The sequence below is a fragment of the Tympanuchus pallidicinctus genome, unplaced genomic scaffold (assembly GCF_026119805.1).
Source record: "Tympanuchus pallidicinctus isolate F22 unplaced genomic scaffold, pur_lepc_1.0 scaffold4, whole genome shotgun sequence".
Classification (NCBI taxonomy): domain Eukaryota; kingdom Metazoa; phylum Chordata; class Aves; order Galliformes; family Phasianidae; genus Tympanuchus; species Tympanuchus pallidicinctus.
The window spans coordinates 47,113,500-47,325,204 of NW_026294758.1; the positions used below are offsets into that span (position 1 = coordinate 47,113,500).

General features: G+C 38.3%; 2 protein-coding genes across 3 annotated transcripts; one reads left to right on the top strand and one right to left on the bottom strand.

The window, feature by feature from the left end:
• Positions 1-20,559: 20,559 nt before the first annotated feature.
• On the bottom strand, positions 20,560-25,183 carry LOC128089203 (uncharacterized). The gene is made up of 4 exons (XM_052700333.1): positions 24,963-25,183; positions 24,410-24,819; positions 21,947-22,079; positions 20,560-21,550 (listed from the first exon to the last, which is right to left on the bottom strand). The coding sequence occupies exons 1-4, from the start codon at positions 25,181-25,183 to the stop codon at positions 21,529-21,531; spliced, it is 786 nt and encodes a 261-aa protein (XP_052556293.1). The 3' UTR covers positions 20,560-21,528.
• GLIS3 (GLIS family zinc finger 3) lies at positions 24,643-174,735 on the top strand. 2 transcript variants are annotated; one of them, XM_052700934.1, is made up of 10 exons: positions 24,643-24,841; positions 63,937-64,144; positions 68,767-69,892; positions 133,647-133,808; positions 135,194-135,304; positions 150,203-150,344; positions 157,324-157,486; positions 167,203-167,381; positions 172,900-173,082; positions 174,174-174,735. In XM_052700934.1, exons 2-10 carry the CDS (start codon positions 64,014-64,016, stop codon positions 174,308-174,310), a joined length of 2,334 nt encoding a protein of 777 aa, XP_052556894.1. In that variant the 5' UTR covers positions 24,643-24,841; positions 63,937-64,013; the 3' UTR covers positions 174,311-174,735. The 2 variants fall into 2 exon arrangements, with proteins under 2 accessions (XP_052556894.1, XP_052556895.1); XM_052700935.1 differs by having other exon boundaries at positions 174,192-174,735.
• The last annotated feature ends 36,970 nt before the right edge of the window (positions 174,736-211,705 follow it).

Consider the following 211,705-nt stretch of genomic DNA (forward strand, 5'->3'; position numbering starts at 1 on the left):
TCACTGAATAAGAGTAAAAACTGAGGTAGTAAATAGTGTTCATTAATCTGTTTATGTAGGTTATCCCAAATTCCCTGCACACCTAGAATTAAAATATGTTCATTTAACACAAAAGCAGAATACAATTTTTAACAGCTTGTCCAAATGAAATTAATATTTGAGACTGAATGTATATAAGTTTTAGTGTAAATACCAAGGTCCTGAATGAGCTAAGTTATGTGGTTTTCAAGACACGCTCCATCATATTGAGAAAGTCATGGCTTTCAGGCAAAGTCCCCAGTAAATGGAAGAAGGAAAACATTACTTCCACTTTGAAGAAAGGGAGAAAGGAATATCTGGAGAACTACAGGGCAGTGAGCTTCATGTCTGTGCCTGGGAACAGACCCTCCTTGATGCTATGTAAAGGCACTTAATAGAAGAGGAGGTGAAACAAGACAGCCAGCATAGTTTTGCCAAGGGCAGAGTGTACCTCATCAACCTGGTGGCCCTCTACAACAGAATGTCAGCACCTGTGGATGAAGGAAGGGCAACTGGTATAATCTACCCAGACTTGTGCAAGGCCTTTGACATGATCCCATGCCACATCCTTATCTCTTGGTAGGAGAGATAAGTATTTGAGTGGTGGACTATTTGTTGGTTAAAGAATTGGATGGATGGTCTTAGACAGAGAGTTGTGATCAACAGCTCTAAGTGGAGGTTGTCATGACTGATGTATCTCAGGCATCTGCTTTGGGACCAGGCCTCTAAGATCTTTATCAGTGACACAGGCAATGTGATCAAATGCACCCTCAGCAAGATTGCAGATAACACTATGCTCAGTTGTGCCATTGTTACAATAGAAGAAAGGGATACCATCCAGAGGAACATGGACAGTCTTGAGGAGTAAGCCCATTGGAACCTTATGAGATTCAAGAAGGCAAAGTGCAAGGTGGAAACAGGAAGTTCACAGCATAAGAGAAAACAGTAGTAGAAAGGAGCTTATTAAATCATTTTGTCCACTTGCTTTTCTGGTTATTGCTGTCTCTATTACTGACACTGTTACTATCTAAATCATTGCTTAAAAAATCTCCAGTGATCCTGAATGTACAGTTGTAAGCAAAAACTGGTGGTAAGAGAGCCTACCAAGGAGGTGTCCCACTAGACATGCTGTTCACAAGCAAAGAAGGACTGGTGGGAGATGTGGAGGTTGAGAGCTGTCTTGCACAGAGTGACATGAATGAGTTCTCCATTCTTGGTGAAGTTAGAAAAGGGGCCAGCAAATCTGCTACCTTGGACTTCTCAAGGGCAGATTTTGAATTGTTCAGGTATTGATCAGGAGGGTCCCTTGCGATTCAGTCCTGATGAGTAAAGGAGTCCAGGAAGGCTGGTTTCTCCTCTAAAAGGAAGTCTTAAAAACATAGGAGCAGGCTGTCCCTCTGTGCCACAAGATGAGCCGGTGAGGAAGAAGACTGGTGTGGATAAACAGGGTGCTCCAAGAGAAAAAGCAAATCTACCTCCTACGGAAGAAGGGACAGGTGTGGGCGGTACTCATTGTGGGTGGTACTTGGGCTAAGGTGGGTGGTAGTTGCAGAGGGTGGTTCCAGGTGGTGTTTAACGAGTCACAGGTTCATGGGGCGGTCGCGTGTCACAGTATAGACAGTTGTTGCACAGCAACAAATTGGCACTTGAGCTACACCCTATGGCGTGCATCTCTCGTGTCCCTGTGCCAGTTAGGGGTGCAGATGGGAGGGTACTGTAACAGGTAGTTGAGAGAGGAGGTAGATGACCCATCCCTGGACACGTTCAAGATCAGGCTGTATGGGGCTCTGAGTAATGTGATCAAGCTGTAGATATCCTTGTTCATCACAAGGACTTGTACAAGTTTATCCTTAAAAGATCTTTCCAACTGAGATGATTATATTATTCTATGATCATATTTGTTGTTCTGTTTCCCGTATTGTATGGGAACTGCCGAATCATGGCCTGAACCTCTGACTGATCACCTGAAGTGAACGAGTCAGCCATGGGAGCACAGGTGAAGGCAATTCACCTGCGCTGCTGGAAGGGGTGGAGCCTGGTTCCACCTCTCCTAGACCCACTTAAGAGCTGGCTATCAGTGGGAAGGGATCTGTTCTGGTGATCCACTCTGCTGGAGTTTCATAAGTGAGCCCAGGACATGGGTAAGTTTTCTATCTATTCTCTTTTTGTTATTATAATCTGCTTTGTCTAACTCTCCTATTTATTTTGTAATTATAGCGTCTTAATATTCATTGATTATACATGTAGGATGAGGCTTATCTTGTCCTACGTTCTTGCCAGTGACTCTCAAATGAAACCATTCCAACAGCGAGAGCCATTTTTCACCATAAACATGCTGGACTCTAATTTGTAGTAACTTCCATCTTTAGGAAATATATCAATGAAGCAGAGTTCTTTGGATAGCTGAAAAAAAATAAATAAATAAAAAAAAATCACCTGCAGAGTTTTGCTTCATCTATGTTGGCCTCTACCCTACCTTGCAAGACATTTTGTTTCACAAATTTTTTTGTGTAAGTAATGTTCTTTACAATTCACATGCTATTACTGTTCGAATAAGATTAACTCATCAATGTTTATCAGCTACATGGGGAAAAAAAAAAAATATATATATATATATATATATACACATATACATACTGCAAGTATATATATATATATACATACTTGCAGTTGAGGTTGCATAAATAATTTTCTTTCTAATAAGCTCATAGGTAGGAGCTGCTCCTGCTATCTGAGTGCCACTAAGAATATCAACTTTTCATTTTTTGAGACTGTTACCAATCAAATATCAACAATGATTTTTTTTCTCCAAAAAAGTTGAGCTTATCCTTTATGCTTAGAAAGTTTCAGTGCTGTCTGTAGTAGTTGCTGAGTGGAGGAACTACCACCCTTTGCTGGCTCACACAGCAAGCGCTGATACAAGATCACAGCTACTTGATGCTAATTATACAGAGCAGTATGATAAGACTGGTGCCTGAGTTCGCGTCTTGGAGCTAGGCTACATCTTGGCACTGAATCTTATGATGGGGTTTGTCTTAATGCAGATCTCTTATGCATTATGCCCTCACTCATCTAGAGTCTTCTTGGTCTGGGCAGCACTGAGACATCAGATGGTCAATGGCATTAAACTGTGGAGTCCCACATAAGAGCAAGATAGAATCACAAAATCACAGAATGGCTCAGGTTGGCAGGGACCTCAAGGATCATAATCTCCAAGCCTTCCTTGCCACATGCAGAGCTGCCAACCTCAACATTTAATAACTAGACCAGGCTGCCCAGGGCCCCATCCAATCTGGCCTTGAACACCTCCAGGGACAGGACGTCCACAACCTCTCTGGGCAGCCTGTTCCTCACCACTCACTCTGTAAAGACTTTCCCTCTGACATCCAACCTAAATCTTCTCTCCCTCAATTAAAAACCAATTCCCCTTGTCCTGCTGTTATCTACCATTTCAAAGGGTTGATTCCCCTCCTGTTTATAGGCTCCCTTTAGGTACTGAAAGGCTGCAATGAGGTCACCCCGCAGCCTTCTTTTCTCCAGGCTGAACAAGCCCAGCTCCCTCAGCCCACTGATCATCTTTGTGGCTCTCCTCTGGACCTGGACCCTCCTCCAACTTTCTCTGCTTTCTGTCTTGTACTTGGGGCTCCAGACCTGGACACAGTACTCCAGATGGACCTCACAAGGGCAGAGTAGAGAGGGACAATAGCTCCCCTCTGTGTGCTGGCCACTCCTCTTCTGATGAAGTCCTGGATACCATTTGCTTTTTGAGCTGTAAGAGCTCTGCTGGCTCATGTTAAGTTTTTCATCCATGAGGAACTAAAGGCACCAGGACCTAAATACCTAAAGGCAGACGTCAGCACAACATGGTGAAAAGCAAGACAGAGGCAAGAAACAGCATCTTAATCCTCATTGAAGTTGTTTAGATGGAGATTTTTGTCTAAGTACAAATGGAATAACTGGACCTCTGCATATACAGAGTGTAATTGGATGCGCATCAGAGGAATTATGAGCAGAAGGGAGGAAACTCATTTATTCTGAATTGGAGAGATGGTGTCAGCATAACGCTCAGTGTAATGACTGAAAAGGAATTATTTGCTGTTAAGTAAGAGAAACATTTCTGTTTATGTGCAAACTGGGTTCTGTGGCATTATCTGATGAAGTTAAAAGGTGTGGCAGTAAGACTGTAGAGGAAAACAAAATATAAATAAAGATGATGTACAGCATAAGGAGATGGACATCATGACAGTATCTCAGGGGAAAAAAACGTCAAGTAGAGAGAATCAAGCAAATTGTCTAGCTTTAATGTCCAGACACTGGATTTTAGATTTTCTATCAGCAATGACTGCATACGCGCTATGAATTAAAAGCGAAGTATTAAGAACATGTAAGCACTGACTGCATATAATAAGCTTCAGTCCTTTTCATAATGGACAGATAATAACAGAGCAGAATGGTGATCTAAGAAAGACATCTACCATCATTTCTAAAATGATGATTACTTGTTTACTGAATATCCAGTGTAGAAATAGAAGCATTTTTCGCTCACCAGAGCAGTTCTCCTTCTCAATAAGACCCTGCTGCCACAATGACAATACATTCTGATGCCTCTCCTGGTACCTAGTTAACTAGACTGTACTCTCTGTCACATATTCAAATAGGCCCTTTTTGTATTTGTTTAGTGTGTGTTATGCATGCTTTTTGGAAGAAAGAATGACCCTAACTCACTGGCCTTTGTAAAGATGTTTTGTTTTTGCATTGCAGGGCTAGCAAAGATCATTCCTATTGTGGCTTCATGCATTCATCTCTTCTGCTCTACCAGAGCGGCCTGCAGTCAGCTGAGCCTTGCTCTGCAAGTCCTTAAGGAAGACAGGCTGAGAATCAATCAGAGTTGCCCTCTTTGCAGGACGTCTCTGGGCAAGTGCTTGTACTTAAGTCCTCTGACCATGAAGGAACTGTCCTGGGGCAGTCGTATGATAAGTCTGTGCTTCGATACATTACAGTATCTTAAAACAATCCAAGAGTGTTTGTGTGATGTATTCACCTAGTAAAGTTCACTTAGTAGGGACCCTGAAATGTGCTTGCGTTAAAACAGTCTGGGAGCAGATAAATACAGAAGTGCCTAGGGAAAGATAAGTTGATCTCAGCTCTACTCTACTCTGCAGTAAATGTTTCATTTTTCTCCTTTGTAACTTTTGCCAGCTGTACCACCAAACAGTTAGATGTTGTGTACTATAACTAAAAAGAGACAGAAATTTTGATGTTGGAAAAGACAGCAAGATTGACTATGCTGGAAAAAGATCTGCCCTTCTTTTCTTCTCCTTTTTTTTTTTGTTTGTTTTGTTTCTGATGATTTTTGCCATATTTCTGTCTGCCTCCTCTTTCTCCCGCATCAGTGAAATTGTTCCAAAAGAATTGTGACTGCTTCCACCAAAGTGGAGGGAGAAATAACATGTTGGTCTTGGCTTTGGGCAGGAGGGAAACTACACAACCTCCTGTCAGCCATGGGGTCTTTGTCACACCTCCAGACTAGTACACAGCATAACATAAGGAATACTGCCCAGCTCTCCCTGGTTTGTTCTGAAGCAGACAGTCCAGTGATGTTATAAGCTTTTTTTATATAGCTTTGTCATTGCCTCCTGCTGGCATTGAAAAGTAGTCCTCCATTACTGTTTGGCAATACAAGGAGCAAATAAGATGGTTTTAAAATTCTTCTGAAATGGCTGAGAATGGAACTCACATGAAGCTGATATTTCCAATATTACTTAGTTTTGGCTAATTCTGCTCTTCTGCACTGGCATGCAAACAAGCTATGCAAATAGGAAAAGGTATGAGAATTGAAGAAAACTGGAAGGGTTCACCCATGCTAGACTCTCAATTCTGGGAACAGGAAGTAGCATGGGGGGCAGATTATTATTACAAACCACTGCACTGAAGTTATGCATAGGTCTGGAAACAGCAACTTTTTATAACTGTGTTATTTTGCACACTGTCAATTTTGAAAGTAGACAGTAAAAAAGTGAATTTATGAAGTTTATCCAAAACTACAATCTGTTTATCTTTAGAGGTGGCACACTTAATGGAACTGAAAAGCCAGAGATATGCTGTGACTTTAAACACTGAGTAAATGATAGTACACTTTTATGTCAATTCTCAGAATATCTACAAAGCTTGTGAAAAGACAGGACTGAGAAGCTGACAGTGTCAAGGTTTGCGTATTTATCAAACTTCTTTATTGTGGATCACTTCATACAGTGCACGGAAAAACACAATAGATTTGTCATGCTGGGCTGCTTCCACACTAACTCTCCTGCTGGAGTGTGCAGGGCTTGAAAGAGGTCTATAGGCAGGAGGTGAGGGCTGGTATGTTTATGCTTTCAATCACATTGAAGATGTGCTGCTTTTCCTTATTCTGTGGACACTCCCAGCAAATGGAATCAGGCCACTCATGTAACTACAATTAGGGCATTTCCTGACTGCTTGAGATTTACATCTTGCAATCCTTTTGATGCAAGGCTTTTTGCGTTTTAGTGGCAGAACTAGTCTATTTTGTCACTTAGGTTAAACAAAGACTAGATATGTGCATGAAGATTTTACAAATAGAGAATTATATTTGCTGTCCTTCAAATCCAATTTTTAAAGCAATATTCTTGCAAAATGTTTGGTTGCTGTGCTGTAGATGTTTTTTAAAAGGTAAGCAAATACAAATTTCAGATAATTTGACTATGATGTTATTTCAACATCTTTGAAAATCTAGAGTGAATGAAAATGAATAAAAGAAGGTTGTGAATAATCTGAATTAAGTTCATCTAGATGGCTCCAACCTGCATCCAGACCTGAAACCTGCAGCACTGAAAAGACAGAGTTGTTGGAGTGGGCCCAGAGGAGGCCACAACAGTGATAAGAGGGCAGGAGAATCTCCCCTATGGTGAAACACTGAGGGAGCTGGGCTTCTTCTGTCTGCTAAAAAGAAGGCTCCAGGATGATCTCATTGTAGCTTTCCAGTACCTAAAGGGATCTTATAAACAGGAGAAAGACTGACTTTATACATAGAAAGACGGTTGTAGGACAAGGGGGAAAGTTTTCAATTAAAAGAGGAGAGATTAAGATTGGATATTAGAAGAAATTTTTTCATTCACAGGGTGATGAAGTGGTGGAACAGGTTGCCCAGAGAAGTCTGAACGTCCCATCTGTGGAGGCGTTCAAGAACAGGCTAGATGACGCAGTCTTGTTTAACATCTCCATTAGTAATACAAAATCGATAATACAAAACAAAGGGGTTTGGCTGATAAAAAATAGGTTGGGCTGCTATGCTGAGGGACATTAATAGGCCAGAGAAATAGACAAGAAAGAACTTTGTGCAGCCAGTGCTGACCTTACTTAGTGTGACCCAACCAAGAGTTCACCTTCTTGGTAGTATCTCTTTTTGATGGTGATGTTCTTTCTGCTTCTGTCTAGACAGTGCTGATAACTTTCCAATACTTTAGCACAGTGTTGATAACCTTCTGGTAGGTAGATTCACCTGAGTACTAATTCTAGTAAAGCTTGCTTTATTTCTCAGTACAATCCACAGTGCAAGTAGGGTAGACCAGAGTGTCTCTTCCATATCATATGTCCAAGTGTCTAGCACCTGTGGGAAAAGCCGGCAAGCAAGTTGGCTCAAGGTTAAAGTCAGGACCTATGAGAGGTAAAGAATGGAGACCAAATGTACACTATATCCATTCCATACCACATGAGGATAGCAGGAACTACTTGCACACAGTTGCCACTGGCAGGCTGGAGGGCTGAGCTTGGATTTCTCTGCTTCACCTTTGGTGGGCGGGCTCCTGTGCAGGCTTAATAGGAGGCATACAAGGGGGAATGTGTATTAGGCAGATGTGGAACTCTGTAACCTCCAAGAACTTCTGCCAGTGACAAAAGAAAGAGGGACAATAACAGTAGGAAGTTAGGATAAAAGGGCACTGCGAAGTCTGATACTGTGAGAGATCCTACCGGGAAAATGTCCACAGTAGAGTCTGCCTTTATTTGAACAAAAAAAGCTGAAGACTCTCCTCTGTTTTGGGGCTAAAGATAATTGAACAAACTCATTTGAGCAAAACTTTCCCAACAAAACAATAAAATATCCCCAAGGAAAAGTGGCATAAAGGCTGCCCAGATAGAAATATTCTGAGGTAACCAGTTCTGGAGGCACCAGTAATTAATTCTCCTCTAGTCAGCTACCTGCTGTGGTGAGGTCCAAAAGCATGCTCTGTGGACTGGGAAAGAGCCCTCTTCATCCATCCCCATGCATGATGCCTCATCTGACTTTGTGAGGAAAGTTAACCACTCTGCCCTGCTCTCAGTTGCCTGCTCTGCATCAAAAGAGATAACTGTTGTCCTAGAAGTGAGGATCTGATTGCTTAGTCTCCACCAGAGCTGTAAACACTGCACTGAGCACTTCTGCACGACACTGGGAGGATTGGCTGATACACCTGAAAGTTGTGTTGCCATTCAGAGAGACCTGGACAGGCTGGAGAGCTGGGCAGTAAGAAACCAGATGAGGTTTAACAAAACCAAGTGTAAAGTCTTGCATCTAGGGAGGAATAATTGCATGCACAGGTACAGGTTGACAGATAACCTGCTGGAGAGGAGCTCTGCAGAGAGGGATCTGGGTATTCTGATTGACGACAGGTTGGCCATGAGCCAGCAGTGTGCCCTTGTGGCCAAAAAGGCCAATGGCATTCTGTGGTGCAATAAAAAGAGTGGTAAGGCCAGACTCTTTTCAGCAGTGTGTGGAGACAGGGCAAGGGGAAACAGCCAGAAACTGCAGCATAGGAAGTTCCATACAAATGTGCGCAAGAACTTCTTTAAGGTGAGGGTGATGGAGCACTGGAACAGGCTGCCCAGGGAGGTGGTGGAGTCTCCTCTGGAAATATTCAAGACCCACCTGGACACCTACTTGTGTGATCTGGTGTAGGAAAACTGCTTTGGCAGGGGGGTTGGACTCAGTGATCTCTGGAGGTCCCTTCCAACTCCTACAATTCAGTGATATGAGGGGAGCAATATCTGCTTATGTGACAAAAAACACCAAAAATCATTGTGAGAGACAAGGTGAGTCCCTCTGTGGGAGCAGAGGGTGCAAGGAAATCACTGGGCAGCTAGTCTGCTGGCACAGTGGATAAGGTATATGCTGAGCACTCAGTAAGCTTGCAAGTGATACCGTGTTGGGAGGAAATGTCCATCTGCCTGGCTGTGGAAAGGCCCTACAGATGAAGCTGAACAGGCTGACTTGCTGGGCTGAAGCCAACAATATGAAGTTCAACAAGACCAAGTGCTGGGTCTTGCACTTTGGGCCACAAAAACCCCAGGCAGCGCTACATGTTTGGGGCAGAATGGCTGGAAGATTGTGTGGAAGAAACAGATCTGAGGCTGTTGACTGACACCCAACTAAGCATAAGCCAGCTGTATGCCTACATAGCCAAGAATGCCAATGGCATCCTGGCTTGTATCAGAAATAGTGTTGTCAGCAGGAAAACAGTGTTATTTTAGTGAAAACAGTGAAAACAGAGAAATAGTGTTGTAGCAGGAAAGCGATCAGTCCTCCGTACTCAGCTCTGGTGTATTGTGTTCAGTCTTGTACTCCTTGCTACATGAAAGACAAAAAGGTCCTGAAGCATTTCCAGCAAAGAGCAATGAAGCTGATGAGGTGTCTGGAGCACAAGCCTTATGAAGTGCAGCTAGGGGAACTGCAATTGTTTAGCTGGGAGAAGTGAAGGTTCAGGGGAGACATTACTGCTCTTCACAACTACCTGAAAGGAGATTATGGCAAAGTGAGGATCAGCCTCTTCTCCCATGTAACTGGTAATAGGACTAGAGGGAATGGCCTCATGTTTTGCCGGGGGGGGGGGGTTCAGGTTGGATATTAGGAAAAAATTCTGATCTGAAAGGCTAGTCAGATGCTGGAATGGACTGCCCAGGGAAGTGGTGGGGTCAGCATTTCTGGAAGCATAAAAGGAATGTTCAGATGCTGTACTAAGGGATATAGTTTAATGGGGTTGTATTGGTGGTAGGTGGACGGTTGCACTAGGTGATCTTGAAGGTTGTTCCCACTCTGGTTATTCTATGATTGTATGATTCTGTTACTGCTCAAGCCAATAGAGTTGGATAGGCCTCCAACACTCAAGAGCTTCTGCACATGCCTCTCGTTCAAAGCAGAATCTTCTGCACACAGTACTTAAAATGTACAGTAGGACAACCACTTTCCTCAACCAACTGGCAACCCCATGCTTGATGCACTCCTGGAAATGATTGGCCTCCCTGACAGCACAGGCACGCTGCTGCCTCATGTTCAACTTGCTTTTGACCATGATCCACAGCCTCCTTTCAGCAAAGTCTCCAGTGTCTCATCACCTAGTTTGTATGTATAGCCAGGACCCCCCCTTGCCAGATGCAGAATCCAGCACTCACTGTTGTTAGACTTCATGCAATTGGTGATTGCCTAGCTCTCTGATTTGTATAGATCTCTCTGCAAGGCTGCTCCACATTCAACAGAATCAGCAGCTCCTCCCAGTTTAGTATGGTTTGCAAACTTACTCAAAACACCTTGTAGTCCTACACCCAAGTCATTTATGAAAACATTAAAGAGAAATGGCCCTAGAATGGTGTGGGAATACAAAACTATTTTGAGCAGAAGCTGTGGAGTAAGATGAAACAGCATGAGAAAGCAAGGCTGAGAACCAAGGACACCTTCAGAAGAAGAGAAAAACTAAGTCAAGTAAGCTGCATGATGATGCCCTGTGATAATGATCCTGATTGGAGGAAGAGCACGTGGCTAGAAACAACTCATGACTCTGACTGGATATGCACCTGTATGTGTGGTTAAGGAGTGCTTGTGGAATGTTTTGTTGACATGTAAAGGTGGGTGGCAATGTTAAAGGAGAAAACTTGCAAATGTATATAAGGGATGATAGAACCTGTCATAAGCAATTTGGATCATTCACTTCTGAGTCCATGCTGCTGCAGAATGGAGCCCTGCTGAACACCTCTAGTTACCATTTATTGTAATTCCTTGCACCTGACCCATGAGCCAATTTCTCACCAACCGCATGATATTTTTACCTAGCTGCATACTGGACATTTTGCCCAGCAGGGTATCTGAGAAAAATTATCAAAACTTTACTGAAATCCAAAAAGGTAACATCAATTTTGGTCAACTAGATGGGTGACCTTGTCATAGAAGGAAATTACCTTAGTTAAATACAACCTTTTTTCTCATGATTCCATGTTGGCTGTGACTAAAAATGCACTGTCTTTCAGTTGTTTTTCAGTATCTCCCAGCACAGTTTGCTCCATACTTTTATCAGAAACGAGACTCAGTGACCTGAAATTACATGGGTCTTCCTTCTTGTCCTTCTTCAAAACTGGAATGATGTTAGCCAGCTTCCAGACCACTGGGACATTTCCAGAATTCCAACACCACTGGAAAATAATTGAGGGATGTCTCACAGTGACATCAGGGAGAAGTCCGCACTCAGCCAAGATGAGTACTCAGACTGTACTGCAACACAGAATAATAATAATTTACTGCAGCTTTTCTGGATCAATTAGGATCGCAAATTCTCAACTAGCCAAGATTTTCCTAATAATATATATATATTCTTTAATTATTTTCTCTTTGGTTTAGAAACTGGGCCTGTAATTATCTAACAAAATACTTTTATTTTTGCATTCACACCACTGACTTTAATGTGAAGGAATAGGTATCACTGTCACACTGATAATAGCTCTCAAGAGGCCTGAGTTCAAAGTGCTCTTCATCCTGCGCAAAATGTCTCTATTTTGCAACACAGCTGCTAGTGAAATACTCCCAATAGACATATTGAATTGAATGTTGTGTGGTACTGTTTCTCTCAGTAACAACTGTTCCCCTGGGACCAACCCTTTTTCCACTCTTTCCAAACTGCTGGCTCTTCCAGAACCTGGTTACCAGGGCATCTCTGCATTCTGTGAAACTTGAAAGCTAGAAAAAGCAAATAAAAACAAACATTTAATTGAAAATATTCTTCAGAATTCCTAGTGTAGTAAAAGCTGAATTTCCAAAGGCTCCAGGAATCAGGGGGAGGTCTGTCACATTGCTATTGTAGCCCTTGGAGCATCAAAGACTGAAGGTCAGAAGTTTCTTACCCTGGTATGGGTAGGCAGAGGACCTGCACCATGATTAAGCTGGAGAACCTACATCTGAGTTCAATACAATTATGAATTCCCAGAAGTCTGGAATGTGAAAAGACCCTGTCTCAAGTCTGTCCTCCAGAGGTCACTGCAAACCTGCTTCTGAGACAACTGCACAGCTGTTACGCAAGAGCACCGCACTGGTGCAGAGCACAGGCTGGAGGTTCTTCATCTATAAGCAGAATTTATACTTCATTCCTTCTTGCTCATTGACAAATAATGTCTATTTTTCATAGACAGACTCCATGTAAATGTGAGAGCACGACATTAACAAATACTGTGTTTTGACTTAGTTTCTCTGAGTCTGGAAACAAAAACCAAAAAAAAACCAACCATACAAACAAACACAAAAAACAGTGGTTATTCTTTTTGAAAAATATATCCTGCTCTGTATGTTAGAATAAAACTCACAGAATCTTGAGAATTTTATTTTCTCCTACCTTAAGCTGTTCAGCAGTTTCAAAGATGACATTTTCTATGAACCTAGCAATATTTTTTTTTTTTTTTTTTGAAAAGATTTTTTATTTTTTGGTGATAAAGAGGTTGGAAAACTGGAAATATTACCTTTGAATAAACGTTGAGATTGAACATAAGCCTGAATTTTCACTAACAGATAAATGAAAAATTAGCCTACACTTAGCAGAAATGTGATAATATCTAATAAATTATTTTTGAGGTGGTTGTTGAAGTGTTTATCTGGAGCAGTGTTGGAGTGCAATAGATGACGAGAATTCTGGTGCTTCTTTTCTTATGCCATTATTTTTTGAATAGTGTTTCTATTCTAACGAAATAAGGTTTAAGAAAAAAGTGCAGTTCTAGCCTCTTTCTGTATTCCATATCACTCTTTTTAAAATTTGTACTAAATGATGCAAAACAGGCTCACATCTTGCTTAAGGCCTCATGGAGGCAAGGGATTGAAGTGCATCTACACCAACGCACACAGTGCAGGCAACAAACAGTAGGAGCTGGAAGCCATCATGCAGTAGGCAAACCATGACTTAGTTGTTATTATAGAAACATAGTGGAATAACTCCCATGACTGGAGTGCTGCAATGAATGGCTATAAATTCTTCAGAAGGGATAAGCAAGGAAGGAAGGGTGGTGGCATGGCTCTCTATGTTAGAGACTGTTTTGATGTTGAGCTTGGGGCTGGAAAGGTTGAATCTCTATGGGAAGGATCAGGGGAAGTGTCAACAAGGCTTACATCCTGGCTTACCTAGGATGAAGAGACAGATGAGGTATTCTACAAGCAGCTGGCAGAAATTGAGCAATTACCAGCCCTTGCTCTCATGGAGGACTTCAATTTCCCTGATACATGTTGGAAATAAAATACGTAGTAGAAGAATCAGTCTGAGAGTTTTCTTGAGTGTGTAGAAGCTAACTTCCTCACACACCTGATAAGAGAGCCTACCAGGGAGGTGCCCCGCTAGACCTGCTGTTCACAAACAAAGAAGGACTGGTGGGAGATGAGGAAGTTGAGAGCTGTCTTGCACAGCTGTGTGCAATGAAAGACCATGCAAAGAGTGACCATGAATGAGTTCTCCATTCTTGGTGAAGTTAGAAAAGGGGCCAGCAAAACTGCTATCTTAGACTTCCCAAGGGCAGACTTTGAATTGTTCAGGTACTGATCAGGAGGGTCCCTTGCGATTCAGTCCTGATGAGTAAAGGAAGGAAGGCTGGCTTCTCCTCTAAAAGGAAGACTTAAAGACACAGGAGCAGGTTGTCCTGTGCTGTAAGATGAGACAGCAGGCAGTGAAGAAGACTGGCATGGATAAACAGGAAGCTTTTCCTGAGACTGTAGGAGAAAATGCGATTCTACCTCCTGTGAAAGAAGGGGTGGGCAACTGAAGGTGAGTACAGAGAAAATTAGAAAGGCAAAAGCCCAGCTTGAAGTCAAGGTGGTCATCAGGGTAAAAGAGAACAAAAAACTTTTTCACAAATATATTAAGAGCAAAGCTAAGGAGAATCTCCATCCTTTACTGAATATGGTAGGGAATGTGACCACTGAGGGTAAGGAAAAGATGGAAGTTTCCAATGTCTTCTTTACATCTGTCATTAAAAGCCAAACCAGTTATCCTTGGGATATTCTAACCCCTGACTTAGACGTCTTGGAGAGGGAACAGAATAAATCCCCTATGATTCAAATGGAAACAGTTTGAGACCTACTACTCCACCTGGACTATCACAAGGCCATAGGGCCAGAAGAGATCCACCCAAGAGTGCTGAAGGAGTTGGCAGAGGTAATTGCCAAGCCACTTTCTACCACCTGTCATCATTCTTGGTCAACTGCAGAGGTCCCAGAGGATTGGAGACTTGCCAGTGTGACCCCAACAAAAAGTAGAGTCGAAAGGAGGATCCAAGGAACTACATGCCTGTCTGCCTGACCTTAGTATCAGGTAAAGTTATGGAGCAGATCACCTTGATGGACATTACATGTGACGGAGATTAGCTGTGGGACAATTGGGGGATCAGGCTTGATGATCTTAAAGGTCTTTTCCAACCTAAGCAACTCTATGATTCTATGATTCTGGGACAATCTGAGTACCTTCTTTCAGTACAAGAAAGACAGGGAGCTGTTGAAGAGGACCCAGAACAGAGCCACAAAGATGATCAGGGGACTAGAGCACCTCCCCTTCAAAGACAGGCTGAGGGAGCTGGGCTTGTTCAGCCTGGAGAAAAGAAGGCTGCGGGGTGACCTCATTGCAGCCTTTCAGTACCTAAAGGGAGCCTACAAACAGGAGGGGAGTCATATCTTTGAAAGGGTAGATAACAGCAGGACAAGGGGAATTGGTTTTAAGTTGAGGGAGGGAAGATTTAGGTTGGATGTCAGGGGAAAGTTCTTTACTATGAGAGTGGTGAGGTGCTGGAACAGGCTGCCCAGAGAGGCTGTGGATGCTCTGTCCCTGGAGGTGTTCAAGGCCAGATTGGATGGGGCCCTGGGCATCCTGGTCTAGTATTAAATGTGGAGGTTGGTGGCCCTTCATGTGGCAGGGGGTTGGAGATTCATGATCCTTGATGTCCCTTCCAACCCTGGCCATTCTGTGTGATTCTGATTCTATGAAAGGAGGTCATGTTTCACCAACCTCTTCTCCTCCTATGATCAAGCGACTTGCCAGGTAAATGTGGGAAAGGCTGTTCATGTAGTTTGCCTAGACTTCAGCAAAGCTTTTGACATTGTCTCTCACATTATTCTTCTAGAGAAGCTGGCAGCCCATGGCTTGGATATATACTGTCTTTGCAAGGTAAAGAACTGGCTGGATGTCTGAGACCAGATTGTGGTGGTGAATGGAGTTAAATCCACCTGGGGACTTGTCACAAGTGGTGTTCCCCAGAGTAGTGGAGTTTGTCCTGTTCAATATCTTTTTTGATGACTTGGACAAGAGCACTGAGTGCACCCTCAGTAAGCTTGCAGATGACATCAAGCTGGGAGGAAGCATCAATCTGCCTGGGGATAGGAAGGTCCTACAGGGAGAACTAGGCAGGCTGGATTGCTGTGCTGAAGACAGTTTGATGAAGTTCAACAAAACCAGGTGTCAGGTTCTGTGCTTTGGCAACAGCAACCTCCAGGAAACAATACAGCCTTGAAGCAGAGTGGCTGGAAGACTGTGTGGAAGAAATGGACCTGAGGCAATTGATGCTCAACTGAGCATAACCCAGCAGTGTGTCCTGGTGGCCAAGAAGGCCAGTGGTGTCCTGGCTTGTATAAGAAATAGTGTCCAGCAGGAACAGGAAAGTGCTCATCCCTTTGTATTCAGCACTGGTGAGCTCACACCTCAAGTACTATGTTCAGTTTTGGGCCCCTAAGAAAGACACTGGGGCCCTGGAGCATGTCTAGAGAAGGGCAACAAATCTGGTGAGAGGTCTGAAGCACAAACCTTATTAGGAGCAGCTGAGAGAACTGGGATTGCTTAGTCTCGAGAAGAGGAGACTCAGGGTGACCTTACCACTCTCTTCAATTGGAGGTTTTTTCCAACCTTGATGATTCTGATTCCACTGTCCACAATGGGTGTGTAGAAGCAGTTTAATCTCAGAGTGAATCTATGTTACAAGAGCCGTTCTGTCCCAAGCTGGCTAATCACAGAAACATAAGACATAACATAGTCTTATGTTTTTTCAACAAAAATGGTTTTGGGGTATGTGACTTCAACATGAAAACCGAAGACAGAGATGGCTGTTTCTTTTCGTATTAATTTATTAGTCTAACCTGTAATTTTATGAGATTTCCCACTGAACTTTAATAGTTGATCGACCTCCAAAATATCTCATCTAAATCAGAGTAAAATTTCATTCCGTTAAGCCCTGAGGTGGTATGGCCTTTGAAAGTACGTGTTTTCAGAAGTTCCAGTAAGACCTGAGTTAAAAGATGCAACACCATACTTCCAGTGAATTGGACCTGTGTCAGCATGTATCAAGGTTGTCTGCAAAGTGGAGGAAGCTTAGATTCCTCCTCTCTATCCTGACCACATTTTATCTCTTTGCAATCCATTCCCCAGATACTCAGTTTTAGGAAGTGAATCACAGTTGTTCCATGGGAGAGCAATGAAAGAAAGGAAGGAGGAGGATGCCCCTCAAATTCTCATGTTTGGGTGCCCTTTTTTTTAACTTCCCTTCCTTCTCAACAATACCATACCTGTAGGTCAGTAATAACTGAGCAGACATATTCTACAAATGCATCTCAAATCTAACCTGACAAAAGTGAGAGTAAACTGAGGAGCGATATAGCAGCCTTCCCTCTTCAAGCCGCTATAACTTTCAAAAATACCTATGAATGTAATCATTGAAAAGAAAGTTAATGAGCATATATCAGAGAGGTCAGATTTCGACTTGTGCACATGCACAAATGCACATTCTCTGAAAAATCATAAGCTTAAGGAAGGCCCTTCAATTCACTGTTTTCCAGCTAAGTTGCCTCTCTTTGTATTTGTATTCTTTCCTCGCATTTCTATCTTGTGAGAAACAGAAAATCATAGATCTAATTTAGCTAAACATTTAGCATTTCCTTAGTTTCAAATAATTTAAAATATTTCTACTGAAATCCAGCCTACTTCAATTACTTCTGCAGGCCTCAGAAAGGTTTTCTTGTAACAGTAACATGCTGTGCAATGAAAATTCTTGGGAAAAAAAAAGCATAAGAGCAATGCAACAGAGATGTTTGTAAGTACTGCCAGTTGTTGCAAACACGTAATAGTGTTTCACTTTTATAGATGTAGGCCCACGTTACATTGGTATAATTACTTGTGTGTATAGCTGGATATATATGAGAATAAATATGGCAGCTTTTCTTGATATTAAAATAGAGCTTGTGCCAAAGCTCTTGAATGCTGATGGGTGAGAAGCTGACGACACTTAGTGATTACTAAAAAGTGTTAGCATTTAATTTCACTGTTACCCTATGGACAAGTTTTTCCCCAAAAAAATTATGCATCTCTGTGCTGTGTAACATAATGTGTTATCAGAGCTGACAGAAAAAAAACAAAACAAAACAAAACAAAACAAAAACAACTGTTCTCGTACACATTACATTTTGCACGTAGCCCAACAGTAAGTATCTAGCTTCAGCTGTACAAGAAAGAACTTTGAATTTGTTTGTGAAATGTAACTAAATATCACAGCATTTTTCTGGAAACCAATGGAAGATTTTTATTCCTAAAGCTCAAGTTTGCAGAACTTGTTTTTCTAATGCTTATATTATTTACAGTGTTTCTGACAGTGTCATTTTTCCAAGCTAAGTTCCATCTGAAACCATGAATGCCAGAGGTTTTTGTAGAACGGTAGACACCTCCAGCTAAGAGAACACTGCAAATTAGCAACTTATGCTTTTAATGAGCATATTTTAAAAGTGAGTACTAAGAGTCCTTAGGAAAATAAATTAAGGACAGAAAAAATCAGTGTAGCACAAAGATGGTACTGTATTTTTAGCAATTTAGAGAAAATGCACAGAAATGTGTCTTAACCAGTTATGCTTATGGGTTGGTGCTATCAGTATCACAGAAGTATGTGATGTGCCTATCAGAGTGCAGGATTTGATGCAGTATAAAAAATAATAAGTAAAACAAAACAGGGAACATTCAAAAGCTGAAGTGACAGATACATTTTCATATACACTGCATGAACTTTTGGTTCAGTGCTGTTACCTGCAGTTTTATGAAGTACTTCCCACTATGGCCTTTTAGGCCTATAGCCAAAACATCAATGTAGAAATATCAAACCAATGCAGTATGATCTTATCTGCAATATTTGCTGTATTGCAACGTATCTGAACCATGGTCAAGTCACGGGTGTCTGGAACTGGAAAAAATACAGAATTGTTGAGGTAGTGGGTTGTTATCAATGGTTCTATGACAGGGTGGAGGCTGGTCACAAGTGGTGTCCCTCGAGAGTTGGTCTTAGAACTGATGCTCTTCAACATCTTCATCAGTGACACAGACGATGTGCACCAAGTGCACCCTCAGTAAGTTGCAGATGACACCAAGCTGAGTGGTGCAGTCGATACACTGAAGGGAAGGGAAGCCATCCAGAGGGACCTGGATAGGCTGGCGAAGTCAGTCCATGAGAAACTAATGCGATTCACTAAGGCCAGGTGCAGGGTGCTGCACTTGGGTCAGGGCAATCCCAGATATTTATACAGACTGAGGAAAGATCTCCTTGAGAGCAGCCCTGTGGAGAAGCACTTGGGGGTCCAAGTAAATGAGAAGTTGGAGATGAGCCAGCAGTGTGCGCTTGCTGACTGGAAGGCCAACTGTATCTGGGCTGCATTAAAAAAGGGGTGGCCAGCAGGGAGAGGGAGGTGATTGTCCCCCTCTACTTAGCTCTTGTGAGGCCACATCTGCAGTACTGCGTTCAGGCCTGGGGTCTCCAGCACAAGAAGGAAGTAGCACTCTTGGAATGGGTCCGGAGGAGGGCCACTAAGATGATCAGAGTGCTGGAGCACCTCTCCTATGAGGAAAGGTTGAGGGAACTGGGCTTGTTTAGGAAAAGAGAAGGCTTCAGGGAGACTTCACTGTGGCATTCCAGTATTTGAAAGGAGCATATAAACAGGAGGGGGAACATCTGTTTACGAGGGTGGATAGTGATAAGACAAGGGGAAATGGTTTTAAACTAGAGGAAGGATTAAGTTAGATGTTAGGATGAAGTTTTTCACACAGAGGGTGGTGATGCACTAGAAAAGGTTGCCAAAAGTCTTTGTGTACTTACCACTGGTAGTACACAAAGATCAAAAGATTGATCACAGTATTTTCTGAACTACATCACTTCTTGAGTGGAAATACTATGATGAAAGCTAACTACCATGATGTAAAATAACTGCATTGATACAGGTTTCTGTTCTGACTTAGAAAATACAATTTAACATTAAAAATCAGTGCTGAAATGTGGAGGTACAGAAATGAGTAGAATAAACACTGCAGAGGTATGTACATGCCACAGAGGTGATTAATAAAATGCTTAGTTTCACAAACAAGAAAAGCGAGTTTCAATGTTGCATTTGTCATCTGTTCAATCTGAAATTGCTGAGGCCTATGGAAGAAGTCATTATTAATATCAGAAGATCTTACTGTAGATAAACAGAAGTTCCATTTCTTCTAAGGTTTCTGAGTGGACTGTGGAAATTTCCATCTTTGCATCTTACTTCATCCTCAATTAACGTCTTACCTGTAATACTATTTATACCAGTGACCGTCATCAACAGAGAGTAGGGAAAGGAATGGACGTCATGCCAACTCCTGATCCCTTATAGTCTATGAATTAAGTATGCTTGATATCTTATAATTACCTGTATATATCATTGTTCTACATCAAATTCAATTTGATTTCCAATTCTGTTTTGGCACAGAGACTGAGATTCCCAGGCAAAAGCAGTCCTTAAGCTCTCTTCAGCTATATCTAGTGAAAAGCGTTGGTTAACTGTTGATAGCAAACTATATTAGCTGAACTGCAGTGCTCATGCTAAGATTTCTCCTTCAAATTTTTATGTCTTCGGAAATGTATTCCACTCATTAGTCTCATTTCCAGCTTCTTGAGGGGCACCATAGAACTTGGAGTTCACCTGCAGTTCATCTTTATTTCGGACCTTAAACAGTTACACTGTATCTCATGCTATTATACAAAGTGGCTGCATTCTTCTGAAACAGTTCTGTATAGGTTTATATTATATTTAATTGATCTACATTTTACTTAAATGAATTCTATTTACCAGCTCAAGTTTAGCCTGTATTAGTCTTGTAGAATTTGTCAAACTCTGATTCTCCAAGGATGTAAACAGAATGCATGTATTTTTCAATACTTATTCCCTTTTACTCTATTTACCACGCTAGGGAATTTTTAAATGCCAGTCTAATGATTGACTCTGTACATCATTTCACATTGCAGGGTAGTGTCAGATGCTGGAGTTGCAATGCAGGAAATAAATGTAAGGATCTCTAGATGCTGCTAGTGACTTTGGAAATGTTAGCTATGTGTTCCACATAGTGTTAAATGTATAGCCAAGAGGAGGATAAATACGTTGCCTTGTCTACTTTATAACAGGTAGAACCCATCACAAAACTATTAATGAAATCAGGATATAAAAATAGTAATCAGAATTACATAGTAAAAAAAGCTCAGTAGCTCTCTTTTGTCATGATAGCATTAGACAGCCCTCCTCTCAGAAGGCTTGGATAAATGTCACCTTGTCTTGTTAACTCATCATTAGCAAGATGAAGAAAAAAGACCAGGCCACAGGGCCCACAAACCCTGATCTTCCTGTCACAGAATCACAGAATTGCAGGGGTTGGAAGGGACGTCCAGAGATCATCGAGTCCAACCCCCCTGCCAAAGCAGGTTCCCTACATCAGGTAGCACAGGTAGGCATCCAGGCAGGTCTTGAACATCTCCAGAGAAGGAGACTCCACCACCTCCCTGGGCAAAGGAGATCCGCAGAGCATCTCCACAAGACATGTGAAGTGTAACACAGCCCCAAAAATGCTGAAGCAGAAAAGATGGCAGACAGTTGTCTCTCCTTTCTCCAGGGAGCCATTCTAAGCTGAGGAGGAGAACATACAACACTTGCTTTTACAGATAAATAAGGGAAACACAATTGCATGATATTGGAATATGTTCAATGTCCATCCCAGATGCATGTGACACATGTATAATTCAAGAAACAATTTGGTTATGACCTAACACTTGCTGCAAAACATCTTGAAAAAGTTTCTTCATATCTGCTGTGTCTGAAAAATTGTATGCTCAACCTTGTGTTCACTCTAGTCAGTATGTCTGAGGCACGAAAAGGAAACAAGCCCTTCTCAATCTTTTAAATCTCTTCAGGGCTCATCCAGCAAGATGGTCTTTTCTGAGGAAAAAAAAGAGAGATTTGTATGAGCAGTTGTCTTTTTCCACGATGCCTGATGATAACACCCTTTTTGGACAACAAACCCAATGGCATTATGCAACCAGAATCAGGATCTAAAGTGAGAGTATTAGAGCAGCTGGTGACTGTGTTTGCTAGCCCATGGAAGCAGAGCAGGAGTCAGATAAAAATTAAAAGAGAGAACATCCTTTTCACAAAAAATCTTTGTAAAAATGCTTCTGCATTTAGCAGTTTGTAAACTGAAGGCTTAAATTATAGGTTCGGTATAATTTTATATAACATGCAACTTTACATTTCCTCAAGGAGTATCTCAAAGATTTTACTGAACTATGAAAATTTCACTTGGGACTAAAGTGACAAAAGAACAATTTTCTTTACCTCAGTAAAAACCAGTTTGATCTTGGCTGGGTGATAGCATGAGTTTGCAGGGAATACTGATGTGAACTGTCAAGTATCTGAATTCTGAATTCACTTTCTGAATTCATTATCTCCATTGGATACAGGGATTGAGCTAGAGAGGAGAAAAAATGGAAACAAGTTCATTTGATGTAATAAAATGCAGAAGTTTTCTGACAGAAAAATGCACTAACCTTTCAATCTTCAAGGACATTTCCTGTATGGAATGAATATGGGTGCATATGAAAACATCTTCAACTCTATAAAAACTAAGGAAGATTTGAACCGCAGTGTCCAGTGTTAGTTTTGGTATTGTGAAATCTTCACTGCCATTTTTGTTCCCTGCTCAGTATACTTCTCAGTGGTCTTCAATGACAACAGCAAAAACTCCCTCTTTCTGCATGTAATGGCTGCATACTCCTTGTACTTTAGAATATGTGTTTCAAAAAGTAGTATGCAGCTAGGATCCATCAAATTTTTTCACAGAAGAATTGACAATTTACCTCCTACAGATAAAAATTACTCAAAAATGGATAAAGATTTTTTATGGGTGTTGAGTTTGCTTTCTAACAATGTCCTCAGAGTTTGAAATAGAGCAATTTAGCTGTTTTAGTAATTTTGAACTGAAATACACATTTTGCAGACATCTTTTAATAATTACTATTTTTGTTGTTGTTGTTGGATAAACTTCTATTGATCATTTGCAATGTGAGTCCACTAGTATCATTACAGTCAGTTCAATACCAGTTCAGGGCTAACCCCTGAGATTTTCAGTGATGGGATCCAGCTAGAATGTAATTGCATGACAAGTTCTGGGCTCCAGAGTACTGTGAGAACAAAATGGGATGTTTTAATTTACTTGGCTCACAAATAAATCAGCCATTTTCACTTGATAAAGACCCCTTCCTCATTTATTAGTGCTTTTAATACGCTCTTAAAAGTCAGGCACTACTTACAAATACTTTTCTTTTATGATAATCTGTATATGTTACATGTATTTATTTTATTTAGACATAACTCTATCGCTGCCTAAGCATCTGTGCACTTAGAAGCAAAGAGACTGCAAAACAGTATCACCATATGAAAAAAAAACCCTGAAGCCTCAACATTTCCTTGTATTCTGGTTTTGTAAAAAACATATGCTGTGGTCTTCTTACCAACTTGAGTCATGTGGATTTGATGTAATGTGAGTAAACAGCAAGATATTTAACACAGAAGAGCTAATGATCTTAAGGCTGGCCTTGGGTGCTCAATGACTGGATGCACCCTGACAAACCATCCACATGCCTGCAGCCTACAGCTCTTGCAGACAAGCTGGCAGAAGAGCAGATTTCCTTTCTCCTTGGAAGATGTGATCAGGGCAGCCACAGTTCCACTTGCTGGGATTTAGAGAAGTGGATTAATACCTAGCCAAGGTTCTGGGCTTGCTTTGCTTAGAAGGTGTAAGGCTGCTACACTCTCTTGGTGCCACACATGCAGGAGATATCTTGCTCTGGGACACCTCTGCTAGTGAGCATCCCATCCACAAAGCCTGGACATGGGAGTCATCAGGTAATCTCTGAGCCTGGCTCTCCAGCTGCTTATCTCCACTTACAATCCCAGTTACCCACTTACAGCAATTAAAGAAAAATGATCCATGACAACACCAGAAGTTCTGATTTGTGAGCTACTCTCTCCACCTGTGAAAGATGCTTCCTGGGGCCAGTACCAGGGTCTGCATGAGCGAGGTCTTCCTGAGAGAGCAGACCGAGGCAGCAGATCTGACTCAGTATCTTCCAATCAGTTTTTCCTTATTCTGTTGCTAATCCGACCTCTGGTGTTTACAAGAACCTCTGCCTTCACACCACATTTCTGAAAATCGCCCAGGAAAGCATCATCAAGCATCTAACCCCCTGATCCTCTTCCCCATTCCAGAGGCGCTGTCCCCTCTCCTCACCTCCCCCTCGCTACACTGGCCACTCCTGCACCCCACAACAGCTTCCCAGCAGCCTCCCCCCTCCCCTTAAAGATCCATATAGTCCCGTGTAGTCCTTTAAATCCCCATGCAGTCCCACGGATCTCCCCGTGCCACCCTCCAATGCTCTCATCCCCTGCAGTGCCCCTTCAGCCCTAGAAGTGCCACCGCCACGCAGCCGCGGCAAGGGTTAACGGCGGGGCCGGCGGGCACATGACGGCATGGCCCGGACGGGTTCCGCGCTGCCGGCGAGGAGGCGAGAGGTGAGCGTGGCGAGGAGTGCGCGACCGCTCCGCGCCCTTTTCCGTCCGGTCCCGTCTGCCTTCATTCCCCGGGGAAGGGTAGGGGGAGCTCGGCTCCTCCGACGTCGGGAGAGGGTGAGTCGGCAGCTCTGGTCCCCCGCGTCACAGCGGGGAGGGGGAGAGTGGAGTTGCGGGGGAGAAAAAGCCAAACAAACGAGCCTGTGGTGAGGTTAGCTGGCCGTTACTCACCACGCTGGCCAGCTTGCAGCCGCGAGACAAGGGCGCAGCGTCGTCTGGCAGGACGGGACACACACCCTCCCTGCAGGCGGGTCGCGCCGCGAGTGAATAAGCGGAGATAGGTAACCGCCGGAGGACGGCGCGACTGCCACCGGCTGCGCGGAGCGGCGGCAGCGGCGTGAGCGGCGCAGCGGGGCGGGGCGAGGCGAGGCGAGGCGAGGCGGGGGGCGAGGCGTGGTCCCGGTGCCCGGTCCCCGCGGTAGCTGGCCCTGGGCCGGCCGTCAGCCTGGCACTGCACAGCAAGGGGCAGCACTGCGGCCGGGCAGCTCAGCCTCCCCGGTATCACAGCCACGACATTCACGGCTTTCAGCTGTGCTCTCCTCTCCCGAGTCCGCGGGGGCAGCTTTTCGCCCGGCTTGAAGCTGCTGAAGTTTCAGCTGCGAGGTGTGTGGGAGTTGTACGGGTGGTGGTGGCCGTCTCCTGGGACATCTGCCCGCAGAAGCGCGTGGTGGTAGCAGCGGGACACCGGGGCAGGTGGCTCTGGCCCTGTGGATCTGCCTCCCACGGGGACGCTGCCGGTGCCGCGCCGGGTCCTGCTTGCACTCGCACCTTCTCTGCTGCTGATGCTGCAGTGTCAGCATTTGCGGCCGCGCTCCTGGAGGGTCCAAAGTCATGATGGGCAACGCGAGCGGGGCAGCGGCGTGAGTACAAGGCGCAAGAGTCGGGTTTCACAGAAGCCACAGTGTGTGAGGGTGCTGCAGCTGTCAGCGGCACTTCACTAAGCATGCCTCGGACGGGTGCTCGCTGCCGTCAGGTTGTGTTGGGTTTCTCCACCAGCTCCCTGAACTCTGTAGCTCATCCTAATGAGAGTAACGCCACTCCTTGGGAAGTTCATGCTGCTGTGTTGCAGCAGCCACTTGCAATAGTTCTGCCTTGCTGCCCTCAGTTCTAACGGAGTTGAGGAGGTTCTAATCACCATCGTAAAGACCTGAGAAAGTTTTTCTAGTGGAGTGGTAAAAGTGCTGGGTCCCACTTGTACGAGGACATACATCATCCTGATAGCAACTGCCCTCCTGGTGATAGTCACAGCAACTAGCGGTGGCTACGTTCTGTGCTGTGTTTGTACAGCTCCTTGCACAAAGGCATTCCTTACTGTGACTAATCTTCCCAGGAATTACAGTGATGCAAGCAATAAGTAATTAGTATATTTTATTATGCTAGTGCTGAGAAACTCAGTCATGTTTGGAGGTTGGTCATCTTACTGTGCTGCAGAGAACTTCCTCTGGCTTTTTTATGCCTGGTTCATTGATGCTCTATCAAGAAGGCTTCCTGCAAATCTTGGAGTACCAGAAAACCCTCAGACTGTTCATCCCTCCCCTTGCTTTCCTTGGCTGACCACCCGCATTTAACAAAAGTGAAGTATCATCAGGGTACTGTGGTTTGGAAATCAGCCCCTCGTGGTAGTCCAAAAGTACAGGTGTTGTGAAAAGAACATGAGCTGTCAAAACGGTAGATACTCTGTGAGGCACCTATGATAGCAGTGCATGGTTTCTGAGATAGCAGGTAGCATAGAGGGTCAGAAAGATTCTGTGTAAATTGAGTGGAAGGCTTATTTGTAGTTTAAGTTTTGAAGCTACATTATCTTCCTTTACTGCAGCTATTCCTAATCTGCATGTTGTCCCAACCTTAATTTCCAGAACTCTGTTCAATTTTTTTATTTATTTATTTATTTTTTTTCCAGCTGAAACTCCTTCCCTTGGGAAGGAAAAGCAAAACCCATCACTGCAGTTGTTTTGATTGTGAGCTATAGCCAGGTACCTATGCAGCACCTGTGCAGCAGTCATCATACCAGTACTTCATTTGGTGTGGACGCACTTTTCCAAAAATTAGTTATCAAGCCAAGGGCTGGTACCTCTGCCTGGGTGCATGCTTGTTGCACACAGCTGCAGGGCACAGCAACAACAGGAGCCTCCAGGGCTCTGTTTCTGTAGGACTGTTAGTGAGGCATTGATGCTTTCCCCTGGACTGGTGCTGAGATGGGGCAGGTGGGTGGGGAAGAGGCTGTCTTTGTTCATGATGGGCTGAGGATGTGTGCACAGTCCTGCAGCACACAGTCCAGGAGTACAAAGAGAGGTGACCACGTCTGCTCCCACACTGCATGGCAGCTGCTTTGGAGCTGAAGTTAGAGTCCTTCAGCTTTCTTTGTTTAGGGATGGTGCTTGCTACCTAATGCGCAAAGTGCCCTGATAAATGTCACATAACTGCATGTATCCTAGATTCATTACATCTCTTTCAACTGGCCTCTGCAGCAGTCTGACTCAGGTCTTACTGGAGCTGAAGGGTGTTTGCCTGCTACTTCAGTGGGTGAAGTGGTAAGCCAACTCTTTCTAAACTGCACTGGAGCAGCAGACAGTGTGGCATACCGTGCTGCTGGCACAGGTTTGTGAATTCTTTGTTTTGCTTTTTGAAGGATTACTAATAACATTTTCCAGAGGTTCAATCTGACTTTAAATTTTGCTGCATGATTTTCTGAAAGTGAATTTATAAATCATTGTTGTGTAACTTTGTTGTCATGTTGTTATTGATAGAGGTACATTAATAAAGCTTTGAGTAATGTCAGCTTAAAAAAAGGAGACCTCAGAAGCAATCAACCTAATTGTATTTCCTTTGACATCACTATGAGTTAGACAGAGCACTGCACTGTCTCATGGATGGAGGGAAATATCTCACTGAAAGGTAGCAAGTGCTTGTGTTTCTTTGGTACAGAAAAATAATTCATCTCACACAAATGTAATATTCTTTGGTATTCTTGTATTGTAAGTTTCAGTCTTATTTAGCATTTCAAATTGTCATGTAAGTCGCTATAATCAGAAGCTATTTATGGTGTGAAGGTCAGATAGACTTTTAGAACATAACTAGCATAACTACTGGTTTTTAGTTTGTTACATATGCTTTAATGCGCCTCTAGATATATCCAGTGTTTTGGTTAGAATCAGTTGGGCCCCACTGGCTTTGATATGAGAATGGCATTTTAATGGTAGCTGGTATGAAACAAATGAAATCAATGAAAGGGCATTTGTGACCAAATAATACTGTCATTAATGCGAAGTTCTCATTTGAAAAGATGGGGGAGGTAACTCTCTTCAAGATGTTTTAATATTTTGTTTGCACATTAAAATAATGTTATACTTCTTCATTATAGAATCAGGAAAATGAAAATGAATTCTAGAGAAATAACTTGTTTCTGCTTTCATCCAAAGGAACAAACCGAATGCACTTGTGTGTACTTGCAGAGCATTTGGTTCAAAATATATCCTAGCGGATTGAGGAAAGAAATTAGAGGCCCAGAAATCTTTTCTCCAAATGTAGAAAAACAGCAGTAGACAATGATAAAAGTGAGGCGAAACAGAACTGTCTTCATCATTGTAAAATAGAGTACAGAGGAGAACAGCAGGGAGATCAACCAGCTTTGACCTGGATTTTACCTGAGCTGGCAGGTCTGTGTAAACTGTGTGTACTTCTGTTGATTAAACCAAAGGCACTTCTACCTAATAAAGCTGATGCATTTGTCATGTATTTCTTTGATTATATTAGTACTTTTTGCAGGCAGGGATTATTGACAAGAATGTTCATTTTTTGTAGCCCCATTTATAGATCCATGCTATATTGCTTTGCCAATGAAACTGCCGCCTATGTGTGTCCTCTTCTAAGGAGCTACTCACCTGTGTTAGGGCATGGTACATTCTGCCTTTAAAACAAACTGAGAATTTCAGAACATCCAGCTCTGCCTGTCCTTAGTTGAATTGAAAATAGTGATATGCGCTTCAGCTAGGCGTGAAAATTAATAATACTGCATATAATTTGTGTACTACATGAGTTTTATTATGGACAAACAAATATAAGGAAGAAAGATAATATATAGAATACATATTTTATGACCATTTCAGTGTCAATAGGGTATCTCTTCTTAAAAAATGTCAGTCAGGGTAGTGCTTTTGCCTTTGAATGTAATATACATAGGTCTTTCATTGCTGATGAGTTCAACCTGTAGTGTATGTGTGTGTGAGTATCTGTCCATGTGTATGTATCTCTACAGTTGCTTAGATGACTTCTACTCTATTCTGGAGATGTGCTATGAATGCTGTTTTGCAAAAGGCATGTTTGGTGTTATATATATATATTTTTTATTTTTATTTTTATTTTTATTTTTATTTTTATTTTTATTTTTTTTGGCAGTGCATGGGAAGAGTTTAATATGAAACTTCACACAAACTTCAGTCATGAATAACTGGTCATAACTTTTCTGGCTTCAATGCTGAAAATCTCATGTGCTGAAGATAAAAGTTACAGATCAATTATTTGCTGCACAGAAGTTGTAACGCTGAGTTCAAACCATAATGTATACGTGAATGAAAACCATAATTGAAAATGAACCTCAGCTTTATTCCTATCAACTTAATTTGTGTATCTACCCAAGTTAACTAGGCACTGTATCCATGATTCAACAAACTACTAGAACATGTACATTAATGTTAAACATATGAACCCAGTGACTAAAGTTGGGCATGTACTATTCATCTGAATTAGGGTGATATTACCCAATCTATGTGACATATTAGCCTAGTGATTTCACTGATGCAGCTTTTTTTCTACAGATCTTTTTTAGGCCAGGAAATGTTTAGATCTAGTTGAGGTGTTCAAGAAATGCTCAGATGTGCTAAAAGACATGGATTATAGGGAAATATTGGTGGTAGGTGGATGGTTGGACTAGATCTTGGAGGTCTTTTCCAACCTTGCTGATTCTATGATTCTTTGATGCTGCTGTTTGTTAATTCATGGCTGAGAAGATCATTTAAACCCTTTAAGGTTTTGTCTTCTAAGAATGAAGTAATGGGAAAAGTAAAATAAAGAAAAGTGTTTTAGTGGAAAGTCAGAGTTGCAAAATTACTGGCATAAATTGGAAGATATTCTTGAAATTTTGCAGCTGAATGATGGCGTCCAAGTTAGAGCATATCTCCAGATTTACAATGGAAATCCGCTTTTGCAGGAACAGCAGTTATGTTTTTGAATACCCACCAGAGCTGGAAGGGCCAGGGACATTTCTGTGGTTTTGCTTTTCCCTCTCAATTTTCTTGTGTGTACATTCTTTAAAATGTGAACTGGCATCTCTTTCCTTTTTTGTCTACATCTACATAATGCTGCCCTGCTGTGTTTGCTTTGCAACACCATTTTAATTAACAGACCAAAGAGGTGACAGGAAAAGAGGAGATAGCCTGTTCATCGTAGTGACCACAGTCTGTAAGGGAGTCTTTTCAGTGCTGGCTGCATTCTTTCACTTGCTTAGCATTCACTTCATTTCATGGCTGGTTTAGCTAATGTGAAGGTAGCTGACCTTATTGCAGTCTTCAGCTTTTGAAGAGGCAGGTTCTCTTTGTGTTGAAGTTGTGAGCCTTTGCTTAGCTTTGTTCTTTTTCCTTAACTGGCACTGTAACACTTGTACTTTGTTGCTTGTAGCCAGTGACGTCACAGAGTTACGAGCTCCAAGCAGACCTCTCTTTTATTTGGTGTTATTTACTACATCTTTTTTTTTTTTTCTTTTTTTTTTTTTTTTTTTTTTTTTTAATGCTTTTTTTTTTAAAAAAAAACAGACATTTATGAGGGATTACTTACTAACTCTGGATTGATATCAGTCATAGCTATGGGTCTGTAAAAATACTCTTTGTTTACATTAACTGCTTATAAATGAACAGGAGGTCATGCAGTATGAGCCAACTGACCAAGGTTATTCCTCATGTACCTGTGTTGTTCAGTGGCAGGAGATCCCACTTATCCAAGTTCATGCAGAAATGCCCTAACCATCTTCAGGTAGCAGCAGCCCAAGCCCAGATATTGGAAACATGTTCACCGATGTACATTCAAAGAGAACCTCTTTCAGGAGGGGTAGGTCCTCAGAGCCTCATCATTAATAGTACAATTCACCTTCCTGCTTTAAGTCCCAGGAGACAAAAGGTTACAAATGGGAAGTCCAGGCCCACAGTTTTTGCTGACAAAACAACAGGAATTTGGAAACATATTTTCCCTATGCACAGGTAATGACATTTCTTCTGCAGTACTATATGTATCTAGATTATACTGATTTTAATTGATGAAATCCTGTCTCTTCTTTACCATTCTTTTACTGCAACAGAAGAGATATTGAAGCAGAATGTTCTACTATTTTTCACTAAGGTAATTCATCACTTGATTATGGCTAGGAGCATTGTAATTGACAGCAGTTGCTCATACACCCTAAGCTGTCCTATGTTTCCTTATAAACAGCATAGTCTTTGCTTTTCTAATGTAACTCAACAGATCCAGATAGTCACTTTGTGCTCTATAGAGACAGAATTTTGTGAGTACTGTCAGAAATATTCTGTCTTGGATACATGAACACAGCTTTCCTTCCATGACTAACAACTGCTTACTCATGATAACAGCAGTGTAGTCATAGTTCTTTCGTGTACTTAGACAAGGCAAGCTGTAAAGCATTTTGGAGCATGTCTTAACCACACATTTGCAGTTTGTCTTTTGGAACCACTGTGTATGCTATAGAAAATAATGAAACGTAGCTCTCACAAGATTTGTAGCCTGGTACTCAGTGGGTAAGTGCTTTTACATCAGAGAATTACATGTCTATCTGGAATTACTTTCCTGTCTGCTCCTGGGTCAGTAAAGATTAAAGAGGACTTTAAGGTTTCAGAAATTATTGATTCTGGCTTTGCTGGAAATTGAGATGCTACTTTTGAGGAATTAGAATATCTTACTTTGAGAACTTAATGTAATTAGACATTAGAATTTCATGGATGGAAAACAATTAAATATTTTGAAACACCAAAAGAAATTTTGATTTTCATTTGAGTGCAAATGCAGAAAAGGAGACAGATTTCTTCTTTTATTCCAAGTGGATTGCTTTTTTAAATTTTCCTTCTTCACTTTGTTTGCATTAAAATTCATTAAGTCCATCCACTTCAGCACGGCATACAAACTTGAAACCATCAGTATTTTAGAATGGCTTGAAAGTTAACTGCCTGCTTGAGTGTTCTGCTGAGTCGGACCAATCGTAATGCATATATATATTCCTTGGAAGACCTCTGACTGGTGCTTGCTGTGGTGGTGGTGGTGGTGGGTATTCCTCTATTCCTCACAGCATTTGGCTTCAAGCTTCTGCTGTTGGCAGTGAGAGGAAGTGGATTCTTTACTCTATGAGCTTTAGAGGAACTTCTCTCAGTCTGCAGATAGAGCCTAATTCTAGCTCAGTTCAAGGTGATTTTTTAAACTTATCACAGCATGGATCTGTGTCTTGTATTTCTAAAATAGCCTAATGTAACAGTTACTCCACAGCTGTATACTTTGCAGAGATCATCACATGGCAAAGAGTGTATCACCTAGTTTATTGTCTTTGGTATTTGGGAATTTCGGTCTACTATGTGTAACCACGGTGTTCCTGACAGTTGTCATTTCCACCCTTCTTCCTTGGCCCACTCTCCTGTCACACATTTAAATCAGTCTGCTGTTTTGTGGGATAGTGAATAGAGAGATTCCAGCAGAAGGCCTGGCACTGAGGAAGTTTGCAATTAACACTGCTACGTAAACACTGTTTGCTTGTAATAAATATGTGACTGAAAAGACAAGAGGTAGTGACAATTGTAACGCAAGAGAGGAACACTGGAAAAGAGATAAGGAGACAAAGAGAATGATTGATGATATACTTGTCTTCCAAAAGCATATTCTGTATTTTTCTTCTGTAGTCAGATGACACAGGAGATCTGCATAGACCTTAACTGTACCCTGTTCCCCTTCATCAAGTGGATGTTAAAATATTACACTTGTAAATGAGAGAATATGTTGTGATTTTGAGAATTTATAGAATAGCAGAAATTCTATAAAATGTAAATAGTTACCATGGAAGAAGATACTATGAGCTTCAGATACCGGGGACTTAAGATTCTATGTTTCTATTGATTGGGATTAATCATAATTATTAACAATACTGCTTACAATGTTGAAGAAGTATATCCACTATGGAAGAAAAAAGATTCCTCCACGTAGCCACATCCAGTTAATTTTTAAGTCTTTGATCCCTGATATGCTGTTTCAACCTTGTTTCTCTAACAAGTGCCTGTGCAGTTCTTTCATATTTTGTCACTTTCTAGTGGCTGTTACATAGAGGGAATGTCTTCCAATAGGCATTTTATTTAAACAAAAAATAAAGCTTTTTCTGAAGAAGTCAATGATTTTCCTCTTACAATTGTCTCAAGATGATTTAAAGAAGCTTGCACAATTCAGAAGTGTGAGGGTTTTTTTAATTATTTTTTCTCTTTTTTTTCTTTAAAACATATGGGATAGTAAAAGCAGCAAGATACACAACAGACTGACTTAGTGGTTTTAGAAAATTCTAAGCTTCCCTATTCTCTTTCAGTAATGGATAAACAGCACCACAACAGAGAAGAAGGAAAGAACAGAATATTTTAGAGCAGTCCAACTGTGTGCCTTGTTTTCTGTGGATATTTATTTATATATTTATTAGTTTATTGGGACAGGAGATGGTATTGTATGCACTAAGAGGACAATAATAATCTACAGTAAACACAACATGCCCTCAGCAACAGGCTGAGAATTTTTTATTTGCATGAGAACTATCTTTTATGGTGATTGAAAGCTTTGACAGACAACGATTTTTAGAAAGGGCACTACCTTAAATCACATTAGGAGAAAATGTTACACTTTTGTGCATGATGAGAACCTAAAGCATACTGTACATTTTTATTATATGAAGAAAAAAAGCAAGTCTTAGTAGACACTGATGTATGTTCCCAAAGGGGATATTTTGACACAGAAATTTGGTGCAAAATTCAGGCATAACATTAAACATAATTGACACTGGAAATCTACAGTCTCTAATTTCATTTGATATGTGTATTCACTTTTTGTGAATATTCAGTTTCACACTTATTAGATTTGCTCAGACTTTCAAAGCAAATCTTTATTGACAGAAGCTGCTCGGGTGACAGAGTTGGTAAAGACATCAGGGAAAAATAAGCAGAAAGAGGTGAGAACAGCAGAGGAAGATAGAAGTCCAGTAGGTGATAACATTAGTTTTCAGCTTCTCTTTTCCAGTGCAGAAGATCTTTTGACAAATGTCTTGTACTGAAAAATAATGTAATTTAAGAAATCCAGCTTTCTACAGAATGTTCTATTACTATGGTAAATTTTAAAAGAAATCCTAATCTTAGAATGGCTCAAATTACAACTGTAGCGATACCTAGGCCACATTATGTATTTGAAGATGTACTGCTTAGCTTATCTTCTCTAAATAAGCTGTTCTTACTGCTTTTCTTATTCACTCATTTGTACAGACAATGTTTTTTTGAATGTGAGCTGGATGATGTTCAGACACATCCTGAGGACTATTGTGACTAACATGGCAATAAAAATCCCTAATATTTCAGAAGACATCATGTGTCTTCCAGATGACCAACATGTTCATCACCTGTATCCCTCTCTTACTAAATGAATGCAAACATATTTTCCTGAAGTCCATCAAGAGGTATTAAAAATAAACATAATTCTGGTAGTTTAGGTAGTGGAGGACACCTGGGCTGTTTCCCTCATCATTGTCTAGTTGGGGACAGTGGAGGGTAGGGTCCTGCTGGGGGAGCTGGGGACTTGGTCTGAATCACTGCGATCATATTTATGTATTTATGGAAGTTCATTTGAAGCTTAAAGCAGATTTTCCTGTAATGTTAGATAACATATTATAGTCTTCAAGCAGCTCAAATTTGTCCAATGGAAAGTTTCTGCAGTGATTGCTATTGAGGTGCTGTTTGTGGAGGTGGCGTAGCTGCTGCACTTCCAGCCATTGTGCTTGTAACACAGCAGAGATGCACCAGATGGACACAGGAAGGGAGAAGGCTTTTGGTCTTCTTTACTTATCTGTTTGTGGTTTGAGCTAGTATATTTTGCAAGACTTTCTAGAAATTGTGAGCAGCTCTTAGTCAAGAGAGCTGTAGCCATCTTCTTGCTTACCCTGTTGTCTCTAGCAGCAGATGATACAGCATATGAAGGGAGTCCAAGACTTGGAAACTAAGCTCACCTTTTGTTCCATTCTGGTTGCTCTATTAAAACTGCTCAACAGTTGAGGCTGTATTATAACTAGGAAGATTTTTTGAGGGGAGTAGGAGGATGGAGATGGAGGGTCTTTTTATCTTTTTTCACAGGCATTGGAAGGAACAGCACCTCTAATGCTGGTAGGCTGTGTGAGAACTGTTAAACCTGATTAGAAAGGATCATTTGTCTCCATTGTCTAAGAGAGCCTTGTTTCACTTCTGGACAATAACTACCCAGGTCTGTGAAGTCTGTTATGTGCAGAAGTGTTAATCAGTAAGCAGCTTGAGTCTCATTTTAAATCTTTTTTACACACTTATTTTGCTCTGTAGTACTGTTGTTTTTATGTGTCACTTGGCACAGCCTGAAAACAAGTTGTTCATCAGCATTCTGTGCAGTTCCTTACAAAGAAAGCTTGATTCAGGTCTTATTTTCTTTTTAAGTTGTGTTTAAAAAATCAATTTTCAGGAGTTTTTAAGCCTACTTATTGACAATGTTTAGGTACAGCAAAGTGATTAAGTGATAATGATCTTAATTATATCCAATTTGACAGATTTTCCAGCCTGCATATGCTTCAGTGGACTTGACATGTTTGAAAAGGAGCATACAACCCATCAAGGCAAAGAAGTCATTAATTACAGCTCTGACAGTTGTTGATAACATTCGTTCTTGATCAAACAGGGAAGGGTCTTGATGGATTTCTCTGTCCTGTTTCCAATGGGGTAGATGAGAACATGGGACTCTCTGAGCTTAATTCTAGAATTAGTTCTAAGCATTGGATGAAGAGATTGTAATCTAGGCCTGCAATCCTAATTAGATTTGAGGAAGGTCTCTTTGGGTTTTGTCACGCCTTTTATAACATATACAAAAGGTCTATTTAATGTAAAAATTGGTGGATGCCTGTTGCAAGACATTCCTTTGGAGTGGTTGTTTCAGCTTAATTTATTTTATTTTTCCATCTAACGTTTCAGTCATGTGTCAATTCCTGAAAATAAATGATGTTCAGAAAACTCTTGAAAATTAAGAATAGAAGGCAGTAATTTACAGTGAACTGACTGTGTACTTTTAGAGTTTTTATTACAAGTGTTCAAAACTTTGTTTTGATGACAAAATATTCAACAAAATGTAAATAACTAGTGATACCAACATGTATATTGGGGCTGTTATAAAGGCCCAAGGCAACTTACAAAAATTCCCTGGAGAGTATTAGGCTTGACACCAGAAAGATCTGATATACCCAGAAACGGTAAAATCCCTCAAGAGTATTAGGCATTTTGCCAGCACTTAACAAATCTGCATTAAGAGGTCACTTTATACTCAGCTTTTTATTTTTATTCTGTGCTTTGTGTGCTTGGACATTATGTTTTAAAATCGATACTAGCTATCTAAAATACAGTAATATATTGAAAGAGTACACTCAAATGTAGCTCATGTATTATAATTTCCATAGACAAAATATTGCTCTTGCAGATTGGGGAAAGCCAGCACAAGGTGATAAGCTGCATTTATCAACAACTTTATGACATCTGTTTTCACCATGACATCTTACTCTTGCCAATAGCATCCAAAGAGTTTTGCCACATGCAGCAAGGAAAGCACGGGCAAGCTTTATGTATGATTTAATATATGATTTTTCAGTTTTTTCTTACAACCAGGAGATGGCACTAAAAATGTCTGTATAGAGAGTTACATATTTCAGCCTTGTTTTATAGGGAAAATTTAGAATCAAAATCCAGTTGAAATACAAACATCCTAGGAGTTTTGTAACTGAAAATTCTTGAAAGATGCATTAAGCCCACCTCTCCCCCAGCATAAAGTAAGGTCTGAATATTTTTGTGGGATTATGAGTATTGTTATGCCTCTGTTTTTTATCAGCAGCAAATATTTTGTAAGTTGCTTTACATTTACACATTGAGATTTGCATTTGAGGTGTCAAATACAAAATTCATTTCAGGGCTGCATGTGTAACTACAGAGAAAGAAAACAGGATATTTGTGTCTTTATGTGGAAAAGCAGGGGTTCAAATAGTAGTTCAATGTATAGTTACCCATAGATGGGTGCAAATACTGGCTTTTTTAGAGGGATTTGGTGCTTTTTATTCCATATTTCCATAATATTCTCTTGAACAAGATGCTTCTTTAGCAGTGATATAATGTGATCTTCACCATGGTAATGTGTTCCTTCATTTGGTTCCTATTGCTGCAGGCCTCTTTGATGCCAGTGAACAGGAAGCGTATATATACAGACTACTTGCTTTGTTTTAGCTATTTTTTCCTACTCCCTTGCTCCCAGAAAACAATTAGAAGAGAAGATGATATTCTGATCTATTCTGTATATGATAAACAAGGATTCTCACGCAGATGTAAAAATTGTAATGATGTAATTTTTCAATGAGTATCTGTGAGATGGCATACTTATGAATGAGGTTTCTACAACTGACTTTGGTAACAATTTCTGCCTTGAGGTTCAGTGGAGGTTGGGAAACTAGAATGATTTTTTTTAAGGTATATGCTTAAATTTTTTGATAAGTTTGAACTTAGCTTGCACAGTAGACTAGATTGAGATGTATCTGATCTGTTTCTACCTGGATTATAAATGGCATTAGCATGTTATTTCTGTGTCTGCATTTCCCTGCCACTTACACTTCCAAGGCAAATTTCATTTCAGGCCACTGAGATATTTACAAGCATTGTATTTAACCTTGTACTTGAATTAATGGAGCATGGCCTGCATTGTAAATTGTAAGAGAGTTGACCTTCTTTTCACAGAATCACAAAATCATTAAGGTTAGACTACTAAATCATATTGTCCAACTACTGATTCATCACCACTATACTACTAAACAATACTTTTCAGAGCTACATCTACCCTCTTCTTGAAAACTGCCAGGGATAGTTACTCCACCAGAGAGTCATAGAATCATAGAATAGCTCAGGTTGGAAAAGACCTTAAAGATCATCAAATCCAACCACAGCCTAACCATACTACCAGCTCTAACAACCCTTCACTAAATCATGTCCCTGAGCATCACATCCAAACGGTTTTCAAACACAGCAATGGATGGTGACTCAACCACCTCCCTGGGGAGCTTTTTCCAGTGCTTAACAACCCTTTCTGTAAAGACGTTTTTCCTGATATCCAACCTAAACTCACCTTAATGCAAGTTGAGGCCATTTGCCCTCATCCTATCACCTGTCACCAGTGAGAAGAGACCAACCTACTCTCTCTGTAAGCACCTTTCAGATATTGAAAGAGGGCAATAAGGTCTCCCCTCAGCCCCAGTTCCTTCAGTCTCTGCTTGTAGAGCATATTCTCTAAGCCCTTCACAAGCCTAGTTGCCCTTCTTCGGACCTGCTCCAGCAACTCACTGTCCTCTTTATACTGAGGTGCCCAAAGCCGAACACCGTACTCAAGGTGAGGCCTCAGCAATGCCAAGCACAGGGGCAGGATTACTTCCCTAGTCCTGCTCACCACACCATTCCTGATATAAGCCAGGATGCCACTAGCTTTCTTGAGCACACTGCTGGCTCATATTCAGTTGACTGTTCATCAGTACATCAAGGTCCCTTTCCATCAGGCAGCTTTCTAGCCACTCCTCCCCAAGCCTGTAGGATTGCCTGGGGTTGTTGTGACCAAAATGCAATACCCATCTCTCTAGGTAGCCCATTCCTATACCACCCTTTCTGAGATTAATTTTTTTGTAATATGTAACCTGAACTTGCCTGGTGCAAATTAAGGCCATTGCCTCTCATCACTAGTTACTTGAGAGAAGCCAGTGCCCACCTTGCTACAATCTTCTTTCAGATAGATCGTTCTTTCATGTAGTTGTAACGAGCTGTAAGGTCTGACATGAGTGTCCTCTTCTCCAAGACTAAACAATCCCAGTTCACTCAGCCGTTCGTCATGAGCCTCGTGTTTCCCAGGGGTCAGTACTGTGGCTAGCCATATTTTACATCTTTATTGATTATCTAAATGAATCTGAATGTAACCTAGGAATCTGGACAGGCTGGATAGATGAGCTAAGGTCAGTAGGATGAAGTTCAATAAGACAAAGTGCCAAGTCCTGCACTTTGGCCTCAACAACTCCAGGAAATGCTACAGCCTTGGAGCAAATAGGATTGTTTACACTTATGAAGAGGAGGCTCAAGAGAGACCTTATCTGAAAGGACTGTGGTGAGGTGGGTATTGGCCTCTGTAACTAGCAATAGGGCTAGAGGGAGTGGCCTCAAGTTGCACCAGAGGAGATTCAGGTTGGATTTTAGGAAAGAATTTCTTCTCTGAAAGAGTGGTCAGGTGCTGAAACAGGCTGTCAAAGGAGCTGGTAGAGTCACTGTCACTGGAGGTGTGCAGGTTGGACAGTTGGACTGGATGATCTTGGAGGTCTTTTCCAACTTTCATGACTGTATGATTCTGCGATTCAGTGAAAACTTCGCATTTGCATCAGAATGCCAGAATTTTATTCTGGTCTCTTCTGCTGAACCTTCTTGGTCTTTGGTATGCCATTTCAGCTCCATGCCCTGCCCCCCCTTATCCCCGTTCTCAGTCTCCCCTCTTGTCTTTCTTCTCTGTTTGGATTCATGGTGGAGGGTGTGGTTGCTCAGTGACAGACAGGATCCAGCAGAGATATTCATTCAAACAGTATTCTCCATTTGCAGCCGTAAGCAGTTGAAATAGAACTTGCTCTTGTAATAAAAATCTCAGTTTGATGGTGTTGTTTATGGCCAGTTCTTCAGATGTAGTACAGCTGATAAAGTTTATTTTATTTTTATTTTTTTAATGTTTCAAGCTGCTTTCCTCAGACAGTGGAATAAAGGCGATTATGTTGGCCCATAATGTCAGAGGCAAACATGGGTGCTATGGCAGTAGAGATTGAACCTTCCCACCAACATTTGGTTACATTTTACTGCCTTGTGACAGATGGCAGCAGAGGGGTAGTGTGACAGAACGACATCTGACTTGGAAGTGCATATGAAGCAAAGGTGTGAAATCGATTCCTCCATGTTGAAAAAAAAATTGCACCCAGTGGCATTCATCAGTTCATGGAGACCCATGGTGAATGTGAGCACAGGGAAGTGGTGGGGGGTGAAACACTGGGTCACCTCTGCTAGTGTAGATGTGATGCTAATGGTGGTGATTGTGTGGAAAAACATGTTTTGCAGCTGAGTACTTTCTCTATGAAATAATCTTTGTATCTATTGTAATTTCCCTGGAAATAAATAGGAGGTGTTACTTTCAGAGTGACCTACATTAATAAGCTAAAAAAGAACGTGATACGTTTTTGCTATTGCTCTAATATGATTTAAAAAAATAATAAAAAAAAAAAGCCTTTATAACAAGATGATGAAAAGAAGAAATTTTTGTAGAAAGCACCTTGTTTTGTGGTGAGTATTTTTTCCATTCAATCACTATCATAAATTTTATTGTTTATTCAAGTAGAAGCAGCAATGAACAGTTAAGGCATTAGCTAGTGCTTTGCTAATTTCACTAATCATCACACAGAGGGTATGCAGGTGTTGGAATGGACCTCAAGAGATTGAGTCTAGCACCCCTTCTAAAGCAGGTACCCCACAAGAGGGCATGCAGGTAGGCATTCAGACAGATCTTGAGTATCTCCATGGAAGGAGACTGAATATCTCCATAGAAGAAGACTTCACAGCCTTTCTGGGCAACCTCTTCTGGTGCTCTATACCCCTTACCATAAGGAAGTTCTTCCACATCTTAGTAACAAAACTTCCTATGTTCAATTTTTAGGCCATTCTTCCTTGTCCTATTGCTGTGCACCACCAAGAGGAGCCAGACCTCATCCATTTTCCTCTCACCTCCCATTAGATATTTGAAAACATTAATTAGATCCCTCCTCAGTCTTCTTTTCCTCAGGCTGAACAATCCTCTAAGCTCTGCCAGTCAGCCAGTTCTCAAACCACTTCACTATCTATTTATCTATCCCACACTTTCTAAGTTTCATAACAAGGATGTTGTGGGAGATGGTATCAAATGCTTCTCTGAAGTAGACAATATTCACTGCTCCCCCTCATCTACACAGCTCGTGATGACATCGTAGAAGGCCAAGGTCAAGCATGATTTCCCCTTGGTGAATCCATGTTGGCTATTCCTGATAAAATTTTTTCTCTTCCAATTGCTTGGAGAGAGTACTCAGAACAAGTTGTTCCATCACCTTTCCAGGAACGGAGGTGAGACTGGCTTGTAGTTTTCTGGATCCTACTTCTTGCTTTCTTTGATGACTAGATTGACATTGGCTATCTTCCAGTCTTTAGGCACCTCTCCTGTTCACCAAAGCCTTTCAAAGATAGTAGAGAGTGGTTCACCAATCACCTCTGCCAGTTCTCTCAGTGCTCATGTGCATATTCCATTGGGGCCCATGGATTTGTGTGAATTGATTTTAGCTAGACACTCTCTTACCAGATCTTTGACCAATGGGAAATCTTTCTTTCCTCAGACTCTCTCTTACCTCCAGGATCTGTCATTCCTGAGGGCTAGTGTTAGCATTAAAGAATAAAGAAAAGAAGGAATTCAGAATCTCCACCTTCTCAGCATGCCCTGTTACCAAGGCACACGTCATTTAGTAGGGGACCCATATTTTCCCTAGTCTTCTACTGTTGACATACTTAAAAAAGCCTTTTTTGTTATCCTTTACCTCCTTTGCCCAAGAGGGCCTTAGCCTTCCTCACTGCATTCATGCAGACCTTGGCAATATTCCTGTATTCTTCCCAGGCAGACAGGCCCATTTTCCACATTTTGTGGACCTTCTTTCCTTTTAGTTTATCCATGAGTTTCTTGCTCATCCACACAGGGATCTAATCTGGTCTAATTTACTGACTGTTTTTCTGCTGTGGATGTGCATCATTCAGATTTAAAGGAACGAATGACATCACTGCAGTAAGTTCCTTCCAAAGGCATATTTTACATAGTGTACATTGTTGCAATTGATTATCCTACTTGCGGTATAACAAGGCTGTACATCATGAATGTCCAACCTTTTGACTTGTCCAGTCTGCATCAAGTGAAAAGGAATTGTGTCAGGTTGCATATAAAATATATAATAGTATTAATGTGTATAAGTATCAAAACTGATCTGATTTTAAAATATATTTTTAGTAGAATATAAGAAAAGATTAAAAAAAAAAAAAAAAGTGTGATATTTCAACTTGTATTTGTGAAACTTACGTATCAATCTGGTTCAATAGAAGGGATTGCATTTCTTAGTGAGTTTTCAAGGTGTTCTTATAGATTTTTGATGAAATTTTACTCTTCTTGTGCTTCATTCTTGAAAGTACTTGATCATGAATGTATGTAGTGCCAAAAAAAAACCACCAAAAACACAATGACACAAATAAGGCGTGATTGTGAAGCAAAGGAAATTTTTCTCTGTGAGATAGGTTTTATAAAAGTCTAGTAAAGAGACATAATATGATTGAAATTCTTTACATTTCATTTGAAAATTTGCAGGTTATATATTTATGCTGACTAAAAATGGAGTTGCAAATATAGCAAAAAAAAATTTTTTCTTACAATCTTGAAACTGGAAAGAGAAGCTGCGTATCTTTGGTGTTCACAGGACTCTGTTTAGACAGTGTATCAGGATGCATAAAATTATTTGTCATAACTTGAGCCTGCTATAATTTAAGTTTGATTTTGAACACAGTTATGGTCTGAAATATAGCATACATAAGTTGATTTTCATCTTGAAGACACTTGTTTCACTCTTAAATGACTGGTCAAATCCACCAAAAGTGTTTTTCATCTTTATGTTCTGACACAATTTTTACTTTTGATTCTATAAATGACTTGATTTCATTCATAAAATATTTTTAGCATTCTACCCCAATTTAGCCACCTTACTTCAGAAAAGTAAATTATGTCCTTATAATCAACACCTATACTTTTAAGGAACTCCTGGAATTCGTAATGGCTCTGTTAATTTTAGCTTATGAAATTTACAGCTTTGGTGACAATTTGCATGACATTATCAATGTTTAAAGCTTTTGCACATAAATTTCATGATGCGCAATGCAGTGATGTTTAATCAAATGTGAGCTGCCTGAAGCAATAGCATTCTCTTCCATTAATTTTATAAGTCATTCTTTCTTACCAACCCTTGCCACAATGCCATCAATAGCTGTACCAGATATGTTGACAGAAGTTAAAGAAAAACACTTTATTGTAGTTTTTACTGCTTCGTACAAATCAAGAGATTTAGTTATGCCTTTTAATGGCACTGAAAAGCCATTTCTTCAGTGATGCTATATTTGTTAGCAGTATCTCCAGTTAAAGTGACTAGTTGAGCCACATCTGTAGCATCAGTACTTTCATCTATCACCAAAGCACAAAATTCAAAATTAGCAGCTTTCCTGTCCAAACTTCTTTTGACAGTTTTTCCCATTTCTTCAGTTCGTCTGTCTATAGTCTGGTGAATCAAATTGGTTTTCAAAAAATTCATTATTTTTTTCTTAATCAGAACAAATAATATCTCCAACGCTTCCCATGCATTGCTTAATAATGTAACAATACATTGCGTTTTTGCAATCAAATATACTACTCATATTTGTAAATGAGTTCTTTTGAGTTTAAAAAAATTTTTCTGAGGTGACAGACTTTTTCTGGTTTCACTATTTTGACTTTAAAAAACATTTCATGAAATTCTTCCAATTGGGCAGCATGTTTTGCCATATGATGTCTTTTCAAGTTATGACCTTTGAAAACTGATGCCGTTTCCTTACAAATTAAGCATAGAGCCATATTTTTTAACACAAAAGAAAGTACTCATGTGTTCATCTTTCATTGAACACCCCTCCTTCATCCAAGATTTTTGGTTTTTTTTGAGTTCTGTTCTCTTGTGAGACAGCATAAGTAAGTTGAAATAGTATTATCAGCAATCACTGCGCTTTATTCAGCATAATTACACATAATGTATAGTACTTGCAGGTTTTAATGTGACTGAGGATGTGTGGCAGGTGCAAGGGGTGGAGTTAACAATGCATCTGCACCCTCTCTATGTCCTGTTTTCAGCTGAAACAATCTTTATAGCCCACCAATGTTATGTTGTCGCTGAGAGACAAGTGTGTGCCTGGAGTGGGCTGGGCCACACAGTAGTGTGAAGCAAACCACCATGGTGGCACAGGGCAAAGGGCAGCCACAGGATGAGCTGTGCTGGGCTGCAGGTTGGACATGCCTGCTGTACGTTTTTATACATGACATTTCTAGAGGCTGACCTTCAGGAGAAATTAGACCGATTAATCAGTTACTGAAAGCTTCTGAAATAATGAAAGTTGCTTGCTTTTTTGATTGGTCACTTGAACTTGCCACAGGGTTCATTGATGTAGTCCTGTTTTTTTGAGCATTTTGTCATCCTCTGTCCAGAAGTATCCCTAAGCCATTGCAAAGAAATTTTCTGAAATGAGCTAGGTCTCAGATTAAAATGTTGCTCTGCAAATGTACTGCTGTTTGCATGCAAATGACATTCAAGCTGCATGTGTACCAGCACGATTGCTCAAAATTTCACATGTTGGCAAAACTTGAGCAATGGCATGTGTATATTTTTATAATATAGTGTAGTTTTCCAACACAAATACACTGCTTATATATAGAAGCCATTTTTGTTTTTTGGTTTTAGAATCATAGAATCCTTAGAGTTGGAACTAGATGATCTTTGAGATCCTTTCCAACCCAAGCTATTCTATAATTTTATGATTCTGTGGATTTAGATCATTAAAGAGATACCAATCCTTACTCCAGGCAGATGAAACTGTTTGAGGATCTCCAATACACAGTAGTGGGATAGTGCTATTTCTAGAGTGTAGTTGCAATAGTGCAATGTAACTGGTATTGTTTCATCTGCAGAAAAGTCTTTTCTGCTTTTAGGAAAAAAATAAAAAAATAAAAAGGATGATTGCTGTATTGTATTTGGGAACAGTCCTTTACAGATTCTAATTGAGCAGAATTAATATGCAATACTAAAACTTCCTCCCTGAAATATTTAACAGTAGATAAAAACCAGCAGTGTGACAAAAGAACTCTGACAAGCTTGCAAATTGTAAATGGCAGGCTTTAAATTCATTTTTCTTCCCAAATGTTCTTCTGCACTTTTTAACTAGTTCAAGATAGTAGTAACAAAGTAAATTATTGAATTTGATAGAATTTTCCGAGTCTGTTGTACCTTTGTGGTACATAGCTCTTCTGAATAGTCCCAACAAGGTTTCAGAACTGTCATCTCCATGCAATGTCTGATTCACTTCCCTGGTTGTTAACAGGTAACAACTGTTAATATCAATTGATGGAGAATGCTGGCTGGCCATTATAACATAGATATGCCAAAACTTAAGGTAAGTTTCTTAAATAAAGCCATTTAAAAAATTAGGGCAACAACTGGAGTTAACTTATTAAAAAGAGGAAAGTGAGAGTAAGAAGAGCAATCAAAACGTGTGTGCATAACTCCCACAGGGTCTCACATGGACTCCTTGCTTGCAACAAATACAGGAACTTGTGTGTCCACTGCCCAGTCTTTTTCAGTCCTTTGCAACTTGGTCTTGACTGGAAAGGCTCTGGAATGAAAAGAAATTTATCATGAAGCCATTTATCATGGCTTGGAAATATCCAAAACCAAGTGGCTGAACCACTGATGAGTTTGGAAAAATTAAAAAAAAAATTAAAAAAAATCACAGATACACAGATCTCTGTGTATCATTTAGTCATTTTTACTTAAACATGGAAAGAAAATACTATCACGCACTTGAGAAAACCCACAATAGCTTTTAATATTTGCCTGGATTTATGACTCATGCTTTATTCAAACACCAGTATAACATGACAGATGGTCATCAACTTTGCAGACATTATCAATGTGAAGTTTACTTTGGCAACTAAGTATAGCTTAATTATATAAAACACATTGTAGTATTCTCATTCAATCCTTCTCAAGTGTTTTCAATGGCTTATTTCAAAGGATAAGTCAAGAGTTCAGCAGCAGCAATATTTGATCTAGATTAAACTTACATTTATTACATACTGCTATTTGAACATCTGTTTATAAGTCTGCATTTGGCTTTCAAATTCCAGCTAACTCTTATTATGTAGTTGGTCTGTCATTAATCAGTACTCTCAAATTAAATGTTTGGGTTTTTTTAATCTACTGACCCAACGTTGCTGTTATTTAATCAGTGAATTGTATTTTCTAAACAGTCCATACTGTTTTTTCTTACTGTTGTGATACTTGTGACAATAAGAGAAGACTGCTTATATGGTTGTTTACGGTTTTAGCTGTAAGGCTTTTGAAAAACTGTTGGCTTTTGAAGAAGGAAGAATGTCTGAAATATCTTTTGTAATTTAAAAGAATTGCTGTTAATGTTAGGACCTCAAGGCCTGCTGGAAGACTACTTTTGTTATCCTGCGCATACCTCCAAGCTGACTCTTGAGTAGTGGGAAGATTAGTGCTGCTGCCTGCTTCTTCATCTGTCCTGGAGCTGTAAGGTGTTTTTTGTCTACCCATCTGTACCAAGACTTGTTGTTGTCCTCCATAATCTAAAATACATTTCAGTTTTGGCTTCTTATGGCACTGGGAGCTTTTGCATCTTGCAGATACTTTCTCATCTGATTTTCTTGTTGCTGCTAAATCTGGTTACTCTTCCAATTTCCATATGAAAACTATTTGCTTTTGAACGCATCATTTGTGCTCATAAGGGAATGTGACAATTTCCACCCTGAGCCATGAGTGGCTCTCATAGAAAATAATGGTATTCATGTGATGGGAATATTGTTTCTTGCATCCTGATTGGTTCCAGTGAAATTTGTTGATATATAACCACATTTGTTTGGATCTGAATGTGAGATAAGGAGCAAAGTAGTCAGTATGAAAGACTTTTTTTATCACAGGATACATTTTAGAAATGCAGGAGAGGTAATGAGAATAAAGAAACCGCGTTTACACAAATGTGCCTACTCATATCTGTTCTTTCATCTGTGATCACGCTAACTAGATGGTATTCACAGCTCTGTGAAACACTCAATTTTTGAACTGTTATCTTGAATGATGATGGGCAGCATTTGTTTTATAAAATTGTTCCGTGCAGTTAATAGTCAAACTGCTGACTTTGCCTGGAATCCTGTTTAGGACCAGTATCTTTTTTTTTTTCTTTTCCATTTTTTCCTATGGTTGTTTTGAATTCTTTTCTCACAAAAGAACAATAATTTTCTTGTTAAACATGGAAGTGGATGAGGGCTTTGAAACTTTCAGTGATCACATGGCAAGTTCTGTGCAGAAATTAATTAAGATGCCTTACTGGAATGCTAAGCTTACCAGTAGTTTGAAAGGTGGAACAGCTTTTCATCTGCTCCAGTAAATACCTGAAAAACAAATAAAACAGATTATGAGCTTAATCAGCAATTTGAAAACATTCTACCCATGCCCATATCACACAGCTCCCTCTCTACTTGTGAACAAGGGCTACCTTTCCCCACCAGGAGGGTGGAGAAGTCCTATTGTCCCTAGCATGTCCCTAGTTCTGTCTGTTTCTCTTCATGTCTACTCTGCCACAAAGCCATTCTAGAAACCAGCATGCTTGTGCACACCATGTTTTGGAGCTTCATCCCGTGCCTCAGATAACCCTGTCTTGTCCTCTTAAGTCTCCTCTGCAATTGTCATACCTTCCTGCCACTCAACCCTTGCAAGTTACGTCAAACACCGCTGATGGAAAACTGCCACATGTGAAGAAGAATTATAGTAAGTTGTAATTCTCTGAGGTGGAGAAACTAAAGCCTGGGGCTTGAAAGAACTTTCTCTATTTCACTTGTGGGAAAATAAACAGGTGAAACACACCAATTCCAATGATGAGTTGAGTATGATAAAATGTTTAAATAGTTCTTGTTTTTAAATTTTGCCTCTGACAGAAATAACTGTTAGTTGATATGGAAAGTATCGTAGTGACAGATTCAGGTCCCTCTTACTTGCAAAATACTGTACTGTGGAAATCTCTGTAAATTGAAGTGCTAATGAAAGAAAAGGATCGTAGCATGGACCACAAAAGATGAAATTATCAGTATATTAAAAGAAACTAGAACTGAATTTTAATTCAGTAGTAATTCATCTATAGATGTATGTCGGTTACAAACATGGCTCTTGATTATAGCTTTTACCAAGTCCTTGTTCAGTTGAACTGGCTGTAATTACGCATTCAGATTTATGAACCTGCACGTGTACTGAAGCTGTTTTTATAGATTTTAATTTTAATATTCTGTAAATTAGGAAGAATATCTTTTGACTTGTAAATTTTCCAGTTGTATGCTGACATTTGTGAGGCTAAAAATAAACTTTTATTCTCAGCCATCAAGCTCAAAGCATAATGCAAAGGTCTTCCTCTCAGAAGTAAGAAATAAATAATCCTGTGTGCATTCTGCAGAAGATGGCTGCAGTTGCAGATAACTACATTACTAAGAAATTGTATTGCACAGAAGAGAGTAGCCTTTTGGTGCTGGTGAATCTGCACAGAGCCTTGCAAGTGGAAAGATCAGCTCCAGCACTAGCTGAGAGATACCCAAAAATATGAGCTGGGAAGATCTTTTTACATGTTTGTGTCTACCAGTGAGAGGTTGTATCTTCTTTTAACAGAAAATATTCTGTAAATGATCTCTGACTCCAGCCTTGGATTCTTCTCTATTCCAGAGAGCTCCTCAATTAACTTCTATAAAAAGGTGAAAGGGTCTGTGCAGCCAGAAGGACTTTTCCACTGGATGGTAACAACTTCCTTCTGTCAAAAAGTGAAGCTGAAGTTTAGAATTCAAGGGTGTTGTAACAGCTTGTTTTACCTTTGGAGAGAAGTCACAGAAGTTTTATTAGAAAATGCTAAATTTCCATAGAATCTGGAAAAATACATCTGTGCAGAGTATTTCTGTGAAGTGTAGTGAGCATAGGAGAAATCTTTGTTAGAAATTTTAGAGTTTTACTATTCTTTGATTCCTGTTATATTTCATAACATGATATTCTTCTGAGGATACTTTTTTTTTTTAATTACTGTATTGTATATAATGTTGAAAGAAAGTTAATTAAGTCTGTGTAAGAGTAGCTTTAAAGGATAAGAGAAAAAGAGCTTACAGAAAAATTTTTTTCATGTCTTCTCTCTAAAGTTCTAGAAATCCCCTGATTGCTTTAGAACAGGAAAAACAATCTCTTCAAAAGTGAAATATTGAGGTGTTGAAGACTGGCAACTGCAAACATTTCATAAATAGTATTTTGAGTTGTTGAAAAAAAAAATCAGCATTGATTTTTTCTGTCATTTGTACTTAAATGATTTTTTGCAAATGATGCAATCCAGTATTCCAGTCACTTCATTAAGGAAATTGAATTGCTCTCCTAATACACTATGGTAGGATTTAGAGCTATATTTTCCTAATCACCTTTCACATCCACTTTTCTGATCAATATTCTTACGTTTATAGTATTATCATAGAATCATAGAGTCCACAGAGTTGGAAGGGACCTTTACAGGTCTTCTAGTCCAGCTCCCCTGCAATGAACACAGGGGAGTGAATCCACAACTCAATCAGGCTCCTCAGAGCTTTGTCGAGCCTGACCTTGAAAGTCTTCAGTGATGAAGCATCCACCACGTCTGAGCAACCTGTTCCACTGCTTCAACACAATATAAGGAAGAAATGTTTCTTCCTTATACCTAACATAAATCAATACTCTTTAAGCTTGAAACTATTTCCCTGTGTCCTATCACCACAGGGTCCCTGCTGAAGAAACTTACCCTATTTTTTTCTGCAGCTCCCATATTCCCCTTTAGATAGTGAAAGGCTGCTATCAGTTCACCCCGGGGCCTTCTCTTCTTCAGTCTAAACAGCTCCAGCTCCTTCCTCATAGGAGAGGTGTTCCATCCCTTAGAACATTTTTGTTGTGCTCCTTTGGTAACTCTTCAACAGAGCTATGCCTCTTCTGCGCAGAGGACATATTATTATTATGTGCCATGTATGCACAGATCTTAAATGCATGTGGACACAGTTACTCAACACAAATTCAAAACACAAGACACAAACCTACTTCATTCGTAAGTACAAGTGAATCAAACAGTGTAGCTATCTAACTTGTGGCTGGAAAAATAGAATCCACTGATTCCCGCTGTTTGAGTGATAAAATTGAAGAAGTGAAAAACACACAGCTATTTTATTGTTTTGTTGTTGTTGTTTGTTTGTTTTGTTTTGTTTACATTGCAGTACCACATTATGCCATGACTGGTTTCCCAGTCCAACTGTTTTCTTAGTATCTACTCCTCTCCAAGAGACTCATTGTCATTGTTAATACTTTATCTTCCTCAATCTGCTGCTGTTAGCTGAAAATTACAGAAGTTCTGTAATAGTTGTACTGTGCCAATGGCCATACCTCTCAATCATCTGCCTAATGCCTTCACTTTATTTCTTTTCGTCTGAAATATACCTGGACTGTGTGTGTTAATAAACATATTCCAGATGCTGCTGAGTCCCATTCAAACTCTGAGAACACGATTCTTTTTTTGTTGTTATGTGTGCAGGGTGAATTCCAGGAGAGAGTGAGGTGTGTCACCTCAGAGTCAGTGCCTGTGGCAGGCAGAGTGACTCTGTAAAGACACAGACTAGTGCTCATTGCTTCCCACAAACTGGCTGTATAAGTCATAAGCTTTTCTGGGGAAGTGGCCCTTAACAGATGTAGTGAAATCAAATGAGACAGAGGGCAGTTTTTAATCTCCCATTCATAGTTGGTTTTTTTTTGTTGTTGTTGTTTTGTTTTTATTTTTCCCTTCCAGTCTATCTTCTCCTGTCCTCACTGTACTCTGGTATTTCTCTGTCATTGCTACCTTTGTTTTTTGGATTTTCAAAACCATTGTTCAAATTCTCCCTCAGTCTGCAGTTTCTTTAGATGGGTGATGAAGGACTACTGTGACAGCACTCACAAAAAGCAGCATTGTTCTGAAGTTAAAAATACAAAGTTTACATATAGCTACAGAAAGACACAGATACAGTGCAGATGTAACAACATGTGTTGTCTAATTGAAGTGCTTTTCTTGCACAAGAAGATAATGTTTGTTTGTTTGTTTTTCTATGCAGTGTCTTTTACTACTTTACCATTTACTTCTAGTAATACCAAAGACTACAGAGAGATACAGATAAATCGCAGATGTAACAACATGTGTGTTGTCTAATTAAACTCCTTTTCTTGCACAAGAAGCTAATGTTTGCTTGTTTGTTTGTTTGTTTGTTTTTTCCATGCAGTGTCTTTTATTACTTTACCATTTACTTCTAATAAGACCAAAACTGGTTGAAATTCATTTGAATATCAGAGCTAGTGGTGTATGAAGCGGCTCATGTAGAGGGAGGGAGAATGAGGTATATGTGCCCTGAGTTTACTCACCCGCAAAATAATTCTACCAGCTGGACAAAGAGAATATGCTGCTGATTGCCCTGCTACCAGCAAGGGGGACTACTGGGGACCAAGTCTGTGTAAATGACATTTGGATTACTTGAGCAGTTTTGCAGAAATGCTCTTCCTCAGGGAGAGACCTGTGAGGGATTGTATCTCAGGGCTCACAGATTGCACCAGGAAGATGCAGTTTTTATTACTTTGTTTTCTGTACTGTCTGTACTTCTCTGGCTTTCTCTAGACCAAACACATGACCAGTTTTGTGCACTGTTTGTTTTTCATCAGTTTGACACTGAAAACTATATAGATGTGTTAGTTTAATACTATATGTTGCATCTTATTGTTGTTGCTTTGATATACAAATTTTTACAGTCTTACAGCTTTGTACATTAAAGGGCAAGGCAGACCAGTGGAAACAAAATGCACAGACCCAGCTTACTACACTCCAAAGCATCTGTAGCTACCAGAAGACAAGGATGATACTATCTTAGAAGGCGAAAAGGCAATAGAACTCAGTGTAGAACCTTTACCTTAAGAGAGAAAAAAAGAAAAAACAACAATGTTTACTTGGTTTATTCCTTGTAAATATTGGTTGTAAAAAGCACGACCAATTCAGCGTTAAAAGAAATTATTTGCCACTTACAGTGGAAGGGATTGTAACGCATCTAGAAATCATTGAATTTCTGTTGTTTCTGGTGTTCTCACAAAAGTTCCTCAGGAGCAGGGTCTTTGAGCAGCTGTGTGAAGTTTTTTTTGCTTGCTGGCTTACTCTTCTCTTGGAAGATTCGCTGTATATCTGTGAGATGGTTACTGTCCTAGCTTTTGGCTCTTTGAAAATTGGTTAGGACAGATTGTTGCCTTACTGCTTATCTCCATATCCTTGGAGTGGAGGTGAAGTGCTCCTGGAACAGCCCAGAGAGCAACAGGTTGTCGTAGAGGCCCTACTCATTCCTGGGGAATGAGAAATTTATCTCACACATTTACATCCCACCCTATGTTTCTCTTCATGCAGAGAGTCACTCCTGTCACTCTGTTTCAAAGCATCTAGGGCAAGAAACTCTTCCTATACATCCGCCTGATGAAAGAAGGGAAAGAAGTAGCAATTTAGTCAATATAATATCTGGAAAGGGAATGCATAAGATATAGAATTCCCTGTGAGCTGCCTGCAGCCTTCATATCAGTTTGCAGTTGATTAAGCCTAAGGATTCCACCTTGCTAGGGTTTATCAGGGAGAAATATCCTTTTTAAAGCACCTGCTGGTTTTAAAAAAAAAATAAACCAAAAACCTTTCAGTAATGGTGCTTTCAAAAACATTTACTTTTAAAGTATTATTCAAGGGGCGCCTGGATGAGGAGCTACGAGATATGGTTTAGTGGCTTGTGGTGCTAATAGGAATGGGAGGGTGGTTGGACTAGATGATCTTGCAGGTTGTTTCCAACCTTGCGATTCTGTGACTCTGTGATTATTCAGAGAGAAAGAAAAATACAGAATCATGGAACCAGAGAATGTCTTGGATTGGATGGGATATTGTAGACCATTCAGTTCCAACCCCCTGTCATGGACACGGTTCAGATCAGGCTGACCAGAGTCCTATCCTACCTGGCCATAGGAGCCTACAGAAATGGAGCATCCAAAGTTTCTTTTGGCAACTTGTTCGAGTTCCTCACTACCCTCTGAGTAAGGAATTTATTCCTAATGTCAAATCTAAGTCTTCCCTCTTTCACTTTAAAATCATTACACCTTGTGCTATCACTATTTTCAAGTACTTCCATTTGTTGTTCTTGCTGTTTCCTGAAAACTGTACAGCATCCCTTCTTTCTAAACTAATGACTTGCATTTCTTAAAATGCAATATGAAAAACCGAAGAAATGTTGTGACTGTTATTTGTTTAGATAATTGGATTTTTAATACCTGTCCAGTGTTTAATGTTCCTTTTTTTCCTCACACATTTTAAAATAAAATCACTAAGGGAAAGCATTCCTTTTTAACATTGACTTAAGTGATTTATTCACAAGTAAATTTAAAGTCTGGAGTGATATCTGAACTCCAGACACTCTCTTGGCAATGCTTTCTCTCCCCAGCCTGTTCCTCTGGTTTCCCATGCTTTTGCCCCTCCCATAGTAGTCCTCTGACATCTCTTCGGTTTATTCAAGTGTACAGGACTTGGCCAGGATGGATTTAATTTTCCTCATAGCATTCTCATACAGTGCTGTATTTCGTATGTGTGGCTAGACTGTGTTGATAACATACCAATGTTTTGACTCTTTCTGATTAGTGCTTGCAATGTCAAGGCTACTTCTCCAATTTCTTGCCCCCCAAAAATGGTGTGAGCATGGACAAGAAGCTGAGAGGAGACACAGCCAGACAACCAGCTCAAACTGATGAGAGGGGTATTCATGCCACATATTGTCATTCTCAACAGTAAAACCTGAGAAAATGAGGGAGGATGCAGGAGCGTTCATGTCGATGGCATTTGTCTTACTGAGTGACTGCTACAGATACTGAGGCTTTCCTTGCCAGGAAGTGGCTGGATATTTGCCTTCTGATGGGCAGTAGTAAATAAATCCACTTTTTTTTGTTTTGTTTTGTTTCTGTGCATATCTTTTCCTTTCTTTTTTGAACTGTTATCTCTTTTCCATGCTGCTTTCTGGCCCTATGCTGTTAAGGAAGGAGAGTGAGAGGGTAGACGTCTGCCATCCACATCTAGGCATTGAAAATTCTGCCATCACAGGCTGCCAATATTCATTCATATCTGCTTGCAGACTTGGTTATTTAATGTTGCTTGAGAATCAGTCATGTCAGAAAAAAATGTTATAGCTATTTCTCTAGTTATTGACTCTTTTCCATTGGCATAGTTTACTTTTCTGCAGTGTTATGGAAGTGGCTTTATTTTGTGTCTTCAGCTTGCAATCTATCTCAAGGTATATCACAAGAATACTAGGAAAACAGGCATTAAATTCTAGAAGAAAAATAACTGAAGTTCTGTGTGATGGGAGTTTGAAAAATGAAGCAGCTTATATAGTGAGGTTTTGTTTATAAATAAAGACTTTTGTACTTGGGAATTTAATTTCAGTGAAAGTCAACAGGATTAAGTCTTCAAAAAAATTACATCATTTTCGAGAGCATTTTTACTCTTACCTGTACAGCACGTTCTCTCCATCAAGCTAATGTGAATATAAGTATCACTTCATTTTGTAGAAGTGTGGAGGAGAGATGTACAGCTGGGATTGTGAGCTTATAAAAAAGAGTTCAGTCTCCATCAAGATATTTGTGTGTTTTTCTGCCCTATAACAAAGGTACTCAGTGCAAAAGGCTCATTTTCTTTTTTTATATCCCTTTGTCTGTGAACAATTCTTCCCAGTGCTTACAAGCCCATCTACTCACCAGTGTGTTGGTTTGCCAGTATGGTTTCCTATGTCTTCACATCAGACCTTATTCAGTAGCCAGCTTGGGATGCCAAACCATCCTAACACAGCAGCATCCTTTTTACAAACCGGTGATTATGATATGATTCTCTGGAAATCAGTTCTGACAAAAATGACAACTCAAGGCATGGGATGGAGTTGTCTTTACAGAACCTGAGCCATTAGAGTGACTTTAATCCTCCCTGTTACTGCCCTGGCTTTATGAAAGGTAGATGGACTTACTTTGACTAGGAAGAATGAATTATTTTTTTAATCTTTTATTTTTGGACACAAAAACAAAGGACCTGGGAAATTTCAATTAATTACCACTTGTGTTAATTAAATAATAAAATTAGAAGAAGAATATTGAAGGCTTTGAGAAGAGTGGAAACGTAGTGACAACACCAATTTTAAGTATTTGTGGCTGTTGGCGTAATTTTTCCCAGGGCTTGCTCTCATTGACTCGAAGGGGGAAAGTGTGGAAGGACAAGTGAAAGGCTTTGGTTGTGTCATGATCTAATAACATTTCAGCTTTTAAGAAATCTAAAATGTCACAACTGCTGTCATTTCATTATTGCTGTATGCCTTTATTGATCATCCATTTCATAGAACAAGACAGTAGAGGAAATTTCCAGAGAAGTCATGGAAATCATGCAAGTGGATTCTAAAGGAATAATTTACTATAATTTCATATATTCTGAATTGAGAAAATGCGTATTCCACATACATAGGCACACCTTTATAATAGGGAATAATCTCTTTATGCTTTATTTACATGTCTTTCTGAATTTCTAACTTGCAGACTTTAAAAAATAAAAATTATAACAACCACTTTGTGTTTGAATTGATTGTCATGAAGTTGGAACAACCAGAGGTCAGTGTATTAAGTTTTAAAATGATTCAATTAGCATGTATCAAAAAGATTGTATTTTTTTCTTTCCAAGTTTTTTTTTTTTTTTTTTTTTTTTTTTTTTTTTTTTTTGAGCCAGAAAAGTTTCCTCTTTTGTGTGGAGATTCTCATAATGCTTTGAGATACTGCGATTGCAGAAATTTAGATTTTGATGATGTCTGATAGACATGCTTGAAATGCATATATCAGTTAATAAGATTATTCCTTGAAAAGACAATTGTATTTTTACTTACAGGTTTTTCTGAGGTGATAAAATGCATTGTTACTTAATGAAGCGTGAAACTTTTAAATGAACCGTGAAAGCAATAGTTAAACTAATTAGCTGAGTACAAAGCTTCTTAGAATACATACGTTATGTGGGCTTGTTATTTCTGCCTAGTTAAACTGACAACTAGGATAAAGTTGTCTCATTATTGTTTAAGAGAAACAATATTAAACAGTATCTTGTTTTTAATACAAGAAAAGATAGAAAATTGCTTCTTTTTACTGCTCAGAAACTCAGGGACAAGGCAATTTTTAAAAGTATGGTTTAGTTATCCTTGAACAATTGACTTAATCTAGGAAACAAAAGCAAATTGAATGTTATTGCAAGTCACTTGCATTCCTACTTGGGTACTCAAAGAGCCTGTTTCTGCAGTTCTTGCTTTCTGTGCTAACATTTGCCACCTGTTATTTAGAATCACTGTTCAGCTGGTTGGTACTTTTTTTTTTTTCCCTCCTGCTTGTGTGCTTCATTCTCTTGAAGAGAATTCTCTCTTGCTTTCCTGAGAAGCGGTGAAATAACTTAGGCCATCTGTAAAGATCTAGAAAGAATTAGAAAAATTAAAGATTGCACTTTAATTTTTGACAGAGCCTTTATTGCATGGTTGGTTGTTTTTCTTTTTTTCCTGAAAAGATATGTTGGATCATGGGATGAAATGGCACCTACGTGTTATGGTTCCAAGAGTGAGAACTGGCCCATGATAGAGTCAGGAAGGGCCATCATCTGGTAAGGACTTCTGTGCAGCTGGTAGCAGGTTTTCCCAGAGCTAGGCTATGATAATTCACTGGAGTTAAGGAAATCTTAATCAGCAGAGTGTGTCCCTTTACCCTTGGTGCTGTGCTGGATGGAGCTAGCATCTCAGTGTCTCAGTGGCAGAAGAGAGGAAAGATCATCTCTTCTCCTGGGACCTAGGGGAAGGATGGATGCTAACTCTGTTCCTGACTTTATCCATGATCCGTACAAGGTTGTCTCTTTGAGAGGCAATGTTTGGATGCTAAGCATAGCCTGATGAACATAGTGGCAAGAAGTCAAAAGACATGTCAAAGATAGGGGATTGTTGCTATGATGCATTCCTTCAGAAGTCTTTTCAGTAGTGTTCTGTGCATGCCATGGTTACTGACAGCACAGCTCATACCTACCATTTTCTAAAACACTAAGGATGTGGAGATAATAGAAAATACCTCATTTGAGAATAATTTATTTAAAATTAGGGGAAGAATTTCAGGAATGTAATGAAAAAGAAATGGTAAGTATGTATTTCTGATAGGAAGAAATAATGCACAACATTTTACTGAAGGATGAAGTATAAGGAAGTTTTTGTGGGAGATAAACTGTTACAGGATCTGGAGAATTGTTTTCCTGAGGTGTTTTCTTAGTTGACTGATCTTCAATAGGGAGAGACATATTTCCCTTCTAATTTAGTGCAGATTTTACAGAAGTTGAAAGTAAATTAATTCTTTCCAAAAGCGTTTCATCCAGGTAATGATTGCCTAATCCTGCTTTGTAGTGTCTTTGTGGTGATTCATTAGTACATGATAATTCTTCACTGATATCACCTGACAGCAATGAAGTTTTCCAAAACCACTGTTGAAATCAGTCAGCTTTATTTTTCAGTTAAGTGCAATACTGCCTAATGGGCAAAGTCTTTATCTACAGATTTTATCTGGAGTCATACCATACGTAATGTATCAGGAAGTTTTAACAATAGTATTTTTTTTTTTTTTGCCCCTTCAATAGTGCCATTTACAATTCGTTTGAAAAAGAAGCCAACAGTATGTGCTTTCATGCATACACAGACGTAGACTTATGATCTGTGTTCTTTTAGGTTAGATCCAAAGAGCATTTTCCCAGTGGGACTGAAAATAAATGTCGCTATCTCTGATTCCATTGCAATTCACTATGTTTTTTTGTTTTGTTTTTTTTTTTCAGAAAGGCAGATTAAATTAAGATCAGACTAAGTTTGTAGGTAGAAACTTACTAAAGCTAATATGAGTAATGTACACCACACAGAAATAGTATCATAGACCAAAGGTGTAGAGCAGTATGTTTTCTTTTGTAGAAGAGCATATGCAGTCTTAACACTGACAAAAGCAGGACCATATGAAAAAAGGGAATACTTTAAGGAAAACAGATAGGACAAAATAATCTACTTAAAACAAGTAAGGAGTTACCCTTTACAACTAGAACATTTATATTTTAATCCAGTTAAACATTTACTGGTTTATGTAGTAGTTAAATGATAACTTCCTACATTTTATGCAAAATAGGAAAACAAAACAGCTTTCAAGATAGCTTTTTTTAATAAATGGGAGGCTTTCCTCTTTATAAATAAAACTGATTCCACTTATTATGTGATTTTATAGAAATCTTTATTTGAAAAATCTTTTTTTATTATGCATTTTCACCTGAAACTTTCCTGAAGGTAACTGTTTCATAATATATTCTTAGTTTAGCTATTAAGAGACCAATGTTTTCATTCGATTAAATTCCATGGTTAAATTGTTCCATAGGTGATCTCATTGCTGTCTGCTTTAAACCAGCTGAGTTAATTACCTGCAAGGTATTGTTTTCACTGGTCAGTTCTGGATAATTTTTTACCCTGGTTCCACTTGAAGGGAGACATTGTTTTTAATTGTGCTTTGTCAGTCTCTTTTTGTCTCACAATAGAGTTTATGAAAGTACACGGTTGATTACTTCATACAATGAATGGCAAATAACATTGGAAATGAATACAAGCTAACTTACAAAGCATGCTGTGATAGTAAAGAAACTACAAGGTTCAAAGCATGGAAAGCTTTCACAGTGCATGCGTATTATTTTCTCATAATACAGTGTAACCATATAATTCTGTTCAGTGTATTTCCTCCAGATTATTTTTCTTGATTGTGAAGATTAAGCATCTGCAAACAGTTACACACCTGGGAATTGCCAATACCAGTCAGAATAATGGTCTTTCTTCCTCACTGTTCAGAGTGTCCACTAGCTGAAGTTTTAGATGAAATTTCTTATTAACAAAGCATTGCTAGTTCTAAGTTTTGAGTGAGTTGTCAGCTAAGATCAAATCTAGGAGGTTAGGTTAAAAACATAAAGATGTTCTTTCTTTGTTTTTTAAGAAGGCTTTAGTAATTTCCTTGTACTGTGATGATTTGCAGATCGTTTTCCACATAAAAGTTGTTCAAACTCAACATAATTTTGATGGAATTTTATGTGGCTCACCTACAAGGCTCAAGGGACTCTTAAAGATCATCCTGTTCCAGCTTCCCTGCAATGGACAGGGTGATCTGTCACTAGATCAGGCTGTTCAAAGCCTCCTGCAATACAGCTTTGAATACATCCAGATATGAAGCTTCTGCAACATTTCTGGGCAACTTATGTCAGTGTCTTGCTACCTTCATTCCTTATATGCAGTCTAAATGTACTCTCTTTCTCAAATAAAAACTATTGCTCCTTGTCCTGTCACTATGGGTCCTGGCAAAAAGTCTTTTCCATCTTTCCTATAAGACTCTTTTCAGATATATATATATATAAAAGGCCACAATAATGTCTTCCAAGAGCCTTCCTGGTCTTCTCCCCAACTCCCTCAGCATATCCTGGTAGGAGAGGTGCCTCAGCCCTATTATGATCGTTATGGCTCCTCTGGACCCACTCTAACAGGTTTTTTTTGGTTTTGATTTTTTTTGGTTTTTTTTGTGTGCTGGGGACGTAAAACAGTATGCTGTACTCCAGATTGACTCTGAGAGCAGAGGAGAGGGGGAGAATCGCCTCCATTTGACTGCTGGATGTGCCTTTTTTGCTGATGAATGTTTTTATTGTATTATCATTTATAGATAGGAAGCATAGTTTACAATTACAAAGGTTAGATGAAGCAGTTTCATCATACAACATGACTTACTTGACAGAATTAGTAAGTTGCTACTCTTGGCTTGGAAAAGTAGGCGAAGAAGCTGTTTTTCAATCAATATTATTGTGCGTTTGCATGGAATCTTCATTTTGGATTCCGTCTCCAAAAAGTATGACAGCAACATGAATTAATATGAAAATCAGTGTACCCAAATTAAACTAATCATATTTTTCTGCATTCCTTGAACATTCTTCAGAAGTTTTGTGGGGAAATATTTTTGCATGTCAAGGATGAGTGAAGCTTACCTATTAACCAACTATAGAGAATAAATAAGGAAAACAGGCAAACCAAGGAATGAGGAAATGAATTGATTAAACTATTTCCATAAAATATTTTTACTGTTTGTACTTGTTACCTATTACTGTTAGTTATTGATAAACAGTGTTTTTTATTTATGTGTAATATGGTTTTTTTGGAATATATGATGTGCTAATCATCTGCAGTTCTTTCTGTCATACAGCCTGGGCTTGATTCCTCCTCCTATTCTGTTTTATAATACTGTTGCCTTTATTAAGCTACCTCCTGATCTAAATCTTTGCGTATAAGAAAAGAAACTAGTTATTTTGCTCATTTTTGCAATACTCTTTTCATGTGTTTTTCTCGGAATCTCCAGTGTCACACAAAACCTTCCAGTGTCCTTCGGAGATTTTCCCATTCATCTCCACTTAGGTGAATTCAAAACGTTAAGGAATTCCTAGTTGTCCTCCCACTGACCCAGACTTTTCAGGCTTCAGGTCTGGGGGATCCTCTAACATTATGTGCATGTAATGTCAAACGATGATCCAGGACCTAATCATTCTTCCTAGTCAAAACTATTCAAAACTTTTGAGCACATTTTATGACACCTTACCTTATACTGACCATTTCAAGTGTTCACACTGCTCCCGTTGAACTTTGTGCTGATTCAGATGTGGTCTGTACTCCTGCAGCTGGATCAAAGCCAGCATAAGCTTCGTGTCTTGTGCCCTGGCTTAACTCAATACACCTGTGATTGTCTGCTTGTCTCATCAAATTAGTATTGCTTGATGACCTACAGGGCACAGATGAGATATTGATGGTGATCTTGTAGCACATATACACCTCTAAAATTGTTGATAAAATGTTATGACTTTGTTAGCAGTAATCTTTCACTTTACGGTATCTGAATGGTGGGAACTGATAATAGGATCTTTCTTGATTTTCCCTCTTTTTTTTCCCTATAATTTTATGAATGGTCACCTTTTTTTCCCCATAAAAACAAATGCTTATCAATGACATAAAGAATGAAAACTTTTCATTGTGCTTCTGAACCAGAAAAATGCTTTGGCAAATGTTTATTAGGACCAGAGTTCTATATTAGTTCTGTCTATCATCCAGAAATAAAATCTAAAGTACTCTGTTTCTCATTTTTTTCCATTTCAGTGACAGCTAAGTGGACTATCTTTCGCTCTCATCCTGAGCATCACTGAAAGGGCTGGTTATACACTGATAATAAGAGCAAAACTGAAAGGAAAACTGGGATGTATTGAAGATACAATTATAACAGTACTGGATTGGCATTACTGCCAATTTTTTTCTTTTTTTTTTTTTTTTTTTTTTTTTGGAGGGTTTTTTCTAATATTTACATTCCAAGAAACTCATGTTTAATCATGTATAATTAATGACCTAATTTTGTGGTTGCAGATTGTCATTTGGATGGACTAGGTAACCAGTCCCAAATGAAAATCAGACAAGTACATAGACCATAGACTTTTCATTTCCTGAATATGATAAACTAGGTGTTGTAGTTACTATAAAAACCTGTAGAAAGTGGCTTTTGTGTGAAGGGCATTAGGTTGTCATCTAGGGAAGAATCAGAACATCTTTAGTCAAGTTAAACAGTAGTTTGCTATCTTACCTAAGCAGTAAACCCTACAAGCTTCCCAACTGTGTTTCAGTCTCAAAAACATTTAAATTTTCATAGAATCATAGAATAGTGTGCATTGGAACAGACCTTTAAGATCGTCTAGTTCCAACCCCTCTGCCTTCCACTAGACCAGGTTGCTCAAAACCCCATTCAGCCTGGCCTTGAATGCTTTCAGGGAAGAGGCATTCCCAGTGTCACTGGGCAACCTGTCCCAGTGTCTCACCACCCTCACAGTAAGGTATTTCTTCCTAAGAAATTCTTCTTTCAGCTTAAAGCCAATTCCGTCATCCTGTTGCTGCATTCTCTTATGATATGTCCCTCCCCAGCTTTCCTCAAGACCTCATTTCAAGTACTGAAAGACTGCTATAAAGTTTCCCTTGGAGCCTTTTCTTTTCCAGTCTGCCCCATCTCTTTTAGCCTGTCCTTGTAGGGGAGGTGCTCCAGCCCTCCATCATCTTTGTAGCCCCTCCTCTGGACATTCTCCAACAGCTCCATGTCATTGTTTTGGGGACCCCTGAACTGGATGCAGTACCTCAGGTAGGGTCTCATGAGAGCAGAGGAGCAGAATTGCCTCCTTCAAACTCCCAGTTATGCTTCTCTTGATGCAACCCAGGCTACGGTTGGCCTTTTAAGCTGCAGTTTTCTATATTATTGTAGCAAGTTTCACTGCCTTACATATGCTTTGACACAGGAGATCTTTGTCTCTAGACAGTGACAATACTTTTCTTAAAAACAGCTAACTCATAATGATAACTACATAATGTGCACACATACATAGGTGTATAGCACTGTGTATTTTGTGATGTGAACATGTCATGCTAAAATAATATGAGGAAGCATTCATATTATTACTAGGGTCAGCTTATGCTTTTTTTCTTAATTTTGCAGCTGGTTTCCTTTTAGCACCCTCTAGCATTGTGGAAACTATTACTGTGTAGCACTGATTCAGCTGCAATGAGTTCAAAATGCAAATTACTGCACAGAAAAGAAAATAAACTGCCTTCTCTTATTCTTTTGATTTAATTGAACATCTTTGTTGAAAACACAGAATAATTCCACAGAGATTAAAAGCTGCTTTTCTGATACCCCAAATGAAGTTAAACACAGTGCAAGGAATTCTGCGTGAATATTTTCCCTTGCAAGCATCCAGTCCTTCTAACTAAATTTCAGTTTAGGTTCCTAAATGTTGCTGTCATTCCTTATGCTTAATTTTTCACCTACATGCAACATTCTTAACTTACGTTTCTGAGTAGTAGCAGTGAGCAAGTTGTGTTTATTAAAAGGTGCTGACATATGTCATCCCAAGTACATTTGGGCAGTATATAATGTGATATATAATATACGTGTATATATAATGTGATCAACTTCTAACATCTTTAATGGACAGTTTGGTCTGAGGATCATGTATGTACTCCTTACATACTTGTGAGAAATCAGTGGTTTGTCAAACAGAAGAAGAAAATGAGAAAATAAAGACCTCCAAAACAGGTCTTGTTTTCCTTTTTAAAAATAGAAACCATCATCTGAAATTGCTACGGTGAACAATAGAATTTTAAGATAAACACATCTCCTTGGATGATGGAGGAGGGCTATGAATGTCTTAATGCACATCTTCATGGAGTTCTCAAGCAATCTGAAAACACTTGTGAAAAATGAGTGAGTTGTACAGCTATCCTGCTCTAGGTAGTAGTCTGAACAGAGAAGCTTCTAGAAATGAGAATTATCTAATTATTAACTTCCAAATATTTCAAATATGATGGAAATAATTATCTAATTTCAATTTATTTCCAATATCTATCCAGTCTCATATCATGTCCTAAATTTTAACTTTCCCATTTTTATGCATTTTAATTCAGGGGAATTAAGTCAGATCACATAGTACACAGAGCATTTAGCAGTTGTGTCCCACTTGCCAGCTACTCCTATATAATCATCCCATGCTAATGTGTAGCCACCAATTTTGAGTCATGGCAGCAGTGTCTGAGAGCAGATTGTGGTCTTCTAATGGAAATGCAGGATACCTTTCTGATTCAGCTCTAAGTCCTATCTCCATGCCTCTGTGGAATGTGGGGTTGCAGCTGTAGCTCTCTTCTGCCAGGAACACTATGCAGTATGTGCCTTTTGCCACACCAGACTTACCACAGGGGTAGCAATTTGCATGCATGCCCATAGTCCCCTTCCTTTTTTGATAGATAGTGTTAGGAGTGATGGAATGATTTTCAGTTTCTTGGAGCTGTGAGGTTCTGCACAATACAAGGTTGTTTTCCTGCAACCTCCTTTTGTTCTCATTCCATGGAGAAAGGTCTGTTACGATTTGGCAGTCCCTCAGTTGAGAGCAGATCTTGCTCCTAGAGTGTTTCTGTGGTGTTTTTTTCTGGTAGGTATCAATGATATCTAATTTTTTGCTCATGTACTTTAACATTTTGTAAATGTGCATCATTCATCAAATCTTATTGGGAGGATTGCTTTTTGTGTTTGGAGAAGTTTGTAAAATCCTTGTGTTGATCATCTGTTTCATTCTCCTCTGAAGATACTCAGTTCCAGTCATTATTCCTGTTGTACGGACACTTCGAGTTCTGTGACTTCATCATGTGCTCATGGTAGATGAATATTAACATGCCTTTTTTGCTTTTAGGAGGTCTTGGTTATGGATCCCAATGCAAGTCCATTGGAAAAAGCAGCTGCAGCAATCTAGTAATCAACAACAGTCCCATGACAGTTCAGCAGCTGGGACCTGTTTTGCCTCCTACTAGTCAAGTTTCAACAGCATGCAACCAGATCAGCCCTCGCTTACAGAGGTCTATGGATGTTTCCAGTCTGAGTATTCCTCCATCAGATACAAGGTCCTGAGTTAACTTTTTTCTTTTCAGTACTTAAAGAAGAGTTGCTTTTTTATTTTTTTTTTAATTTTCCTATCATTTAAATGGTAGCCTTTCTGATACAATGACCTAAATGTAGCTCTGTTATGTCATGGCGAGTTTAATTAAACTAAGTAAATCCATAATCACAGTGTTTTGGATAATTCATGTCAAGGAGGAAATGTGGCTAGAACTATTCTGTGCTTTATAGGGCTTTTTTCTTAGATGAAGACTTTTATAATCACCTAAGCATATTTTTGTACAGAAAAAAAAAAAAAAAAAAAAAAAAAAAAAAAAAAAAAAAAGCTGGAGACTGAAAATATTAAGGAGAAAGTAGAAGCACATCTTATGGGCAGTTACATATTTTAAGCTTACCATAACATTAAGAGTGTTATGCTGATGCTGACCAAGTGACAATAATGTCTGATAAAATAACTTCTAACGCTCCAATAACACTTTTCTTCTCTCATCAACCACATTTGCTTTCAAATCGTTTCAATCATTAACTTAATTGTATCAGTTCCCTATCTGCACTGCACGAGCAGTTGACAGCATATGTTCCATATACTCCAATAAATTTTGAGATTATAGCTATGGATACAACAGGCAAACATGAGTGAAGGGAAAACACTCATTGTTTAGTTGGCTTCCATACAGGTACAGTAAGCTCGGCCCTATACTTTAGTTAAAAATACAGTGAAAAAATAATCCTGAGTGTTATGTCAGAAACTATGCAGCCAGTTCTGTAGATGTGACTTGAGCAATAGTTGCCTCCTGAACCTAAAATATAACAGTTCTTGTTCACAAAAGATCTCTTATTCTCTAAACCCTATATATATATATAAAATATATAAAATATTTACATTTTACTATATCACTTTATTGAAAGCTAAGGAATGATCTTGAAATAATTAAAACTGTTATTATACAACTGGAAGAAAATCTTGCTACAATCTGTAATATTCTGGGACATGTTGGACTGGATGATCCTTGCAGGTCTCTTCTAGTTTGAGATATTCTGATCTGCTCTATTTCTGTCTCTTTAGTAGTGAAAACTGAGTCCTCTGGGACAATTTAGAAAATGAATTGTGCTTCCTTTATTAACGTGTTAGGAAAAACCACTCACTGCTAAGCTAATAAAAAATGACAGCTCCAGAAACATGCCTCTATGTCAGAATAGAAATAATAGAATGTAAATATCATTAGAGTATATTACCTACTTAATACTCGGAAGTTCTCAGTGTGCCTGCAGAGTTTGTTATATTTACATGAACGTATGGCTGTGTGTACTATGTCAACACTGAGTTATACGTTTTTATTTTAAAGAAACATTTACTAAGGGTGAACTGAAGTTGAAACTCTGGCAGAATTCAGGTTCTAGTGTTTCTAGAGTCTCTTTTAATGATTTATCAATGAAGACTTATAAAATCAGTTTGTCATACAAAGAATGTCTATTTCAGCGATTTTCCCCTCAATTTGGGGCAAAACAAGTTTTTAAGTTAGATTTTAATTTACAGATTGTGTAAACACTTAAAAAAAAAATTGTTTTAGCATTAAACTGCATTTGCCTAAGCTGGTTGTTTAAACTAACTTCATAATGTGTTACAGGCTGAGAGCCTTCTCTGCATTGTGCTTTTCAGGATGCATCATGACCTGTGCTCTGGTAATTCAATCCAAAACAGATTGTGGATTGAATTTACTCAAGACAAAATGACTTGCCTTGATTTTTCCTGATAGGCACAAGAAGGGAAAGTTTGCTAAACTACTGTTAACTACAATTAATCAGATTTTTGTATATACACCAGAAGTGATAAAATCTTCATCTTTTTTGAGTTTCTGACACACCTTTTCAGAGGAGTCAGTTATGTTGAATGTCATCAGATCTCTATGGACGTGATCTATAAGATAGCAGATATGTCTCTCCTATCTAGAAAAAATAAAGCACAACCTTTCTTACGGATTGTGGATTTTTGGAGAAATCATATTCCAGATTACAGTCTGATTGTAAGCCCTTTCTATTAAGTGGTGTGGAAGAATTTCACATGAACACCTGAGCAACAGCAAGCCTTTAAACAAATTAAACAGGAGATAGTTCATGCAGCAGCCCATGGGCCAGTCTGGGCAGCCAAGATGTGAAAAGAAAAAAGTGATCTACACTGCAGTTAGAGAGAATGCCCCTCTTAGAGCTCCTGTAGAAAGCAGCAGTGGAAGCTCAGGGTCATCCTCTAGTGTTTTGGGGTTGGGTATATAGAGGATCTGAAGTCCTCTACAGTCAACTGAGATACTGGCAGCATCTGAAGGGTTCTGATCTGCTTTGGAAGTGCTTGGTACTGAAGCATAACTGCTCTTGGTACTCTGACTGCTTGTGCTGCATTGGATATTCAAAGGGAGGGTCCCCTCCACACATCATGCAGCTGATGCTTTGTGGAGTAAATGAGCCACGCTGATCTGACAACTCAAGTTTTAGTAGGAAACCCCAGTCACCCAGGAATCTCAGAAGTAATCATGGAATAACCCAAAGGCAAAAATTTCAGAATATCTTTAGAGGAGGAGATAATGCATGCTGAAGAGTCCCCATTGTGTGTAGTGTGTGAATTGCCAGAGTGAGAAGCAATATGCCTTGTTCACTGATGAGCCTGCCATATCATAAGAAAACACTGGAGGTGGAAGGCTGCTATCTGATGTCCTATGTGACAAACAGCAGAAAATGCTGACAGAGAAGGTGAATTGAGATAATTTGCTGAAGACCATCCAGCTGGATTTAGATATTGCTGAATGTGAAAAGCAGACAATGTTCTACCTCCACACTGACTCACGTACTGTGGGAGATGGCCTGCAGTGATGTTTATAGCAATGGAAGTAGAACAACTGGCAGTACAGAGCTAAACCCATCTGGCCTGCGGCATTGCAGAAAGATATTGCTGCCCAGATGGAGAACGTGGTTGTGAAGGTATGTCACCAGATGCGCATATACCCAAGAATGCTACTGAAGAACATCAGAATAACCAGCAGATGGATTGGGCTGCTAGAATACAAGTGGCTGGGAGATTTGGGCTGGCAAAATGAGGATGAACTGTTTCTAGTGGGCCCAAAGGAATATTCTATACCATATGATATTATAGCAAACTAAAATTATAAGGAGAGTTTGCTGGAGGAGGTAACTTCTCTGTTTGTGATCTGTTGTGTTGACTGATGTTGATCCCTGGCTTCACCTACCAGTAATTCTGAAGTTAGGTGGTTTCACATATCTCCACTAAAACTGCAGTTAATTCAGACAGAGTTGTGGTGCAGACATAATATGCAGCTATGACCCTTAACAGAAGTGTCTCATGGATCCTTGTCTTGTGGACCCTTATCCCCTGAAGCAGAGTCTGTAAGAAAATTGTGTAGAACTCAGAAGCAACAGCAATATTACTTATCCTGAGTGAACTCAAAATTTGCTTACCTAGTATGAAGATAGTGAAGTATGTAGAATTTTTCTGTAAATGTGCTTGTTGTAACTCTGTATGTAGGAAGAAAGAGATGGGACTTATTTCTCCTTATCAAGAAAGAATTGAGATCTGTTTCTGATTGTTTTCTTCATGGTTCATAGTTTTTGTTCTATAAATTGCAAATCTGTGGTAATAAAATTATTATGTAAAAAACGTTATAAGTAACTGACTGTAGTATCTTACCTTTGTAAATAAGAATACATTATTCCTTGTCTGCATGACTGTCTTTGGATTTCTGCATGTAAATATTCAATATATTGTTTACTTAGAAATTTAAGAAATATTTTTAATATCTGGTATTTACAGTACCCATTACAACTTACTAGCTGTCATTTGAGAAGTTAATTTGACCTGAAATCTATGTATGATAGGAGAAAGTACTGCATTTTTTTTTATTTTTTTTTTTTTAAACCTGTTGGAGAGTTGCAGCATAAGCGAATTTCTTAGTCTTTCTGTGACAGGCCAACAATAACAGTAAGATTACACTTTTGTGAGAAAAAAACTGACTACTGACTTGAAAGGAAACACATCACAAAATAAAATTAAATAAACCCCTTCAGCTAGATCTTCTATGTTATTGATGTATTTTGTTTGTTTTCTATAGTTAGATATGTGATTCTGTGATTCTGTGATTCTGTGATAATCTGTACAATTTGAGCTATTTCTGTATTGAATAATATTTCTATGAATTACAATTGGCAAAGTCATAAAGGTTAAACATTTATTCTTTATTCAGTTTTCTTCCCTTTCTTTGCTAGCAAAAATAATAGACAGTCATGTCAAATCAGTGAGCTTCATACAAGGCAGGAACACAATGCTTTGGCTTCAGAAGACAAAACCCATTTACAGTTATATGAAGGTTTTAAAAAAAAATTAGTTAAAGTTCAATTATTAAGTGTCTTTTTACATATACACTGACTGTGTATACCTGTTTGTACATTAATGGAGAATGCAAAAATGTGAGTAACAGAAGTTAGGAAGAATTTATACATTGCTTTTCTTTAGTTTTAAGTGTGTATGAAGATGGAAGAACTACTCCACAGCAGTACATACACATTAAATTTGTACTGTTTAAGTGTCTAACTGCTTACTTAGTTTATTATGCCTTTGTTGCAGGTCACAGTTGTCACACAAGTCTCTGGACTCTACGACATCAAGCTTGTCAGAAAATCACTTGACTTTGACTGTTAAGCAAGAGTGGTCACATGTTTATGGGATACTTCATTCTCTTCCACTTGATCAAAGTTTACAAAATGGCAGTGTGCTGGGGGACTTACTAAATATTCAACCTGCACCATCTGTATCCAGTAACTGCATATCTAGTCCATTACCATCCAACCTACTTGGCATGGAAAATAGCCACTCCCCTAATCTTAGTGCTTGTCATTCCTTCTCCCAGTCTCAAGCTGCCCGCTCCAAAAAGAAAGCACTCTCTCTGTCTCCTCTGTCTGATGGCATTGGGATTGACTTCAATACAATCATTCGTACATCCCCTACTTCTTTAGTGGCCTATATCAACAGCTCCAGGACTTCACCAGCTAATGTTTCCCCACAGCCTGAGGTCTATGGGCATTTTCTGGGAGTGAGAGGCAGCTGTATACCCCAAAACTGCTCTGTTCCAGCTTACCACAAAGGACTTCTCATGGCTAATTGCAACATTGCCTTCCCAGAGTTTGTTGAGAATGGAGCTGGTGAGTACCAGCGAATGCAGCAGCTGGAGCAAGTTAGCCTGCAGACAGACATGATGACTAACATGGTGATCCAACAGGGCATGTTTCCCATGGACAGCCAAGCAGTGGATGCCCTGAAAAATGAACAATTAGATGACTTCTCAGGTCACACTATTGATATGCCTCCTCCACCCCCACTGCTGCCACCTACTCCACAAGGGCCACCACCACCATACCATGCTCACCAGCACCAGCTTCCTCAAAGTCTCCCTGGTCATGTGCACCCTCTGCAAATGCCTCCTTCTGCTTCAGACCCACAGCTCGAAGAAGATGGAGACCTGAATAATTTTAATGGCAAACATGGTTGTCGTTGGATTGATTGCAACATGCTATATGATCAGCAAGAAGAACTTGTGCGACACATTGAGAAGATTCATATAGACCAGAGGAAGGGAGAAGACTTCACGTGCTTCTGGGCAGGCTGTCCAAGAAGGCTCAAGCCATTCAATGCAAGGTATAAACTGCTGATTCACATGAGAGTTCACTCAGGAGAGAAGCCGAACAAATGCACAGTAAGTCTGAATTCTGCCTCTCTTACCCTTAAAAGACTACTACTTATAAGAACGCTCAGAAGTTGTAATTCTGCTTCTCATAGGTAATGCTAATGTGGGTTTTTTTTAGGTAATGTCTATGAATAAAGGTCTGCTCCATCTTTCCATCTAGAAAAGGAAGGTATTCTTTAAATTGATGTGTACTGACAGATAATGTTTGATTTTTTTTTTGTTTTTGTTTTTCTTAATTTAAAAAGCTTGTGGACTGCAGAAATGAGATGGTAAACTTCAAAATTTGAAGCTTAAATTATTGCCAGTCTCTGGAACTGCATGGATCACACACAGGAAAAAAGTGGTGCAGAATAAATGATATAATTTATCCCAAATACTATTGCATCATGTTATTCCTCCTTAACCTGTGTATTTTGTGTATTTTTTAGGGCAATAGCTTGTGTCATTACTAACAACAACAAAAAAAAAAAAAAAAAAAAAAAAAAAAAACAGACTCTAAGCTCTGTTGTGCTGAATACAGTAAGAAAAATGACATAGGATAAGTTCTCTGCTCAGATCTTCTAGTACTGAGCATTCAACCCCCAAAGATCTGCTAATCTGTCTGCTTTATTTAGAGATGCTACAAGCTAGTTTCCTGCATACATAATGGAAGATGATAACATAGCCAGGAAACTCTACCAATCAGCTGATGTTTGGACTCCAGTGAATCATCAGTTAACTCTCTAATTCAGATTCCTTGCTGGCTTTACACACAGGCTGCGTTTTAGATGACAATTAACTTACCTCACTAAGAGCACATTTGGTGCCAACAGAAAGTGCTCTCAGCAGTGCTGTTCCCAGTCCTTAGCACAACCTAAGGAAACGATGAATGTATTTTTTCTAGGAATAATTGCCGATCGTAACTTACTTGGAAAAAAAAAAGAAAAAAAAAAAAGTAGTCGCTATGAAATGTTGTAAAGTTCTGAAATGTAAGTTGGTGCAAAGAGTCTGATTTTGTGTTTGTCTCACTGACAATTCCATTCTTATGATTTCTGACTTATTCTAAAGGTTTGCTTATAAACTTAGAGGAATTTTTTTCTTTTATTTTTTAAATTTTAAAGTGCCAGTCTTTAGAGGGGAGCTATCATCTCAGACTTAACTCTTAAATTTAAAAGGTGAGGCAGAGGAAATGTCGTACGTGAGAGCTTGAATTCAGGTTCTCTACTCTCAGAATTTTTTAAAAAAAATCCAATATATTGCTTCTTTTTTTCTTGGGATGTGATGGACCATTAACTTCAATTCTTCCTCAGGTGATCCTTGTCAGATTTATGAGAAAAGAAACAGGGAGAAAAAGTACTTATCAGGAAACCATAAAACAGTTTTTTAAGGCAGTAGCACATAGGAAAAAACCTCAGAGAAAGACATCAGCAGATGAGTGAGAAGGGACAGCAATATGAAGAATGAGAGCAGAAACGGTGAAAGAACACTGAAGAAAGAGAAAATTACCTGAAATCAAAACTGAATGACAATGCCAGGGATGTGGTTTTAGAGCAGGTTTGTGTGAAGTAATGAAGAAATTGGGTGACTCACAAAGCCATAACATTCTTTTGCATAACTTCTATTCTACATTTTCAGACATCTCTGGTTGGTTGGTGGCTGAACTTGTCAGAAAGAGAGTAAATAAATTGTGAAGTTTTCCATTTGCTGACAGAAAGACCTAATGGTATCTGATGGGAAAACAGGAAACACAAGTTGTTATATACTCACAACAGAAACAAACAGAAGCCGTTCATGGAAAACGTGATTCTATTAAAAAAATGTATATAGAGGAAAGGAAGTGAGAAGGACAGACAAGACAACCAGTTATAATGATTGTGCTGTGCATTACTGTATTACTACTTTAGAAAGGAAGTCTGGATTTAAAGCAGTGGTAAACACACTAACAGTTTTTGTTCAGGTGCTTGACACTGATTTCCTGAGGGTTATAGGTTTAATTAATACTTCTAACATGCTATGGAAAACTTTCCAGGCATCCAAATCTAATGGCTTACATGAAAATATGGGCTTTTGAATGTTGAGAATCGTGCATTATAGAATAGTTGTTGGATTATTTGTAGTGAATAAGTAGGAGATGGTAAAATACTTGTTAGTGCTTCTGTTTGCACTTTTTAAATACCTTGTGAGAAAAATGCAGATATATGCTGAAGTGTTTAGAGGTACTAAGGTATTCTTGATTTACAGCAACACTCATGTTTTGCTTAATATGTTTTTACTCCTACTTAGGAGGATGTAAGTGACAATATGTAAAGAGATCAAGCAGAAGGTTTGGTCTTGTGCGTTTTTATAGAGTGCATTACACCAAATTACAGAATCACAGAACTGTAAGGTTTGGAAGGGGCCTCCAGAAACTCCAAACCCCTGCAAAGCATGCCTCGTACAGCAGGCTGCACAGGCAGGCATCCAAGTGGGTCTTGAATATCTCCAAAGAAGGAGAATCCATAACCTACCTGGGTAACCTGTTCCAGTGCTCCGTCACACTCACTGTGAAGAAGTCCCTTTGCATATTGGTGTGGAACTTCCTATGCTCTAGTTTATGACCGTTTCCCCTTGTTCTGTCCCCACAGACCACTGAAAAGAGGTTGGCCATGTCTCTTTGACTCACACATGTAAGATATTTATAAACATTAATTAGATCCCCTCTTAGTCTTTTTTTCTCAAAGTTGAACAGACCCAGGTCACCCAGCCTTTCAATTGCATAGCAGTTGTCTTCCAGACTTCAGTGAGGTTCTTTCAAGCAGAACCCAGCAGCCAGGAATGATTCCTCAGTGATACCATTAATTTCACTGACAAATCTTGAATGCATTTTTTATACGTACATCTAAATCTTCAACCAGAATAGCCTGAAGAATGTAAGGAATACAAGAATCAGCTTGAATTCTCTTTCTTTGCATTTGTCTTGATTAGCTGAGATGGCATTGTGGAGATACTGAAAGCTTGTGTGTTTTTGAAGGTACAGATAAATTGCAAGGTAGATTTCCAAAGGACTTGGATGATGTAAGGATTAAGCACTGTCTGGAGTGTAGTCATAGTGGACTCTCCATACAGGGAAGCTTCTTGGACAAGTGCGTTACCAATTCAGCCAGTGCAGTGGAGTCCTTTTTTACAGTTCCGTAATTGCTGTTGATCTTGTGTTTACAGTGCTTAAATAGTTGCTGAAGATATTTTTCTGAGCAGTCCTGCTTTGAAACTGGAAAGTCTTTCTGCAGGTAATTATTGTAAGGGAATAAACTGAGTCTGCAGGTTACTGAGCTAACTGAGAGGGAAATTTAGGAAGGGGAGCTGGTGAAGTTCCATGACTATTTTGTCTAGAGCTGCCAAGGGACTCAGTCAGCTCTGCTAAGTACATCTGAGATTGCTAAATATTGGAAGAGCCATATGGCAGTTGTTTTTTATATCATCTTTATCTTCTCCGAATGCTTGTTTCTCTTGTCTCTTGAAGACAGTTTTGAGTTACATTTGGTACTTTCTTACCACTCTTTTATAGGTATATAAGATATATAGCGACTTTACTCCATGAGCATTCAGCTGTGGAGAACTAACAAGCATCATTACAAAGTTCAACATCACAAGTAAATCATTTCAAGAGATGTAACCATAATAAAAATTCCTTTTCAAAAGCTGTTTCTGCAAGACATGTTGAAATGTTATGAGTGCCTGATATGAAGAATGGTAATAAATAATTACTTTCCCGGTCTTTTTCCCCTCTTTGAATGCTTTCTATTGGTCATGAGCTGAACAAGCTCAAGAAAGAGATGACAATATGCCTTTATGAGTGCTCTTTGTTTATTTCTATAAACATATTCAAACAAAACTAAATTGCTTTCATTCTTTTCTATATTGGTTACTGTTCAATATTTGCAGAGTTGCCTCCAAGAACGATCAGAGGTAAGCATCATGCAATGACAGTATTTTTCTTCAAGGTCTGTCATATTGGTGGATGTATTTTACTAGTAGTGTTTTGATTTCTGTTTTAAGAAGTTACAGTTATGTAAACAAGCATATCTGGGCCAACAGTAAAAAATCATTGATTCTAATTAGGATTTATCACATAATGGAAAAAGACAAGGCTCCTTTTGTTCTGTGAAAAGCCTGCTTTGCCTGCTTGCAAAAATGCATGGATTTCTTTCCAATGGCTTTACATAATTGGTATGACAGAGTCTCACTTCTGTAATCTTACAGTTTCAAGTGATCAGACACACTTGTCGAACCTTGTTTAGAGGAGTTGATGGTAATCTGTTAGAGAAGTTGGTAGAAATCTGCTTTGTTTAGAGAAGTGGGCTTATATACACACTGAATATACACTGAATTAAGAAATATTTTTGTTGAAGCTGCTGAGATTATTAAGAGTACTTTTTTGAAACAAGACACTGTTGTAAAACAAGGCTGCTGATCTCTGGCTGATTGGCCAAGACCCCTGCCTTTTGACTGTCTGGGCAAACATGATCTGAATCCATGGTACTTGTTAAGGGTATAAGCTGCTAAGCTGTGGCACTGGTTTTCCTTCTTCAGCAGTGGAACAGGCCCATTTTGGAATAACTTGTCAAAGAAAGAGACATATAGATTAAGCGAGTGCTATAAAAATCATTGTAATTGAAATAACAGTCTAAGCAATGATTGAAAATCTACAAGCATATTATCATTTAAACTTAGAATGTTAAACTCAGTTAGATCAGTATTTGTGGAGCATGCACTGAGCACATGGCATTTCAGTGAGTCAGTAGAGAGCTTGGTTCCAATTAAGAGTGAACTATCTGCAAGATTGTCAATGTGTTATAATTGCAGTTAGGTTTTTAAAATTTTATCTGTTTTGTTTTTGTGAGATGTAATGTTTCCTCTGATGGCAGAAGCCTGCTGTTTCTGATTCTGGTTGCTACAGAAAGGCCAATGAATGCAAAAGTAATCTCAAGTCCTGAGACTGTATCATCATACATCTTGAAAAATTGATTCTTGATTAAGACCTCTTCAGAACTGCGTCTTCAGCCTTCATACCTGAACCGATGGAAAACTTCAGAGTTCATTTTTTAATTTGTTTTATGCTCATATGTGCTAGATACAATAGTGGTCATATGTTGAAGGTAGTTTTTGCAAGATTTAGAGGCTAGCAGAAAGGGACATTGCATGACAGATTCTTAGACTTCACCTGGGTAGATTTTGCAGGATCCTTTTTTTGCATGATCTAAGATGAAATGAGTACCTGACTCTGTCACCATAGGTTCTTGCAGAGAAGATAATGCTCATTGTTACTGTAGTTATTGCTTACGTTGTATGGTGACAGATTCTTCACTACCTCAGGCTGAAATGGTATCCAGTCAGCAAGGAAACAATAGTTTCTGAATACCTCAATAGTTTCTGAAGCAGAGAGAGACACAGGCTGAAGCAAATTGAATAAAGAGAATCCTTGATTGTTTCTAGGAAGGAGAACCTTGTTCTTCCAGCCATTGGAGATTTCAATGATTGTAAAGTTCTGACACAATTTCAGCTCAAGATGTTAGGATCTTTTGATGAGCAACAAAAGATGAAAGCAAGATTTAACAAGGGTGAATGATTATGGGAAGTTGCTCCAGGAAAAAATACCTTTATGAAGGAGGGAGAGTGAGGCTAAACTGCACTCTATTTATACTTCCAGAAAATGAGAAGACCTACAACGTTCTGTTTCTCTCCATCCTGATCTTGATATACTGCTTCTTCATTCAAGATTCTTCAATATAACAGATAACATGCAACTTGTAATGTCTTAGAGCATACAGAGCAGGGTTGCAGTAGGGTGAGGCAGATGCATGTTCTCTTTTAGATGTAGTGGGGGAATTAAGGGTTAGATGTGAGTATAGGGAATGTGTCTGGCAGAGTACAGAGAGAGAATATTTCTGTTACAGAAAATGCTGGTGGCAGAGACTGGAAACAGATGCTGTGGTGTGTCTTAGGCACCTGGGTGAGGAGTTTCTTGCTGCTGCAGTGTTTTTCTGGGAAAGAGGAGAAAGGAAATAGGTACAGAAGAAAATCAAGCTGTCAGGCATTATGTCATTCTTGATTATGATAATATACTAGTTTTGGCAATTTTTGCTGTATGCTTACCTTACTTTGAATTTGAAATTGTTTTCCAATTAGTTTTCAATTTTCAACCTTTAAAATTAGGTTTAAGTCAACTAGCATTATTTGCTTACACTAAAGATATCTCACCATGATCCTTGCAAAATTCTGTGAGATGGGAGCAGAGGTGGGAGCAGTCCACAACACCAACTATGGATTTGTGGCATTTGGATCTATCCAAGGTTGCATCAGTAACATCAGATTTTAGGCAGAATCAGCTTACCTCTTTCTGTGTAAGACTATACAGATACAGTAAGTGATCCCAAGAGCTTAAATGAACTAGTGGAATGAGCCATATCAACAACCATGGTCATCTATACTAAGCTTTCAAAAAAAATCATGAATTTAATTACTCCATTTTACATGTAGAATAACTACTGGGAAAGACACAATAAATGTTTTTTGATGGTTTAGAATCTGACTAGTTTGGATATATGTTTAACATATGGTACTATGTATTCCGAGAGTTTTCACTATTATTGAAAAATTTTTTTTTCTAAAAAAAGAAAAAATTACTTACTAAGAATCTCTCTGGATGGTAAAAGTACATTGAAGTAAATAGCTCGATGTCTTCCGGCTTTTGAGATACTCTTGTGGTTCCTTGTATTAACTCACTCAGGATTCTGGCTTGCCTCTTCAATGGGCTTTCCAGAAATTGGATGCTCTCCTTTTAAATATGAAGCTTGTTCTCCTTGTCTTTCCATACAAATGCTTGCGTTAGACTCATGAGAAAATTGCAAATCACATTCTTAGTTTAAAAGTTGTTTAAAATCTGTTCTGTTTTGATTTGCTTCACAAGATGTATATAGATGGATGTACAGAAATTTGAGAATTAACTTTTAGGAAAGCTCAAATTTCTTTGCTGTGAGATAACTGTTTTGTAAAGCAAGCTAGTTATATCTTCTTCCTCAGACTTGGCTACTGGACAAGTATATGGTCTTCTTGGTTTGTGGTAATAAAAATACAACAGCCTTAGTGTGGATGCCATTTGGTTTAAGTGGTGATATTTCAGAATATCCACATTTGGAGAAAAGCAGACTTTTCTGAGTTTTAATAATTGTATCACCTATCATATGGATGACAGAACATTAATTAGATTGCTAGAGGTGTACTGAAAAGTAATTCAGTTGTCAGACACTAATTGTTTCACAGAAATAACAGATTTCTTTTGGGAAACTTGGATAATTAATAAATATTAGAACAGAAACTAAGTCTCAAGTATCTCCATATCCTGTATGAATAACCAAAGCTGATTGTACTAGAACTGTGAACAAGTATCTCACTTGCTAAACTTGCATTGAAATTCCAGTTGGCAACTGCAGCTGTACATTTTAAATAATGCCAAAATAACAGAACAGAAAATACTTTCCTCTAGTTTGACTTTTCTAATAAAAATGATTGTTCTGCTTGACAAAATCTTTCTTTTTTCAGAATAAATACTTCTTAATAATTTATTAAGAAATTAAACCAAATTCTCTTATTTTTTATTTTTTCTTAAACATACTATCAATAATACAAAACATCATTTCTTAACTGTGAAAGCTTTCCTAGTATTGCTGTACAAATCCATTATATGGTAATCTTTTAAAATGCACTCTGTGTTGAATTGTAAGTAGAAAGAGATACCTCTGTGTATCAAAGACTGATGACCTCTCAAACAGACAACAAAACCTGACTTCTCACATTGGGCAGGAGACCATTACTAGGAATGAATGCAGCACAAGTTAAGTGGCTTTTCCTCACCAATAGTAACTGTGAAACACAGCTGATGCTGAGGCAGTAGTGATTGCTGACGTTTTCCAAAGGTATGTCTGTATTTTATTATGTCTGTGGAAAGAAATGTAAAGGGAGGTATTTGCAATCAGTTAACTGACTTAATTGCTCTCTTTGAGAGCAATTTGTTTGCTTGATTCTGTTGCCAGATGTTCTGTCCATGTACAAACTACTTTTTTTTGTGATTAAAGAGACATAGCTGATGAAGCAATTTATTACATTACTGTGGTGTAAAGTGCATTCATCTTGCTCAAGGAAAACTTTTGTACCTTTTCCTTTGTTTGAATCATTCTTCTGATTTTGCAGTAATTGTTGTCTGTGAATAAGATCACTGAATGGCATGTCAGCTTAATTATGGTGGCTCTCAAACTGAACTGCTCTGACTCACAAACAGGAATCTAGTTAGATAAGTTAGAGATGCACACTGAGAAATGCTCAGTTCTTTGCAGCAAGGTGCTGTGGGAAGATGGTCCTCCTCTGCTCCAGTCAGCTGCTGCTTGTGATATGCAACAGGATAGAGCAGCTTGAAGGATGGACCATAAGGGATGGTTTTTAGCCTGGGCAAGACATGGCAATTTAAGCATTTGGAGATTTTAAGCTATTTTAAACACTTTGGAAATGAAAAGGAGTGATGGGAATGTGTAGGTCAGGTTGATGACTGGACTTTATCTCAAATGCTTTTTCCAGTCTTTGTGATTCTGTGTTTCTACCCCTCCTGAAAAGTTGTGTAAGGATACCAAGATGTGTACCCTCGAACGCACTTGTTAGTGACAATTGCTTGCCCATTAGGAACAGTGAAGTATCAGAAATAGTTCCAAGCACTAAAGAGAATGGTAATAATGTCTACCCATCAGGTTAAAGTTTGCTTCTTAATGAAAGGCATAAGCAGGTGATGCTCTTCTCTCCAGGGTACCATCGGTTGAAAACAACCATACTATAACTATGTCAGGACACGTATAATTCAATGCATCATTGCTTCAAAGTCTTAGATCTTTCTGCAGCTGAATGATGTGTTCCATATATGAATTCCGTTTCCAGTGAGAGGCAGTTCCCTGTTCTAGTGATCTCTGCTTCCTTTTAAACTCTGTGTTTTACCAAAGTGACATCTGCGTATCTCATAGATCAGACTGCTGTGTGCTTCTATACTATAATAACTGACTTTATTTTGCACTTCAAAGACTTTTTGCAGGAGTACTTATCTACACAAACATCTGGTGGCTCTAATAAAGGATGTCAGAATACAGAGGAAAGCAGAATTCAGCAAGAAACAATATTTTTTCATGCACTGCTGAGTAGATACATCAGCAAACTTTATTGTTTTTTCTTGTAGTCTTGCAGATTATTTAGATTTAAGCAGAATTAACTTAGGTGCTCTTAAATTCAGAGGAGCTGATAGAAAACTGCTTTTTTTTTTTTTCAATAAGAAATAAGATTCAATTATAATATTGTCACTAAAATTAAAATACTTGAAATGTCTGGAAAGTTCCGAGAGGCAGCAGGCAGGCAGTTTAGTGTCAAAAGTCTTTCCAGGTACAAGTCAAAGGCATGATCAGAATTAATCACTGCCAAGATCAAAATAGGCCAAGAAATGCAGTGTTTCAAAATTTGTATCAAGAACATTCAGTGCCCTATGGCTGAGACCACCAATCAGAGTTAACTGTGCTATAAATTTGGATCTGTGTTGGAATGGATACCTATACACGCCGTAAGCAAATGTTTAAAAAACAATAACTTGAGCAGAACAGTCTGAGCTACTGATTGCTGTCCAAGGGAGGATGGATACTGATACTGGCTGAAAAAGGATCAGGACTGAGTGGTAACAAGAAGCTGTATCCTCAGTGCTGTATCCTAGGGCCTGTATCCTTTTGTTCCAGGATACTCTTTTGGCTACATAGCCTTCCTTTTCACATCCTGGAATATTAATTTATCATAGCACAGCTGTGGCCAGCTATGTATTGGTCATGTCATCGAGGCTGGTCTGTTCTTAATTTAAAAAGGGACTTTGCCATGTGACATTTTGTAATTGATTGCCTGGCTGGGATAGATAAAAGATCTTCTTAATACATTCTAAGTTTTACATTCTAAGATGGTGAAGGGCCTGGATAATCTCTCCTATGAGGAAAGGCTGAGTGAACTGGGTCTGTTTAGCCTGGAGAAAAGAAGAAAAGAAGACTGAGAGGGGACCTGATACAGGTCTACAAATATCTAAGGTGTGGGGGGCAGAATGGAGAGGCCAGACTGTTTTCAGTGGTGAGTGGAGACAGGACAAGGGGAAACGGCTGGAAATTGCAGCATAGGAAGTTCTGCACAAACATGCACAAGAACTTCTTTACAGTGAGGGTGACGGAGCACTGGAACAGGCTGCCCAGGGAGGTGGTGGAGTCTCCTTCTCTGGAGATGTTCAAGACCTGCCTGGATGCCTACCTGTGCGACCTGCTGTAGGGAACCTGCTTTGGCAGGGGGGTTGGACTCGATGATCTCTGGACGTCCCTTCCAACCCCTACAATTCTGTGATTCTGTGATTTTGTAAGTTTTCTGTCTAACTTCCATATTGTCCTCAAGTTGTTGGGATGTTTAAGAATCATGCTTTACTACAGTGGTTTGCAACCTCCTAAGTGCCTAGTTAAAGGGTAGAGATGGGACTTCAATGGATGTATGCATTATCCATTTCCCCAGACTGTTTGTGTAGGTTTGTGCATTCTCAGTGTGCTGTATACACCAACAAGTTGTGGGTACAAGACCAAGTGGCCAGGTGGCCAAGAGGGCCAATGGCATCCTGGCCTGCATTAGAAATAGTGTGGCCAGCAGGAGCAGGGAGGTGATCATCCCCCTCTACTCAGCACTGGTGAAGCCACACTTCGAGTACTGTGCTCAGTTTTGGGCCCCTCACTACAGGAAAGATGTTGAGGTCCTGGAGCATGTCCAGAGAAGGGCAACAAAACTGGTGAGGGGTCTGGAGCACAAGGCTTATGAGAAGCGGTTGAGGGAGCTGGGATTGTTCAGTCTGGAGAAGAGGAGGCTCAGGGGAGATCTTATTGCACTCTACAACCTCCTGAAGGGAGGCTGTGTTGAAGAAGGATTTGACCTCTTCTCCCAGGCAACAAGCAGGACACGGGGCAATGGCCGCAAGTTGTATCAGAGAAGGTTTAGGTTGGACATAAGGAAGAACTTCTCTCAGAGAGTGGTCAGGCACTGGAATGGCTGCCCAGGGAGGCGGTTGAGTCGCCATCCCTGGCAGTGTTCAAGAGGTGTCTGGACAACGTGCTGTGTGATGTGGTTTAGTGCTTGTGGTAGCAATGGTGATGAGGAGACAGTTTAACTAGATGATCTTATAGGTCGTTTCCAACTTTGTGATTCTATGATTCTATGATTGTCAGGAGATTTAGAATTTCTGTAATAAATCTGGAGCATGTAGAATAACCTTCCATCAGAGGGATAACCTACTGTTTTATGTGATGCTTTTCAGGAGACTAGTGATTGAAGGCTTGTCTTTGTAGAGGCCAGATTTATCAGAAGTTACAACTTTCTACTTATTTAGTATTTCATTTTTTAATCTTCTTGTTCTTTTTACTTGAAGAACAGACTGTGCGGCATCTTAATTTTATTTATTATATAATGTGTTGTGGAAAACACTGAAAACTCTGTATAGTATGTTAATCATTTGGTGCTGACAACTAATTCTATTTTTAAATTGCAGTTTGCACCTGGCAGCCAACTACGCAAGAAAATAATTACTTTGCTGCAGTTTCACAAGGTGTCAATTGTGATACTTGCTAACAAAATGAGAGCATACAGTCTTTGCAGGACTACAAAAGAACACAAATCCAGCCAATATGATTACTGGTTTAGGTGTATTCCTCTTTTCTCTTGCACATAGGGACATTATCTTCGTTGCTGCATACAGTTGCTTGGATTTAAATAGTTTTCCAAATGTGATCTGCAGATCTGAGAAGTCCACAATGCAAAGATGTTGAAATGCAAGGCACAAGTAGCTGACTGTACTTGAGTAGGATTTCACTGATATTTTCCTCTTCAGTGCTTCTGATTCAGGGTTATGAGATGTTAAAACAGGAATGAACGTTGCTTAACAAAAATTCTGAATTTTCAGAAATATTGTACCATCTGATTGAACATATTTAGTTTGTAATTATCCATACGTATATACAGAATAATTTAGGACAAAGTCTGCAAGTGATGCAAGGAACTGGATAAAGTATTTTCAGAATCCATTTTAAAAATTTCAAGTACATTATTGCTCATGCATTGAATGGCAGCACCATTTCATGACTTATAGTAAACTTATAGTAAGGTTTACTGTATACCTTCATACACTGCTACAAACATTGAGTAAAATTAAATTAATTTCCAGCACATAACTTCTCTGTCACTTAGAATTTTGTATTCAGAATGAAAGGAATACTGCTTCTCCAGAGAGACAGCTGGAAGGATAGGCTATGTGTACTTATTTTGAAGTATTTGTATAGATAAGAATCAATGATATTACAGTTGCATTGATGTGTTTCTTCAACCTTGTCAAGATTGCGTCTCTGGAAAACAGTAGTATTCCCTCTGGAAAGACTTGGAAATAGGTTTATGGTCCTCAGTAAGCTAAGGGAATTCTCACAACCACAGCTACATTGAATGATCTGTAGGCAGAAGAAAGCCTGCACTCAGGAGTCACACAGTCTGTCTCTTTGCTGCTGCTTAATTCTCTGAGTGAGACTTTGTTCCCCAGACAGTAACAAGACTACGGTCTGCAACGCCTTCCACTGCACACAGCCTCACAATTAAAAGATCAACAAAAATTGGTTATATATTCTTTTAGACTAAAGCATTATCATAAAACTAAAAGAAAAAATTGAAGACTATGTTACAGTGCCATCTGGTGACATTTCATGTAACCTATTTCCCAGGTTACGCAATTTTTAAAAATTATTTTTTCACTTATGTATGTGAAAATGTTTACTGTCAAGATAATAAAACAACTAACTGACGAACTAACTTCACAACCACCTTTTTCATTTCATGAACTACATGAAAAGATCGACCTGTTGCCATAGCTGAAGATTTCCCACTCTAAGAGGGATCTTGAACAGTGTCAAACTGACAACTGTAATAAAACAAACACATAAAAAAAACCTTCCTGTAATGTTTGGTTATAGTATTCTTCACCTCTACCAAGGCCTGGTTAAGTGAGTGACAAAGAAGCCAAGGTACTGTTGCTAAGGGCTACACGGGACTTTTTCTTTAGGTCATGTAATTTACTCTTCAGTTTTTTGTTGTTGTGGAACCAGACTTTAAAAGCTTCCAATAAACGCATTGACTTCTTTTATGGCTAGACAATGTTGGATTGATACATGGCTCTGATATGATGTTGTTGGCTTGAGCAGTTAAATTTACATTAAGGGTACCACACTACTTAAATCATTTATGGTAAACAGCATTTCAGTGGAAAAATTTGGCTCAGTGCTTACCATGCAAATTAATTCAAATTATGTGCAGTGTAACATCAGGTATTTTTTCCAGTTGTTTCCATGCTTCCTTTGTAATAGATTACACTCAGTTCATTTAATCACATGGTTTGTGTTTAGTATGTATGATGTCAATGCAGAAAGGTATACAAATCTTTAAGTCATGTGTACTGTGTTGTCACTTGATAGATCTTTATGTAAACACAGTGGCCTTCCTTATTTACCGATGAATTGGACAAAATATTTTAATATCAAACCTTTTTTAAGTAATCATTCTATTTCCAACTGAAACTAATACTGTAATAATGTATTATTCTTCTATACATTTTAACTGCCTGAGTTGCAAAGTCACATATATTGAGTAAATATAATTCATTGATGGATGTTTTGCCTATTTATTTGGCTTGTTGGCAGAAAATGGAAGATCATGTATTGTTTTTGTATTTCCTGGAGAAAGATTCTTAGCAAAACGTGTGTGGGACATACAGTAAGACTCGTCACTAACTCAGAAGCAAGCAATTACTATGTCCCAGGAGGTGTTTAAGGCCAGGTTGGAAGGGCAGCCTGATCTAGTGGCAACCAGCCCATGGTAGGCAGTTGGAACTCATGAGCTTCAAGGTCGCTTGCAACCAAAGCCATTCTATGATCTATGACTACAAATTTCTGAACTGAAGGGCTGAAAATGATTCTCATAGTCATAACTCTACTTTGATGTTCATTCTTCTTGTATCGCACTGGTGCTGTACTGTGAGAGAAAATGGGATTTAGCTCAAAGGGAACAGGGAGTCATGTTTTTCTTTGCCTTATCATCCTCTTAAGTCACATCCATTCAGTTTCTGTAGAGGTCTTGCCACTGTGACCTGCCTATACTGTTGAATTGTTGAATCAATGCAGTTGGTAATTCTCTTTACTTGGCTTTATGGTTTCACTATTCACTGTGTCAGTCCTCTTCTGTTCCCAGGGATGTATGTAATGTATATTAAGCACCTTCCCTGAAATGTGTTTAAGTATTCATCTTGTAATGCTGTTTCTTGCCAACTGATTTACACAGAGTTTCTATAATGTTTACATCTGCAAGCACCAGGAATACATTTGTCCCAGTAAGTTGACTTGTATTGGTGCATTTCAAACTTATTCTGTACAGTGGGTATCTCTGAGCAGAGTCTAGGTGTACTGATCTCTTCCTTTTTTGTTCTCCTTGACTGTAAAAGCAGAACCCAAAACTACCTTTTTTGTGTACCTTATGCAAGGCCAGCTATGTTTTTTAGTGCCAACCTTCATTGATGGCAGAAGTTACATCAACATACAATGCTGTGAGAAAGTGAGCTTTGACACTTTCACATCTTTGTTGTGGCATGCATCCAATGCTGTAAGTCAATATTAGATAGCAAATACATTACAGAATATATGTCATGAGAAATTCTACTTTTTTGTTTGTTTATTTTAAGTTGAATTTATTATTTATTTTCTAAAACAAATTAATTTGGAAATGTTCTATGTAAATGATTATTTATATTAACTTTCTCCTTTAATTTCCAATATCAACAATGAAATATGATGCCCTTTTCAAACAACCTTGTTAGTTAAATCATAAATTAGCAGACTACACACAATTTACATAGAAAGAAGTCTTAATTTCCTACACCCAAGAAATCACTGGTTGTAGAATGCATTTTTCAGGATGTCACACAAGAGGCAGATGATGATCACATTACTCCTTAAAATCTAGGAGTTGCCTATTATTCTGTATAAGTCTTACTGTAGTCTTCACTTCTGTCTATTCAAACACACCTGAAAGAAGTTAAAGTTCAGATACCTGATATTTACAAATTTATTGACATATGCATTATTAAAGGATTCATATATAATATATAAACCTTAGCAATATTTTGGATACTTATCAGTATTTAAACTGAATGCCAAAGTGTTCTGTAATTGCTTATCTTCAGTTTCTTTGCTTGTGTGTGATAGCAAGTACTTGCAGCGTAAGAAAGGAGAGCCTTAACATTATTACATACTAAAGTATTCATTAAATATAAGTAAGAATACAACTATCTGACAATATACCAGCAGAAGATCAGAAGGTAACTGATAATTGTGCAGAGCAGCTCAATCTTACAAATCAGCATTTAACCATTCATTCCATTGAGGTGAGATTCTGGCTTGGACTACCAGTACAGATTTCTGCCACATCAATCCTGCAAAAAGATAATGCCAATATATATTCCAGAGACTGTTTTTTTTTTTTTATCTTTGTGACGCTAACCCTGCATGGATGATGAACTTCCTTTGCAGTCTTTGGACTCTGTGCTGAAATTTCCAGTCTTTCCAGATTCTTCTCAACTGAAGTCACTATTTTGTTTGTGTAAAAGTATCTTGCTGCTAAAAGCATTACATCATTGAATGAGAAAGTCATGTTAATAACTAATCAATATGTCAAAGGTCTGCTTGCAGTTGAAGTATATATATATATATACTTTTTAATTAAATATTATTAGTACAGTCATCCCGAAAAAGGTGAATAAGTCTTCTGGCTAGTTTGTCCCTGACCTCTACGTAGGGTGTGCTTCTGTATGGGAAGAGCATAACTTTCCTCTTTTAGTGTCTGCTTTGTTTAAAGGGCCAGCATAACTGTAATTCAGAAAAAAAATTAGGCATAGTGAATGCAAAACAAATATTTAAAGATAAGAGCAACAGTTCTATTCCCTTTCTCCTTTAAAACTTGGTAAGAAGACAAGATGCTCTGAAAGCTGGATCTCCCCTCAAAGTCCTCCAAGCTACATCTCCCATCCAGAGCTGCTTATAGCTTGCAAAACAGTTACCAGTTCCTTCTGGCTGGTACAGGAAGAGAGCAGGATTCAGATGGTGTTATTTGTTTAGATCTGCGGACATTTAGGCTTAATTTGTATCATTTCTGAGCTATAAATATATATTCAAAACAACTTCTGTTCATTTATTTACCCAGAATATTTTCCTAGAACAAGAAAGTAGTAACGGCTGATGCTTAAAATTAACTTTTCATTTACAGAATCATAGAACCAAAGAACCATAGTCATGGAATCATAGAAATCTTGGAGTTGGAAGGGACATCTGAAAGCTATCTAATCCAGCTCTCCTTCAATGGACAGGCCATCCACAGCTCAATCAAATTGCTCAGGGCCTTACCAGCCTCACCTTGAAAATCTCCAGGAATGGGGCATCCGCCACATCACTAGACAAAAATACAGTGCCTCATCACCCTCACAGTAAAATATTTTTTCCTTATATCTAACCTAAATCTGCTCTCTTTGAGCTTGAAACCATTTCCCCTCATTCTATCACTACAGACTCTGCTGAAGAGTGCATCCTTTTCTTCCCCGTAGCTCCATTTTAGATACTGAAAGACCAGGTCACATTGCAGCCTTCTCTTCTCCAGGCTGAACAGCTCCAGTTCTCTTAGCCTATCCTTGTAGGAGAGTTGTTCCAACCCTTGGATCATTTCTGTGGACCTCCTCTGGACGCTCTCTAACAAGTCCATGTCTCCCCTGTATTGATGACTTCATGTCTGGATGCAGTACTCCAGGTGAGCCCTCACCAGTGCAGAGCACAGGCGGAGGATCACCTCCCTCAGTGTGCTGGCCATGCTTCTTTTGCTGCAGCCCTAGCCCAAGGTATGGTTGACTTTCTGGGCTGCAAGGACACATTGCTGGCTGATATCCAGCTTCCTATCCACCAGAAGGGCTATGCTCAATCCTTTCATCCCCCAGCTTGTATTGGTAATGCAGTTGCCTCAACCCAGTTGCAAGATCTTTCATTTGAATTTGTTGAACTTCATGGGATTCTCCTGGGCCCACTACTCAAGCCTGTCTAGGTCCCTCTAGATGGCATCCCATCCCTCTGCACCCCACAGCTTGGTGCCATTGGTAAACGTGATGAGGTGCACTCAACCCCACTGTCTGTGTCATTGATGAAGATATTATATAAATCAGCCCCAGAACCGACCCCTGGGGAGCACCACTCATCACCAGTCTCCATCCAGACAGAGCCATTGACTACCACTCTCTGGACTCAATCAGAGAGTGTTCTCTGGCTGTTCAGAGAACAGCCAGTTCTTCATCCATCAAACAGTCCATCCATCAGGTCTGTATCTTTCCAATTTGGAAAAAAGGTGTTGTGGGATACCGTGTCAAAGGCCTTACTGAAGTTGAGATAGATGACATCAGTGGCTCTTCCCTTGTCCAGAGATGCAGGGATGCCATCATAAAAAGCCACAAGGTTGGTCAAGCAGGATTTGCCCTTGATGAAGCCATGCTGGTTCTCCCATATCACCTCCCTGCCTTCCATGTGCCTTAGCATAGCTTCCAGGAGGATCTGTTCCCTGATCCCTGGCACAGAGATGAGAGTGACAGGTCAGGAGTTCCTGGGGGCATCCTTTTTACCATTTTTAAAAATGGGTATGATGTTTCCTTTTTTCCAGTCACCAGGGACTTCACTTGATAGCTGTGACTGTGATTGATTGCCATGACTTTTCAGATAACTTAGAGAGTGGCTTTGTAGCTACATTAGCCAATTCCCTTGGGGCTCTGGGATGCATCTCATGGGGCCCAATAGACATGTAGATGTTCAGGTTCCTCAGGTGGTCACAAATGTGATTTCTACTTACAGTGGGAGGGATACTGCCTCCCTGATGCCCTCCTACCAAATGAAAAGTTTGAGGGCTGTATGGTGAGCAGTTATCAGGGAAGACCAAGCAAAAAAGTTGTTAAGTAGCTCATCCTTCTCATTGTCTGTTACTAATAGCCTGCATTTGTGACTCACTAGGGGGATACACCCTCCTTGACTTGCTTTCCTTTTCTGGTTGAGGTACCTGTAGAAGCCTTGTTGTTCTTGTACCTTTCTTGTTCTCCTGTACCTTTCTTGTTTTTTTTTCTGGCATGTCTTGCCAGGTTCAAGCTGGGCTTTGGCTTTCCTGACCCCACCCCTACACTGCCTAGCAGCTTCCTTATGCTCATTCCACAGTACCTGTCCCCTGTTTCCACTGCCTGTCCATTTTCTTCTTGCTCTTCAGTTTGAGCAGCAGGTCCCAGTTCAGCCATGCTGGTCTCTTGCCTTCCTTTCTCAACTTGATACACTTGGGAATGGAGAGCCCTTCTAGCATGTGGAAAGCCTCTGTAAAGATCTGCCAGCTCTGCTCTGCAGCCTTGCCCTTGCCCATGAGGACAGTTTCCCAGTGTGTTTTGTTGACTAACTCCCCAGAGAGCTGGAATTTAGCTTTCCTAAGCTGCAGCTTCCTAACATGTTACCTCTCTCATATCCCTTCAGAGCATGAGCTCAATCATAGCATGGTCACTAAAGCCTAGACAGCCTCCAATCCTGATGTCACCAATCAGTTCATTTACATTGGTGAGCAACATGTTCAGTATTCCATCCCCCTATGGTGGGGCCATCAGTTACTTTTAGAATGGTCTTTGAATAGTTTACCAATATCATATCACCTGGGAAGAATGCCCAGGTGGCCAAGAAGGCCAGTGGCATCCTGGCTTGTATCAGGAATGGTATGGTGAGCAGGACTAGGGTAGTAATCCTGCCCCTGTACTCTGCAGTGGTGAGGCCTCATCTTGAGTACTGTGTTCAGTTTTGGGCACCTCAATACAGAAAGGATATTGAGATGCTGGAGCAGGTCCAAAGAAGAGCAAAAAGGCTTGTGAAGGGCTTGGAGAATATGCCCAACAAGGAGAAAATGAAGGAATTGGGGCTATTTAGTCTAAGGAAAAGGAGGCTAAGGGGAGACCATATTGCTCTCTTTCAATATCTGAAATGTACTTGCAGTGAGAGTGGTGCTGGTCTCTTCTCACTGGTGACAGGTGAAAGGACGAGGGGAAATGGCCTCAACTTTCATTAAGATAAGTTTAGATTGGATATCAGGAAAAAGTTCTTTACAGAAAGGTTGTTAAGCACTGGAATAGTCTCCCCAGGGAACTGGTTGAGTCACCACCCCTGGATGTGTTTGAAAACCATTTGGATGTGGAGCTCAGGGACATGATTTAGCAGAGGGTTATTAGAGTTAGGGTAGTATTGTTAGCTTTCAGTTGGACTTGATGATCTTTAAAGTCTTTTCCAACATGAGCAATTCTATGATTCTATGATTCTATATATACAAAAATGATTTGCAATGTATCATATGCAAACCATATTTTTTCTTTACACAATCACAGAATTAGAAAACTATCTCCCTGTTTGATATTTTCCAAACTTACCTGATAATATATAAGACACTAGTAATAAAATTACTTTTACTTCTTTTGTGTAACTCATGTTTAGTCCAGTTAATAGTATTGCACAAATCATTGATACTCTACTTACGTGTAGGCTTAAATTATAACTTTCACTATTATTTACAGAGGGAACATTTTGATTAAAAAAAGAAAATGTTCATAATTTGCACATTGCTGCACAAGTGCACTTCAGCTATTGGTAAGCACAGAAACATAGCTGTCGATGTCAGTTGCTGAGCAAGCAGATTATCTCCTGACTCAGTTGCTCCAGGCCCTCTGTTAGAACTTTGTCTATCCAAATTTACTTTTTTATAAATATTGTGCATCACAAAAATAGATCCTTTATATTTTTTTAATTTTGCAAAGAAGAAATTAAGGTAACTCTTCATGGTAATGAAGGCATTTCTCTTTAAAGTATCCCAATCTCTTACTAATGAGCAAGTGATTTAACATTTAAGACTTTTCAAGCTTATTCTTGAAGATAACTGAATGCTTTCTTGTAAACTATTAGGTCTTGATACATGTTTCAGAGGGTAAATTCCGAGGGTTCATTGCTTGAGACATCAAAAGTTATGAGGAGACAGAGATTAAAATTAATTATATACTTGAACCCAAAAGAATAATTTAAAAAAAATAAAGAGCAAGATGATCTCTGTAACTAATCTATTTGATATTCTACACTGCAGAGTAGCCACTTGCTTGATACTTCTTCTCTATCACTCCATAAAAGAGATGATAAATATAATGCGAGAAGGGGCAGACTGGAGCCTAAACTTGAAAGAAACACTTCCACTAATCATTTACATTACTCACTACTTATTTATTTAGAAGGACAGTTAATTACTGTTAAGGTATCTTACTTAATGCAGTGTCATGTTTTTATCCAGAAACCTAGGTTTTCTGGTGAATTGGTCCTTATTACTCCTTTTCACTTTTCTATATAATTATACATATCAAAACACCCAAATTTACCCTAGATATTCTCTTCTCTAAGGAAATAAAACTTTTCTGCTGGATTTCATTCATATATCTTAGGGAAATACTAAGGACTATCTTTTCTGTGTTTAGCAGAGAGACGAAGTATAACTACTGCTCATCAGGAGAGTCCATAAGGGAATGAAGGTGTTTCCATTGCACTGTTGGCTTTTTGTTGGCCTTCAGAAAATCAGAAAGAAAGCCATGGAAATAATTATGTGCTCACTCCCATGCAGATAGTTAAGTATGTTTCAGTGCTTCAGATTCAGGGAGACAGTCCTGAATGAGGCACATGATTTAAGCATATGCTGAAGTGTTTGTTGAGTCAGTGTCAATAAGCTGTGAAGGAAAAACAACTGTTTTCAAGTTATTTGTACATCTGCAGTCCTGTGGCATTGAAGAATTTGTTCAGGCTCAAGAAGAGCAGTCTGTTCTAGCCTAATGTCATCTTTTCTACTTGGTCTGTGTTGTTTTCTCCATTTTGTTTTCCTTTCTGTTCTGGAGATAGGATGACATTAGTCTTGTTCTGGCTTGTCTTCTGGCTGGAAGCCACAAGTGCAGCTGTATCCTTGCATCTTGGTGCATTCATCCTCAACACTCAGCACAGTTGTGTTTGTCTTCCAAAAGTTTTACTTCGAATAGCTATTGGAGCAGACACCAGTATTACTGATAAATATTTAGCCATTCAACCACATTTTATCTTACCTTTCTACTATTGTACCACTGTCCCCACTTGGTACAGGCCCTGAATGCTCATTGGCTTGGAAACTACTATAGGAGCTTCTGACTCAAATGACCCTGTCATCAGCTATGCTAGGGTGCAGGAGTACAGACACAACATGGTGTCCATCTTTGTTAGATTGATTTCTCAGTCATTCCAGTGGCTATTATGCTTAGCTGCTATGGAGTAATTCTTGAAAAGTTGTTATTACTGTGCTGTTTTATAACTGTTTTTGTCTAATTCTTACTTCAGAACAATTTTGTTTCAAGACATAAACGGGATTCTGGGGCGATGTCATTCCCACACTACTATTCTTGACTTACAGGAGTAAGCCTGGACTGTCTATGTAAAACAGACAGAAATCTCTAACAGTATAGAAGAGTCTTCCAGGCTGCCCTCTTACAGAGTCGAATATTATTCTGTTGTAGTAGCCAATCCAAAGTGAGAGGGAAAAAAAGATAATTAATTGTGAAATTGAAACTTTCAGCAAAAGCTTAAAATCCCGTTACCATTACCAAAAGTCATCATAAACCTGGAGTGGTTTTATTTGAAAAGATGAGATGTACACAGTGAGGTCAGGAAGGGAAATCCTTAAGAGTTAAAGTGGTTACAAGTGGTTAATTCAGTCATATCCCTTTGGCAGTGCCCAGAAATGAGGCAAGCAGCAGGTAATCCTTGTTCTTTGGGAAGACAGTTCATGTGTTCCTCAGCACTTCTATGGGCAATGAAATCAATAATGAGAGGAATGCTTGTAATTATTCATGCCATTTTAAAAACTCTCTGACAAGAAAAAAAAAAAGAAAGCTATCTAGTCTGTAGGATTTTCTTTTGCTAAGTAAATAATGACAGCTAGAACAGAAATTTTAAAAAACTGGTGGAAGCCAGATGAATGTGTTAAAAATCATCATCAAACTTGTTATATATGTCTGTGTGGGGTGGAACAACTTAATCCAAAATTATTCACAAAAGGCATTCTCCAAACATATTCACCAGTGATTATGAAAGCAGTTGCAGTGTAATTAATACCATGAATGCTTGAATAGCAGCACTTCTGGCTGGGGAAAAAAAAAAAGAAAAAAGAAAAAGAAAAAAGATAATTAATCATCTTATGATAAACGTACGAAAATGCCAGTGTTTGAAGAGTTAATACCATTCTTCATACCAAGAAACAGTGATATGACGTTAAGACTGATGGACTCAGCCTGTCATGCTATTCTCCAGCACTTTATTTCCCAGGATTTCAGGCTGGAAAGGTTGTGTCTCAGGACACTTCGTAGCTCCTAATCTAGGTGGCTGACTGACCGGGGAGCTGCATTTTGTTGGTGTATGCTTGAGCAGAGCCTGTGCTGTTGTTCTAGTCTTCTGTCAGTGGAGTGGGAAAGACAATGCCTAGTGGCTTGAGCTCTCTTGACTTTACAGTAGGGGCTCTTTGAGAAGCTTGAGTATCACAGGATTCTCTTGATTCCTAGAAATGAGGATCATTTGAGATTGCTCAAGCTGGGCACCAGAAATCAACAGTGATTTTTGAGGCTATGCATGAATTTCTGCACGAAGTACCTTTCTTCTGGCAGTAAAAACTATCATTGTAGTAATGTAGTATCTAGTATATTGTGTAAACTTTTGTCTAAACTGTCTAAACTTCTGTTTTTTATGCTCTGTCTTCTGCTGAAGCCTATCTCAACAGATCTTAGTTCACTTCTGCTCTTCACCTCATTCCACATCTCGTTTGAGGCTAGTTAGGACCTCCTCTGGAGCTCTTTCCCTCTGATCACCAGGAAAAAAAACTATGGCAACTGGTCAGGCTAGGCTGTAGTGCGTGGCTGTAGAAAATACTGATAAGCAGCATTCAGTTCTTTAGTATGTTTTCTATTGGGGATTTTAAAACTTTCTACTAAATTTAGACGAAATTTTAAGCAGAGTTGAAAGGAAAAAATGAATGTGTCTTGATCAGTAACAAGGTAGGACCTTTTGAAAGAAACTGAAGTTTCCTTCAAGCCCTCGTGGGAAACCAATGTGGTCTTCACTTGATCAGATGGAGGAGTTTCACAAACTGATAGAAGTGTCAGGAAGTTATGGCCCTCTTGGCATTTCCTCTTAAAGGAAGCTAATTTGAGCATAAGGAGTCGGTATAAGAAAAACAATAAAAACTACCAGTGATCAGAATATAGGCAATCTTCTAAAAAACGTAGTATTTTAGACTCTCAATTTCTGCCTTTCTATGTATAGTGGGATTTCTGTTTTCCATAAGGATTTTTTTTTTTTCATTAAAAAAATGGTGAATTTCTTCACTTAGTGAGGAAAAAGATCCTAATATTTTACAACATAACAACAGATAGTGTTGTCTGAAAGATGGATTAGTTACCCAGTATGCAGTAAGCAAAGCTGACACACCTTGATGAGATTAATTTATTACATTTATTTAATTTAATTAATATTTAATTTATTTATATTTAATTTAATTTATATTAATTAATTTATGTGAGTTTGGGTGCTAGGTGGACTTCCACAATACTAGGACACTCTAGGATTTTCATGACATCTTACATATACTTTTTCCCCACTTGGCCATTACCCTGATATAGTCTCCAGCCTGCAGTTGATCATTTAAAGATAGGTCTCATCTCCCTACCTGCAGGCTCGCTAGGCATGCTTTATTAATGATATGTTTTTTCCAGATGCTCCTATCTTCACAGACAACTTTAATTGTCACACTGTGATTAAGATGTCCTCTTCTTAATCACTTCAGCAGTTTCAGGTATTGTCATCCCGCCCTAGGAAAAAGTACTGTATCTTTTACTGTGCTGTATCTAAGGATACACATACAAAGGTTAGTTCTTACCGACAACAGTACTTGTCAGGAAATTTTCCTGAGTTATACCAACCATTAAAATGAATCTTTTTTTTTTTCTTTTTTTTTCTTTCTGAAGCTAAATGCAGTATCTGTTCCTCAAAGCCAAGACTGAAGATACAGAAAAACAGTGGTTCATCATAACAGTAAAAGCATTCACTCACAGAATAGGAAAATACACTATTTCAAACAAAAGGAGGCTTGCTTTTCAATAAAAATGTGCCCTTTAATTTTATGCAATTTATGGCTTTTATATTATATTTATATATATATATACTTAAGACTATTCAGTACTAGGCTCTTAACTGATGAAGTTACCCAAAAACACATTTTAATACGGTCTCATTGGTTTTACCTTCTGTCATTATTTCTTCTGTAAATACATGGTTCATATGAGACATGAGTGAATGACTGGACATTGCATTTTTCATCAGAGGCTATCTCTTCTGTAACATTTTTTTTCCAGTTTTGTTAACTGTTTACTTAGTTACAAACTTCCACTGACTCATGAAATTAGGGGTTTCCATGACTGTCATTGAAAGTAGTCGTTGCTGCTTGGTAATGAGCTGTGCAATTCCCTTTTGAACTTTGAGAGAGCCAGTCAGGGAATAATATTTTTGGAATGTCAAAATTGGAAGATGACTATCTGTTGATCACCTCAAAAGAAAACAATCTCTGTCATAATTACATTAAGATCTATGGTTTTATCTCCAGAATTTATTAAGCCTCACTTTTGGATTTAGAAAGTCTAGAGCACTTCTTGAAGTTCTTGAGTATCAAAGCCCTCCAGTTGCTGTGCTGCTGTAGTCAGGGAACTGAGCATCAGCAAGGCTTCCATGCCACCAGGCTCAGCACAGTATGGTCAGCACCACTGAAATGCAGACCAGGTTTCACAGTCAACCAGTAAGCTGTGAGACTCAGTTGTCTGGTGTTGTTCTATCAAACTCCTGATGAGATGATCTTAAAAGAAAGACAGGTATTTCACTGTAAAGTGGGGCAGAAGTTATTCTTTTCCCAAGTGCATGCAGAAATGCACCAGTCTGTAAATAAATGAAATCACAGCATTTGTGAACAATGGTTGGCTTGTAAAATCCTGGAAGCCTGATTTCTATTCCATTTTCTTGGAAGTGAGCTGTATCTGTACTAGTTTCAGTTTCTCAGAGGGGCCACTCAGCTGTTACAAAAGATATATTTATCTGTGTATCTTCATCTGCCTACAGTGCATTTAAACCAACTGGGAAAAAAAAAAAAAAAACATGGTCATGTTTTTTATCTTTTCTTAAAGTTTAGATTACCAAAATCATATTACATTTTTAAGAGTGAGAGAGAGGTTCAGCAGGTACTAAACTTCAGTGGAGTATAATATTTTTTCTCATTGTGATTTGAAATTAATACACAGGTTCTTCTACCACATTAGACTTTTCTATTAATTTTGTAGACCATTTCAAATTTGAATATATTTGTATTGTATTAGACAAAGTCCAAATACACTTACAATAATAGTCCTCCTCAAAAGGTGTTCTGAATAAGAACTGCATAATATGAGATCTGTAGTTGTTAGTACCCAGGGCTCTTGTCTTACAGGAATGCTTAAGGAAGATACTGTGAGGATGTGAACTGTGTCATAAAGGTATTTGCATTTGTTCTTGCACTGTTGTAATTCTGGCACTGCAGGGTAATATTTATCTGTCTCGAGTGAGTTGTCCAGGCTCTCCAAATTTGCTGAAGGGAGATACTCAGACAGATACAGACATTTTCAAAGGGACGATTCATCTGATCCTAAAACAGTCATTGGTCAAGACACTCTAAGCTTCCTGCAATGCCTTGCTAACATTTTCTGACAAATGTGGGTTGAGAGGGATGCTGGCAGCCACAAACTTGTAGCTTTTCAAGGTCACTTATTGATGTATCTTTCTGTGAGCCCAGTACAAAAATAACAGTCTGTGAGATGCTGCTTTTACACTGCCAATAGTGGTATTCAGACTTTTGTGACTGTTTAATCTTGCTACTGAAGTTTCAGTGTTTGCATAGAGGGCCTGAATAACTAAAAGGAAAGGAGCTCTTTACATCTGCTTTTGAATTCTAGACCCTTTGTCTTCCAACAAAGTTCCAATCCAAACTGGAATAAAGATACGCAGGCACAGATTTTCTCTGTATCTTTTCTTGTTTCTTGTTTACATCCAGTGTGACGTAACCATGGTTAATTTGCTGCTGCTGCCAATGCATAAAAGTTGTTTCATACTAATTAGATCAAAAGATTTAAAGCACTGGGAGGCTTGGGCTGTCATTTGTGTTTTTCTGAGCACTGCAACAAGGGCTGATCTGGGGAATGCGGTAACATAATAGTCTTTACAGCTTGTCACAGAGCTTGGTTCTTTAATTCAGAATCACACTGTAGAGTAGAACACAATGGGAACATGCAACCCATACTGACCAGTTGTTTTTTTACATCCTAGTGACAACTGAATGGGGGCTTGCCTCATTAAAAGGCACGAGTTTCTACAGAACTAGGTAAACAATCATCCCCTCAAAGGAGGAGCTTGACAGTCTCATATCCTTTCTAGTACACAAAAGAGATCAATAACTGCAATGAGTCACAAAGGACTTATTTTGGCTTGTTGTACAAGAACCTTTCCAACGTAAATTGTCTTTCCTGTCTGAGATGCAGGGGAAAATAAAATCTGTCTTTAAGTACTCATTAAGTTAAAGTAGATGTAAATTTGGAAGTGAGATTGGATGAAACATTTGTTTGAAAAGGGAAATAAACCTACAGTGATCAAACTGAAACATGAATGTTTGGGATAAAAATTTTGAAGTAAAGAATATGTTTTTCTGTCCTATACAGGACGGTTCTTTTTAGCTAAATAGGTGGTTCTTTTTAGCTAAATAGGTGCTGCAATCAGTTACTGCTTCCTTTCTGCATTTGGGGAGATGAGTATAATTTTGAACAGCTTTAGAAGACTTCCATCATCACATATTTTTTAGCGTCATCTGACATTTTTGATAGCTCAGCTTCAACCATAATACAATGATAATACTGCCCTCACAATATTGGGTTTATCTTCAGCCTGTTAAATTGGTATTAAATAACTGGGGAGTTAACTCCTAAGCCTTACTTTAGGCACTGGAATTGGAGGAAAAGGTGGAAATCTGCTTTACTTTGTGGGTCAGAAATGATGTGTCACCCTCCAGTGCAGCCATGAAGCATTTATTTAGTGACACAGAGCATTATTAGAAAGCAAATAATTGACTTTTACAGGAAGAATTTCAGATTTAATAGGCCCAGGCGTATTAAAAGAAAGCCTATCCCCATCTGGGATCAAAATCTTGAAAAACTTTGGTAAACCACTACCTTTCTTTGAACTGGTCCATAAGCATTTGATTTCATCACATTGAAACTGCATTTCTAGTTACATATTTATTATTGAAGAAACTGAGTAGCTCAGCCTGTTTTCATTCTTAACCCCTAGTCAAGTCCAGAAAACAGATTTTTTTTCTGTTTGTGTTTTTTGAGGTCTCAACCAACCTCACATTTTTGGAGAATAACAGTAATATCTCAGGGCTCAGGTGGCTGTGAAGGCCAATAATACCCTGGCTTGTAACATGAGCAGTATAGCCAGCAGCATTAGGGAAGTGAGTTAATGTTTCAGTTTTGTGGATCATGGATATTTCCGGATAGCTGGATTTCAGAAGAGAGGAAGAATAGAAACTACATACCCCAGAGGACTTTGCATTATTTCTGTTTCTGTTTTCCATTCAGAGGGAAAGATAAAACCATTTGCAGATCACTTGACCCTCCCTTCTTTCTTTTCTGCTTGGCCTGGCTAGATCATCTTGCCTCAACATTAGAGCAAGGCCTTCAGTTTTTGGACACTCTCTCTCATTTTATTTGATTCATTAGCTTCAATTCTAATTATATTATACTATTATATTGTGATATCTTGCACAATATATCTTGCTTGTGATATCTTGCATATCTTATTTAGTAAATTAGTTTGTTTATCCTCAGATCTTTGGTTGGATCACTGCTGTTTTGTTTTCAGGCCCATCTTTCTACCCTTTTCCTCTTTTTCCCCTTTTCCCTTTCCCAGGGTCCATTGGTTCCCCCACCTCCACAGTCATGGATCCAGGCCAAACCAGCCCATAAACTGTTGACAACTGTGTTCTGTTTAGGGTTCTTCAGTACAAGAAGAATCTTGGCTTGCTGGAATGCATTCAGAGAAGAGCTACAAAGCTGGTGTAAAGACTGAAAAAACAAGACATAGGAGAAGTAGCTAATGGAATCTGGGTTGTTGAGTCTGAAGAAGAGAATGCTGACAGAAGAACTTGCTTGTCTCTACAACTACCTGAAAAGAGATTGCAGCAAGGATGATGTAGGTCTCTCTACTCAGGTGACAAGTGATAGGATGTGAGGAAACAGCTTCAAGGTGCACCAAGAGAGATTTAGATTGGACATAAGGAAGAATTTTTTCACAGAAAGGGTGATTAGACACTGGAAGGGCAGGAACTAAATAGTGGGAGTCACTCTCCTTACCAGTATTTAAGAGATATCATTTAGGGACAGTCTGATGCTGGACTTGATAGTGCTGGGTTGATGGTTGGACTTGATCATAAGCATCTTTTCCAACCTCAATGATTCTATGATTCTGTGAAGGATCTGACAGAGAATGTAGTGGCAGATGCTGCTTTGACACTCTTCTCACTGTTCATTGTACACAGCATGAAAGATCCAAAACTAACTGCTGAAATTCTCTGTTAAGGTATTTATGTCCTTGGTTGGATTTAATACTAAGAGATTTGTTCAGCATCAAATAATATTTTATTTAGGATTGAAGAGATTTTGACCTTGTTGCTGCTGACTAACTGTTCAGATTCAGATGATGGCTATTTCTTCTAAGGAAAAGAAGTGCTACAGAAGATTTGAAATTTTATTTTTTAATGTATTAAATACAATAATATATCATACAATCTTTATGGCATATGGTCATTGCAAGTAAAATAGATTAAAGATAAAAATTATTCAAAGAGTGAATAATTCTTTTTTTGCTGAGACTAATTAATTTCTTTCAGGTATTCACATCCTTAGTAATTGTAGGTGACTTTGAAATACTTGAAGAAATATTGTTTGAATGGCACAGTATTTCATGAAGAGAGAGAAAGCTCTGATCTATGTCCCTAACAGCACTCAAGACTAGCTAACATGACCATAAAAGCAATTTCTTCAACAATGGATGTATTGCTTGCTGCAAATCTTAGCTGTAAATGATGTATCACAAATTTTCATGAGCTTTGTCGTCCACCACTGAGACCTCAATCAATTCATCCAGTGTTTCCGTGTCTCTATGTGGTGGTGTTAATATGTGACCATCTGCCATCTGGTGATGAGATTGTAATGACTTTGAACAATAGGGTAGTCATCAAAAACCTCAAGAGACAAGACAAATTGTGAATGGCAGTATTCTTCAATGTTTCATTTAGTGAGGAGAGAGTGATTTAACACAGCTTTGTGTGGGAGTTTTTAAGTATGGACAGAACCTCATAATTGTAAGTAGAGAGTCAGTGCTTAAACTGAGGGCTGCACCATAATGCTGCAAGCTCACACTGTAATGTTCTGACTGTATTTTTCTGTTCCTTTGAAGAATACTTAAGTGCTGATTTCTTTCGTAAAGCTTAACTTGGTTATCTCTTTGCTTAGAGCTGGAAAACTTCGTCTCCTTCAACTAAATCTATTCCCCTTATTTTAACCCCTTAATCAAAGAAAACGAAGTACTAATAAAGGTCTTATTTCATGCATTTTTTATCAACAGGTAAAATGACAGGCTAATCAGGGAATTGTTTGGTCAAGTCTGGCTGCTAGTTATCCAGAGATCCACAGAGTAGTTACCATGTGAGAACATAACCTACAAACAATAGCAAAGAAGCACAGACATTCTTATTTGTGTTTCTTAGTTGTATTCTGGCTGTATCAACATAAAGGCAAACAGCAGTGAAATTTGCAGGTTCAAGTTTATTTGACAGATTGAAAAGAGCTCTGATACAATGGTGACATGCTGCACTGCATTCCTTTTTTATGTGGAATTAGTCCATAAGTGTATTTCTAAGTGTATTTTGGTGGTGTTCTTTTCAGGTAGTATACGGCAGTGTCTTGCAAACATGCTGCACGCTTGCATTTTCAGTTTGTTATTTTGATTTATATAACATCTGTTATTCATTCTGTTTTGCAATCCATTAAGTCTTTACAATATTGCCAAGCTAGCAGAATCTTGTATTTGCTTTTCCTTAGCAGAAGTTTTCACAAGCAGAAAAAGTACTTCCAGTCTGGGCACCATAAAAGCAGCAGAACAAGGAAACTGGATTTGAGCACAGAGATCTGGCTGGAGTGTATTTCTGACATCCATGTCTTTGCCAAATATAGTCTGTGGTTAAGCTGGTGTTTTGGTCCACACCTATGTCGGGGCAAGGGCCTGTACTTAACTCAAGGATGGGGGCTGGCTGTCTACTATTTGATCCCTCCTATTGACATTCCAGGCCACAGCTGGCTTCTTAGTCATGTCTGACAGGCACAGCCTACAGTAGCACAGCAGCTATGATTACTCTGCTCATTTTGTGGTTCAAATGGCAGAGTTTACACGGTTTAACCATTATGATGTATTATTCAGGAATGTTGCTTAAAAACCAAAAGTATATATTATAAACACAATTCAGATCAAAAACCATTATAATCTATATCAGAACACGGTGGATTAGATGGATGGATGGATTAGATGCCAAATAGCTGCATCTAAAACTTAGACAGAACTTTGCATATTCAGTAAATCAAAATGTATGTTGCACTAACCTTTAAGCATTTCTTCTAGACTTCCTTTTTATATACTCATTAATTTAATTGTAAATAGTTTCAAATTGAAAATGGAAAAATTCTACATGAAGATATGAAAACAGTGTGCACACAATGAGGGGAAAAAAAAAAAAAAAAAAAAAAAAGATGGTAGCATTTACTCAGAGCTGCCTATTCTCATGAAAAGTATGGGTTTTGCTGGTTGGCAAATTGTCTGACATTTTTTCTGTGATATTCCTGACCACCTTGATTGAAACATAAGTTACAGCAGCAGTGTCCAAAACCTGCAGTGCAGGCTGATGCCATGCATGCGAGGCTGAAACACAACATAAGGGACAGCTTAAATAGCCTACCCCACTCTCCTGTTTAAAATTTGCTTTAAGGCAAATGTATCTGACATAGTGAGCCTGTATTTTAGAACCTGCTACATAAAGAACAGCTTTATCCAGCTACTCAATCAGTCAAAATTTTGCCATTCTTAGACTTGGAGGCTGTGTGCAGGCTCCTGCTGGAAGGTGTGGTCTGAAGAGGAGTATGAGAGGGATGCACTGTACTTAGTGAGGTAGCTCTGGAAATTTTTCACTGTTTCAGAAAGACTTGGACATATCTTTGTCCTTAACAGTCAGGGGAACAGAGAGGGGAACAAAATAGAAGTTGGATAATTTGAACAGCGGATTTACTTCAGGGAAGGCAGCACTGCTCTGTGTTGCTGGAAGGGCTGCTGCATAGAGAAGTGGCAAGACTGTAATCAGAGGATGTGGCAGCGCCTGGGGACCTTTTAGCCCAGCACGTCCACCGCAACACTGCCACTGCCAACTTGCTTAGGCACAGGCAGCAGCAAGACAGCTGGTGTGGCCTATGGGCGGCATTATTTTTGTTATTAAATGTTAATTTATCTTTTAATGAATTTTCTTGAAATCCTATCCATTCTCTAAGCTGATTTGATTAGCATTTGATATATTCATTTACACATGGGCTAGCTCGGTAAGATCATTTTGAAGTTCTGTAGTTTCTGAAGTTCTGCAACTGTTGTTTCTTAATTTGGGGTCTACTATGATTTTAATTTCCACAGGGCCTTTTCGTTCACTTTTGAGAAATTTTATATTTGAACCTGGCTTTTGTTCTTTGTAATTAATTAATTAATTAATTTTTTTAGAAGTCTACTGCCTGGTTATTTGGTCAATTAACTTTGTAATATTTTTGAGGTTCTGTTGCTTAATATATGTGTCTCTTGATCTTTATTTATGTAAAAGTAAACATTTATTTGCACTTCACAGATATATATTCTCATGCTAACATAGGAGATGAGTTGTCTCCTGAAGTGTATGCATGTGGATGCAGAAAGTTCTATTTAGTTTTGCAGAGTACATGGACCCTTATCTCATTGAATCGTTATATGTTCTTTACAACGGTAATCTGTTTGCCATAAATGATAGGAGGAGCTCCTCAGCAATCAACCACAAGTTTAATGTTATTTTACTTCTCATGGCTTGATTCACAAAATATAATATGTGAAAGGTGGCAGGATCAATTGTGTAATACCAAAATTTTTTAATACCAAAATCATAAAGTAGTTAGTGACAAGATGTTACTTTACACAGGGATTGCAGTCTATAAACTGGGAATTAAGGCCTTGCAGTCAATTCTGACACTTGCATTGTCACAACTGGACAAAGGTGCAGACACTCTTTGTGTAAGGAAGAGATTGCTTGTGGCACCTGCACTTGACCAGCAAGAAACAAAACTAAGAAAGATGAGTGTTCAAATTTCATTTGAGTACTTACAGTCTATGTGCTTTTGAAGCTTTAGTGTAAATTAAAATATAAACAGAAAAAAGAAACTCTACATGCATAAAGGCAGGTTTAAAACTGTACCTCATCATATTCTGTTATGCTTGAGACATGGCTAGAAACATCCATTCCAGTTTTGCATACCACCGTAAGACACTGTCAGAGAAAATAAATATGGACATATTTAATATACAAATCTTAATTGGCCAATCAAGTTACCTTTTGCTGTTTTCTAGTAAGTAACTTCAGTACATAGTGTTAATATTTCCAGGATCTTAAGCATTTGAGTTTTTCATTTAAAAGCTGCTTTCTTAAACTGAAAAGACATTCCCAGAAATTTTTTTAGGTCCAAAAATATGTTAGTAATCTGGCACTGGATATGTGTACTTTGACACCAGGTGGAAATAGGGTTAGAGAACTTGACTCACATACTTGGTCACAATTTATTTACTCAGGTGTTAGATGTTAAGGTAGGAAAAAATCCTGTTGGCATGAATAATGTGTGTAGACGAGACAGACAAGGGGGCAGTAGAAGTTATCACTACAAACATGTAAATACAACTGAGCTGAGACTTCAGGAAAATACAGGGAGTAGTAGCTGTGTGTATGGTGCCGAGTTAAGCTGCATGATTCAAATGATTCCTCCCTCCACACATTCCTTAATCTGTGAGTCAGTGTGTGTAAATATGGACTGCAGTCAGACAACTGAAGAAATTGTTTTTTCTCAAATGAGCAAAGACATACGCATGACATCATCCTTGTTTGAGTATGTCTGCTCTATTATTAAAGGCACAGCTTCGCTGTAAAGAGCAATTGTTTTTTTTTCCAAGCTCATTACCACTTTTGAGCATGTATGAGTTCATAGATGCTGTGACTTTATGATGCTGTTCTTTATGAAAGCTTTTGATGTCGGCATGTGATGCATACTATCAGCATCGGAGAAATGTAATCATAGAACTAATGAAGGCTGACTGGCAAACAAGCTGAGTAATCCTGCCAGTTACCATGTCAGCAAACCCAAGTGATTCATGTCAGACAGAGGGATCTATCTTGAGTAGAGTTTCAGACAGATCATGTCTATTCAAGCAGATAGTGTAGCTGTCTGACACATGTTATTCAGTTTGCAGATAAAAGTGGGTGAATCTGCATCTTGAAGGACAAGGGTCAGAATACAAATCTTGCATATCTTTTAAACCGTAAGACCATAGCGGGGGGGTTGTATTTAGGCCTCTTATAAGGGGCTGCTGACATTTGGCCATATAACACGTTTTTGGGAAAAAAAATTAATGTACAGTAATGATCTTCAAGCTGAATATTGTTAAAGAGTGTTGTTCTGATGCAAATGAGAATTTCAGGGATGTACAGGTAGAAGTACTGTGTGTAAGACAGAAGTTGCCATACTTATCTTGTTCTTGGACTAGAGATAACGTTTTCAGTTTGGCACTGCTATTCAAGTAAATATGGACTAATTGAAAAAGCTCACATCTGTAGTCCCGGAAGATCAGCATAAAAGATCAGATTTAGAAAATTTGACCTAGACAATGTTAAAAGCTTGGCTGGTTTTAGCTAAGGAACACACTGAAGAAGAGAAGAGAGCAAAGCAGAAAAAAATTCTCTGAATACATCAAATGTTGTTGAAAAGAGTCAATACATTCTTCTTCTCTTCCTGAAGACCGAACCTTCTTTTCCAGAGGGAGGAATATTAAGAAAATCTAATGTCAGTAAGAAATGTATTGCAATCACTATAGCACAAGCTATAGCAACAGAGGCCTTTGAGAAAATATTCTTTGTAAGTCAGAGCATGATAATTCTTCACAGTGAGAAAGGAGACTGAAAGAACAGACCTGGAAAGAACTTAAAAATGTTACAAGATGCTATTTTGGAATTCTTTATTCAAGCAAATATTTGGCATTACTCAAGAAGCAAAATTTTAGCTGACAAAGTAAAAACTTCATCTACATAAGCTAAAATTTACATTTGGGAAGCAAACTTTAGAAGAGCCAACAGTGTTTGTATGAGGATAAAAACGCCTTGAAATACTTTACCAATGAACACTCGTAGATTGCAACAAATACATAGACCTTCAAACATCATTGGAGTGCTCCATAAAGGAAGTGACTAGTTCAATTCATGATTGTCCAGGCTTGTTACACCAGTGAAGGTCTATAGACTAAACATAACCAAATTCATAGAATAAGAGAATTGCTCAGGTTGGAAAAGACTTTCAAGAACATCAAGTCCAACCACAGCCTAGCCATACTACCATAATTCTTAAGAACCCTAATTCTTAAGAACCCACTAAATCATGTCCCTGAGGATCTGGTTTTTAATCACACCAAGGGATGGTGACTCAGTCATCTCCCTGGGGAGCCTATTTCATTGCTTAAGCTTTCTGTAAAGAACTTTTTCCTGATATCCAACCTAAACCTCTCCTAGTGCAACTTGAGTTTACTTCCCCTTGTCTGTCACGTGTCACTAGAGAGAAAAGATCAACACCACTCTCACTGCAATCACCTTGAAGAGAGCAATAAGGTCTCCCTTCCACCTCCTCTTTCCCAGACTAAACAGCCCCACTTCCTTCAGTCACTCCTCATAGGGCACATTCTTCAAGCCCTTCACAAGCCTTGTTGCCCTTCTTTGGACCTGCTCTAGCACCTCAATGTCCTTCTTTATTGAGGTGCCCAAAACTGAACACAGTACTCAAGGTGAGGCATCACCAAGTGCAGAGTACAGAGGCAAGATTGCTACCCTAGTCCACACCATTCCTGACACACGCCAGGATGCCATTGGCCTCCTTGGCCACCTGGGCACACTGCTGGCTCGTATTCAGCCAACTATCCATCAGGACACAAAGAAAATGATTTTAAGATATTTACAGACAAAACATAGGAGAAAGGATAGGTCTGGTATATATTTACAAAGAGAATTTTCACAAACATGAGAGTAGATTGAACTTCTGATCATCACTGTTTCTCAACTTATTATTTCTGTTTTTCCTCTTCAGTAGAAGAAAAGCTTCTCTATTGCAATTTCCGTCCAGACAGAGAAAATTCAGGGATGACAGCTTCTGTCCAGAAATGTACCAAAGTTGCTGTAGCTCATGTGAAAGTTAGTGACTGTATAAAAGAGGAGCCCAAATTCTTGCTTCTGTGAAGGGAAGGCATTTCTAGGATACTCATTCAGTGGAGCTGCCCTGTCCGCTCAGTATATCCGCCTCATTGAAACCTTGTCATAGCATGGGTTGACATTTACTCCACCACTGGAAAGGAACAGGTCCTGTAAAGGAGCAGGAGACAAAGAAAGTGCTGGGCATATAGGAGAGATAGGCGCAATAAACAAATGAAGCAATGCTTCAACTGCTAAGATGAAGTAAAAAATAATAATCTGCATGAAACATATTGGTGAATGAGGGCCATTGTGTACAAAAGCATTCTACTGATACATCAGTATCAGTATTAGTCTGGGATGTAGTAACCATGTCCTGATTAAGTTTGTGATCTTGAGGAATATGGGCCTGGCAAAGAGCAGGACTCAGAACTTCAGGAGAGCGAATTTTAGGCTGTTCTAAGGACACAAGAACTCTCTCTCTCCCAGCATGGGAAATCAAGGAGAAGAGGCAGGAAAGAGTATGGCTGAATGAGGAAGGACTGGCAGGTTAGACCAGGGAAAAGAGGGACATTTACAGGCAGAGGAAGCAGGGACATGTGGCCTAGAAAGAGTACATGAATGCTGTTCAGGCGTGCTGTAATGGGATCAGGAAAGCCACAGCACAGATGGAACTGAGTATAGCAAAGGATGTGAAAAATATTAAGAGATTCTCCAAGTACTTTCTTTAGAATAAATAGATCAAGGGGTGTATACCCTCTCTATGAGGGAGGAGGAAGACTTCAACAGACATGGAAAATGCTGTGGTGCTCAACAAATTCTTTGTTTCAGTCTTTGCTGGCAATCAGGTTTTCCATGTCTCTCACGTCCATGAACCTGTCGCTGGGGGCTGTGAGAGCAGAGTCTCTCCCACTGTAAGAGAAGAGCAAGTCAGAAACTGCCTCATGAGACTGAATGCATGTAAGTTTATGACGATGAACGACATACATCCCAATGTCTTGAAAGAACAGGCTGATGTGATTGCCAAGGCACTCTCCATCATATTTGAAAAGTCATGGCTCTCAGTAGAAGTCCCGATGAACAGAAGAAGGGAAACATCACATTTTTAAGAAAGAGAACAGGGATGACCCAGGGAACTGCAAGCCAGTGAACCCCACTCTGTGCCTGTGAAGATTATCCTGAAAGGTATGTTAAGGCACATGTGAGATGAAGTAGTCTGAGACAGCCAGCTTCACCGAGGACAGATAATGCCTGACCAGTCAGATCACTTTCTGCAATGGAGTAATTGTATTGGTAGACAAAGGAAGGGAACTGGTGTCACCTATTTGAACTGGTGCAAGGCCTTTAACATTGTCCCACAGCACATGCTTGAAGAGATAAGAATTTTAATGGTGGACTATTCAATGGATAAAAAATTGTTCGGACAGTCACAGACAGAGGACTGTGGTCAATGTTTTTATGTCCAGGTCATGAGACCGGTCATGAAGGTGTTCCTCAGGGGTTCATCTTGGGATCAGATGCTCTTCATGAGGTTCAGCAAGGTCCAAGTGCAAGGTGTTGCACTTAGGTCACGGCAATCTCATAGATATGTACAAGCTGGGAGAAAAATTCATTGAAAGTAGCCTTGTGGAGAAGCACCTGAGGGTCCTGGTGGATGAAAAACTTGGCATGAGCCAACAGTTGGCAGCTGCAGTCTGGAAAGCCAGCAACATCCTGTGCTGCATCAAAAGACAGATGGCCAGCAGAGAAAGAGAGGTGATTGTCTCCCTTTGCTCTGCACTTATGAGGCCTCATCTGGAGTACTGTGTCTAGGCCTGGGGCCTCCAGAGCAGGAAAAATGCTGAGCTTTTTTCTCATGGAGAGTCACGAGGATGATCAAGGAAACACCTTGTGAAGAAAGACTTGTTTAGCTCAGAGAAGAGAAGGCTGTGGGGAGGCCTCATTGTGGGGAGACCTCAGTGGGGAGACCTCACTGTTGCCTTCTCATATTTGAGGGGTGCTTATAAACAGCAGGGAGACCAACTTCTTATGCTGTCTGATAGTGGTAAGACAAAGAGGAGAAATTCAGGTTTGATGTTATGGAGAAATATTGACTCAGAGTGGTGATGCCCTGGCACAGTCTGCCCAGAGAAGCTGTGAATGCCCCATCCCTGGAGGCGTCCAAGGCCGTCCTGGTGGGACCATTGGCAGCCTGAGTGCCAACCCTGCTCATGACAAGGATCTAGAAGTAGATGATCTTTGATATCTCTTCCAGCCCTAGCCATTCTGTGATTCTATGTTCATAAAATTGTACAAATTCTAATTCTAGGTAACTAAATGGTAGCTGTTATTTATCACAAAGATGGACTATCTAAATTTGTTGTGTTGCTCTCTTCCTTTATACTATATACTTTACTCTTAATTAAAATACTTCTTTTCAGCACAATCTGACTTATTTATAAATCTTAAAATTTCAAAACAACTTAATATTTTAAACCTAGTCTTTCCAGTGTTCTTTCGGAATTTTTCTCTCACTTTTTCTCTCGTCTTTTTTTATGATGAGCAAAATGCTGGTTTGTACATTTGTAGAATGAACAAAATTAAGCTGAATTATGCCTTTCTTTTTGAACTTTACAGACAGTAAAAACACAAACAAAGGAACAAAGGGCATCCTCAGTATAGGAGGGAGAATGAAAAGCGATTCATTTTGACTAATGACATTAAGGTACACTAGTACTTGGATTTAGGCTTTCCTAGCTTTGCTTTAGGTGGCAACTCAAGAGATTCTTAGTTTCTCAAAGGTATTACAAATCCAAACCTCATGCATGCAGTATTTCCAACTTACACCTATAGTATCTACCAGTCTTTCTTGAAATTCAGTGATTGCTGATTATTATTTTCTGAACCAGTTTTATATAATCAGTGGAAGGTCCACAGAGACATAACAGAAGAATGCAACTGACCCATTGGTGTTGAAGAACCTGTGAATGTGCAAGAGTTTAAACATTTCACTTTTTTTTTTTTTTTTTTTTAAATCCATCCATATACAATTTTAAATCCATATATACATAGCAGACACTTTTACTTTGTTACTTACACAGCTGTATTAAAATGCAGGGTAATCTTACCACAGTTACCTGCTGTTAGAGTCAGAGTAAATTATGGGAAAGATTGCTTTTTGGAATGTTATGTTCTTTTCTTTCTCTGCATTAGCAACTAAATATAATAGCTCTGCAACAAAACAGAGGAATTATAGTGTGTTATTCTGTAAAGTAGTATGAACGCATAGAGAACAATTCAGAACAACTTTTATTTACTTTTCTTTGTTTTTTTTTTAGTAAGCCAGTTCTATTGCAGTTAAAATAAAGATTCATGTTTTTTGTTTTTTTAATTAGCCCACTATCAGTGATTTAGAACAGCAGGACACTGAAACAAACTTCCTGAAATGTTTAAAAAGCTGAACCTTGGTGGATACCAAATGGAAAGCTGTTCTCACACATGGTATTTTGAGAACGATTAGATACCAAGTCTGTTCTTGTAAGTATTCCAGAGCTAATTCTGTAAGATCACAGTGTCCATGTACAAAACCTGGACCTGTATTGCTGATTTTTTTGCATCCATGAAAGACATTCCTCCTTTCAGCTGTATGTGCCCTAAGTTAGATTTATACTGATCCTCTCTTTTTCTGCTAGAGTTCTATAAATATGCCAAAGGTAAAAATGCTGACTTTCATTTTCTCTTAGTTTCACTCTGACGATTGTTAAATGAAGTACCATCCATGATGAACAAGCACCTTGTATTATTATACTAATGACATAGGAAATATACTGTAAGTTTCTCCCTTTTTTTGTTGAGAATGCTGCAGAAGCTGGACATATTTAGCCTTTTAAGAAGACTATCTATCCCTACTAATGAGAAGTAAGGCTATCTCTTTTTCCTCAAAGAACTCAGTACTCACATATAACAATAACACTTGCCTTTATATCAGGTTTATCCAAAACATCCTGAAAAACAATTTTGGAAAATTTACAGAGAAAACATTACTGTGAATTATGAAAGCATGTGTGATTTTTCCTCTGTTAGCACTTGTATATTTTGGACAGCACGCTGTTAATAAACTCACTTTGATGTGCAAAATTATAGAAGAAAAAAACTGCAACTTAGCAAGCTGGCTTTAAAAGGAGGAATATCACAGTAAAGAAGAGTGGATGTTTTATGTAAGTAATGTTATTAAGAGTACTAACTTGGTCTGTTCTGGAGCATGGGAACTCTCTTTAAATGGTAATTGCAGCTGTGAAATAAAATCTGAATGACAAAATGCTCATGAACAAAGCATGTAACAAAATTCATCCTGTAATTCCTCATGTATTATTCCTCATAACCATTCAAAGTTGAATTTCCTTTCCAAGAAAAAAAGAAAAAGCAACATGCAAGGCATATTGTTTAGTTGTTGCAAATAAAAAAAAAATTAATAATTAAGATCACATTTGTTCAGCTCAAAATTACCTGTACCTAGTTCTTAGTCAAAAATGTTGAAATTTGACGTCATGAAAGGTTTATGCGTACTTTTTGACCAAAAAGTCATGATTATTCCCTAGTCATACATATTGCAATGCCAATGCTATGTAGAATGTATAGGTGTCATGCTTTTATAGTATAGTAACATAAATAGAACTTCAACACTGATTCTTTGGAAAACTATCAATTTATTAGAAACTTGAATAATTAAATAATTTTCCTTAGTTGCTAGTTTTTGGTTTTGGCTTTGTTTTTGTTTTGTTTTTCTTTTAGCTTCATGAATATGCACAGGGGTGTTTGTTCCTGGGGCATAAAAAATTGAGAGTGAGATGTTTTTCTTCTCCTACCCCCTTTCTGTCTTAAGAAACCGCTAATAAGAGAAAATTTTCACAGGGAATTTTTCCAGTTTTCTGTGCCATGTACAAATCAAATATTTTTTTTATCTTCTATTCCTTACCTCCTTTGTTGTTCCTTTACAACTTTCACCTGATTCCTTTACTTTTGTTTCTCTCAGCTTACTACCTCATTGAAGCTTTTTCATGAAATGAAAATGGTGAGACTGACATTTTTACAACAGTGGCATTTTTGTTCAGTATATCATCCTTTCCCTCTTATTGCTTATTTGCTTTTTGCAAGTACTTGCAGGGGCAGCTAGCTGCCCTGTTTGTACAGCACCAAGTATGATACTTGCTCATTTTTTGCTGGTCATAACTTATGCAGAAACACTATGAACTTGCTTCAGCTGAACATCACAGAACTTGTCTTTTGTCTGAGTTAGAAGACTGGCAAGACTCCATAGAGTAATCACTTAAAACTCATTGAAATTCACTGTCACCACTGTGGTATTTAATTAGCTAATTTGCTGGAAGGTGGTTACGAAGAAGTGAGAATAAAATTCTTCAGGAACGTAAGCAAGAAACAGAAGAATAACAGAACTAGACAGTCTGTGCTGATTTAGGAGATATGGTCAATGGTACTTTCCATGAGGCCATTTCCAATAGATTCAATTAACAACATGGATTAAGAAATATTTTTTCTTGAGCTAAGAAATACAAACACAAGTCTTTTACAGAGCTCTTCTATATTTTTTTTTTAATATCAAATACAAATTGCGTTATGATCTCTGGTCAAAATAAAACATATATCACATGCAATATCAAATAATTGATCCTAATTTTAACTGATGGCTGAGATGAGAATTAAACCACTGTTTGAATGAGATTTCTGTATATGTATCCCAATGTATATGTGCACAATGTATGCTAGAGGTAAAAAAGGTATTGTGTTTTAAACTGCTAAGTTACGACTTCTGCAACCTCTGCACATTTGTGTATGACACCAAGATGTGTAGTGCAGTTGACATACTCAAGGGATAGGATACTGTTCAGAGGAACCTAGACAGGTTTGAACCATGGGCCCAGGTGAACCACATGAAGTTCAACAAATTCAGATGGAAGATCTTGCACCTGGATCGAGGCAACTGCATTACCAATACAAGCTGGGGATGAAAGGATTGAGCATAGCCCTGCTGAAAAGGACTTGGGGGTACTGGTGGATAGGAAGCTGGACATGAGCCAGCAGTGTGTCCTCGCAACCTAGAAAGCCAACCATATCCTGGGATAGGGCTGCAAGCAAAAGAAGTGTGACCAGCACATTGAGGGAGATGATCCCCCGCCTGTGCTCTGCACTGGTGAGGGCTCATCTGGAGTACTGCATAAAGATGTTCAGTCCTCTGTACAGGAGAGACATGGACCTCGTGGAGTGTGTCCAGAGGAGGTAACAAAGATGATCCAAGGGATGGAACACCTATTCTATGAGAACAAGCTGAAAGAACTGGGGCTGTTCTTCTGGAGAAGAGGAGGCTCCAAGATGACCTGATGGCAGCCTTTCAGTAAAGGGGGCTCTACAAGAAAGACAGTTTCGGTTTTGATAGAACAAGGGGAAATTATTTCAAACCTAAAGAGAGGAGATTTAGTTTAGATGTAATGTTTGGTTTTGTTTTTTTTTTTTGATGATAGGGATTGTGAAATATTGGATCAGATTGCCCAGAAGAAGTATTAGCTTTTTGTCTTGTCATTTCAGTAGTTTCTAAATAGGAACTATTAGTGTGCATTTATCAAGAATTCTATGTCCTGTGGTTCTAATGCTATTGACATAAGTCACTGCAAAGATGGGGGGGGGAAAAAAAAAAAAAGTAAAAGCAGTGATGTAATTTTAAGTAATGCTAGAGTAATTCATGGCATGCTTAATGTGCTTAAAAAACAAACAAACAAAAAAACCTCACTCCTTGTCATGATTTGGCTCATGCTGAGCTGCCCTGCATTGCATTTCTGTACCCTTCCACTGACTTTATATCCTGTGTTCTTGTATTAAGTCCTTAACAGATTCTGGTTTTGGAAAACATTTTACCCATCCGTGGTGAGAAAAGAAATATCTCCAAGCAGTAAAACAGCTAAATAACTGAATACAGCACTTACAGCAAGGAGCAGGAGTATTAGTACTTCCATTCTCTTTCTGTTAGTGTGTTCAAAAGTGGAACTAGTAACAAGTGTGTCTTCAGCTGCCAGTGTATGTTTAGCAGCATCACCATGTAGTCAAACAAATAGGGATTAATCATGGGCATCTTCATGTGCTCTATTTTTCCCTGTTAAAGTTTGTGATGATGCTGGGAAACTCCTTCAGCTCTTCATTCTCCTCACGCAAAAAAAGGATGCCTAAAACCTATGGAGAATTGTGGATGGATTTGTTTCCAGGGTGGTTTAGCTTTAATGGATGCCGTAAACAGTCATGTGAGAGACTCACTGTACAATGTTTTCAGCAATATAAAGACTGTACACGCTCATGTGGAAAACATGAAGCGTCTAAATTATAAAGCTTATTTTTTTTCCCTTTTTTTTTCCCCACTTAAAATATTGTTTATATGGCTGCAAGCACCCAGAGTAGCCTGGGGAGGAGATTTCCTGCCTTATGGTGGTCTCTGTCTGCAAAGGTGGGAAAATGCTCGTGTTATCAGCCAGCTGCAGTTCCAGTTTATAGTCACGGTCTTCCTCTTTATCAGTTTATGAGCTGTTGTCCCCTCTTATTCACGGGCATCTGCTTTTTCCCTTTGAAGGCTCCCAGCGTTCATCCCAATTCTTTCTATCATAAGAAAGGACATGATGTGCTGATAGCAAAGCAAAAAATAAGTAGTAAGTCAAATTTTTCTCCAACTTTTTTCTAAAGAAGTTAAAACAATATTTTAAATAGGTTTTAGTATCAGAAATAAGCTTTTGGATTGTTCCGTTTATAATATCCAAGTTTAGGATTAACAATTGGTATATCTTATCAGAATACAAAGCATATGTTCATACATCTAATAAGCCAAGAGGGTTTTTAAAATCAAGAGTGATCTGAACCAGTGGGTGATGGCCTTGGAACTAACTTATCTTGTTCTTTGACAAGGTCTTTGCTTTGGTGTTTATTGGAGAAGAAGTTTCTTTAATGTTTGCTTTACCTTTCTCAAAAATACACCAACACTTAACAATTGGCAATAGTAACAGAAATACAGCTCTGCTTGGAAAAAAGCAGCGACTCAGTTGAAATCCTAATGTAAGCTATGCCAGCGGGAGGGGAGGGGAAGGGAAAAAAAAAGGAAAAAAGAAAAAAGAAAAAAAAGAAAACGAAAGAGAACATGTTGCTTCTGAGCAAATTTAGGAAGGTAACTAAATTTTGTATTGGTATGAACTATTATCAGCACAGATCACTGTCCATATTAAAATGGACTTCTGAATGGGGTCAAGAGAGGAGAACTTTTGCCCTTGGCTGCAAGTAGTAGCGTTACATTCAGTCAAACAGGTTAACAGGACATCACAGCATTTATCCTGCTACTTGATTGGTTATATTTATCGGTTGAAGAACACACTATAAATTAGTGTTCCCATTTTTTAAAAAATTATTTCTAAATAACTTTATTCACAAGGGATATTTGTTTTTTTCCAGATCTATTTATAACTTGTAATTAAACTCAAAATTTTTATGCTTTCAAACAATCTAACAAGGAGGTTAGGGCATGTATTTTCAAATGAAATGGCAACCACAGTTATAAAATAAGATCTTCAATTTTTTTTTTTTTTAATGTTGCAATCTTGTCAAAAGGCACCTTATTCTTTTACAGAAAAATATTTTAAAGTTGCATGTGGAAAACAAACTTTACAGAGAATGAATTAATCATACTGCCTAGAATCACAATTTCAACTCAAGTTGCTTGTTGGAGAACAACTTGGTGATAACAAAAATATGAAAATGTAATTTTTCATTATTAGTTTGCAGTATAGCCCACTTGTAAGAAAACAAATGACAAAAATGGGGGTTTGGAGCAGTGTGTACTTTATTTTCATTGTATTAACTCAAATGATTTAGTCTGTCATCCAAGTCTTAAGCTATAACAAAAACAAAAATTTTGCTTCAGTTCTCAGATTTGATATTTAAATCATGATTATCAGTTAATATTTAATGTCACTGCAATCTTTAAGTCACTACATAATATTTTAAATTAAAAAAAAAAAAAATTTAATAAGAAAAATGTATTGTTCTAATATATGTACTGAAAGCTTTAAAAAGCTATAGTTTTGTCTTCTGTAATAGGTAGATAAAACAGATACCAGGAAGCTCTAACTCTGATTCAAATTGCTGTAGCAGATCTGCTTCTCTGTAATACCTTATTACAATGAACCACTTGGCGATAATATTTCTTTGTTTGTTTCCACTCTGAAATTAAGTGCCAAAGCAATGGTTGTGTTTAACCTCTTTTTGGAAGCCAGAATTACAAAGGTGCTCATGTTACCTTAACAGCCTTTTCTTTGAGTTTAAAATTAAAGAAAACCAAAATTGAGGTAATTCAATCACTGAACAAGACAGCAAGAGAAGGTAGGGCTAAAACTATTAAAAACAAAACGTGGGAAAAATTACATAGTTTCCATGGGTAGTAGTGGTCTGATAAATCTTAATCACTATCAAGAACACTTTCAGATGTCCTGCAATTAAAGCAGAAAGGAATAATGAGATATGGATACTCTTAGACACAACTGGAAAGACAGTAGAATTATTGGTACAACAGTGTTGAAACAGCAAAGTTCAGTGGGCTGTGGTTACTGGGCCTGAGACTGAACCTGAACACTACAGATAATGCTGCTTCACTATGGTCTGGATAGCAAACATGTCACTTCTTCCACTGCCTTGTAGATGTATAACTTGAAACTAGTATCTCCTGTCAGCAGACCAATCTCCTAAACTGTAGTTTAGAATCACTCTTATTGGTGTTCAACTTAAATGCTGAAAACCTGCTTTCCAAAATTCCTGGATGTTTCTGTCTAAGGGGAAACAGGCATTAAGTATCTATAAGAAATTGGGTGGGAGTTTTCAAGTTTTTTATATATAGCAACAATATATATGTTTATATATAGCAACTGATAAGTATGCTCTGCAATAGCTCACTTTGCTATGTGCAACACTGGCGTTTAAACATTTGCTGTCAAGTCCTCAAAATTTGCAGCTGTAAAGCTCTATCTAATGGCTCTGCCCTGACCAGAGTAGAGGTTGGAACTAGATGGACTTTTAGGTCACTTCAACCCAAGCCATTCAGTGAACATCTGAATAGCTCCACTGACTAAGTTGTTTGCTTAAAACAACTCCACTGAGATTGTTGTCAACTGACAAATTATAAAAAAATACTGCTACAGAATACTGGAGAAGGAATTTGTATTCCTTGGCACGTAGTATAAGGAGTAACAAATTAGGAAAGAACCCTGAGCTAATCTGAACTCTGGGACATACCGTGTTGGAGGAGCAATTAGCCAGCCATTAGATAGCACTGAACAGTTAAAGCTGGGGATACCATTGTCTGGCAGCAGTACACATCAGCAGCCTTGTGCTGCTGAATTCATCTACATATCAAACCAGAACATTTGAACACTAAAATCACAAGACAAATTTAGCTGTCAGAATAAATGTTTGATTCAAGTTATAGGTTAATTGTTTGTGCTTGTACTTTTGAAAGTGCAAACTGTCTTTTTAATGACATTTCTTAAACCCTTATTCAGTGCAGGTCACTATTAATTCATTTAATAATTTCAGAAAACACACACAGATCTGGATGCATTTTTTTAATATACCTAGTCTAAGTGTAGTATAGCTTCTAAATGTATCTGTTTTGTTCTGCTCATAGAATAGCACTATGCCAAAGCCCATTACAGTCTTAAAGGTATTTTGTAAAATAGAATGCCACATAGTATGTCTTACATGTTTTTAAGGTTTTATTCTCTGTTTCTGCAGTTGTGTAGATATTTATACTTTGATGCAATGATTACAAAACGATGTTTCTTTTATAAGTCAATTTTAATATCTTAGTTTCCCACTGGGAAGATTCTTCGCATGAAAGAGAACAGCAGTAACTCAAAACCTAGTTGATATAAGCACATTGATTCTAAGCTTTCTTTGGGTTTTTTTCTCTGAATTTTTTTTATATGATTCTCACTGGGTACACAAACTATTTTATCACTTAGTGATATTTATACTGTCATATGCACAGCATGAATATTCAGGACTATCAAGATAAAAGTTTGTTTTTGCTGAGTAGTCATGTCCCTTTGAAGTAAGTGTTTTATAAATATGTTTCAGTTCTAAAATATGTTGAATTACCTGAATGTATAAAAGTGATGTCAGGTTGACCAGAAATAATATTTTAACACCTAACTACTAGTCATTATGTGTAGCTGTATTTCGCTGCTTTCTGTAACTCCAGAGTTTTAGTCAACTTCTGTCCATTTTAACACTTAGAAAGCATGAATTTCCTGTGGTAGCCAGATCAATATACCAATTAATGGCATGGATTTATAAGAGTCTGTCTAGAACTTCAAAATGACCTTTATCCTTACACCAATAGAAAACAGGAGTGTTTCTACATTGTAGAATGTTAATTAGATAATGATAACTTGACCTTGAGTCTTTATAAGTCCAGTTATAGGAAAAAACAATTATTTTGAAAAGCAAAAAGGTACAGTATTTTCCTTGATGCTATCCTTCTCTGTCTTTGCCTCCAGGAGTTCTGGGTCCTCCACTTCTGTGTAGAATTGCCACAGTAATCTGAAGGACTCTGTTTCTTTACTGTTGGATCCTGAAACTGTTAGATATACAGAACACATTAGAGGAGTTAAGATATTAAGATTTCTGAGGATTGTTGGCATAAGTATGGCCTACTGTGCATCTGTAATCACCTTAATTGAAACTAAATGTGTTTTTTTGTTTGTTTTGGGATTTATACATGTATTATTTATTTTGCATGATGATATACATCCTTTTCTCTCTTTTGTGGCTTTAAAACCTTGACACCTGTTGTTGAAGTAAAGTAAGCCAAGATTAGTATGGTAGGAAAATGGGAATAGTCTTTATTTTGTAAAGAATAAGAACAGTATATATTGCTATCTTTTTGTATTTATTTCTATGTGAATCCTTAAAAATAATGCTTTCTGAAGCTTAAGGTATCTGCTTTCCTGACTTGCAACGTTTGCAGAGAAGCTCATTTTTGCATTTTTGTTTCATCTGCTTTTGGTTACCAGTTGGCACTTCTAAAAAATTCAGAATTCAAGCTTCATATAAATTAGAAATATTGGTTTCGGATATTCACAGGAATCATCCAAACATATTAGTTCTATCAAATATTGTTGTACATTGCAAGAGCAGTGGTTTTTCTATCTGCCTACAGATGCTAACCATTAAACAAATCAAAAGAAAAAAAAAAATCCATCCCCTTTCGCTGTATATAGCAACTCTCATTGTCAATTCTGCTCCCTGAAATAAATGGATAAATAACAAGAAATGGTTGAGTCTGTTCTAAATGATGAGTGACTTTCTCCCTCTAAAGCTGATTAATATTAGGGAATATGAAGACTGTCACACTGATTTCTTTCTCTCTTCTTTCTTTCCATCTACCCCATCAATGTTGATTCACCATGACTATTTCTAACAAAAAAACTTTTAGCAAAAGATCTTAGTCAGAGAATGTGCATAGTTTTAGAATCTTTGATTTTAAAAGCGATTTTAAAGTTCGTGATGCTTGGCAATTTGTAGTAGTCGGCTGTTCCCCACTTATTCATACTACAATCAACACTGCAATTATTTTTTTTTACTGCCAGTGAATGGAATAGCCATTTTGTAAGCCCCTTTCCCAAACGTAAATTAAAAGCAAGCTCAAAGTAACAATGTGGCTTTTTGAACTTTATTTTTTTCTTCTTAATTGTGGCTGCTTCCTAATGTGCCCAGAGAAGGAATGATAAAGGCCAGAAAGCAACTTAAGATTCACATTCAAGTCTTAGTTCCAAATAAAGGGTTAACTTTAATTTTGAGTTTACCAGGATTTTAGCAGTATATCTCGCTGAAAGGAGGTGAAAGAATGTCATTGTCACCAGACTTTGAATACTGAGTTATATCATTAGAACTCTACAAAATCCTGAGATTCTATGCAGCGCTACCTTCTATTTCTTTCTTCTTTGCTTTTTTTCCTTCTTTAGCTCACATTCCTTAAATTTAACTCTAATGCTTGAGCCACTGTATTGATGATAAACTATAAGTCTTGTTTAAATACATGTAATTCACATAGATAAATAAATAAATACATAAATAAATTTTCTCTTCAAATTGGATCCTCTTTGCTGAGGTCCATTGCATCTGCCTGATTTGATTAAAGATTAAACTCTAGGGAATGTGCATTAGAAGGGATCTTAGACAGGGTGATTTTCAAATGTCCTTTTCAACCCCTGTGATTCAGTGAGTCTGTGTGTCTATGCAAAAGCTTAGAAAAATTCCACTTTACCGAAATTAAGGAGAAAAAATGATGGCATTTGAAGGCTTTTGGGCAGACATACCATGTACCTCTTGTTCCCTCTATTTGCAGAAATTTCCTTGTAATGTAAGGCAGCATTCAAGAGTGAATGTGCTGCAAAAATTGTTTAGTATGTTGAGCTGCAAGTCATGGTAATTCAAACAAGTTGGAACTGTCAGATGATTTAAGACAAAGGCCTTTCCATGGCCCTTCAGATGATGCCTTGATTGTTCGTGAAGGTGCTGAGAAAAAAGTGTTCTCCGCAAAACTTTCCATTTTTGCAACTTTGTTTTCCCTATGCCAACTCAAGACATGGTGCTAGCTCTGCATCAGTATGACCTGAAAGTTACCCTATTGAACTGAATGTACTTGCAACAGTGGAAGGGTGATTTAAAATTAGATTGTGAAGAATTTGTTGTCATAATAATTAAGTTCTAAATATAATTAGAAGGGATTTACTGCATTATAAGAGAATTATGAGACACCTTGCATCACTAATACCTTCAGTGATGCAAATTCTATGTCTGCATAGGTGCTTTAGAGACAGATTTTACCCTATTGCAGGTGAATATTAAATACTTTGTGGGTGGTATCACATCAAATGAAGAACCTGACACAGGCCTGATTCGCATATCACTTAGGTGCTGAGACTATGCAGAGGATTGTGTAGCCTTGATCTACAGGATTGGGCTCAGAATGCTTCAGTGCTGACTACTGTTTCTGAGCAGCTTTCCAAGAAATGCAGTCTAGATCTACTGATAATTTCTTCGTAGAATGTAATATCGTAAGAAGTGATTTTCATTATCTCTTTTTAATTAAAAAGAAAAAAAAAGAAAACAGTGCTAAATTGTATTCCCATCATCACAGGCCACATACATCCTTCAAGTCTTCATTCACTTTAGTTATTTGAAGCTCTTTTAACTTCTTTTGCAAAATGATTAGCAGTATCATTTTGTGACCCCATGTTGTTTAGCTAGTATTGCTTTCACCTTTCATGGGGTCAGAAGGCATAACTGAGGCGTACTGTCAAGACGCTTGGTGGGTTCTGATCACTCATTTGCTTTCTTGTAATGCAAGGGCCTGTTTAGTTTGACACTTGTGCTGCTGTCAGAGGCAATGAGGGTCAGCAGTTGTGGTGACAAATTGGTTTTGACAAGTTTAATGACCCTGATGAGGAGAAGTCTGCAGCCTTGATAGCAACTGCAAAATAATTGGTTAGCTCAGCCAAACAGGGAATGTGTTAAAATCCCAAATCCTCTCTGGAAGGCCAATTACACCATTCAGCAAAAGGGGTGGAATGTTGCCATCAGCTTCTGTATTGATACAAAAGCACTGTATGAACTGTATTTCCATCAATTCAGTTTGGTTTGGTGGGACATCAGGACACAGAAGAAAATAATTAAGCCTTTCAAGCAATGTTCATACTGTAAATTGAAGCAGAAATTAAAGAGGAATCTTCATAAAAGGCTTTTGGACCTCTCTGGACAACAGTGGCTTGTAATGTTTCAGGTAACTCTGTGCATGAATGTATATTGAATTTGCTAAATGCAGAAGACTTATTCAGGTTTTTCACAGATTTTCAGACGACAGGAAAAAGCATGTAATAAAGATCAGGTGACTAACAGAGTAACAGTTGTCATACACTTAATGGAGAATGTTTAATGTCTGGTAGTGTTCATAAAAGAGTGTAATCACTATAGAAGTACCCTCATCCTCAGTTCCTTGTAATACATGATGGTTTGGGAAGTACCGTATGTGTTGTTAAGAAGCAACAAAAGGTCACTACTAGCGGAGACAGCAAAGATGATTAGATGTGGAGCTTTCTTCTGAGCAAATACTGACAGAATAGAATCTATATCACAGTCTTCTTAACAAGCAATATTATCATTAACATCATACTTATTCTTTCTGGGTTCTGATTCCTGTTATGACTAACTTTGAAAGAAAGAAATCTTTTTTCTGCAAGTGGTCAGTTTTTTATGGGAAATAATACTTGCTAATCTGCTACACTGAGAACTGCAACTGAGTGCTCTTTCAGTCAGCTCTAAAGATTGAAACCTAAGTGATCTTCAAAGAAAAACCACTCTATTTTAATAGTTTATTGGTTCATAGGAAGCAAAGGACAAAATACAACTAAACATCACTGATGTTTCTCATGGTGCTACTGATGTCGCCAGAGTCAGTAATGTTGAGTACAGCAGGACCTATCCTGAGAAGATCACCCCTTGACATTAGTTAGAGTTGTACAGCTCTATGGAACAGTGCTAGCTTGTTCTTCATTTTAAGAATCATAGAATCACCAAGGTTGGAAAAGACCTCTGAGATCATCCAGTTGAACCGTCCACCTATCACTAGTATTTCCCACTAAACTTTGCCCTTTGGTACAACATCTAAATGTTTCTTGAACAATTCCAGGGATGGCAACTCCACCACCTCCATAGGACTCCCTTCCATCTCACTCTTAACAGAGAAGATAATATTACATGAAGATAATTATGCCTGCTTACAAGCCTATGACTAATAAATGCATGTGGGATTTATCAGTATACCTTGAAGTATAATACACATCTTCCCTTGTACTGGGACATCTGTGCAACCAGATGCTTATCTCTTTCATAAGTTTTTCTCTCAGAGGGTGGTCAGGCACTGGAACGGCCTGCCCAGGGAGGTGCTGTAGTCGCTGTCCCTGTGTTCAAGATGTGTCTGGATGAAGTATGGTTTAGTAGCTTGTGGTAGCTATAGCTATTCCCTGTGATGGGAGGACAATTGCACTAGATGATCTTGTAATTCCTTTCCAACCTTGTGATTCTGTGATTCTATGGTTCCATAACAATGTAAACACTTATTTTGAAGCAGATAGGTACATTATGGTAGAGTAGCATTCTCCTATATTTTCAACTGTTTGTGTCGCGCACATCTACATTAACTTTAAGCACTGCACTTGATTAGAAGGTGGACATAAATCCAGATTTAAAATCAGATTTAGTCTTCTATTTCTACTAGCTCATATTAGCTTTACCTGATGTTCATCTGTGTCATGTAATTATCTGTATTTATATCATCTGACTTTGTTTCAATGGCATAGGCCATTACAATAGAAAATAAAGCACGATGTTTTTACCTAGCAGTGCAAAAATAGCTCTTCTTCTTGCATCTTCTTCACAAAATTATTTCACTGGGAAAGAGTTCATTTCAAGGACTATTGAATATTTTAATAATATAAAATGGATTAGATAAATGTTAAGTTGCGAAGGGGGAATTCATACTAGGAAGAGTGCAATGTCCACTAAGGAGAAATGGAAGAAACCCCTTCATGTTCTGTTGATATGTTCTAAAGATAGTTACTTACTCCTTTATTCTGCTTTGGTGAAATTCAAATCTTCTCATTGTTTCCATCATAAATTTGCACTGTTCATCCTCTGCTTGAGCATCTGAAACTGCAGATACTTGAGGATTTGTTCTTTCTGGTGACGCCCAAGAGCAGTAAAAATTTGGTACAATCATCAATCAGTTATTATCTGAAATACTCTGTAGGTGTCTCACAACCAATTGTAGTGTCAGACACAACACAAAAATAAATAAATGTCTTGTAATTCACTCACTGAACATATGCTTACCTTGAGGAATGGACATACTTCCTTAATTTGCCCTGCCTAGCAATCTCCTGTTCCTACTTTATGCACCTCTTTCTTCCACTCTGCCTCATATGCTCCAAACTGGCTTCTCTCATCTCAGTCTTGTACTTCATCCCCAAAGTATGTTGCTCCTGTAAATTCTGTAGATCTTTCAAGGCTTTCCTCCAAAATTGCAATCTGATGCTTGATATGTTAAAAATTCATATATTCATCAAGGCTTGTGTCAACTCCACTAACACTCTGTGCCTATTGCTTTATTTCTTTATGTGGTTTTTCTTGCCATTGATCATTTGATTTAACCTAGTTTAAACCCTGCTTGCATAGTGAGAACTACTCATGTAAGATGTGTAAGAGATTTATCTACTTATATATTCAAGTGGAAGAAGTGCATTGCATGACACAGTGATGGATATTTATACCCAAAAAACTTAATAATTCTGTTTCTGCATCACTGCCATGCCTCTCCTCTAGAGCCTAAGGGAAAGAACAGTGTTCAGCACACCTCTAAAACCATCTCTGTTGCCATAGTCATCAACTTTTCCTCTATTAATTTTTTGCAGAGATTTTTTGCCTCACCACAAGGGAGCTTTTTGGCATTAATCTCTCAGGGTCCTATCGTAGCCCTTTGTCACAAAGATTATTTGCTTAAATGGGATTAAATGTTCCTATCTGTGACTTCAAGAAATGCAGCTTTTCAGGAGGATCCACATGGATTTTATGTTCTATTACCTTTTTTGAAAGGGGAACTTCAGTCTTTTAGCACAGTCCTTGTGGCAGGAAGAATAACAATCCTGGTGGTGAGTCAGAGCAGACATTGGTGGCCATTGTCTTTTGCTGCTAAGCTCTGTAGCAAAAAAAAGGATGTGACCTAACCATAGGTTTACAGCCAGGTGTGCCAGCAGCTTTGCTGGGTGTTGTCCTGATGTATGCCTTCCGTGGTCCTTTGAATTCTGTACTGCATGGTCAGCCTTTGCTATTAACTCCTGATCCTTCTCCTGATATCCAGACACATTTGTTGATTTGGTTGGTCCTGCCTTTGTCTGATCTAATGTCCAGCTGTAATATTTATACTACCAGATTTTTGATGGTGGTGTTAACCCAGACATTGGTCCCAACTTACTGGTGACACCCTGAGTGCAACTACTACCATTTGGCCTGGTTGTCACCATGGTCTAATCTGACCTCACAGCCCCTCTCTGACCAGGCCTAGCCTAAAATAGAGCCCTGTTTGTCTTTGCAGTGTGATTTCTGGTGACACCAAGATTTTCCATCAACTGTGAGGAATGACTGTAAGAGATAAGTCTCAAGCACATAAACTGAGTTGTTTATGATGATGTAGTAACAAATTGTTCTTAAGTTAGGAATTTATGATGATGTAGTAACAAACTTTTTAAGTTAGGAAGTGAGCTTTGCTGCCATTAAATGGAAGGCCGTGCTGATTCCCTCATATGTCTTTTCTGATGTTAATGTGGAGAAAGGATAGGAGGAACTGAATCCCTCTTCTTTTTTTTTTTTTTTTTTTTTTTCCATTAGTATCTGTTTGTTCTTTGCACGTACATGAAAAGAGGATAATAACTTCTAGAAGTTTCCTTTTCACTGATGTGGGATCACTACAAAATATGTTACAAACTGACTTGGCACTTAGAAGCAAGGTGGTTTTTTATCCTAAAAGGAAGGTGCTTAGTTTTGCTTCTAGTTTTCTCCTTTTACTATTTTCTTTTATTTCAAAAAGATTTCTTAATTTCCACTTTCAATTCAAGTCATAATCATTAGACTTCAGCTCATTCTTGGTAAGTGGTATTTAACCTCTGATCTATTCTCTTCCATTGGTTTCCTCATAGATTGCTAACTCATAGAATCATTAAAGTTGGAAAAGACCTCTAAGATCATCAAGTCCAATCCCAACCCATCCCCACCATGCCCATTAATCATGCCCCTCACTGACATATCTCCATGATTCTTGAACACCTGCAGAAACAGTGACTCCATCACATTCCTGGGCCACCTGTTCCAGTGCCTCACCACAATTTCCTAACATCCAACAAAATCATATAAGTATTCGGCTTAGGAAAATTGATTTACATATTTGCAAGATGGCACACAGATTTGTCAGTGCTGCGAGAAACTGAGTGAACAACCCATCTCGTTACTCACACCAGAAAATGCTCCTTTCATGTAACTCAGGCACATTCCTATTATACAGCTTAGCAGTCAGGAAAGAAACTGTTTCATCTTATTTAGATGCAGTAGCTCTAAACGAAAAGCCTCAGAGCTCAAAATAAACAGAGAAGCTCAGAAGCTCAGATTTGCTCAGTGATTGAACATAGTAACCTGCAGCATACCCACAAAGGTAGTTTTGCCTTCTCTTTCTTAGTGTAAATATTTTTCAAATTCATATTTTCAGTTTTCACTGTTTATTCTTCTGCCATCCTTTAATTATACTCTATTAGACGTAAATAAATAAAAGAGTTCAGTGCCAGCCAAGAGAAGATTTTACTCTCTCTTTCCCTTCTCTCTTTTCCAAATTAATTTTTCCAATTAATCAGACCTATTTGTCATTTTAATAGTTATTTCCTTTCGGAGGCCACACCACAGTACTGAACTGCATTGCCATCACCTAAATTATTGTCACCATCTTCTCACAGTCTTGGCCGACTTACATCTGTATGGCCCTGTATCTTGCCCTCCTGAATCTGGAGAGCTTGCTCACCAGGTGGGTCTCTGTAAGCTTTCCCAGCTCTGTTTTTAACTCTTTGGCTTACAACATGTGGGAGTATTGTCTGAGTTGTCATGAATTTTGGGATTTAGTTCCAGATAGTCAAAAGCATGTTTTCAACTGAACAAATCAAAGGAAGCAAAAAAGCTTCTTTCTGTCCTTATTCTTATTAAACTTCCCAGCAGGGTGGAAGATTAAAGAATGCACAGTCCAGATCCAGAAAGAATTCCTAATTTATGTTCTTTCTCCTTTATAAGATACAGAGCTTAATCCTTTCTTAAGAACTTCTTTCTTTTTTTGTCTTTCTTTTTTCTTCCTTTTTTTTTTTTTTTTTTTTTTTTTTTTGACAAAAAAAAATAGGGCCTAATTGGAAAAAGCTGAGGGTGCTAAGCAGCCAAGAATAGAAAACATTTACTGAGCAGGGATTGCATTTTTTATGTTGGAAATTTGCATACGGATTACTTTTTAAGTAGAAAAGAAACATCCTCTGCCTGTTTGTAATTGTGATGGACTCCCACTGATTACAATGCAGGCAGTTTTGTCTTGTATTCCATCAGTCTTTTCTTGTATCTCTCTCTCAAAACACGAGGTGAATATTCTCCTTTGCTTTGCCATGAAAAGAGAGCTGAGTAAGTGCTCTTTTTCACCTCTGCTCAGCAAAAGAGAAAGCTATGATTTTACATGATACTTAGAGTAAATCTGCACAATCCCACTGTTAATGCCCTGAAAGGTGCTGCGAAGCTATTCAGCTAGTGTTGAGGCACTATTATCATCTATTATTATCATGGATTGTGGCCTAAGGATTAGAAAACTAATTCTTCATTCCTTTCATATCCCAAATACCCACTGACTTGAGTGAAAATGATGCATATTCGAAGCATGCAGAATTGAGGCCTGGTTAGTATGACTGAATTGTGGGCTGACAGTAATATGCTCGTATATAAGGTTAAGACCTTTTGTTTAATTTATTATCAGTTGCTTGCATTTTTGCTGAATAGCAACTTACACTGAATTTTCTGTTTTGTAATTTTTCAGTAGCCGTGCATATATTCATCTAAACACCTTTCAATTGAGCATCAATTAATCTGCTTTAAAATTTGACATTGTGATATCCCATTTTGGAGTCAGTGAGAAATGTTGCTGCTGTTTATGAGCCTGTATTTTTGGTAAATACTTTATTTATGTATTAGGAAATGCAGTTAAGAGGTCTCTGACAGCAATAAAAAGATTCCTGTCACAGGCAGCAAATTTTCTCCTCCGAATTCAGAAAAAAAGCAGTGGGAAAAATAATAAAATATATTGGAAGGTTTCACTGATACTGTGACATTTAAAATGTTATTAAAAGGAAAATGCTAAGTGTCTTGAAAGAAAAAAGCAAACTGTACCTTTCATTTGATTAAACCTGAGATTAATGTGCTGTAGTTTGGATATATTCTCAATCTAAAGGAAGTGGTTTTGAGAATATCAGTGTAATGTCTTCCGTTTTATTCAGCAATCAATCTTTTTGGATCTAATTTGTTTATTTTTCTGTGTGTGTGTATGAACAAATAGTTTGAAGGAGAACTTTTTCCCTCAAGACCCCAGCTTTAGTAATGCAATGGTACTGTCTTGTATGTAATGGAATGTTGTAACTGCATAGTGATACTTTTCCTTAATACTATGTGGCTGAGACTGCAGCTCAGTTCCTTTTACTGTTTCCTGATAAAATACCTACATAAGTCAGCTGACAAAAAGAAGAAATTCCTCTAACAAAAACAGAGGACTTGCATCCAGTGTAAAGGATGTTGTTAGGTTTTCTCTCATAGGTCTAAAGAAACGAGCTGAAGAAGATTGGGAATTCTCTTCCTTGGGTTCAATGCTATGATAATGCATTTCCTTAAATTATTAATGAAAACATACTCTTTTTGTCAAAATACAGAGTTAAACATAAAAAAAAAAATAAAAAATCCTTAGTTTTGCCTTCCTGTTTTGCTTTTTTTTTTTTTCCAAATTGTTTTTGAGATCAATTGAGATCAATTGTTTCACAGATATGCTTTTGTAAATTACTTGTAAAGAAATAAGTAAAACTAACTTCAAAAATATTTACAGTTATTACTCAATAATGTTTTCCTGCTTTCATGAATGTTTCTTGCTTCTGTCCTTTTGCCATTATGAACTTATTGTAATGAAAACTACATAGATTAAGCAGCTTGAACTTCTATTCTAATATCTGAAAAGAAGTTCAAAATATATTACCTCCCACAGAAGAGTGTTGAATGAATTCCAACATATGAAATTCGTGAAAAATTGTATTGTTTTTGCATAATAATTTTTCTTGGTTCTTGAAATGAAAAATTAAGTTGCCATACATCTCTATAAGACAGAGCTTAAACTTAAGAGTTTTGCCTTTTTCAAGATGTTATTTAGTGTATTTTTCAAACTACCCTTGAACTTTTAAATTCAAGTCAAGGCTTGGCCAATTGTATTTCTTTCTCTTTGAGGTGTCTCATTATGCTTTCTGTCTCAGGCACTTTAAGTGAAACATCACCTTACATAAGCAAGCAACCAATTACATTATGCCTTATGATTTTGCTTTAATAAAACCTCTGTGACCGGGACCCTCAATTAACATGAGTGTCAGTTTGTCAAAACTGAGTCATTCAAGCATTTTTCTTTCCAGGTCAACTTCTCTTAAGTCCATAATTTCTTGTGTTTATAAACATGTCCTACTGTATTCTACTGTCTTTTCTTTAGCCGAATGCTGTACCTGTGAAAGGTCAAATGGACATCTCAGTGCTTATTTTGCTTCTGTCACTGATCTACATGGCTTTTTGAAATTTAAAAAAATCCATAGGAAAATACATTTGGGCTCTGTAAATAGTGGAATTTACTAATAGACTAAATGCCAACTGGCATCTGGCCTTTTACTCATGTAGTTTGGGCTAGAAGGAACCCCTTTCATAGGTATGTAAACAGCTGTGCTAAGAGCTTTTACAATGTCAGCTGTGAGTTATGTACCACATATTTACCACTTACATATTTACCAGTAGTCTCATGTATCTCAAAGATAATCTTATTGCTTTCCTGTCTTTAACATTTTCCTATCAGTAAACAATACCAACTGAGCTATATGTTTTTAAACAACTGTAAAAATAACACTTTGATGGTATTTGTAAGACAGTTTGCATGCTTGCTTGTTTGAAGCTTTAGTTGCCAATTTGTGCATTTGTGGATGCAAAGGGATGGGATACAGTGGGATAGGATAGAGCTGAAAGGAATATTCCTGTTCCTATGCGTGGCTGTTTCTGTTAATTTTTTTTTTTTTTTAATTTAAAATTGAATGAATCTAATCTGAAATTGGGCAGGGAACTGGATGAAAAAATACCACCTACACTCTTGTTTCTTTTCCACTTAGGTATGGCTTCAAAGGATTCCTGATCTTTTACTCCTTTCTTTTTTACTTCTAGTGAAACAGAAATCAAAATGTTGGTCTTTGTAAGATTCACAACAGCAAAATGCTCCTATATAAGTCTTCCCCATGAGAATGTGATTTATATTCACTCAACTCTGTGTCTGAAAATCTATTATTTTGGCATATGTTTCTTAAAATACTTGCAGGGCTTTTTTTTTTTTTTTTTTTTTTTTTTCTTTGTGGCTTGATGAAGGGATATTTGGGTTGTTTTGGTTTTTTTGTTTTTTTTTTGAGTTAGCCTGCAGAAAGATGCATTCAGCTCCAGATGAATTCTACGAGGTTTAGCAAGTAGAACAAGTATAATTTAGTTGCCACTTGAATAGTGAACAGTTTTCGCATGATATCAACCTTGTGTTCAGAAAGCCTCGAGTGTAGATGGTGACCTCAGTTTTTAGAAGATCAAAAAAGATATTTTAGAAAAGAATGGAGAAGAAGAGAAAGAAAGTGGAAAGACCAGAAAACATCAGGATCGCTGTCTTCCAAAAGAAAGCAGTGGAAGAGTTTCCAAATTTTTTGTTCTTCCTCTAATTTTTTCTATTCCATGTGGCTTTTGTGTCTATACCAACTGATGTGTTCAGTAATAGTTTATTTTAAAGGGGCATATAAAAATATTTACCTACTCTACAGTAACAGTAGAGTACAGTAACAGTAGCTTCTAATACTGGAGTGTCCATGTTCACTAAAACTAATGCAAATACTAAAGAGACACATTTCCATAGTAAATGAGTCTCTGACGCCTTTATTTCAGAGGATAAAGAATATTCAGTGTTCATTGCTTCATTTAAGTTGAAGAGTGAAAATCTCTGAAATATTTGGCATGCTACATTGATCAAGAACACATAAAGAGCAATCTGTAATGAGAGCTCTCTGAGAAGAGAGTATTGTCTCTGGGCTACATGTTTGCCTCTTCCACCTTTATGGAAGTTTGGTGACATCTTTAATCCACTAGTTCTGTCCCATCAGAACTGACATGCTGGTGTTCTCTGTGAATAGTGACCTCCCTGAAAAGCATATTTAAATTGGTTTTTATTGTTACTCCTTTTTGTTTACTTCTTTTTTTCTATTTATTTAATTGCATTTTTCACTTAGAGCTGCAGTATGTAGCTTTTCTTCCTTAAAATATACCTAACTCAACAGATGTATGAGAAAACAGAAATCAGATGAAGATATAGTTTATTACTTGCCTATTCACACATACACACTCAAAAAAGATCTGTTCTTAGACAGAATCTCTTTACATATGAGCAATATACAGAATACACACTTCCTTGTAATCTATTAAGTATAGTAAGCCTTTTAGCTTACAGTAAGCACAAAGATAAAAAAAACAATACACTTCAGGCTTACTTATGGTCTGAAATTGTATTTTTGTTTACAGTTATGCTTACAACATGCAAGGTCTTAAAACTGTAGTGGAATTTGCCTGAAATACCTAAAGAGAAGATACTGCAGTGGAACCAACTGACTTCAGCAAGCTTTGGACCAAATACTAATTGACTAGCTGGGCAAACAAGCATCAACTTACTATGCAATAAGCTATAATAGTGTTTATAATCTATGCAATACATATAAACATAGTCTGTCATTGTTTACTGGAACAAAAATTTCCAAGACACTATCATTTCATAGTGTTAACTGTTAAAGTAGAAATTAATCCCAGCCTTCAGATGTCTCGAGGAAAATACAGACTTGGACATGCAGCTAGGTAATCACCATGTCACAAAATGTACTCCATTCAGATAGAAATGGTTGCATTATAATGTAGTGCTACTCTGGATGCAGTGTTCTTCCCCATTTAACTACCGTAAGGGTTGAAAGCATGAAATGAACCTGAGCTTTTTAAATCTCAGCTGCAGCCTTCAATGTCCTTGTTGGTGAGCACCTGATGTCATCATTTTGAATGAAGTCTGACACTAATTATGTGTCATTCACAAGATTGCCGGTCAGGAGAGTCTTGGTGAATAAAAAGCTATTTAAAAGGTTTTTATGTGAGGTCTTACTCTCAATTTTTTAAAAGCCCTCACATCTCTTGTAAAGTAGCACCCTGCTAATGCTGTTGAGGAAGGGAAATGCTTTTTAAAAGACTATTATTAATGTTTGAAATGCATTGTTCTTGTTTGGAAGCCATATAAAGAACAGCTTCTACATTTGATCTTGTAATGAACACAAATCTGGGGAAAGATATTTTGTCCTTGTCAGACCATCTGCCTTGGTGCTGACACAGAACCTTCCAGGTCAGCTTATCAAAATATTCAAAATTAATTGAAAAATTTACATAAAACATTAGTAATTCATTTTGTCCTTTTTCTGCTGATAAGTAATTTTAAAGCTCTGCAAGATTATGGAGCAATTCAAAGATTTATTTTCTGGTCTTGTGTTGCAGATTGCTTGTTCCTCTGTAGTTTTCAGGGATGCAATTCTCTCCATTTGCATGCACGTATCCTCATATGACAGCATTCAGAAAGGGCTTATTCATTTCATTCAGATCACTTTCTCCAAAGATTAGGATTTAAATTTTTTGTTTGCCATGAATATGGTCAGCTCATTAATATTACTCTAGAAAGTAAGTCAAGCAGCTAGTCAAACCAGACTCAAACACTTGCTGTTGCAAATGGGATCCAAGTGAAACCAGAATATCTGCACAAGGCCAAGACAACATTCTGTACTGTCTTCAAGCAGGCAGTCTCATACCATTTGCATCTTCAGCACATTCAGGTACGTTAGATTTTCTCAGTCTGTTCCCAAAGACTCAGTGAACTACAAGGAGCAGGCGGTAGTTCTTCACATTTACAGAGCTGCATTTCTGTTACAAGGACACTTTCTGTTTTTTCTCCTGCATCACTTAGAGGGAGCAAGCATTATCAAGCTTTTGCTTCTGCAGTCTGGAATGGAAGAAGGACAGTGCAGAAAACTAGCGTGATGACATGGTGGACTTTGCGGAATGATTGCAATACAAAAGGTGCACTGTAAAACAGACAAATGAAAAGCAATACAAGCAGGAACAAAACATGAAACATATATTTACACAATATAAAATTCAGCCTGGCTAACAGTGTGTCTGATTGGGAATTTAATATTACCAACTGTAATGAAAACCCTCTCTAAAATCTAATGACTGAAAAAGTGAGAAAAAAATGAGGGTTAGATGTAGAAAAGTGATCTTACCTGAATGTCTAGCACTGGAAAAAGTATCTTTACTGAAATACTGATTCTCTACTTCATATCCAGTATTAATCAGAGGTAGTTGAAAGGGGACCAGAGTAATTATCAGTGCAAAAAGAAAAAAAACCCAAACTGCATTTTTTTAAAAGAAAATACATCTATATGGTTATGTGCAATTAGTCATGGGCAGATGTGGGTGAGCCATGGATTAACTGGCAGTTGTAAAGTATGGCTATGTAGTTTCTTTTGTACTGATTATAGAATATTTTCTAAGAGTATTTTTCCCAAAATAAAAGTATTAATATATATCTTGGGTTTTATTGATGTTTTTTGAGGGTCTTACGAATTAGTAACAGTAATTAACAGTAATGGCAATTGTGATCAGAATTATGGCAGACTTTTTCTACCTATGCTTTTGAAAACATACATGCACTGAATAAAGCATAATAAAAGGTATGTATACATTATTCTAGAAAAGAATAAGTGAAAAATAGCTTGTTTCTTTTCAAGTATGAGTAAAAGGAACAGGAGAAATTTTGCGTTAATGAATTACTATTCTTACAGGCATCCAAAAACTTCAAACTAGATTTAGATATTGCTCAGTAGAATGTGCAACAGTTGAAACTGGTGGAATTGATCTTATTTAGTAGAATTGTAAAAACTTAATTTGTAACAATCATAACTATTTAAGTCTAATTGAAATGAAGTCTACACAAAATTACTGATTTCAAACAGAACAGATGGTTTTTAGTATTCTTGAGGATGAAGTTTACTATGGGAGCATGACAGCTGAAGAACTGTTTTGGTTTTTTTTTGGTCACATAAGCTTAGGTTTCTCTGCAGATGTAGAACTTGATTAAGTGTAGAAATACTGCCACATGATTATTGGTTACCCATAGGGATTAGATACCAATGTTATGGGCTCTAGTGATTAACTCATTATTTTTATACCTCATACAAATACTTACAGCAGAAACGTAAAGAAATATTTCAGAAGTCATTATAATACCACTGGGGTTGATGATCTCTGTTCAAGCAAATAGGTGTAAGGTGATTACACAGAGATTTATGACTTCTTTCTTCACTTCTCTCAATAGCATCAATAAGGCAGAGGAGACTGACATTTTCCTTTCTGGGTTTTATTGTTGATGTGTATGTTAGGTGATACTGACAGATGCCTCTGTTCAGCCAAAGCCTGAGCTGAGATAATGGTGGCTAGCTCTGGGCACAGTGACGATCCTTCCAGAGAGGCTAGGTGGTGTTGAGATCTGAGCTGACTGGTGACTTTGGGCCTCATTTGCACTTTGTAAATTAGCAGTACAATGTTGTTTCCTAATTCAGCCATATGCTAGGGAGATAAATACACTCTTATGTTCTCAGTGGTTCCAACTCAGCTGCAATGCCAGGCTTTCCTCCCTTCCACAGAGGTGTCCAGCCATAGCAGACTAGAGATCCCTGCAAGTCCAGTCACTTTTCTGTTCAGTGTTTGCTGTTACAGTTTGCTGTGTTTGCCTTTCCTTCCAACCATTTGTCTTTGTCTTTTCTAGTTTGAAGGCTGCAAGAAGGCCTTTTCCAGGCTAGAAAATCTCAAGATTCACTTAAGGAGTCATACAGGTGAAAAGCCATATCTTTGTCAGCACCCCAGCTGCCAGAAGGCCTTCAGCAACTCCAGCGACCGTGCCAAGCACCAGAGGACACACCTGGACACTGTAAGGAAGTGGAAATAGCATTGTAGTTGCCTGTGCATTAGACTCTGTGCTCTTTTCTGCTAGCTTGGTGGTAGCAGATAGCTAATAGCCATAGAGATAGGAGAAAGTCCTGCTAGGGCTTTTCAAGTTGACTAAAAAAGCCATAGCTCCATGGGCTTTATTGAAGGAAGAGGGAATGGCTTCCTCCCTCATAAGTGAGATGTAGGAAAGAAACCTGAGGTCAGTATTGAAAGACACCATCTGTGATAATAACTGGTATAAATCACTCTGACAAAAACTCCATTGAATGTTAGAGGCTGGAGCACACCAGAAAGACAACAGAGGAAGAATTTTCTGAATCTAAAATTTTCATACCATAAATTGTTACTTGTGAATTTGATTCACAGCCAAGATTTGTTTAATAAATCTTTTGTTTCACAACAAAAAAAGGTCAGGTTTCATCAGTAACAAGCAGTTTCCAACGGGCAGAAGTCCAGAAGAATGAGAACAATGCCATTTCAAATGAACAGGCTGTCACAAAACTTAAATGATAGTTTTTGGAAAGTTGATAGTATGGTTGATGTGTTGATCAATTGCACAAGCGTGCTCTCAAAAATGCTTTACGAAATGGTTGAATTGTGAAATAGCTAGTTTTAGCATTCAGTATATTCTGCTCATCCAGTACTCGTGGGTCCAGCAATTCTTTAGAGAAGACAGGTTAAAACAGGTAGAAGGAGGGAGTTGTTAAGATGTTCGTTAATCTAGTGATTTAGATTATTTGGGCTTTATGTCTTTTTAGAAAACTGTGAAGGTATTACAGAACAGGCATCAATCTGAACTAGTGTTATTAGAGAAAATGAGCCTAAGGTCCTTGTCTTATACTTCACAATAAAACATGTGTTTTCAATACTTTATTATTCAGTGTTTGCACTGCAAAAAAAAAAACACTGGTTTTTGCTTGCTCTCTATGTAATGTAGTAAGCTAACACTTTTTCTTGTTCTTTTTTTCTGAAGCGGATTCTTCTATAATCCTAAACAGTCTATCTGGGCCTTTACTGCAATTTCTTTACCTGATACACTAAAGAATGTAATTACTGATTAAGTCAAAGATTGCTCTGAGGGTGGAAGAATTGTGAGTATACCTAACAATATTCATTGTACTGATTCAAAAGGTAATAATGAAAGATGCCATAGTGAATGCTTTTCCTTTGGTTTTTCTTCCATATTAAACTTACTTTCCTCCTTTCCCTTTCTAATAAATTTCTGAGCCTTGAGCTTCTAATAACGCCAAAATTTTGTTTTGTAGTAATGTGATTTGCAGGCTCAAGAGGGATTATCATGAGTTAAAATAATCCGCAATTTAACGCCTGCTTGTTTATACCTTTTTTTTTTTTTTTTTGACTTAGAAACCTTATGCATGTCAGATTCCAGGATGTACTAAACGATACACAGATCCAAGCTCCCTGAGAAAACATGTGAAAGCACATTCTTCCAAAGACCAGCAAGTTAGGAAAAAGGTAAATTTTCTATTGTGTTAGCAAGTACAAATATTATATGGAGAAGTCAGTATTCTAATATTAGATGTGTAATTCATATTAAGTGCCTTCACTGATTTCACACTGTTGATGAGAAAAACCATTAATGGAAGGTAATAAAATTATCATTCTTATATAGATCGTAATTTTTTGTTTGACTTTATGAGGCTGTCTTCTTTAGTACTCTTTATTTGCTGATATGATGATTCATTAGTAAACCTACATAATGAGCAAAATTTAAAGTGATTTTTGAGAAGAGAATTTTTTGTTGTTATTATTGTGACATCTGATTGCTATATAATGTTATGAAATCCAAGCCCATCTCAAATGGAAAGATGGATTTTCAGGATGGATGGGCAGTGTGTGATTCAAGCTGTAAAGACACGTCCAAATAACAAGACATTTCACAACACTAGATCCCTTTGAATGTCAGCTCTGAGTCAACAGTTATTTGTATGCAGAAGTGTGTCTTTGAAGAGCTGAGCTCTGACCTAAGGGAATGATGTGGATTTTTTCTGAGCATTTTTTTTTTTTAATGTTACATTAATCACTGGCATTATTTCATTAGTTTAGATCACAGTGGAAAAGAAATATAAGCTCTCATTTTAAAGGAAAGTAATTGGATATTAGGAAGAATTTCTTCTCAGAAACATTGGTTAGACGTCACTGTCCCTGGATATGCTCAGGGAGAGGGTAGATATAGTACTTACAGACGTGGCTTAATGGGCAATATTGGTGATAGGTGGACAGTTGGGCTGGACTGGATGATCACAGAATCACTAAATTGCAGGGTTTGGAAGGGACCTCAAGAGACAATCGAGTCCAATCTCCCCTCTAAAACATTTACTCTATAATATGTCACACAGGTAGGTGTCCAGATGGGTCTTTAAAGTATTTGTAGGAGGAGACTCCATAACCTCGCTGTGCAACCTGTTTCAGTACTCTGTCACCCTTACCATAAGGAGAGTGACAGTGACTCCCATCTTAGGGATCTTTTCCAACCTTAATAATTCCATAATTCTATGGTTCTATAATTCTGTCATCCTGATAACAATGTAAGTTGTGTGAATTGGTATAGAAATAGATAAATCTTTGAGATATTACCCCATCTAAAAGGAGTTCTCATTTAAAAATTTTAAACTTAATGTACAGCTTTTCATGGTGAGTAGCAAAATGTGTTATTTTGCACAACATAGGAAAAGGAAGAGGATAGTCTTAAAAGCTGCAGCATGCAAATCTGAGTAGTAAATTTTGATTAAATTGTTTGTTCTGACCAAAAGCAAGACCTGGCAGTAGAGATCTTAATATCAGCTTGTGAGGAACTGTCCTGTAGTATTAACAATTAGAGGCCTCTGAACTTAGGAGTGCTCACTCTGAAATTGGAGACTGGGTAACCATGCACTTGTTCATGTGTGTGCTGACTATAGGCAGGACTGCTGAAGCTGGTCTTTGAGCACTGCCCTGCCTTTCACAGGAGGACAGCACAGCTGTCCAGCCACTAGCTGTTACAGATTTCACAGGCAGATAAAGTAAGTGACAAGCAAGACTGCATTGTAAGAAATTTGTGTGAAATAAAATTGTCATAATGGGCCTGAATACAAATGATCATAGAATGGGTTGAGTTGGAAGACACCATAAAGATCATCTACTTTCAATCACTTTTTAGTGGGTAGGATTGGCACCATCAGATCAGGCTGCCCAGGACCTCATCCAGCCTGGCCTTGATCATCTCCTTGATTCCATTCCAGGAATGGAACATACACAGCTTCTCTGGGCAACCTCTTCCAGCACATAACTACCCTTACATCTAACCTAAATCTCCCCTCTTTTAGTTTAAAACCATTCCCTTTTGTCCTATCAGACAATTTATAAAGGACTTTCCAACTTTCTGTAAGCTCTCTTTAAGTACTTGAAGGCTGCAATGAGGTCTCTCTGGAGCCTTCTTTTCTTCAGACTGGGCAAGTCCAGCTCCCTCATCCTTTGTAGGAGAGATGTTCCAGCCCCCTGATTATCTCTGTGGCCCTCTCTGGACCCTTTCCAACAAGTCCACAGCTGAGGACCCCAGACCTGGACACAATATTGCAGATAGGGTCTTACAAGGGGAGAATAAAGAGAGAGGATCTCCTCCCCCTTCTTGCTGATCACTCCTGATGCATCCCAGGATACCTTTGGCCTTTTGATTTGCAAGCACACACTTCTGGTTCACGTCAAGCTTTTCATCCACCAGGATCCCCAAATCCTCATTATATTGTTATTTTAACTGAAAGTAAAATAGTATGTTATCTCCTGTCTTTGATGATGTCTGCTTTCAACATTTTGTGGAATTTTCCTTCTAATGTTTCAATCGCTATGTGTTTTTGTTAATTTACCATTCTCTTTTTGTGCCAAACAGATTAAGTCTGGACCTTTCTACTCCTTGCTTCGATCTATGGTCACATTTTAGCCTTAAAATTGCTTATTTTTACAGCCCTCTTTGATAAGTGTGTATCTCTGCCAGGTCACCTGAGATACGTTAATATATGGAAAGGCAAATGAGCCAAACCTACAAAAAGAAAACAAAAAAAAAACAAAGAATAAACTACATGGCGTCCATCAAGCCAGATACTTGAAGTGTGAATAAAGTTTGCCATGTATAATGTTTACAAGGTGCAGTTACTGGACCATTGAGAACTTATAATTACTAACTCATATCATACTTAGGCATTTAGAATATTTTCTGGCAGTAATAATAATAAAAAAGTAAGAAACGATAAACCTTTTTAGGCAGAATTAAGATTATTTATGATTTTAATTAAAAGTGAAAATTGGCTTAGTGTCAGAAGAGTCTTTAAAAAATGTGAATTCATCAAAAATAACCATAAAAATTCCAACGTGATAAAGGCACTGTGAAATAATAGTTCCAACCCTGGGATCTATTCTGTTGAAAAGAAGGAAACCCTTTGCTGTCACACCTCGTTAGTCATGGATTCATTTAATATATTGTGCCTGAGTGCTTTTTAATCCTGCTTATAACCTCCCCCAACACACTAGGTGACATTATTTTGGTGTTTTACGTTGTTGGCTCTCCACGACTCTGTGAAAATGTGTCTTTGATGTTGCATAGTCTTAAAATAGCAGGATAAAGTATGTTCACAACAGAAGAGACAGCTGCTTGCTGTACAAAACTCCAGTTACGTAGTTTATAGCCCAGATTTTCTCAATCTGTCTTCAAAGCTTCGACCCTTTCCTTGTTCTCTTAAGACCTGACCGAATGATGCAGTGTGATACAGATCAATATATATCTTTGCATTGTTTTAAGCCGGACATGTTTATGACTTTCCATGTAAGGCAAAAATGTCTTTTCTGCAACTCTTGTAAGGAAGCTGCTGTTTCCCTTCTTTTCCCAAACTGTGATTTCTAGCCATGCACTGAGTTTATTCATCAGTGAGTTTCTCCCGCTAGTGGTATGAAATCATGTACCCTAAGATTCCGGCACAAATACATTTAACTTGTGCATTTTAGTAGATAGTACAGTAAGCTTCCATTTACTAAAGGACATCAGTTAAATGAAAGGAGACATCATCTCTACTTAAAAAAAAAGTGTAATTTGTAACATTATTTATAAACCTGAGGACATGCATATATATAAATATCAGGAATAGATGTTTAAAATGTCTGGGAAAGCACTCTAAGTATAATCACAGAATTGCAGAATTGTAGTCACTGATATGGACCTTTCAAGATCAAGTCCTTACCCCCCTGCTGAAACAGGCTCCAAGAGTAGGCTGAACAGGTAAGCAATCCAGTAGGCTTTGGATATTTCCATAGACGGTGACTTGCTCTATCACCCTCAAAGGAACAAAATTTCCATCTGTTCCAGTTTGGGTTTGTTACCTTTTGTCAGCACTCTTTTCAGCACCACTGAAAAGACTGTGGCCCCATCTACTTGATACTCGTCCTTCAGATGCATATAAGCATTGATAAGATCCCCTTTCAGTCTTCCCCAGAATAAACAGACTGTTCTCTCAGCCTTTCCTAGCAAGGAAGATGCTGAAGGCCCCTAATCATCTTTGTGGCCCTTCACTGAACTCCTTCTAAGAGATCCCTGGCTTTCTTGAACTGAGGAGCCCAGAACCAAACACAGTACTCCAGATGTGGCCTCACCAGAGCAGAGTAGAGTGGGAGGATCACCTCCCTCGACCTGCTGGACATGGCCTTTTTAATACACCCCAGGATACCATTGGCTTTTTTGGCCACAGGGGCACACTGCTGACTCATGACCAGCATATTGTCCATCAAGACAACCTGGTCCTTCTCCACAGAACTTTTCTCCAGAAGATCATCTCCTAACCGGTACTAATGCACGTGGTTATTCCTCCCCAGATGTAGGACTCTACACTTGCCCTTGTAGAACCTCATCAGATTCGTCTCCACCTTATCTCCAGTCATCCAGGTCTTGCTGAAGGGCAGCACAGCCTTTTGGTGTGTCAGCCACTCCTCTCAGCTTTGTATAATCAGCAAACTTGCTAGGGTGCACTCTATCACTTCATATAGGCCGTTGATCAAGATTTGAACAGAAATGGTCTCAGCAACAACCCCTGGGGATCACCACTAGTTACAGATCTTCAAATAGACTATGCTACTGATCACAATCTTCTGAGCTCCGCCTGTCAGCCAGTTCTTAACCCACCCCAGTAATCTGTGTGCACAATACTCAGTCCCTACTCTAAAAATATTTTGTTGAATTAAAAAGCAGTACTTCTTATTTTAAAAATGTAAAAAATGCTGACTTTGTCTGGAGTTCATCTTCTCTTGCAGAAGACCGAAGAAGCTCTTACAACAGAGTGAAAGAGTGTCAGTCAGTGGCAGAAAACTAGACAGCACTCAGAATGAGAGCTAAAGGAATACTGCTACGAATGTGAATGTACAGCATGGCCCTGGACTACAAACAATTTAAAAACATGTCCTCTTAGTAATTTTCTGCTTTCAACTTTGGAAGAAAAAGAAACTGAAAAGATTTTTTTTTTTTAAATTGAATAGTTACCATGTAGATCTTGCTATCAGTAGAATATACTGGAAGCCAAAGGCCATGTGAGTTTTAAAAGGATTAAGGTATTTCTGTAGATAATGAGAGTACCTGTGGCTCATAGAATCACAGAATCACAGTCATAGATTCACAAGGTTGGAAACGACCTGCATCATCTAGTCCAACCATCCTCCCATTACCATTGCTACCACAAGTCTCTAAACCGTATCTCATAGTTCCTCAACCAGTCGCCTGCCAGGGACGGCGACTCCACCACTTCCCTGGGCAGCCATTCCAGTGCTTGACTACTCTCTGAGAGAAGAAGTTCTTCCTTATGTCTAACCTAAGCTTCTCCTGGTACAACTTGGGGCCATTTCCTCAGGTCCTGTTTGTTGCCTGGGAGAAGAGGCCAAACCCCTCCTCACCACAACCTCCCTTCAGGAAGTTGTACAGTGCAGTGAGGTCTCCCCTGAGCCTCCCGTTTTTCCAGACTGAACAATCCCAGCTCCCTCAGCTACTCCTCATAAGACTTGTGCTCCAGACCCCTCATCAGTTTCATTTCCCTTCTCTGGACACATTCCAGGGACTGTGTCTTTTTTGTAGTGAGGTGCCCAAAACTGAACACAGTTCAGTTCAACACAAGGTACAGTCTCACCAGTGCTGAGTGCAGGGGGATGATCACCTCCCTGCTCCTACTGGACGCACTATTTCTAATGCAGGCCAGGATGCTGTTGGCCCTCTTGTCCACCTGGGCACACTGTGGCTCATGTTCAGCCAAGCATCAAACAACACCCCCAGGTCCCTTTCCTCTTCACAATCATCTAGCCACTCATCCCCAAGCCTATAGCACTGCATGGAATTATTGTGGCCAAAGTGCAGGACCTGGCACTTGGCCTTGTTGAATCTCATCCCATTCACCTCAGCCCAGTGATCCAGCGTATCTAGATCCCTGTGAAGGACCTCCCTACCCTCAGGCAGATCGACACTACCTTCCAACTTGACGTCATCTGCAAACTTACTGAGGATACACTCAATCCCTTCATCTAGGTCATCAATAAAGATATTAAACAAGATGGACCTCAGTATCGACCCCTGAGGGACACCTCCTGTAACAGGTCACCAGCTGGGCTTAGATCCATTCACCACTCACTACTCGTAAGGCATGGCCCTCCAGCCAGTTCCTTACCTAAAGAAGAGTAGTTCAAGCCGTGGGCAGCCAGCTTTCCCAGAAGAATACTGTGAGAGACCGTGTCAAAGGCTTTGCTAAAATTTAGATAGACTACAACAACAACAGCCTTTCCCTCATCTACCAGGCTGGTCAACCAATCACAGAAGGAGATGAGGTTGGTCAAGCATGACCTGCCTTTCATGAACCTGCGCTGGCTGGGCCTGATCTCCGGGACACCATGCACATGCCATGTGATCTCACCCAAGATGATTTGCTTCATAACTTTCCCTGGTACCAAGGTCAGGCTGACAGGCCTGTAGTTCTCTGGATGCTCTTTGTGGCCCTTCTTGTAGATGATGGTCACATCGGCAAGCTTCCAATCCTCTGGGACCTCCCCAGATAATCAGGGGCGCTGATAGATGGCATGAGCGGCTCAGCAACCACCCCCACCAGCTCCCTCAGAGGCTTAGGATGAAGCCCATCTGGTCCCATGGACTTGTGACAGTCCAGATGGAGGAGGAGCTGTTTGTCTCCAACTGAATCACCAGGGGCGTATTCTGCATTCCATCCCAGACTTCCAGATCAGGGCATAATATGCCCTGAGAATAACTGATCTGCCTACTAAAGGCAGATGTAAAGAAGGCATTGAGGACCTGTCTCGCTCCAATTTATAGGAGGGAGATGAGGTTCTTTAATATCTGTATACCCGGTGTGAGATTAAGAAACAACGGTTCATATGTTGTTCCATCCAATTTATTACTAAGACCTAATCAGGGAGACGGGGAAGGGAAGGAGTGCGATAGAAAAGATGGAAAAGAAGCAGGAGTTGCGTAAAGCGGGGAGAGTCACCAGCAGGATCCAGCAGCGGTCCCGTTGCACGGTGTTTGAAGGTCCCGGGCAGAACGCAGCAGAAGACGGGGAGCAGCAACGTGGCCGGCACTGGGCAGCAGGCAGGTAGACGAGGAAAGCGAAGTCGAAGGAAGTCGAGGAGCCAATTCTTGAAGCAGCAACAGAGGTCAGGCAGCAGGCTCAGGAGAGTTCAACAGTATGCAGGAATCACCTCAATCTTCAGGAATCCTTCTATCTTCAGGAATTCCTCTCTCTCTGTTCTTCTTCATGAGGAATCTGTTGTCAGAAACCTGCCGTTCTTCATGAGGAATCTGTTGTCAGAAACCTCCATTCTTCTTGAGGAATCTGTTGTCAGAAACCTTCCCGTTCTTCATGAGGAATCTGTTGTCAGAAACCTCTCGTTCTTCATGAGGAATCTCTTGTCAGAAAACCTGTCCTCATGCTTTTCAGTTCCTCTTTTATCCTCCTTGTTCTCCTGCCTACGTGACAAGGATGGGCCTTGAGCAAGAGTCATTGAGTACCCCCTGAGATGGCCATCATCCGGAGATAGGTCCACACAAAGGAGCACTTCACAGCTATTTAGCTGCAGCTCATCTCGCTCTCGTTGCCCCTGGCCTTGTCCATCTGCATTCCCCCAGACAAAGGATTTCACAAGCCTTGCTCGGGACTTGTCTGGACTTGAACAAGTCCATCTGTGTCCCCAGCAAGCTTTGAGACACAGAAGTTAACAGAATAATAACTTACAGAGTAGTATCTTACAGGACCTTAGCCTTCTCCATATCCTCAGTGGTTACATTCCCCACTGTATCATGTAAATGATGGAAATTCTCCCTGGTTCTAAAGGCAGGTTTAAAAAATAAACACAAGATTTGCAAGGGATATCATGCTTCAAGTCAACATCTAGCAAAATAAATTAGGGAAAAGCTTGATTATTTTGTGCAGCTAATTCAGTCTTCGTTATTCTAGAACGCTAGCCCACCAGTGAGCACTGTATATAACTTAAAGCAGTCTGAGTGGATCTTAAGTTTGATTTGAAAGAAATATATACTTCTAAATTGCTATTTTAAAATAACCTTCAGGCTTCCTCAATTAATGTATTTTCCTGCCTTTTTAGGTTTCTCATTCTATTTTTTGTAACCCTTTTCTTTTTAAATTTCCTTTCTTATTCTGTCTCCCAACTTTGTATCTCTGGTTCTTTAGGATATGCATCTCAAGCTAAACATCATAGACAGCTGAGGTGCATATGCTGTGGTAAGACCAATCAGAGTACTTTCTTGTAGACCACTACTGCTATATTTTCTCATCTGTCACCATCTTTCTTTCCTTCTTTTTTTTCCTTAGTTCAACTAAATTATTAATTGAGAAAGCATTTTGGTACAAATTAGCAAAGCCCACTTAAATGCATGGTATATTTGCTAATCTTTATCTAGATAATATTAATTAAGGATTTCATTAACTGTTTACCTTTTCTTTTCCCTTCGTATCAATAATTACCTAACAGCTGTTCAGCTTTTATGCGTCTTTCATGTATCTTCAGGTCTATCAGGACATAAGATTTTTGTCTTTTCAGGAGATTCTTTCCAAAAAGGAGATACAGTTTTCAGTTAAGTCTCTTCTTGAATTAGAATCTTAAACGCGAAAAAGCTGCAATATTTTGTTCCTCGGACTCTGTGGAAATATGTAGTATTTTTAATAGAAAAACTAATCTTTTCGAATTACTGATTAATTTCTACTTTCAAAAATACAGTAAAAATAGTGCAGTGTTTGGATGGCTTTGTTGAATGCATAAAATCAGGAGAGGGTAAGAAAATATAAGGATGAGCGAGGCAGGTATTTGCTTCAGCTCATCTCTGTATTATTTCTTGTTCTTACATAATGCTAAAAACTCTTTTCTCACTTCATAAAAACTGAGAACTGTGCATGTGTTGATACTTTTTGTTTCCATTATAACTGAAAATCACTGTTTCTGGTAAAAATAGCATCTACACTAAATTGGAGATTAATCTTTTTTTTCTGATACAAGCTGCAGTTCTTATTTGTGGAACAGCTTTATTAAGTAACGCTTCAGCATAGAGCTCTGCTTTGCTATCACAACAAATTCTGAGCGATTTTGTTTCTTGAGTCATCCAGTGACATCTTTAAGTAGTTAGAAAAATACATCACAAGTAAACTTATTTTCAGTTAATCTCACTTTGTGTTTTCAGCTAACAAAAAGTAATGTGTCAATTGACTATGCTGTATTTGAAAAAAATGAATCCATAGCTTTTTTAGTCAGTAACAATTTTTACTGAAACTAGTGACATTATACAGCATGATCATTAACAAGATTCAGAGCCAGTACTATTAGCTATGCAGTGACTTAAAACCAGTGTGAAAGGCAAATACCTGCCCTTCAAGAAGGCATGTTTGTTTTGAGAGTGAAGGCTTTCAGAAGTCTTGTACTTGCACAAGGTTAGGAACATAATGTTCTTAACATAATGTTTTTCATACAAGTGTGCCATGAAAAACACTTTGCTATTCTGCAGCATCTTACAAAAAAAACCCCTTTATTTTAAAAACTAAATGTTTAGTTCACTTTCAAATACTGAATTTGTGTCCCAGTTGAAGGTGGAGATCCTATGTGGACTTCATGTAGATTGTATCATGACCATTTGTGACTGTCTGCTGCCTTCTAAAAGCCATTCTCTTCAAATAACTGCATTTTCAAACAGACAATTTTTAAAAATGGAAAAAAAGTTGCTTTGGTTTCTTACACCTGTTTGGCAAGAGCAAGATCAGTTTGAAAGCATCTGTCTTGCCATCTGAACAGTGCAAAGTCTATGATTTTAGTTACAATTTTTTGTTTTATCTGTAATTATACCAGTGAACAACAGTTGTTATGCATGATAGAACTTTAAATCAGCATGTAGTTCCAGAAAAAGAGATTTTTTTCAATTAAGTGAAATGATAATAGGTAAGAATACAACTGTTCAGCTGCAGCTTTGTGGGGGAGTGGAGGGGTGGACAAGAAAAGAAAAAAAAAAAAGATAATTTGAGCAGTGCAGATAAACAAGACCAGCTAAAGGGAATGTACCATCAATCTGGGCTTCTCAGTCTGGACCTTCAGCTGAAGATAGCTTATACCAAGTGCTGTCACCCTTCAGCTGATCAGCCTTAGAGTACTTGACAGTTTTAACAATGTCCATACTGTGTTTGTGTGCTTAAATTATTTACAGATTGGATAATGTTAGGCAAACTGTGAGATAGTGAATGCTTAACCTACATCAGCTTAGCTCATTCCAGTGGGTCCTGGGGAAAGCATGCATGGGTCCAGCTGAACAGATAGCTTAAAACTTCAGCAGATCCATAGTATGGTAAATTAATCCTAAGTCTCTATTGGTTTTTTCAGTACCATTACAGAGGAGCACGGCAGCTAAAGCATGCACTGTCAGTCCTAACTGTACAGTTTTTCTCTTCAATTATGTATTTGTTTTTCACTCAGTATTGATCTAACACAACAATTTCTCTTGTATATATTTTCCTGACTTCTTCCAGGATAGAATTTTGTGCTGCCTGTGCCAGAAAGTAAGGAGCACAAAGGAATAACTTCGAAAAATGTAGTCCAAATAACATTTGTGAAAGTTTTCTGCCCTCAATGGTGATGTTTTATGAATTGTCCTGGATTTGGTATAGCTACCACATCACTGAAACACAACTCAGGAGACAGACATCCATGCAGAGCAGACTTGCACTTCAAGCTTACTCCATTTCTAATGAATAATCTTCCATTTTTGTACAGATTGGTCAGTGATGTAATGCTAGCTTGTTTTGGAGAGTTGTCACAGCACTCTCCCAACAAAGAAGACTTTCTACAAGATTTCCTCCTGTGACATCTGATTGGAAGAAAATCTTTTCAGGTGTTATCACACTGAGGAAGGGAACAGGCAAACAGGATTTCTCTAATCCTGCTGCTTTTCATGCATGATTTCTTGCATTTTTCATTTGTAACTCTTTGAAAAACAGACCAGCTAGCAATGGCTGGAAAAATTCATAATACTCTTCCTTATTACAATAAAGAAAAAAACTCTACGCTGTACTGCTTGGATGAAGAAGTAGACTATTACACCTCGCTGTGTCTGCTTCAGTTTTGGTCCATGTTAGAGGCTAGTGGAGTAGAGCAGACTACGTTTATGTGGAACATATTAGAAGTAAGGAAATAAGTGCCCGGATTGTCTGGCCAAAGCAATTGCCAGAATTGCCTTGCAAAGTGGCCTAACTAGTAGTGCCATCCAAAAAGGGGGTGCTTTACAGAGGTGACCTTGCACAGCTAATAATGATCTTGCAGATGTTGCTCTCCTGCCATTGTGCAGGACCCATATTTATAAAAGGAAATACTAAATCCAGAGGGATTGACAGGCTTGAGCAGTGGACCCAGGTGTACCTCATGAGATAGCACCACATGGTCAGATAATGTAGTTAGCAAATACATCAATCTCCCAGCATAATAATACAGAGTTCTTGATTCTTGCAGTTCTGCTTACTTCATGATGTTCATTGTTTGCACTGTTTTAGAGTCGAAGCCATCTTTTTTCATTGTGAGTACGTGTTGATTTTACAGCACTTTACTACTACTAGTAGTACTACTAGAACTGGTAGTAGCTACCAGTTTGTTGTAAGTTCTTGGAATGAACAACATTTTATGACAGAATTTAAATGTAATGGTAAATAGAAAACAAAATCGATATTTTCTGGCTTTTGCTAATATTTTTTATTTCATTTTGCAATACATTTCATTTCATTCAATTTCCGATCATTTCTCAATGTTTGAACTTTTCCAAACCAAGGAAGACAATGCTTAATGCAAATCTTACAGGAAATAAAGTCTTTTTTCTTTTCTCTTTCTAAATAATTGATAAGGAACGAGAGTTAGAACGTTGTATCATTGGAATCTCAGCAGGCTGTTACAGCACTAATGTAGTTACTCGCAACATTGCTCATTCTGTGACTATATGAATCTGGAGAAACTGCTCTGTCTATGAATACCTGCCTTCTGGAGAGCAAAAAGCTTCTGTCCAGGTTGCACAGTATGAGTCCAGTAAGCTTCTGCATCTTTCAGATTTCATTGAACTTTTCAATTTCTAAGTTCAAATTTAATTGCTAAAAGTGCAAAGGGGAAAGAATGTAGAGAAGAGGAAGTAGATCTATTTTCTTGCTTTTAGAGCAGTTAAATATGAGGATATTTTCCCTTATTTGTTTTAGACAAAGGCAATTTAAAAGATGCCATTAATTCAAAAAGAAGTGCATTCAGGGGCTAAGGTTCAGTGAGCAGTGCCCGTGGCAACTATGAGACAGAAAAATAAAAATCAGATAAGAGTAAGTGTTTTAATCCTCAACTTTAATCCCTTTACTTCCTGTTTTCGAAATGAAATCAGGCACCATGGAGTGCAGCAGTTTCTCCTGAAAGGGATGCTGGCAAAAAAGGGATTAGGAATGAGCAGTGGTGTTTAAGGAATTTATCCACACAATTTATTGCAAAACTTTGGAAACCACAAATGACCAATTCTTTTTAGCATGGTCACTGCAAAATACAGACCTTGAAAACAGTGGAGAACTTACTGTGGCTGTAGCTGTTTTCCCAGATTCTGTAGCTTAGTAAACAAGTCATACCTTGCAAGTAGGTTCTGTCCTGTGGATGTGCTTTTGCAGCAGGCACAGCATGACTACTGTATGTGTCTGGAGAAAACAGTCATGGTGTGTGGAATGGAGTTTTTCAGAAGTTGTGTGTAGTTTGGGAAGCAGTTGTGATTTCCTGACTCCTGCTAAGCAGCAAAGCTTACCCATGTCTGATGCCAGTCTGCTAAGCAGAAAAGTTGAGAACATTTTTGATGGTCTACCATTTCTGATGATGCAGCAGTAGTTACTCCTAAATAGCGACTCCCATACATACTGAGCAGTGAAAAAGAGTGAAATTATTCCCAGCAACTATTGTTATCCAGTGGGGATACTTAGAAGTAATTTCTTAGTAATTTCGTGCCAGTTTCTCTGTACTTGTACAAATCAGTGTAACACTCATTTCTTGCTCAGGAAATTTCGTTACATGTATGTTAAGTGCATGCATTTTCCTTCTAAAAATTGTGTATTTTAATGTGCAGTACATGCATGTGTGTATATATTTGTACATGTAAATTTATAAAATCTGTATTTCCTACTCTTGTGGTTGTAAATATGAAATGACAATAATCTCTGCTTTTTAGAGGTTTAGAAATATCTTCAAAAGTCAGATCACAGCTGTCTTACAGTGTTTGTTTCACTGTTTTTATTTGCTTTTGTTGACGATCCTTTATCTTTTGTGGACTTACATAGGCATTAATATTGGCTACTGGGCAAGCCAGAAAATCTATGTTTGTATAGCCTTACATGATAGATTCATTCTCACTGTCAAAGAGCTTGCAAGTCCAAAAAAAATTTCCTAATAATGCAAAATAGGCTTGCACTCATTTACTGTTCGTGTTATGTAATGTTAGTAACTTGTGTGTATTTTGTTCACACTTCCTTACTCTGCTCACTGTTTTATCCATAGTGACTGCCATCCAATTACACAAAACTGATTAGTTTCTTACTCGTCAAGAAAAAAAAGTCACAACTTTACTAAGACAGCATCCATAAAATTTTATTTTTTATGAAAGAATCCTGATTTTTAGTAGCTCAGATTTTTTTTTATTTATTTTTATCACAGATTCCATATAAAATTAAAGTTATATAATACAAAAAAATTATAATTGATAAGAATTTGATTCTAGAGATACTTGTCACTTTTTTCATATTCATCTCCTCTAATGAAAAAAACACATTACTCATATTAGCATTAAAAATAAAATAAACAGTAACAGTGAATATCAGACAACCATTCATGCTACTCTGGAAGAAACATCTGGACCTATTGCAGCTTGTAAATATGGATAATGAATAAAAAGCATTTGTCAGAGTCTTTCTCACCTCCTTTTGTTTCCTCTTTCTTTCTTTTCTATAATTTAGGTATGTTCTAGAATAATAAATATATCTCAAAAAGTTAATTCATGTTTAGGTTTAATAATGAATCACTGGATTTTGAAGAGAAGAGATAAACTTCAGCATACATAGTCTGCAAATGTAACCTTTGTGTTATAGTCACCATACTCGTGGTGCTTAGAGTGTGTAACACCAACTCTCTGCTCTCTTGAAACAGTTTTTTACTGGAACATGTCATCAGGAATCATTTGAATGAGTATCAACACTTCGTAGCACAGTAATGGGTCTTTTTCAGCTGCATTTAGAATCCTTCCTTTCTCCCATTGTTTCTTCACATCTGAATATAGGACAGAAACTCCTGTCATTTCTCTTCCATCTCTTAGGATTTTGCTGTATGTGCTGGCTTATATTCTAGACCTACTCACCTTTTATGCCTCACTGTTCACTCTCAGCCCCTCATTTCCTGAAACTGGTACAGGATGCTAAACAAGCAGGAAAATGTCAGTATTTCGAATAGTGTCATTCTGCTGATAGAAGAGATCACAGACATTTGATAAGTCTCCATTATCCATGAACTGGGACATTCATCTGTCCTTCATGTTGCAAAAGGCTACACATACGTTCATCTGTACAAGGTCCAATCTGTACAAGTTGCCTTTGTCCTGAGTACAGTCTTGTTAAGCATGAGGCAGATTTCCCTTCCTCCCATTTGAGAAATATGTGCTGTAATGGAAAGATATTTATCAGAATTTAAAAGAAAAGAATTCTCCTTGTTTCAATTCCTTTATCTAACCTCTCAACATTTCCTTATTCCTCATTACTATTTATCTGTATTATATTGGTTTGTTGTTTCTTATCTCTTGTGTTGCAGTTGCGATCGAGCTCAGAGTTTGTACAGGACATCCTGAATGACTGCCTCACAATCCAGCCTCTCCAGACAGCACCATCACCACACAGTGCTGTGAATAACGTACTGGGACACTCCCCAGGTCCTGCTCATGACATTTACCCAGGTATGGAAAAGACAAGAAAAAGCTATATTACTCCTTGCTTGGGATTAAGAATTATTTTACAGAGTACTCTAAAATTCATGTCTATCTTATGAGAGGAACAGAATCTGCAAAATAATATGAAACAATATAAAACAGACTTTATATTGTTCTTCTCTCTTTTTGTTGAGAAGGGGAAAAATTCTAGTTTTGTCCCTGAAAAGACTTATCGCAACATTTTTCCTTTATAGGTCCTAAAGGGGTCCTAAAAGAAATCTACTTCCAACCACTCTGCTGTGGTCAGAGTTTCCACTCACAAGATCAGGTTGCCCACTTCTACAAATGCCTTCTTGTAGGCAGCTTGAACTGCTGAATTCATCTGGATTTAAGAAAAGCATTTTTTTCTTTTCATTATTCATGAGTCATACATCACTTTCTAGTAGATCTACATCAGTGAACTTAAATGCTGCATTATGATCTCTAATATTATATAAGTACAACAATAAGTGTCTTTGTTCTATAAATGTGATAGTCCTATTTTTATTGTGTGGATTACATATTTGAGATTTGCATATTAATGCATCAAACTGACATACTGGCTAAATGTACAGTAGATTTTCAGGCTTTGGCTGTATTTGAAACATTTGGGAAGTAAGGAGGGAAAATACACCTCAAACCTCAAGAAAACAGTGGGTAGGATGTGAACATTTTAATGCGGTATTCTAGTAATTGTGAAGACATCTGGTTTTAAATTTAAGACAGAATGCATTACATCTTCTAGCAGTCCAAATACTACTTGAGGACCAGATGTAGGATGTGAAAGAATTGGCTGAATGATATATGAAGTGCTGAAAATGACATTAAATGAAGTAGTTACCTCAGTAAGTGGTTTATTTTACTGATAGCCTTGGAAACACAACAGTTCTATCATACGTTTCTGTCGAGGTTGCCGTAACATACTTACTAGTTGATTTTTATGTAGGCTTATATCACAAAAAACAGGAAATTTAAAGCTCTGATTTAAAGTTATGAAGTCCTAATTTATAAAGTAGTTGGTATTATCTGCAATCAGTTAACTTCAAATGCCTTTGTCTGATTATAGTCTGTGTGGCACCTGTTACCTCCCTTACACATGTTCTCAGCTATCTATAACTTGGCAAATATCTTGTAGTTTTATACTCTTACTACTGAGGCAATACTATATTGTTTCACTTAAACTGGCTTAGGGCATTGTGTCAGATATAAATTAATTCATGTCACTTCATTGTGACAACTGCATGATCTAGTTGAAATTAATTGTTTCACTAAGTACTCAATAGAGTTGCTACATAATAATATACTATATAGCAAAGTCAGTTATGTCCAACAGGAAGGGACTGGCGAATAGAGTAGGAATTACAACATTATTAATGCCCCAAACATGAAATGCAAAACACCTGAAAGCTTACGTGTACTTGCGCAGAGGAGTTACTCTTTCATCTTCTCTGAAAACAATGGTCTATTTTGTAAGCATAAAGAGAAACACTGAGACTTTTCTGAAAAATAAAGCATATCATTTCTACAAGGAACTGATAGAGCACACATTAGCTGAAATATGTTTGTGCCACTTTTCAAATAGAAGCAAAATAAATTTCCATTTTCCAATGCCTTCAAACTTCTCTCACTTTAAGGCTGCTTTTCTCATACTTTATGTATATTTAAAGCAAATGAAGGCTTTCTCCTTTCCTAAGAGATTTACATGTTTAGAAGCAAACTATTAGAAATTAGCAAACTATTAGAAATAAGATTACAAAAACAGGCATTTAGATAACAGTCTATTTCCACTTACTGAAGTGCAACAGTGCCTAGAATGATTCCTGTTTCTCTGTGCAGATACAGAATCTAAAGACACAGATAAATTAGATGAAAATATGAAATAGTCTTATTGATTACATATGTATTACTTAAAATTTAGATTGAGGAAATGCTTGTCTGCTCTTGTGGCTTTGTGACTTCACTGAAGAAATCTAAACTGAGTATAATCCTGTTAATACAGTGAGGTAACATACGAGATCTGCTTAAAATGAACAAAAAGTTAATGAAAGTATAGCTAACAGTAAAATAGATTGTCTTTATAGAATGCAATATAGATATGTTCTCTAAATTCATGGTAGTGGTAAGAGGAGAGATATTTTGGGGGTAGAAGTAAACAAAGTGCTGTTTTTGCAATGATAAACCCAACATAATAAATAATATAATTGTTGATAATTTGCAAAGAAATACAATGACTATTCTTCTTTTTACAAATGTTGCCTGAAATCATAGTTTTCTGGCTTCATTTAAAAAAAAAAATGCTTTGGGTTCCATATCTTTTTAAAGGCTTCATTTCTGTCAGTTTTTTTAAGGAACCTTATTCACAATTAGCTTTTTCTTTCCTGTGTTCCTGTGCACTAATGCATGTGAACTTAGCTTCTCATAGAAACAATGTCTCTACAGAGATATTCTCATGAAAAATTCCTACATTTTAAAAAAAAAAAAAAATTTCTATTGAAACTTCAGTTTTTTTATTATTTTTTTTTTAATCTGAATCTTTTGCTCTTTATGGATTATTTTATCTCGTATTTCTCAGGAGAAAAAAACATTTTTGTTAAGTAGTGCACTTAATTTTACATTTTTCTATGTGGATCTAGCTAGTAAGGTGTTAGAATCACAGAATCACAGAAACATCAAGGTTGGAGAAGACCTACAAGATCATCCAGAGTCCAACCATCCAGTGATCACCAATAGTTCTCAATAAACCATGTCCCTCAACACAAAACCCAAATGTTCCTTGAATACTTCCAGGGTCAGTGACTTCACCACCTCCCTGGGCAGCCCATTCCACTGCCTGATTACTCTTCCAGAGAAGTAGTATTTCCTAACATCCGGCCTGAATCTCCCCTGGAGCAGCTTGAAGCCATTCCTTGTGCTTCTATCACCAGTTACATGAGAGAAGAGGCTGATCTCCAGCTCACTTCAGGTAGTTACAGAGAGCAGTAATGTTTCTCTTATTGCTGGAGAAGAGTCTCCTTTTCTCCAGACTGAACATTCCCAGCTCCTTCAGCCACATCTCATAAGCCCTGTGCTCCAGACCCCTCACCAGCCTTGTTGCCCTTCTTTGAACCCGCTCCAGGGCCTCAGTGTCTTTCCCGCAGAGAGCAGCAAGATTGGAGTCAGTGAGAATGGTAGTGACCATGAATGTTTCTTCATGTTCATACCATTCAAATCAGATGTTTAATGGGAACCTGTGTGTTCACAGAAGCAACACACATTTAATAGCTGAAGCATCGGAAAAGCATGCCGTACACACAGCTCCCAGCAAAAAGTGATCAAGTTAAGTAGCACTTTCTTAAAAAGCATCCAGAATTTTCTGTCTGTGTGTTAAGAGCTATTCTACTGGGAAAATGACCTGTCACTGACAGTGGTTATTGACTGCCATTAGTCTGTGAACTGACAAAGGCTGACAGTCTTTCCCTTTTTGCTGGCATTTACCACATTTAGGTAGTAGCTTGGGCTAACGCCATGTCTTTGCTAGAAAGTCTCATGGTAATATTTCCTCTGGGAAGCAGCTGCCAGCATTGCAATTTCATTTCACTGCATGCCCACAGAGATGTTGTTACTGGTATGCTATCTGCCAGAGTCAGTGAGCATTGTGTAGTCTTCCACAACATCATTCATGCCGCTGCTCTTCGGGGCTTCATTACAAGGCTCTGTGGGAGCCCAAGAATGCTGCTTTCTCATGCTGTGATCATTTAACATAGCATGTGCAAAAGTATGTTTTTGCAGACAATATCTATGCTTTTTCTTCCCTAAACATTGTTCCTTCTCCTCTGGCCCCTGCCATAGTTAGCTTTTATTTTATGCCATGTACTGTCCATCTGTCAGAAACAGACACAAATACAGAGAAATTGCCAGGAAATACAGCAAAAACGTACTATTGATTCTGTGGTGAACACTGCATTGGGCTTTAGGCTGCTCAAGTTCAGAGAAAACAGCTTTTGCCGATGGCAGATGATTGCCCATGCCTGGCAGGGTGATTTTTTTGCCAGATCCCCTGTACAGCTGTAGGACCTATGTTACCACTGCAGCCAAGCTTGGCTGAAAATGTGCAAGCACACCTTAGGACTTAGTTTAAGACAGGGAATAATATTCACACTCCAGACTTTTTTCCTCTATTACAGCCCTGAAATAATTTGTTTTGAAGAAAAATATCACAGTACTAGAAAACCAAGCTGTTGAATTTTCTTACAGATGCCAATTATTTTCTCATTTAAAAAAATACAAGTTTTTCTATATTTCCAAGGAGCAATTTAAATTATCAAAGCTTTTGTTTACAACAGGGACTCTAAGTTAGTATTTATTTAGCAATTTACTGATTTACATTAAGTATTCTCTCTATTTATTCTGTCAGAATGCTTGCTTACTTTTCAGTATTTCCTCCTGTGCTACATGTGAGCAAAATATGGCAAATTCTAAAGGATATTTGTTTTTTCTCCTCTGCATTCCTGTTGATACTAATCTGAGTGAGAAGATTGAACAGAATTATTTTGGGGGGTACACGAGGATAGTGAAAACACAACTAAAGCTACCTTGCTCTTATCTTAGAGAGATCCCTTTCTTATTAAATTATCCCTTGTTGCTTTAAACTTCACCTTGTTGTCTGCATCCTCTGTGTCTTTCCAAGGCTTGGGAGATATTCTACTGTCTAATGTCAGCTATGACTTGCGTTAGCATTAGGAAGCTGTGATCCATGTGAGAATTAGCAAAGAGCAGGGCATGGAGCAGAGGGCAGTCATAGGTGGTTTTGTTAATCATCTTCAAGACACTGTAGAACAGTCTCTATTCCTCCAGTTGAGCCCACCAATGTGACTCATGCCTACTTTCTCTACACTTTAAATTAGCTCCATGGTGTCGATGTCAGTTATTTATATTCACAGTGGTTTCCTGTCTGGGCTTTCATTGACTGCCAGCTTCACCACCTGAAACATGTTCAGGTCTGTTCTTGGAGGAGTTTACAGCATCATCATAGAATTTTATCATTGATCAGGTTGGAAAGGACCTTAAAGATCCCCAAGTTCAACCACAACCTAACCATACTACCCTAACACTAGCAACCCTCCACTAAATCATGTCCCTGAGCACCAACATCCAAACTTTTTAAATAGTTTAAACATTCAGGGATGGTGACTCAACCAACTCCCTGGGGAGCCTATTCCAGTGCTTAACAACCTTTCTGTAAAGAACTTTTTCCTGATATCCAACCTAAACTTACCTTAGTGCAACTTGAGGCCATTTCCCCTCATCCTGTCACCTGTCACCAGTGAGAAGAGACCAACCCCACCCTCACTGTAAGCACATTTCAAATACTGAAAAAAAGCAAAAGGTCTCCCCTCAGCCTCCTCTTCCCCAGACTAAACAATTCCAGTTCCTTCATTTTCTCCTTGTTGGGCATATTCCCCAAGCCCTTCACAAGCCTTGTTACCCTTCTTTGGACCTGCTCCAACACCTCAATGTCCTTTCTGTATTGAGGAGCCCAGAACTGAATGCAGTACTCAAGCTGAGGCCTTACCAAGTGCAGAGTACAGGGGCAGGATTAGTACCCTAGTCCTGCTTACCACACTATTTCTGATACAAGCCAGGATGCCACTGGCCTTCTTGGCCACCCGGGCACATTGCTGCCTCATATTCAGCCAACTGTCCATCAGTACAGCAAGGTCCCTTTCCACCAGGCAGCTTTTCAACCACTCCCCCCCAAGCCTCTTGGGTTGCTTAGGTTTGTTGTGATCAAAATGCAGGATAGTTATACTCCTGAACCTTTCCCTAACTCTGCTTCAGCTTTGTGAGCACCCAGTGTATCACAGTGGTTGGCTCTCAGTAAGAAAGAGAGGAATTACAGAAATAAGCTGAAGAATCTGCGAAGGAGGTCGGCTTCAACTCTTTTGATCTTGGGCAGCAACATTCAGAATTGTGACCTCAGAAATAGGTTTTTTTTTTGAAGATAAGATTGTGTCCTTAAAAAGAATGCTTGTTCTGCTAGGACACCAGCATCCATAGAAATGTTTTAGCTATAGAAAGACGTTGATAGCAGTGATAGCACCCTTTGGGGAACTGGTTTAAATCCTAGAATTTTATCAATAGATTTGAATCAACTCCAACGTGCTCAGTAGCATAATGAAAGTTTTATAGATATAATTTAGTATTGTAAACTAAGCTTTTTTATAAAAAGACTGAAAGATATCACAACAAGTGGTGACTCATTTTCCTCTTGTGAACAGCCTAAAATTTTTTTTAAAATCTGATTCCTTTCTCAGAATTCATTAAAAAATATATAAAGAGCATGTATTTGGCTGCTGCTCAATATCGACATTAACTGCCTGACACAAATGTCAGTGAAAATAATTGAGTAACTGGATTGTCAGAAGGATTTGGTAATCAGAGTCTTAATTCCAAATTTAAAGAACTTTTGAAAATGAGATTACAGTATTTTTGTGGTAAACTCATTAGGGAATTTAGAGGGAGTCCTGTAATGCTTTTAGTTTAATCAGTTAGAGTCTTTCCTTATTCCAAATACATGCAAAAGCAACCTCATAGAAAATTATGAAATTGTTAATGTTAGTTCCATGTTTTTGCATATTTTATTAGGCAATCTATAATCAATAACAGCAATATCTGTGTTTGGGTTGAGGTCTTCAAGAAATGTGGAGTATTTACAGATGGAAAAATATAGAAAATTATTTAACTACCTAAAAACTGTGCTTTCGGTTTGCTCACTAGCTCTGAAAAATATTTATTAGTATATATTTGCTACTTCTACACTACTAAAGTATAGAAGAATTGCAGCTCATTCAGGCAAATTTCCCAAGACAAGGTATACAACTATGTTGTTCCTGGTTTCATGAGGGCATTGTTTGGTAGCAACAGAGGTTATTTAGCTATTTTTTGTGTCTCTGCCTGATAAAGGTTATTTCTCTCCTTTTGGTTTCAGTGGCCATGTTCCCCAGAATGCAGACAAGTGGAAGTGGAACAGCGGCTGGGGCAGTGTCCTTGTCCCTGCCCAGCAGCCACCCCTCCCCAGGATGTAACGTACAGAGTAGTTCTCTTCATCCTCCTTCCCAGTTATCTCTTCTCTCAGTTGCAGACTCTGAGAGGTAAGACCACCTTCTGCTTGTCCCACACTACGGCTGAGTCAGGACCACCTTCTGAACTGCCAGAAATTGAGTTGTTGCTGTTCAGGAAGTTGCTGATGGTAGCCCCTGGGGTAACAGTTGCTCTGGGCATGGGTTTACCCAGGGAAAGAGAGATGAAAGAGATTATTTATTATACCAGCCTGGTAGTGATGCAAGGCAATTCCTGTCCATCTCCACTGCAGGGTCTTTCTCCAAATTCCTTCTGATTTCCACCACTGCTTGTAGCAGGTCAAACTGGCTGGAACACTTTAAATATCAGAGGAGCCCAGTAACACCTATTGGAATAGAGATCCTGAGATTCATGTTTCAGTTTGCTTGCAGTAGGAGTGTCATAAATTTCTCTCTTTTCTTTCAGTATTCTCTTAATACAGACTATTCCAGCAGGAACTTACCATCTTTTCTGTTATTAAGACTAACAGATAATGAATAGATTTTATTTTTAATTCACTGTTTTGAGAGCTTGATTTATAGTCAGCACTTACTTTATGCTGGCTAGGTACAAACTCTTAGCTGCTTCAATAATTTTAGATATGTCAGTGATGTGAAAATTGCTTAAAATGTTTTAGACATTTTCTAAATTATTTTCATCAGTATCTCCAATTATTTGTATAGCGTGTGGCATTATCACACTTCAGTGCAAATAGAATAATGACTTCTTCCTATACTATATGATTACTTAAAACAATTTTTTTTAATCTCACTATTTTTCAGAGCTCTAGATGATTAATTACTGTATGTTACAAATATATTTCAAAGTGTTTAATTTCTTTGTGTGATAAAAATTGCAGTAATTTGGAGAACACAAAGAGTCCAATTATAAACCCAGAGCATTATCTAGATTTTGATTACTGATACTTCTTTTGAGGAAAGCATTAGTAACTTCACTTTATATCAGGAAGATGAAAGAGCACAATGGTTCAGGGAGCTGATAACAGGCATAAGTGCTTCTCATTTTCAGAAGACAGGAGTGAATTTAGTTATTTTTGGAGCCACTGAAAGTTGTTGATGCATCAGTCCGAGATTGCTATTTCACTGTCAGCTAGTAACTCAGTCCTTCCTCCTCTCTCCTGGCCACACAGTACTGACCTTTTTCCCTTGATCCAGCTTTGTGTGCAAACTCTGGAAGTGCTCGTGCTCTCTTGCTCCTTTTATTTCTTAATATAGTTTTCTGTCTGCTATCCTCCTTCGACAAATACCAGAGCACAAGGTGTCAGGCAGGGACTAATCAATAGCTAGCATTACACTGTGATAAAATACAGTGATCTTCTAATTAGCCTAGGCATGTCTTAACCCAAGGCCCACAGGCTTACTGTGAGCTGGCACAGCTTGCATTCTGGATGCTGCCTGCCCTGCACTATAAAGGCATTAGCTGTCACTCACAGAGTGGCCCCAGGCATTGCTCGGCAATAACCAGAACATCAGTGTGCTACTATTAATGCTTTGCCAACTGAAGGCCGGGCTCAGGGAGGACTGTGCTGCGCAGTGCTGACTCAAGCAATGGCAAATAATTGTATGCATTTTAATACATAGGTTAAACAGCAGGAAATACACAGTTGTGCTTTCTGTTTTGATACAGGAGTTTGAGAATAGGTAGAATAGGTTTCAAGATTGAAAAAAAAAAAAGAAAAAAAAAAAACCACCATAAATTTTTATTTCTGGCACCATTTTCAGTTTATATGGATACATTTACACCATGACTTAACTCATAAAAGTCTTGAATGGGTTACAGATCTCAGAATATTATTGCTCTCTACAGAATAACAATAATAAAAAGCCTGCATTGTATAGTCCTTCATCATGGATTAGCTGTGCATGCTCTCTTCTAAACAGTTTAAGTTTTTTCATTCTGTGGAGCTACTTTGGATTAAAAAAACAATTCCAGGATCTCAATTTTAGAAACAGGACATATGGCAATCTAAACTCATTAAGGAAAATTCATTAAAGCAGTTTTCATTTCATTACAGAACTCATAATGTAAATTAAGATGAGTGTTTAAAATAAAATTTAATACAGAATCTGTATTTTGAATCTAATACAATTAACATGTATAAAGATCCTGCAGTTATCTGTCACTTTCACTACTTTCTGGTTGTAATGCTAGCTGTGAAAATGTGAGCTGAACAAACAAACACTTCAGTGTACAATGCATGACATAAATGTCTTTGAAACATGTGAATCCCCAGGGAATCATAGAATGGTTTGAGTCAGAAGGGAGCTCTAATGGTCCATCTTATCACTGAGAGTACTGCAGGGCTTATGTGTCCGAACAAGGGATTTAACCCCTTCATGGTGTGCAGTTCCTGACATGCTGCATGTGTCTGTACTCATTCCAGAATTAGGATGAACTGAGATGTACACACTACCTGCAATTGCTTGCATCCACTAGTCTGAACCCTGTCTAAGCTGGTTTGGTAACTTCTGTGTCTCTGGGGCTATTCATATGTCCCCTTCCATTCTGGACAGCACGCTTAGGCTTTTGAGTGACAGTCAGAAAGAAATAAGCACTTTCTCTACTCTTCATGGACTGCAAGATAGAGAAATAATTGGAAGGCTTCTTTTCTTTCCCATCTCCACAAGGTGATGGGAGTGTGAATGTGAAATGAATTAAGGCTTGCTAATTTGAGAAACCAAACCAAACCAGGACAAGAGACACATGTCCTGCTGTTTTCCTGTTTTTATTCCATGTACAAAGCTCTATGTATTGAGTGCAACTTAGAGAGCATGGATCTAAAAAGCTGTTTAATTCACCAAAGGAGAGAACATGCATAATAAAAATGCAAGTTTACATTTGTTTGTTGCAGTTTGCTAGCTATGATTTTTAGTACTTCCCTTGTTTGAAATATTGATGCTATTCAATGAAGATTGCAAAATGTTACAGTACCCTAAGTCATATGTATGAAAGATATATATTTGGGTTTTTACTGATTTTTGTAATAACAGAAAACATGGGTATTCAGTGAAGCTGAAGAAGAAAATAATCTATTGAAAAACTAGAAAACCAATTCTGTTTTTATGTATAATATTTAACATGCAACTTAGTGCCCCAAAACTTATGATGCTGAATGCTTGAAATTATTTCTAATAATTTTGAATAGTAAACTTCCATGGTCACAAAAAAACAAACAAACACACAACAACAACAACAGAAAAACACGAAAGCTGCATACATATTTTGTATTAGCCGAAGTGAGAGCATGTCAGATGTTTTTTGGAAACCAGGGCTAGTGATGTGTCCCTGAAGCACAACATAACCTGGCTTGACTGAATGCCTGGATACTACATGAAGCTGGGAAAAAGAACTTGAGCTTAACTGTTCAGTGATGCATTACTGAAATGCTATTATAAGTTCTGTGGCAGCGCCTCTTTTTGATTATTTGAGTGTGTGGTCATATTCCTTTTATGCCTTTGCTGTAATACGGTAAGGAGCTCCATGCCAGAAGCAAAAGTTTCTGAGTGCTTCTAACCAAGGAGTTGGGACATCATGTTACAAAGCCCTTTGTATGTGGCATACAAGGGTCTGACTTGAAGACAGTCTTTAGTTAATGATGCAAACAGGGTGGTTTTGAAATCAGCACAGTAATTTCTTTCAAGTTTGCTACACTTGAGTGGTTTAGCTGCTGAAACATTATCACTTTTTTTGCTGGTGAGCAAATTACACTTAGAAATGGCAGATAATAAAAGAGTGGAGGTGGCAACACGTCTAATTCTGATCCTGTGCCAGAGCAGACCTAGCAAAGCTTGGAATCGTTCTGTCCATGCTTTCTCTCTTTTCTGAAAGCACTATTTTCCCTTTTGAAACCCAGTTTTCTAATACAGTTTGGCCACAGAAAATGATGCCACAGAAAATGATGAGAAAGATGCTAAAGTTCTTATTTATCTCCAACTTCTTCCACTCCTCTCACCAAAACACTTCTGATGCTTTCTGGGGGCCAGTTCTTTCTTTCTCCTGCCCCTCCTGTGACTATATGGACCACTCCTTTGATCTGATAGAGCAATTTCTGTGTTCCTAAGGCTAGAGATCTTGCAGCATAAAAAGGATTTTTAGACACTTAATGACTGGTAAGAAAGATGTAAATGCAGTCAACATCCCTAAGAAACCTTGGGGATAGAAACTTCCTTTGGAGTTGCTGCCATGCAGGATGCTGAACAAAAATATGAAAAAAATTTTGCTTTGCTTTGGCCAAAATACATTTATTTCTGTTGTAGGAAAAGATTATCTTTAAAAAAAGAAAAGGAGAAGATCAGTTGCAACTTGAAGTCAATGGAAATAAATATATTTTATTATAGGCAGGTAAAACAATCAGGATTTTTTAAAAAATCAATAATTTCCCCAAAGCTATGAGAACCCATTCGTAACTTATTGTTTTTTTTAACAGTGTGCTTTAAAGCTTTCATAGAATCATAGAATCATGGAATCATAGAATGGCCTGGATTGAAAGAGGCCTCACAGATCAGGAAGATCCAACCCCCCTACCACATGCTGGGCCACCAACTTTCCCACTGCCCAGGGCCCCATCCAACCTGGCCTTGAGCACCTTGTTCCCTTACAAGCGTTCCTGTGTTACACTTATTTGACTGTCACTGAAAGTTAGTTGGCTTACTGAGAATTACAAATAAAGAACAGGTATATAATCAACCAGTTTCCAGAGCAGCAACCCAATTAAGTGTAATTAAAAAATGTTAAAAAAAAAAAAACACAAAAAGGACATCTGAAGAAATAAAAGACCAGTGTCTTCAGCTGTAATACTTAATTTCCATTTTGGAAGCATACTGAAAGCTATCATAAGAATTGATTATATGCAAAAATACCATACACTTTATTTTTCATTGTAAAGTCCAGGCAAAAAAAGAAAAATAAATAACAGAGAGAATTAAAATCGAGCAACGTGCAGCATAGTTATATAGTTCTTACCTCAAATAATACCACTACTAGGACCCTGTGCAATAGTCAAATATAGATTAATGATAAACTGTCTTCTCCTCTTTCCTTATTCATACACAAATACAATTACCTTTTTTCTTTTTCAGTGTAATTTTTAGCAAATTATTTGTTGCCTAAGCAGTTTCATATGCTGTCATAATTCCTGCCAAATTTATTCAAAACTGCAAGATAATTGAAATTAACCATTTTCCCTGTAAACTACTGAGTTGGAAAATAGAAATACAGAATTTAAAGTAATACGGAATAACAATATTTTCTCAAATTTAGGCAAATTCACGTTTCTTTTATAACTGAAACAGCACACACTGAAAAAGCAGGAATGTACACAAATTAGGGATATGAAACTGACAATGCTGTGTTCCTGTGGCCCAAAGAATAGTTTGGTATTTCAATTCCTATAAGTTGCTCTGAAAGTAATGCCTTCTACTTATTTCCATGGAAATAATGGCAAAGAACACAGTTCTGTTCGACAGAGAAAGCTACAACACTCTTTTTCAACAGTTGCCACCATTAGCTGCGCATTTTCACTAGCAGTGAAAAAGAGCCTGCATGCCACGCTCATAAAAATCTTCACCAGTGGAGATGACCTGCTGTTGCTGCCACTGCAGCTGAAATGCATCTCTTACCACCTCACTGTGCTCAGATCTGCTGTTTGGTCTTCAGAAACATTCAGCAAGTGCCAGTGAATGTTTGTAGGTGCAGTTTTCACCATGTGGAGGAATTAGGTGGCACAATTTTCCTCCATCCACACCATTCTGTCAGACTGGCCTTCTGCTGCTATCTGTCACACAGCAACAAAACAGAGTAGGATACTGGTGGGAAGGTTCAACTTTTACTGCCATACCACCAACACTAACATAATAAAATAGGATGCATTACTTTTGGAGCAGCCATTGTAGATACAGATTTTGTTATTTAGCAGTACTGCTCAAGGATAAACAGAAAAAAAAATTCACTCTAGCACTTACTGACTAGGGCTGGCCTAAATGTAAATTACATACACAACCTGGGGAAGCTGTGGAGAGGCAAGGGAAGAGGAAAGTTCATTTTCAGTATTTAATATGGCAGGGAGATACCTTTTGTATCTTACCACGGCATTCTTCATCCGAAACATCAAGTGTCTTGATACTCACTGAGTAAAGAACTAGCACTGCTGAACTGGGCATCAGAGGGCTGAAGGGATGATTTCTATAGGAGGACAAAACACAGAGTGTGTGAGGGAAGACATTCTGTGTGGGCCACCTCCTCTGGTGCAGATTTTTACAAGTGCAGCATGCAAGCTTTTGTTCATTGCTGCCAAAAATGCATAGGTAACGGTGATAACTACACTGAAAAATTGTTTCGTAGCTGAAAGTTTTCTCTATCAAATAGTGTTATTGTGCTCTTGTATCTGTTGCAGTTTCTATGAAAATAAATAGGAGGCATTACTTTTGGAGTGACCTACATATACATCATTTTAACTAGTCTCATCTAAGTAGGTACAATTTAGAAACTTTTTTATTTATCTTGCTTACTGTCTGATCTGGTCATTGCTTGGCAGGACACATTTTTCCTAGCAAGTACTGGAAAAGAAGAAGCCACTTGATAGCTCCCAAAACAGTCCTCCTGTGATTTGATATCCAGCAAGCATGAGTGAGGGTATCCTTCTGCAAACCTGGCTGGTTCCTGACCACATGGACTGCAGCACTTGGCAACAATTATTGATGTCTATTTCCTAGTGGTTACAAACCTGTCCTTATTGTTCCAGAAGCAAAATTAAATTTGCAGTTCCCTCAGCAACACGCTGTGGTTTGTTTGGGAACAAATCTGGACTGAGACAAAACCAAGTTTCTCTATTGTTGGGCATAGGGAAAGTAGAAGTAGATAACTATAGTCACCCATATAGTAAGCCAGAAATTCATGAAGTGATTCATAAATCGTTATAAAGACCACTAGAGTCTACTGAAAAAGAGTCCTGTCTTGCTGTACAAAGTAGAGTACTGTCATTGGGAGGGTCTTTTAGGTTTTAAATCAAATGTGAGAATTTTAAAATTGTGCTTTATCACTTTGAGTTTTGAAAAGGACATTTTGCCTGTTGTTGGCAGCTGCTTAAAGCCATTTTCAAGAAATCAGTTTTCACAAACAAATTGTGAAAACATCGAGGATCACATCCAGTGATTTTTCAAATAACCATAGTAATAAAAACTTACTGTACATTGTTCTTCATCTGTGGCAGCATTTAACACTCTTTTTGTGGGATTGCTATACTCACTCCAGTCCTTTCTTGTGAAGACCAGTTAGCTGTGGCACTCTTTGAAAACATTCCTGATACTTTCAGCATAATACAAAAATTTGGTTATCTTTTTCTGAAAATTATTGTCTAGTATTGTTTTGAAATGCATCATTCTTTGTTTTCTTCCTCCCTGGTGCATACTGGGTGTACACTGCATCAGTAATGTAGAATAAAGAAATATTTGGTGCATTAAAGACTCAGGTGACACATTTCCTCCAACTAAGTAGTAGTATATGTATTCTTTAAAGCTAATAGCAAATCAGCACAAAGTCCATCCAAGGTGCAACTAATGTACTTAAAAATTCAGTTGTCTAAGAAAATTGGATAGGCAGTAAATCATACAAAAATTTTGACATTTGCTATACTACAAATGTAAGTTATTTATCTACCACAAATGTAATAAATGTAATAAATGGGTTTCAGGTAAGGTCAAAAATCACACAAACTGATTCTGAGCTGAAGCTTAAAGTATTTCAATTGTCTTGGATTTAGTTGTGATTATCTGCACAATGACCCTTTCCAAAGCTGTTCTATAGTGCTCCTACTGGACTTGCGTCATCTGTTGTACTCAGGATGAATGTACAGCCTCTTTAGACCTCTACAGGAGAAATATTCTTTATTACAAGAAGAAAGAGAATGTTATGTAGTGTACTGAAGTCTAGTCTTAGAAGAACAGGGATCAGACTGACACTATAGGATCCTTTCAAGCTGTGTTAACTGCAAGCAACAGTCTCTCATACCAACAACCACTGAGCCTACGTGACACAGAGAAGAGTGGGTGAGTGCTTTTGCTCAGTGTAGCTGGCAGCCTACGTCTGGGAGCAGAGTGGTTGTTCTGTAGTAGGAATGCCACGTCAGTATTCATTAATCGTCCTGCATGAATATTTTATTAGCCTTCCCAGCTTTTACCTCATGAATCAGAAAGTGACAGCAAGCCATTCCTGAGCCCAGGCTGAGCTTTTGTTTACTGATTGGATCCCATTGGTCTAGTGGGTAGTTTGGTCACATGGGGTAGAGACCCCAGTTCTTGTAACCACAGCCTTCCCTCTTCAAAAATGACTGTCACCTATTTGTAATGTGCTTTTCAATAAGCAATTTAAAGGACATATAGATTTTAAAAAAAAACAACATACACAATGTCCATAAAATCCTCATGCTTAGTAGTGTGTCTCCTTGTAGTGCAGTAGTGAGAGAGCTGTGTATACTAAGCAGATGAAATGATGAACCTGTGTAGTGGCTGCACCATCAATCTCATTCTGAACCTTTCTCTTCCACTGCCAGGCTTATAAGTTTGCACTTTGAGTCCAGATCAACATTTTGATGTCATCTCAACTGGAAGCATTTTAACACTTGCCTTCATAGACTTTATACTGCCTCCAGATTATTTTCAAATTGTTTCAGGCAACATACATAGAACAGGGATTTCTGGAACTCAAAACTTGAACCTGCTGTTCACCTCCTCGCAGTGTCCCTTCACCAGAACAGACTACTTCCTGCCCAGGAGGAAGGACAACTATTTATTGATATCTGGCACAGAGTCTTATGGCACAGCAGGCAGTGCCTCAGAAATAAGGTTCACCCATGAGGTTTTTTCTACTACTATGATTTAAAACCTACTTACAGTAGCTAAAATGAGATTTCCACACAAAGCAAAAATTCAGTGTTTTCAATTCACAATTATCAAAGCTAATGATATATCACCTGAAAGCTCGGCAGAAAAGTACCTGAGAGACCTGGTAGACAAAGTTGAACATGAACTAACAATATGTCTGTGCCACAAAGAGGGCAGATGTTATCCTGAGCTTCATTAGGCAAAGTATTGCCTTGAAGGAGGTGATTGTTTCCCTCTGCTCAGCACAAGAAAGGCCACATTAGTTTTGCATCCAGTTCTGGTCTCCTCAATACAAGAGAGACATAGATGTACTTGAGTAAGTCCAACAATGGGTGTAAAGATGATGAAGGGACCAGAGCATCTTTCCTGTGAGGCAAGCCTGAGAGAGCTGGGACCATTCAGCCTGGAGATGAGGCTGAACGGTCTCCAGCAGAGATGGATGGAGCTAGGCTCATTTCAATGGTACCTAGTGCTGGGACAAGTGGAAATGGGTACAAAATTTAATATGTGAGGTTCTGTCTGAATTTCAGGGATCTGATACTGTACTGAAGACCAACCACTGGCACAGACATGGTCATGGGCAACCTGTTCTATGTATCCCAGCTTGAGCGAGGGGATTGACCAGAGGATCTCCGAATGTCCCTTCCAACCTCAACTATTCTGTGATTCTGTGATTTGAGGATATATCTTCTCTATATTTGGGCTGTACACAGTTCTTTTAGAAGATTTTAGAAGATTCTAAAAGATTTTAGAATCTTTTAGAAGATTGATCTAAGTAAAATAGAAAATATCTTCAATGCTTCCCTTAAAGTTACAGCATTTTATAGGTTTTCCTGTTTCTGAATTCCTAGGTTTGTTGCTCTTACTTCTTCTCCTCAACACATTAGCCCCCAAAGAATTTCAGTTCCTCCTTCTCTGATGCAGAGACAGACTCCACAGCCTCCTCATCTTCAGCAGCCTGCTGGAATGCATCTAAAGACATATGAGTCAGCATCAAACCCTTTTCAGCCAAATAATCTCCACATCCAAGGTAAGGAAGAAGCTTCATCATTTATGTTAGTTGCTTGTCAGTGCTGCTTGGCTTCAAATAAAATGTTGCAAGTGCTGACACTGGCATTTCAAGGGCCCTTTCCTTCTGAAAGATACAGCCTTCTGGGACCTTGCTTTCAGGATTTCTTGAAATTCATACTTTAAATAATGTTTATGCATCTTTCTATGGAGTGATGAGTTTTGCTTCAGGTTAATTTTCAAAGCTGCTATTGAAATAGAACTGCAAGTAATTATGTGTTTGTCTCTAATTTTATTAATATTGTTATGCTTCTTATCACTCCTGACTTTTCTCACAAAGTGTTACCAGGTTTTCAAGCAGTGGAATATTTTTTTCCCTTTCAATTGTGGAAATTTCTTTCATTAGCATACACGTCTCGCAAAGTTGTGTTCCCACTTGCACTATGTAAACATTTTCTACAAAACTTATTTCTTTCTGTTTAATCAGTCAAATACAGACTTATATAGTCATGAAGAAAATTAACAGCAGCTGAAATCAATATAAGGTTGTTTTTCAATTTGTTTTTAATCTGGTACAAAGCCTGAATGGTAATTAACCTTTGCATTTCAGAAATGTGTTGACAGAAGTAACACTGTTGCCTCTCAACTGTTTAAATATATGTTTGTCATTTTAACATACACAAGGTGCACCTCATATTGCATTTTTATAGTCTTTGGGATTCTGCCTTTTGATCAAGCTTCCTGAGAATTATCACAGTAGATATCATAAGAAATATATATTGGGGGAAAAAAAAAAAAGGGCTTGTTCCATTTATTTGCTTTCCATGATGTAAGCAGTCTCTCTAGGGGTAGCCATGAAGCAGGATCGCAAGGTACTTTGCAGAATTCATGAGTGAGAGTGAAGGGAAAAAGGAATGTGCTAGTCTTGTTTTATTGTTATTGTAGTAGACTACATACATGTGTTTGTGAATTAAGAGGATGACCAGTGCTGGCAAAATAATGAAAAAAGAAAAAAAATTCTTGCAAAATATTCAATGCAATGGAGGCTGCCATTTCTTTGAAAAATTGTTAGCTGATATGAGTTACCTATACTAGTATAACTACATGGGCAGATATACTAGTAAGTTATTTTTTTTTCATGAACAATAATCAGATTTAAATAAATAGATACATTTCTAGCGTTCCAAATTTGCATGTCCATCTGGCAGTACAATGTGTGATATGTCTGTATTGCTCTTCCCTGTCATTCTTTTTCCTTTTGTTCTTCACATTCCAATGCTATCAAATGATTACTTGATGTCTGTGTAATTAACCTAGCGAATGCTATAGAATTGAGCTGCAAAGAAATACCATTTTGAAGCAATTCAGGCAAAGACAACTGGAAAGAATACTCACTCACTATGTATATTTATCAATGGCAATTGTAATTATTTCCTTAAGAAAATATTATCTGAGAGAGCTTTGTGATGCCAAGCAGACTGTTGACAGAAATAGATGTCAGTCAAAAACTTCCAACCGTGTGAAAACGATAATCACAGCAGTCATGGCCTGTGACATATCTGTAATTAAATCTTTGTCCCTCTTAGTTCAGTGAGATCAGTGCTCTATCACAAACATGTGGACCAGGATTTCAACAGTGAATTTAAGATGGGCTGCATACTGTTGATTTTCAGATGCTCAGCATCATTCAGGACAAGGCTCTGCATGTGATAAACAACAAAAGCTTCTTGCTTTTAGAAGAGATTCTTGCAATATTCAGTGATTTCATTAAATTTAGAAGTATTTAATTTCCCTCAGGAAATAATGTCATCATACCAGAAAAAAAATATTATTTAATCTGTGTCATGGCTTCTTTGATGTTGGAGGTAGTGTATGCATTCAAAGAAACGTGACTTTTGTAACCTTGTGTGTACATTGTTCATGTGTATGTTTTAATTAGTTTAGAAATGCATAATTGATACAATTCAGAGTTGCAATCTTGAAAAGATATGTTCAGTTTCTGGAAGTTTATCACCCAGTCCATCTCCTTTTTCTGTTTTATAACAAGTGTGTAAAAATTTAGGAAACTCTTGCTACAGGTAGTTCTCTAACAAGTAACTTCAAAAGAAGGGTCAGGTATGGTTAGGGTCTAGGGCCTGAATTTTTAATGGCTTCATGCTATCTTGCATCATGCAAGTGGTGCAATGAATTTGGACATAGTACCATGTGAACCAAATCAAAAGGTCCCAAGATCATTAGATTTTGCTGTGTCATGCCTGGATTGCAGTTCAAAGAGCTCTGCACTGTGACCTGATGCACTGCAGAAAATGGGGAAAGATGTTTGGAAAAGTGCTAAATAACTGACTGATGGAAAATGATGTCCCCTCTTCTGATTCTTCTTGTTTATGACTGTCTATTATGTAAGACGGATATTTATGATGCTGAATTCCAAAAAGAAAATGATTTTTTCTGTGCTCTTCCATTCTAAAGAAAAATAGATGGGGACTTGGTTTATCAGTTAATGAAAGAGTTTTATGCACTTCCCTAGCTCTCTCTGCACCGTGGTGGTTAATTGCTAATGGGTTAAAGCTTCTCAGACTTTTCTAGACAATATTCTTTTGCTGGAGTAGAGAATGTGCAGACCTAGAGAATGTGACTCACAATAGCTCAACCCTAAGGTAAGTCATTTTTCTGCCAAAGTTATTGCCAGATTGTTCTGCATCGGGAACAGGATGCTGTGAGAAAGGCACAAATAGAGAATGAGTACAGAGCAGTATGAAAGGACATTTCAGCATGTGTCTTGAGGGGTCTTGCCAGCTGGCTCAGACCATCAGATTGAAATAATTGTTACTGGTTACTTGTCTGACTCAACAGTAAACTTTCAGAGTGTGTCCTTTTGCTGGTTGAGAAAAAGATTGATTTTAAAAGCAAAAGCTGTCAATAGCTATGTAATTTCTAAGTCAATTTTTAGATGGCAATTGTGTTTTTTTCTTTAATTTTATTTTATTTTGCTTCAAATGCTTCTTAAATGTCAGAATTGAACATTTAAGAATTGAAAAGGTTGTAAATTCCTAACACGCTTCAAAGTATGACTCAGTTTTGTTCGAGTTAAACTTTAAAAGAAAAAAAAAAATGAAACTGTCATCTTAGAGCATTGCTGCTAAGTGCCTACAGCCCCTGCAAAAGACAATGAAAGCTACAAGCGTTCAGCCTCTCTAAAGTGAGCAGAACCTGTGACCTCAAGCCTACTGTACACATTTGCAGGTTGCTTTTGAAGATGAACCCCTCTTCTTACTATTTCTTCATTTTTTTCTTCTTTTCCTCTTTTGTGTGAAGGTGAAGTATTATTGTTTCTGTGTTTTTCCATGAAACTGCTCTGCCTAAACCCTTGCTATGTATGTGCAAATTAGACATTTTTCTCACATTGTGTACCCAGAACTGTCTTTCAAGACTACACCTTAAAACACAAGGACTGTATTTCACTCAACATTGTTACCTAAACCTCTCTGTAAGTTCTGAGTTCCTGTGCATACGTTCAGGCTGTCTTTTCCTGTCCATGATCCTGTCCTGTCCTCATGCCTTGAAATAGTGAGTTTTTTGTCTCCGTTCATGCATATGTTACACATGCCAATATTTATATGCTTCCTTGCAGGAGACCACATAAATATAGTCTTGAAGGAAAAATAATTTGAGTAGTAAGATTCCTAAAGCATGCATCCTTCCTCCCATTTGGCAAAATCAGTAATATTATATAAAGCTGATATAGCTTGGTTTGCTTTGCAACAGGGATTAGTACATTAGTTTAAGAACCAATATATTAGTTTAGCAAAAGGAATCCATAAGTGATAGTTCTAAAACTTCACATTTCAGCTTTAGTGGGTGAACTTAGTTTTGTTTTTCCTCAATAATTTTGCACTGGGAACATAACATAATATTCTACCTTCTGCCTCAATAATTTTACCCCACAAGAAGTACTGGAGTCACAATAGAATACTTTTGTCTTTTGCCTCAAAACATGCAAGAACATTTTCCTTGGGTTCTTCGTACACTGTTTTTTAAAAGTGGCTCACTGTGGCCTAATAAGCAATGGAAATATTCCAAACTCAGGACAAATGAATGAAAGTTTGTCAAAGGTTTCCATGATGAAGCTGATGGTGAAAAAAGGGGAAGAAGTAGGTGGGCACTCAACCACCCTAAATACCACTGAGCACACCCAAATGGACATTAGCACGTATCTATGAGACCTTGAAAAAGAGTGAATATGTATGCTAAAGTACTGCATATGTATGTGGTACATATACATGCAGATATGTCTTAACTGTATAAATGTAGAACCTGAATTCTGAGAGTGTGTGCTTGCTGGTCAAGTTGTCTGGTGTGCATTGTGAAGAGCAAAGGAATGCCTCTTTTTAACACCACATTGGAGCCAGACGGTTTTCTTCCCAGATTTCAGATGACAAAGTGATACAGCATGTTTCGTATTGCAACCTTTTTACTTTCCCATCCATATTTTCTATGGTTTACCTTATCTGTATATAGACACAGTGCAGCTTTAGCAAACAGCAGTCATGGCCCCCAATCCAGCAGAAGTTTGTGAGCTGCTTTGTGATCATTGTGAGTTTCTAAGCATAGTATACCTCTATAAAGGGATATGAGTTGGAAGATTTTTTTGTGTCAGGGTGTGGAAGTACGCAAACATAAGATTTTGATTTTTAAAGTACACTTTATTCTTAAGTCTTTGTTCCTTAAAAGTTGATGCTCCATTTCTCATCAGTAGTAATGAACAGAGGGGCTGATGGTGTCATGAGATACTTAGACATATTCCTCTTAAATATCATCAGTAGGTTGTGATTCCAAATTCAAGCTTTCATAAAAGGATCTTCTCTGCTTTCTACTTACAGTCATCTATCCTCTGGGATAGCTCCCTGATGTTTTCTCTACTCTTACAGAGAACCCAAAGGCCTTTTGTCATATTCTGCTGAAAAGCAAGAGAGACTCTAATCCTGTGCATACAAACAGCAGGCCCCATGGATCATTAACAAGCAGCCTTTCAGAGTGTCGCAGGTATCCCCACTATCAGCCAGCTGTCTGAACATCAGTGGGAGATCCTCAAGATTGGATTCATTTTTTCAATTCTTCATCAAGACTCAATCTCTTTTTTTGTTCACACTTTCCTTGAGTAACCTTCTATTAATTTAAATTAACTCTTTTCTTAAATTCTTCAGGGAGTAGCCAAGTGCAAGCTCTGGATGTTCTCAGTTTAGACAGCAGAACTGCAGAGTTAAAGAAATCTTGTGAAAAATCTCATCTAGTCAGTCAGTGCTATCAGAAATCAAGACAAGAAAGTCTATGAAACAAAATGCACTAGGGATTAATAGCAATTGGAGGAAGTCTTGGGGAGCATTATATAAAAACTGCTTTACCATTGGAAAATAACTGAAATCCTGGTGTTACTGCAGTGAGGATTTCTCCATTCATTTTTCATGGTCAACATTACATGAACTATCATTTATTATCTCTATCCAGGTATTTTACTGACCACTTTCTTTTCATTCTTCCAGGTTTTTATGGACAGCTTCAGACTTTCTGCCCTCCACATTATCCCGACTCTCAGAAGAACATACAACACAATGTTTCTTGCAGTATGGTTCCTCCCTTTGAAGACTGTTTATTTCCTACATCAGTGGGTCCGGCAGGACTTGGTGTCTTTCATCGAACTTTTTCAGCTCACTCTGGTATTGCAGGTAAATGTCAGCTGGGGACTCTCTGAATTGGCTATGTACAGTTTCTGTATTTAGATTTGCTTCAGCTGTGAATGTGTCTGGGAACAGCTGTGACAGAGTTGACTCTTTGCAAAGAGGAGGTGGTTTTCAGACCTTTCTGGGGTGGTGGACACTGGGACAATCGCCATGGATCACTCCAACATCTAGCTTGCATGCAAACTGTGCTTCTGAGGGTTTCTCAAGGGCATAATCTTCCTTAGTAGTCAGAGAGTCACTAGCTCGTGTATTCATTTTGAAATACAGTCCTTTGAGACTTGTGTGATATTTATGCAGCCACTCTGGTCTGGTAGAAGAGTTGCAGCAGGGACCTGAGATAACTTAAACCCTCAGTTTTGCTTTCTGTTTTGTAATTCACTTAGTCACATTTCCTTCCAAATTTCTTTTCACACATAATTTAGTCTCTTCCTAACTGAAAATGCCTGAATGGGCATATGTGCTGCTCTGGAGAGGAGAAAGTTACCTCTCTGTGGAAAATCAGAATGATGCTGTTGTTTTTTCTTGTCTTTCCATACAGGATGATTTCACTTAATGGTTATTGTGCTTTGAAATCTCTTCTACATCTTATCCTTAAGTAGTGCAGTGAACAGCCAATGCAGCCGTGTCACTTCAGAGCAGAGTCTCACAGCATAAGAAGATGAAAACTTTTAAGCAGTTATTCCTTTGCTTACATCTGTCATATGCTGAAGTTAGTAACTTCTTTACTAATGGGCTGCTTTATGAGAATTGAGTTTGACAATACATATCATTCACTGAGTGTGGTGAGACTCAATAACCAAGCATGAAGTTTATTTTAAAAAGTGTAGCAATTGAAGCATCCATTAAGTGGGCAAATGTTAGTTGCAATAAAGTCTGCTTAATTCAGATTTGATAGAACTGAAATTCTTCCCTTGGTAAGCAGTAGATTATGTAACTATTAATTTTGTACCTACATTGGCTTGCTTTTTTTGTTTGTACATTTGGTTAGAAGCAATGTCCAGTTCTCTGCCTAAGAATTAGGGTATTCTCTGTGATATAGTTGTCCTAGTTAATGAATTATTTCTGTATTTTCTCAGTTTATGATTTTCCAGCAGGGCCCACAGGTGTCTTTGGTGATTCGACCCACAGCGTGCCAGAGGATAGCAGTTTCCTACCAATAAATTCAGTGGATCGTTGTCCCACTCAACTTTCTTCTGTCTACACTGAAGGCTAAAATCATCCAACTCTAACGAGAACCTGATCCCATTTCATATTGCCCTTTTGATATTTCTCTACAAAATTTTTCTCTCCATAAAAATGCTGTGTATGAATATTGGTGGATAAACATACACACTGGAGAGGAAAAAAATCACCAAGCATTCATCCTGTAATCATGCAGTCGTCTGAGGAAAGCATTTGAAGAAAGAAAATTTTGCCAAAACCTTAGGATTGTTTATTTTCTTTTCTTCTGTGGCACAGCAACTCTGCTTTTTTGGGTTTTTTAACTTCTCAAAGGGAATTCAAAGACTGAATAAGAAAACTGTTTGTTGGCTATAATCCTCTTAATCTGAATAGCTGTAAGCTTTGAGAAGAACACTTTAGAAAATTCCTTAAAAAAAAAAAAAAAAGAAAGAAAAAAAAACAAAGTAAAACCAGAAATGCAGACATTTCAAAGATACACAACTTTTGGAAGTGTGTTTGCATATGGTGCTTCTGAAGTTAAAAATACACCAACAAAAAAGGGAGAGGAATTAGACATACATCCTGGTATTACCCATTGGAGGCATGTGTGTATCTTCTTTCTGAGGCCAAAGAGCATTGATTCTAGATCCTTACAGGCCTTGATTAGATGACTTTCCCATCCCTCTGTATTTAAACCATACAATGTGGCCATTGATATCTCTCCAACATTTCTTCTGACCTAGTTCTTTTTTGCAGTTTTAAGAATATTTAAATGCACTACGTGAGAAGGCACATGGACATAATCTTTATTAGCACAACAGCTAGAAAAGAATATTATGTTCCAACTTTGATTTTAACTATGTTGTAGAGCTTTATTGCTGTATGTGCTATAGTACTCTATAGGAAAATTCAAAATACGTTTCCTTAAATTTCATGCATTTGAAAGCAATCCACAGCATTTCCAGGAAAAAAAAAATAAAAAAATAAAATAAAAAAGAAAAAGAAAAAGAAAAAATGAGCTACTCTTAAGTCTGCTATGTTCCCTCTGATTATTAGAAATGTAAAACTGGACTTGTTGATTATGTGTCTTCTAGTCAGCGGCTGGATCTGTTTCATATATTTTGTACAATGTACTATAAAATCAGATTACCTGTGTAAGCCACAAGAGATGTGTTAAAACCAGTATTTTGCAGTACAGATATCACTGTGGTGATATACAGCTTGAGAGTAACTGTAATATCATGTAAGACTGAGTTTTTAAGATTATTAATCCAATTTCGTCTATTTTGTGGACTCTCTGCAAAGTGTGCATCATAATATTCTTACAATCTGTTTTAATAGGATGGAAAAAAAAATCAGAGATTCTTACACGCTGACTAGATGGTGTGTAAGAATCTAACTATGCTTCTGAAATTACTCATCAGTTCAAAAAAAATTATTTATGCACAATTTTTCTTATCCTGAGAAGCTTTTCGGAGTTGTTGAATGCAGTTTTGGTCAAATTCCTTATTTAATTTGCTATTCTATTGCATAGACGAATTTATGTCAGACATTTACAAACAGTGGTAATCCTCTGAAGATTGTATTCCTAAATTATATTCTTACATACAAGTGTATGTGCTTCCATATTTTAGTAAGAGATTTTCATTCAATATATGCAAAGTAGATATCAACAAGCCACGTAGATAAATTATTTAAACCAACAAGTAAAATTGTGGCTTAAATACAGAGAATTCCCTACTAAATTCTTCCCTTTTTTATTCTGTTTCTCATATCACACGTAGATGTGTCACTCTGCTTCAGCTTGCATTAGTAAGTCTTGTTACCATATGTAGTTTTCATTGGGTTAAATAACATCAGGCTTCTGTACACAGGTACAGGATTATGGGGAACAATAGGCTTCCCAGCCTAATTTCAGTACTGGGAAAGTTATGGAGCAGATTATCTTGGGCGCATCACACAGCCAGTGTGGGACAATCAGAGAATGAGGCCCAGCCAGCATGGGTTCATGAAAGGCAGATCTTGCTTAACCAGCCTGATCAACTTGTATGACCAAGTGACCTGCCTCCTGGATGAGGGAAAAGATGTGGATGTAATCTTCCTAGACTTTAGTAAATCCAGGTGGTGACATGTCATTATTAATGTTTGCTAGGGGTTAGTATTGTGGCCAATCCTGTCTAATATCTTTATTGATGATCTGGACAAATTTGAATGTACCCTCACTAATATTGCAGATGACACCAAGATGAGAGGAAACATTGATCTGCCTGAGGGTAGAATGACCTAGAAAGGGATCTGGACAGGCTGGATTGCTACAACAACCACAAGCAACACTACAGGCTTGTGTTGTAGAGGCCAGAAAACTAGAACAGGATCAGGGGGTATTAGTAGACCAGTGAGGCCACAGCTCAAATACTGTGTTCACTTTTGGGCCCCTCACTACAAGAGGCCCTGGAGCATATACAAAGTTGGGCAACAAAGCTGGTGAAGTGTTTGGAGCAGAGGTTTTACAAGGAGCAGCTGAGGGAACTGGAATTCTTCAATCTGAAGAAGAGGAGGCTCAGCGGGACTTTATTACCCTTCTCATTTCTTTAAAAGAAGGTTGTGGTGAGGTGGGAGCCGATCTCTTCTTCCTAATACCACTGATAAAATTAGAGGTAATGGCCTGAAGTTTCATCAGGAGAGGTTCAGGCTGGATATCATGTAACGTTTCTTCTTTGAAAGCATTGGAACAGGCGGCCCAAGGCAATGGTGGAGTTACGATCCCTGCAGGTATTCAAGAAAAGTGAGGATGGGCTGTTAAAGATTTAGTGGGCATAGTAGTGATGGGTTGGCTGCTGAAATAGATGATCTTTGAAATCTTTTCCAACCTTAATGATTCTATGATTCTAAGATACATAGAAAAAAAAAAAAAAAAAAAAAAAGGCAGCTCATTTGCATTAGTGTATCATCAGACTTTTTTAGTAGAGCTTTAATTGTGTGCTGTCTTAAAGCCTACTCTGTGATCTCTGCATATGCATAACTTGATTCAGTAGGAGTAACTAGACTTGCTGAACACTTCAAGCTTGTAGGACTACACTTGTTTCTTCCGAAGTCAGTAGGAGCATATTTGGGCCCAGTGTATACAGATGTATGTATATGTAAATTTGTACTTTCGTATATGTAGGAATGGTTCAAGATTCTCCTAACGACATGGTTTTCCAGAATTTGCCAATGGCTGTGTGCCATAAAGTATTGCTACTCACCAACTTGATTATTAACACTTCTGAAATATTTCTTTTTGTATCTGATTGCACAAGCTGTCCAGTAGAGAGGGCTTTCAAGTTATGGGTGAAAAGCAGGAAAACAGAATTCAAAAAGGAGGTGATTTTCACATACAATCAGTTACATCTGAAAAAGGAAAGTTTTGCAAATCATTCATTCATTCTTTCATACGCATGTGTACAGCTTTCATACGAAAGTGTACAGCTTTCTGTGATCCTTAGTCTTAAAAAGGAACTATACAGTCTAATTAAGCACATAACTGTGGCCTACTGGTCTATAAAATGTTTACTTATGTGTCATAGACAAGGGGGATTCTTAATGATTATTTCATTATTCTTTTTCCAGCCGGACTCAGTTTGGAAGATTAGTATATTACAGAGCACAACTGTTTTAAAAAAGAAAACAACAACAACAACTAAAAAAAAAAGAAAAAAAAAGAAAAACAACAAAACTGTATTTTATCTCACGTATTTTGAATACTGAAGTAGGATATTGTGTTTATCATGTTATTAAAAAAAAAAAAATGGTGCTTGTGAAAATACATAGTGTAGTGCCAGTTACTTTACCTGCAAATACTTGTGCCTCAGTGATTTTTGTGTTATTTTTCTAGTTGCTGGATAGCGTTAATTTTCAAAAGGGATTCATATCTAAATGATGAAGTCATTTTAGACTGTGGGCAATAAACAATATTCTAATGAAATTATTTACAATAATTCTTTCATACATTTCTTTGTTTTCAGACTCATTGCATTAGAAATGGGTCTATAATGGATCTGAAAATTCAGATAGCACATCGGGTATTTGTGTGAGTGTTTGAGTGCATGGAAGTGCATGTATTTGAATCTCCTTCTCAATGTATGTATATACACTTATTTATACATGCGTACACATAGGTTTTCCTGTTTACTAGTACTGAATGTTGAAGTATTTCATTCCAGACACAATCTGTCAAATTATATTATATTTTCAACTTTCTATGAATATATGTGAATATAAAAATTACATTTTAACTGTTTATCCTCTTTTCCTTGTGTAATTTTATAGCAAAATTTTTCAAATGGCACTTTCTGTTGTCTGTTGTGTGAAATTTTTATATGTTTTTCCATTTTTTAGGATCAGGTAAAGCTAAAGTCAACAACTTAAAATTAGCTGGATGGGATTTTATTTAAGAAAAAAATTCCGTCTGTACAGAAAGCAGCATCTTGTGTAACAGTTTTTACACAAGGCACTTCGGTGAGAAGAGAAAGTGGGAATCAATTTTTCTATATATTTATACATATTTACATATACAGCTATGAAGTCCGTTTGCCATACTCTGTATCTAGGTGATATTTGTTCTAAAGTCGTATCTGTCATATACCATGAAAAATAAAATTTTAAAAGAATTAATTATGCTTCTTTCTCTGTTAGTAGCTGTAAAATTTCTGATTTGTTATTTTCCATGTAATCATAAGTTATTTTTATTCTTTTCCCTTTTTTTTTTTTTAATGTCAAAGGTAAGAAGAAGGATGTATGGATACGATACAAAATAAAACTGAAAATATATCTCAATGACATGATTATTAGAATGACTTATTTTGAAATGCCATGCAGAAGACTTCTCCAGTCACTGTCCTTCACTACTAATATTTGTGTGCATTAGAATAATTAGGAGCAGATGGTAAAATATATGTATCTCAGAGATTTCTTTTAAATAATATTTGGGCAAGAGCTTTAAGACTAGATTTAATTGTATTTACACTGGGGCTAGAGATTTAGAGAGACAAGTGTATGCCTCTGTAAATTTACACCCCTTATGGAGGCACAAATAAAATAGGAACATTTAATTCCATTTTTGTGCAATGATATTTTCTTTATTGTTTTCTTTTTTAACATGGTTTTCTGACTTTATCAAACACAATTCTGCTTTTCTGTTTGGCTACAGCAGTGTTTCTAACATACTCTAACAACTGAGAAATTGTTTCTAAGCATCTGATGTGAAGAGAGGCTTTCTTTTTTTTTTTTTTTTACTATGCAGTAGAGAAAATGCTGACAAAAGATAGAGACTGAAGTTAATGTATGCTAATGTCTACACTGTCCAAAACACATTCTGAAAATCCAGCATGCTTACGAAGAAGAGATTTTCGTTTACCACATCCTTAAATTAGACTAGAATTCTAAGAAAATAAAAACTCATAAATTATTCTGATGCAAATATACTTACATTTTTAAAGAAGACTGAAGTGGCAGTGACAGTGAAAGAAAATACTTTTCTAAGGATGGGGAGAAAAGTGTGTTTTTGAAGCCCTTTGAGAGTAATGATCAAAGTTGATTCTATTACAGAATTACTAGCAAGGTTGGCTCTGAGTCAATTATGAACAGAACCAAAACTAGTATGTCCACATTCACTGACTGGTGTGTGTGTGATTTTAGGAGTAGTTTACCAGAAATTACCTCTGTTCAGGGAATTCTCATGGTGCATTTTAGTTTAATATAAGAAACTAGTCCCATGGCTTGGAAAATGCTGTGAGCTACCCTGAAGAACTGTGTTTCGCTGAATTTGTGTTTCACCATTCAGTTTTTCTCTTAGGTAGAAACAGCCCATAAAATGAGAGGTATACCAGTTCTGTACACAGTGTGTTGTAACATCAAATACCTGAAAGCCATGTGCTTTTCTAGGATTGATTGCCTTTGCTGGATCATTTTTTCATGATGCCCTGCAGCCTCTTCTATGGCAAAATAGTACAGAAACTAAATGACAACTAACTTCCTGCAGAGCACATCATTTCTGAATGCAAGTAGGCTGTATTTTTCATTCTATGAAGTATTGGTGTTTGTTTTTTAGTCCTATCTTTTTAATGAAAACCCTGTTTGAAACATCAGAATTTGTCATGAGACAGAAATTGTTCATACTTTGTTACAGTTCTTCCATGCACATATGCCAGATCTGGAGTCTATTCCTGTATTCATAACTAAAGCACCCTGATTAAAAGTAGTTTAATAAAGTTCCATTTGCTATACAACTAGATCTTAAGAAAAAAATCATGCAAAAAAACACAATATTCTAAGCTTCTTTTTACTTATTACATCTAATTAAAATATGTCTTGTGTCTGAAGTTAAAGTGACTACTTCCATATGAAAACACAATATTCATTTTCCTACACTATGATCCTCAAGCAAATCAGGAAAATGCTGTGATACTTGTTCATATTCTGACTCCATGAGGATCTTGCTGTTTCCTACCCTGATCACTTTATCACTCAAAATATCATCAAATGCATTTTGAAGTACCTTCTGTATAAAAGCATTTTCAAGCCCTATCTGTTAACCACTGTAAATAAACCTGCTCGAGAAGCAGCATAAAAAAGTTTCTCGCATAATCAGCAATCTTAAAGTGGGCAGTTTATATATGACTTTATATACTCACTGAAATTTAAAGCTAGAGGAAATAGAATGGTATTAGTCCTATAGAATGAAAAATGCTCGATTTTTAAGATTACTGTGTCTTCTTCCAAAAGGTTAATTTATACTCTGTGTCTCTCCTGAAAATATAATGCTTTCATTTAGAAGGAAGGTATGAAAAATCATTCTACCACATCTTCCCATGCTGTTAATGGATTTACAGCCAAAGTAAATTTACCCAGCAGTCAGTATCATTAATGATTCACAAATGAGATGGACTAGTTCAGTGAACTGTAACAAAGAATGCCTTTCTGTGTCTAGTTAAAAGTTCCTACATACCTTTGTTATAACTAGAAAATACAAACCTCATGCTTGGTTGCAGCTAGATACACAGAATAAAGCATTACCTGTAGATAGATGGAAATGTAACTATTTCCTCAGTATCATACATTTTTTCTTTCCTCCAGAAAATGTACTTGAACCTGCCCATCAGTGGGCCCCTGCAGGCTTGACGACGCAAGTAAATCACCCAACTTCAGCTATTTCAGCTATGGGACCAGCGAGATTAATTAAACTGGGGGAAATAGAGGTGACCTGGCCTTCTCATTTCCCTTAACAGTCTCTGAAAATATCAGCATAAATCTGTTGGAGAAAAAATAATAATAATAAAAAATAATTTAAAAAAGAATAAATAGAAAAGAGTAAGGAGAAAGAGAAAGAGGAAGAATGAAGAATAAACAAACAAAAACAAAACACCCAAACACTCAAAAATACATTAAAAAAACCTACTAGAATATGATTGATATATCTATAATCATGACAAGACTGAAAGCACTGTTATTTCACCTGCTAGCCCTCCACTCTGTGTAGTGCACAGGTACAGTTCTGCCGTAGGTATCTGCTGTTGCAGGGAGGGGACATTGTACTTTAAGGCAAATTAAATTGATGTTGCCTGAGTGATGATCCTTGGCAAAAGTTAGTTAAAGTAGTAACAGTGGAATGGCTTATTTTTCAGGGAATACTGTTGGATGGTACTATGATATCACTAAACTTTTACTCATGGTTGGTTTGATTTTTACTCAGTGAGGAGTCAAGAAAATCCTTTCAGGTGGGGATTTTTACCCTAGCAATTTCAGATCTTTTGAAACCGTGTTCTGCCAGACCCATATTTTTCAGTCCTTCTCCAGAGGACAAGGAAAGAACGTCAAGCCTGAATTTCAGATTTCTTTTTTGTTGCTACATTAACGCAGTCAAGAAAAGCATTACATATAATGATGATCTTTTGGTCTTGGTACATATTTAATAGAAACCATATTAAAACCATACTACTAAATCAATTTTAGAGAAGCTGCTGAAATATCATCTGAAAAATATCAGTAATTTCGACTTTAATTACTCTAACCAAACCTGAACCACCACTTGCAATAAAGTCAGATTACCTCAGAAAGGTAAATGCTGTTTGAAGTAGGTACAAGAAGGAAAAGGGTAGTGCTGTAATCTGGTGTTACTCTTAATTGTTTTTACACTTCTTCTGTAATTTACAGTTGGTTTTAGATTCTCTGCAGAAGCTCTTAGATGCAGAATTTGCACTGGAAGTTGGGCTTTACAGCTTGGTAAGACTTCCTCATAGAAACCAACTTATACATATTATACATATTCCTGAGTAAACATGTCTTGGATGAAGGAGGTGAGATTGGTTGATTTTAGCTAAATTCCATAATTCTTCATTTTATTTTCAAATCCTCAATTAAACTAAGGGACATACAGGAGTAAGTTGAGACAAGACTGATTGGCCTAATCTCTTTCCCAGGCTTTACTGATGGAGCTGTGAAGTCTTTCACTAAGTGAAATATAACTGCATGCAAGGCTATTGTTCTGTTGCTCAAGTCAATATGCATGGTGAAGTCTGTTAGCTGAAAAAAAAAAAGATCCTTGGTTGAAATTATGACTAAATATGATTTTTATGTTTCTTTGGACAAAGGGCTTGCCAGTGTTAGGCTTGCTGGTTGTGAATGAGGGTAAACTTACCTCCTTTCTGCTGGAAGGGGAAGGAAAGGAGGAGGAGGAAGGGAGGGGGAGAAGTGGGGAATATGAAAGGGGGGAAGGAGGAAGGGGGGGGGAGGAGAAAGGGGAGGGGAAGGGAAGGGATAAATAGGATAACTGAAGATGTCCTAGTATGTATGCCCAGACTAAAAATAATGCATCAGAATTTACACTGAGGTTTGTGTTTAACCTAAAAGAAATAAAAATCACTCACATTTCATGTACTTTGCTCAAAAGATGCTGTAATTGAATCAGCTGAAGGCAAGCATGAAATCTGTATCCAGCTTAATCTAATTGTAGTATTAACATTGGAGTGTTGTTTGAAATCCAAAGCTTAATGGTTAGGGTTAGACTGCTCTTCCTAAAATCCATGGAGAGATTGCAACACAGTAAGTGGAAAGTAAAAACTGTGGCTTGCTATACTATGTAGGAGGCATCACTGTTCTTGTAAGGACAACTGTGTTGTAATCATACACTCCTTTAAAAAATCAAAGGGAAAGAAAGGAGGAAACAGATCTAGAGCCTAGTTCACCACTTGAAAAGAGTCATAAACATTCAGCCTGGAACTAAGGAGTTCTAATAACTAGGTTTCAGTTGGAAGCAGAATTGTAATTATTCCAAGCTAGCAGAAAAAGTAATTGATTATAAACAACTAAAATTAGCTTTAAATGTTAATTCGAAGTCTCATGAGAATGACCTCTTCAGGACAAAGGGCTGAGAATATAAACATTCTTAGTACAATATACCAACATCTATGCCTACAATACCTATGTAGTATGTATGTATAGACACGCACGAAGGACACACAGCAGTTGATTAAAGCTTTTTCTTTTCAAAACTCTCAAGGTTCTTTCCTAAAACAAGAGGAGAATGCACAGTTACACTTTGGGGTTGTAGTTCCCTGCAATATCTTTAAGAAAATTATATAGTTTTTGCAACAACCAATCCATTGCAAGCATCGTCTAAGACACAAACTATTAGTACTTATTGGAAGATATAGAGTGCTTCTAATCTGAAGGGTCCTCCAGTGGTTGTTTGTTTCCTTCTCATTTTGTCTTAGTCACAGTGATTAGCTCACAATGCCTGGGAGCCTTGTTCCAACTTGATCTAAGCCCTTAATAGATTCTCAATTGCGCTGTACCATATGTACCCATTTGCAGCAAGTTACCATGGACACTATTGTTTTGTCAAGGCAGAGTTGTATATCTTCTCTTCTGTGACTGAACTGACTTAACAAATTTTATTACAAAGGAGAGCTTTGCATTCTGTGGTCCCAGTTCCTTCATTCCTCCTTATTCTTTGTCTCACATTTCTGGAGAGCCAGTGCCAGGTACACAGCCTTCCTTGGTGCACTGTGACAGTTATTTAATACACTGAGATCCTCTGTGAAACTCACTCTCCATGGGAAACAGGGAAAACCTCACCCCAAAATCAGGAAGAATATCATTCTCTTTTCTAGATTTTTGCTGGAGTGCAGGGTAATGGAAATCTATAAAGGCATAGCATAAAACTTAATTCAAGCCCATTTGTACTTGAAATGGGCCAGAAGTGATTATGCTAAGATCTGTATGGAAAGAGTCTGGCACAAGCATGAATATCATGTCAATCCTGACAAGTGTTACAGTAAAAGCTCATCTAAACTTAATATACTTGTGCTTGGGTGAAAAGAAGAGAAAAAGTGAGTAATCTAGTCTTTTCCCTCTGAATGCTGCTCCCTGCTACTCTACATGTGAGACTACAAAATGTTGGACTTAATCCTATAGCCTTACCTCATGCTGCAGGCATTTAACAAAGGCAGTATTACTGAGTGCCGAGTTTCAACTAATTATCTGAAGTGAGTGAGAGAAAAAGAGCACCTGACATGTTGCCACGTTAATAATCCACCCAGACATCTAGGATAACATAAGATTTCTCTGCAACTGCATTTCATGATCTCCCATAATAAGCTATTATTACTTCAGGAAAAGAGATGAAGCAGTTGATGAAAAGTGGCAGCTAATAACTGCATTAGAAGTGTATCAATGTTTGTACATCATTTAATCTGTGTAACTGTGTGATGCCCTATTGCTGCAGGATTGTATTTTAAAATGCAAGAGTCAGGAGGTTCTTTGCTTCAGTGAATCTCCTTAGAGCCTCCAGTAATTAATTCTGGAAAATGTACCTAGGAATTCCAAATGTGCATCTTTGTACGATGACAAAATGTAACACAGTGCAAGGGCATTCCAGAAACAGCAGGATAAAAAATGACGCCAGACCACACCTCTCCAAGAGGACACATTCTAAGTGAATTCTCTGCATAGCTTAGAAGTGATGTCCTCCCAAAATATATTCATACCATAGCTTGAAAAATGCTTGAGAAGCAGAATCAAGTTGTGCACCATGTCTGAGTAAAAGCAAAGTTGATTTCCATTTGTGATTCTACACTTAGTATATTGGGACAAATTTTCAAGACACATTGTCCAATTATGTTCTAGATTGTCTTTACACAAGGTCAGTCAGTATCAAGCAGCTCTAAAAATAATGATGTCATATTTCACTAGCAACTCACACTAGTACAAGTTTAGAAGCTGAAGGAAACTGTGGTGCTGGTGGACATATCAGTAAAGCTTCAGTGAAAGTAAATGAGCTTACATGAAGAAACAGAATCACAGAATCACAGAATGATTTAGGAACATCTGGAGGTCATTTGTTCCAACTCATGCTCAAAGAAGGACTTCTAGAGAAGTGATGTCCTGGACATGGGCACCTCAGTACAGAAAGGATATTGAGGTGCTGGAGCAGGTCCAAAGAAGGTCAACAAGGCTTGTGAAAGGCTTGGAGAATGTGCCGTATGAGAAGAGACTGAAGGAACTGAGGCTGTTTAGTCTGGGGAAGAGGAGGCTGAGGGAAGACCTTTTTGTTCTCTTCAAATACCTGAAATGTGCTCACAGCGAGAGCGGGGCTGGTCTCTTCTCACTGGTGACAGGACGAGGGGAAATGGCCTCAAGTTGCACCAGGGTGAGTTTAGGTTGGATATCAGGAAAAAGTTTTTTACAGAAAGGGTTGTTAAGCACTGGAATAGGCTCCCCAGGGAGGTGGTTGAGTCACCATGCCTGGATGTGTTTAAAAACCGTTTGGATGTGTTGCTCAGGGACATGATTTAGTGGAGGGTTGCTAGTGTTAAGGTAGTATGGTCAGGTTGTGGTTGGACTTGATGATTTTGAAGTTCTTTTCCAACGTGAACAATTCTAAGATTCTATGATTCTAAGACCGTGTCCAGATGGCTTTTGAACAGGGAACCACAGAAAGGTTTGAATTGCAAGGGACCTTAAAGATCATTTGATTCCAACCTCCTAGCTGTGGGACGAAGAGAGAAACAGTGCTGTTACCTCCCTTTAGGAATGATAGAAGTAACCAAGGAGAAAAAGAGGTTCTATCCAAAGATGGTGTCAGATGGTGTTAAACCACTCTAGAGACTTTAAGTTACAGCCTAATGAGAAAGGCAGCAACTGTTATGCGCGCTGCAGTAAGAAGAGAAAGGGTGTAGCAAGAATGTACTGAATACTTTGTCACTTCCTTTGATTTGTATACATGATATTTTATCTTCTACAAAGTAACATCAATGCAATTCACAGCTGTGTGAGCAATTCTCATTGACACCTATAGGACAGTAAACTTTGGGAATCATAGAATCACACAGTGAAAGGGATCATCTATTCCAACCACCTGCTAAAGCAGGTTCCCTATAGCAGGTCACACAGGTAGGCATCCAGACAGGTCTGGGTACCTGCAGAGAAGGAGACTCCACAATCTTTCTGAGCAATTACACAGAATTGGGTACCAAAACTAAAAAAAAAAAAAAATCATTTTTATATTACAATAGGATAGCAGCTGCCCATTACTGTGGAGCTGTTAAAATATTCTTGGGAAAGTCAGCAAAGGCCTGTTCATACCATTTTGAACTCAAGGGTTAATCTTTGTTCCACAAAACAACTTTACAAACTCACAACAATGAGAACAGAAGGTTACTCTGAACCAACACTGGCCACTGAGTTACTTCAATAGCATCCTGAAAGTGAAAAGTGAAATTAGCAACCAGCATGATTTTAGTAGAATTTAAAGCATTTGCTTGTTCTCTCGTTCAAGGGAATTTTTTGTTTTGAACAAAAATAAATAGTGGACGAGGGCCATAACTGAGCAACAGTCATAATAACATGTGAGCTGTGCAAGATGTGACAACATACAAATTCTTCAAAAATTCAATATTATGCCAGCCCAAATAACCTTGCTGACTCATGCGAGTGCAAGAAACAGCGCCACAATTCCTGAAACTGTTTATGTGTCTATCTAATTGGTGTGGTCTTTTCTGCATTTGCTGACTCTCTCAGTCTTGTGCACTGCTCAACAATACTAATTTTGTTTGCTGGCTTCCGCTCTTAATATTTAATAGCCTTGGTTTTGAACTAGCTTACTCTTTTTTTTTTTTTTTCCTTGGAATTTTTTCTCTGCTTACATGGAAAAGACATGAACTTATTGTGTTTAACATAACTGTGTTATGTTCTTCATTTGCACTCAAAAGGTTGTGAATTGGTTGATTGAAATATCAGTTTTCTTCTTTGGGAATAAATTGGAGCAGTGCAAGGAAAAGCATAGTTCAGATTTAAAAGACCTTTTAAAGTTAGCCTTTTTTTTTTTTTTTTTTTTTTTTTTCTTGTCAAACAGTATTAGCAAGTCACAGTCAGGCATACAAACTCAGAGGGTGACTGTTGGAAAGTGTGTACAGATTTGCTCCTTTGGAGAACAGATTTCAAGATTTTAAATACTCATTCTAGCATGAAAACATTTGGATGAAATTTGATCTTTAAGATCAAATTTAAGATCTTAAGATGGAACTAATTTTCTTTGAGAATCTTCTCAGGGACACTATGGAGAGCAACACAGAGGAAATGGACCAACTACAGATGCTAAGAATGCTACAGATGCTTAGAAATCTGACACGAAGGCCATATTCTTAACTTTTGAAACCAAACCTGCTGCAAGTAAGTGTGGCAGCTTAAGGTGACCTCAGATGTGAATAATTGAGGAATTGATTGCATGATTGTATTATAAAGGTTGATTACTTGAGGGTAAAAAGGATTCCACAGTTTCATGTTTCTTCAGTGAAAATACAGTAGAGCCTGGACTGAGAGAGAGGGACCCCACAGAAATTCTGATAAACAGCAGTATCTTCACAGATGCAGTCACCTTTTACTGGTCCTATATTTATATGCATGTATATGTATGTATGTATGTATATGTGTATGTATACGTATATATATGTATTATATATATATATGGTATATATATACATATATAAATTTAAAATATATATATATATATTCTTAAATTGATGTCCTTTATCTTTTATTTCTTCTCTAATGATGACCACTGGAAAAGGCCTCTAAAGTAAACATCAGAAGAAACTTTTCTGAATTACATAGCTCATAGCTAATAATCAGTCCCATTTTTAAGCTCATTGTATGACAGTAATGCTAAGTGTAAGTCTTTCAGCAATGCTGAGAAAAGCTAGTTGCACTAGGCATCTTTCATCTTTCTACCATTCACCAACTATAAGATAAAAAGTTTTCAAGATGCAGCTGTAAAATATAAGGGTTTCTCATTGTGCAAAATTCTCTTTAAGAGAGATTTAAGAAGAGCAGTATACATGGAGGGAATCTGCCTTGTATCTAAGTTTACTAATTTGTTAGATTGAAGCAATATATTTGACTTCTGAAAAATCCCAAATTCAATTCTCTAATGCACAATACAGGCTGGTCATAGAGATTTTCCAACCATGCAGCTCATATGTAGAAGACACGAGATTTACTGCTGACTTTAAGCTGATGTGAAGGACTATTTTTGCACCAGAATGAATGGAGGAGCACTGAATCACTAGAGTTTAGTCATAAAGATTCTATTCACCAGTTGCATAATTAAACATTAAAATCAGTACAGGAACTGAGGCGCTTTTTAATGTCTCAGTAGTATCTTTCCAGACAACGTGAATTTTACATACAGTTTTAAATTCCCCCTCTCTATCTTCTTTCTTTTAGACTCCAGTCAAAAATCTTGAATATCCAACTCAGGTAAATGTAGTTCTGCCTAGATCTACATCTTTCAGAAATCTGGAAGAGATCTAAGCAACAATCTATGGATTAATTAATCTGATCAGGAAGGCAGGGAATAGGAAAGGGGAGAGTTCACTGGCAGCTCCAGGTAACATTGTGAATAGCATGGAAAATATTTCTTACTTCCAGGACTGCGTCCACAAAACAGTAGCTCAAAAGCGTACTCCCTTCCAAATCTGCTGAACTGTGAGGAGTGTCAGGAGATGAGTTTCACACATCTGTAAAGAAATCTAGGCCTGACTTGGATCTTTCTGTTAGGTGAGCACCAATTCAAGGAGCACAACTCTAGGGAACACAAAAATATTTCGTATTTCCTTCAAAACTTCACTCAAGCACATTATTTCTGTATCCATCTATTTGCAAAGGTTTTCAGATTCAGAAAATCGTGACTTAAATCTAAGAATTAAGCCAACCTGAAGCACACAGGGAGTCTTCTTTCATCTTCTGAATCTATTCAGTTTTGATAAACCATTGAATGTTCAGCTCTGAGGAAAAATTCAAAGATAATATGTGACACTATGTACTCATAATTCAACACCAGCATTGGCATTTTAGAATATAAATAAACATGATCAATCGTATTGGTAAAAAGTTTGCAAGAAATTCCTGTCCATGTTCTGAAAACAGATAAGTAATATTATACAGGTTATAAAGGAAAGTATTATTGTTACATTTAATGATATTACTAGAACTTTAACTTGTTATATCATGTGACTTAAGTGCTGACCTACCAACTATGGCACTGTGGAGGGAAGGGGTAATTGGAAAGTTAGAAGATATTTTTTATTGGTCCATTACACACTGATATAATCAAAATGCAAGAATAAGGGCCTTAGGAAAGAGTCTTTACAGTTAAAACAGTAGAACTGCACTCTGATTCAGTCAGTGGATTCAGGTACCACTCCACCACTAAAAAGATGTTTTCCACATTTACAGAGATAGACATTGTCTAACCTGAAGATGACAACTAAATTGTGAGATGAAAATAAAATGTCTTTGCAGTTTCTCTATATCTCTAGGAAGAAAGTAGGTTTTCTGATATGTAAAATCAGATCTTGTTCGGGATCCCATCAAAATAGAATCATAGAATGGCTGGGAGTGGATGAGATTTTAAGGATTTCCAACCTCTCTGACATGGGCAGGGGCCTCATTAAGTACCTTAGCCTTCTCCATGTATATTGCAACCATTTCTCCTGTCTCATTTATCAGAGTGGGTACACCCTTCCCCCGCCACTGAATCTGTAGAATCCTTCCTTGTTATTTTTTACATCTCTTGCCATGTTGAGTTCCATCAGTGCCTTGGCTTTCCTGATTCCATCACTGCCTGTCCAGATGGCACCCCAGTATTCTTACCAGGCCACACATCCTTGCTTCCACTACCTGTGCATTTACTTTTTATCCCTCAGCTTGACCATCAGGCTCATCCATGCTAGTTTCCTGCCTCCTCTGCATGATCTCCTACATTGACAGATTGCAAGCTCTTGTGCCCCTGAAAGGTGTCCTTCAAGAGCTGCCAGCTCTGTTCTGTTCCTTTATTCCAAACAACAACTTCCAAACGGTTCTCATCCAATGATTTATTCCCTGAAGTGACTCAAGTTCACTCTTCTGAAGTTCTGAGACCTGACTTTGGTCTTCGCGAGGCCCATATTCCTTACGATCACAAACTCAACCAGGCCATCACTACAGTCTTAACCTTTTTAATGATCTCTCTGCATTGGTGCGGTCCAGTAGCATGTCTCCTCTTATTGGTTTGTCTAATACCTGGACCAGGAAGTTCTCCCCTGTGTGCTCCAGGAGTCATCTGGATTGCTTGAAGCCTGATGTGTTGTTTTCCATCAGACATCTGGATGGTTGAAATCCCTCATCAGTTTAGGATGATTGCCTGCAAGTGTGACACTTCTTGCAGTTCATGCCAGACATCATCAGCACTGTTAATAGCCACCCCTTGACCAGGTATCTTGTAATTGACTCTAGTCACCAGATGTCCTTTATTGTTCTGGTCCTAAAATTTTATCCACAATCTCTAAACATGATCGTGTCTGTTTCTCAGAGGTAGCTCTTTGCTGTCTATACATTTCTTAAAATAGAGGGCAACAACTCATTCCCTTCCTATTCCTTCTAAAAAGCTTATAGCCCTTACAGAATCATAGAATCACAGAATTGTGGTGGTTGGAAGAGACATCAAGAGATATCAAGTTCAACCCCACTGCTAAAGCAGGTACCCTACAATCACATGGGTAGGCTTCCAGATGGGCCTTAAATATCTCCAGAGAAGAAAACTCCACAGCCTCTTTGGGCACCTTGTTTCCATGCTTTACCTCTCTTACTGTAAAAAAGTTCTTCTGCATTTTTGTGTGAAACTTCCTATGTTCAAGTTTTAGGCCAGTACTCTTTGTCCTATTGCTATGAACCACTGAGAAGAGCCTGGCCTCATCCATTGGCCTCTTACTTCCCGTTGGATGTTTATAAACTTAAATCAGATACCCTCTCAGTTTTCTTTCCCACAGGCTGAACAGATCCAAGTTGCTCAGCCTTTTCTCATACTAGTCCCTTCCTCAGTTCTAGTTCCTTTATCATCTTCGTGGTCCTCTGCTAGACTCCTTCTGGGAGGTCCCTGTCCTTTTTTGCACTGGGGAGTCCTGAACTGGACACAGTATTCTAAATGTGGCCTCTTCAATACGGAGTAGAGGGGCAGGATCACCTACAACCTACCGGCCAAACTCTCTTTAGAGCACCCCAGGATACCATTGGTCTTCTTGGCTGCAAAAAGTGCCCACGCCCTTGAGTACAGTGTTCCAGTTGTACAATTTGTAGGTCAAGGGTTTATAATTGCCCTGTGGTTTTCATCTCCTGCTGTTTATATCCCATGGTGCATGCAGTGATGTAGAGGCAATTCAGCTGGGCTATTGACTGAGTTACCTCCTCGGGAGAGCCCTCCCTATCCCTCTGAGAAACTACTGAAAAATTTCCTTGCTGCTATGTTGGTGTTCCCTGTGTTTTCTTCACTTAGAAGTATACACCGTCCCCCTGTAGAATTTGACTTAAAGCTCTGCTGTTCACTCCATTCAGTTTGCTGCACAGAACATTCTTGTTCCACCTGTCAGTTGCATCTCACCTGACATCAACATGCCTGGTTTCTCAAAGGTGTGACTGAGATCATAGAACTCAAAGCCAAACCCAAACACTGAGCATGTTTGTGTATCGGTGACAAATCGCTGATATTTCTGGAAGCCTGAAGTTTTGACTGTGAAGTCGTAAAATACTGGTCAGGAAAATTTTAATTAGTGAGCTCTTACTTTCATAACCATAGCAGGGAAATCTTGACAGACCTTAATCAAGAAAAGAATGAACATGTATAAACGACATATGTCCAATGTCAAATAAACAAACAAAAAAATCTACCAATGGTTTCCTCAGAAAAGAACTTTGACACTGGAGTATATTATTTCATCATCTGAATTAACAAGGAATTAAACTTAGAAATAAAATGTTAAAAAAATAGGAAATCTAACAGTGAAGATTAAGAATAGTGAAGAGTTAAGAGACTTGCTCAACAAGAAGAACGTGAATATCATTAATTTCTCACAAGTGTAGGGCCTTGAAAACTCTTTACAGCAGAGCAAAGGTAGCTGCTGACATGAAGAGAAATCTTGATTTTTGATCCAGATCTTCATTCTGGCAGTATTGATAACAGAATGTGAAGTGGTAAGCAAAATATCATTCACCCTTGACATTTGGATTTGAAGAAAGCATTTGAGAGACTCTATCACATTTGTAAAAGTCCTACCCCAGAGCATTTGGAAATGTTATCACATTTCAAAAAAAGTCAAGACTTCACATTCAGATCCAGCAGGTTCTCTTTAAATAAACAGAATGAGTTTACATGTGAGTTTGTATTGAACTTCCAGATTTTATTTTCTCAGATTTGTAGCTAGATTCACTGAATTAATACAGACAGTATATAGTGTAACATTAGCATATTAGGAAAGATATTTTGAATTTCCCAATGAGCAGTGTTTTGTTTTTTTTTAATTTAGACTCAATAATCTATCATGCAAATAAGAAAAGACATTGGAATGCTGCAGGCAGCAGAGTTAATAGTTTATTTAAAAAATTATCTAATGGAAACTCCAGTAGATTCTAGCAGAAGCACTGTTTAGGAGCAAGGAAATACTACTTGCATGTCTTTGCAGTACACTATAAATAGCAGAGGAGATTTGGGAGAGAATGGCACAAAGTCAGGTACAAGCTACATTGGCCATCTTAAATTCCAGCTTATTAAAAAAAATAGTAATAAATTGATCTTTAATTCTATATGCATTCCAAGACAGATCTTGGAAGTAAACTCAAGCAGTGGACAGGTGCCTAGATGTTTTTTGGTTTTCAGAGAAAATGCTTTTTAAACACACTAGGAAAACCCAAGATTTGTTAAGATTCAACACTATCTTACATCCAAAGTTGCCTGGAAAGGAAGAAGACATATGATGCCTATGAAAACACGTTGTTCCATGTTTGTAAGGTATTGACAGCCAGCTGAAAGAATTCCAATAGTGTGTAGTATTTACCGAGGGGAAATACATAGCAAGTTAAGTAAAGGATGTGAAAAATGTACACAAAAAGTATTCCTCTTCCTTTAAAAAGCAAGAAGAAACATTCAACCCAAAGTTAAGGATCCTCATTGCATAACATGAGTAGACATCAATTTTTCAACTTAGTTAGAAATTCTATGAATGGATGTCACAGTTTCAACTTGTTTAGAAATAAATACAATTTGAAACAGAGAAGCATATAGGAAGCATGTAAGACACAGACAAATTTAAAAAACAAACAAACAGAGAAATAAAAACATTAGAGGGTTTTTCTATGAGAATCAGTAGGGATAGTGAATTGGAAGTTGTGTTTTGACTACTCACTGCTCTGTACTATTTTACTTTCTATGGTGTTTTTTTTCTTTTTTTCTTTTTTTTTTTTTAACCTCACTTGTTCTTTGAGAAACTTCAATTGTTTAGCCATGTTGTCTACTGTTCCCCATATAATCCATCAATTTACAGGAATAATTGTCTACTGAATTCGTTATTTTAAAAAATATTATATTTATCCTTACAATCAAACTCTCTTTAACATTTGTCCAAAGAAAACCCTCCAAATCTTGATTTAGTCTACTTAGAATCATAGAGTCACAGATTGGCTTGGGTTGCAAGGGCCCTTAGAGATCATTTAGTTTTAACCCCTCTGTGATGGGCAGGAACACCTTCCATTAGATAATGTTATGCAAAGCACCTCTTCAACTTGGCCCTGAAGACTTCAGCAGGTAGGGCAGCTATAACCTCTTTGCTATCTTTAGAAGAACTTTTTGTATACAGAGGAGAGTTAAGATCTGAGCTTAGTGTAAAACAGCCAATAGCTTGTTGCTTCTTTCCTACCCCATCACCATCCACAATAAATTTGTGTCTACAAGGCTTGTTGTGATATATTTGTTTTAACACAGAAAAGCACAGACATCGTGGCATGAGATGATCGCACCACTCACAGAAAAGTCAAAATTGAAAAAAAATTAAGGTTTGTATGTAGTGGCTTTTTATCTGATCTGAGAGCAAGGCCTGCTTGCAAAACTGATACTTGCAGAGACTAATCTCAAGACTATTAGTCTTGAAGAGAGTAAATAACTTCACAAGTAGAGGAGTATCAACACCACTAGAAGCTTTCTCCCTAGTTACCAAGTAAATATTCTCAGAGTTGTGAGACAAAATCAAGTAAGAAACTACTGGATTTTTTTTCCTAGATGCAGTTTTGAAATGCACCAGTTGTCTCATTTTAAAGCTTCCAGTGATGGCAACACAATTTTACTTTTCTGACTTAGATGTCTGTAAATGTGTTGGTCAGGTCTCCCCTTAGACATTTCTGAGCTCTACTGGGCAATTTCAAATGGTTATTATGTATGTACAAATGTTTCGTCGGAAAATAGGGCAAGGGGGAGAATCAGTCAGTTTTCCCATGACCCAGTGACACAACGCATCATGAACTCAGTTTGTCTTCGGACACCAAAAGATATATAAATTCTCCTTACAGGAAAAGTTTTAATATAAGTGCACCTCTTTAGATACGTAATAACATAAAAAGCCACAGAAAATGATTACTTGCTGCTCATGCAACTGGATGCTCTAGAAATGAGACAATCTTGGAAGTGGCTGATGTCTTGTTATGAAGGTATAATTTACAGATAATTTAGAGGTTATGTGGGAAGAGGTTAATCTATATGACACAGGTTTAGTGTTCTGTCTAATAGAAGAGTGGTGGTCACTAAATGAACTTGTAACATACTACAAGCAGTTTCAAGGTTTAGGGAAGTTGATGCTGAGGTGCATAGCATCAAGAAGAAAATGGTTTTCAGTTCACATCCAAAAGTCTTTGAAGATAAGAGGAGAGTACTATTTACTTGATATTTCGGTGTTGACAACACTGTATGTCTGACACACTACCAGTGACCTAAGTCTAGAGACAGCAAGATTCGTTCAAATTTTATTGTATTGTATTTTATTGTATTGTATTTTATTGTTAACCAGCACTGAAATATAGGTACTGGAAGTGCTTCGTAAGGATGTATTCTTCATTGTTCTGGCCTTTCCAAAGGCTGCAATGTAGACAGGGCCAAAAATTCTGATTTCTGCTTTAAACTCCAGAATGCAAAGGAAATCCAGATTTGGAATGCATACAAGTTTTGCTATTTAGCCCCATGTGTGCTTTTACAAAAGTCTGCAGGAAACAAATAGCTCTGGCTGCCTCTGTATTTGCTGAGAGATTTTTTTAAATAGCATAAAAAGGATGTGTAAATTCAGGAAAAGAATAGCGCATAAAAAAGCAATTCTCTTCCTATGCTGACAGCTGAAACAATTTCAGAATGGCATTAAATGTTTGAAGTAAACCTTTAGAGAGCTTTGTATTCTGAAGTTGAGTAATAGGGCTGTAGGAGGGGTACAGGAACATTTCCAAATGCCATCCTGAAGAAAACTGAAATTTCATCATTCTGTACCTCTCACTGAGCAAAGAAAATCCAGACCTTTGATGACCCCTGGTGAATAAACTAAGCACTGCATTGAAATGGTAACCAAGGATGTGCTTGGAAGAACAGCCCAGTCGATTCTCACCATAATAAAATATAAATACCTAAAAAAGAACAGCAATTCCTGCAAAACGCAGGAGAAAAAAAGAAAAAGCTCTATTATGTAATGACAAGGAAAACAGCTTTACTGCAGGAGGAATATCACCTCCTCACCTAAGAGCAGCGCAGGATTTTAGGCTGTTTTATGCAGATCTGATGGTAATGAACTTTTACATTTCTGTACCCTTTTTTTTAAAAAAAGGGGTCAACATATCATATAGAGTATGATCTTACACTGAAAATACTATGTTTCATTTATTGCCCACAGAATGTAAGCTTTAAATCATATGGCAGTCACAAGGAGCATTGCAAATACAGATGCTTCTTGTATCTCCCACTGTCCCTCCCCATTTGTTTAAACATTCTTCTGTATACATTTTGTCTTAGATTATTCCATTTTGACTAGTCATTACTAGTCAAAAACTCTCACTAGACTCCATGACTGTAAATAAAACTATGTAGTGGTCTACAGAAGAGTATCTTTGCATATGAGTGGAATGCAATAATAGACTTGATTATTTACTTCCAACTTCTTAAATAAACCAGTGACTAAAATAACACGGAATATAATCTTTCTTTAAAAGAAAAGCATCATGCAGAATATTGTTGTGGAACTGGAAAACTGTGATATAATTGCTGTTATGCAGAAATTGTGGAATGGCTCACAGTGCTTGAGTACTGCAATGGATGGCTATAAACTGTTCAGAAAGGGTAAGTGAGGAAAGAGAAGTGGTGAATATGCCTTGCATTGTGCTGTCACTGAAAAATAAAAACGGGAAGATTGAGAGCTTATGTATGGGTAAGTGTCCACTGCAGGCCTCCTGTAGTACAGGTCAAGATGAGAATGCTGATGATGAGCACCTCTTTCTTCATCAACTACAGCAAGCACGACACTTATGGACCCTGGTTCTGCTGGGGGACATCAGCAGCAAGAAACCAGTCAATGAACTCAGGAAACCACCAAGATTCTTTAACTATCTCTATGATGAAATGAAGAAGAAGAAACTCCAGAGGCAGTGAAAGCAGATGGTTATTCCCCTGTCCTCCACTTTCATGGGGCCCCATATGAAGTACTTAATGCAGCTCTGGGGCTCCAGGTACAATAAAGACATCTACTTACTAGAGTGTATCCAGGGCAGAGCCAGGAAAATGGTCTGAGTTGTGGAGCACTGAAAAGAGGCTGAGAGAGATGGACTTGCATAGCCAAGAGAAGAGCTGGGTACAGGAAGACCTTGCTGCAGCCTTTCAGTTCTTAAACGAAATTTATTCAAAACATGGTGTAAGGCTATTCTCCAAAGCATGTAGTGATAGAATAAGGGGAAATGGTTTCAGACTTAAAGAAGTTATACTAGATGCTAGAAATAATTATTTTACAACAAGCATGGTTAGAGACTGGAACTGATTGCTCAAAGAGGGTGTAGATGCCCCATCCTTACAAATGTTTCTCCATCCCTAGAAGTGTTCAAGGCCAAATACTTTGGGGCTTTGGCCTACCTGATCTAGTGGAAGGGGTCCTGATTCAGGGATCTTGATTTAGTTCTTCTCCCACCACCATCACCTCACACGTGTCCAGGTTATGCATGATTTCTTCAGAAATCGAAGACTCTTGTACTGCAGGATCTTCATCCCTCTCTCCATCTGGCTCCACCTCCTGTGTAATAGCGCTTAATATGCAAAGCTCAAGGAAGAGTGAAATGCCCTCAGAATTCTCAAACTCTGAAGCAGACCAGGCAAAATGGTTGATGCCGCTCAGGCTGATTTTTGGTTCCTCTGATTACAAGACCATTACATATCCCTCCACAGAAGGAATAGAGACACAGGCCTCTTCATTGAAACACTTGACAGTACTGGTGATTTTAAGCCTCCAGGTGTGGGGAATTGGCAAGAATTCAGTTATAGGGTATGTGCTGCATGGACTTATCAACTCTGTCAAAATCATCCCCTTCTATGCTCACTGCTGACTGATTAGGGTTCATGTGGATATTCACACCTTTGCCAAAGCCATCAGCAATTTGCAAATCCAGTCCCTCCTTGCAGGTATACAGGCAATCTATCACTTTCTTGTCTTCCAGTTTACCAGAATAAATAACCAAACCTGCCAGATTGCCTTGGAAGAACTGAGCCATGTGGAGTTCATCACCTTGCCAGCATGCTCCAACTACTACCTGAGTTTCTATTTTTGAAGGATGAAGCGGATAATCTCCATTCACTGGGAATGAATCACATGAAACACTATCTACTTAAAGTGTTACTGCAAGAAATTCAACATTGAGGACATAATGGTGCCATTCTTTGTCACAAACTTGATTTAGCTTCCGATGGAATTCTGCAGACTTGTATGTCTTTTCCTCTGAAGGCAGGTAAGTTGCAACTAACAAGTTTTTAAGATCCCTTGCAACCTAAAATATTCTGTAATTCTATGATGCTGTGATTTCACAGAGGTTCTTGACTCACAAACAGTACTGCATTGGTTGTGGAAAACTAAGGCACACCACTCTGGACTTTTTTTACACCATGAAAGAAAAGTTCAACGAATCTTTCTTCTTCAGAAAGAAGATGTGAAGATTAGTCATACACAACTATAATTTTATCACATTTTTAAATGCACATAACATTGAAAGCATTTAACTTTGATCAACCTATGAAAGTCAAAATTATTTCTGCCATGTATCTAAGTTTACTAATTTGTTAGATTGAAGCAATATATTTGACTTCTGAAAAATCCCAAATTCAATTCTCTAATGCACAATACAGGCTGGTCATAGAGATTTTCCAACCATGCAGCTCATATGTAGAAGACACGAGATTTACTGCTGACTTTAAGCTGATGTGAAGGACTATTTTTGCACCAGAATGAATGGAGGAGCACTGAATCACTAGAGTTTAGTCATAAAGATTCTATTCACCAGTTGCATAATTAAACATTAAAATCAGTACAGGAACTGAGGCGCTTTTTAATGTCTCAGTAGTATCTTTCCAGACAACGTGAATTTTACATACAGTTTTAAATTCCCCCTCTCTATCTTCTTTCTTTTAGACTCCAGTCAAAAATCTTGAATATCCAACTCAGGTAAATGTAGTTCTGCCTAGATCTACATCTTTCAGAAATCTGGAAGAGATCTAAGCAACAATCTATGGATTAATTAATCTGATCAGGAAGGCAGGGAATAGGAAAGGGGAGAGTTCACTGGCAGCTCCAGGTAACACTATGAAAAGCATGGAAAGTACTGCTGCCAGGTTTATAAATAAGAGAAAACAGAGGGATCTGAAGCAGATCTCATTCTTGATCCCATGTCAGGCAGTTGGACCGAAATGATCTTTATCATCTTTTCCAGCTATTCTTCGATTCTATGTGATATTTTACTGGAGTAAGGAAAGAGATCTGGTCAGGTTCTCATATTCTTAACACAGAAGGCAACATCCCTACTCTTCCTTCCCTGCCTATCCTGTCTATAAAAAATGTCTAACCCTTTAGTGTAGTGTTCTGGTTGTAAAATTTTTCCTACCATGTTTCCATGATAGCAATTAGATTGTAGTTTTCTAATTGCAGTGTGGTTTCGAGCTTCTGCATCTATTCAGTGGTGCATGCACTGGTGTAGAGGCACTTCAGCTGGGCTATCAACTGCATTACCTTATTGCTGTAGCCCTCCCTAATTTCCTTGTAACACATCTGAGGATTTTCCCTGCTGCTTCCTGAAGTGTTCCTTATCTCTTCTCTGTCACTCAGAAGTACGTATCTTTCCCCTTCAGAATCTTATTTAAAACTGCTATTCAGTACCGTCTGCTTGCTGCCCAGAACACTCTCTCTCCTTCTGGATGATTGCATCTCATGTGACATAAACATACATGGTTTCTGAAAGGCACAACTGAGATTACAGAACCTAAATCCTGTGTGACATCATCCATTCATTCCCCTGATCTGTTCACTCCTTCTTCCCAGGTCTCAGTCTCCAAGCAAGAGGACAGTAGAGTGCACTACCTGTGTTCCTGGTTTCATCAACATCTTTCCAAGATGTAAAATTTTGTTTTATATTTTGTAGTCTCTTCATTTTTTGCAGCCTCCTGTCATCTGACTTTAAAGAACAGATGTAGATAGTATTCTTCAAGCTTTACCAGACACTTGGTGATGTCACAAATGTGGGTAGCAAGTAGGTAGCAAACCCCTCTAGAGAGACTGCCTGGGCACAAAATGAGTCCTTCGGTGACTCTCAGTGAGAGGTCCCCAATTACTAACACTCTCCATCTTTAATTGGTGGCAATGCTTTTAGTATGAGTACTAAAGGGACGCAGTTGTCCTTTCTGGGATTTTGATTGTTATTCACACCCTCTCCTTTTGCAACCTGACCCTCTTTGCAGTTGCTTAGGGGCAATTTGGGGGCAAGGGAGACAGGTGTTATCTTGTCTGTCTCTTCAGAGGTGAAAGCTAGCTTAGCTTCTTCCCCTTACAAGGACTTAAGACAGAGCTGTTGGACAACTCATGTCAGTTCACAATATCACACTACAGTTTCTCACTCAGATTCCCAGACAGTATGCTGCTTGGTGATTTCCTCACACAACCTTGCCTCTTGCTCAGAAAGTTCAATGAACATAACACATTTGCACCTGTGATACCCACCTTTGCCCTCAGAACCTAGAGGGACTTCCATATTCTGGAATTACCCACAATCAAAGCTCTGGTGGCTCTTTTTCTCCTCTAAAGAAGTCTTTGGGCACACTTACCTGCTTAGAAAAATTGTGATTCCACCAATCTGGGTTTCTACCTCAGTCAGGCCATTTCAGTAGGTGGTCACCATAGCCTGATCACTTCTGATCCCAGGTGAGGTGAAAGCTGGACACCTTCCACCTTCCCTGACCATTCTCCTGTGCCAACTGCCATGGCAGCTGCCTCATCATGTCCTTTTTGCCCACTCTCTTCCTGGATGCTTGAGTTCTCTGGAGCTTTTGGGGAGGGCCCCTCTTCACCTGCTTACCTCTTTACCTGCTTTCACAAGGGCTCCTCACCCAGGGCACTCCTGGATTTCAGGACTCCTCTCTGGCACATTATGCTCTCCTGCTCTGCTACAGAATGCACCTGCAGTGGAGCTGATGGCCTCAAAGAGACACTCTAAGTAGCAAACCATCATGGTAGAACCCTTGAAATAAGGCCCCAAGGACTGGCTAATGTTCAACAACATTTTTTATTTTATTTTATCTACCCCCACACATTCTTTAATGTATCAAAATCACTATAATTTTTTAATTATACACACTGTTTGATGTTTATGAACATTCCATGTTTATCAAACACTCCATGTTTTCAATTTGAGAAAAAATTTGAGGCCTCTAGCAACAGGAATTAATGCAGTCTTTTTGCTATATGAGGCAGCCATTCCCTAATAGATGCTAGGCTAGAAAGTGGTTGGTTTTTTTTTTTTTTTTTTTTGTTTTGTTTTGTTTTTTTTGTTGTTGTTGTTCTAATTTGATAGATTTGTTGAATTAGGCATAACACTGAATTAGAATAGAAGCATAGAATCCTCAGAGTTGAAAGAGATTTTAAAGGCCAGATCCGCTGCAATGAACAGAGATATCAACAGCTAGATCAGATTGCTCAGAGCCCTGTACAGCCTGGATTTGAATGTCTCTGGGGATGGGAGATCCACCATTTCTCTGGGCAACTTGTTCCAGTGCCTCATCACCCTCACTGTAATAGACATTTTTCTTATGCCCAAACCAAATCTAACCCTCTTTAAGTTTGAAATCATTTCTCTTGTTCTATCACCACAGAACCTACTAGAGAGTCTGTCCCCCTCTTTCCTGTAGCTCCCCTTTAGGTACTGGAAGGCCGCTACCAGGTCACCACGGAACCTCTTCTTTTCCAGAACAGCCCCAGCTCTCTCAGCCTGTCCTTGTAGTAGAGGCGTTCCATCCCTTGGATCATTTTTGTGGCCCCCCTCTGGACACACTTCAATAGGTAAAATGCGAACTCTTTGTATTACTTTCATATGACTTTTGTAGATCAGTTTTTTTCCAGTTTTGGTCTTTATAGTTCACTGCAAAAAGAACAATGGTTCTTATTCAATTATTTTATAGTAGGCTTTACTTAGTGAAGAAAAGTAAAATATAATATTTCAGTCATATAGGCAATCTCCCTCTCAGAAGGTTCTACAGCATCAAAAGGGGAAAAAAAAAACAACCACAATTCCTGATGCAAATGGAAGTCTACTTATTATCTGGTTTACCATTCTTCAGGACAGTGCAATTTATGCTGATACAAGGATGTGTAGGTGTGAGAGTTTCTTTGCCTGATTTCACAAACTGAAAAGAACATTGTTGGATTAAAAATTGTTGGACTTTTTTGTTGTTGTTGTTGTTGTTAATACCTGAATAATCAAAATACCTTATAATTGCATCACTTTTACAAGTTCTCTTTTTTTTTTTTCTTTAATTTTCACTAAAAAAGCTGAAAAGCAGCTTCAGTTTATTGTGTTTTCATTTTAACATGAGGTCTCACATATGGTAATACAATATTGTGGCATGTGAGCTCCTGCAGGAATATGTTTACTTTCAATATATTCCACTTTTACAAACTGTTTTTCAAACATTCTTAAACTCTAAGTATAGATTAATTCCCCCTCTCCAACTTTTAATGCATTTTTGTTGCAAGTGTCATTGAAAAGCCTTTTAACTAATGAAGTGAGAGAGCATTTTCACTAGTATGAGATATTTTATCCTACTTTTTCACCTTCTTTCCCTCTTTATTGATTTCAACTTTATCCATTGATTGTATGGAAATTGTACAGAGAAGAAAAGAATTGTAAAAAGATAAAAAATCATCATTGCCGAGCTACAAGAATTAGCAGTGTGTCTCAGTAACTGCTTGTAGTACGCAAAGTACTTCTTCATTTTCCTTTCCCCTTTTTTCTCTTCTTAAAGCTCTTTCCCATGTCTCTCCTAATATATTTAGAATATTTTTGCATACCATTGAAATGATGAAAATTTTTAACAAGTGAGACAATTGAGGCAATTTAGTCAATTTTGAGGTACTATGATAAATTGATGATAAATTTTTATTGTCATCTGCTGCATTTTGCTTGCAGTTCCAGGACAAAATGAGAAGTCATCTGTAAGTCACTTGAAAGTGATGGAATGCATTTCATGTTGAAAGTAATGACTACAAGTCTATTACTTTTATAGAAGGAACTCTATTACTCACACAAAATGTTCTTTGAATATAGCTAATACAGAGTCTTGTAACAGTCTGGAACACCACAGAGTCATAGAATCCTTAGAGCTAAAGAAACCTTAAGAAGTCCAACTTCCCTGCAATGAACAGGACAGCCAATGCTAAATCAGGTTGCCCAGGGCCCAATCCAGCCTTGTCTTGAGAGTCTCCAGGGACAGAATATTCACCACCTCTCTGGGCAACCTGTTCCAGTGCCTCACCACTCTCACAGTCAAAGACTTTTTCATTATATCTAATCTAAACCTACTCTATTTAAATTTGAGACCATTTTGCCTTGTTCTATTAGAACAGACTCTGATAAAGAGTCTGTACCACTCTTTCCTATAGCTCCCCTTTAGATATTGAATAGCTGCTATGGTCAACTCTTCTCCAGATTGAACAGCTTCAGCTCTTTCAGCCTGTCCTCATAGGAAGGATGCTCCATTCCTTGGATCATTACTGTGGCCTCCTCTGGACGTGCTCCAACAGGTCCGTGTCTCTCCTGTACTGAGGACTCTGTATCTGGACGCAATACTTCCAAGTGAGGCCTCACCAGTGCAGAATAGAGGGCCAGGATCACTCCCTCAACCAGCTAGGTATACTTATTTTGATGCAGCCCAAGATACACATGGCTTTCTGGGCTGCAAGGACACATTGCTGGTTCATCCATCTTCTGATCCACCAGTTCCTCCAGGTCTTTTTTGGTAGGGTTGAACTCAATACTTTAATTCCCCAGCTTGTATTGGTAGTGGATGTTGCATTGACCAAGGTGCAAGACTTTTAACTTCGCTGAACTTCATGATGTTCACCTGAGTCCGCTGTTCAATCTGGTCTATATCCTCTTGATGCCATCCCATCCCTCTGGTGTGTTGACCACATCCCACAGCTTGGTGTCATCAGCAAACTTGCTGAGGGTGCACTCAACCCCACTGTCAACATCACTGTTGAAGACATTGAAGAGTATTGGTCCCAGCACTGACATTCATCACTAGTCTTCATCCAGACATTAAGCTTCTGACCACCACTCTCTGGACTTGACCCTGCAGCCAGTTCTCCAGCCACTGAACATTCCACCTCCCAAACCCATATCTTTCCAATTTAGAGAAAAAGATGTTGTGGGGTACCATATAAAAGGCCTTGCTGAAATTCAGATAGATAATGTCAGGAGCTCTTCCCTTGTTTGTTGGTCATAAAAGGCCAACCAGGATTTACCACTGGTGAAGCCATGCTGGTTCTCTCTCTGCTTGTTGGTTCTTGCCTCGTTGCAATACATCCTCACAGACAGATAATCAAACAAATGTTTTTATGTGTTGCATGTAAAATTCTAAGACAAGATTCCAGATTATCTAACTTCTTTTCAAAAATCAACTTTGAATTTTGAAGAGATTTTTTTCTGAAACAAGAGCATTCTAGAGATGCAGATAACTTTTTCAGACACAATTTTACTATTTAGTGAAGGATCTGGCTTCAGCTGCAAGCTTGCATAAATATTCCAATGCATTTTAAATACTTTTAAAAGTCTCATTTCTTTATCTCTCATTTGCTATTATTCCAGTTTGCTTTCATGAAGCTTAAATATCAAAACATGGACTAGAAGAGTTAGTGCATCTCTAAATCTATTTTTCAAACTAGCACAAAACTTTGCTCCATAGCAAAACCCTGGGACTGTCCATCATGACTCAGGGAGATTTCAGACTATGCATTATAAGTAAAAGATGGAGTGAATAAAAATGAGAGATCTGGACTCCTCTCAGTGGGATATGTTGAAACTTGACTGATATGTTCGATATGTTCAAACTTGATTTGACACAGCTTCATGGAAGCTTTAGTAGCTCACTCTAAAAGGATTGGCGTGATGATGGGTGCTCTCCAGAAGTAACAAGAAAGCTCAGCAGATCTGTGGTTCTGTGATTTCACCATATTTGCCTGCTACACCCTGTCACTTCTCTTATTAGACTGTGAACAAGAAAGCAGAATAAACTGTGTATACATTCATTCATATTTTTGTCCTTCAGTGATTAAGAAATATAATCTTCTTCTACCACCTCATTAAGTACAAAGAATGAGACTTACTCCATGAAGAAAAGCTAGAAACAAACAAATGAGACACTTACACCCTGCAAAGAAGTCTTGATGAAATGATTCTTGATTACAGATTGCTGATTATAAGATCTATTGGAAAACGCACTAAAACCTAGAGTGAAGTCAAATAACATTTCTTGGATGATGCACTGCCTCTAAGACTATGCTGCTGGACCAGCGCACCAAATTTTGTAGGATCCAGTGCAACTTCATAACTTCCCTCTTCAGAAAGTCACTTCCAGAAGGGTAAATTTCTGAGTCATTGGTATACCTTGGCAGAAAAAAATTATGCATACAATTTTAATACAGAAAAGTAACACAATTGTCATTTTGTTTTTTAGAGAAACTGAAAAATACTTTTTTCCTTAATTCGTGAACTGTTATGCAATAACACAACTAGTACTGCTTTCAAGTTTAAAATAGCCAGTGCTCTCTGGCTATTCAAAATGAACGTACTCCAAGTGAATATTCAGAAGAGGAAAAAAGCCTTCAAAACCACTCAGAATTTCACTGAAGAAATATGTTTTTAAACAAACAGCAACCTCCCCATATTGTTAAAAGTGCAAGAGAAAACATTACAAATAAAACAGCAGATGAGTTAACAGACAAGATAATTACAGAGCATTTATTTTTAAGATGTTCAAATTCTATTTGGAAAAGCTTTTTGGTAACTTTTGTGAATCTAAAAAGATTTATCTTCACATATTGATAATGTGACTAATGATGGTAAAGTTTCAACAGACCCTGTTATAAAACAGTCCATAAAATTGATGGCCATGATGTATTTCAGCAGCACAAAAAGGAGACTAAAGGAGTGACAGTTCAACAAAATCTCAGTACGCAACAATAATAGATTTTTCATGCTTTCTGCTTTCAACGTGGAAAGTGACAATGCACTCCTAATTTTTCTTCATCAGTTAACATGCATGCAATTCCTTGCAGTCTGCTCACAAACTACCATTTTGCTGCTGTAGCACTAGAACAGTAACACTAATTTGACTCAAGCATTGAGAACATGCAAATTGAGCATACAGTTCTGTAAAATGGAACTGCACAATGTGATGGAGAGATGAAGAAAAGTAAACATAGATTTGAATTGATAGTTTAGAGGCAATCAAAGCATGTGTAACTTAGTCAAGACATGGACAACTGGTCAGTGGAGAGTCAGATACCAATTTCTTAGGGACCAAGGAAGGAAAGGGCCCTCAAGTGGTGGTGCAAGAACAGGGCGGGAAATATCTGAAGTGACACTGCACACTTGCATTGGTTTAGTTTTGAGTTTGCAGAGCTGTCTTGAGATAATCTTGGGTTTATTTCACCGGTCTGCGAAAATGAACGTGGAAAACAATCCTGCCTTTTTTTTCAAAGTCATCTGCACTGCTTGAATAGCTTCTGGTACAATTACAATACTGCAATTCTGCCTCCTTTTGAGAAACAAGTAGGCTTCTATTTAGGAATACTACTCTACTTTATTCCATGTATTTTTACTACCAATAAAAAAAAAAAAAGAAGAAAAAAAAAAAAAGAAAGAGAGAGAAACTTGTTATTTTCCTTATATGTTTTGTCTTTCCTTAGATTTTTTTTTTTTTTTTTTAAATTTATATATGACTTAAAATTGAAAATAATTAAAAATAAACATAGGTACATATTCTAGATAAATGCATTTAAATATACACATATATTAACTATACGAGATAGAAACGTGTATGTATGTTTAGAGAATCATTAAAGTTGGATCAGACTTTTAAGATCAACAAATTCAACCACCAACCTCATCAAGACTACCATTAAACTACGTTCTAAAGTACCATGTCTGCACACTTCTTAAAAACTTCCAGGTACAATAGCTTCACCACTACCTTGGCTAGTGTATCCCGGTGCTTATCTGCTCTACACATTAAGAAATTCTTCCTAATATCCACTCTAAACCTCCACTGGTGTAAATTAAAGCCACTGCCTCACATCTTACCACTTATTACCTGAGAAAAGAGACAGGCACCCTTCTCACTACAACTTGCTTTCAGGTGGTTGTAGAGACCTATGAGACTTCCCTTCAGCCTCCTTTTCTGTAGACAAAACCACATCAGGTCCCTCAGCCACTCCTCATGTGTCTTGTTTCCAGTCCCTTCACTGCCTTTGTTGCTCTTCACTGAATGTATTTGTATCCTTTTACTAGGGATGGGCTCCCAAGTGAACATAGTATTTGAGGTAAAGTCTCAGTAGTGGTCTGTACAAGTGGACAATCACTTCACACTTGTGGATGTAACCCATCACCCTACCCTGTCCAAATCCCTCTGCAGAGCTTTCCTACTCTTAAGCAGATCAACAGTCCTCTCCAATTTAGTGTTATCTCCAAACTTACTGAAGGTTCACTAGACCCCCTCCTGAAGATCATTGATAAACATAGTAAACAAAAACAACCCCAGTGCTGATCCCCACGGAACACCCTTTGTGACTGGCAACTGAAAGATTTGACTCCATCCACAATGACCTTTTGAGTATGACCACCCAATTTCTTACTGCGCAAATAAAACAAAAATCAAATGTAGCAGTTCTGATGATTGCCTATCTTGCTTCACTAAGGATCAAGAATCACAGAATCACAGATCTTTGGAGATCACCTAATCAACTCCTTGCTAGAGCAGGCTTTTTAGAGTAGACTGCACAGGGAAGTGTCCTGGCAGTTTTTTCACACCTCCAGAGATGAAGACTGTGCAACCTCTCTGAGTAGGGCTGCATAAAAGAAGTTTTTCCTCGTGTTCATATGGAATTCCTGTGTTCCAGTTAGTTCTTGTTCCCCTTTGTCCTGTCACTAGGTATCACTAAAAAGAGCCTGGCTCCATTCACTAGACACCCATTCATTACATATTTATAAGGGTGGATAAGATCACTTTCCAGTCTCCTCTTCTCCAACCTGGACATTCCCAATCTTTCTCGGGTTGGACATTAGGAAATACTTCTTATCTGAGAGAGTGATCAGGTGCTGGAATGGGATGCCCAGGGAGGTAGTGAAGTCAACATTCCTGAAGGTATTCAAGAAACATTTAGATATTGTACTGAGAAACATGGTTTAGTGGGAAATATTGGTGATAGGTGCATGATTTGACCAGATGATCTTGGAGGTCTTTTCAATCCTCAATGATTCTCTGATTCTATGATTCTTAGTTTCAGCTTTTCTTCATACAGGAGATGCTTGAGGCCTCTAATCATCTTTGTGACCCTTCATCGGACTCTCTCTAGAAGTTTCCTTACTTCCTTGAACTGAAGAGCCTGGGCCTGGACACAGTACTCCAGATGTGACCTCGCCAGGGCAGAGTAGAGAGGCAGAATTACCTCCCTTGACCTGCTGGACACAGCATTTTTAATGCGTGCCAGGATACCGTTGATCTTCTTGGCCCCAAGGGCACACTACTGATAAGTGGCCAATCTTCTGTCCCTCAGGACACCTAGGTTCTTCTCTGCAGAGCTCCTTTCCAGAATTTCCATCCCCAAACCTACACTGACGTATGTAATTACTGCTTCTGAGCTGTAGGACTATACACTTGCTCCTGATGAGGGTTCCTCTCTACCCAACTCTCCTGCCTGTCCAGGTCTTGCTGAAAGGCAGCACAGCCCTCTGGTGTGCTAGCCACTCCTTCCTGATTAATTTCATCAGCGAATTACTGTTTGTGCATTCAGATCTATCAGTCTTGAAATCACTATGCCCAAGATTGCCTACAATTGACAGCATATCACCCACAATGCCTTCCCCGTGTGAGAATTCTTCTTCGTTTTTTGGCTCAAAGCTTGCTTCCTGAGGTACTTCTTGTGATAAGACTCTGAATCATTTGTTGAGGAGGCAACTAATGGGTGCTAACCGTGTGACAATTGATATCACTTTGGGAATATTTGAAAGCCCCTTCCTCCAAAGCTCCTTGCTCTATAGAAGAGCGGATGAGAATGCTCAGGAGTGTTTACTGGTGGAAGATCTGTCCTGTGACAAAACAGCTCCAGCTAGGTGTGGGAAAACTGGGGAACGATACCATCATGTTCTGTGAGAAACAGGATGCAGATGGGCATCTCTGCTCCCTCTTATCTGCTGGCAAGGCCTGGAAGATGGGAACAAAGGAGTTTCTGCTGAGATCCCAGAGCCAGAAGCTGCCACTCAAAGGAGAGCTGACTCAACCACTTTGGATATGAGCTGTCACTCCAAAGATAGCTGACTTCACCACTTTGAAACCATTGAAAAGGGGCCATCATCACCATGGTCATCGTCGTCGTTGTCAACAGAACAACTCTGCCTGACAACCCACCGCTACTGAAGATCAAAGACTGAACTACGGACCACGCTGGATCCATGGTGGTGACTATCTCCCTCTTGCTGCCTAGAAAGACCCCTTGCTTCTTCTTTTCTATCTTCTCTATCGCCCTCCTTCCCTTCCCTATTACCCTAATTCATAATAGTGTCCGCCCTCCCCTTCCCCATTTCCCTGATTAAGATTTGTAATAAACTGGTCGGACCAACATTTGAACCGTTGCTTTTTAATCTCACGCCGTGTATATAGATAATAAAAGAACCTCCTCTCCCTCCTATAAATTGGAGCGAGACACCCTGCCAAACAGGTCAACTGTGACAACTTCTCTAGTCAGTTTCCTCAATACTTGTTGAAGTTATTCTCCACACATACCATAATTCTTCTAGTCTGTTTCTTCTCTCTGTACTGTATTTCTTGCAGATGTCTGGTCAGTTTAAATCTCCCATGAGAATGAGTTCTAGCAATCATAACATTTCTCCTCTATAATACTTGTAGAGTATTTCATCTCCTTCATCCTGATTGGGCAGTATGTAACGCACTTTTAGCACAGTATCTCCATTATTGTCCTGCCCTTGACATCCAGAGACATTTAATATTTTTATCACCATAGCTAATCTCCACACAGACAAGACATTCCCTGAGAGGGCCACCCTGCCCCTCTCTCCTGAAGAGCCTGTAACTATTTATAACAGTACTCCAGTCAGGTGAGCTATCCTACCACATCTCATTGAGGCCTATGATATCACAGTCCTGAATATGGACCGAAAGTTCCAGTTCCCCATTTATTTCCTATGCTATATGCATACATATACAAAACACAATATTACACAGCACTGGAATGCTTGTGCTTGATAAACCACAGTAGATTTCAAAGTATGGAGAGTAGCACAACCCATGAAGTGCTCTTTTTCCTTTCTGTTATTTGGTGCCTGAAATTATAACAAAATTAAAATATTAATGTTTAATAGTATTTTTAAAATGATGAATGAAGAAGAACAATTCCACAGAGGTCCTTGAAGATGCCCTTTTCTTTTACGGTCACATTTGCAAAGGAGATGAGCCCTATAGATATTTACCGAAAGCTTTATCTGAGCATAATGAAGCAGTTGTATTTATTTGTATATATGAAAAACATACAGTCAAGGTTAATACTAAAGGCAAAGTAGAGGAGAGAAATGACTTCCTAAGGGTGAAGAAGTAAAATACAGTGAAGTTAGAACTGAAAGGAGTCATGAATATTTAATAATTTGTCAAAGAGAGACAGGAGTTTCCAGAGGGCTGCACATCACAGGTAGGTGATTAACACTACAAGTTAGTAAAAGTTTATTTGCAGCAGCACATTGAAGAGAGATTAACAGAAGTAATATTTGCTTTGCTCAGGGAGGAGAAACTGCTGACATACAGATAAAAATGATGATATCTCAGAAACCAACAAACAATCTTTACCTGTGTGAACAGCTAAGACAGGCCATACCTCACAGATGTTAGTCAGGAGGAACATGTAAGAATTAGTCCTAACAAAAATTTGGTCATTTAAAGAAAAAGACTGAGTTGAAGATGATGCCACATTACAGTGCTGAAAAGCAGTATCATCATTTACTCAGCTGTAATTAAAATGGTATAAAGAAGGGTTTCCCTCTCAAAGGCTGGAAAAACTGTAGAAAGGAATCAATTAGAATATCCATGGCAACCACCAACAATCTTCTGTGCAAAAAATGGAAAAAAAAAACCATGGAAACAAAATCGAAAATCAAATGAGATTTTAAATAATGATTAAATACAAACTTTGGAGAGTTATTCTTTGTCATGTACTTCAAAATATTTTCATGTTTGTAGTTTGAAGATGCTCAAGAAACAGAGACCTGGCAAAGCAGG

Coding starts and splice junctions, on each gene's coding strand:
- LOC128089203 (XM_052700333.1), bottom strand. CDS start 25,183: ATGCTTAGTGAAGTGCCGCTGACAGCTGCAGCACCCTCACACACTGTG. Junction 24,820..24,962: donor GCGGCACCGGCAGCGTCCCC/GTGGGAGGCAGA, acceptor AAACTTCAGCAG/CTTCAAGCCGGGCGAAAAGC. Junction 21,551..21,946: donor TCAAACTGGTTTTTACTGAG/GTAAAGAAAATT, acceptor TTTTTTCCTCAG/AAAAGACCATCTTGCTGGAT.
- GLIS3 (XM_052700934.1), top strand. CDS start 64,014: ATGACAGTTCAGCAGCTGGGACCTGTTTTGCCTCCTACTAGTCAAGTT. Junction 64,145..68,766: donor ATTCCTCCATCAGATACAAG/GTCCTGAGTTAA, acceptor CCTTTGTTGCAG/GTCACAGTTGTCACACAAGT. Junction 150,345..157,323: donor TGCTCATGACATTTACCCAG/GTATGGAAAAGA, acceptor TTTTGGTTTCAG/TGGCCATGTTCCCCAGAATG.